General features: G+C 38.7%; 1 protein-coding gene across 2 annotated transcripts; it reads left to right on the top strand.

Annotated features, from left to right (window-relative positions):
• The first annotated feature begins 55,307 nt into the window (after positions 1–55,307).
• On the top strand, positions 55,308–238,933 carry LOC131066246 (probable amino-acid acetyltransferase NAGS1, chloroplastic). Of its 2 annotated transcripts, XM_058000959.2 has the most exons (11): positions 55,311–55,831; positions 57,340–57,612; positions 60,242–60,329; positions 61,109–61,317; positions 61,582–61,733; positions 63,688–64,090; positions 64,547–64,644; positions 127,707–127,818; positions 128,024–128,183; positions 190,711–190,783; positions 238,447–238,933. In XM_058000959.2, the coding sequence occupies exons 1-11, from the start codon at positions 55,748–55,750 to the stop codon at positions 238,553–238,555; spliced, it is 1,761 nt and encodes a 586-aa protein (XP_057856942.2). In that variant the 5' UTR covers positions 55,311–55,747; the 3' UTR covers positions 238,556–238,933. The 2 variants fall into 2 exon arrangements, with proteins under 2 accessions (XP_057856943.2, XP_057856942.2); XM_058000960.2 differs by lacking the exon at positions 128,024–128,183 and having other exon boundaries at positions 55,308–55,831; positions 238,447–238,584.
• Positions 238,934–288,358: the final 49,425 nt, after the last annotated feature.

Raw genomic sequence — 288,358 nt, 5'->3', positions numbered from 1 at the left:
GCAAAATACCATTGTTTGATCATCTTTTGTCATCTTGAGAACTAGAATTAGTGCAATTTGAGAGGAATATATTAGCAAACCAAGATCAAAAGGTGATAGGACACAATGGGACATCAAAAAGAGGTTTAGTTGTTTTAATTTATTTCCTGTATTTGTTACATTGGTAATCTAGGATTTTCTGTAGGATTTGAGTTTTGTGGTAGCTTATATAGTTCTTGCTGATTTTTAAAATATTTTCCAAGTTACACATCTCCAACCTTAACAATGATGACATTGTGCTTAAATAATTTTATTTTTTTCACCTCTGGAAGATAAATAGTATATAGTCCACCAAGGAGGCGTCTACTAAAATTTTCTCCACAAGAAACTTGATTACTTGACCTAGTTATAACCAACTTCTTATTACAACTACAAACATATTCCCAAACTTTATTTTTTTCAAATATAATTGTGGTTTAAAATAAAATTGTGATCATTGCCAAACTTACTTGTTGAACAATTATAATCATGCCTATATTTAAATCCATAGTATAACCAATCATGTCGCAACCCCATATATCTTATAAAATATGTAAAAGCACAATATAAAATATCCATTTCTATCATTGAGATCTTTTAATCATTTTACATAAATAAATAAGTCAACAATATTTTACGACTCAAATTTCAACACTTAGGACTATGACCACACAATTAATGAAATTAAATTTATAAACAAATCAACACTAGGAAGTAACTGAGAACATTTTCAATTTGGCCAAGCTAAGGTGGTAGAGAGACCTCAAATGTGACTCAAAAAAAAGAGTAACATTTTCAATAAATAAATAAGTCAACAATATTTTACGACTCAAATTTCAACACTTAGGACTATGACCACACAATTAATGAAATTAAATTTATAAACAAATCAACACTAGGAAGTAACTTAGAACATTTTCAATTTGACCAAGCTAAGGTGGTATAGAGACCTCAAATGTGACTCAAAAAAATAGTAACGTTTTCAATAAATTGACTTGATGAAACGTGTCATTTAATGAATCTAAAGAGTTTAAAATTTGTCAAGTTTAAAGATGTGAAAAATAATCTTGCATCTATGTAGTGGGAACCTAGAATCTAGTCAAAGGCTATTTTTTATTTACTTGGTTAATAGATTCAAAATTGAACACAACATACCAAGGAATATAAAGAGAATTTGACACAAACCAAAAATGAAAAAATGAAATGAACAAGAAAGACCCATCAAAATTAAAATAGACATGACAAAAATTTCTAAGTAACTTATATAAATAATAGGGTACAACCTACCACAATTATTTTACAAATGTCTTGTCAAACCATTGATAGGTTCAAATAAGTAAACGCCTATGCATGTCATTCACGAATAGTGGATTGTAACATGATCTTCATTCCTTGCCATAAATTTTAGGGGCTTTTTGAATCATCACACCTTCCTTCATTTCATTTGATATTTCAATTTCCAAACTTTGGACTCATATGTCATCACTTAAACCTAAGAAGAATAAGTCTTGAACTAGATAAGCTTCAAGTAAAACTTGATATGAATAAATTCAACTAAACAATATTGTGAATCTATTGTATGGATACCAAATTTGATAAGCATGGGATCATCCTCATAAAATGAGAATTTCAATTTACTTCACTGCTATAAACTCAAAAAATCTCCATTAAATAATTTAATGAAGTAGGAGGAGAAATTGATAAATTTGAACATCCATATCCATTATGAAGAGTATCATTTTCCATGGTCGAAGAAGAAGAAACAATGACACCCTTAAGTAAATATTTTTTTTGTCCAATTATTCAAGGTGCCAACTTGGAATAAATATCTCACATGTTTAAAAATATTCCTAAAATTGACTTGGTTGATCACTCTTTATTTGTTGTTCTTTTGTTCTTTTAGTGCTTCTAATTCCTCAAATTTCCTCTATATGCATTTGGAAAGATGCAATAATAAATGGTTAATATTAAGGTTATATTTCCCATTTACAATTACTTGAAGAATTGCCACATATTATTTTCACAAGACAACCATCTCGTCATTTCTATATGTTATAAAATCAACAATAAGAGCAAAAGGAGAGATAAACTCTTTAATTTATCATCAACCCAATGGTCATGTGTAACATTATCCTCATAGAGTTCTCTATTTGTGTATGGTGATTAATATCATCTTCCAGTTCTTGTTCAATAATTTGTGTATCCATTTTTTCGTTTCTTTTAATGACCTTGGATTTGGGATATTAACAAAAGTAAACTTACATTTCTCTTTAACGCAAAAAATACTTTAAAATAGGATATATTGTTATTTTTTGTTTGTAGAACTTCACCTTCATTATTCTCTTAAAGGTAATTGAATATTTCATACTCAGGTTGCATCTAAGTTAGAGGGAGAATTCTTTATTATTCATCTTCATATTTCTTAGTTTCGATTTGATCATTGATATTTTTCTCAATCACACTACTTAGAAAACACTCTTCAAAATGTCTCAGAAGTAAAAGCTTGCATTTTAAGAGAAGGGGACATATCTAAAAGCTTATTCTTACTCTCTTTCTTGGGTATAATGTCACTGAAACATTGTTCAAAGGTTGTGATTGTTGAAGGGGAACACATAGTAATATTCTTAGACTAAGTGTAATGGTGTTCATTATTTGAACAAAAAAATAAAGGAGTGTCACTTTCCTCATCATTAAAAATGGTATATTTTAGCTTGTTTCCACTACACAATTCAATCAATAAGTTTTCTAAGTCATTCCTCAAGAACTCCCTTTAAACTCAAACTTTTGAATTTTAAAAAATCATTAGAAGAAGATAGCATTCTTACCTTTTTATATTAGAACGCTATTCTATGTAATAAACTATTTCAAGATGAATTTGTATTATTATGTATCATAGGACTATTGGCTCATTCCTTGAAACATTTGGAGTGTATCATTTAATGTAAAAAAAATTCAAAATCCCAAACAAACTTTAAAAAAAATTAAAATTCTTATTTCAACTACTTCTCTTTATTTCATTTTTATATCATACATCCTATTGTTCTGATAAATCTAACTTTAATATGTAATGCAATGATGAAGATACAAAGTTTATTATTTTGACTAGGTTGATTAGTGTGATGAATTTGGTTCAAGGACCTATTTAATTGTTCTACAAATCCCTTGATTGACTCTGTTTCTTTCTTTTGAATTCTCAAAAATAGATACGATAATGCATATAAATTAATAATTTATTTGAATCTTTTAAGAGCATCTCAATTTGAAATGCATCCATTTTCCAAGTTTTGAAACCAAACAGTTAAAGGTCTAACAATGGTTTGATTAAACAACTGTACAAAATTGTTTCCTTGTTTAGTCCTAAAATTCCACTAGCCATCGGAAATGTTTGAATATGTTTTCTTATATTTTGTAGATTTTCTCCAGTTAAATTCAAGAAGGAATTAACACCATGATATAATGCATTTCACACTCTAATGAAATTCCTTCATGATATTGATCAATATCCTTGTTAAGTTTTAATTATGGTATAGTCACCAAATTCCATTCTAAAATAATTAGAATACATTAGCATTTCACTCCCCAATCGAATCACTAAAAATTATGTCAATAAATAGAATAAATTAAATAGTTTAATTAAATATTTAGTTCAAATTTTTAAAAAATTAATAAATTTTCACTTTAAAATAAAATTGAGACTATGTCATACTTAAAATGACTGTAATTCACACTTGTGAAATAATTATAATTACACTTGGTTTAAAATTCATGCTACAACCAATCATGTTGGTACCTTAAAAATCTAATGAAGCCTACCAAACTGACTGGAAAGCATGTATTTCTATTGTTGATATATTTTATTCATTTTGCACAAATTACTAAATAAACAAGATTTTACAACTTGAATTTTAAGACATGTGACTATGATTATAAATGATGACTTTGAACTAGTAGAAATATCATCACTGCAAATAATTGAGAATACTATTTAATTAGACTTGATAACACATATTAATATCTTCCATTTGACCAACTTGATGTGGCACAAAGACTGCACATGACTGCACATGTGACTCAAAAGAGTAACACAACTTTCAAGAAATGGACTTGATGATATGTAACATTTAATGAAGATAAAAAAAAATATGGACAATTGTATCTATCAATAAGGTAATATTAAAATCTACATTTAATTAAAATCATCTAACATTAGTATGGTTTTGATACTTAGATGTGTAACAAATAATCACAATGATGAATTCAATGAGCATAGGTGAAATCATATAGTTATAATGAAATTGATGAATTTGAAACATTATTGAATCCAAGAATTAAAAAATTCCACACATGCATGTGAATCTAAATACAATGTATAAAACCCAATTCTAATACATAAAAACATCACTAACAAGTATGATAACAGTACCAAAACACAACTTGACCTCAAACACATACACATATAAATTTAAAATACAAATCTAGATACTTCAATGGTAATACAAAAAAAACATCATTGACAAGTACAAGAAAGCATTAAAAAAAATCTAAATTGATCAATAGAATGAAGCATATATGTTTGGGGCCTCATTAATGTTTGAACTTTGCTGACAACTCTCCAAAAGCACATCTACTAGAGGGGATCATACTAGATTGATTTCTTCCAATCTCTAGCCATTTCACATCAATAAATTAGTCACCCTTACCAACTTTGAAGGTTATATTTTAGATTTATGAATCATCACAAAATTGGTGACTCTTATGGCTTTATATCAATTATACACTTTTTGTAGTCTTGAATGTCAGAAATGTTATCTAAATTGTCTTTAATTCATGTTTGTTGCATTGTTTTCTTTTTCTTTTTTAATTTTCAAATTATGTCTATGTTGATGTCTTTTTGATGCAGGGTTCTGATCGGTTGATATGTTCGAATTTTGGCGAGCCTGAGAAGCCTTGATGCTACGAACCTCCTCTACAGATCACATCTCATGATTTGTTGGGTCATATGGATAATGATATGTATATTTTTGAAAGCCATGTAATGGGAGGGTGATCAAAATCAGATATGTAATTGGATATATGGGGTTTTTTTTTATTTTTTGCTTTTTGGGCCACAACCTGAGGTTTTCTTGTGAGTTCTTTCTTGTCGGTATGCCCTTTGAACCCGTTTGTATCAAAATTCAATATTAATAAAATATAGTTTAGTGGCTTGCCCACTTTTATCAAAACAAAATAAAAATAATAATAAACAACTATTGCAACATAATTATTGTTTTACTAACTATTTATATTTGATAATTTCCCAAATAATCTTACTAACCATGTTTGATATTTATAATTATATATAATCCCAACTCCCAATCCCAAGATTTCATCTTGAATCCAAAACGATGAAGTGAAACATTTCTTTACAATTTAAAGATATGCCTACTTTAGTTTAGTTAAGGAACCAAATCAAATATAAGCAATCAAATCAAATATAGAATTTGTGTCCAACTTTAGTTTAGTTTAGTTAAGGAACTATGCAACTCATACAAGCAAAGCTAGCACTAAATAGGCACGTGCAAATGGAGCACTAAAAATATCACACACTCAACTATTTACTAAAATGGTACATCGAACGAGGTCCATATATAAGATGGTGTGGATACAATGAATGTAGACACATGATTAATGGATATAATGAATTTGTTTTATTAAAAATAAACAAAAATATATAAGCTTGTGTGGAGACAATGAATGTAGACAAATGATTGGTGGATACATTGAATTTAGACAAGGTAATTTAAAATATGATTGATGGATATGTTGAGTTTACAAATATATTTTTTATGAAAATTATTGAATAAATAGTTGGTAAGTAGAATATTAAGTCACATTTAGAAATGTATTTAATTATAGAAATAATATGAATTAAAACTATTAATTAGAATGATATTTTTATTTTATTTTTTCAATAAAAGTGGAGGACCACTAATTTTATTAATTATAAATTTATACAGTCCTGGTTCAAAGAGCACCGGTAGGAAAGAACTAGGCAAAGAAAACCTTCGGTTTTGCTCATAAAAATTCCATTGGGAAGATAATATGACCGATTACATTGAAATAGAGAAGTGAAATCTCCAAACCAACCCAATCCCATCCCAAAAAGCCATATAAGCCAATACCATTTACATAGATGATACCCAACCCCCCCAAAATCTGTGTAGCAGATACAAAATTGTCAAAGAAGTGGTGAAGCAAACAAGCATCAGAAGTGCAAAAACCAAGTACTAGAACCCTCATCTGGAGGGGGCAACATCCTCTCAGACTGGGAAGCAGCCACAACCTGAATAGTCAGAGCAACCACTTGCAGAGGCTCAACTACTCTTAGAAGAGACATAAATGCCTTCATCAAATCAAGGAGGAAATGTATACCTGAAAAAACATTTACAGCCACAGCCAAAGTACTCGAAGAAACATGATCTAAAAAAGCTACAAGAGCAAACATCGTGTCATCATATATGTCAGAAATCAAACCACCTCTTAAAAGTGAAAGTAATTCACAAAGCCAGCCATTAGATAGTAATATTAAAATGATATTATTATTAATATATAATTAAAAATATTAATTACAATGATATTATTATTATAATATAAAAATATATATTATTTTGTTAGTGGGTTAAATATAAGGCAAAAATGGTCGAATAAAACAAATTTGAAGAGGGTTGGATCAAAATAAATTTTGATGGGGTATCAAAAGGTAACTCAGAATAGGGGCTGGATGTGTTGCTTGTGATTGGTCAATTAACATTCTGGCATGGAGTGCTCAAAGGCCTGAAGATGGGACAAATAATGAGGTTGAAGCAAGGGTGACCTTGCTTGCCGTAAACATGGCAAGAAAAATGTCAATTTCAAATCCACTTGGAGGCTGATTCACAAATAATTACAAATGCTATAATTAAAGGGGACATGCAAATCTAGAAATTAAACAAGTTGATAAAATTAATTAGAGTGAAATTGAATAACTTTCAAAGCTTCAAAATCATGCATATACTACGTGGAGAAAATGAAGTGGTGGATGTGTTGTCCAAGTGGATGGTTACATTAATGAATGGCAGAACCAAGAGATTTGGGAGGATCTACACGAGGTGGTTCTTGAGGACGAAGGCATACAAGATGCAAAAAATGCATCATGAACAAACATGGCATTGATTGTTTAATCTCCCATGGAATCTCATCCATGTGAAAGAGTTTGTAGGAAAAAGAAAGGTTGGCATTCACACTTCATTTTGTACATGTCAGTGATGAAAACAATGTGAGATGCGAGAAGAATGGAGGCAAATTTCTCGTTGCAAACAAGGAAAAACATTCTTGCATTCTAGGGCAACGTCTTTCATGACAGGTTGAAGAATATATTTAAAATCAAGGATCCTATGTTTTTCCAAGTCATCAAAATGATGTTGAGTGAGGAGTTTTTGAAGGTTAAATACAAATACTATACCAACATTGATGTTGATTCATTATTCTTAGATTCGTTTCTCAAATTGGGTAATAAGAAGGAAGCCCCTATTTATGATGAATGGTGTTGAGGTGTTAGAGATTTCATTTCAATTGGCAAACTTGGCAAGGGATTTGTGGTGTTGGGGGGGGGGTCTGGCTTCATGTAGCAAAATACACTCCTCTGTTACATCCCTTCCTCATCTGGAGTGTGTCGTGTGACAAGGAGGACCATTAGGTTGAACCCAAATCGGGTTGCATTTTATCAAGGAATAGTTGCAAGACAAAGAAGCAAAGGAAAAGAGGTGCAGACAGAGAAAGGAAGCACCTGAAATTCGACAAGAAGGATTATTGGGATGGTCGAATGCAAGGGAAGAAACTATTGTAGGGGAAGTAGTAGGTTCAAGCTTATTTTGATTTCAAAAATATAAATTTAGTTTAAATTTATTGTAGTCGGGTAGCTATATACGGTGAATTTCCCAAGTGGATAGCAGATAATTGGTTGTAGATACAATAAATTTTGTCTATATTGATATTACGTTAAACTATGGATAATTGCATGTTTGAATGACCATAACAACAAAATGGGCTATTATCAAATACATTCATTAATCTTTATATGGTAGACCGATTTTTGTAAGAAGGTACTTAACCTTGAGTTTCCCAAACAAACATATAGGCACCAAGTGACAACCAAATTCGGGGTACCCTACGTAAAGGGTATGAGATGTGTCAAAAGAATTAATGGTCATGATAGAAACGTTAAAGTCTTCGATACGTATTTCAATGTCTAGGACGATACTCTTGTCGGAACGACCTCTCGCAAGTAGTTCCTAATCGTCCTCGATTAAATACAAGTCGACTGAATATGATTATAATTCAAGTGACCTAGTTCCTAACATTTGTCCTATATACACATGAACTACATCAACACCCACATCTTCTTCATAGCAGGTTTCTTCAGTTGATTGTTCATAATGATAGGAATCCCATTCCCATTCATTGGAATCTGTCTCGCTGAATTTTGTAAAGTTGGTTTGAGAGTAGTTGGACAGAAGTGCAAAAACTTATTGCACTTTTTTTAATAGTAATACAAATATAACCTTTACCAATTAAAAATATATCAAAAAAATTATATTAATATTAATAATATTATAATTTACATTTGATAATATTTCTTATAGTTAAAAGCAACTTAGAACGTTCTAGCATATGTTTCTTATATCTCAAGAATGTGCAAAATGCATTTGACATATAAGAGGACATCGCATACCTAATATTGAGTCATTAGGTGAAATAAGTGCAATGTCATCTATGCAAGGATGAGGATATTATAAACTTATGCTATTCTTGATGAGAACATCAATGTGGTTATAACACAATGAATGTATACAAAACAATCAACATTAAGGAGATACAATACAATAGATCATTATTTAGGGCTACACAAGAATATTTTTTGTTGATGGTGATGTAATTGGTGATCATGTTCATAACATCAAATTGGTTATGTTAATTTTTTTCCATATCTTATTAAGGCTAAGTGTTCAAACATGTTCCTTTTATCCTTGAGATATACTTGATCAATTCTAAAACTATTATGATTGGAAGGACAAGTACTCTACTCCAAACTAATATATTCCATAACAACCACTACATCTAAAAATCATGCAACAACATATAGAAGGGATGAAATATATAGATGGTACAAGGAGTGTAAAAACTATCACTTTGGCACCTTGATAATGAATAATCAAATAGAGAAACATCTTTATCTTATTATGTACACACTTGTAAGTTAGCTAGTCATTATGGCAAAGGATTCAATATTTTACAAAAGGTTGGTTATATAAGAAAAGGAATAGGTTTGAATCAATAAGTTATTCATAAATTTATTAAAATTATTGAAAAAGGTGATACTATGAGAGTTGGGTCCTCTTGTGTTACTGGTGACAACATTGATTTTATCTTTGTCTATCTAGATCTCATATGGTACAATTTTATGGATACTTGTCACCCTTTATACATATTTATGGATTGTGAAGCTTTAGCCAAAAGCTTGGATGTCTATGAGGATTTCCATAGATATTAGTATGATAGAGGCTTCCTAATAAGCCAAAACTAGGGTAAAGAATAAGAGGAATTACTAACTAGATTCAACTTGGTCTACATGTCAATCCGAGGATCATAAGATTGTGAAAGGTGTTGTGGCTATCTGTACAAGGGTTGTAGGTAGCAAGATGAGTGGGATGAAATACAACTAGAAAATAAACCTATTGCAAATTGAAATAATTTTGGAGACAGAAGTTGTCACTTCTTGGCGATAGGAACATCAACAACTTATAATGATTACAAAATTTGAATGAACACAGAAACAATATTCAATAAAGAACACAAATAAACACACTGCTAAGCTAACAAAAATCACTAGACATCCCAAGAAGTGGGCCCTACACATCCTTAGTTCATTGGGTGAAGAAATACAAAGCAAACACATTGTAGATGAGGAATGTTTTCACCCATTCTAAAACTTGCATGTCCAAGGTCTAGGTATGTGTGATAGTCACAAGCATAATGATACATGATCATAAGTTTGCATGGGATCATAAGTTTGCATGGGATATTTGCCAAATGAACGTACCAACACAGACACCAAGAACACACTTGCCTCATAACTTGATGAAAACTTCCCACAAATAGAAAATGAAAACATGATCATGAACCATACTTGCTCCTCTAAATACTTGTAGATATCCTCGAGTAGCATAGGAACACAATCTAAAATAAATCAATGAAAAGATAAGAATCACTTGACCAAACAAGTCAACAACCATACTGATATTTTATCAATGTTGAGTATTTTTTGGGATCGTGATGTATAGTTCCAAGAATGGAGTACCTCATCTATGATAGATACATCTATTTTTTAGCATAGTGTACCTTTAATAAGACTGTAGTGTCATAAAATTGTGACCCTAGCAATTTTCAATTGCATTAGGGTCCTCACGCATGTGAACTCGAATCCTCTAGCTTGATCAAAGATCGGAGATTGCTCGGCTTGCAGAAACAACTTCTTCCTTGGCCTCTGCATCACCCCATCCGCACTCTTCCTTGGACAAAAGGGTAGGAAAGGGGCATGGTGCCCCTGTCCCTACTCTATTTTGGGGCAGGACCCTTCCTAGAGCATGCATTGTGGGTTGTGCCTCAGGCGGGAAACTCCCTCGATGTCGGCTTGTGACGAAATTCAAATACACCAACATGTATTTAAGGGGCATTTGTCCTCTCATTTGCATAAGGTTGAAGTTGGATAAGATTGGAGTATGCACAAGTGATCAAGCATTCCAGAGAATTCACTCATTCAAGTGTTCTTTTCCAGCATTGAGCATTCTCAAGTCTCCCTTCAAGGCTAGGTGTTGCATTTAAGTCAAAGATTCAACCATTGAAGAGAAGATTGATTTCAACATCCAATTCCACACAAGCACTTCTATCAACATTGCTACTACAACCTCCCTTGAGGTGATTTACAATTCAGTCTTTCATTTACACCTACTTGCAAGTACTTTCTTTCATTACTTGGTTAATTCCAAAACTGGGGTTTGACGTAAAGGCAAACCCCCAATCCCAACCCATTTTCCTCTCTTTTATGTGTGTAGGTTGTAGGTGCGCAACTGTACTTTTGGATTTGGGCTTCATTTGCAGAGGAGGAAAAACCCTTTTTATTTCGCGGATTTTTCAGAAGACCGTGTACATTCCCACCATGGTTCGGGCAACTTTTCCTCAAATTCGCAGGGTGACTTTATCTCAACATTTTACTGTCAGATCTAGGTGCACAACTTCATACCATATTCTAATCTCAAGTTATAGTCACTTCTTTGTCACTTTTGCACTACATAATTCAATCAAATTCCTCTTTAAATCAAACAAGGAAGAGAGGATAAACTTAGCATTCCCCATTCATTTAGAATTCAATCTACCATATTTGTGTGGAGAGATTGAATCTAGTGAATTGTCATCTCCTTCTTCCTAATGTAATGATGAAAAGTGCTTGAATGGTAATCAACAATGAAACTCTCATCTCTCTTTGGGGGAAAAGGTAGTTTCTTTCTTGATTTATCATTCACCATTTTCACCACCATTACATTTTGGTGAACCCGACGTCTTGCATGCTTTCCTTTGAAAAACATTGCATATTTTTCATTTACAAGTTTCAACTTTCTGCAAACTTAGTGGTTAATTCATAAAAAACCCTAGTTTTTAAAATAAAACTGAATTTGTGATTTGTAAAAATTGCTTGTGGTTATCTTAGATTTGAAAATTGTCTTGATTGTCAAATTCAATTTCCTTATTGTTTTGTTCAATTTGAAATTAAAATTTACAAAATTAAGAGGTTACTTGTTAAAACCCTAATTTTCAAAGATCATCTTGAACTTGTGCAAAAATTGGATTTCCATTTAGTTTTTTAGATTTCTTATTGTTCTCGGATTTGTCTTCATTCCTACAATTCAAATTTTCAATTTCCCCCCTTTTCCCCAAAATTCAAATTTCAAAATTAAGTAGTTAAGTCATCAAACCCTAATTTTTAAAACTAATTGGATTTTATGTGAATTTCAAATCAATTTCAGTTACATTCAATTTTCTAAACATTTTCCAAGGTGTCCCTATCCATTAGGATTGACCTTTTTCAAATTTGCAATTCTCCTCTTGTTCTTCAAAACCCTAATAGGGTCCTATTTTCACATTCGCACCTTCATTTCGTCCATCTATAGATTGTAAAATTTGCCAATTTTGGGGGGTTAGCTTTAAAATCATCGTAATATACATCTTTGAAAATTTCAAAAAAAGTTGGTCGGACCATGTGCGTTCTGTTGGGAAAAATGGTGTCTCAACCTTGCATTTATGCGAGGTTACTATTTATAGTAAGTTTTTATTTGAGCACGAAATGGTGCGAAACTCTCCCTGAAGCTTCTGGTTGGCTAGATAAGCATTCCGGTAAAGTTGCGTCGCAAGGTCACAGCTAGTTTTGAAGATATTAAAGTTTTCGTCTTGGAGGGGTGCAATAAAATGTTTAAACTTAATTTTGGGGACTTTAGAGGCTCCGAAACGCCCTGAAAAGTGGCCGTAACCGGCGAAGCGGGTTACGAGGTGATAGAGCACTTCGCGAGCTTTCCGGCGCTTCAAACGGTTCGTCAATCGGACACCCGGTTCTCAAGTTATGGCCTCCGGAAGTTTGTACTCCTGAAATAGGAAAAATAATTTGTATCGAATACATAAATGAGCTGTAAAAGGGAGCGACACGTGTTGATGTGTGCTTTAACATGTCATAGAAGGGAGATAAGGTCGGCTACACCTTATTGGGTGGTATTAGCCCATGGTTTTGTAATACCGTTTGACGGTTTCTTGTATTGTATCTCCTATTTATGAGGTGTGTGAGATAGAGGTTGTGTGTAAGAGTCTTATGGCTATTGAGTTGCCTCTGAATCTCTGATTAGTGGTACTCCTGCGAAGAGCTTGCTCTGCAAGTATTTTGTAATCTGTTTTTGATTGCTGAATAAAATATTGAGCTGCTTTTGGAGGGTGGGGTTTTTCTCCCGAAAGGGTTTTCCCCACGTAAATCATTGTGTTGTGGTATGATTGCTATTATATCTATTTCTATTTTCTGTAACTGTTGTAATGATCTAAAAAAGTTTTGCATTACCCTCCTCTCAAGGTTAGTGTAGGAAGTTGTTTCCGCTACTTAACTTCCTTACACATTCCCGCCACGATCCTCGACTTTTTTTCCCGAAATTTTGGGAGACTATTATTACTGTATTTAATAGCCTAAATCCAGAAGATTGGCTGATTTTATCGATTTTTTATCCCTCTAGAATCAGAAATACCTTCAAAATTCAACATTTCAACTTTCAAGAAATTTTTAAAAAGTAAGAGGTTAATTATAGTTTGCCCTGATTTTAAAAATTTAAATTTTAAAATTAAGTGGTATTCCCTTGGCCCTAATTTTAAAATTTTGATTTCCTTTCATTTTTGGAAATTGTGTCATCCTCTTCCCCCAACAAAGTTCAAATTGTGTAATCATTATTTCCTTGCATTTTCCATTACTCAATTTTGTTAACTCTGTTCTACAATTTAAAATTCAAATTTTCCCTCCAATGCATGAGTTTTACCACTATTAGTCCTACCTATCCTATCCCTGTTAGACGAAGCATTAGAATTAAGCTTCCCAAGGTTTAATTATCAAGGAGATGGAGCCTAATTTGGGTGACTTCTTTAATGAGGATCATGTTAATTCTTCCCATCCTAATCATGTGCCTATTCACCCCATTGATGGATCCCATGATGAAGAAGAAGCTTTAACTAGGGTTTCTTTAGATCAACTTTCCACAATGTACAGTCAATTTGATAGCTTTCAACAATGGATATCCCAAGAGTATCCTAATTGTGAAGCTCTTCCATTAATTGAAGGTCTTAAACGCATGCTTCAAAGTGATAAGAATGGAATTGATATATTGTGTGGAATTGCACATATTGTTGATTCTAATGTCATGCCAATCAAGAGTTATGCCGAAACCCTAGGTTACTCCCAATCTTCAACACAAGTCAATTCTTCTATTCCTTTGACTAATCCTATGACTAGTATTCTTACTTTCACATCTAACATCATGGCTACTTCAACTCAAAATGTCATTCCTACAACCATAAGTCATGAGAGCAATCCCTCTTCTTCATTTGATCCTCCATCATTACCTATTACTTCCATGAGTGTTCCTATTATTCCTCAACCAAGTAGTGTGACACAAGGGGGCAATTCCTTCAACAACTTTATTCCTCGTTTAAGTGTCCCTTTTCCTACCCAATCATCACCAATGCCTACTTATCATAATGTCCCACTACCTTATTCTCAATCCATGCCTTCTTTCAACTACATCACACCACCTTCTCAATCACCTATGTCTAACATCAATTCTTCCACCAAAATGACAATTAACAATTTTGCTCAAACCGTGTCTTCCTTGCAAAAACAAATTGCTTTACATGAGTCAATACAAGTTTAGTGTGCCCACCTTTGATGTTGTGAGCCCACTTTCTCTTGATATTGTTAAAGTCATGCCACCTAAACATGCGGAGATCCCTCAATTAGAACTCTATAATGGAAAGGGTGATCCTCTTACGCATGTCAAAATATTTCAAACCTTGTGTACTGATTTTGCTTATGATCAACGATTGCTTGTAAAATTGTTTACAAGAACACTAATAGATAAGGCCTTACAATGGTATTGGTCTTTGCCTTCTTATTCTATCACTTCTTTTCAACAACTGGCGAATGATTTCATCCAACAATTTCAAAACAACATTGGTCCTTAAATCACTTTGACTGATTTAATGCATTGTAAACAAGGTGTTAAAGAAAAAGTGATTGATTTCATTGGTAGATATAAGCATTTGTGCACTCAAATTTATTTTCATGTCGCTGATAATGATATCCAAAGAATTTTCATTTCTAATTTGCAAAAGGATATCAAGGAAAAGCTTCTTTTGTCTGAGTTTACTTCCTTTCCGCAGTTGTGCGCAACACTCCACAATTATCAACTGGTTGTGACTCAAATGGAGGAATCCACTCCTATGGCTCCGAGTGATAAGGGGGAGAGTGTTCAAAAATTGTTGGTGAAGTTCAAACCAACAAAAAGCTTCATCAAGTTCAATGATCCAATCAACAACAACCATGTGAATGCTACAACAGGTGTGCCTTCTATTTCTAATTTTTTTTAATGAGAAAGACAATTTGCTTCTTTGAATGAATCTTTACATAGTATTATGTCTCAGTTGTTGCACATAAATGTTATCAAACTTCCTCCTATAAAACAAATTGATCCTTCCAAACTTGCATCTCCTTATTTTGATAACAATTCCTTTGCCAGTTTCATCGTCAACCTGGTCATGATATTGAGAAATCTTTTGCATTGAAAAATAAGGTTCAAGACTTGATTGATAATAATACTATATTTGTGGCAGGTGTGAATGATAAAGGGAATAAATTAGTTGCTCCTCTTAATCAAAATCTTAAGATTTTCATTGATCCCTTGCCATCTCATACCTCTAACGTTATTGAGATTGTGCCTAATTCTCTCACTTCTGAAGAATTCACCTCTATGGCTCCAGACTTGGTTAATATAGTAGAAACACAAGATACGCTTAAGGGTCCTTGTATTACATTTGAAACTAGTAAGACCATTAGAGTGCCTGATGGCCCTTTATACATACTTGCAAAGGTTAAGGATATCCCTTGCCATGGTGCCCTGATTGATCCCTCTTGCATGGTTAATGTCATCACTGAAGAGTATCTTTTCACTTTACGGTTGCATAAACCAATATATGATGCTTCTAATGTGGTGGTGAAGATATTTGATGGCTTCTCTTGTCCTACCATTAGCTCTATCACCCTTCCTGTTGAAGTTCATGCTAACTCCATGGATGTTAACTTTGTTATCATACCTTCTTTTGAGCAATTCCATGTGAATTTGGGCTATCCTTGGCTATCTTCCATGAAGGCTATTGCTTCTCCAATCCATAAGTGTCTTAAATTTTCTCACAATGGATAAATCATAACCGTGAACCATAGCTTATTTTGTTCATATGAAAGAAGCCCCGATGTTCCTATTGATCTCTTTTGGCCTAAACAATTTCAATCTCTTCCATCAAGGAGTGATGCTCTTTATAATCTTATCAAAAATAGAAGAATGATATGATCTTATCCTTAAGTCAACCTAGATCTCCAACACTTGACATTCCCATTATTCTTCAAGATGAGGTTCTTCTTCTCTCGGATAGAACTACTCTCCCTCCTAAGGAAGATTGTCCACCTACCCCCATGGATGTGACTTTGCCTTCTCTTAAGAAGAACAACAATATTCCTCATAAGGTTATACCTATACCTCTTCCTCATGATGGACTTGGTCTCCTTCCTACACCTAATATTCCTCCTTTCTATGGTGCAGTTCCACCTCCTTCCTCTTATCGAGAGAAGAGGTCTGCTTCTCCTATTGTTCAACCAAAAATACATCGACCTAAACCTTCCACTATCAAGGAGAGAAATTTTCCTACTTTTTCAAGTGTTCCTCATCCTTCTTAGCCTTCCACTAAGACTCGACAAAATTGTTGTGCGAGAGAATGCCAACGGAGACGTTGTGTTCGAGCTCGTGAAGCTATCCCTCAAAATACTCAATCTCCTTAGACTTTGACATTGACATGATTCCCTTTTCTCCTAAGCAAGATGTTCAACCAATATCTCCAAATCATAAGTTGCATAAAACTTGTGATGGTTTTACTCCTATTCCTGTTCTTGCTCCTCTTTCTTTAAACTTTGATGAAGAAATGGGCGAAAATATTATTCATAATGGTAATACAATTCCTAATGCTTCTGATAGTGAGTATGAGTATGTTGATGTGGACAAACATTTATCGGATGAGTTTTCACAAACCCTAATCCTAGCTCACTAGAATTGAACAAAGTGACTTACAACATGAGCATAGTCCTTGTTTGGATCTTGTGATAGCTCCATATGTTGTGCTCGATATCGCTCCTCTAGCATGTTGCTCACCTTCCCAAAATAGTGATCAACAAGATCAAGAGGTGGATGTCGTGCTAGACTAGTAATATTAGCACTCCATATCTCTCTCTCTCTCTTTTCTTTCTCTTTGTGACCATTCTTCTATGTGTATCCATGTTCTTTTATTGTTCCCTTAATGTCTACTTGGGGACAATGCAAAGCATTGAGATATTTTCGTGGTCTCTTTCATGTTGACTCAAAAGACATCCTCTCTTCCCTTTCGTCTAAGGTAGTGTCCTTGTTTGGGGAATGAAGATTATTATATGCATATACATACATGATATACATGAGTTATCATACAACATACAGACCCTGAGGAAAGTGACACTACCTCATGTTTTGTGTTCATTATCCTTGGATTTATACCTCGATTGGGGGCTAAATTCTTGCGATAACGTGCTCTCTATCTTCTCTCTCTCTCTTGGGTGTATCTTACCTTAAATAAATTGCTCCCGATAAGGCGTGTGCGATTGCTTTAACACAGGGGCATACACTCCACTCATACTTTCCTTCTTGTGATACTTAGAATTATTTAGTGAACTTTATTTTGCTTTGTAATATTTTGTATACTTGCTTTCATGACTCATAGTGAAGGGAGATTTTCTACTTACAGTCGTGGTCCTCCCCTTCTTGATCTTCCCTTTTACTTTTTCAATTGAAGTCGTAAGATCCTAAGTCCACTGGGGGCTTGGCGCATCTTGCCTCCTTGACATGGTAAAAGTCTTTCAATCTTGTTTCCTTGTACTTTGTCAACAGTATTGGCGTACGCTTATACTCCTGCTAAAGTGGGGCCCAAATATAGTGTCATAAAATTGTGACCCTAGCAATTTTTTACTGCATTAGGGTCCTCACACATGCGAACTTGAATCCTTTAGCTTGATTGGAGATTGGAGATTTCTCAGCTTGCAGAAACAACTTCTTCCTTGGCCTCTGCATCACCCCATCCACACTCTACTCTGGAGAAAGGGGTAGGGTAGGGGCGTGGCGTGGCGCCATTATCCCCCCTTGGATAGGGGCATGACACCCTTGTCCTCCCAAGACAGGAGCATGGCACCCCTGTCCTTGCCCTATTTTGGGGCAGGATCCTTCCTAGAGCATGCATTGTGGGTTGTGCCTTGGGTGGGAAACTCCCCTAATATCGGCCTGCAATAAAATTCTAATCCACCGACATATATTTAAGGGGCATTTGTCCTCTCATTTGCATAAGGTTGAAGTTGGATAAGATTGGAGTATGCACAAGTGATCAAGCATTCAAGAGCATTCAAGCATTCTTTTCCAGCATTGAGCATTCTCAAGTCTCCCTTCAAGGCTAAGTGTTGCATTCAAGTCAAGGATTTAACCATTGAAGAGAAGATTGATTTTAACATCCAATTCCACACAAGCACTTCTATCAACATTGCTACTACAACCTCCCTTGAGGTAATTTACAATTCAGTCTTTCATTTACATCTACTTGCAAGTACTTTCTTTCATTACTTAGTTAATTCCAAAATTGGGGTCTAACCTAAAGACAAACCCCCAATCCCAACGCATTTTCCTCTCTTTTCTGTGTGTAGGTTGCAGGTGTGCAACTGTATTTTCAAATTCGGGCTTCATTTGCAGAGGCGGAAAAACCCTTTTTGTTTTGTGGATTGTTTGGAGGACAGTGTACATTCCCGCCACGGTTCGGACAACTTTTCCTCAAATTCACAGGGCGACTTCCTCTCGACATTTTACTACCAGATCTAGGTGCACAACTTCATCCCATATTCCGATCTCAAGTTATAATCAGTTCTTTGTCACTTTTGCACTACATAATTCAATGAATTTCTTTTCTAAATCAAACAAGGAAGAGGGGATCAACTTAGCATTCCCCATTCATTTAGAATTCAATCTACCATATTTGTGTGGAGAGATTGAATCTAGTGAATTATCATCTCCTTCTTCCTAATGTAATGGCGAAAAGTGCTTGAATGGTAATCGATAGCGAAACTCTCATCTCTCTTTGGGGGAAAGGGTAGTTTCCTTCTTGATCTATCATTCACCATTTTCACCACCAGTATAGTCATATATATAGAAATTTAAAACCAATTAATGTACATATACATATATAACATATACATATATAATATATACATATATAACATATACATATATAACATATACATACATGTATGTATGTGTGCATGTATAATATGGCTGAGTTTACTAACCTCTTTGATTGATTAAAAAAATCATCAAAAATCTATTGACTACAAGAAAGCATTGAAATGGATTATACCAATCAAACAACATTATTTTTTTAAAAAAAATTAATAGGCTAGTTTTTTCACATGATTTAGGGTCACGTGTTGGTACAACAAATATAATTCTACACTTGTATCAAATATATACCTATACCAACTAGTTGTCTTAGTAGTAAGGATGAAAAGAACAACATTCACATCAACATGCATCTCTAGCTTTTAACCTCGAACTTCTACTTCGAAACCATTAAAAATAGCAAAAGCAATTAATCACAAACTTTTCCATCCTACTATCATCTTTAAAAGAAATACTGACATTCCTTAAAACTCAAATTAAGTACATCAAAAAACCTTATTAGCCTCAACATTAATCCATTATCAACTTATTAACCTCCTACTTCTAAAGTTTACCATCTTATTTTTAATCTCTTGCTTCTAGAATTTAGTCACATGTACTCTAATCTATCATGTGCTTGAAGTTTATCTAATTTTGCTCAAGAAAATATTAGGATGTGTTGGTAAACAAATTTGTCCTTCTTAAATACCTTTCAACAATGACTCCCGAATGCCCAAATTGAAAGACAAAAACTAGAACCAACAGTTGAGTCACTTGCAATGGTGAGTGCAAGTGCTCTCTAAATTTTGATATGAAGGTACAACTCCCTTCATTGGATAAAAATGTATATTTTCTGAATATGCTTTTAACCGGAAAGCAATAAAGGCAACTAACTTCTACTCATAGCCATGACACAAATGTGGATAGCAAATTTATAATGAAGTGAATGAAGACAATTAAAACATAGTTTAATTATCTACGCCCAGGAAAATACCCTTTCCAATAAGTAAAAATGATCTGGATTCTGATCGATTCTCTCTCATGCCTCAAAGGACAAGGGGGATCAGAATACCTAGACAAAGAGTTAACAGTAGATTTCTTTCCAAATACAAATTATTTCTGAAATCAAAGTTTCAGAATCAAATGCATATACACAGTTTGATGTAATAGAAAAGACAATGAAAGGAAATTACGAGAGAGACAAAGCTCATTGTAATCAAAAGAAAATATTGACAAATCCACAGATCAACAAAATCTTCTTTATTCTATCAATGCCAAAAAAATGTGAGCTCACAAACTCAACACTTATGAGAAACAAAATTGTGCAGTCCAGAAAATAATGCTGCCTCTTCCCTTTTTACAACAGAAAGAGAAAGAAAAGAAAAGAAGAACCCACTCTCCTTTCTTTCATTACATATATATAACTGAGAATTTTAGTTATCAATAACTAATTCTTGAAAAGATTATTAATTAATCTTTTCTTTTATCTTTCATCTTTTTTTTTTTCTGCTTCGAATCTTTTATCTCGGAATTTTTAATAGACCCGTACTCAGAGATTAATAATTTTTGAACGGAATATTATTTGTTCAATCGCTCTAGTGAGGATTTAGAAAACTAGGTTTTCTAAAACTTGTCAAAATTTTAGCCTGATCCAACGGTGCAATTAAAAGTTATACCCCCCGCACCGAGACTTCTCAGAAAAATCCACATTCTGAACCTGCGAACTTCGAACCTTGAACCTTGAACCTTGAACCTGCGAGGTTCAATAGTTCAAGTTCAATGACCACAAATTACAAAGCCCAAGATTTGAACTTTGAACTTTTTGAACCTAAGGGCTTGAACCAAAAAGGTTCAATAGTTCAAGTTCAATGAAAAAAATTACAAAGCTTGCTCCAATTAAATTCAAACTTTGAACTTGAACCCGAACTTTGAACTTTGAAAAGGTTCAAGGTTCAAGTTCAATGACAGTTGTTCTTTTGGGCTGCCATAGAAAAACTTGCATAACTTTTTACTGAGAGCTCCGTTTTTTATGAAATTTTAACTATAGAATAAATGGGCCTAGTAGAGAATAACCCAGAAATCATTTTTGCATAGGAGACATGAGACTTGAGATTTAATTGTTTGGGTATATGGGTAAGCCAAAAATAAAACAATTAAAATCTCTCAGCCGACATGGAGTTTGGCCATAAAAACTTCAGCATTAAAACATTAACAATAATTGATTTTAGCTGATTATGAGACTTTAGACATGAGCAAAAATATGGGGGTAACACCATGCCTCCAAGAAAAATGTTAACTAGTCTATAATTTTTAATCCTACGTGGTTTGAATAGAGGTAAAGATAAAATTAGTCTTTTCTCTCGAGGAAAAAACACCATACATCTAAAGTGGAGATGACCCATCACTCTATATTTGTAGAAGCTCATTATTTTCTATTTATTTTGTCTATTATTTTATATTGTATGTAGCATAAAATATAGGCATCCTTATACTCTCAAGGGACTATCAACATTCCTCTAAATTAAAGTTGACCAACTAGTCTATATTGTTATAAAAATTAACAAGAATACACACCAAAAAAAAAAAAAAACAACAACAACAACAAACCAGCTAATTACTGACAATCTTAAGACCTAAAAAAAATAAAATAACTACTGCTAATTACTGACAATCTTAAGACCTTGGGGCATCCTCCCACTAATGAAACAGAGGTTCCCACTCTTAACCGCTTTAATCCCCTCTTCTCAGATTTAGTCTGAAATTGCCTAGATAACCCAAGGGGCTTAAAGGTGGGGATATCCACGAGAAGAGGAAATAAATTGAAAGGTCCAAAAGTTTCGAGTCCCTAGAGAGGGGTGATAAAAAAGGAAAAGGTGATAAGAATGATAAGGAAGTAAATCCTTCAAAAAGAATAGATTCTCCAATGTTTTTAAATGTTGTATAAAAATCAGAAGACCCTTCCCCAACCTCTCGACCTCAATTATTTTGAACATTAACAAGAAATATTTTCTTACGACTTTTTGTAATACAAACCCAAAATGGATATTCTATGTCTCCAAGAAATCAAAGTTGTCGGATTACAAAAGGATTCTATTCTCATTTTTTGTATGGAAATCTAATAAGGCCTTTTCCACTATGCGTGAGAAAGGAAAAGGGGGTACTTCTATTTTAGTCAATAATAATTGGGCCAAGTTTGTAGTTGATTGGGGTATTTCTCCATGCAATAGGATTGTTTAGGTCAACTTTGATTGTGATTTTAAAATTTTTGGCCTCTGTTTTGTTTATGCTCTATTTGACTATAATGAGAGATGTCAGAGTTGGGTTTGGATAACCTCAAATCTCTCTTGAATCCCTTAGATTATTGTGGGTGACTTTAACATGATAGAATATAAATAGGATAGGTGGGTAGAGATGGTTTGTGAAAAGGTAATGATTTATAATTTTGGTCGAAGTGAAAGAGATCTCTATTCTTGAGGGATCCTCTGAAAAATATGAAATCTCAATTCAAAGACATTTGGTTTACTTGGTGTAATAACGAAAGATCTACTCAAGGTTGGATATATTCTATGTGAATAAAAGTTTCTTCCAATTAAAGCCTAACGATAAAGGAAGAACCATCTCAGTCTTCCCTACTATAATGTCTAATCATTATCCTATTGAGTCTTATATTGTAATTGGTGACAACACCTTGGTGCCCAAGAGACAACCCTCTTCTTGATATAAGCCAAACACATGTCTCTTAAATTACAATGATTCTATGAAAGGGATTGAAGTTGCTAGTGAGATTTCTAGAAAACTCAATAAGGGCTCTCCCTTGTAGAACTAGGAAGGTCTTATTTCTCTTCAGAGAAACCTATTCTCTATTGTGGCAGAAAGAAGGCTATGGATAGGAGGAATATTGGGTTTTTGTTATAGTGTAAATTGATTGAGCTTAAGGAGATCTTTAGAGGAATATTGGGGATGCAACTGTTGAGGCCAAAGTTGTCAGAACTAAACCCTTGCTCAAAAAAAATTGAAGTTACCAACATTAGGGGGCTAGGGTTAGAGCTAAAATGACTTGGCTCCATGAAGGGGATAAAGGCTCTAAAGATGTAAGGCCTAAGGTGGAACTTGTCACTTTTAGGGCCTTCATTCAAAGGCCCTTTGAATGAAAGTATTCAAGGACTTGCGTTCAAAGGTATATCATTTCTAGAAAAATACATTTGAACGAAGGTAATTTTCATAAATGAAAAAGAGACCTTTGTTTGAAGGTCTCGTTTTCCCATTTATAGAAATTACCTTTTTTTGAAGTTTTTTTTTTTTTTTTAACATTTTAAACCTTCAAATAAAGGTACCTTTGTTGAAATGAATACCTTCAAACTAAGTTATTTTTAATTTTTCACCTTCATTTTCGTTTAAAAATGTGATGTCCTAAGTTTAAGAGTCACTATTTATGGGTTTATTTGGATGCATGTTGCATATTATGATCAACGAGAGTATAGATTTATTTGAGTGGCTTAGATTCCACAATCTACAAAATCTACATCCTCTTTATTTTCTTTCATTTCTACTTTAATATGATTGCTTATATGAATTTGCATGTACACCAAAGTGGGGGAAAGATGGAAGGTATAATTATTTCCTTTTAATTTTTTAATTTTTAATTTTTTTTGCTCGGTAAAAGGCCTAAGCCATATTTTATTAATAAATTTTATTACAATCTCCGCTCAATGCGGGCACCGGTAGGAAATCTGAGCGGAGAGGAGAAAACCTTCAACCTTGCCCGAGACCATAGGTCCAGTTAGTAACTACTAACTTTTAATGATTTACATATAATCTTTTACAAATTCTGCATTTTGGCTGATCAAAAGCCCTTCATAAGTAGCATCCTAGTTCACTGTTGCCATCTTTTACAAATTCTACATTCTAGCTGATCCAAAAAGCCCTTCATAGGTATCATCCTAGTTCACTTCTGCCAAATTTCCTAGTTCATAGTTGCCATATTTGCCATCTTCTGATTATCCTGCAAAAATAGATTTTCAAAACAATTCTTCTACAAAAATAGTTTGTTAAGCACTGGTCAGCAAAGGATTGATAATAATTCATCACAGAAGCAGGGTCATGAGTGCATTCAGGAATGTTTTCGATGCTTCAAAAATCCATTAGCATGGTTATTTGTGAAAGAAAGCCTTCTACCGATGCGCTCGATGGCATTTTCTCAGGGTGCAATTGGTAAGAAGAAGTTTGGTGAGTTGGTAATCTTTCAATAAGAGCTACACCGATATCGTGACAGTCATCGACATAGCGTTCACTATTGGCGGCACGGAGAAGAAGTTACCTCGATACCCGATGAGGTTGTCAGCAGACCCTATGCCGATATTTGATGGAACAGTTACTTGTTGGTGATGTCATCGGGACATTGGAAAGAATTATCTTATGTTACCCCGATACCCGATGGACTAGGTGACAAAGGCAGTATTATCGGTTGGACTTACTCCAATGATGTGATACCTAAGGTGAGTCATCGAGGTAACTTGAGCCATTGGGGAGAGGTATTTCAGGTTATGTTGATATCCGATGAGGAAGACAAGTCGAGCACAAAGAAGGAGGCTATCAAAATGACTTACACCGATGAAGGAGAATGTAGAGCAGATGTTTTGGAGTCATCAGATAGTGTAGGAGATAGCTACCCCGATACCGATATGGTGAATATCATGAGGTTTCATCAGGATAGCCTATACCGAAAGAAGTGACTAAAAGAGCACCAAGGTGATGTCATCCCTGTCATCGGGATGACATCAGCTATTCAGGAAGAAGCTGAGGTAGTTGTTAGGAAGGAAACCTTATCGAGGGAGCATAAGCCAATAGACCTAAAGATAGACAAGTTGGAGCCCGATGAACAAGAAGGAGGTTTCATCAGGGAAGTGTATGCCAATAGACCGAAGAGGTAAAAAGATGCACAAGTATGAGGGTGATGTAATCGGGTCATCGGAGAAGCATAAAAAGAGTTGTTCTGATACCCGATAATGTGACCCGATGTACAAAACGAGATGCAACTACAAGGAGGACTCATCGGAATAACTTTTAACAATCGAAGGAACATAGTTAGTGCTATGCCGAAACCCGACAATCTACATAGAGAGATCCCTATGTATATATATCTATATACATATTTATATAATTCTGTACACACACACACACAGATATATATATATATATATATATATATATATATATGTATGTATGTATGTATGTATGTATGTATGTATGTGTGTATATATATACTGTGTGTGTGTGTGTGTGTGTGTGTGTGTGTGTGTGTGTGTGTGTGTGTGTGTGTCCATGTGTGTGTGTGTGTGTGTGTGTGTGTGTGTGTGTGTGTGTAGATTTAAGATGCTCATGTTATATGTGTAAGATACTACCTCTAAAAAATGGATAAAAAGCCATAGGTAAATATGAGCTAAATCGATGTTAAAAATAGAATAATAATATAGATAAAGCTAACTCTTAAAACACCATAATCTCTTATTCCTATTAATATACACTATATCTATATGAATATTAATACATATACATCCTTGCATATGTGTGTGTGTGTGTGTGTGTGTGTGTGTGTGTGTGTGTGTGTGTGTGTGTGTGTGTGTGCATATCCGTATATACATATATATATATATATATATAGTAGTCACACAAATCTGTCCGGCTTAATTAAATAAATATTCGCTATTTATTTGATTAAAAATCCACTAGCCATCAGTTAATTAAATTCATATTTAATTAATTTATTCTCCAAACATTCTCCTATTAATTAAATAAATTATTCAATTTATTTTAATTAATTCATTAAACCAAATTCCAATCAATTAAATAAATAAAATCTATTTATTTAATTAAAATACCCTTTTCCTCTTTTAAATAAATTAAATAAAAACATTTATTTAAATCATTATCCCTCCCACTTGCATTTTCCTACAAATGCAACTTGCACACATTTATTGAAATAAATGAATTTTTATTTTTAATAAAATCCTATTTTCCCTCACCCACCAAATCCACTTGCAAAATCTAATCCCCTTCTAGATTCTTCTAACCCCTTCCTAATTAGCTTAATCCATCCCCTAATTATTGTCACATTCCTAAGCAAAATGGAGTCACTTCTCAAAGACTTCAAAAGTATTTGAAAAACATTTAATGCTTTGTGTGCTCAACAAATTAACCCCCAAACTCTCCCAAGATCACTAATGGCTCTTACATGACCATTTATGGCTCTTACATAACCATTTATGGTTATTTCAAACTTGTCTCCCCAAACATTTATTGCTTTGACCATATTTATCCTTTTCACATTTGCACAAGAGTTTATCCATTGGATAAAAGCTTTATTCTTTGAATAAAAAGTTTATTCATTCAACTAACCTTGACTTTAACTCTCAAGGTCATATCAAGCATTTAATGCTTATTCCCTCTCCTCTCAACCTATCTCACATTGACACTTGTCATCCTGGGATTGGGTTGAAAGCCCTCACATGGATTTGAAATCGTTCAATCCTAACCCTTGTTGAGATTGCTCAATCTCAACCATCCATTGCTCCATTTTCCCTATAAATAGAGCCCATTTCTTCATAATCCAGATCCTGAAAACTTGTATGCATTTAACCTATAGGCATTTTAGAGAGCATTTAGCATAGCAAACTAAAATCTTGTTATTTTGGTTAAAATCAATCATTTTAATAGCATCTAGTATTTTAGCTTTTCATTTTACATTTGGAGCAAAAATACTCAAATCTCAATCCTCCATAAGCATCATAGTGCAAAAAGCTGCTGAGAGCTACACTATTTTGGAACTTGGAGAGAAGAGGAACAAGGGAGAAGGAGCTAAGAGCATGCTAAGAGGCATTTGGAGATGCCTCATTATCTTTATTTCGTTTGTTATATATATTAGCATGATTTTAGTGTCTCTTTTGATATGCCTATTTAGATTAGTTTTTGATTGACTAACACTAACGATTTTCTGGTTTCTTGTGTTGTTGGTCATTTGCTAACCTTGTCCATTTTGCAGAGCATCATTTGGTGAACTCGACGTGAATCCAAACACCAAAAAGATCTTTTTTTAAACCAATAACATGTTTGAATGTTGAAAATGTCACACAAGTTGTGTTTTGGCGCTATTGAACTCGTTCCAGCGCTATTGATACTTGTTGTTCTAGCGTTATTGATACTTCTTGTTCTAGCGCTATTGTCTTACAATAGCGCTATTGTTCTTACAATAGCGCTATTGTTCTTACAATAGCGCTATTGTTCTTACAATAGCGCTATTGTCTTACAATAGCGCTATTGTTCTTACAATAGCGCTATTGTTCTTACAATAGCGCTATTGTATCAAGTTCAGCGCTTTTGACACTGTTTTGGCGCGTTTGACATTGTTTTGGCGCTGTTCACCTTTTTTCAGCGCTTTTGCCTTCTCTGTCTTTCCCTTTCTTCTAGTGCGTTTGTGTTAAATAGCGCCTATGTTCAAACGCAGACTAGCGCTATTGTAATAGAACGTTGTACAAATCACCTTGTAACAAAAAAACCAAAAAAATTAGGCTTGTAGAAGCCCACCGGATAGGTGGCTTTTATTAACTATTTTTCTCTTTTGTGCAAATGTAAATTAGATTAAAAGGTAGATTTATATTTTTTTTACTAACTTGTTTTCGAAGTTGGTTTTAAAAATGAATTCACTTTTTATTTTGGTTTAAAAAGTAACTTCACATTTCAAATTTGGGCTTTAAAAAAGAATCACACATTTGTTTGGGCTCTTAAAAAGAATTTCATTGGTCCCAGGTAAAAAGAACCACAAACTTATACAAAACAATTTTATTTCTTGCAAGTTAGGAAACAAACTTCGTTTTGTGCTTAAAATCAACAAAACAAAATTTATTTTCTTGCATCAACTTAAAGAAATTTACAATCAACACTTTGTTTTGGGCAAATCTAAAAAGAACAAGCCATTTTTCCTTCAAGCTCAAAAATAATTTTATTTCAAGCAAGACATGTTTTTTATTAAGTTGACCAGGATTTCATTTTCCTAGTTTACAAAATATTTTGCCTTTGAAGTTAAAAAGAACACCATGATTGTTGGAGCAACATCTCCAAATAGTTAGATCACATTGTGATGATGCGTTAAAAAGAACAAGTGTTTTTCGTGCTTGGCACACTTGTGCAAAAAGTCGGTCGAGTGGTCCTACTTCTAACACACACTATCCTCTCCCTTGGCTTTCGTGGTCCTAGGTGCAAGAGAAAAGTGTTGGTAACACTCAAAAATTTTATCTTTTTAAGAGAGGCCTGCCAAGAGACACATCACTCTTGGGAACGACCTCGCGCGGTAAATCCTTCGAGCCACTATAGAAATTAGGTGAGAGTGAAAGTTGTAGCCTTGGGTATAGCTATTCCTACAGTGTAACTGGCCGAAAGGACAAATGGGCCCCACCACCAATTACAAAGCTCTTAAGTGAGTCACTGCAAAATGAACTTATGTCCAAAAACATCGAACATGACTAAACACCTTTAAGTAGTAGCCCACCCGTTCTATTGATTGAGGATATTTGCGATATAATTTAGTGCAAGAGCATAGATGGTTTTTCTCCCAAGATACTCACCATACATATTTCCTTGAGTAGAAACATAGCTTTTTGAAAAGTCACTTGTGGCTTGATAAAAGTGGTGACTCCCCCATCATAGGGATCATCTATTTTTTATGCTCGTGCAAGACTTAGTATATCACATCCTTATCTGCCACGGCGGGATTCATAAGGTATGTAGTACCAAAGTCGAAGAAATATCAAGACGTGGGCTAAATTTATCACAACTAGCCATTTGACCTTAGGGATAAAAAGTGTTTGAAATGTCTTCGTGTTAGTCAAGACCAAGTACAAATTGAGCCAACTTCAGGCTTTGGAAATACACCTTAAAATACATCTAAAAGAAAGGGTCGTACAAAGTCCAAAGATTGGGTTGATCTAGACCCATACTCATTTGTGCCTTTTAGGCAACATTCTTGTGTTTGTGTGCTTGCTTTGTTTTCTTGTCAAAGAAAAATCAAAAAATCACTTCTAAAAACAAAAGTATTCATCCAACCAAACACATCAAAAAATAAAGTACAAACAACAAAGAGTCAAATTTTATGACCATTCTTCACATCTTGCGAAAGAAGAAGCGTCATCGGAATATTAACTTGAAAAGAAGACCATTAAGCTCAAAGGCTTTGATCAAAAGGAGGAAATTCTTCTATATAAATAGACAAATCTTTGTCTCACATAGGGTCTTTCTGCGTCACATGCGCCTCTACCTTCAAGGCAAAACAAACGAATTTGATTCAGAATCATTGAACCACAGAGCTTTTATGCAATATAGAGCTCTGAGTTATCACAAAACCAAGGAGGTAAGATTAATCCCAACTTTTTCCCAAACGTCTGTATCACATACAACACAGCTCAAGAAATACCACCAACACCCGAAAGGGAAGAGGTAGAGTTTGTCCCATTTGTGACACAAAGTTTTTATTGAAGTTGAAAACATTTTCATCCATCATCTTTTTCATACATCATCACTTCATCATCAATCCATTCAAACTCTCAAAACATTAAGAGGTTCTTGTCCCCAAGTTCTCTTTTTAGATATTGCTTTAATCAATCGCATCACATTACTTTTTAGATTGTTTCTACATCTAGGATAAGCTCATCCTAAGAGACACATCTACGCAGGTTAAAACTAGTTCATGAGTGAATCCTCTCATTACTAGGTAGTTCAATCTGTAAAACATCTTAGGTTTCTCTACACCTTATCACATCAAAACTTATCAAACAAGCAAGCAATTCAAAAAAGGAATTTTGGTTACATCCACCTTAAAAGTGCTAGAGATCCACGTGCAACACAATTCACCAACCATCAATCTTTCATTTCATCAAACAACTCATCATCATTTTCACACAACTTCAACAAAAGCTTGTAAAACAAAATGGCCCAAACCCGATCACAATCAAGGCAACGAGAAATAGAAATAGAAGAAGAAGAAGAGGAAAATATCAATGAGTTTCAAGAAGCACTTGGAGGAAATGCAAATGACGAAAACCCAAGTACTCCTACTCCTACAACAATAGAAAGGGCCCAGCATAACCCTCTCTTTAACAGACTGTTTGACGAAATACTCAGAAGCAATGCGGATGCTCACTTTTTAAAACTTGCTCAAGAAGGAGCAAAACTCCCCTCTGACTTTGATCTTGCCCAATTAAGACAAACATCAGAAAGACAAAGTCGCCATGAAGAGGAAAGAGGTAGAGATCCCATCAGATATAACATTCCTCGAGGTAACCCACCACCTCCTCCTCCAAATGAAATCGAGATGTTGTAGCAACAAGTCGAGAATCTCGCCCAACAACTTCATAGTGGTGTCAAGACTAACCAATTCTCACTCAATGACATCTGTCCCTATCCTTTTGATAGGAATCTTTATACACCACCCTTTCCACGAGGATTCGAAACACCCAAATTTGAAAAATATAGAGGAAAGGGAGATCCTCGTGATCATGTCAGAGAATTTCATTCCGCTTGTCTCGAAGTGGCATATGAAGACACATACCTAATGCGCCTTTTTCCCCAAAGCTTGGGAGGAACAACCACATCATGGTTTTCCTGCCTACCAGGTGGCATTAGAACATTTGAGGAACTCATCCAGAAGTTCCTAGCTCATTACTCTCATAACATTGAACGTGACATCACCATGGATGATCTGTGCAGCACTAAACAAAAACCAGGTGAACTATTCTCAGTATTCCTGCAACGATGGTGTCAAATGTCTAGCAGACGTTCTCTTCAGTTACCTGAATGAGAACTAGTGGAAATATTAATTGCCAACTTAAACGAAGAAATGGAATTTCACCTGGATGTCAAAGACACAGACTCTTTTAATGATATGATCACCAAGGGTTTGAAATGTGAGCAGACCCTCATCAAGAAAGGACTTATCAAAATCTATAATGAACCAAAGGATGGTCCTCGCCCACGCTTCAATAGTGATAAACCAAGCTTCTGGAACAAAAACAAGAATATCATCAATGATGGGGTTGTGGATACCAGAACTATCAAAAGTGCACAACATGTGGTTCGGTTTGCAGGACATAATCCTCCACGTCAGAATAACACAAATGTTCCTTCAAATCAAGGTTGCATCACATCTCATGATGAACCTAAACCTCGTCAGCAAAAACAAAAACGAACATACACTCCCTTAGGGGAACCCATCGAAACAGTATTGCGGCAACTCATTTCTCAAAATTTGGTCACTCTACCTAAAACATCAAACTATGAACCTCAGGTCAAATCTGCATGGTGGAGAGATACTGAACACTGTGATTTCCACCAAGGGAGAGGACACAAGACAAGTAATTGTCACCGATTGAAAGATCTTATTCAGGATCTTATTGACCGAGGAGAAATTGAAATTGAAGGACATGACCCAAAAACAACAAATAATGATCATCTGATGTTCAAAAATCCACTTCCATCACAAGATCAAAGGGGTCCTTCCACTTCCAGGCGAGGCACTGATACCACTGATTATACACAGGCTGCGTATAATTACACTGTAAATCACCTGTATGATGTCAGTGAACAAGTTGCAACTATAACCTTCAAAAAACCCAACTCCAATTGCAATGTTGTTACACGTCGCGGCAAGGTTACCATAAAGGCAGCTCCACAAGGCACCACCTCCATACCAAAGCAGTACAATCTTGTGGAACAATTAGACAAAACGCCTGAACTTATATCCATTTTAGAGCTATTACGCCTATCGCCATCTCATAAAACAATCTTGGATCAAGCACTCCAAGAGGCGTCAGTCCCTACAAACCTGAATACAGACCAATTTCAAGCCATGGTTGGAAGTCTAAAGTCATCACCTTGTCTCACTTTTTCTGAAAGTGACAACTCTTCCTTCCAGCAACCTCATAACGCTTCGCTACACATTGAAGGCTTTATCAATCAGCATAGGATCAAGCGAGTCTTGATCGATAATGGAGCAGGCCTAAATATTTGTACACTACAGTTGGTCACAGCATTGGGATATGCAATAAAATCAGTGGATCCCCGTAAGAAGATCACAATCAAAGCCTATGACGATGCGGAGCGTTCCTCCAAAGGAGCTGTGGTATTACCAATCCGAGTGGGCCCTGTGGTAAAACACATCATCTGTCAGGTTCTGGACCTTCCTCTGCCATACAATGTATTGTTAGGGAGACCTTGGATACATGTCATGCAAGCCGTTCCATCTACCTACCATCAATGTATCAAGTTCCCACATAACGGTGCAGAGATCACAATCCTGGGCGTTGCAAATCCCTTTGCATACTGTCATAATATCAGCCATCAACCAGAGATTACCATTCCTAATAATAGAGAAGCCATTTCCTCCACATCATATATAAGTCCCGCCTCTCTTGCCAGTTCAAACACCACTATACCCAAGCAAGAAAAGCTTAAGATGAAAATAGCAGAGGAAGGTCCTAAGGAGTACAACTTGAGTCAACTCTTTTGTGTGGGACAAATGCCCACTTCTCCTAGAACACATGGTAAACCACAGCAGGTACTCCCAGCAACCCCTAATCACGCCAGCGTGTGCTTTGATGCCTTTCATCCTTGGAAAAAGTCAAAAAGAAGAAACCCAAGATGAGGACTTAGCGGAATGGATCTATAAAGATCCCATCACCACTGATATACTACAAGTTAAACTTCCTACGAATCAGTATCGCAAAAGTCTCCTCATTATGCAAAGAATGGGGTATGATGGTCAGAGTGCTTTGGGATATTGCCAACAAGGACGACATGAACCTCTGCTGCCAGAATTAAAGCCCAAGGATAATACAGGGCTAGGCTTTGAAAAGGAGATCTTTCCTAAGCCCAGATTCAAAGGAAAACCTAGCAAACCATTATGTCAGCCTATTGCCAAAAGAACACCTTTCATTATCAAAGCAGCATCAAACACCATCACAACTGCCCCACCGAGGCTCAGAATCCCAACACAACTATCACCAATGCTAATCATCCCACCAATCGAACCAGTAATCCCATCCACAGCAGCCATCACATCAATAGTACCATTAGCAACAACAACTGTATCAGAACCCGCAGCAACATCTATGGCACCGACAGTTCTAGCAAAGCCACTGAGTCAATATTACCGATACTCCTTGTACCAAATTCTTTAATCCCCATCAACCTTCCTGCAGCACCAATCACTACAAAGATACATCAACCAATCACACCTGTAGTATTTAACTCAAAAGACATCCCAGTATGGTATAGTAATCGGATACTGGAAAGTGACTCAGAGACTGACTCACATGAGTGGGAATTTGATTCTGTCCAGCTTAATACTTCAGATGAGGAAGACACATCACTACCTCCACCCCACAAAGACATCCCTGTTTACGGAGAAACACAGATAAAGACCTCTTGGGTTCCTGAGCTGGAAACTTCTTCCATAGACCCTACGTCGCATCCTACGCTTGATTCTAACAGGGAGAGTACCTTCAATGACCTTCACCACACTGTCTTAAACCTCACTGATACATCTAATGAACTTAACCTAATCGATGAAGTAATGCCCATTATCCATCCCGAACTCATCGAATGGAACCAACCAAATCCCCCATGTCTTGACCTCTTCCAAAACGATGAGGCCATCATTGACTTTTTGGAATTAAGGGATAACCTACCAAGCGGGGATCACAAAGATGGATTCGCCATAAAACTAAATAGCGCAACATACTTCGGGGCAGATGCCAAACCTTTCAGCTGCAAAAATTTAACATTAAAACATGGATCTTCCAGTGAAAACCACATTGTGGCACTATTTGATTCAACAAAAGTAAAAAGAAAGAGCATATCCAACGATGAAAACCTCTCTGAGGCACCTGAGGATGAAGGGTTTGACATTCTCCCTACTATAAGGAAGTTAAGTAGCGGAAACAACTTCCTACACTAACCTTGAGAGGAGGGTAATGCAAAACTTTTTCAGATCATTACAACAGTTACAGAAAATAGAAATAGATATAATAACATTCATACCACAACACAATGATTTACGTGGGGAAAACCCTTTCGGGAGAAAAACCCCACCCTCCAAAAGCAGCTCAATATTTTATTCAGCAATCAAAAATAGATTACAACATACTTGCAGAGCAATCTCTTCGCAGGAGTACCACTAATCAGAGATTCAGAGGCAACTCAATAGCCATAGGGCTCTTACACACAACCTCTATCTCACACACCTCATAAATAGGAGATACAATACAAGAAACCGTCAAACGGTATTACAAAACCATGGGCTAAAACCACCCAATAAGGTGTAGCCGACCTTATCTCCCTTCTATGACATGTTAAAGCACACATCAACACGTGTCGCTCCCTTTTACAGCTCATTTATGTATCCGATACAAATTATTTTTTCTATTTCAGGAGTACAAACTTCCAGAGGCCATAACTTGAGAACCGGGTGTCCGATTGACGAACCGTTTGAAGCGTCAGAAAGCTCGCGAAGTTCTCTATCACCTTGTAACCAGCTTCGCCAGTTACGGCCACTTTTCAAGGCGTTTCGGAGCCTCTAAAGTCCCCAAAATTAAGTTTAAATATTTTATTGCACCCCTCCAAGACGAAAACATTAATATCTTCAAAACTAGCTGTGACCTTGCGATGCAACTTTACCAGAATGCTTATCTAACCAACCAGAAGTTTTAGGGAGAGTTTCGCACCATTTCGTGCTCAAATGAAAACTTACTATAAATAGTAACTGCGCATAAATGCAAGGTTGAGACACCATTTTTCCCAACACCTACTATTACACAACAGGAATGATCAACGATTCTCATTGAGGAAACCAAAGAATACAATGTGGGGACTCTTGAAAATCCTCATCTCATACATCTGGCATCCCTTCTCACCCCAGAGGAACAACCTAAATTTATAGAATTCTTCCAGAAGTGTCAGATCAACTTTGCATGCTCATATGCAGACATGCCTGGGCTTGATCCTGATTTAGTCATGCATCACCTAACCATAGCAGAAGGAGCCAAACCTGTCAAGCAGAAGCTTCGCAAGATGCATCCTCAAATTGCAATGCTAGTCAAAACAGAACTCAAGAAACTCCTAGATGTTGGTTTCATTAGACCAATTGATTATGCAGAATGGATATCCAACATTGTTCCTGTCGGCAAACCAAAAGGGGGCATCCGCATTTGTACTGACTTCAGAGATCTGAATAAGGCCTGTCCTAAGGATGACTTCCCCCTACCAAATATCGACATCATAATGGATCTGACAGCAGGGCATGCCATGCTTTCACTCATGGATGGCTTTTCAGGATACAATCAGATAAAAATCGCACCAGAAGATCAACATAAGACAACCTTCACCTGTCCATGGGGCACATATTGCTGGAATGTAATGCCTTTTGGTCTCAAGAATGCAGGAGCAACCTATCAAAGAGCAATGACCACCATCTTCCATGACATGATGCATACTATGATGGAAGATTATGTGGATGACTTACTAGCAAAATCACTCACCAGAGAAGGGAATCTCCACATCTTAGATAAAATAGTTGGTAGACTAGAACAATACCATGTTCGACTCAACCCAAAGAAATGTGTCTTTGGAGTAACCTCCGGGAAGCTTCTAGGATACATTGTCTCAAGCAAAGGTATTGAGGTCGACCCAGCAAAGGTAAAAGCAATCATGGACATACCACCACAAAAGAATATCAGTCAGCTAAGGACATTACAAGGGCAGCTTCAATCCATCTGAAGATTCATTACACAATTGGCAGATAAATGTCACCCATTCACACACCTGCTACACAAAAACATCCGCTTTCAGTGTGATGCTAGATGCCAGATGCCAGCAAGCATTTCAGACGCTTAAATACTATCTCATGAATCCACCATTGTTGATGCCACCAAATCCAAGTAGACCATTATTAATCTATATATCGGCAACAAGTACATCATTGGGTGTACTATTGGCACAACATAATGTAGAAGGGAAAGGGTTTGTTGTTTACTACATCTCTCACACACTGGTGGGCTATGAACTCAATTACACACCTATTGAGCGAGCTTGCCTAGCAGTAATCTTAGCAGCCACTAAACTGAGGCATTATCTGTTAACACACAAGGTACAGCTCATCGCAAAGATCAATCCACTCAAATATTTACTCAACAAAGCAGCATTGACAGGTCTCTTGGCCAAATGGGTGATGATTCTAAGTGAATTTGACATCGAGTACGTGGACCGTAAAGCTATCAAAGGTCAAGTTATTGCAGATCAGTTGGCCGATGCACCTCTCATAGGCGATCATCCTCTCATTTCCAATTTTCCAGATGAAGAGATATTCATGATCACAACAACACAACCATGGAAATTATACTTTGATGGTTCGTACACTAGACATGGCTCGGGGGCAGGCATTTTGTTTATCACACCTCAAGGTGATAGCATCCCGAAGTCTTATAGGCTCACATTTCCATGCACCAACAACATAGTAGAGTATGAGGCCTTGATCATAGGACTCAGGCAAGCCGTACAATGGAAATTACAAGAACTGCAAGTATATGGTGACTCACAATTGGTCATTCGACAAGCAACTGATGAATATCAGACCAAGGATGATAAACTCATGCCATATAAGCAAATGGTGGACAATCTAAAGTCATCATTTACTACAATTTCCTTTGAGCAGATACCAAGAGATCAGAATTGAGCTGCTGACGCTATGGCTACCATCGCATCTCTCCTAGATCTTCCACATAATTCAACACGCTACGAGTTCTTGGTAGAACAACTTTGGATTCCCGCTTATGATATCCCCGAATCCGAAATGATATGTTGCCTTGTCGGTTCTAAATCCCCATGGTACGGTGAATTCTACACCTATCTCCGCAATCACACCCTTCCTCCCAACCAATCAAATAACCAACGTAAAACCTTCATTCGCCAAACTGCTCGATATACCATTATTGCTGAGACCCTATACCGACGCGGTCTTGATGGTACTCTCCTTCGATTTCTTTTACAAGGTGAGATAACAAAGGCTTTGGAAGAAATCCATGAAGGAATTTGCAGGACTCACTCGAGTGGTTCGTCACTAGCCAAGAAACTCTTGCACAATGGATACTATTGGCCATCTATGGAAAAAGATTCCTACTACTTTGTCAGAAAATGCAAGAAATGTCAAGTTCATGGCGACCTGATACATGCACCAGCCTAGGAACTACAACCAATCATGACACCATGGCCTTTTTGTCAATGGGGCCTTGACCTTGTGGGTAAGATTCATCCATCTTCATCCAACGACCATAAATTCATTATTACTGCCACCGAATATTTCACAAAGTGGATCGAAGCTGTTCCACTTACCCAAGTCACCGGCAAGCAGATCGCCTCATTCATCCTCAACTACATAATCTGTCGGTATGGTGTGCCCATGTCCATCATCACAGATAACGGTCTTCCTTTCAAAAATCAGGATGTCCGTGAACTTTGTGAAAAATTTCATATCCAACACCGCTTTTCCACTCCCTATTACCCACAAGGCAATGGTCAGGATGAAGCATCCAATAAAAACATATTGAGGATCCTAAAGAAGACAGTCAATGATGTCGTTCGTGATTGGCATGTTCAATTGAATCCAGCACTATGGGCATATCGAACTAATATTTGAACCCCTACAGGCGCTACTCCCTACTCATTGGTCTATGGTGCAAAAGTTATCTTACCTATTGAGGTTGAGATACCATCACTATGGGTTTCCTTGCACAATCTAATAGATGATGAAACGTACAGAGTCTCACGCCTCCAAGACTTAGAGTTACTTGATGAGAAGCGACAAGCTGCATACAATCACCTCAAAGCCTATCAGCAGTGCATGAGCAGAAGCTACAATCACCGAGTTAGACCTCGTACATTTGAGGTAGGTGATCTTGTTCTTCAAGAGAATCCTCGCAACCAACCAAACAGAGAACATCAGGGCAAGTTTGAATCAAACTGGCTGGGCCCATATGTTGTCACTGCTGTCTTCGGGTCCGGGGCATATCAGTTGGCTACATCAGAAGGAGAACCACTCGCGGATCCAATCAACAGCATGCACCTCAAACAGTTTTATACCTAAGCTGAACAAAGCATCAGGCTCCCCTTCATACCAGAAAATACCAAAAACATTTAGAAAAATGTCCTGAAGAAATACAAAAACATTCAAAAAATAAAGAAAAATCATGCATCCAAACGGTGAACAACCACTCCGGTGGCACCTTGGGTAAGTGCAATGGTGAAAACCTGGCAAACAGGCGCCACTCGTAAAAAAAACTATGGCTCCAGTATCTTTCAGGCTCGTTGCGATCACATTCATGCATCCACACATCCATCCATCTAAACCATGGCTTGTTATTTGATCTGTAATCAAAGAAAGTACTTCATGCATCTTGCATCCCGCTTTGTCATAGTCATGTCTACACTTGGGGGCCATGCCCTTAAATCTAGTTGGTGAAAGTGGATTCTACATTACTGGTGATTCATTGGGTAAAACATTCAAAACTGTTTCACAAAATCCAAAAACATTAAAAAATGACTCACAAAATCCAAAAACATTCAAAAATGACTCACAAAATCCAAAAACATTCAAAAATGTCTCGCAAAATCCAAAAACATTCAAAACAATTCAAAGTCCAAAACATCGAAAAACCATCAAAAATCAAACAAAAACATGGCAACACCTTGTACATACTCATCCGCGCAGATACAAAACAAACATTGACATAATACTCACACAATGACCATTTACCAATCAAACCACACAATCAACATCAACAAAATCGGAAATTGTCTTTAACAAGGATGCATCCTTCCTTACCAAAACAAAGACAAAAGTGACATTTTCTTTGACAAGAAACTTATGTTAAGCTATCAAATACTTGGTTGATTTGTGAGTACAATCATTCGTTTATCTGTATTGGGATCTTTCAACATTGTTTTGTATCATTTGCGCATTATTTCCGATGAAGTTCTGGGGCATGTACTAATGGTGTCTACGTGGGAAGTTCACCAAGCTACGTGATCTTATGCCAAATGCAGTCATGGATCATTACAACTTGCTGACTACATCGTATAACCATATGGGCATGAACCATTAACAAGGATCCTTATTCTTTATTCTTTATGTATATACTATTTTTTTGCAAGTACAATGCTCATTATTTGGTTCCTACCTCATCCAAACTGGATAAAGGTTTTATCTCTTAGTACGGTATGCACTTGTCTCAGGATATGATCAGCCTAAGATCAAGGAGGACGATCCAAGTCATGCATGAATGGAGATAATCCTTGTCTGTTCCGCAAGCAATACTCTGGTCGACTTGACCCTTATATCAAGTCGTTTGTATTAATTTGCTATATAAAATCCATGTAAGGAATACTCAGGTCATCTTGAATCATTATGTCAAGATGCTTGTATTCTCTTCCAACATTTTAAAGCTCGATGATGAAAATAGAGTACTATGGATCATCATTTCATCTCATCTGTTTATATCTTGCATTCCGTTGCCTATCACCCATCCATTCATTCATTCATATGTAGGCTTTTTATGCAAAAAGTGACCATTAAAACTGGTCTTGGATATAATCACGACCGAGTACTCTGCGACATCATCAATGCATCATGCAAAGTCTTAAAAACCTTGCATTCCTCATGGTCATATCATCATCGCATTTAGTTGCATCTTGCATTAAGTACATTCATGTCATTTTTAACTTAACATTGCATATAGTTCATTTTTTACATTAGTTTTCATTAAACATTTGCATCATTGCATCAATCATAAATAATTAGATTCATTCGTGGGATCAAAAATTGTCTTTGATTGTTTTAAATCATTTACTAGGCATTCATTTCGTGTTAATTATCCATCATCATTTCATCATCCTTTATCATTTATTATTGCATCCATTCATTAGTGAAAAAGTGCATTCATTCATCCATTTATTAAAGTATCTTATTATGCTCATTTTAGGATTCATTCACATTGCATTCATTATCCTTTTTAATTGCATTAAGGTACAATTATTAAAACCATAAGTTGTAATATCCTCATATTATCATTTGTATTTAAATCACATTTAAAAAGCATTTAGAATCATAAATCCATTTGTTTCCAAACATTGGTTCATACCATTTTATATATATATCCATTATACATAGGCATTTATTTCGACATTATCATATAAACATTTGTACTTTACATTTTGTTTATCCATATTACATTCATCTAAAAACATCTAGATGCATATCCATACATAAAATCATTCATTCAACCATTGCATTAACATCATCGCATAAATTATCATTGCATAGGAAACACCAAAATCCTGTTCATAAATCATCATAAGCATGCATCATCATCATGGCATTACATACATAAAGCATTACATCAAAAATCAAACAAATCATACATATATAAACCTGCATTCATATGTCAGTATCCCACATCATAAATCATCATAAAAACATGCATATAAGAAACATCTCATCAAATGCATACATGTACACATATCCATCTAAGCAAAAACTCATCATCCTGCATAAAACATCCATACATATCAAATGCATATCATCCAAATATGGGATCTCCTCATATATATCATCTCATATATCAGAGTACAATGAAGTCTACACAGTCGGCTACCAAGAGCCATCCAAGATACAGTCCAAAAAATAAACAATGATACAATACATATATGCAAAAATGCTCTCTCAAATGCCACTCTAGCCAGATGTTGTACCACCACCTCCACCTGCTCTACCACTGGTTCCCGCACCACCTGATCCATCTCTCCGAGGAGGCCTCATCGAACCACCACTCACTCCTGCATCCCCCGATCTCTCCCTCTACAAAGGACCCATCACACCCCCACTGCTTTGCACCCTCTGTGATCGCTCTGATCTGGCTTGCCGCATCTGAGAATAGCTAAGAGCTTGCTGACTAACTGGCACCACCTGCTCATATAAACCCCGCCAGTAGTCTATCTCTGCCTGTGCTCGTCGCATCTCCCTCATCACCTCCCCCGTAGGCCCCTATGCTCCTACTCCGACCCAGACTCTCTCCTGCAGCTCTGCCAATCTCTCTACTGCGCTATCCCTCCCCCGCAGCACCATCGCCAGCTCTGACTCCCGTGCAAATAGCTACACATCCCTAGCTGCCACCTCCACCTCCAAATCCTCTACCCGGGTTTGCAAGTGTGCTATCATATGATCTCGAAGATCTCCAGTGGCTCCCTCCCCGGTATCCATCGTAGCCTCACCTGTACCACCCTCTCCAGTAGCTCTCTCCCCTCTGTCCATTGGGATCTCCCTCTCCATACCCCTCCCACACAGTCGCACTCCTCCTTGTATCAGTGGTCCCTGTGCTATCCGTAGTGGCAATCCACCTCTCCCCCTCCGCTAAATCCGCATCCCCAAGGCACCACCTCCACCACCACCTCCTCCTCCTCCACCACCTCCTCCGTCTCCACCCTCTCCTCCACCTCCTCCACCTGCCCTCGGTCCTCGACCTCCTGCCCTCCTCCGTCTCCATCCCCTCTCATCCTCAAAATTCGAAATCGGCTCTGCTGGATCAGATATCCGTAGGATTGGGTGCATCGCCCGATACTGCGTGTACTCATCTGCTACTCCTACATCCACGACCCTCGATCGTATGTCCCACGATCTCGCTTGTAGCATCCGAAACTCCGCCAGTGCCTGGTCATATGGTAGCACTAACCCCCATGCGTACCTCTCTTGAATCATTCGTGCATACTCCCCTGATCCACTCCAAACTGCCTCATCACTCTCCCCGACACTTGTCTCTCTACATGGTACGAGGTCCTCCCAATGAAGAATCGGTTCATAAATACATAGGGCAGTGCCTCTGCATCATCATCCCATGGCTTGCACTCCAGGTATGGTCGCCATATGACTGCATCTAGATCATCTAATGCCCGTCGCCACCACTCTAACTTCTCCAAGTGGGGCTGACTCGTCATGTCACTATACATAAACATATACGGTTGATCTATTGCGCGAAACCTTAGACTCACTGATCGAGTCACGGGTAGGTGCTCCCAGACCCAAATATGAAGCAGTGTCACTCCCACTGCTAAGGAACCCCTCCCCCGATAAACCACCTCATGCAACTCCTGGTAAAGGTGCGCCAGCACGCACGACCCCCAAGCAAATCGGGTCCCCTCGGTAATCATCATCTCGATCACCTGCCCCCACCCCACGGCCAAACCATGTGATCGCATGTCAGGACATAGAAGTCCCCCCACGATACTTGATAGAACTGCTGGTAAAGGCTCATATAACGCAGCTATCTCCTCTCAGGCAATAGAGCCATCATCAATAAAAACATCCTCATCAAAGAACCTCTGAACTATAAGGGTCCCCCAAGATCTGTCATACGTGACCAGCTCCCCCCGAATCAGAATTTGCAGGATGCGCCACACATCCTCTAGGGTCACTTTCATCTCCCCCCGTGCCAGATGGAAGGTGCACGTCTCGTTGTGCCACCGCTCGGCTAACGCTGTGATCAAACCGTGATTCATCTGAATCACGGGCATGTGCATCACCTCATATAGTCCCGTCGCCGCAATACAGTCTATCTCTGCCTGCGTCAATCGATCCCGCAACCCCTGTGTCGTAGGATGTTGCTCACGTAACTACAACACGCCTAGCTCCTCCTGCACATGGCCATTCATCAATCATCATCAGTTGTTTTGTTTTCAAAACTTTCTTAAGTTTAAACCTAGACTATCAACAAATACTTTGATCAAGTATCTTCGGGTCTTAACAGGTAAGCAATCATGGCCACCTAGACTTCAACAGATATTTATCCTAACAAATGATCTAAGTCTCATCAGGCTGCTATGGTTCAAAACAACTCCCACTTCACATCACCCTCCATCCATCATTGGCATCGGGAGATTTTCTTCATCCAGATTGGGGCATCTCTTTATCCTAAAACAAAAACGTTATTATACCAACAAAAGTGCTAGTTTCTCAACAATAGCACTACAACCCTAACAACAGCGCTCAATCAGCTATCCAACAATGCTCAAACTACAAATGCACTAAAACAACTACACAGTAGCGCTAATTAAGATCAATAGCACCCAATCAAGCCCTCAATAGCGCTTCTTTAGCAATAGCGCCTAAACTTGCACACAATAGCGCTAAAACAAAACAAAAGCGCTAAAACAAAGGGGCAATAGCGCCATTGCGGCACAGTAGCCGTAGTTCATGGAGCAAAAGCGCCAAAACCATAGTTCTAGCGCTCTTGCTCCGACTCAACTTAGACTTAGCTAAAAACATATCAAAAATGCATAAAAATTAAAATTTCAAATTTGCGTACCGCTGGTCCATAGTCGTCTGGCCGTTGGAACCGTCGGACTCGCTCAAATCTGTGCTCGGTAATTGGTATTGGCATCTTAACTGCTGCTCGCTCCTCCAAATGTCACTATCAGAGCTTTGGTTTTACACTGGTCGCGGTCACAAATGATCCCGTTTTCGCCCCTTTTACCCCATTTATACCCTTCGCCGTCACCGTAACTTCCCCCCGCTCACCACTGTGGTCCCCGTGAACTTCTCGAGCCCCCCATTTCTCCATTTTCCCCCATTTTCTTCTATTTTTCACCTGTATGGCTAACTCCTTCTCTTCTACCACCCTGCCAATTTTCATTCTTTTTCGAGAGATCGTCCGATTTTTCAAAAAATTTCGGCCCATCTCTCGAGGGGGCATACCACCCATTAAATTTACATTTTATGGGGCATTTCTTTACACCAGTTTTTCTTTCTTTGAAATGACGTGATAAACTGCACCATCTCAAAGAGGGGCACATGTAGTCACACAAATTTGTCCAGCTTAATTAAATAAATATTCGCTATTTATTTAATTAAGAATCCACTAGCCATCAGTTAATTAAATTAATGTTTAATTTATTTATTCTCCAAACATTCTCCTATTAATTAAATAAATTATTCAATTTATTTTAATTAATTCATTAAACCAAATTCCAATCAATTAAATAAATAAAATCTATTTATTTAATTAAAATCCTCTTTTCCTCTTTTAAATAAATTAAATAAAAACATTTATTTAAATCATTATCCCCCCCACTTGCATTTTCCTACAAATGCAACTTGCACACATTTATTGAAATAAATGAATTTTTATTTTTAATAAAATCCTATTTTCCTTCACCCACCAAATCCACTTGCAAAATCTAATCCCCTTCTAAATTCTTCTAACCCCTTCCTAATTAGCCTAATCCATCCCCTAATTATTGTCACATTCCTAAGCAAAATGGAGTCACTTCTCAAAGACTTCAAAAGTCTTTGAAAAGCATTTAATGCTTTGTGTGTTCAACAAATTAACCCCCAAAGTCTTCCAAGACCACTAATGGCTCTTACATGACCATTTATGGCTCTTACATAACCATTTATGGTTATTTCAAACTTGTCTCCCCAAACATTTATTGTTTTGACCATATTTATTCTTTTCACATTTGCACAAGAGTTTATCCATTGGATAAAAGCTTTATTCTTTGAATAAAAAGTTTATTCATTCAACTAACCTTGACTTTAACTCTCAAGGTCATATCAAACATTTAATGCTTATTCCCTCTCCTCTCAACCTATCTCACATTGACACTTGTCATCCTGGGATTGGGTTGAAAGCCCTCACATGGATTTGAAATCATTCAATCCTGACCCTTGTTGAGATTGCTTAATCTCAACCATCCATTGCTCCATTTTCCCTATAAATAGAGCCCATTTCTTCATAATCCAAATCCTGAAAACTTGTATGCATTTAACCTATAGGAATTTTAGAGAGCATTTAGCATAGCAAACTAAAATCTTGTTATTTTGGTTAAAATCAATCATTTTAATAGCTTTTAGTATTTTAGTTTTTCATTTTACATTTGGAGCAAAAATACTCAAATCTCAATCCTCCATAAGCATCCATAGTGCAAAAAGTTGCTGAGAGCTACACTATTTTGGAACTTGGAGAAGAGAGGAACAAGGGAGAAGGAGCTAAGAGCATGCTAAGAGGCATTTGGAGATGCCTCATTATCTTTGTTTCGTTTGTTAGATATATTAGCATGATTTTAGTGTCTCTTTTGATATGCCTGTATAGATTAGTTTTTGATTGACTAACACTAACGATTTTCTGGTTTCTTGTGTTGTTGGTCATTTGCTAACCTTGTCCATTTTGCAGAGCATCATATATTAATAGAAATAAAATCTTATAAGGCCCTTGAGAGATGTTCTTTAGAAGATGAGTGAAATTAAGCTGTACACTAGAAGACCATAGAGCTAGAAAATAAAAACTAAGGGCTCAAAGACAAGCTTACTAAGTTCTTCGATCCCGGGGTAGCCCCTCCTAACTAAAGAACTGCCCATCAACTCCAGCATTAGCTAATTCATCCGCTCTGGAGTTTATAGAAATAAAGTTGACTCTCGAGGCACCGTAATCTCTTATTCCTATTAGTTTACACTATATCTATATGAATATTAATACATATACATCCATATATATATATATATATATATATATATATATATATATATATATAGTTGTGTGTGTGTGTGTGTGTAAAATAAATTGTATACATGTATGTTTATATATATATGCGTATCCATATATACATATGTATACTAATATAAATAAAATCTTGAGAGGCTCTTAGAGATGATCTTAAGAAAAAATCAAGCTTTCAATCTAAAAGACCATAAAGCCAAAAAATAAAATTTGAGAGCTTAGAGACATGCTTAATAAATTCTTTGATCTGGGGTTAGCCCCTCCTAACTAATGATCTGCTCGTCAGCTCCAGCATTAGCTAGTTCATCCGCTCTGGAGTTTCCTTCTTTGTATATATGGTTAAAGGTTGTTTTGTTGAAATCTTTAAGGAGACCAAGAGCTCTAGATAAGAGTGCATTCAACTTCCAATTAGTCAAAGAACCTTTCCTAAGGCCATTGATAATAATGGCCAAGTCTCCCTCAATAGCCAATTTGCGAATACCTTTATTTTGACAAAGAAGGAGACCTTCAATTAGGGCTAAGATTTCAGCCTTGTTGTTGGATTCAAACCCCATGGGTTTTGCTACCATAGCCAATTCCCTTCCACCCTCATCATGCAGACAACATCGAATGCTTGTAGGACCTGGATTCCCACGAGAAGCACCATCTCGATGTTTAGTTTAAACCAACCCTTTTTAGGGTCTCTCCACTTGCAAGACTCTCTCAACTCCTGATTGTTAGAGTTGCCAATTCCAATAAAGGGAGGGATCCTCAAACCAAACCACCTCCCCCTCATCTTCTCATCCCAGTAGGTCATCTCTGAGAGATTACTAGAAAATTTAGAGGTTCTACTATTTAAAGTCTCCACTATTGAGGATTCTATTTTATTCACCAAAAGAGTCCACTCCATCTTCTGCTCGTTAAAGAGCCTCCTATTGCGTTCCTTCCAGAGTTCCCAAATAACCAAAGAGGGGGCAAGGTGCCAAAGACCTCTATAAGGGAATTCCTAAAAAAGGATTGGCCATGCTTGAAACATCCCAAGGATGGTATTGGGAAAGGCAGAGGACCACCCTAATTTGTTGCACAACCACAACCAACACTTGGAGGCATAATTTCAATTGAGAAGGATGTGGTCTTTGTCTTCTTCAACCTCTTCACACAAGGGACATCTGCTAGGGCCTGCATAGCCCATCTTCCTGAATCTATCTGCTATTAAAATCTTATTCTGGAGGGCTAACCATGAGAACAATCTTGCCTTTGGTAGACACATCTTGTCCCAACATAAGGCTGCAGGGACAGAGGTGGAAGAGGAAAGCTATTGACTCAGGAGGAGATTGTAACCATCTTTTGAGGTATATTCTCCTAATTTTGACCCATCCCAAACAAGAGAATCTGAGCCTAAGTTGAAGGTAACCATCCTATTCTTAAGGATGTCTTGAAGCAACAATTTCTCCTCGACAGGGATGTTTACTTGATCAAGGGATCTCCAAGACCAACCCTTAGCTAAGTCCCCCTCAAAAGGCATGATGTAGTCCTTGACATTCCTACCCACACACATTCAAGCACTTCTCTAGACGATTTCAGGTTAACTTTTTGCTAAAGGACTGGAAAACCTCCCCAAGAGTCCGACCAAAAGAGGGCTTTATCCCCCTTTCCCAGATTCCATGATAATTTGTCTAAGATGATTTTCCTACAGTCCAGCATAAAGTTCCATATACGTGAGCCTCTCGGAGGGGAGGATTCCCTGAAGAGGCTCATATGATCCCTACCACGGAGATATTTATGGTAGAGGATTTGGGCCCACTTAAGATGAGGAGATATGAACATTCTTCATACTAATTTGGCCCCTAATGCCCTGCTCTGGACCTTAATGTCCTTAATCCCAATACCCCTTGCCAACTTAGGCCTACAAATCTTATCCCAAGCTATTAGGGAGATACGTTTCTTCTCTTCCGCCCCTTGGCAAAAGAAAAATCTTAGATGTCTGTTTAGTATTTCCTTTTTGGACTGGGGAAGGTTGAAACATGAAAGCTGGTAGATAGGCATAGCTGCCAGAACCGGTTTGACCAGAGTAGCTCTGCCTGCAAAGGATAGCCACTTACCCTTCCAAGTTGCTACCATACTTTAATCTTTTCTACTACTCCATCCCACAGATTAGATGACCCTGAACCCTTTTCCAAAGGCAAGCCTAAATACTTATAGGGAAGGCTTCCTAGATTGAAATCAGAATACCACAACTGTCTTTTTGTATACTTAATTTAGTGTTAACAAAGAAGACTTCTGATTTAGCAAGATTGATTTCTTGACCTGAATCCATTGAGTAAGAGTCCAAGATTTGCTTAAAATCTTGAGCCTCACCTAGATTGTTAAGCCCATATAGCATAGTGTCATCCATAAATTGTTGATGCGTAATAGGGTCAAGGTTGCTAGCGATTCTAATACCCGACACTTGACTATTCTCCCTGGTCCTGGAAATCGATCTCCCCAGGTCTTCAGCCATAATAATGAAGAGAAAAGGTGATAGAGGATCTCCCTGCCTCAAACCCCTAGAGGAACTAAAAAATCCTTCATGAGTACCATTAACCAGTACTGAGAATTTTGGCGTAGAGATACATTCAAAAACCAAATTAATCTAGACAGGGGGGAATCCAAAAGCTTCTAAGCATCTGCATATAAATCTCCAATTCACCTTATCATATGCTTTCCTGATGTCAAGCTTTAAGAGCATACTGGGATTACCATTCTTCTGGACAGAGTGGATAGCCTCTTGAGCTATAATAACCCCATCATAAATAGATCTACCAGGAACAAAACTTGTTTGTTCCTCACTAATCAACAGGGGAAGGAGTTTCTAAAGCCTATTAGCTATAATTTTAGAAAAAAGTTTATAGATAGTATTGCACAAGGCAATGGGTCAAAACTCATAAAAAAACCCAGGTTTATCCTTTTTAGGGATAAGGGCTAAAAAAGTATTGTTAATTTATTTGAGGATATTCCCTGAGTTCCTCATTCCTTCCAGAGCTGTCGTTACTTCCCCTCCTAAGAAGAACCAACATTTATGAAAGAAACTAGTTGGAAAGCCATCCGACCTAGGGGATTTATCTGGGCTCATCTGCATAAGAGTTGCTTCTACTTCTGCTAAATAAAATTTAGTAGTAAGAGAATCAGTTTGGTCTTTACTTAGAAGCTTTGGGATACACTTGATAAACTTGTCCTGGATAGAGCCATGAGGGCTCCAATTAGAATTGAGGATAAGAGAAAAGAAGTCTACAACCTCTGTCACAGTGGATTTAGGATTAGCCACCTCAGAGCCATCCCTTAACTTTATCTTGGAGACATATTTTTTAACTCTTCTCATCCTCACACTATTATGGAAGAATTTGGTGTTCTCATCACCATCTTCCAACCATGTCTCTCTAGATTTTTGTTTCCATAAGATTTCTTCTTTGGAAAGAATTGATTCATGATCGGCAAGGAGTTTCTTTTCTCTGAGAAATAGGGTCTCATCTATCCCATGTCTCAACACTTTCACATTAACTTATCCCAACTCAGATTCCACTTGGGCTTTATCGTAAAAAATATTGCCAAAGTGTTCTTCATTCCAATGAATGAGCTTCTACTTAATAATCTTAAGTTTGTTAACTATGTTAAAGATCCTAGACCCGAAGACCTTGGCCGCATTCCACCACTCTTTTAGAAGCTCAAGGATGTTATCATCTTTCAACCATATATTCTCAAATTTGAAAGGGCATCTTTTTGGGCCAATCTCGCCTTGAATGTCAAGTTGAATAGGAAAGTGATCCGATCCTGAGAAAGGTATAATAGAGGCATCCAAGGTATAGGGAAAGTTGATGAGATTGCCCAAAACAAAGAATCTATCGAGTTTCTCTGCAATGTTACTAAACCCTAACCTACAATTATTCCAAGTAAAGGCTTCCTTAACCATAATAATTTCACTCATGCGACTACAATGGATCCAATCTGCAAAGTCAAGAGAAGCATGAGCATTTATACCTAAGACTCCTCGCTTCTCACGCTGATGCAAAATTGCATTGAAGTCCCCACCTAAGAAACGTATCTAATTAAGGCTATTTGTGAAATTCTCAATTTTCTCCAATATTCTTTTTTAATCCTCATTAAGGATAGGCCCATACACGTTAATAATGACAAAATCTAGATTAGTTTTGAGCCTAGTTACCCTCCTGCTCATCCAATTATTGTGAGATTCCATACATGAAAAAAGGATGCTGCGTGGATCCCAGATTATAGCAAGTCCTCCATAGGCCCCATTGGTTGGGGCCCCTATAATATGTCTAAAGCCTAATCGCTCGCCAAAAGAGACTAAATCTTCGTTCCCTAATTTAGTCTCTTGTAATAGAGCTAATTCTGGACTGAAAGAGGATAGACATCGCTTGACTAACCTATGTTTGTTAGGGGCATTTAAACCCCTAACATTCCATGACAGAACTTTCATGGTGCCTTGGGAAGGACTTTCCCCTTCCCTACATGAAACATGTCCGTGAGTTTAACTTGACCTTCCGCTGAACCATCATTGGTTCTTAGTTCGGATAAGGATTTCCTACCTCTCTTTTTGCAGAACCCGACACAATTCAGAGTATATTTATCATCTACCCAGAGTTCGATGCCTAAGGATTCATTTTCCTTGTTATCTAAATCTAAAAGAAGTTCCTCCATGTCAGAGACCACAGGGGGGGGAAGGGCCAAAATTACCTTACCAAGCAAATTTTTCTAAAGATTAAGTTCGTCCTTATCTATTATTTCATCCAATAATTTGTCCATGATTTCCTCAGTAACTAAGTCACATAGATAGTTAATAATGTTGTTAACCTCTTCCTCTTTGTGGGCTAGATCCTCCTCTTGATCAACCCTTTCCTCAATAATCTCCCCTTCCTTCAGATGGGGAGAACCATTAAAGTTGTTTCGATCATCCAATCTTGTAGCCTAATCTGAGGAAAGAGGCAGAGCTTCCATCTCCCTCCCCATCCCATCTTTAAAAGCTGAAGAAGGATCGTCCTTCTTGACATAGGGTGTCACTGGATTAGCAGACATGCTTGGCTTTTCCAACGAAGATTCCTCAAAGGGGAAAGGAGAGGAGGGGATCAATTTGGTCATCCCTGCTTTGGTTTGCTACAAATTCCCCCTCTTCTATCTCCTTGGGTTGCCTAGGCGACAAAGAAACTTCCCTAATCACAAACCCGCCTAGCTCCAAATTGAAACTAATGTCTACCCCATGAATCTTGCTAGATATAGATTGGGAAGAGGGGAATTATGGGGACAATGTGGGAGCAGGGTCTAAGTCCAGAACTCCTTTGGAAAATTTGGGATAGATAAGGAAAGATGACATCCCTGATTTAATTTCAATAGGTTTTAAAGTTTTAACAATAATATCCATGTTAATTATCTTTACATAGTTCGAGTATTTCCTATTCTTATCACTAAGCTCTACAAATTTACCCAAGTGATTACCTATTTTCCTAATAATTTCGATGTCCATTAATTCTATTGGTAAGTTAGGGATTAAAACTAGTCTATCTATTTTAAAAGATTTCAAATTGTTAGGGTTAAAATCTGAATGGCAGTCTAAAAAATTAAAATCAAAACCTTTGAAAGTTGGAGATTTACCTGTTAAGAATTCTTCCTTATGTCTTGAATTTCCACAATCAATATACCGAAAGCCTTTAGTCAAGATAGATATACTTACTATCCATGTAAAGGAAGACATAAACTAGTCTGCAATAACCTTTGGCGGAATTCCGAGTTCCTGCCATCTAGCGAAAACCCCAAAAGCTTTACAGGACTATTGAATCCTCTTAACCAAGTTCTCGTTAATCTCTAAAATATTTGCCACATCTGAATTATGATTCCTATTTATAACCGGCTCGACCCCTGAGGGTTTAGGAGGCATCACAACTATCTTGCCCTTGCCCTCAAAAGCCCTAGGATGGATATCCGTCGATCTTCTATGTTTGATATTGCTTCTTCTACTAACATTATTGGAGTGAGAGTAAACCCGAGGAGCTGGTTTTATGAAACCTTCCTCAAGATTCTACAACTGATAAAACCTATTGAAGATGGTCGACTTAGTGTTTCCATGGCATCGGTCATTGCCATTCACAACCCTCATAAGTTTTTCATAGCTACCCTGCGTGACCTCCTAGGTTTCACCAGTTGCCAATCCGACTGTTCCTGAGGCAGGGGAGCCCTGATCCCAGGATTGAAAACCTTGATCGCATATTTGGTTTTCTCAAAAAAACACTTCTATTGGGCGAAGTCTGGCGCTTTCCGCAGCGGAAATTGTGATTGATTCTTTCGGTTTTTTCACTGCATTTTCGCAGAGCAATTACCTTTTAATTTTATTTTTTGTTTTGTTGTATTTGAGTTTTATTTTTTGGATTCTCTTATCTTAGTTTTTATTTTTGTTTATCATTGTGTTTTATTAATTTTTCAATAATCTCTTGTCCTTTGTGTCTTATTTTGGTTAGTTATTTCTTTATCTTTTCCTTTTTATTACTAGACATTGTTATTTTGGTTCTCCATCTTTGTTTTGGTCTCTTGTCCACTTCGTTTTATTTAATTTTAATTTTATTTGTTGACTTTTTAAAATCATTTTCTCTATTTATTTTATTTCTTTTCTTGGTTTCTTTTTATCTTGTCTTTTAGCTTTATATTTGTTTCTCTTTGATTTATCTTGTTTTCGTTTTTCTTGTGTTAGCTTCTTTTGATTTTTTTTTGTTGTTGTCATTTTCTTATCTTTTTTCTTATTTTCTTGTTAGCATTTTATTCTTAATTGTTAGCTTTAGTTATCCCTTTATTTTCTTTAGGTTTTTTTTGTTAGCTTTAGTTTTTGCATTTTTTCCATTTTCTTTCTCCTTTATCTTTTTCCTTTTAATTATCAAGCTTTTGTTATTTACTTTTTGTCAATATCTTTATTTATTATTAATTTATAGGTAGCTTTTATTTTTTTAATCATTTTGTTCTCTCTTTCTCTAAACCTCACATATGTGCAACTATCTTATTCTTTCTCCTACACGAGCCTTTCTATCATTTTGATGATGGATCACAAAGTGTGATCCAAAACGTTGATGCAAATAAACAAACACATTATAATACAAAAGCAATAACAAGAACACCACACTCTTACAACTTCATTCTATGATACTTTATGTGGATGTCATCAACGCATGGTATTAGCACTAAATTTATCTCTTTTGGCACATTAGTTGACCCTAATCCTAATCCATCACTTCATAACAAGACTAGTTCATTTCTCATGGTTGTTGCCTCCTTGCATCAGACTACCTATATTATTGAATCCATGAAGCTTCCATAGTCCATAATGATTTGATTTTATTCTTCTGGATTCGGCTGTGTAGATTTTTGCATTGCCAAAATCTACTCGGTCGAAAATCAAAAGAATAAAATCACTACATTTCTTTAGTCAAAACCACACTTATGATCTAATCCTCTAGTTTAATTAACACATCATCCCTTTCACATGCTGAACTTTTAATAGTTTGATTGTTACACCCTATTTTTAAGATTTAAATTGAATTTAATTGAAGGAATTTTAATGACGTCCATGAGACTAGAAGAAGGGACCAAGAATCACATCCTAAGCCATCTTCAAGTTCTTCTTATTGTCAACTCTATAATTATAATTCTTTATCAATAAACCAACTGTATTGTGAAGCCCTCCTTCCTCGAAAAGTTGATTTAAACAACTCACCTTCAAATTGAATTGTCTAAACCAACATTATTTACATATTATATTTTCTAATTATGTGCGCATTACACTCACATAATGGATGCATAGATATGTGTTAATACAAACTAGAAGCATTAATTTTGATGTGTTTGTGACACTAAAAATGCATGAAAAGTAATTTTTTATGTTTTTATTTCTTTTCTCCTCTCAACTACCACTCACTCTGAGTTTAACTATTAATCAATTTTGTCTATCTCCATCACATAATGGATGCACAAGTATGTGTAAATAAAAACTAGAAGCATTAATTTGACATGTTTGTGACACTTAATGAATGAAACGTAAAAAAATATTTTATTTTATTTCTCCTCTCAACTACTATTAACTTTAAGTTTAACTATTAATCAATTCCGTCTATCTCCATCATACTAATAATTAACTTCGTAATTATGTTGATCTAATATTATAATAATAATATAGAGATTAGATTTCTTTGCTTTGGTGAAGAGTTTAATAGAAAAAAATAGTAATATCTTAATAATAATATAATATTGATTATAATATCATAATATAATATAATAATATAATTATTTTTTTAATTAATTAATGAACAAATATGATATCTTTCCCATACTTTACCTATATTTCTCTAAAGATAGGTATACTAGTTAATATAATGCTCACATGAATGAATGAATGAATGATTTTAATGACGTCCACGAGACTGATCAATCTATGGGACCAATAAAATCATAGCACTAGACCCTTTGAATTCCTTTCCATGTTAGATCTCCTGCTATGAATCTTGACCAGATAGCTAGCAGTTTGGTTGATATTGTCCTCATCAAATAAGTGATACATGTTGTCGGCTTTCAAGATAAACTCATATTGAGCACTTATATCATCGTAAGCAGTGCACTCAATGAGAAAGTGGTGTTCAGCCTCTATAGTACCCGCCTTGCAAAGCAAGCAAGTTCTCTCCTCCCAGACCTCTTTGGGTCTTTGCCACCTAACCGTTTCACATATGAGATGATGTGAACTAGTCCTTAGTTGAGCAAGTAACAACTTTGCCTTCCCTTTAATAGCTGTCCCTAAGTATGCTTTCTTATCATGTTCTCTGATTGGGTTAAACTCTTTGATGTAATACTCCTTTTTACGACCAACGTGATTAGTCCACATGGTAGTTTGAAACTTTTCAATGACGAACTTTTTTATTTCCCCATTAGTATTAGGACATTCGTGCAGTTGGATGTTCCATTTGTTCAACTACTTTTTGTTTTGTTTCGTCCAAGTTTTCTTCCTACGATTAAGACCTTCTTCCATCACAATCTTGGGCCACCTTTGGTTACTCACGTTTTCAACCTTCTTTATATAACTTATTAACCAAATTATAACTGATGCCTCCAATGGAAAAATACCTGCTTTTGCTAAAAGGATATCATAAGACACTGAAGTTTTAACTTTGAGATTGCTTGTTATCAAGTACTTTTGAATTCTTTCTAAGTATCTCCACCCATAATAGTTCATCAAATAACTTAAAAATATATATACATTTTAAAAATCATTGTTCTTATTATTCTTCAATACCTAAAAAGTCTTTCTCGACTACTTTTCATTAAAATAATGCAGGACTGAATCCAACTATAATTTATTCTTAGATCCTTTATGTGGCATTTCGTTTTTATCTCCCGATTGCTACAACAAACAAAACAGCCGCTGTCTCCATTGCTTTAAACTTAGACATGTTTGCTTAATCTTCGTGGCATACGCCTTTTTCATCAACATCAACATCAAAACAAAAAATACCAATAAAAAAACCGGAGCATAAACCTTTACATTCTCTCAATTATGCTCGCAAGTCGCACGAGCTTTAACTCTGTTCCACAGGCATCCCCCTATAAATTCCAACATTTCGCTACCCGAGTTTTCACAGCGTGTCGGCCAGAAAGACTGCTATGCTTTATACTGCTGTTGTAAACATTGATTATGTTGCATCTAAAAAATAAGCCACGCTTCGGCCATTTTTTTGACGGATGCAATGCTGACACTTGCCCAGCAGAAGCATAAAAAGCTGCAATTTATTTTACTACTTCTGTATTTATAGTAGCGTTCTCTTTCAAAGATCTTAGTCTTGCATTTAGTTCTTCGTTTCAGTTTTCTTGAATCACCGTGTCGTTTTCTTTTTTCGGTTAAACTCTAGTGATTGAAAAGAAAGCTTGAGAGATTAGTTTTATTTTGACGCAAAAATGGGTTTTGGCGGCTTAGTAGCTTGCGCCGAGAAGTCTTTACCGGCGGCGGGTTTCAAGCGGAGTTCATTCACTCGCACTCTGGTGAATATTTAATTCCTTCTATGATATTTTGTTTCGGGAATCAGCTGCGTGTTAGTATTTAGCCAATTTTTATAGTTTTCTTTTTTAGGTCGAGGGCAACGGAATTCGGTGGTTTTGTTACGTTGTTGTTTCTTTTTTAAAGCTAGTATCATTTTTTTGAAAATTATTTGCTTGTTACAATCAAGTTAATCTTCATGGGCTATCTTTCATGGACGTGTTTTTATGACGTATTATGTGTACCAGTCGTATCAGTTATGCATCCTAGGGCAACAGAATTTTATAGCGAATTAATGTTTTTTCTTCTTTATGTAACGTGACGTTTTTGGGAATAAGCTGCTTGCTGATATGGAATTATGTAAAGGCCTTCTGAAAATAACTGTGCTTAGTTTAGGAATTATATAAACTACTTCTGGATATAACGGTGTGTTTATTTTTGCATCCAGGTTTTGGATCACATTCCGTGATTCATCATTAGGACCGGAAATGGTCAATCTTTATGACATCATCTATGAGCAGTGCAACGGCACCAAAATTTTGTGTTTCTGTTGGTTGACAGTCCCAATTTCTGCAAATCAGTTTGTGATAATATCAAGTTCACCTTTATGATCCATCTTTTATAAGCAATGGTTTTTGTCGAGGGACACAATTTTTGTTTCTGTGTATTTACAGTGTCCCTGGCAATTATGTTTTTTGTCTCTGTAATTTTTTTTTTCAGAAATTAGCCGTTTTAATTTTGAATCAATATTTTGGACCTATTTTTCACATGTATTTTATTTTCTTGTGAAGGGCAGAAAATTTCACGATCCTGTCAGTTAATGGTGCCAATTATGCCTTTTTTCTTTATATGATATTATGTATTGCTTACAAGCTATGTGCTGATATCGAGTCAATCTTAATATAGTCACAAGCTCTCTTTCATATGCAGTTTTTTTTTTCTCTCGAGTTTACTGATATTTCGTGTTTCTATTAGTTGACAGTGCCAAATAAGCTTTTTCCCTTTATTTAACACCATTTTTCGGTAAAAAGCTGTGTTATTATGGGTTAGTCTTCAATAGACATCTTTAATGAGCAGTATTTTCTGTCAAATGAAACAAAGTTCTGTGTTCCTGTCAATGGATGGTGCTAATGCAATTTATTTCCTTTTATAATATTATTTGCTGACGTTAGCTACTTGCTAATATCAAATCAATCTTTATGATCCTTATTTCATGGGCAGTGTTTTTTTCGTCAAGGGCAACAAAATTCTGCGTGTTTGAGTGTCAATTAAATCAGTTGTGTTTTAATATCAAGTCAATCTTTATGACCTATCTTTGATGAGTAGTATTCTTTTGTCAAGGGCAACACAATTTCTTGTTTCTGACGGTGCCAATAATGTTAACAGTATAATATATCTGCATGTTAATATCAAGTGAATTTCATTACCTATCTTTCATTTGCTGTCTTTTTACCCTCAGTGCCACAAAATTTTGTGTTTTCCCAAGTTGATCGTGCCATATTTATCTTGCAAGGGCTTTGGAGGACGAAATGTTTCAGCGCTACGACTTGGCTGGAGAAATGTTACGTTGCCGGTACAGAAAAAACTTTCTGGTGTGTGCCAGTGCCTGGTGGATCATAGGTTAGATGGAAATATCAATGGTGTCCGAGAGGAGGAGGAGGAACAGCAGTTTGTTGGATGGTTTAGGCAGGCATGGCCTTATATACATGGCCACCGTGGGTGCACGTTTGTTGTTGTTATCTCAGGCGAGATTGTGTCTAGTCCGCACTTCAATTGCATTCTTCAGGTAGGTTACTAGTCTGTAACTAGCTTTCAAACGTGGACCTCCCATGTTTCCTATTGGAGCAATCTCACTTCTTCTTTGCTGCTTTGTATTCTTGTAGTGCCACCGTGCCATAGACTATTTTGATTTTGTGAAGTTACTAAAATATTTTGTCTATGCTTTATCTCTTCGTTATTGCTTTTGTCATTTGAATGCAACGGTTAGAAGTGATTATTTGAAAGTCCCAGCCACGTAAGTTTCTCTGCAAGTCTAGAATCTTGAAGCAAGGATTATAAGATAAATCATAAAAGCAGAGTTTTAGGGCACTGTCATGTGAGATACCAATTTACTATATGAGGACTCCTTGCGGAAGCCTACAAGGGGTTTGTTTTCTATTTATCTTGCATATTGTTCAAATTTCGCTATTTGAGGGTTTCATCTCACAACTAATTTCAGAATTATGTGACGTTTAATAGGATTCAATTGTGTAGGTTTTGAGTCAAACTCATTGTCTTATATTTTTATGAGTAGTGATTCACAAGAACCCATCTCTCGTGAGCATGAACGTTCCTGATGATTGACCCCAGTGAGCATTGTATATGCATCACCTAGATCCTTTGAGTGCTAAATGGACCATTCATGCTTATGAGAGATGGGTTCGTCGGAATCACTACTAATGAAATATGTGTCACTAAGCTAGACTCAAAAAGGACAAGGTTGAATTCTAATAAAACATCACATAATCTGACATACTATGAAAAAGACCTTATTGACCTCTAACTTGCCAATCTGCTTACACCTAGAGTACCATGGAGTGTAGACTACTTTTGAGGATATGTGTTTTTGTCAATTGTATGGAAAATTGGCTAATTTTCTTTTGGTTTAAAAGGTTTATATATATTCATATGCAAAACTGGTAAATGTTTATTATCGTAAAATTGTTCATTGATGGATCTGATTACTGAAAATTTTGTTAGAAATTTGTCAATTGGCAAAACACAATCCATAAATAATACCTCCTAGCCAAAACCAGAACAAAATGTGTACAAGACTCTTGTTTTTGGAACAAAGAACTTTTTGGTGTTTGTCTTGTATATTTTGTATGAAATTTGAACCTAAGGTTTGAACCTCATGACCAAGCTCAGGAGGAATCTGCGCATTTCCAAGATAGAGAGTTTGTAATATGTTAAAAAGGTAAACGTGACATCATATGCTTCCTCTTTGTGGGATTGGGGCTTTTTCAGTTTTCTCATATGTTGTTTTATAAATATGCATTTTGTATTTTTAAATTTAAACCTCCCTGGTTGTTAACTTCATGGGGCTGGGGGCTCTTGACAATTTTTCTTATATAGATTGTGTTAAAGTTTAACCTCTTGGGTGTTGGCTTGATGACAAATCTCGAAAGTAAATTGGGCGTTGCTAATCTCTCTATACTCTGTGAGGTGGGCAAATGTTTATATATATAGAAACCATGTCGAAGGAATTGCTATTCTTCCACAATTGTGATGGAATTTCAAACTGACATGGAATTCGTACCCAGATTAACACCCACTTTGATAGGTCTTCTCTTAACACAGGGAGCATGTCCTTGATCATCCTTATCACCTTGCTACTAGACCATGGGTGCTGGGCTTGTCTTGCAGTTTTATGGGCATTCTTGTGAAGAATTTCATTAATTTGATAAGGAGATCTTTATTTTGACAAAGAATTGCATTATGTCTGTTTCAATGCCATTTAAGATCAATTTGTTATCTATATGCGGATTCTTCATTGTAAGGCTTGCTGCTTGTGTTTGATTCGTCTTAGTTTTTTCAAAGCATTGAAGTGACTTATATATCCATATAGGATCATCCATTCACTGATATAGGAAATGTAATGACTTTCCTATCCATATAGGAACATCCTCCCACTGCTACAAGAAATTCAACACATTACATTTGAAGACTGTTTTGTTTTGTATTATCACATTGTGATGAATTCAGATTAGATTAGGTTGCTTCTGAGGTTTGTTCACATAGGTTAGTTTTGAACATATTAAAATTGAAGTTGAGTTTTTAGGGTTCCAAATCCTTCTTTTTTAGGAGTATTTTCTTCTTCTGCATATTTTTTTTTGTATACAACCATTTGTTCTTATGGATAACAAATGGATAATGTGCTATCCCACTTTGGATCTCATATGCCAATCTTTAGTTTTAAGCAAATAAAAAAATATAATTGCATGAATAGGTTACTTCTTGTAGTCAAGGGAGATGCCATTAGACTTATAACCTCTTGTTTTAGGAAGCAAATCATGGAACTTTTTTGATACTTCAGGAACTAGGTGACGTCAGGAGCTGACTCCAGCATTCTTAGATGTCATTTTGCTACTGGGAAAATACTGTTGTCTCAGTTGATTTGAAATGATTTTTTAATCTAATAAATTGATTATTAGAATAGATAAATACAGTCTTCTCATTAGAATCTGATCCGTATTTCCTTTTATCCAAAGTTTTTGCAGGATACAATTTATTAAGTGCAAAGATAGTAGATACGTTGTTGTGCAGAACAGTTCATTAACAACAGTGTTTTACATTTAACTAATGCCTAGTGTGCCTTTCTTTAGCAACTTTGACACAATCTTTTCAATGAAAAACTGAACATCTTTTAATTGCAGGATATATCTCTTCTTCATGGTTTAGGAATCAAGTTCGTGATTGTTCCTGGAACTCATGTTCAGATCGATAAACTTCTGTTGGAGAGAGGTAAGGCTAGTGTGTAACATAATTATGCATATGTGTTTTTACACTGCCAGGGAACTAGGAACATCTATTTATACGATGTATAATTTTGGAAGTGAACTAGGTATTTCTGCATACTTTAGCTGGCATTTTCCATTTTCCAGTTATTTATCCAATGTCCAATCACTTGTTTTGTGTGCATTTAGGCATTTTGATATATATTGCCTTTTGAGTACTTCAAAGCATATCGCAGAGTATTTTTTAATTGTAGGGGCTTTTGAGATCTGATCTGGGATTTATGTGAATATGAAATCTATATCCATTATTTGAAGAATGGTTTGGTAATTACATTCCATAGAAAAAGGTCTGGTATTGTAGATGGGAAGTTGTTCATATCCATTTTTCCGCATCTGTGATGATAGATTTTTGCTCTCCTCGTGTCAAAAGTGTTCAGTATCATTATATATATTTTTAGCTGTTTGATCCCAATTGTCATTTATCTTAAAGATATCTCTTATAAACCTAATGGCCTGATATATTGCTAAGTGATAATGAATTCTATGAGGTTACTCTTATAAACCTAATGGCAAATATTTATTTATTGGAATTAGATTCTTGCATATATGTTGCCATGGCTGTCATTTAATTGTCAGTGCTCTATAGGGTAATATAAGATGACGACAGCAGTGATTCATCTTTCTGATTTTAACCATATTTCTAACCAACTAAAGTTAGCGCTGTGGAAATTGCCCACAAACAAAGTCTTGGAACATTTAGGTTAACATAAATATTTAATTTTGCAGGAAACAAGGCCAAATATGTTGGGCAATATCGGATTACAGACAATGAATCATTAGAAGCAGCTATGGAGGCAGCTGGGACAATCCGTTTTGCCATAGAGGCCAAACTCTCTCCTGGACCACCAATACCAAGTCTTCGTCGTCATGGTGACAATGAGCGTTGGCATGATGTTGGAGTTAGTGTTGCCAGTGGTAACTTTTTGGCAGCCAAGGTTAGTTGACAAGAATGTATGAGGTTTGAGTTACTCATTATGGATGCATTGATTACAAAACAGGCAGAATATTATGGTTGTATGTTGAACATGAAGGTCTGCATCTAAGCACTTGTTTTTGTTTAGTTTGCTTTAATTAGGTCTGTGCTATTACTCATTAGAATTCTTTAATGAATCTGATGGATGTAATCTATAGTTTGAGAGTGTAGTACTTCCTTGCCTTTTAACATTAGCCAATGTACTTTTTGTATTCTCTTTGGACAGCGAAGAGGTGTCGTTAATGGAATTGACTTTGGTGCAACTGGAGAGGTGAAGAGAATTGATGTTTCTCGGATAAGGGAGAGGCTTTCAGCTAACTGTATTGTTATAGTTAGCAACCTGGGTTACTCCAGTTCTGGGGAAGTATTGAACTGCAAGTATGTCAATAATATTCTCCTTTAGCTACTTGCACTTGTTTGTTTTACTGATGGAATGTCATAAATGTACCTTTAGCTAAAAATAATATGTTACAGGGATTATGAGCTACTTCCAAAAATTCTTCATCATCTGTAAAAAGGCAACCTTCTGCTGAAGTAACAGAATTCAATGTTCAGCTTGAGACTGGATTTGTTGGTATTGATTAATCGGAAAAGATATTTTTTCTTAATTTTGCTAGGATTTGATGCTATATCTGAAGGGCTTGTCAGTAGTGGAATATGGTTCTCAGACAGGTTTCCAGTCTCAGAAACTCCACAACAATGAAAAAGCCCTGCCCAGGATGTGCCCAATTGAAACTGGGCATTCCATGTGAAGAAACCATTGGCATTGCTGATCATCTCAGAAAAGCTTAAGATATTGTCATGTGGTTTTCCTCTTAATTGCAATTCCTATCTTGTTCTCACTTTCCTAGCCTATCTCCTGTCACATCCTATAATTCTATGACTTAATTCCCAACTGATTTAGGACCTTGGTTGTATCTACTTTTGGTAAACGTGTTTCCTCCTGTTTCCAAGTTTCTATTTTCAGTTCATGGAGGAACCTAAAGGGCTTATGTTCATTCATTTGTCAAAGATTCTAGTTTGTAAGTGATGACTAAGTTTTTTATTCGCTAATGATTCCATCTCATTTGTGCACCCATAGCAAAATGACTTTGCCTCCTGGCATAAACATTGCGAGAGGGCCATGTTTTTATGGCTATAAAATCTCTTGGGTTTTGGCCCTTATGTAAATATGTCTTGCACTTTACTGCAACGTGTGATGAAGATCATATATGATGCTTCTTTCCTTATGATCTGTGCAAATCCATATTTACCAATCTACTCAAGTAAAATTAATTTTTTGATAGGTAAGCTTCTCTTTCATGGTGAGCTTAAATACCATGACTGAGAGGTCTTTCTTCCATTGAATTCACTTGGGACTTGCAATAGGCCAAGTCTGTTGAGGTATGCCATACCCAGAGAGTTGGATGTGGTATCTTTCCCAATTTCAACACTTCGTCATTTCTTCTGATGATTAACTTGGATCTCCATAAGAGAAGCCCCAATATTTTACCCCTTGATCTCATCTCATTGAACAGTAATTAATGCTGTATTACAAAACATGTGGATTTTTTGGTTATCATAAATCTCACACACATTTTATGAATGTTTAATGCTTCTAGAAGACAATAGATTTGCAATTAGGTTGAGTTTTGGTTATGGATTAAATTTATCAATTGATAGTAACACAAATTCAATGGTGGCTATAAACATGCTACGTGCAACTAATACCCAGGTAAATGTAATAATGTCCTTTGCTTTCAATGCATGCAACTAAGTGCTACCAACTATATCCCACAAAGTTGTATCTATATTTTAAGTTGGATAAATTTGATCAGGGAAAATGAAATGTGACTATATCCAATGGTTTTGGCCTGAACAAGCATTCTGAAATACTTCTCATTTACCACACTCAATAATAACAAAATTTGATGGTGACATGCGCCCTTGAAGTATTCTAGAGTTGCTTGGATTGTACTTCAGATTTTCTTTGTATGAATTGGATTGATGATGCATCTTATTAAATGTAAGAATGATATTTACTTTAATTAGGTTACATTAAAAGAAAAACATTAATGCCAACATAAGTTTGTTTTTGTATTTGCCAGGGTTATATATTCAACTTTATATTTCTTTGCTTTTGAAAGTTAAAAACTGTTTGTTTTGCATTTGTAAATATGGTTTGTTGCATAACAGTATATACAATTTGTTGTTTGTAATTTGTTTCGTGTTTCAAGTTTTATAAATTTTATTTTTTTCTGCAGATTCTTGAATGAAAGGTCTTCGCCTAGCTTTCAATCTGGTTGTTCATGTTAGTGAGATTGATTGAATGGTATGCTTTTGGTGGATGCAGCACATATGAGGTGGCGACAGCCTGTGCTTTGGCTCTTCGAGCAGACAAACTCATATGTCTTGTTGATGGTCCTATTTTAGATGAAAATGGTAGGCTAATTCGTTACATGTCCCTTGGTGAGGCAGACCAACTAATACGGAGGCGAGCTGCCCAGAGTGAAGTTGCTGCAAACTATGTTCAGGCCGTTGCTGATTCTGATAGTAATGATCTTGCATACTCTGGTCTGAATGGAAACAACGGTTCATTTCAAAAAGGGCTTATTGCAACTTTTAAGAATGGTGTTGGCTTTGGTAATGGAAATGGGCTTGGGGTAGGGCTGGGATTTGCAATTGGTGGAGAAGAGAGGGTGAGCAGATTAAATGGGTACCTTTCAGAATTAGCAGCTGCAGTTTTTGTGTGCAGGGTAAGATTTTTCCTTGTGACCATAAATTGCTTAAGCAGAAATCTGTTCATTGGTGTAGGCAAGATAAAGTGAACTATTGACAACCATATTTCTCTTCCACGCTGTCTGCAATGATTTTTCTGTTTGGACTGCTCTTTGTATTGTGTTTAGTTTGTGATATTTTCTCCAATACAGTATATTGCTTCAAATAAGTACTGGGGGGATCTAGTTCTATTGATTGTTGAGCTTAATTTCAATTGAGCTGGCCATGCCATAGATATTTTCATAAATGTTTTTTTTTTCAGTTGGGAAATTTAATTAGACTTATGAGAAGGATTATCACACATTCTGGGGCTATTCCTAATACGTAAATCTAGACAAGAGGATTGTGCGTAACAATTTTTAATTTTGCGTAGTTAGAAGCTTGCAGTTATCTTTCTTCCTCTATATATACTTATAAATAGCTGTGGAATGCAGGGTGGTGTGCAAAGGGTCCATCTCTTGGATGGTACAGTTGGTGGAGCCGTATTACTAGAACTGTTCAAAAGAGATGGCATGGGGACCATGGTAGCAAGGTTTGTTTCTTTTTAATTTCAAGCATCCTTCTAGTTATAGGTGTGGGTTTTTGTTAATCATTTTTTCAATATTTACATGAAAATTGAGTTCTATATTACATGAATAAATAAATTGTACATCAAGAAGAGCATTACATCACAGTCTTTTTCTCTTCCACCCTAATCAAGAAAGGAAGATGTTTACACTATCAGAATCTTTTATATGCTTTGCGAGTGTTTAGCTTAGTATGAGCTTGATTGGCTATGCCATCCAGAAATCTAGAACTCTAATTTACAATATTCTTTCCTGAGTTTTCGTCATCACATCATCTCTCTCTTACTGGATGAAGAATGAAGCAACCAAATAACATACCGAGCAAATTTCCTATAAAACCAGAGGTTTCTGAAGAAACCTGGCCTCCAGTTGACATGCCTACAAAACATATGATGGAACCATAGACCAATATTCAGACAAAATTGCCTAGCAAATTTACTATCCTAGAAAATATTCTTTATATCCTTGTGTTTGCCGTGCTCTATGCACAAGCCATTTGAGAGGCTAATTCTAGTTATCTGTGCTTCCTCGGACGTCCTTTAACCAACATTTATTGAAGTGCCTGATAAGGTGCAAGGTTTTTGAATTTGCATCATGGACTGGAACTTGTCATCTATAATTGACAGCTTGGGGATTAACTTTATAGAAATACTGAATTTGGATTTAAAATGGCTGTATATAACATGATAATTAAAATAATTTCACTATTTGGCCAGACACAATAAACCACCTAGGTTCAAGCTCAAGAAAGAATGCTTTAAATTTATAAATTATTATCAGCTTTAACCATATTTTAATTTTCAGTGAAGCGGGCTGATATTTCTTGTTTATAACCACATTTCTGGATCAAAGTCGTTGTGAGGATCAACCAGAATCCTGAATCCTTCAAATCATGTCTTATACAATACCTTCAAAAAGAATCTTCTCTTTGCTGGAAAGGGGGAACCGAGGGAATTAACATTATTTCAAAAATAGCATTCTAAAACTCCAGTTTGAATGAAAGCAAGCTAGATGCTAAGCCATATTTTAGCCCATCTGCCCTACTCTTAAGTGATTGCTGGTTCTGACTTTTTCCTTGGGTCTGTCTATAGGACAGACCTGGTTCATCATATTCTTATTCTTGACGACAGGCTTTTATGATATAATTTGATGAGCTGTATAAGAGAAATTATTTTTCTTATTCTATATCAAATTATCAATTTCTGATGCTTACTGCCAGTTATATTATAAGGCCTTTACTACTTGAACGGTTCTCTTTTTTCCTCTTTATTTTGTAAAGAAAATAGCTAGGAAAGACAATACAATAATTATGGTTCAAAATGATATGTTTTTAAATAGTCACCATTTTAAACGAGCAAATTGGCTTGATACGACAAATTGAACCTTTTGATCTATTTTGAAAAGAAGCGTGCACAACTTTCTTGACCCAGTGTCTGCTTTGCAGTCATGGTTCAAAAGGATACTATACCAGTTACTGCATCGGAAGGTGATTCATCATATCGCTTATCGCTATGTAGAAATGAAATCTACACGAATTTTAACCCTATGTCTGTATCCCCTTAATGGTACATTCTCATTTAGAGAGGCTATATGCTTTTTTTCAGAATCAAATGCCCCATTTTAGCACACTCTTTGCCAAAAGCAAGATGCATGTATTGTATGGCATTTCTGTAACTTCTATTTCTGTTGCTTTATCATAAACTTTTGTTGCATCATTTGTGAGAAATTTCTGATGCACACAGGTTTTTATCAATTCCAGTCATAGCAGCTCCAGCTTTTCTGCGTTAGTCGGATCTTCTCACTGGAATAAAATGCTTCTGCAGTTTACATTCTAGTTGACTTGCCTTCATAACATTTGAAATTTCTATTATGTTTTTAAGCATTTTGTACTCGGCAAAAATTCTTTGCCGGTGCTTGTAAATGACTACCGTGAAATAAAAAGATTGGTGTGAACGTTCAGTCTGAGGACAATGAAGGGCTAATCCAGTAATTGTAGAGGAAATTCAAGTCCCGTTTGCTGGATAAAACAATCAATAAAAAGCAATACAAGCATACTTGAGAGCTGATTTGTATTTACTTTGTTTAACAGTATGATCATAAAGTGCTGGCATAATTGAAAGAAATGGTCACTCTGTAGAGAAATATCATGTGTCTCATATAGTTCAAATCAATTCAATTGTGAAGTGGGAAGATGCTGACCCATGGATGATAGCTAAATCTTCAGCTTCAATAAAATGCTGTCTTGAATGGCATAAGAATAATGTGCGGAAATGACTTTTTTCAAAGAATTCTCATGTTATGGTATAACTTTATGATAAAAGAAGCATTGACACGTGGTACAATTAAGTACTCGCAAGAGGAAGAACATCTCTCTCCCATGCTAGTTATTCTTCATCAACTGCACATTATGTAATGCAGTACGACTCATCATGAGTACTTATTATACAACCTTTGAGCATATGACCACAAAGACATTTATATAGAATATGCATAAATTCCACAGAATAAAATGAGTGTCACATTCTTCTCTCATCGGATATCAAACTTATTATGAAAAATATAATACAGAATGATTACCAAGATATTTGATATTAAACAAGGAGCGAAAGTCTCCTTAAATAAGAATTAAAAAAAAATTAAAAACAAAAGGATAAGATCGACAACTATTAAAACAAAAGGATAAGAATGACAACTAAAAGAATAAAGAATATTCCCAAAATCTTTCCTAAAGATTTAATTGACCATTATTAAACTAAATATTATAATATTACTTTAGTACCCTCCTTAATGGTCAATCTACTAACTATGTCAAGTTTATGCTGAAATTTTACGGGATTTGGTAAGAATGTCTGCAGTTTGATCCTTGGTAAGATGAAATGACAATGAAGCTCCATGTGTTTGGTACACTTGTGGAAGATTGGATTCTTGGCAAGATTTAGCACCCCTTTTTGTCACAAAAAAGGGTGAAGGCCCTGCTTGAGCCATTTTCCTTCACAGCCATACTATCTCACTTGTTGCTTTGACTATTCTTCGACACTTTGCTTATGTCAAGGAAAGAGCTACCACCTACTGCTTCTTACTACTTCTTATTGGTCCACGTGATTGCACCTGTGTCAAGACTAAAAACATATCCAAAAGTGGTTTTTCTATCATCTATAGTTCTTACTGGTCCATGTGATTGCACCTGTCTCGAGTAAAAACAAATCCAAAAGTGGATTTTCTATCATCTACAAAACTTGCCCAATTTGAATCTATGAACCCAACCAACTTAGGATCTTTGCTTTTGCTGTACAAAATGCCAAACTCAAGTGTCTCTCTCACATACCTTAGCACTTATTTTGTTGCAACCCAAAACTTGCCCAATTTGAATCTATGATTCCAACCAACTTAGGATCTTTGCTTTTGCTGTACAGAATGCCAAAGTCAAGTGTCTCTCTCACATACCTTAGCACTTATTTTGTTGCAACCCAAAACTTGCCCGATTTGAATCTATGAACCCAACCAACTTAGGATCTTTGCTTTTGCTGTACAGAATGCCAAAGTCAAGTGTCTCTTTCACATACCTGAGCACTAATTGGGTCGCAACCCAATGTTTTGCCTTTGATGTTGTCATGCAACGAGAAATGTAACTCACAATATAGCTCAAATTATGCAACGAGAAATGTAACTCACAACATAGCTCAAATTATGCAACGAGAAATGTAACTCACAACATAGCTCAAATTAGGGTATAGTGGTTGTAAGATAGTCAAGGCTGCCCACTAGTTGCTTGAATGTTGACTGAGTTTGTTTTGGCTGAAAGTTTCAACCCTTTCCTCATAGGCAATAATGTAGGAGACCTAAGTCACTCATGTCAAAAGCCTTACTTGAATTACATTTGAGTTGTTCAATCAAATGTGCCTCACTACATGTAATGATGATATCATCTACATAAATGACTAGTAGAATTATCTCATTGCCTGTGCTTTTGGCCTACAAATTTGGATCTGGAGGACTTCTCTAGAATCTTTCTTGAACCAAATACTTGTGAATCTTAATGTACCAGTGTTAGGTGCTTAGAGTTTTCGTCAGTTTGCATGCCTAATGTTTTGCAGTTTTTGTCATTTATGTCAAAGGTTAGTTGATGAGTTTTAGAAAAGGGATTTGAATTTTGGCTGACTTGGTTGCCTGCTTGCTTGAGCTGCCTAAGCGTCAGCTTGAGCTGCTTGATTGTCTACTTGAGCTGCTTGTGTGTCTACCTTACCTGGCTGCTTGTTTATCTCAACTGGCTACTTGTTTGCTTGTTATACCATGTGTCAGATCATATGCCATGTCATCTTTTTATTGTCATAGGAATTTTTTTATGAGTTTTGATAATGATAATCATATTATTCGATGAAGATTACTATTACGACATGCCCAATATACATGTATGAGGAGGCATAGTATTTTCGTGAAACTTCAAAAAGAGGGATATTACAGCTAGAGTGTGGGAAATATTTGAACTAACAAAGTTTATACTTGAGCAAAGCTGTTTGAACAAGAAGTTTCACGTTGCGACATGTCAGTTAGTGATGTTGGAGCTGAAGTCTCGCGAGCTTTATAGAGGCAACATGATTGGTTTGTTTTGTAATCAACTCGATAGTTTTACTTGCATTGTCAAGATGCTTTTGTAACGTGTTTTATGAGAGGGTTGGTTTCTTTATTGCAACGACCTGTAAGGCTTGTCCATCCATCTATTTTGCTGGAGCCAGTTTCTTTTTGAAGTGGCGATAATTCTTCTTTGTTTGTGCTGTGTTGTTTATCCTTGCTACGATTCGGCATTAAATTGTTTTGAGATACAAATGCATTGGGCTGCATAAAACTACTAGGTGTACAGTTGATGTGTGTTTTATGCACTATCAAACACAGGAATAAAGTATTGAATATTCTCTTCTCTCTTGAACAAAGACTTCTCAAATGCTGGATGAGAGGATCACTTGAGATGACTCCGAGGTTTACAATGTCAGGTCTTGACGTGTTGGATAGCTTCAATGGTCTGATGTGTTTGCTGCTCCTCAAAGGGACTTATGTAATTGTTCTTCAAAGAGACGAAACTTCTTAATCACAAGGAATGTTGTTCTTACGAATGATATTGCAATGAGGTTCTTCTACTACTATTACTAACGATTGCTTGATTAAAAAAAAGGTGAAAAAAGGGATGATGGTTTAGGAAGGCTAGAATAATACTAGGAATGCAAGAATGATGGATGATTTCAAGTGAGGCTCAACTAAGCTTTGCTTTGACATGTGATGAACATCTCCACAAGGCTAGTTCGATCTTCTAGGGATAGCTAATGATTTTCAAATCACTACGTAAGATACTTCACCATCGATGAAATACTAGTGGTATGAACAATAAGAGCTTCACTAAGAATCGTGCACAAGTCTTTCATTCATCTAAATACTTAAGCAAATTCTATTCTATCTTTTTTTTTCTTGAAATTTTAAGTTCACTCATAAAAGGATGAAAAAACTGTTGCTGGGAATAATCATTATGTTATGCTATCATATTATGTTTATGTTGTCGTCAGTAATAATGAGTTACGGCAGTCAGTCAGTTAGTCGTCCTGAAGGGCAGTTGGATGCGACGGTTGGTCGCGCCCCTTCGGGTATTATATATTGCATACCTTTCCTTCGAAGACGCATCATGATAGTCGTATCTAGGTTTAATGTTATAAGCACTTGATGTACATGGACTGTTGAAATAATACAGAAACTGGTTCTTTAATATATTTCCATTATGTTCTGTGCATTTGGTGCCGTTACATTGTGGTCGCGACAGAATATTTGACTAAGTGGGTGGAGGCGAGGGCTCTTCCGGATAACTCCGCAGTAAGCACGGCTAAATTTATCTATGAACAAATCATTACGTGATATGGCATACCTATTCAGCTGACCAGCAACCGAGGGGGCCACTTTGTGAACCATGTTATACGGCTGTTAACAACAAAGTTTAAGATTTTTCACTCATTGTCGAGCGCGTACTACCCACGTGCGAATGGGCAGGCCGAGGCCACGAATAAAATATTGGTGTCAGTAATCTACAAGTCTTGCGGAGTAGAAAAGGAAGACTGGGAAGAAAAGTTACCCTCCGTATTATGGGCCTATAGAACGACTTACAAGGTGACCACCGGTCAAACTCCATTTCAACTGATGTACGGTCAGGAAGCCGTGGTACCTATTGAATTTATGGTATCGAGTCTCCGAATAGCAATTGAAAATAGACTCAGAGACATGGAAAGCTTGCGGGAGAGGCTTTACAACTTGAACAAACTGGATGAGCGTCGAATGGTGACGCAATGGGCCATGAAGGCCGCACAAGCCAGAAGAAAAGTATGGCACGACAAGCATTTAAGATAGGCAAAATTCACCCCGGGACAGGTGGTTTTGAAATACAACGGGAAAAACGAGATCAAACCCGGGAAGTTTAAGGTGAGATGGCTAGGACCCTTCTGAATCTGCGAAGTTGGGGCCAACGGGGTCATCTGGATGACAACGTTGGATGGAGAATAGATGCCTGAGGCTGTGAACAGCTCCAAATTGAAACCGTACGCGAACGACAGCTGCACCAGCGGCCTCAGGGACAAAATAATTGACAAAGAAAAAAAAAATATATATATATGATAAAATTTAGAAAAAAAAACAAAAAAACAAAAACAAAAACCGTACGGTCTTACGATTCGTATGACAACTGAGCGTGCGACAAAAACAAAAAAAAAGAAGAAAAAAAAGAAGAGAAACACCCGCCTTACGATGGGGGCCATGTAGGTGGCACTGCGTGTCACTGAGCGGTGGCACACGAACCGTGTACACGGCCTTATAACCGCACAAGCAGACACTCGTACGACAGCAAAAGAAAATATTAAACCGTACGACAGAAATCAGAGAAGGAAAACGACATTACCGTACGGTTGTAGTAGTCTGGTATAGGTACGGGGAAAGATAAATAGGCATGTGCTTGTTATTCTAACCCTATTCTTTTTAAAGGGCACAAACGACAAAGGGAGCATTATTTAATGGACGCTAGTGGGAAAAGTTGACAAAAGCAGTTACGGCAGTGACCTAGTGTAGTGCCGTCAACCTTAGGGAACAAGAACGTGGTCCGAATCTTGCCTTTGGGTGTAAAGGTAAGAGGCGGCATGGCTGACAACAACAAAAAGAAAGGGAAGAAGGTACAACCCAAAGTGCAGCAGACTGCAGCAAAGGGTGAGGTGACGATGGACACAATCACTTTCAAGGGTTTGACTGGCATAGATTGCAGAAAATGGTGGAATGAGACCCCGAATGATGACCCTATGAAGATACAACTGCGATTGGCACAGGTACAATGGTGTTTGCCCTCTCGGGTGAATAACTTAAGACATAAAGAACATAACGCAGAATAACGCCGTAATTATCAGACAAAGTATATCAGATGTTCCATTCATAATCAGTGTATGTTACAAGTTACATTCTGAAGTATAAAAGGGTACCGAGGGGGTGCGAGCGCCAACCGTCGTACCGCAACTTCCACCCCTTGGTTGCCAACTAACCAAAACAATTACACATAATTAACTAATATTATTCCCGTTTACAATAATGCCGCCAACATCATCCCCCCCAAAAAGAAAAGTCGTCTCCAGGCGACTTACAAAAATGGAGATAATGCAACCTATACAATATATCTAAAAGACTAGGGAGGGGGCTGAGAAAGCGTCCCTGAAGCAGAAGTGTGAGATGTCGGTGTCTGGGTCGCCAAGCGGGCACGGAGCTCATACCCCTGCTGAGTACGTGCAGCCACATCCCGTTCCGCCACCAGTACCTTCTCTAAAGCTGTCTTCACCATGTGTGCGGCTTCCAGCAACTCCTCCTCTTTTGTAGCCACTGCCTCCGTTGGCAGACCAAATGGTTTCACATGTACGGCAGTGCCGTAAGGGGTCTTCCTTGCCGTCCCCTGTGAACTTTGGTAATTTTTGTTTGCTCGCCATCCCTGGTCGTCTTCCTGGAGGCGGTTGTGTCTGTGGCCCTGCGCTACTACCTCCGGTAGTGTTGGTGGTGGGGTCTTCCTGAAGAAGAAGTGTGAGATGTCGGTGTCTGGGTCGCCAAGCGGGCACGGAGCTCATACACCTGCTGAGTACGTGCAACCACATCCCGTTCTACCACCAATACCTTCTCTAAAGCTGTCTTCACCATGTGTGCGGCTTCCAGCAACTCCTTCTCTTTTGTATCCACTGCCTCCGTCGCGCAGACCAACCGTGTCTGCTCGGCTGCCAGGCGGGTCTCTACCTTGGCCTTTGCTGTCCGGATCTCAGCCGTCTCTGTGCGGGCCATCTCTAGTTGTGCCAACAATTGCGCCCTCTTGGCTGCCCATGAGGCTTGCTGATTGGCCACCTCTCTCTCCAACGCTACTCGGGCAGCCTCCATGTCTGCAGACTCCTGCTGTGTACGCCTCAATGTATAATAGGCATCCCGGTAGACCTGCTCGATCTCGCGGACAACTGCCGTCACCCGACTCTCCACAACGGGCTGACGCAGCCTCCAAGCCTGGAGCATCTCCTCTATCTCCGCAGTCGGCCACCCCTGAGACTCAAAGCAGGTAGCAAAGGCTGTCGGGCAGCCCACCCGCATAAATTGTAGGACCTACTCTAGCTCCACCACCACCTGCTGCAATGCTTGCGTCTGGGCGGCGGCCATTTCCTTTGTGATCTCGTCTCTGGCCTCCCGCACTCTCTCGGTCTCCGTGTGGGGATTTGGGTAGGCAATCTTTTTAGCCTGTGCCCTTGTGATTGCCAATACTTCTGCCTTCGTAGGTTCTATGTTTAGAAGGTGTACACCAGGCTTCGGGCAATTTGCGTCCTCATGGTCGCTTGGCCCGCACCATCGGCAGAGGTGCTGAGGGTTGGCTTCCTTCGTGCAATCGCGGGCGAAGTGTCCCCACTGATTGCAGGCCCTACATTGAATCATCGGTCGGCCCTTGGCATCGTACTGGGTTCGGTTTTTTTTGGTGTTATTATTATTATTTCTTCCGCCGCCGCGTCTATTATCCCGGTATCCTCCAGATGATGCCGTTGTGTTAGTCTGCTGGCCCGTACCCGCTGGTGCGGATGTTGTGGCCTGCTCCGTGAACAACACCTGGTTCGTGCTTCGGGTTTTCATATTGTATGGGCACTCCTTGGTGGAGTGTCCCATCATTTGGCAAATCTCACAGAATGCCTTCTTCGGGCAAGTACCCTTTGTGTGTCCGTCACTCCTACAGTTTGTACACCACACTTCATTTTCTTCTGTCTTACTTGTACTCCCTTTCATGGCTTTGAATTCTCTCAACATTCGTTCCATGTCCTTCTGGAGCGCGTGCACCTTTTTACTCGATTCACCATTGCTATTGCTCTCTCCGTCTGAATCTTCATCATCGTCAAATGAATGTTTATTACTTTTCTTCTTCCTTGATGTTTTGTATTCGCTTTCTAGATCCATCGCCCTGTTATAGGCGTCGTCATATGACGTCGGGGGTACAATCTTCATTTTTTTCCGTAGGGAGGATTTCAATCCTTCCACAAACCATCGTTTTTTTAAGCCCTCAGCCGGCTGGCTCTCCATTTTACCCAACAATTCCTTTAGTCTCCTTAGTACCTTGCTTGGTACTGTATATCTCTGTTACAATTTCGTTGTCATCACGGAGCAACCGAAACTCCTCCGTGAATTCCTTCTGTAGGTTAGCCCATGTGGCCACTTTTTGCTTATCTACATTGGAGTACCAATCTATGGTGACTCCACGTAACGTGGCTGGAAACTGCTGTACCCAGTCATCCTGGTCTGTTACTCCGTTGGCAAACCAAATGGTTTCACATGTACGGCAGTGCCGTAAGGGGTCTCCCTTGCCGTCCCCTGTGAACTTTGGTAATTTTTGTTTGCTCGCCATCCTTGGTCGTCTTCTTGGAGGCGGTTGTGTCTGTGTCTGTGGCCCTGCGCTGCTACCTCCGGTAGTGTTGGTGGTGTGTCCTGGAGGTACGGTGTTTTGCCTATCGCGTGTGGCACCTACACTCGTACTGTTGCCCTCCCCTTCGTTTTGATATGCTCCTACTCCTGCTTCCCGTTGGTGATCTTCACTCCGTGGCGTAAGGGATAAGTTCCTAAATTGATCCCGAGTCTCCTCGACTAGATTTCGCCGTAACCTTGTTTCTTCTAGAAATTCTTCGTGGCTCCGCGTCCTACGATGATCTGGCGACGCGTAGAAATTTCCGTCGGCCTCTACGCCTTCCGTGACACCTCCTTGGTTCCCCTCGGGCCCCCCTTCGGCAGGTCGTCCTTCGGCAAGTTGCCTCAGCCTCCGTCTACATTCTACTTGCTGCTCCAGAATCAAAGCCCTCTGCGCGGCCTCCCACTCGTTCGTTTCCGGTTTTCTATTCCTATCTTTATTCAATAGGTTTGGCATTAATTGTCGCACATTTCCATAACTCTCAATTCTTAAATCAAAACATGTCTTTATTAATTCATCTGCTCAAGTACAACTCGTGTCAATGACACTTTTATTTGAAAATAAGAAGTTCACAGTTCAATTCTCTCCTGGCCTGGCGCCATCTCTTTCCGTGTCCCGTCGGCTGTTCTCTTCGTAGCGTTGCAGGATTTGTTGTCGTTGCTCTTCCTGCACAATCTCCTCCAGGTGGGCCTGCTGTGCCAGCGATGCTTGTGCAAGCAGCAGGGGGAGGTGGTTCATTAACCGGGCTAACCTCCAGCGCTGTCCACACGGCACTTGGTGGGATTTCTGCCTCTGCCGCTTCTCGTCGAACGTATGTCTGAATGGCTACCTGGAGCAAAATTGAAAATTCTCGCGTTGCCGTGTCTTCTCCTGTGTAAAGTTCTGTCCGCGCGTCGTCGGCCTCCGGGTTTACTTCACCAACGGGTAGGCCCATTATGTCTGTGCGCCATCCGTGTCTTCTGTTCCCAAGTTCGTCTAGGCAACGACGTCAAATGTTTGCCCTCTCGGGTGAATAACTTAAGACATAAAGAACATAACGCAGAATAATGCCGTAATTATTAGACAAAGTATATCAGATGTTCCATTCATAATCAGTGTATGTTACAAGTTACATTCCGAAGTATAAAAGGGTACCGAGGGGGTGTGAGCGCCAACCGTCGCACCGCAACTTCCACCCCTCGGTTGCCAACTAACCAAAACAATTACACATAATTAACTAATATTATTCCCGTGTACAATAATGCCGCCAACAAATGGGCCATCCAGATGGCAATTTTTTGCATCAAGGACTGCGAGGTGGTGTTGTGGGCCATGATTGGAACCTAAGACTCGCACAAGCGATAGTCAGTGTTTGATTACGACCATCTACAGATCACAGTATCCTTTGCTTCGACCGAATTTACTAGAGTTTTCGATATTCCTGGGGTGCACGGAAAGACAGTGGATAAGGCACAGAAAATAGCCCCAGATTTCAAAGACAAAACTTCTGAAGCTGATGTGTCACGACGACCTCACACAAACGGAACTTGCTAGTCTTCAGCATGCAAGCAAGAGTCGAGGTCTGAAGAAGTCATTTCTAAGAGAAGGAATATGGCGGTACCTGGTGGATGTATTGAAGAGCCAGTTGATGGGAGCAAGTCGGGCTTTAGATATTGCCATGGCACAGGTGGTGCTCGTGAATGGCATCCGTAATGGTGTCGTATATGACTGGGCATCTGTATTAACAGATAGGATGGAGGAATTCATGACTCTCTAGTACAAGACTTTCTACATGCCCTACCACGCTATCGGGCTTTTTCTAGATGTAGTACGCCTTCAGGGCTCACCGGACCAACACTTAGCACCACAAGGTCGTGTACACCCTGGCCAGCCTCCCATATTTTATTGGATTCACCTGGACACCATGGCACCAAGCGGAGATATACACTCTGGCACGAAACGGAAGAGAAGGGTAGTGGTTTCAGCGTCGGCAACAAAGTCGGAGTCTGCCAGTAGTGACCCAAGTGAGGAGGCAGAGGACAGTGATATGGCCACGGAGACTAGTTTCAAAATGGTAGGTTAGGGTGGGCAACATGTAGAAGAGGACATGGGGGCAACATCACCAGCAGCAGCCGCGCAACCTCTCGATGGGCAAACGACTCCAGCAGGAACCACGTTGCCTCCTCCAGGTGCAATAGTGACCACGTTGCCTCCTTTAGGCGCGACAGTGCTGGCCGTGCCCGTTCCTGGTTTTGGGCAAGGCCGGACACTTGTGATTATGGTTCACCCACCTGCGGCCATGACACTGGTACAGTCTCTGGTGGTCGACGAGAGTCATCCCACGACAGTAGTAGAGTTTGGAGGGACAAAAGATGGGGAGATGGGGGTACCTGATGAACTTCTTGGAGAGAGTGGTCCCCCTTCTCAATAGGATATGAATGCGTGGCTGAACCGGTTCAAACTGGCACCAATAGCCCCGGCTGGCACAATAGTCCTTTCTCCAGGGCGTGAGCAGAATCCCCGAGGTTGTGGACCTCGTCGGAGATTGTTCGTTAGAGCCGATGCGGGGTGTACCGAGGGACCACTCACCCATCCGTGAGTTGATGTTGAGCCCTACGCAGGAGGAGTTGACCTCAAGCTTCCCCCAGACTTCCCACGGGGCTATGGAGGAGCATGGTATCGTAGCATCTCCGAGAGGGGATGGCGATAGGGAATTAGAGCAGTTTCTGGTTGATATGGCTGTGGAAGCCAGACGGGTGGTAGCCTCAGTGCGGTCTCAGGGAGAGGCCCGGGCAGACGACGAGTTGGAGTAGCTACTGGAGTTTATGAGGGACAGGTGCAGGACCTACCACATAGACCTTGCAGATGTTGGAGAATTGGGGCCTCCGGGAGTAGGTTGGCGAAACCAACAGACAGGCCTTGTTGAGGCGAATAGAGCAGTCCTTCCAAGAAACTTACTATGAGTTGCGGAGGACGCAATATATTGCCAACAGTACAGAGAACCAGCGCAGGGAGGCCGTGTTGGCACGGGACGAGTTGGCTGCTAGGCTCCAGCAGACGGAGGAGCTCCACAAAGAGCAATTGGCTTGGGCGACAACCGGATGGGATGAAGAACGAGTTGCCTTGGAGACAGTGTTAGCCGGCGAGAGGACGGCTAGGGGTGCCTTGGAGGCACGGTTGGAGGAAGTGCACGACGATAGGACTATGTTGGAGAATCGACTAGGTAGTGCTTTGGAGCAAGTGGACCAGAAAGTTAAGGAAGTCTTGGAGGCAACATTGATGGTGAAAACAGCGTTGGAACGCCAGATGGTGGTGGAGCGGGACCTCAAGTTGCGGATTGAACAGGTCTACGAGTTACGCGCTCGCCTGAGCGCCGCCCCCTCTCCACCAAGGACGCTTCCTCCACCCCCTTCTCAGTACTGAGTTTTATGTTGTAATCCTTCCATGTTGCTTTTCAGTCGTCAAGAGACGACCTTGTTTTTCTGGGGGGATGATATTAGTGGCAATGTTGTATGCAAATAAAACTAGTTAGTTAAGTTGTAATTGTCTTTGTTAGTTTGGCAACCGAGGGATGGTAGTTACGGTGCGACGGTTGGCACTCGCACCCCCTCGGTACCTTTATATACTTCGGAATGTAACTTGTAACACAATTATGAATGGAATAACATCTCCTATATTTTATCTGATGTCTATGGCATTATTATTTTGCATTACGTGTTTTATCTGTATGTTTTAAACTATTCACCCAGAGGGTGAACAAAAACTAGCAAATGCTCCAAAACACAATAATTCTCTAACACTTTAATGACTTTATTATTTTGGCAGCGTCAAGGCAACAATTCTTCAAAACTCTTCTAATCAATCCTTTACAAATGAAATGAGTGGAGCTTATATGGCTCTCTCAAATACAATGAATGGCCGAGATTGAATCACAATAAGTGCTAAGATCTTGCCACCTAAACCCTAATTAGGGGTTGTTACAAGAGAATACCTAACTATTGCAAATTATTTAATATCAGCCAATGGGAATGTGACATCCTTTTGGCATAAACTTTGAGGAAAAATCCTCCAATGAGAAAAAATACGCCACGTGGGATCAAAACAAACTTTCTTCTAGAAGTTTTTTTCCCTTATCCTTTTCTTTTGTTGCAAATTCAACAAATTTGGGCATTGTAATTTGAATTTCAGTTATTGGAGTAGCAGGTATGTTCTTCAATTGATCTTCCATTAAGCTCACCTCATCTAAGGTAGAAGCAAAGGTTATCTCCCATCCTGGCTCGAAATCATTAGTCTTGCTAGCAAGTACCATGAATAAAAGTCCCAAAGAATATGACTTTTATTCTTAATCAGCTGATCGACATCTATATGGGTTTCTTCATTCATCTCTTTCTCAAGTATAATTTCAGCTACCTCCATGATTTTATCATGTATCATGTTTATTGCATTGTCCACTTGAGTGCAACCACTGTTGATATCTTCGAAGATGACCTTCCTTATGCGGAGCAAGTTATATCAATGCTGAAAATCAGGTGATTGCCCTTTCAACACTTCTCAATTCACCAAAGTCTGCTTAGGTAAATTCTTCATTGCTTGCAGTCTTGGCATGGTGTAATCTTTAGTGAAAGTGAAAACATCATAAGCTACCACGAGGGTTTGAGTCCTTTCAAGAACACTTGAGACTTTACCAAATATCCTTACTAGCTCCTTCACGAATGCATTTGCCTTTTTGAAAGATTTATTTATCCAATTCTCCATCAGGTGAGATGAAGTCCTCATCTTTTCTAAATTATCCACTGAGTTTGGAGGAAGTAGTGGTGGAGGCGTTCTTGAAGGATCATGTTGCCTTATTGGTTCTTTGAACTGATGAATGTAGTTTCTCAATGCATTCACTTCTTTCATGAGCTTCTTGTTATTTTCTACCTCAAGCTTCAACATATGATGAATTGTTTTCACAGTGTCATTCAAGTCTTCCATTGCCTGCTCAGTAGTGGGAGGACTTAAATCAATGGTCTCCAAGTCATACTCCTCTGCTCTGATCTCATCCTTTGGCTTGCCTACCCGAGTGGCAATTTGTATCACTTGATATCCTGTGCTATCCTTTGTAATCATCAACATCTTGGTGGCCTTCTTTCAACTGTCTCTTGAGCTCTATTTAAGAGGCTGACAAAATCATCTATAAGCTCTTCTTCTACCACTATGACTTCCTTTGCCAATATCTCCTTAAGCCATGCTAGGATAGCGGATCTTTCTTCTCCCTCCTGCACCTCCTTAAGCTATCAATCTTCTCGAGGTGGAGAGGTTACTTTTTCATCTTCATTATCTATATCCACATATTCATCTTCACCTGCTTTGGTATTAGCTTGCTCATGTGGTACTAAATTGTCTTGTACTTGAGGTCGTTTCCCTTTGTTTGTCTTCTCACATCTATCATTTTGGATTGTAGGCTCCATAGATTCATTCACGCTATGATCTATGCTTACCCTGGGTGGTTGACTCTCTTTGTTGGCTGCTTGATTCATCTCTACTTCATGTATGTTAGAAGTACTAGTAGAAGGACGACCTAAATCTGATTTATGCCTCTTGTGTGATGATCCTTCCATATGACTTTCTTTCCTATATGAGCCTTTGGAATGAGCTGACTGGGTGGCACTTCCACCCATGCTCGTGCTTTCTATTTCTTCATTGGATGAGTCTGACTCTCCCATCAAATCAAATGGTAGCTGTGCATATTGTCTCTTCAACTTCTGAGTTTGGATGTCTGCCCATATTCGTGTGTATGCTACGACTGATTTCATTGAGTCTTTCAAATCAGTGATCTCAACATCAATCCAATTGACCTCTACCTTCTTGTCTTTCTCTCGTTCATACATAGGCTGGAGGTGTTTTCCATTGTCTTGTGCTTGATCTGGAATGCTGAAAAACTTTACACATCTTGATGACGTCAATAGGTAGTCTTGAACACAACTTTCCTCTTATCTCTAAATCATCTTGGGCATTCATTCAATAGTCTTCCAATTGTAGCTTATGCTTATGTCTTCTTCCATTAGCTCTTCTCATGTTGCCGTAATGATCAAAGTTTTCTCTAGAGAAATATGGAATGAGATAGTAGGATCTTAATTCTTCTTTTGATTTGTCAACTGCCTGTTGTTGATGTGCGTTTTGTGACCACACCAACACAAAATAAAGTTTTCCAATAGTCACTTTATCCTCTCTTGATCAAATGAGACGTATGCTAAGATTGCAGGAAGATCATACATTGACTCCAAGGTTCCAACTGCATACTAGTGACTTTACTGTGGATATAAACTCTTTTGGCTTTGATGTTTGATGGTAATCCAAGGGGACTTATGTTTGGATCATTCTTTTACTTCTTTGCTGTGGCTGGAACTTCATCATCGGATATAGCAACTCTATGATGCTTCTACTTCGAATGAACTAAATTGGAATGAACTGAAATTAAAGGGGAAAGGGTTTAGGAAGACTAAGCTAATTCTAAGAACATAGGAGACAATGATTGCTTAAGTGAATTCAACCACACTTTGTTTCACCAACTTCGTACAACTACACAAAGGTGGTGCAATCTTCAAAGGTTGTGCAAGAGGTTTTTATAACACCAATGGACACTATCAAAGAACAAATGTTCATGCGATGATCGAAATTAAACTTTCACATAAAATGGCTCAGACTAACCTTACACTTCAAATAAAAATCATCTATTTGCAAAAGGTATGAGAAAAAGATTTCACCATAAACAATATCATCAATCCTATTCATCTAAATGCTTGGAAAATAAAATTCCACTCTAAGTGAGGAAGGTGAAACCATGCAAGTTTTTAAAAATAACTTAATTGGACACCATCAGAGAACAATGTTTCACTATTATTATCTTAATAACTTATTGCAACAATTTCATACAAATCTCCCTGCTTTACAAATGAAGGGGTCACCCCTTATAGAGGTCTCCAACCTTGATTACATGCAAGCCCTAATTAGGGTTTAACCAAAATATTCCACACACATGATGCAACAAGGTGGGAATAAACATTAATGACCCATCATGCCCATTGACAATTGTTTACATTCCTACAAAAAATGGTGCCCATAAAGCACGACTTAACTATTACATTAAAAAAGTGCCAACTATGCAATAAATGCACTCTCATGCAAAAGATCGCCTATTGTGCAATAAATGCACCATCACCACCAAATTCGCCCAATGTGCATTGAATGCACCACATCACTTCTAGGAATATGGTAGCCGCCAATCATTAAGTATGCCACTACTCGGTCAAGATGTCCACTAGCAATAAATGCGCCATCATGTTGCCATGCACTCAATAGATTCTCGCCATGCAAATGGACCTTGCCATCATAGGAACTTTCATAATTTTTCGAGTTATGCTTCATTAATATAGAATATTCTCTTTGCATGTCACCAACTCATCCTTTACAATAATCTTTTCATTTTGAGCTCACAAAAGACATTTTGGAAGATTTTCCTTTCTTGAAGGAATTTCATTGATTTTGTCCGCTTGGAAGGAAATCCTGTTTGTTTGGATTTTTGGAGAGAGGAAATTCTTGGAGAGAAATCTTTATTCGGAAGGATTTTTTTTCGCGTTTTTTGAGTTCACTTGTTCTAAAAGAAATTTCTAATCAATTCATAACCTTTTTCTATTTTTTAGTAATTTTTTTGCATTCTGAGCTTTGGAATTTAGGAGAGAAAATTCTCTCATTGGCCAATTTTTCGTTTGTCTTGAAATTTTTTCCTCATTGGTCGAATTTCTACCTTTAGAGAGGAATTTTGATTTTCTTCCTTGACTTAATTTCCATGCCCCTCTTCCAATACCAATTGCATCATGTGGAGGAATTCCTCACCCAGAAGGAAATTCCTTCCTTACCCCTGCCCAGTGCTCCTCTGCTCCTCTTCTAATCTGGGCGCCAATTTCACCCCAAGTAGGAAAATTGCACTTGGAGGAAAAATCCTTTGTACCCCTAAGTTGGCGCTCTCCATCTCTGCCTGGTCATTGAATTCATATCATGGAGGAATTTAGGAGTTGAGGAAGAATTCCTCCATCACCTAGTTTTGGTGCTCTCGCCCAGGTTTGGGCGCTGTTTTGACCTCATGGAGGAATTTGGTGTTGAGAACATTTTTCTTTCTTGCCTCCATTTTGGCCCTCTTCCACATGCTTGGGCGTTGAATCCACTAGGTGAAGGAATTTTGGCCAAGGATGAAGAATCCTCTAGACCCTCTGTTTGGTGCCCTATCGTTGGCCTTGGGCGCTGATTGCATGTCATGAAGGAATTTGGGTGTGGAGGAGCGCTACGCTTCATGCCTTGGGCACTAACTAGATATGGTGCAGAAATTTTGTCATGGAGGAAAAATCCTCCAAGACCCCATTTTGGCGCCCTATCTCTTGGAATGAGTGTGCATAAAATTTAAATTTTTGGGTTTCTTCCAAACCTCGAAATTCGTGCCTTGGAATTCATGCCAGAATTCTCCTATAGGGTTTCAGTTTTTTCAGCAGCTGTTTCTATTCTGATTTTTATTTAAATCAGATTCTTTTGTCTCTTGCTTTCACTTAGTTGACCTCGATCAACCTCGATTTCCGTGATGGCATCATTAACCAACATCATGTTGGAACACAGTCAGAAGTTCAACGGCCGCAACTACAACACCTAGAAACAGCGTATGCTTACCATCTTTGAGTATCGTTGCCTTGATCAGCTTGTTTTGGGCAAGGAATCTCGTCCTACAACAGTAGGTGATGATCAAGACAAACATGATGTGAAGAATCGAGAGGCTATTATGCTTATCAAACTCTTCGTCACAGATGATCAACTCCCACAGGTGCCTTCAGGTAAAACAGCAAAAGAGATTTGGGATCTTTTGAAGGATCTTCATGAAACGTCTAACAAGAGCCGAGCTTTCTTTCTGAAGAATATGTTGTTTTCTATCATGATGGATGAGAAGTCATCTATCCAGGCACATCTTACGAAGATCAAGAACATTTGTGATCAGTTAGAAGCTATAGGCCTAACCATGGTGGAAGAGGATATGGTAGTGATCACGTTGAAAAGCCTTCCCAGATCCTACGAGCATTTCATTGATACGCTCAATATCTCCTCTACTAGTGTTGATTTGAAGTTTCCTGATCTTTGCAACAAGCTGCTCCAACATGATCGATGGAAGCAACAGTTTGGAAGCAGCGCTAGTTCATCCACTGAACAAGCTTTCACAGCCTTAGCTTCGCATAAGTACAAGGGTAAAGCTCCGTGCTTCCAGCAGAAAGGACAAGGTCAAGGTCAACCGTAGTCTTCCAAAAAGAAGAGCTTACAGTGTTCCTACTGTCATATATATGGCCATTTGGTGAAAGATTGCCGAAAATTGATAGCATCCCAACAATCCAAACAGGGAGGGTCCAAGCAGAAAGCCAATTCTGCCACGCATCCTGATCAGAAGGAATCTGCCTTCTATGCGTTCATGGCCCAAACCTCCTCTGATGATGTTCAATCATCAGCCCGGTACATTGACTCTGGAGCCTCTCGACATTTCACACATCGTCGGGATTGGTTTACTGAGTACATGCCTTTAACTGATTTAGTGATCTTTGGTGGAGGTGAAGGGTATACTGTTGTCGGCAAGGGCAACGTTCAGATTTCATCTGGTGGGAGGGATTTAATATTTCTCAATGTATACTTTGTACCTGGTATGAAGCTCAATCTACTGTCAGTCAGTCAGATTATGCAGCATTCACGACAACTGGATGTCGTCTTCGGGTTGCACAAGTGCAACATTGTTGACAGGGAGACTCGCACTACAGTTGCAGTTGGTATTGAGGATCATGGTCTTTATAGACTTGTTGATTCTACTAGTTCTCAGGAGCTCGCCATGGCAGCTAGGAGTACTTCCATCAACACTCTTTGGCATCAACGATATGGGCATCTCAATGTCCACTATCTCTCTCAGTTGGTTCGAGAGGATCTAGTCGTAGGATTACCTGAGATTCAAACTCAGAATCATGGAGTTTGCGGAGCGTGTCAAGCTGGAAAGTAGCATAGGACTCCGTTTTCAGATGGAGACGCATGGAGAGCATCCAAGGTCTTGCAACTCGTTCATGCTTTCTTATCTTGGAGGAAAATTCCTCCAAGACCCCTAGTTGGTGCCCATACATTTTGGGACCCATTTTGCCATTGTAAGGATTTTTCACTAGACTTAGCCAATTTTTTGCTCATTTTCGAGATTTGGATGCCATTTTTGGATTGAATTTTGCCATTGTAAGGATTTTTCACTAGACTTAGCCAATTTTTTGCTCATTTTCGAGATTTGGATGCCATTTTTGGATTGAAGTGGATTCCTTGTCCCTAGGAGATTTTCATGGCTTTCCACTTCAGGAATGAATTCCACATAGTGATTTTGATCAACTGTCTGCTTTTTCAACTTTCTGGATTTAGATAAATATTCTTAGGATTGTTTAGTCTTTAGTGTCGGGACCACTACCAATGAAGATCCTGCGAAAAATAGACTTACGAAAAATAGTAAGTACTTCGAAACGTCAAAATTAGGGCAAACCGGGGCAGGATGACACTAAAAATAGAAACTATTAAAAGTAGTAAGTTTGATTTTTGCCAAAATAAAGACAATTTAAGAGGTAGTGAAATTCCCTAAAAAATAGGAACTTTCTAAAAATAGAAAGTTGTTCAGAATTCGCTCAAATTTCACTGGTAGCTTCCTTGAAGGGTCTTTGATTCCAATGCAATGATCAGTTTTTTCAAAACCCCAAGGAAAAGACCTCAAATCTAAGTCTAGAGGGTGGAACCTTAAAATGGACCAAAGGAGTTCCAGACTTAGCCAAATTTGCTTAAATGACTTGCAGATTTGATCAAATTCACCCAAAACACTTGGAAATCGAGGAGACCGAAGAGACTGTTGTGAAAAAGACCCACAAAACCAAAACCAAAAGACCAAGAGGACCTAAAAAGTAGGGGGTCCCCATTTGCAATGGGGTGATGTATGAAACTGTCACAACTCCTATAAGGATGTACATGCTTTTATTGACTAAGATGGGAAAAACAATCCTTGTCTTGTTTTTGTTCTTTTGGAATTTGTTATATGTGATCAATTGTCTCACCAACTCTAGCAACACCAACTTGTTGGTAGGATAGTGTTGTGACCTTTTTCACACATCGCCCCATTGCAAATGGGGACCCTCTCTTTTCCCTCTTTCTAGGGTTTTGTTAGTGTCCTATGACCTTTTGCTGCAGTTTCACCAAGCCTTGTCTAGTTCAGAGCATTTTAGGCCCTGACGATTGAAAGTTAGTTTTTGCAAGTTATGTGATTCCGAAATGCGAACACCACCAGAGTGCTTAGAGAGGCCAAAGGACGAAGATCGCAATTGATTTGGACGAATTTGGACAACTTTCCATTTTTAGAAAGTTTGCTTTTTCCTATTTTTTAGGAAGTTTTGTTTTTGGCATTTTTAGCCCAATCCCCGGTATGGATATTTTTAGAAAGTTTTCCCTATTTTTTAGGAATATCTGCTTTTTGCTTTTTCGGAATGCAAACCTAGGGTTTACACTTGCACCACTGACCAGCTTCGACCGGAACTTGAAAATTCCAAGTTTTGACCTAAAAAGCTAAATCCCTAGATTTTAGGCTTTTTGCTTTTTCGGGATGCAAACCTAGGGTTTACACTTGCACCATTGACCAGCTTCGATTGGGACTCAAAAATTCCAAGTTTTGACCTAAAAAGCTAAATCCCTAGATTTTAGGCTTTTTTGCTTTTTCGGGATGCAAACCTAGGGTTTACACTTTGCACCATTGACCAGCTTCAACCGAGACTCCAAAATTTCAAGTTTTAACCTAAAAAGCTAAATCCCTAGATTTTAGGGTTTTTGCTTTTTCGGGATGCAAACCTAGGGTTTACACTTGCACCACTGACCAGCTTCGACCGGAACTCGAAAATTCCAAGTTTTGACCTAAAAAGCCAAATCCCTAGATTTTAGGGGGCGTGATGCCTCAGATGATCCACCTAGGCATGGATTTCAAATTTCAAGTTAATCCGGTTAAATTTGATTAAGCTGTGAAATTTTGAATTTTTTCTAAGAAATTTGGCTAAGTTTGGAATGTCATCCTGATCCTGAAATTTGACTAAGTATGGAAAATTGGAGAATCCTCCAAAAACTAGATTTTGCATTATAAGTCCTAGAGACCTGAAAGCACTCTCAAACATCCTGACAATATATATGAAATATAACTTAAAGTATAAGAAAGAGAAAAGACATATTGAAATACCACTTATACTTAAATGTTATATTTTCCGCCCTCTTGAGGGCCTCCAAAAGTCCACCTTGAAGAGCAAAGGTTTGGAAGTTCGCCCATGTTGGAGATGTCTAAAAGTCTGCCATGTTGGGAGGGAGACCAAAAGTCCGCCATGTTGAGAGGTGTCTAAAGTCCGCCATGCATGTTGGAGAGGCTATGAAGAGGGAGCATAGAACTCCGCCCTCAAGGAGACCTTCCTAAAGTCCACCTTGAGAGGCTTCAAAACTCCGCCATGTCTTGTGGAGTCTCCAAAGTCCGCCCAAACTTGTTGGTGAAGATGGTAAAGACATCAAAACTCTGCCCAAGCATATCAATTGGTGGTCATGCCTCTTAAACTCCGCCCTATGCCTTGTGGAGTGAGAAAAGAAGATGTGGGAGCCTTGTCCAAACTCCGCCCTCCAAGCATTGAGAGTCCTTAGAAGTCCGCCCTACCCTAGCAACATGATGGAGAGGTCTAGAAGTCCGCCTATGAAGAGCAACCTCCTAAGTCCGCCATAGGTTGGGAAGATTTTTGAAGAGCAACCTCCAAAGTCCGCCCAAGGTCTTCAAAGTGGTGGGAGCCTAGCCTAAAGTCCGCCACACATGTTAGGGAGAGCCACGAGGAGAGGACTCTCTAAACTCCGCCATGTGGGAACCAAGTCCAAAGTCCGCCCAAGGTAAGGAGACTCATCCAAAACTCTGCCCTATCCTACCATGTTGATGGCCAACCCTTCAAAGTCTGCCATGTTTTGGAAGAGGCCATGATGGCCAACACTCTAAAGTTCGCCATGTGTGTGGGGTGCCCAAGGGGTGAAGTCCAAAGTCTGCCCTATGTTGGAGATGTCTTAGAAGTTTGCCTAGGGGGTGTGTTCCAAAGTCCGCCCTATGCCTTAGCTAAAAATTCGCCTTGATTGAGCTTTGCTCAAAGTCCGCCCTCCATGTTGAAGGGACCCTTCAAAACTCCGCCCAACGAAGTAGATGCTAAGTATGATGTTGAAGAGCTTTCTCAAACTCCGCCATGCCTTAGAGAGGTAAGGAAAGTCCGCCCAAGTTTGAGGAAGATGAAGGTAAGCCTCCAAAAGTCCGTCTGCACATAAAAGTCAAACAGAATCAACGAAAATACAAAGTGATGTCATGAAAATCCTTCAAGATTTCGAACTTAAATCCAAAATAGAAAGTTTTCAAAAGGAGAATATTGGAAGATTGATAAGGATTTCTAACTTAAATCCAAAATGGAAAGTTTTTTTAAGAGAATATTGGAAGATTAATAAATATTTCGAACTTATAGCCAAATTGGAAACTTTTGGAAGATATTTTCTTTGAATTTGGAAACATCACAACACTTTCAAAAAGAATAAAGTTAAAATTGGAAACATGATTTGGAAGATTTTAAGGGTTTCTGATTGAGGATTTAACTTTATTTACAAATACTTCGTTGTAAACTTCATTTCTAACCAAGAAGTTCGAAAATATTAAGGAGAGCATAGTAAAATACTTTCAGTTTGGAGTTCATCTGGAGAAAGTTTTGGATATTGCTGGAAGTTGGATAAACGTTTTTGACAAAAGTTTCACATATTTTTGGAGAAATACAACCAGTATAAGGACGAATTATTGAATCTCTCCTGAATTTTTGAGTATTTTTTGAGGTGAAATTAAATTCATGATGCAGATTTATGTATTTTCCGAGTTTTTCCAGAGTTCGAGAAATGATTTTTAGTGAATTTGTTCGAATTTCTAAGGGAGGAAAATCATTTTTTTGGCTAAGTATAAGAAATTTTCGGAGTTATAACACTTGGTGTGGGATTGTGATCACAGTTATCTTGAAGGTTGGAGAATTTACATGTGAAAATCCCATTCTCATGGCTAAGTATGAAAATGAAGTGAAAATTTCCAAGCATTTAGCCTTTTGCAGCCTCGATTTTCTTTAATCCAAGATAGATTTCTAACTTATTTTCCTTTGGTTTTACAGGTCGCAGGAGGAAATAGAAGCGGGATCATCATAGAGATCGCAGTTGGAGTTTCAAGCCAAACGAAAGATTGAGGACAAGTTCATAGGCAAGGTTCATCCGGGCGTGAAGATAGCCAAAATTTGGCTAAGTATGGGAAATGTTTCACAAAGAAAATTCCAATTTCCTCAATTATGATGAAGGCATGTCAGGGTATCGAGAAGAAGGACATGATCATAGCAAATGCTTGAACAACTTGATCCCATCGTTTCATATTTGCAAGGGGTTACCCAGAGCTTTTTAACCCTCCTCCCACGCAACATAAATTGGCAGCTGAAGGCAGGATCGTCACAGAAAACACAAATGGAGTTTTGAGCCAAATTCAGAATTGAAGACCGGACCTCGAGCAAGGTTTGTCCGAGTATAGAGAGGGCCAAAATTTGGCTAAGAATGAGAAAAACTTCACGAGGGGATTTCTTCTCCAAATTCGAGGCACTTGAAAGAATCTCAAGGCATCAAGAAAGAAAAGTTCTCAAACTTGGTGAAAATATGGAAAAGTTTGATAAACTTCCAACTTCTTGAAGGATTTCATCTCCTGAAGGAATTAAAAAGACAAGCTCCCAAGCAGAATCAAATGGTGACAAGAAGGAATCAAATTTCCATACTTAGACAATTTCTTGACACAAATTGGAGAATTCAAGGAAGACATCCAACACATTGAGGTGGCGCCTCATCATTTTCCAACCAATCAGATCGCTCCAAGTTAGCATGTCCAGGTTCGATGAACCTGACTTATCCAGAAGCTTCTAGAAGGGCACACTTCACGATGCAACAACCTTCTATTTTCATTGATGGTTCATATTTAGCAAGAAGGACAAGTTCTTTTTGTGTTTTTTGATAGTTTTCAAACAAGTAATGAATAATGAACAGTTGTAATGAAAGGAGACTGAAAATAAATAAGAACATACAGCCAAATTCAGAATTGCTACAAGCTGTACCAAATAGATTTCTGATTTGTAAAACCAAATAATAATTCCAATGCAGATCCAAGGAACTTACATCCAACAATGATGCCAAATTGAAAGGTGAATAGTGATCATGAATCAAGAATACCTCTAAGGCTGAATACATGCATTCCTTACATTCCACGTGGGATGTACCTGTTGCAAATGGCGGCCCTAAGGCTGCAAGGATCACGCCCAAGCTGAAGAATCAATCTGCCATGCTAAAACCCTTACTCTGTAACCTGAATCCACAATGAAGAATGGCGTACTCAATCTCTGTCAACTATGCATTCTGCTTGAAGAATCCAATGCCAATAACTGCTGAGGGCTATGTCCCAGCCAGTCCAGATCTTGGGGTTTGCATCCCAGATGAAGAATTGCCCACTTAGAGCTAATTCGCAAAAATAAGTTTGATTTGTATAAAAAGATAATAATTTGAACAATTTGGTCTTCATCTCCTTATATCTCCTTTCCTTTCCAAGCCAAACCCTAAAAGGGAGTAAAGTTGGCTATTATGAAAAGAGTATTATTTTCTAATTATGGCGTCAACTATAGTAAAATAACACTAAATTGCAAATAAATAGCTTCAGGCATCCAAAAAGATGCCGAAAGGGGAGAATCATGTAGCAAAGTTCAAGACCTTTCCAACGAGCTATAACACACAGGCATATCAACCCAGATGAAGCCAGAAACCCCTTATTACTCCGAAATGACTAAATACATAGCCTTATTTTAATTTATTTAATCGCTAACTTAGGAAATATTTAAATATATTAAAATATCTCCAGATATCCAATAATAGCCCAAAATAACCAAACAATCATGAATATAACTTTGTCACCTATCTGTGACCGATGCCGGAAAAGCTGAGCTAACTGGCAATCCCATCCCTAAAATCTAGGGATGCTCCTAGAAAATAGGAAACACACCCAAACTCCTTGAAACTAAAACCATGACATGGTCCTATGGAACCTCCAATATGGGAACTGCCTTAACCTCCTAAAAAATAGGGAATCTCCCTAAAATCAAGGAACTGCTCCCAATGGCCCTCAAACTGTCTGAAATGTCAACTCCGGATACTGAATACCCTGCATGAGTCTCTATCCACCACTGCCAGCCTACGAGATCCAAATAATAGACCATCCCACTACTCTTCTCCTGTCACCTAGAAAGGGGACATTACAGTCCCAAATGTAATTGGTCGAGGGTAGTTAGTTTTGGGAAACCCTAATTAGGGTTTATAGCTTTCAATCTGGGCCCTTGATCAGTGTTTGATCTTGGCCATTCGTTTATTTTTGAAAACTATATAAGGTTGCCTCCTCTCATTTGGAGAGTGTGAGGTTTTTTGATGTATTGTTGCTTAAGGTCATTTCCAGATAATATATTGCATGTGCGCTGCTTTGTAATCTCTATTATTTGAATGATTTGCATGGTTTCAATTGCCTCAACACTTAGTTAAAATTAATCTAGATTTGTTTTCATTGTTGTTAATTTGAATGAAGGATTTGATAAGTATCAACTGACGGTGTATCTCCGCTCATACTTTTGGTAAATGGATGATTTCCATTCTACCGTGCAAAGTTAGTCTGAGCCCATCCCCTGTGCATCCCAACATCTCGATCATAAGCACAACCCATTGAAGATTGCACCGGCCTTGTGTAGTTGTCCCTAGTGTGGCGAAGCAAGGTTTTGTTTCTCGAGAGCACCCAGTTGATACCGTCTCCGAAATTCGTAGGATTAGATTAGCCTTCCTAAAACCTATCTCTTTTTCCCTTTCTTTTGAAACTCTAAATCCCAGAAAATTCCCCCCCAAAAAAGAAGAGCCTAAAATTGTCAAATCTATCTAAGTTCAACAGTTCAAGATACTTGTCAACGTAAGTCCTCCTTGAAATTTCAGCATACACTACCCAAGAAGCTATTCCACTAAAGTCGCTTGTTCACACATATAGACCTTGGAATCAGTAGTGATTTTTCAGGAGAGGATAGAATACCTTCGGGTATCCTATCCTAATGTTTGGTAGATGATAAAACGGACACCAACAGATAACATGGTAGCATGTATGGCGGACAAGAGCATCATTGAACTCTTATATAGGTGAACTTTGGAAATTGGATATACCAAGCACCAAATTTATTTACTAACTCTTTTCCCTGCATGGTAAAAGTATCGTTCATCCTTTTGTAATGTGCTTTGTCAGGGTACTCTAACTTTTTGTAGGATTCACATACTCTCATCTCTCTATCTCCCATTCCAATTGGACCTCTATACATTAATCCTGCATATTCATGAGCTCTGGCAAGAGAATATATGATGTATGAGCTCATGTAAAACGTCTTAGTGCGTTCAAGTCTCTTCAATTGTGGGTCAAGATTGTTACTTATGATTCTTGCCCAGTTGATCTTTTCTCTTCCAGTTGACACTGCTTCCATGAAGTAGAACATCCAATTCTCAAATTGAAATGCCTGAGAACTTCCCAGAACTTGGTTGAGTAGAGTGATCAAATTACCAAACTCGTAAAATCAATTTTGTGCAACTTGCTGGGTACCTTTGATATGTTGGGTCTCCTTTTTAATACCCGATACTTGCTAGTTATGCCTAGCCATTTGTCGAATCATCATCATAGATTGCTTGTGCTCATTTTCTTTTGTAGACCATGCCTTTGTGATCCTGTATGTGGAAGGCTTCATTGATGGCTGTCTCGGCTAGGTTAGCAAGTACTCTACCATCAGGTGCCACTATCATTCTAGTGTTGACATCATAATGTTTGACACACTCAGCTATCAATTCATTACATTGTATGGCTGGAGGGAAGCCTGCTACATTTACTATCCCACTTTCGATCATCTTCTTTGAGAATCCGTATGGCCTACTTGTATATAAGGATCATGTTGATGGGTGTTTTATGACCACACCAACACAGAATAAAGTTTCCAATAGTCACTCTATCCTCTCTTGATCAAAATCCCATGTATGCTAAGATTGCAAGAAGATCATAGAGTGATTGCAAGGTTTCAATTGTGTACTAGCGACTTTACAATGGATATAGACTCATTTGATTTGATGTTGCTAGTAATCCAAGGGGACTTACGCACAATGAAGAAGACTTAAACAAATTTAAAACTTCAAGGAGATTTTGGCGAATGATTTGGCAGTAAATAACTCTTTTTTTGGAACTTTTCAATGAAATATGTAGAAAATAAAATAGGAAGAGTTAAGAAAGGCTAATCTAAATCTAGGAATTCAACAGATAACAATGGTTTAGGCTAGATTGACCACACTTTGCTTCGCCACTTTCAGACAACTACGCAAAGGCGGTGCAATCTTCAAAGGTTGTGCTTGTAAGATTTTGAATCACCTATGAACACCATCAGAGAACAATGCTAATTTGATAATCCAAGTTAAAACGCACATGTAAAAGCTCAGTCCAACCTTACACTACAGATAGAAATTATCTATCGGCAAAAGGTATGAGCAAGTGATCTCACCATAAAGCACCACAATCTATTTCATTCATTTAAATACTTGAAGAAAATCTAATCAAGTGAGGAAGATGAAACCATGCAAGTTTTGAAACAATACAAGTGAACACCAAAAGCCAATGTATAACTATTATTATCTCAGAAACTTATAGCAACAATCTCATACAATTCTCCCTTCTTTCAGCATTGTAATGCTCTGCGCATTCCATAATCAGCTCTCGGCTTTGGATGGCAGGAGGAAAGCCGACAATTGCAATGATCCCACTCATGACAATCTTTGTCGCAATGGTTGACGGAGCACGTCTAGCTGTTCCATACTCTTTTTCTGAAATCTCCCAACCTGAAGGTTCCCAGGTTGGTGTTGTTGACTTATCTCCACTTGGAAATAATCTTTATTCCAGGAGAAATCCTCTTAGCTCGTTCTTGATTTGTGCTTGTTGGGAGGTATTTGCATCCTTGCTAGATTTTGCCATTCTTGGAAAATAAAATAATAAACATTAGATTCATGATAAAAGAATTCAAGAAGTCCATCAGGGAAGGAATTCCAGGATGTTAATTGCAGACTTGGAATAGAATAAAACTTCCAAAGACAAGAACTTTTGAAAAATTATAAAACTTTGCTTTTGAATTTTCTTCACTTCTGTCTAGCTTCCAATTTCTCCAAAAATCGTTGTGAAGAATGAATTCCAAATTGTTGTTCACATAGAAGTCTCCCACTAAGCTGCTAAGTGGGCGAGGGGATAAAATTAGCTATTGCATTAATTTTCTTGAATCATGCGTCACGTTTCCTTCGACAATTTGCCATGCAAGTGGACCTCACCATCATCTTGAATTCAAAATTGGAAACTTCTATATTTTTCCAAGTTGTGTCATAAATAAGGAATATTCTCTTTGCATGCCGTCAACTCATTTATTACGAAAATCTTTCCATTCCGGATGCATAAAGATATTTTGAAAGATTTTCTCGCCTTGGAAGGATTTAACAATCTTATCCACTTCTGAAGGAATCTTGTATGCCTAGAATTCTTGGAGAGAAAATTCTCTCTAGAGGGATTTTTGTTTTGAAGGATTTTTCTTGTGTTCTTGTGCACACGTTGTCCTAGAGAAAGATTTTTCTATTAATCAACCATTTTTTCCATGTCTGAGAAATTTTGTCTTGTCTGAAATCCTGGAGAGAGAAAATCTTCATACTTAGCCAAATTTTCCGTGCCGTGAAATTTTTCAACTTGGGCGCATTTCTTCCCCAAGGAATGAATTTTTTGTGAGGATGAAAAATCTTGTTTCACATGATTTCCACGTTCTTCCTTTGTCCTTGGGCGCAGTTTTGATGAGGTGACGGAATTTTATGATTCTTGGAAATTTCCTCCTTGCATAGGTTCTGGCACCCATTTCTTTCTTAGAGCACATTTGAGAGGGAGTGGAAGAATTTCCTCTAGAGGAAAATTCCTCCCCAATGTGTTTTCAGCACCTCAACTTGCCTTTGAGTGCATTTTGCTTAGGAGGAAGGAAATTTGAGACTTTGAACTTTTCCTTCATGGCCATGTTTTTGCGCCTAGCCTTAGTCCTAGAGTGCATTTGGAACGAGGTGAAGGAATTTGGCTGGAGAAGGAAAATCCTCCTCCATATCATTTTGGTGCTCTATCTCTTCCTTGGGCGCATTTTGACCAAGGTGGAGGAATTTTGGAATTTTTTGAAAATCCTCCATGACTTCATTTTAGTGCCCATCTACCCCTCTTGAGCACATTTTCTAGATGGAGAAGGAATTTTGTTTGAAGGAGAAATTTCCTCCTTGTATTGACTTTGGCGGCCAACCTTGACCTTGGGTGCATTTTAAGTGGGGAGGAGGAATTTGAAGGAATTGAGGAATTCCTCCTTGATATCATTCTAGTGCCCACACCTAGATTTGAGAGCATTTCACCCATGATGGAGGATTTTTGCTTAGGGAGGAAATTCCTCCATGTCTCCATTTTAGCACCCAAACTTCTCCTAGAGCGCACTTTGGGATAAAACAAGAATTCTTAGGAGAAGGGAAACTTTCCATGCCTTAGAGTAGATTTTTCATGCGTTGGCCATTTTTTTGATCAATTGCATACTTTTTCAACTTTCCGGGTTTGGAACTTGGATGTTCAAGATTGCTCTGCCATCAGTGTCCTGCCAGTTGCCAAAGATATACCTGCCAAAAATAGACTTACTAAAAATAGTAAGTACTTCTAAACATCAAATTAGGGCAAAGCGGGACAGGGTAAATCGGGACAGGGTGACACTTACTAAAAATAGACATTGTTAAAAATAGTTTGTTTAGATGCAAAATTTCACTGGTAGCTTCCTTGAAGGGTTCTGACTTCATTGCTTTGTTTAGATTTCCCGAAACCCTAAGCTATTGACGTCAAATCTAAGTCTTGTTGGTGTGTTTTTTATGCAACTCAAAATAAAATACCTTTGAGATATCCTATTCTCTCTTGATCAAAATCTTTGAAGTGTTGAATAGATGGTTTGTGTGATCACAAAGATGACTCTCAAGGTTCTAGATTTAATGCGGATAGTCTCAGTTGGTTTGTTGTGAAAATCCTGGTAATATCAAGGGGACTTACACAATTGTTCAAGGAGATGATTGGTTTGAAGATTATGCTAATTTTTGATTTATCTTTTTTTTGGGACGATTTTCGAGTAAGTTCTACTTCTACTTGGATTTGAAAAAAAAAGGTGAAAAGATGAGGGTTTTGAGGAAGATAATTCTAACCCTAAACTATTCCTATGAACTCGAGAGACGGAAATTGCAAATGCAGAATTAAAACCAACTGTAGCTTCACCAAATTTGACAACTAAGCAAGAATGGTGCAATCTTTTGCGAAATTCAAAAGATTTTCATACTACTTTCATTCACCAACATCTTGAACAATGAATGGAGTAATAGAAGTTAAGTTTCTAAATATTGGTTTAGACTAACTTTGCATGATGATTGAAAATCATCCAACCATCAAAAGTATGAACACACAATTCTACATTGAGCAATTTCTATCAAATCCTTCATTCAATTTAACAACATGAAAAATAAAATCCTACTCTAATGAGAGTAAAGAAACCATGCTAACTTGCAAAAGTAGATAAGATTCACCAACAATTGAACAATGAATTATATCTTTGCACTTATGAAGTATCACTACAACAATTTCTCCAGTGAAATGGGGAAGGTTTATATAGGCACCCTTATTATAAAACAATGCCCTGGATTGATTTAAGATCAATGGCCAGGATTAAACAAAAAACCTAATTAGGGCAAATAGTTGTTATCTAGTTTGGACCAATAAGAAATGAATATCTAACCAAACCAGCTTTCTTCTAGAAGCAGTTTTCCCGTGTCCTTTTCCCTTGCAGCAAAATGAACGAATCTGGTCAGTATTGGGCCCCGCTCTTCCATTGGGACATGTGGCAGGACGTCAATCTTATACTCCATCAAGTCCATGTCATCATCACGTGGCAAAGGTAGTCATCCAATCAATTTCCAGCTTCTGAAAACCACCTGCAATGGTTAAGAAAGAGGGTGCTCTGCTGAAATGCTGCTTTTGAATCAAATTTGAGGAAATGGACAAGTTGCTTTGGACCTTAGCCCTCAAGATTTCAACCTTGAAATCCCTGTCTCGGATTTCTTCCTGCTCTAGCACATCAGCAACCATGATGAAGATTTTAACTTGGATTTCCTTCATTGTTTCCTCAATCCTGGTGGTGTCATCTTTCATCTTCTCCAAGACTTCTCCCCTAGTTACCAAGGCATGATACCATGTGTTAAAATCATAAAATGCCCTGGTATCCACTACCTTTCCTCTGAGCAAGCTCTGCTTAGAAACTCCCTTCAATACCTTCAAACATGGAATCGTTCTCTTCCGAATGGTTTGGAATTCCTCCCAAAACTCGTCTATGCACTGGGTTCTGAGTAGGAAGGACGATACTTGTCCATGGATTGTGCTATCTCTTCAGCGAGTACGGTGGCCTTCTTTGCAATCCTATCCATCCATTCCTTAGCATTCTGAGCAGCTACCTTCATCCCTTCAAAATTTTCCACTGATTGATGTGGGAGAATCATAGGTGGAGCAGCTACCATTTCCTCTTTGTTGATAGGATTTACTCTGTTCTGGATTGAACTTTTCAATTGCACATTTTCTGCCTTAAATTTATGTTTCTTGTTTATTTCCTTTTGCAGCCTTGCCTTGATGGCATCAGTGGTCATGTCCTACTCTTGGACTTCTTGCTTCGAGGTAGGACCTATGTTTATGTTCATTAGTTTGTATTCTTTAGGAGCGATATCCGCTTTGGATTTATTAACCTTTGGGACAGCCACTTGTACTGAACGGTGCCCTATACTATCCCTATGGAGAAGGGGATATGTCTTTGCCTTCTTTGTTTCCATGGGCTGGTTCAGCTTGGCTAGGAATTCCATCGGATTGTCCACTGGTTGGACTCCTACAATTGTCTTCTTTTTCAGCTTCTGTAATAACCAGCTAGGCACAGTTGGCTGTTCTATGCCATTGTCCTCCTGATTTCCTTCATTCTCTTCACTTTCTTTGCTTTCTCCAATTCCCTTGATGGCAGAAATCATTCCTTCTCGAGAATCCTCTCCCAAAATTTCAATCTCAAAATTTTCTTGGTCTATGTATGCTATTGTTAATGTATCTTCTTTAGGAATGGGTTGTTGTTGATAAGGTTCCAAATTTGGTTCCTATAGAATTGGAGGAGGCAAATCCCCTTCTTTATGCTAGTGGTCTATAGTTGGGGCCTTGTCCTTGTTGGTGGATGAACTTACTTCTTCCATCAAAGCAATATTTGATGTGGAAGTTGCCTTGCTAGTTCTTTGTTTCTTCTGTTTTGAACCCTCTGCTGCTTCCTTCCATTTCTTGGGATTCTCGCTTTTGGGCCTCCTTGTGTTCTGTGTTGCTTCATCGCCTTTGGAAGAGCTAGAATATAGGTTCTTCATCAGGTCATAACTCAAAGCAAGGTTCTTTCCTTTTAACTTAAGAACTTCTTGTTCTACCCACCGATGAGTGAACTTCATTACTGGCCTCATCAAGGTATCTAAATGAGCAAGCTCTAGTGCGGACTAATCCATTGTGGGAAGAGGTTTATTCTTTTCTTGTAGCCCGGTTGAGTGAAAACTCCATCATGTTCCAGCTGATCTGGAATCGGAAAATGGTTAAGTGCTCTGATCAAGCTGACTAGTAGTCTAGATAGCATTCTTTTTCTTACATCATGTTCATCTTTCCATTCGCCCTTTTGATATGGCGATAGGGATCAAAGTTGGATCTTGACCGGTAGAATGAAAATGGGTACCATAACAACTCCACATCGGCACTCTTTGTTGCTTGGGCTGATGGACATGATTCTAGTGTCCTTCCAGTGCTGAGAGGGAAAGAGACTCTTGTCTTCTGCTTGACTTTATGGATTTTTGCAAAAGTACTTAGTTGCTTGACAACTTCCAGCAAAACCATTCTGTTTGTTGCATATCTCGGCAGTTTGTAAGGGCATCCTGTGAATCCTTGGATTCTCAAGTATGTGAACTGAGGGAATTGGATGTACCAAGACCTAAACTTGCTTATCAGCTCCTTTGCCTTAGGTGTCAGTATTTGATGTGTGCCTCCTTGAAGCTTCCTCGTGATATACATGTGAAATGCATCATCGACTCTCTTGAAGTGCGTCTTTTTTTGTACTTGTAGCTGTGGGTAGCAATCATATGTTTTGAATTGGCCGTCCTTGTTTCCCATGACACCTTTGCAAACCAATCCCTGGTACCTGAAGCACCATGCCAACAAGTAGATGACATGGGAACTCATGTAGAAAGACTTGGTATGCTCCAGGTTCCTCAATTGCTTGTCAATATTATTACTGATGATCTTAGCCTAGTCTATCATCTTCACACCTACAGTGATTTCTTCAATGAAAAAGTACATCTAGGGTTCATATGTGGAGGCTCGAGGGCTTCCCATGATCTTGTTGAGCAATAAGACAAGGTCTTCATACTCTACAATGGAGTTTATTTGAGGATGTCTCTTTGGCACCTTGGTGTAATGTGGTTTGGGTTTTAGGAGCCACTTTTTTTTAGCCTCTTAGTGCAAGCAATTGTATCCGCCTCAAAGATGGTTGTAGCTTCATCTTTTGTCTTGTATATGATAGAGCTGTAGCTTGGGATGCCAAGTGCTTCTCTGATTGCATCTTCTTCAAGGTAGGCTCGTACTTTGTCATTAGGAGCTACAATTTGCCTTTCCTGAGTGTTGTAATGCTTTGCACATTCCACCATTAACTTGGGACGTTGCATTGCTGGAGGGGATCCAGCTGCCTGGACAATCCTGTTCTGCATGATTCTTTGTGCAAGTGAAGAAGGAAGACAATCATCCGTCCCATACATTCTTTTCTTGAGGCCTTCAATCTATATGTGGCCAAGATGGAATTTGGATTCCATCTTCAGGCCTTTGCTGCTGAGCTTCATCAGAAATTTTCGTGCAACTCCTTACTATCGGCAACATAGAGAAATTCATGTATTAGGAGAGATAAAATGATAAGTTGACAATTTTCGAACCATTATTCTGATTCTTGATCAAACCTTTTGTAATCAAAGCTAAAATCAGAACAAGTATGGTCTGAGAAACAAAAATCAGAGCTTAGTTGACTGAGAATTTAAGAATTCATGTCTAATTTTGAACTTAGAACTGAAAACCAGGTCTAGGAAGGCTTTGAAAACTTGAAATCAGACTCAGAAATTATGAACATCTAAAAATTTAGTCTGATTTGAACAAAACCAGATCCTATGATCATTCTGGAAACATAAAATCAGACTTAGAAATTTTTCCAGAATTCATAATCAGACTTAGAAACCGATTTAGTCTGTTCAGACTTTACAAGCATTCTGGAAATCCAGAATCAGCCTCAGACTATACTTGAAAATCAGGGAACATGGTTTGATTCAAACTCTGTAAGGTGAAAATCTAATTAAAGTCAGACCTTATATCATTCTGGAAATCAGTAATTGGAATGGGGAAACCCTGAGATTATGGAATAAAGCTTGATTTTAATCACTCTCAGAGATGAAATCAGATTAAAGTACCAAAATCGAACTCAGAAACATTTAACTCTATGAAAATTAGGTTTGATTTCAGGACATCTCTGCAGAAGCACACAAAAAGCACCCCTATCATACTGATAAATTTCGAAAATTTTGGTGTATAACATTCATGCATTAATCTGATAATGAGAATTTAGGTAGAAGAGAAGAAATTTGGAAGCCAGAATCTCTGAATTTTGCCTTGGAAGAGCTTCAGACCTGCAAACAATGGAGGAAACATTCAGAGGATGCTGATGGCTGGTGGTTGAATACCCTGGTTTCTTCTTGAAACCTGCAATCAAACTCCTAAATTGCCTAGGAAGCTTAGAAAGATAGCTAAGAAAGTTCAAATTCTCAGAGAGGAAAAGAGAAGTGTGAAAGGATGAATGACCAAAGCCACCTCCTTATAGAAAGTTTGAACTCCTCTCTACATTGTTTTTTTTTTTTTTTTTGATTTTTTGAATAATAATGAATGTGGACATAATTATGTAATGTCCCCTTCTCAGGCATGATGTTTTAGTTGACCGATGGCCTATTTCGGAGACACGTAGGCTACTCAATGGGTGAAATTAGGATTTCCAGTTTTGGAGGTTGTTGTTTCTCGTGAATTAGAGTTTGGATCGCGGATTCTTTCTGGGTTTTTAGAGGGCTTCGCAGTGGTATGTCTGGCTTTGCGTTCTGAGCACTTTTTGGAATTTACTATTTTTAGTAAGTACTATTTTTGGCAGTGGTCCTGATTATTTCGGCACAGTTGGTTCTCTTCTTTAGTTGGTTCAGTTGGCTTCGTCACTTTTGCCCTTGGGATGTTTTTGGAGAGATAAGTTCATTTCATTTAAATAATGTTATGTTTTAATGTTATATTTTAAAGTTGACCCCTTGGCCTAGCTTCATCACTTCAAGTTGTTTTAAAAGGTGGTCTTCAAGGGTGGACGCATCATGGAAGGGATTTAATATTTCCTAAGGTCTAAAATCTTGCTTATGAAAAGGGGTGCCAACTTTATGAAGAGAAGTGAATTAAAATAAAGGTTAATTAAAGCTTTTAAAAGTGGTGCCATCTCTTGGAGGAAAATTCAAATGTGAAATTAGGGCGCACTTTCTAGAAGCCTCTTGAGATTTCTTGTTAAGCTTATAAATGGAGGCCTCTTCCCTTCATTTGGGCATCTTATGTCTATTATAATGTTACTCTGCCAGAATGGTATTGGGGTTGCTTCGAGTAATGAATGCCTCTTAGCTTTGGCATTGCTTCTTGCTTGAAAGATAGCAACTAGTGGTGATTTAGTGTAGTTGTCAGAGTTTGTAGTGAGGATTGCATTGTAGCTTGAGTTGTGCTGGAAGTTCAGTTATTTGCATTTCATTTCATTTTCGGGAGTTGCGGTTAGCAGGGCAGATTTGTAGTTTCACTCATATATTTCAAAATAAAACCATATTCATTCTGGGTATTGCATATTTCCTCTTGTTTTGGCTGGGCGCTCCTTTGTACAAATTTGTAGATTCTAATATGAAGTGTTTTGTTTTATAGAGAAGAATCGCCATTCTTGCCTGGCGTCACTGTTGGGAATTGCCTTGGGGTTCGTGTTAAATAATCTGTTGGGTTAATGTCTGATTTCTTGGTATTGGTTTGGTCGCCTCTTTCATAGGAAGCCATTGCTTTTGGTTTTGGGTCATTCGGACTAGTATTGAGAGAGTAATGAGCATTTTAGTGATTCCATGGTGTTGCTGATTAAGCATTTCAAGTGCAGGTCTGTCGTAAATCAGAATATTAAGATTGATCCTTGAGAAGAATTTCTTGGACTTATCATTTTTGTTAAGCCTGGGAGAGTCTTCTATATTGTTGCAGCATTGTATAGTCTTAATCTTATGATCTTGGCAAGCATTCACTATCAAATTGTAAGCTGAACAATAGTACTGGTAGCATTTCTTCTCATTTTCATTTCACGCATGTTATTTACATTTAATTCCATTTTTAAGTTCTTAGCATCTCCGCCATATGGTAGCTCCATTCCCACCCTGGGTTTGAAAGCACATGCTTGGTGTCGAGTTTTCCTTTCAGCAGTTGTAATTGTAAAGATCCTCTAACATATGTTAGTCCATCTTGGGCACATTCTTGGTTAAAGTTGCTTTCAGCATACACTAAGATCCTCTGACCATATGTTAGTCCATTATGGGCACATTCTTGGTTAGAGTCACTTTCAGAATGCTTTAAGACCCTCTGACCATATGCTCACGCCTTGCCCAACCCGGGATCCTGGTGTACATTCTTGGTTAGAGTTGTATTCTGCATCGTTTTGGTTTAAGTGCTAACCCTAATGGATGTGTGTTGCATTACTTTTTGTAATTGAAAAATTGAAAAAATTGGTCTGGGTTATTTCAAATTATGCTTCCAAATTAAACTTCCTTTGTTTTGTTGTTTTTTATTTTTTTTATTTTTAGAACTTTTTGCAATTTCAAATTTTTATCCCTCTAGAAGCCTTCTTCCTTAGGCGAATTCCTCCGTAAGGTAAGTTTTTTGATTTTTCAGTTTTAATCCATGCCATCTCATCAAACTTTCCTTTTTCATTCTAGGCGAATTCCCTTGCTTTATTTGACTTTGCAATTCATTGTGTCTTAATTGCAAACAACTTCACAAGACTTAGGTGAATTTTTTATGAGGCAAGTTTTTATGCTTTATTTGACTTTGCAATCCAATTCCTTCAATCTCTTCCCCTAGGCGAATTGCTTTGTTTCTAGCCTTTATGGCTTTTCGTTGACTTTGGCAAGTTCGAATATTTTGTGTATTCTTCCTAAGGTTGATGAATTTCACATGTGTTGTTTTCTTTTTGCTTTTATTCCACCTCAGCAAGTTCAAACTTCTCTTTCCTTCATCACCATTGCTTTTCCCTTTTCTTAGCCAATGGCGGACTTGGCTATGTGACAAGGAAACATCCTTAAGGGTCTAGGGCGAACTTCATATGCCAAGGAGGGTTTTCACTCAAAACCTTGAAGGTGGACTTCAACTAGGGCTTGGAATTTTTCCTTAGCACAAGGCAAACTTTGTGTGTGCCAAAGGAAATTTTCAAGGTGCCCTCACTTTAAACCCCCCAACACTTCACATGTTTTTTGACCTCTTCCTTTCAAAATACCAACAATTTTCACCAGATTTAGCATTGATTTGAAGTTGATTTCAGTTGATAGGGCGGACTTGGTATGGCTTAAAGAGTTTCTCCACCTAGTTAGGGTGGACTTAAGGTCCTACCAAGGAACCTTCACCATGCTCGCCATGCTTAACCAATCCTCATGCCCCCTTAACGCTTAATCATTTGACTCCACCCCTAGGGCGGACCTAGGGACAACATGAGGAACATTTGAAGTGCCTAGGCAGACTTTGCTTAGGGTTTGAAAACCTTGCCAAAAGGGGGGCAGACTATGCTTGTAGCCAAGGAACTTGTATCTATTTGAGGGTGGACTTGGCTATGCCTTGGGGAATCTTATCTCTTGCCAATGGTGGACTTGGATTCTTGATAGGAATTTGTCATAATGTTGTTAGACTAGACAAAATTCCAGACCTTTCTTCCACATTGAATCACCTTCATCTCCCTTTCTTGTGCGGACTTGCCATGTATGTTTGGAAGAATTTAATCATGCCATGGTGGACTTCATCTATTCCAAGTAATTTTCACTATGCTTGATCTTCACTTGATAATTCCGCCACTTCTTGAGAAATTTGAACAAGGTGATCCATAAGTTAACCATTTCACCATGATTTTCAACTTAGCTTTTGGAATAGATCTCCTGGAACAAATTTCTACCTTTTGGATAAATTCATGACACTTCCTCTAAACTTGGAACCGTCAAAACCCCAAAAAAGCAAAAAGCAACTTTTTAAAAAAAGAAACTTTCTATTTTTAGAAGAAAGCAGGCCGAAAATAATGTTCTCGGAATGGCCCCAAAATACCAAAAACAAAAATTTCTAAATTTAGAAAAAACTAAAATTCCTAAAAAAGCAAGTTGTCAGAATTGACAAAGAGAAATTGCGACTTTACTACTTCGACCCATCCGAGACCGTTCACAACATCAAATCATCCTTTTGACCATTGCTTCATTTTTTTGACTTTAATGATTCCCCCAAATTTCACTAAACTTGACTCATTTTTGACTCTCAGAGATTGGAGACCAAAATCCTAAACTTAAAGCAAGACCAAAAAAAAGAGGGGGTCCCCATTTGCAATGGGGTGATGTGTGATTACCTCACAACAAGTCTAAAGGGTAAAAAACCTAAAATAGACAAAACAAGCTCCAAACTTAGCCAAATTTACTCAAAATAGAATGTGCGAGATCTCAATGAAATGACGGAGCAATACAATGAAATATATCATAAGGAAATTAGAGATCCTCAAACTGCCGAAGCAGATAATTTGCAAACTTATGCAGTGTCATTTGAAGCTGAGATTGATGGTATACACAAGACTCTTGCCGAAGCAGATGTAAGATTTTCATTTGCCATAACTTCTCCTAAGAAACTTAAATGACTTAGAGCAATTGATTACGCATGTGAAGTATGACAATCTGAAGATTCTTGTATCAAGATACAACATTAGTGGAATTCAAGCAGACTTCTGCAAAGGAAAACATCATCACCTACTTTGCAAACAAAGACACCAAACATTCAAGCCACTCAAAACCCTAGACCTAAGAAAAACCATAGGGGTGGACAAGCCCAAGGGAAACCAACAACTAACCTACCAAAAACCAAAACCAAAATTCCAAAATGGGAAAGGGGGGAAACCAAAAACAAATGAGAAAGCAAACCAAAAAACAAAACAAACCAAAACAAACAAAAGGGAAACGTAAATTAATAATGTACAAAGCAGGGCTTGGAAGGAAACTCTACGACTGGAAATAATGCTTGAGGAACTATCCATTTATGGGCAATGGAACGTCCTCTCTTGTCAAAGTCTTAAGCTTAAATGCATTATCCCCTAGAATCTCTGAGATTTGATACGGGCCCATCCATAACTTGTCAAACATTGGCCCATCCATAACTTGTCAAACATTTCATGATCACCTCTTCGCTCATGGGCCTTATCCCAACATAAGACCAAGCTAAAAATCCGGAATGACTTAATCTTGGCCTCTTTGTCAAACCAACACTTGACCAACTCCCTGATGCTTAGCAAAATTCTCCAAGGCTTGATTTTGCTTTTCTTCTAAGTGTAACAGTTGGGAGAGATGTATTTGAACTCTGTCTTCACCTTCCAAATATTCTTGTAGAAACTGCAGAGTTCGGATTCTCAACTGAATTGGAAAGATTGGATGTTTTTTGTAAATCAAGTGATATGGGGATGTTCCCAAGGAGTTCTTAGTTTGAGTTCTGTTTGCCTAGAGGGCAAATCTCAACTGTGTATGCTAGTCCTTGCGGTTGTCGATGGATTTTCCAATTCCTCGATGATTATCCACAATGTTCGTCGTTGCTCACTTTGCTCTCTCAATTAGAGAGATCTTCTCATTGATCCCTCTCCTCCTTCTCGACCGCTTGTAGTATGTGTTTGGTCTTTGTTTAGCTGTAGGGGCATTAATTGTTGGAGGTATTATGTCTACTTATGTCATGTTGTTCTTCCCCCGTCTGGTTTCTTTCATTGTACCATTGTAGTAGTTGGTGTCTATGGTTCGCTTGGTCCCTTTTTTCCTAGAGGTCTCGAAGGGCAATAAACGTATGTGTCAACAACCTTGGTAGTCTTCGGAGAAGATGGTTAGCTTCATCGTTCATTGTCAGGTTGTCTCGGATGGCGTTCTCAGGGACCTCTCATTGGAGAGCCTCCCTACAAACGTACGAGTTTATGGATACTTTCCACACGTAAACTAAGTCTTGCATCAATTCCTTTTCTATTGTGTAGTCTTCTTCAATTTCAGTTAATTTCGGTTCTTCTACTGGTCGGCGTAGTACATTGCGATACTGCCTCTCACCATACTGCTTGTTTGTGAATTATATTTTCCGAATTTGTATTGGTAACGAAGTCAAATGTTTACTCCGGGTTATGCAACTTAACATACAGAGTAAATGGGAATGTAACTTATTGTACATAGAAATGCCAAGTACAAATATAACTTCAGAAACATAAAGCATTTATTCCAATATGCAATATGCACATTATAATGATAACACATCTGTGACACATACAAAATGAGTACATATATAGTAGTCCTTAGTTGGTTAAGATTACCAACCGTCAGGTACTATCTAGTTACAAACTACTCGTCAGGGACAATTATACACAATTACATAACATAGTCTTCTTTACCAAATAGCTGACTAACGTCGAATACAATTTATACTTCTAGCTAACTAATATTTATTTATAAATAAACTTGGTACACTCGGCTGACCACAATAACTAATTGGCAATTTTATCGATCTCACAACCACTATGCTTGACTTGAGCTAATTAGTTAGCTATATTTCTTGATTCATGAAAGCCTCAAGAGCAAAACAATGTACAACAATTAAAAGGATGGTGAGATATGCTAATATAAAAAAGTATAGGAAAGGAGATTCATGGATGATAGGAAATCGACATTAGGTTATATGTTTAGCCTTGGAACTTGAGTAATTTCAGAGATTGACAAAAACAACATGCAGTTTCACTTTTCTCTTCAAAAGCCTAACACAAAGGAGCGACGATGGAGGCATGTGAAGTAGTTTGTCTTAGAAGAACATTGGCACATTTACAAGTCCATTAGATTGAGCCCACCTTATTTTTTTGCAATAACAAGAGATTTATGAAAATGCTAGGAATTCTATATTCTATGAGTGAAGAAAATGTGTTTGTCATTTCTTTTGACAAGTCATAGAAGATGGAGAAGTTGAACTGCAACATTGTTGAACATAGGATTAGACTTTAAATACTCTTAGCAAGTACCTTGGCCTAGATAAGTTTTTTAACTTAGATATAAGCTTGGTGTAATTTATAGAATATCCATTGAGAGGGAATGGTAGTGTTTGTAATATAAATTTATAATAATCATATTGGCCTTGTTGATAGACTTAGTAATGGTTACTTTATGAGTTTACTTTATCAAATATTGTAAACATGCCTTGATGTTCACTTAAGTCATTTTAGGGTCAGGGCTTATGATGTTACTTTCCTTTAAAGTGAGCATTGCTCTTTTATTAACATATATGTTATCCATGAAACCTAAATAGTGTTATTGGCCCGCAAGTCTTATTTCCTTTTATTTTTCGGGCCTTTGTGTGTTCCTTCTTTGTGAATCTCATTGTTCACTTAAATAATCCAAGTCCTAAGTCGCGACTTTTATGCGTTTTGAAATCCAATCGCTGGTCCCTCGCATTTCTTAACCATGTCGTGGAGTATAAGTTTCTATAAGTTGCCGATTGCCCGACTTGTTTCCTTAGTCTCTTTGTCTTGGTCGCTTGGGCGGAAGTTATTGAAAGTCCAAAAGTCCCGATTGTTGGTTTTGAAGTTTTAATTTCTCATGATCAAGTGATGTGTGAGTGCTGCCTAGGTTTTTGAGCACCATCACCTTATAAAGTGACATGTACAGACTAACCTTGATTTCTCTTTTAATAGGGACATGCAAATTAAAAGACCGTTTTTCGAGGGATGAAGTAAATGCAACATTAAATGCATCTCATGTCAAAATAAGTACATAGACGGGGTGGTGAAAAACTTTTGAACCTGGATTTCATTTTCAGTTCTTTTCATGCAATATTTTATTTCAATAGTCCGCGTTCATGCAGAGTGGAATTCAAAATCACTAGGCTGGCATAAGGGATACCGAGATTGAACACCTTGACGTTGAGAAGTTTTTGGAACAGCTTGAGTGAGGTGATAGAACCACATTGCATGACAAAATTCTTCAAAGTGGCTTAGCGCATGCAGGAGGTTTTCCGTCTACTATACCAAGTGCTGATTTAGTAATTGCATGCTCAAAAAGATATAATCTGGGGACTCAAGAAATCCGAGCTGAAGATGAAACGACGATCGCTAGAATCACCCCTGTGACAATCTCCCGTGCACTGTGTATTCTTGAAAAAGAAGCTCCTGAAGAAATGTCTATGATTGCGGGAGAGGAATATTTCAAGGCTCACAAAGATTGGCACAAAAATTCTATAGCCAAGTCTTGGTTGAAGTCGAAAAAGGAGGTAAGTGCCAATTGCCCGCCAAATTTAAAAGAATTCATTTCAGGGAAGAAATTTCAGATATTATCGCTTTGTTGCATCGTGTGGTGGGAAGTGCTCGCTCAGATGCCTTTGAATTCTGGATGTGTTGTTTCATCTTGGTAATTTGTAGTCAGAAAAATTCTATCACTTGGGGTGCAATAATTAGCTACCATTTAAATGAATAGTTGATAAACCTCTAGTAGATTGTAGTTTTCAATATGTGTTCATATTTAATTTATGTTCTAGCTAGCCAAGAAGCCGTTTGGGCGGGGCTAGAATCACAAGGTTCTCTTGCATCAAATGTGCTTGTTTATAGAAAGTTTCCCTAGCTCACCATGCAAGTCGGGATGAAAATTTATTCTCGTGTCAATGATGCTTTTCTCAAGGAAATTGTTAAAAGACTTGAAGGAAACCCTGGACTGCGGATTTCACATGAAGCTGCTGCTCTGATAATGAAATTTGGAAGTTTTTATACTCAGTTTGATAGGTTCAGCTATTTGAGAATTGGGGGTATTAAAAAAGCTCCATTGAAGCTACCTTAGTTTCCTAGTGATTTTCTTGTTTTCCTTGAAGTGTGTTGGCAAATGGCCGTGGTTAATGTTAAATATTTGAATATGGGAAATAAGGGGTATGCATTTCCATTATCTACCTCTTTTTTTTCTTGCAAAACCAATAGTGCTGCCAAGGGGGTTGAGAAAACCCTAGATGAGTTTCATTTTCAATATTTACCGGCAAGGGTTAACTTTGATAGCAAAGGATATGTGAACAATATCTGTAGGGAGCCAAGAATTATATGCATCGTCCAGATATTGAAGATTTCTGGGAATATTGTTTAGAAGATAGTGAGGTATATAAAAGAAGTTTCATGAGGCTAACTTTGAAGCAAATACGAGCCTTTGGTATCTCTTTCAATGTCCTTGATGATGTAGAGGAAGATGAGGTCATTATTGACCTGGAGTATTACGCCCTTGATGCCAAATCCCCGTCCAAAATTGATTGGTCAAAAAATGAAATTTCAGATTTGATGGTTTGTATTGCCCCTGTTCTTAGAAGAACTTGAGATTGGTTAAATGGAAAGTGGCAACAAAACGTCAACCCTGCTCAGGAACAAAAATCCTCATCAAGGAGGGAGCAAGGGGTCACCTCTACCACTACTTTTAATGTGCCTATAAACAAGTCAGCGACAAAATTGTCTAGCCAAAGCTCACAATCTGGAGGTGACGACGATAAACTTGAAGATATTGGAGCTAAGCTTAAAGCAATTTGTGATCAAGAAGATAAATCTGTACAAACTAAGGGGAAAACAATACTTGTTGACTCTAAAGCCATCTACCAACAAATAATTGATGATAATTCTTTCCCTCCACTCTTGGAAATTCCCACTTCTCCTATTTAGAATACCTCTGTGAATACTCAATCGACAAAAGTTTTGAGGAGTGTGGATGCTACCAATAAAGACACAAAACTTGAGACCTCTTCTCCAGCTTGGTTGAAAACGGAAGTAGAAGAAAAGAGAAAAAGTGCCTCTCCCATGACAAATGAGATTGACACCTTCGCTCTGCTATTACAAGGCTCTCAAAAAGCAAAGAAGGGAAAAAGAATGTCTCGGATTATTTGTGATTCTGTTTTCGGACGTCGGTTGTTAGTGATTGCTGACCTCGTGAGAGATATGAATGAAAATGAGATAACGGAAACCGATTACAATATCAGCCATGTTGACATGGGGCCATCTACACTGGAGGGAGATGTGTATCATGCTGATTTTTCGGTTAATGCATTGATTAAGAGTCAAAGAATAGAAAAAGGAAAATCTGGAGTTGCAATCTTAGGTTCAATCTTTAAGAGGTTTTATTTCATCAATTATAAACGCTGTCACCGGAGGAGCTCCAGGATCGAATGTTCAAGGAATTGACCTTGATATTGTCCAAAAAGTTAAAAGAATCTCAGATATGCCAAAGCTGCTTGTGAATGGATAGAATAATTGTATCAAGGTGGTCTTCTCTATCTCACCAAATTCAGACGGCTGTACATTAATGTAACTAATAAGAGAAGAGAATTGGTGACTAAGCTTCAGTAGGTCAGAAAAGAACACGACAACACATATGTGCTTTCTAAAGAAATCATGGAACTTCCCTTATTGAGTCATGCTGTGCTGGTTGCAGAAAAGATGGTAGAAAACCCCAAGGAGATTGATCCCACATGGCTCAAAGCCTTGGAATGGAAGCTGACAATATATGATGATTACATAAAGGATATCAATAAGATATTGGAACAATACTTTGAGATCTTGGTAAAAATAAAGGAAAATTTTAATGCCTTGGAAGTAGACCTCATGGATGGTTTCGAGGAGAATGTGCGAGATCTCAATGAAATGACGGAGCAATACAATGAAATATATCATAAGGAAATTAGAGATCCTCAAACTGCCGAAGCAGATAATTTGCAAACTTATGCAGTGTCATTTGAAGCTGAGATTGATGGTCTACACAAGACTCTTGCCGAAGCAGATAATATGCTTCCAAAATGGAAAACAACGCTACAGATCACCACTACGCTAGGGAGCAAAAACATCACTACAATTGTCACCAGATACCGAGAGTACCGGCAAAGAATCAGGGCACGAGAGGCAACACAAGACCAACAGGAGGTGGAGGTGATCGAGACCAAGGAGTCTGGAGATACGGTGGCGGTTTAGCTTTGTGGTTTCAATTCCTTTCTTGAATGTTGGCTTCTATGACATTTCAAGAGACTAGTTTTTAAAACGGTTGTCTTCAAGAAACCGTTACTTTTATGTTCTTTAAATAGTTGGATGGGAACTAAGTTTAGGATCTTTTGGGCAAACTTTCTTTTCCTCATAAGAGCAAAAAAAAAAGAGAAGTTTTTTTTTATTTTCAAGCATTTTCTGCTTTTTTGGTTAATCTCAATATAGAAAAGACACTATTGGACTCCAAGTATTCGTAATCTTTGAATTATGGTATATGGATTTATTCTGCTATGTTGAATATTTTATGAATCGATTATCTGATATTGGGATGGTGATTTTGTTTGGTTGTTCCTATCACTATGAAAGGATTATCTGTGAATGGTTCTTCTATGGTGATTATTTTACTTATTTAAAGGTTTGAAAAGTTAAAAATTTGATTCATGTTGGGTGCGTGTCTTTCAAAGCTTTCTGGTTAAAAGCATTTCCTTAATTTTCTTTCTGGTTAAAAGAAATCTTGATTAGAATATTATTTGTTGAATATCTGATGAAGGTAGCTACCACCTTTTAAAATAAGCAAAGAATCAGTCAGTAAACATTTGGTAGAGACTGGTTCAACTGTGGTTAAATTTGTCACCTCCGTGGGTGTGAGAATATAGAGTTAGGTGATAAATTTGTTAACCAACAATAAATAAGAAGTATTTCTTTCCTTAACAAGTTATCTCATCTTTTCTTTCTTGTTTTCTTTATGTATTAGTTTTTGTAACAATAATAGGAGGCATCTTAGGGCAGACCCTTATATTTTTTTAGAAAATGGGGAGAGGAAACAGACATTTAGTCCTTGTCTCTCTGCCCCCAAGATTGCCCTAGATGGGGGTATGTTGGGAAATCATTGGTGATTTGTAAAATAGGGTGGATACTCCTCTCATATAGGCATCAATTTATGGAATTTAGATAGTGAATTATAGAAGCTATTAAAATTGACTATTTCTTGCACAAAATTAAATTGCAATTAAGAACAAGAAAAAGAGACAATAGTTAGCATGAAAAATGGAGACACAAGAACTAATGTGGAGAAATGCCATGTGGGTTAACAAGTCCTCCAAAATTGTAAGTCACACATTGAAATATTCCAAATGGCTTTAATACAAAGGGTTACTACCCATAGTTCATCTAAGAGCTTTCCCAAATAGTAAAAAATTCTCCTAAGAGCAATTTGCAAACTCTCAAAATACTTACTTGGCCCAATATAATCAAGTATTAGAACAATGCTCACAAATAGCTCTTATAGATACAAGGATTGACAAGCTCTATCTATGCTTAATTCAAGTTTACAGTCCAATCATATAGTGTTTCAAAGCCTTAGGCAACAAAGGTACGTGTGTAACTATTTGAAAATGGAAGAGACATGGTGTAACCTTTCGTCTCCCATTTGATAATTTTCACCTCCGCTTGATGGAATGGACAAAGTGGGACTTTCCTCTCCTCTAAGAAAGAGACAAAAAGACAATAGGAAAGACAAAGTGGGGTTCCCTTTCACTTGAATGCTCTTCTTGTCATCCATATTTGAAAAGCCATAATTTTTGCATATGGCTTTGTAGCACATGCCATTTTTTTTTGACTTGCACAATATTTCAAGAGGAATCTAAATATGCAAACATATAAAGTGTTTGGTGCCATGAAGTAGGGCATTTTTTGGATCATACCTCCCCAATTAGGGAGCTTTTGGTCACCCTGTTGATGTGTTTTTATGCACCTCTAAAATAGAATAAAATACCAAAAGTATTCTATCCTCTCTTGATCAAAATCTTCTTGGATGCTAAATTGAATGATCAACCAAGATGACTCCAAGGTTTCTATAGTCAGGTCTTGACGTGTAGATAGCTCAATTGGTTGATGTGATTGCTAATAATCCAAGGGGATTTATGTTGAATACATGAATGTTGAATGTTTGGATGTTGCTGGAATGTGGGGTCTTACTTGATTGAAAAAAAAACAAAAGGATAAAGAGTTGAGAAAGCTAATTTAATCCTATGAAATGCAAGAGCAATGGACAATCTTTGGTGAAACTGAAACTAAGCTAAGCTTTGACATGCGAGCAACATTTCCACAAAGCTAGTGCGATCTCCTAAGGTAAGCATATGATGTTCAAATTACCATCACGAACATAGACACCATTAAGACGATGGATATCGCTGAAGAAGTATCAATTGAAGTGAAGCTTGGCTAAATAGATCTAGTTGACTACGCAAGGCAAGTCTACAATCAGCAAACTGCTAGTAGTATGGATATACGAATTTCACCATTGATCATGCATAAAGTTCTTTCATTCATCTAATTATCATTATCTAACATGAAGATCCAGCACGAAACCGTGCTATTGTATAAGAAACAATACATTTCATCATAACTTCAAGGAAAAGGAAGTTTATTTACAACTTTAACAAAAATTCCTGCCTTTTCTTCCTATTCTACTTTAGTTGCTATTTGCTACTAAACTATTCTTGAACTATTAACTATTAACCTGCTATTAACCTTTACAAATGAGGAGAGTGGAGCCTTATATAGTGCTTCTTATTACAATGAAGGCCAGGATTGAATCATAATCAATGGCCAAGATCAAAAGATAGAAACTCTGATTGGGGTTTGTTACAACAAACTCCTTCTGGTCAATGAGAAAATTACATTTAATTTGACATGTGTTCCACTTTGAATGTGAACCAATAGAAAATGAGGTTAGGTATCTTGAAGTTTGTGCCTCCATGGGTGAGTCAAGTGCATTGCATCTGGACACGTTGATGTGGAGCCTCTTGATTGGTGGAATGATGACTAGGATGCCACCTCAGCATGCTTGATCTTGTAATTCATCACAAGGAGAGTTTTTGATGGAGGCATATCTCTTGATACTCAACATTATCCAAGCTTGATCAAATTGCATTGATGATGACTTTGTATAAGTTGAGCCTTCAACTTTGATCAGCTCTTCTAGCTATACTGGCAATGGCTTGTGAAAATTTTCACTTTTTAGCTTAAGCACTCTCATGCCTTGCTCTTGTGAATCTTGTGAAATCTTCCCTGCAGTTATGATGTCGTTCTCTTGCATTGTCCAATCTCGCTTGTCTTTGCTTTGATCATACTGATGTTGATGTGTGAGTTCTCATATCCCACAAGTGATGGAGTTGCTTCTTCCTTGCCTCGATCCTTCCTTTGGGTCTTCTCTCATCCTAGAAATGAAAGCTCAAGCCTGGAAACATGATGTGAAAGAGGCCTTTATGACTGAAATTCCTCTGAAACCTTAACTTGTAGCTGTATCAAGACAAAATTCAGGTCTGAATCCTAATAAAAATGATCACAGAACAATCATTTCAAACCTGCAAATGAATATTTATCTCACTAGTAGTCTCAGATCTGCCTTTAATTTGGAAAATTTATCCTTATTTTCCTTGAATTAATGGTCTACTGTTCTGATGTGTGAATTCAGTGAACCTTTGTTTGTCTTGTTTGATCAAATTGTTGTCCTTTATTAGTCCAAATTGCTGCCTCTGCTGATGGTAATCACTGTATGCAAAGGATGAAATCACTTTGTGTTTTTGATCAAATGAAATGATCAAAACAATCTCTATATAAGCGCTCAAAGGGCAGGTGTGTCCTTTCATCTTCTTAGGTCGACTTGATTAAATTTATTGAATGCTTTGAAATTATTCTTTTTTCTTTTTCTTGAAAGGAGGTCGACTTGATTGCCTTGAAAATTCAAACTCAAATGTCACCTTCATCTTAAGTCAGCCCCTTCTTTGAGATTGACGTCAAAGTTTCCTCTATCCTTGCCTTGGATCTGCATGGTCAAAGGAAGTAAGTCTAGGACAGATCGGGCTTTTGAATGGGCAAAGGAAGTGATGCAAAGGTAGGCAGGGAATTGGAGAGGGCAAAGGAAATAGATCTTAGGCTAGGCGGGGGATTGGAGAGGGCAAAGGAAATAGGTCTTAGGCTAGGCGGGGGATTGGAGAGGCCCAAGGAAATAGGTAATCGTTCTAAGAGCTTCCTTCAACTAGGATTGAGCCTCCATGATGGCAATGGAAAAGAATGATATGCAAGCTGGGATTCATATGCGTGATGATAAGGAAAGCAATGACGGGCCGGGGATTCAAGACCCCAAAGGAAGTCGAATACTAATTGGCCGGGGATTCAAGATGGCGAAGGAAATCGCTCAAAGATAGATCGTGGTTTTGATGGGCCAAAGGAAAAGTCAAGGCTAAGTCTGCACTTTAAAGGAAGTCAAAATCCTTGGTTCGTGTCTTTTGGTGGTCAAAGGGAATGACAATGCTTAATTTTTTAATCTAAAGGCATCAAAGGAAATGTTGGTTTGGCTTCCATGGCGGTATTGCTAATGCCTTTAAAAAAACAAAAAACTTTTTGATCTCCATCCTCAAGTTCATGGGGCGCAAGTAATGTAATACGGTAGTGGGAGGGAGTTAAAGATAATGAGATGGAAGGGGTGTGGTGAAGAAGGGAGTGATAAGGAGAAGTCATGGGGGTAAGGTGGAAAGTATAAGGGGGTAGGATAAGTGCTGTCGTGGGAGTCATAAGGGATAAAGGATGTGGGTTAGGATATGTTGAGAGAGGGAGGTATAAGGAGTGGATGCTACGGTTAGGAGGGGTGTAGGCTAGGATAGGATCAGGTTATGAAGGGTAACAAGGAAGGTGGCTTAGGATAGGATAGTGGTAGGAGGTAGGGTGGTGAAGGAGTGTGGGTAGTGGATGGGTAGGCTAAGGGGAGTAAGGGTAGGGAGATATAAAAGTGGAGGGTGGAAAGGTATGCTGAGGGAAGTAAAGGGTTAAGGGGTGTGAGATGTGGGTTAGAGGATGTAGGTGTAGGTAAAGGTAGGTGAAGGTGAGGGTGAAGTAGAAGGGTAGAAGGGTAGGTGATGAAAGAAGGTGGAGGGATAAGGGATGTATGAAGGTAGGGAGGTAGAGGAAGTGGAAGGATATGGAAGGTAAGCGACATGTAAGCGGAAGGAAGATAGGGGAGCATGAAAGGTAGGAGATGGGGGTGGAATGGTAGATGGAGGATATGAAGTTGGGTGGGTAGAGGCTGGAAGGAAGGAAGTAGAAGGTAGAGAAGATGGAAGGGCTGTGGGATGAAGAGGGAGAGAGATGGAAAGAATGGAAGGGTGAAATGGTGATGGCAATGGTGAGGAATGGAAATGGGAGTGATCGGGTTTGGGCACTGTTGTGACGTATTCACACATCGCCCCATTGCAAATGGGGACCCCTACTTTTTGCTTTCTAGGGTTTGTTTTCTAAGTCTTTTAGGGTTCTGTTTTTTAGCCTTTGCATTTTGAGTGCTATCGAGGGGATCGTTGGATTACAGGCTTTGCTTGAGCAAGGGTGAGTCCACAGGGCCCCAGAATTAGGGTTTCTTTGAGAGTCTTCCTTAGGGCCTGGTTTTGCTCTTGTTGCTAATTGTGTCTTGCTTGGTGAGTGAGTATCATCCTTTAAGGTCTGAGTTAGGTCGAGTTGGTGAGTGATGAAGTTTGGAATGTCATCCTGATCTTCAAATGCCCTGAAATTTGGCTAAGTCTGGAATGCCCTGATCCTGAAATTTGGCTAAGTTTGGAATGTCCTGATCCTGAAATTTGACTAAGTCTGGAAAACTAAAGAATCCTCCAAAAACTAGATTTTGCAATATAACTCCTGGAGGTCCGAAACCACTCTCAAACATCCTGAAAGTATATATGAAATATAACTTAAAGTATAAGAAAGATTTCCTTATATCTTTCTTCTTTCTTATACTTAAATGTTATATTCCATAAAATGATCCTGATGGAGAGTTCAAAATGTCAAATTTCGCTCCTGACCCTTCCAAAGGGTCCAAAGCGAATTTCGCTCCTGACCCTTCCAAAGGGTTCAGAGCGAAATTCTCCATAAGACATTCTACTTTGACCAAAACCTAGAACTAATGCATTCCTACGCTTGAATGAAGGCAAAAACGCTTGTTTGAATGGAGAAATGTGAAAATTAAGTCAGGATCTTGGCCAAGATTAGGAATTTCGCTCCTGACCCTTCCAAAGGGTCTAGAGCGAAAATCTTTGTTCACCTCAATTTATCACTTGTCAAGACCAATTTCATAGTTCCTTAGGCATGTTTGGGGGTGTCTTGACATGTTCTAACTTTAGGAGGTGAGTGAAGATGGATGAGGTGAAGGTTTTAGCCAAGAATGAGAATTTCGCTCCTGACCCTTCCAGAGGGTCCAGAGCGAAATTCTTGAAACACTCATTTTTTCCTTTAGCAAGAGTCAGGACCAAGGTGGAGATGCATGAAGAATGATCTAAGTTTGCTTCTTGAAGTGGTTTGGAGTTTGAAAAGTGAGTAATCTGGCCTAGAATGAGATTTTCGCTCCTGACCCTTCCAGAGGGTCCAGAGCGAAAATCCTCCTAAGGCTCATTTCCTCCGTAGTTTGACCAAATTTTGAGTTGCAAGGCATCTTGAAGGGAAGTGTGGACATGATTTTGCCATTTGAAATGTTTGAAAGCATTGGAGAAATGAAAAATCAAGCTCAAAACATGATTTTCGCTCCTGACCCTTCTAAAGGTTCCAGAGCGAAAATCTTCATGGACCTCATTGTCTTCCTTGTTAGGCTAAGTTCTTAGTGTCCAAGGCATGATGGAGGATGGATAGACATATTCTTGCCTTGAGAAATGATGGAAAGCAATAAAAGATGAAATATCAAGCCTAGAATGAGATTTTCGCTCCTGACCCTTCCAAAGGGTCCAGAGCGAAAATCTGCCTAAGATGCATTTCCTTCCTTGTTTGACCCAATTTTGATGTCCAAGGCATGTTGAAAGAGAAAATGGGCATATTGAATTCTTTAAGGACGTTTGAAGGAGTTAAGGAATGAGTGTTTTTATCCAAGGAAGGAAATTTCGCTCCTGACCCTTCCAAAGGGTCCAGAGCGAAATTCCTTACAAGCCTATATTTTTAACCTTGCTTGAGCTTAAAACCTTGCTCCTAGGGCAAAGAGAGATGAGATTTTACCTTGCAATAAAGATTGGGTTTGAAAGAATGATGATTTTGGTCTAAAAAGGGAAATTCGCTCCTGACCCTTCCAGAGGGTCCAGGGCGAAATTGTGCAAAACCTATCTTTTCCCTTAGTTTCATGCCAATCTAGTGTGGATCATGATTAAAGAAGGCCTTAGGAATGACTCCAAATTGCCAATGATTATCAAGATTGAAGGAATTGACCCCAAATGATGAAAATCGCTCTTGACCCTTCTAGAGGGTCCAGGGTGAAAATTCTTCAATCACCTTTTTTCCCTTGCAAAATCAAGTCAAACTTGGGTTGGATGTGAGAGGAGAAGTGTTTTCTAGCCTTTTGAGGTGAATTCAACTTGAAATGATGGAGGAATAAGCCTAAATTAAGAAATTCGCTCCTGACCCTTTCAGAGGGTCCAGGGCAAAATTTCACCAAAACCACCTTTTTTCCAAATTTGTGACAAGACAATTGCAAACTAAAGTGAATTGGGATGGAAGAAGTCTTTAGGAGTAACTTCAAGTTGCTAGGAAACATTAAAATTGAAGGAATTGAGCCAAATCAAGAATTTCGCTCCTGACCCTTCCTGAGGGTCCAGAGCGAAATTCTAAAATCCACCTATTCCTTTCACATTTGTGCCAAGCTAGGCCTAGACAAAGATGATAGAAGCCCTTAAAATTGCTCTTGAATGGATTTTTGTCTCCAAAAATGATGATTTTGGTCTAGAGGAAGAATTTCGCTCCTGAACCTTCCAAAGGGTCCAGGGCGAAATTCATTAGAGGTCCCGACCCTAGCCATGATTTCTAGCGAAATTCTCTTTTCTAGTCATTTTGAGGTCAAACAAAATGTTGCAAGCATGGGAGATGGATCCAAGGATGAGAGTCCAAGTAGACAAAGTGAGAAGAATGGACTTGAGTGAGGGAAGACAAGCTAGGAATGAATTTCGCTCCTAACCCTTTCAAAGGGTCCAGAGCGAAATTCCCATTATCACCTAATTGGCTCATGTGAGAAGCTAAAAGGATGGATCCCTAGACTTTGTTGGACTAAAACAAGCATATGCTCACCTTCCGGAGGATTTTGAAGTCAAAAAATGGAGTAATTGAGGCCTAACCAAGAAAATTCGCTCCTGACCCTTCTAGAGGGTCCAGGGTGAAATCTTTTGAAACTACTATTTTTCACCTTGTTTGGGCCAGGCGGGGAGCTGGTTGTGAGGTAACGTTGAAAAGAGGTCCAAGTTGGCCAGGAATGCAAATTTCGCTCCTGACCCTTCCAGAGGGTCCAGGGCAAAATTCTGGCCTGTCCCTGGGGAAAATCTTCGACAAAGTTTCATGTTAATGTCTTTTGTTGATGATTTAAGTCGAAAATGCTATGTTGAAATGAATTTATCATGTGTCCTTAATCATCTTTTGGTTTGTTTTGGCAGATGAAAGAAGACCAGGCCAGAACAAGGACGACCTTCTCCAACCCAGCATCAACAAGGACGATCTTCTCCAGCCCAGCCTCATCAAGGACGACCTCTTCCAGTCCAACATTTGAAGGAAAGACAAGGTGGCATCCCAGTCATCACTCCTCCAGTCGGGTTGGTCCACCTCAGCGTGTCTAGATTCAATGTACCTAACTCATTGGAGATGGCACAAACTTCGATGTACCTACCCGGTTCTCCATTGGTCGAATATTCCAGAGAAGACATGTGTCCAAATAATGCAATTATTTCATTGGCCAGAATTGAGTTTGTTGTAACAAACCCTAATTAGGGTTTCATTGTAAAATCTTGGCCATTGATCTCAAATTGATCTAAGCCATTGAATTGTATTGTGGGCACTATATAAGCCCTGGCTCCTCATTTGTAAAGGCTAATAGTTAGTTAGGGGTTAGAAGGTGAATAATTAGTTGATAGAGGCCAGAATAGTAGAATAGCAATTAGAGTAGATTAAGAAGAGAAGGCAAGACATTGTTGCCTTAATTGTAAAGACTTCTTTTCATTGAAGATATGGTGGAATATGTTGTTTCTTTGCAATGTGCATGGTCTCTTGTTGAATCTTCATTTTTGATGATAGATGATTAGATTGACTGAAGAAAATTGTTGAATGCACCTATGTGGAATTTGTCTAGTCCATACCACTAGCCTCTTACTGATGGTAAGTGCGCCCTGCGTGGTCAACTGGCATAAAATGAGCTTAATCTTAAATCGTTACACGTCTATTGTTCATGCATTATCTTGAATGGTGATCATTGTCAGATGGTGTACGATTTGAACATATTGGAAGCATCCCTTAGAAGATCGCACTGAGTTGGTGTTGAATTGTTCAACCTGATGGTGAGACCCAGCCCAGTAGGACTCCACCTAGTCATGCATCCATTTTCTCGCATTCTAGGTAGTAGAGTAGACGTCTTGAACCCTGCATCTTTTGTCATTTGTTTGTCTTCCAGTTAGTTAATAGGACTTGTGATTCCAGCAAATCAGACATTTAGGTCATTGAGTGTAAGTCCCCTTGTGATTCCAGCAAAATCACATCATACCGCGAAGAGCTTATCCACGAGTAGAGATCCTACAAAGCAGAACCTTGGAGTTGCCTCGATTGATCCTTCGGCGAGATCTTCAGCAGTCGGGAACTTTGTTCAAGAGAGGATAAGGTACCTTTTAGGTATTTTATTTTGTGTTTGGTCGTGTCCAAAATACACATCAACAGGCACCCACTAGTAGTGCTGGGAGAAATGGAAAGGATCATGCCTTGGCTGGGCAAAGTAAGTGCTGTCAATGCCTTGGTTGCTGATCTAGGCAATCAAAGGAATTTTTTTGAATCATATCTCCCCAATTAGGGAGCTCTTGGTCACCCCAAGCTAGCGATTCAATGGATGAGGGTGGAAAAACGCCTAAATGGATGACACAAATGGCATCTTATCTTGCACCAAAAAAGCAAAGCAAATGAAAACTTAGTAAAACTCTTTCTCTGTAAGTCTAGATAAGAGGATGAAAAATTACTTGAAGTAGGAGTTGCATTATCAACATTAGCTTTCTCAATTTGCTAGATAGAGGTGCTGTTAAACACTTCGCATGAAGATTCAAGGCCCAGAAGACTTCTTGCCATTAGGACAAGCATACAACTTGAAGGATTTTGCATTCTTGGTGACCCGATATCTGATTCTTTCCTATAGAAGATTGCTTTCGTCATACAAATAAAGATTGCCAAAAACAACTCCACAAATATCCACAGAAGCAAACTTCAAATTATATTGCTCATCAACAAAAGTCTGATTACCTTCCTTTTTCCAACCCTAAATCCTAGGACTTTGGGTGTTGAAATGTCATCATACAAAGTTTTTCAACAAAGCTCTTTGCAATCTAGTTTGTTTGTGAACATGAACTGAACAAAGCGTCAAATTTGAAATTGTTGACAAACATCTTAATGTTGAATAGTGCTTCTCTATTCAAGACGTCAACCTTCTTAGTAGTGCAAGACAACTTAGAGTCCACCCCTGAAGTGCATTTAACTTAAGCTCTTCATCCTTGGTATTGGAGAGATTACAATTCCGTTTAGCCTTTTTGTGTCGGTTCTTTTTTGAGTGCAACTTCAATCATTAAGACAATATGTGACCTTCCTTACCAATGTGATCACAATGTGCATATTTCCATATAGTGCTAGTGGAATAAATTACTTCTTTGTCCTCTGTATTTGTCTTAACTTTCATTAGGTTTGGAAAAAGAAAAAAAACATCTTTCTAAAGATAATGAGCATGTGAGCACACTTAATCTATGTCAACTGGTTTGGAGAGCAACATGAGCCTACAAAGATGATTATGCAATCTTCCTATGGACGTTATTAAGATTTCAACATCAAGCACATCTTTACCTATTTGAATAGCCCTTGTATGAAATTTACTAGTGTATTCTTGTAACTTTGATTTTCTTTTTGCTTAAGAAATTGCCATTCTATACTCTTTTCTTCCTCGTAACATATTGAATATAATTGTTTCCTAAATAGTTTTTTAAAATGATCCCAAGAACTAATTGAAGCCTGTTTCAAAGCCATTGGAAACAAGGGGACTATCAAAAAAAGTTAAGACACGTTTTGCCAACCTTAGTGTAGTAAATGCAATTTTTTGTTCAAGAGTAAAGAGTATGCATCTTAAAATACACCTCAAGTAGAGTGATCCAATTTTCAAGTTTCTCTACATTTACTTCACCTTCAAATGATGGAATTTACTCTTGGTTTTTGCTTTAAACAAATGTAATGTCCCCTAATTAATTTCCCACTTATAATAAGAATTATAATTCACAATCTGCGATATGAAGATATCTATTTCTCTAACTTGATGTAATTGACATCTGAAACAATATATATACTCTGCAATTTCTATTTGGTACAATGGATATGATGTGTGTGTATATATATATATATATATATATATATAATACTTATTGAATTGATATGATGTAATATGTTTGCTATGCTAGATACTATGATGGGAATTATGACATGACTGTAGACTATGAAATATCCTTCTGCTACAACTGTATATTAATACTGTCGGTCTTCTCCTTGTCATCTATAACTATGATAATTAATTGCAGTGTCTTATTGTTCCTTTGACGTATGCAGATATTGGTGCTGTGCCTGATTGTCACCTTTAATCTATACAGCTTGAAAGTGCCAAGGGCAGATGCTCCATTGGAGTCGATTCAAATAGGGATAGCAGAAAAAAACAAAACAATATTCTGATTGAGTATTGTTCTTTATTAAATATCTTATAATATGGAGCAGTGGCATCTCTTCACCCGGAGTAGACATGTCTGTCCTTGTTCGTGACCCTTCCACAATGTCAATCACATCCCTTCATATCATTAATAGATGAAGATTAGTTAAGGGATGTCGACGGGTTTACTTGCTGCCTTCATGATTATGTTGATTATGGTATCTGTCGACAACTTAGTTATCAGGCCTTCTTATAACAAATGCTAACTAACTACCTGTAAGTCGATGTTTATTGATTTCATATTCAGTTACTTCCAATAATTATCACGGTACATAATTGTTCAGGCCCAGGTAGAATCGCACCATTCTTCAATGCCTAATAGATCTGGTCCTTGCAACAAATTTCTCCTCATAGAGTATCGATTAGTGAATCATTTGGATCCTTTGTCGATTTATCCTTCTTTAGTTTACCTGTGTTTGCAATTGTTTAAATCATCTTCCCCACTAAATCGATATTGTATAATCACTAACAACCATTAATATTTAGCTAATATTTGTTCATGTTTTTGCCGATATTCATATTCGATTGTAGGCCTTGCTTGATCGATATCTTTGTCTTGATGACGATCGATACTCATCTCTGTGTGAATGAAATATACAAAGTATAATACTGCTGCTATTAACCTTAATTGTTGACTTAGTTGAATCGATGCTGTTTTATTAATTAACCTGCAAATATTATTGCCAAAGTTTATCGTGTGATCAATATTATTATTTGATAAATATGAAATTAATATTAATATTTAATAAATATAAATTATACATTAAATCTTGTTTATTATTATTATTATTAAGATATTATTTAGTTCATTCTGTTCATTTATTTGGTTATATATATATTTATCTTTTAATTGTATTATTATTTATTATTAAATTCTGTTTTAGAGCGGGCATTATCATGTTTTGATTGTTTAGATGGGAACATCACAACAAAGGCTTGTTTGGAAGACTTTTTGTAAAATTCCCTCTTATTTTTTTGAATTTTTCCACAATTACATCCAACACAACACTTGTTATGGTTAGGAAATGAAAACCAAATGCTGCTGAAAGGTAACCCTTCCACTTTTTGATCACCAAGAGCCCAATGTGGGAAGGTGAGAGCATATGGTGACAAGGGGTTCGTTAGCTTTCTAATCCGCTGGAAATTACAATGCAATTACAAAACTGGGCGGCAAGCTAGCCCCTTCCACTTTTCAGCGGGATGAAGAACACAAACTTGGCGGTAAACTAGCCAAGGCAACAAAGCATAATAGAACCAAATCACTCTACCGCTTATGAAGCGGGAGGACTTTTAAATGAAACTATCACTGAACCGCATATCTCAGCGGGAGGACAATATCACTCAACCACTTGCTCAGTGGGAGGACAAAACTGAATTACAAACATACAGGCGGCTAAGCCATCCTCTTCCACTTGTTCAGCGGGAAATACAACATAGAATGAATTGGATATCACTCAACCACTTGCTCAGTGGGATGACAAAATTGAATTACAAACATACAGGCGGCTAAGCCATCCTCTTCCACTTGTTTAGCGGGAAATACAACATAGAATGAATTGGTTAGTACTACTGAAGCAATTCTTACAATGATAGAAATGTGAAAGGAGATAGAGTGAAGTACATATCTTATGAATTCACTAACACATTCTAACCACTAATACTACTTGCTGTTCTGAAATCAGATACAAGGAAAACGCAGAACCAGCCATCTCGAAACCCACTAAATTGCTTGTAACTCACTCAAAACCCCATAGAATCATGCCAAATCAGAAGCAAATGAAGCATATGACATAAGCAAACAAAACAATATCTCGAAATTGCAAATGAAGAGCACCAACAGCAAGGCACACATCCCAATGCAATTCTGGAAATGCCGTTTTTGCTGAAAAGTTTGATGTGCAACTAAAAATTGGAGAGCTCTCTAAATGCCACGCCAATATAGAAGACTTATCGTCTCTCCGGTACGCTTCCAACGAGCCCTCACCCAGAATGATGCAATCAACACACAGACAGCTACGAGTGAAATACACTTTCAGCCGGCACACACCACCAATACCAAAAAACCAGCAGCACACACAAATCTTCACCAAAACACCCAAAAAATCACCAAGAAGCTCACAACTACACACCACAGCTAGGAGTGATGTCTCACACTCAAAACTGGAAGGAAGGATCTAGGAGGTATTCACCCTCGAAGAATGTCTGGAGTCATTCCGACAACATAACGATATATTTCCGCTGGATACCAAATGAAAAGCCCAACCTCTATTTATATAGCTTTTCCAATCTGAAATTTAAATGAAACTGCCTCCCAATTTCGCCTCATTCCAATTGCATTTCATTTCATGGTGGACCCAAAGTGGCGCCCACTTTCCCAAGTCAAAATCACGCCAAGGAGAGGGGCCACGATTCTGGACATTATAAATTCTTTAAAATATAAAGAATGAAGTCTCCCTTTAATTCTCCAAATAAATTGCCCAGACATGACTTAGGAAAAATATTATATTTTGCACAATTTCCCATAACATCAATAAGTGATAAAATAATTAAATAATAACCTTAGGATAAGGAATAATATTTAATTAAATTGCTTATAGTTCCAGTACTGATTATTAACGGAATCTAGATAAGGTTGAACAATGAGGATCATTGAATTGTGCTGGGACAGGACCAAATCCAGGACTGCCAAAAATAGAATACCCCAAATTGCTACTTACTAAAAATAGTAAGTCATGAAATAATGCTCCAAAAATCGTTATCTTCGCAACCAGAGAAAAAGCTTGGCGAGCTTAGCAACTCTTTACCATCCTAACAGCCAAATCCTAACTTACTAAAAATAGTAAGTTTACCTTCCACCCCTGACAAGTCTGGTCGGAACTCCAAGGAACATGGGAACCCTTAATTCATCTTTTCACATAGCCTACGGGTCTCCGGAATAGGCCAATGGATCACTGAATGCAACATCACAAGGAAGGGGACAGTACACTTTTCTTTGCCTTAAGCTCTTCCTCTCCTTCATTGGAATCTTTGCCTAACCTTGCTACAATGACTTGCTCAAGGCTCACCATGGTCTCCAAGGATTGAGGGACACTCTCAACAACACTTGTCATCTTAAGGAACTTTGCTTCTACACCAAATACCTCTTATCTTTCCATGCCTATTACCTCTTTCCTGCACTTGCATGGATCATCATCTCTTTAAAAATGTGACTACTTCTTTCCATGTGCCTTCCCTATCAGGCAAACTTAGGTTGTACATTCAGCCATGAAGTTCAAAATTCGGCGGATTTCAAAACATTAAAAAAAATTCGGTGAAATTGTCCATAGGTTTCAAAACTTGTTCTAATAAAATTTGTCTTGAAAAACGTTAGGACTATGGAAAGCTCCGTCAATTGTTGTCGATAGTTTAGTGGCATCCATTCTACGATGGAGCTTTCACAGGTCTTCTCACGCAGAGTCTGACCGTTAGTTCCAAAAGCCTCTGCTGTTTTCCCCACCCGACTGATAATATCGTAGAAGAGGCACTAATGTTATTAAGATTCATAGTATTGAAACGTTTGGATATGAGTCTTTATATATTTACATAGATTGTAAATTGATATGTTTGGATACGGGTCTATATATATATATTTTTGATATGTTTGGATATTTATGAGTCTATTTATATATTTTAGTTATTAAGATCATAGTCTTGAAGTTATATGTTATTAAGATCATAGTATTGTATCAATTTATGTTATTTATACTTTTAATGTCTGTTATTTATATTTTATGTTTTACATCACGTCCATTTGTTATTACATGATTTTGTTTATTATTCAATATATTAAAACTTAATATTTTAAAATATTTAAATTAAACTTATTATTATAATATATTTATCATTTAATGTATAAATTTAATATATTTTTATATATTATTAATATTTTAAATTAAATTTTTGAACATTATTTATTTTATTTTATGTTTAAATTTATTAGTATATTTAAATATATTAGTTTACTATATTATTTTATTACTCATTTTCAATTTATTACTATAAAAAAAATAATAAAATTATATAAGGCGAATTTAACGCTGAATTTTTTTTCGAAATTTTTTGCCCTTGCCGAACTTTATTGCCGAACTTCATCCAAATCTTATGGTTGCCAAACTCGAATTCGAATCCAAACGCGGTGACTTAGCTCATAACAAATATTGCCGATGGTATTGTATACATGACTGTAGAATTGAAACTGTTTTCAGCGAGCAATGTTTTTCTATGTGGAAAATGTGTATTCTGGATTTTAACATCCAAAAAGTTCAATGCAAATTATGATAAGCACTGACTATATGCCATATGCAGCTTTTGTGTTTTTTCACAATATGCTAAAATTTGTTTTAGATCTGATTATTTTAGAGATTACATTTTTGGTGCCACATCCATGCATACTGAAATTTGCTTTGCATGTATGTGCAAGAAAGTATGAGTGGCAACCTTTTCATATTAAAGTTTCTTTTCACTGTGCTTTTGATAAATTTATATTGACAAAATCTAGTTGACTCAATTATATTGAATTTTTATAAGCCAGATTCTTTTCAGTTAAAAGATTTTTTGCTGATGTTCATGTTCCTGAAACAGTGATATGTATGAGGGCACCCGGACAGCAAGGGTAGTTGATGTTCATGGAATACAACGTGTTTTACAACCTTTGGAGGAAATGGGTGCATTGATTAAGCGGACCAATGAGCAGGTATGCCCTTGCCATTATAAACATTATCAAGTTTACCAGAGATATTTATAGATATCTGAGAGCAGGATAAATTATCCTACAGGCAGAGGAAATAGAAAATTAGAAATAAGAACAAATTTAATGTAAAAGTTTTGATCACATTTAGAAGAAATATTAACTGAAATCAACTTTGTACTTTTTTCTAAACAGTGTTTTGTTCTTTCAGTTGCTTGAAGAATTAGATAATTACACTGTGGTTGAGAGGGATGGTTCAATCATTGCATGTGCTGCTCTCTTCCCATTCTATGATGAAAAATGTGGAGAAGTAGCTGCTTTTGCTGTTTCTCCAGAATGTCGAGGTCATGGACAAGGAGATAAATTGCTTGGTGTGTAAAAATGTCAATCTTTCCTTCATTCAGTGAGATGAATAGATGTTATGTACTATTGATTTCATTGTTCCACTATTTGGCTTTCCATTTGTTTTCAAATACTAGTTTTCAATTATGCATCTATACTGTATACAATATGGTATAGAACAAAAAATTACAAATAGACGCTATGTACTATTGATTTCATTGTTCCACTATTTGGTTTTCCATTTGTTTTCAAATACTAGTTTTCAATTATGCATCTATACAGTATACAATATGGTATAGAACAAAAAATTACAAATATAAAACTCGGGGTTAGCAGATCTATACTGACTCATTGAGAGTTGCTAGGAGACCTAGAATTCTCATTTCTGCTTCTGCTTACTAATAGAATATGAGATTGTGAATTTGTTAGCTTCATTGAGCGGCAAGCTCAATACTGAGCAGCATTCGACGAGGATGCGTTCGCCTTCCTTTTTGTCCCTGCCACCACCACCAAAGCGCCGCCGAAGATGGGGAAACGTCTCCACGTTGACGTGGAGACGTCCTCAAGTCTCCTTGGGAGACGTCTGCACGTCTCCACGTCTCCTTGGGAGATATGGGGGCATTTCTCAAGGGACAGGGAGACTCCCAGACGTCTCCCGTCGCCCCACGTGAAATGCAGATTTTAAAATTAAAATTTAAAAAAAAAAGTCACATTTTTGGGGGTTGGGGGTAACCCTAATTGGACGTGGGCCCCACCCTTTCCCCTAAAACAACACAAAATCATGTTTTTTGTTGATTTCACTCTCATTTTGAAAGACTGATTATTTTTTGAGCAAGCTGAAGAGGAGGAAAAACTTGTAGAAGACTGATTGAAGGAGTGAGAAAAGTTATTGCAAGTGTGATAGGAGTGAGAAGAAGCAAGAAGAAGAGGAGGAAGAATATTCTACTGCATTTTGGAGAGATTTTTCAAGCACAAGTTAGGGTTTTTCTTGTTTTTTGGTTTTATTTTCTGATTTTCAATGTCATTTTTGGTTCTTTGTTTGTTTAGCTTTAATTTTTTTTTTTTTTTAACCTATTCATCTCAAAATGACAAAATGAGATTTGATGTTGAATCTTGAGAGCAAAATGATGAATGAATCATTCATCATTTTGCCCTCAAGATTCCGCATCAAATTTCATTTTGAGATGAATAGGAAAATAAATTTATTTGTTAAACTAGGCTGATTTTATTTTTATTTTTATTTTGTGAAATGCAGTGTCAATTTCACAATGAGCTCCCAAGGCATGAGTGAGGATGAGATGGAAATCTATTCTCATAGTGAGGATGATTCAGAATTTGAACATGAAAATGAGGGGGGTGACCATGGGGCTGATCCTGGAGCCCAATCTAGTTCTATGCGAGTGCACCAACTAGTACAGGTTGCACTTTAGAGTTGTTGGCATCGTATGCTAGGGGTCCTTTTGATCCCAAGTCTCCTCTCAAACAGTTTGCTTGAAGAATATCAATACAAGGCACATCACATTCAAGTGGGGGAACAAGGAAATGGAAGTGCAACATTTGTGACATTGAATGGTTTGGTAGCATCAGTACACTTTCCTTTTTGGACAGGAAAAGGTGTGAGACATTGTAAGTTTTTGGAGGAAGCTAAAAATATAAAGTACATAATTGAGTTTAACAGGATTTGGGGGGTTCCAGATGACACAAATATTTCAATGCCTACTACTTTGTTTGCTAGGGCAGCCCTTTAGCACAGCCAAAATCCACCACATACTTCTCATGCTTCATAGACTGGAGGAATGATGTTTGGATCTCCATCGACTTCCACTTCTAGTGTCTCTAGGGCAGGGAAACGTAGGTTGCAGACACCACAGAGTAACCCCATTGCTGATATGTTTAATGTGCAACTAAGAGATGAGATAGATGAATTCATTGGCAAGTTCTTCTTTGCCAATGGCATTCCATTTCATGTTACACGGTCTCCTTATTATAGGGAGATGATGGCTATGGTGGCAAAGGGAGGAACATCTTATGTGTCACCAGGTGAGACGAAAATGAGAACCTCGATTTTGGATAAATGCTATTCCAAGATCAATATTTTGATGGATAAGATGAAGGCATGTTAGGTGGCATCGGGGTGTAGCATAGTTATGGATGGGTAGATGGACATTAGCCATCGTCCACTCATCAACATCATGGTCGCATATGTAGAGGGCACATACTTGCTTAGAGCAATTGATTGTATAGGGCATCACAAAGATACTGATTTTCAATTTCAGATCCTCAGAGAGGTTATTAAGGAGGTTGGGCCACAAAATGTGGTCCAAGTAGTGACAGATGTAGCCCATGTGTGTAGAGCAGCAGGAAGACTCATTGAGGCAGCCTATAGACACATTTGGTAGAACCCATGTTGTGTGCATGCCATGAACAATGCACTCAAGGATATTGAGAAGATTGACTTGATTAAAGGAATGGTCATCGATGTGAGAGATGTGTAGATGTTTATTTGCAACCACCACACTTCACATGCATTCTTCAGGACCTCCGCGAAGGAGTACTTGAAACCAATTGAGACTAGATACACATCCTATTTCATTCTCTTGGAGAGAATGATTTAGTTGCAAGAGGCATTGCAACTCATGCTTATGACTAATGAGTGGAATAGGTGGGCTGAGGCCAAGACAAAGTAGGGGAGAAGGGTGAAGGAGATATTGAAGGGTGATGTGTTTTGGACTGATGCGAAATACATTGTCTCCATTTCTCCAGTATTCCAGGTGATCAGATATGGGGATGGGGGTGCACCTAACCTTGGAGAGGTCTATGAGTGCATTGACTCTATACTTGACTAGATGAGGGTTGCTGTGTGAGTGAAGGACCCCTCTCTAGCATTACACAATGAGTAAATCCGGTCTATCATTTAGCGCAGATGGGACGAGTTGAACACTCCTTTGCATATGGCTGCCTTTGCCTTGAATCCTAAGTGGTACAAGGCTAGACCAGGTGGAGTGATTGATTCAGGATGATGAGGTGAAGGTGGGTTTCTTTAGGTGCATAGAGAAGATGTTTGATTCCAGAGATGCCGACACAATTCGCATTGAGTGGGGAAGATTTGCTACTCTTAGAGGTTATTCAAATGCGGCAAAGATGGATATAGAGTAACCATCTTTACATGATTGCATGAATTCATATACTTTGTGTAATAATGGCTCTCCCAAATTACATGATTGTCATTAAACATGTGAAGACTGTCCTAATGAGCAGTGTACTGATTGTGAATGAAGAGTAACCATGTTGGGTTGGTTGGGCGGGTATAGAGTCAAGAGCAGGAGTGTTGTGAAGTCCTTGAAGGGATTTTCAAGAGTATATGTGGTTGGAGTAGTCTTATAATCAACACCCAATAGACCTTGCGCTTACCAATTTGAATTTAAATACTTTTTATCCCTAGTTTGTTAAACTTGGAAATCTCAATGAGGGAAGTGCACATATAGGCAGGATCCAAGAATCATAATTGAGTAAGCGTAAGGTCCATACCTTAGAAGTGCCTCGATAATGAGTCCATGAGCCCCAGGTAGATGAATATGGTTCTCCTATATTGTAGGGCAAGTCTCTGATAAAACCAGCGAGGTGCTGGTGAACACAACATAAAAAAAACCACAACCAGTTACATGAAATTATTGATACCATCAGTAGCCTCTGTTAATATTGTTCAATTCTCAACTCAATATGCAAGATATATTTCTATTATCTGATATGTATTATTACGTTCTTATTGTATATCTCTAACTATCTTCTTGCTCGTGGCAGATGAGAGGAGCATTTAATATTTTCTATGTCCTATCTCACGAATGCCACTTACTATAAGTATATGACAAACAAGGCACGGTCAAGCAATGCCTTGATCGGTCATGACCGATCAAGACATTACTTGATCGTGTCTTATTGTTAATACTAATAAATTGCATGTTACGTAAATGTCAATTGGTGTGGAGTATAACCGAAGATTATCGGTGTTTACGTGGCTGTCAATGCTAACAGCCGATAGTTATCGGTGTGTTAGCCTTGACAACGGATAACTATCGGTGTATATTAACACACCGATAACTATCGGTGACTAACATAATACTACCCGATATGCATTCGATATATACTATATGCACCCCGATATAATATGCAACCCGATCTAATGCAATCCGATAATATATTAATCGGAGTCATCATTATGTTAGATCGATATTATTCTAGATACAAGATTCATTAGATAGATGAACATGAGGAAGATGCATAGTATGATTTAATCAATAGTTTGATCATATACAAATATAGAATGACTATCAAGGATGATTCAATTGCTTGATGGTTTTATCATAGTTATCGATATGATAAATGATTGAATGAGAGACTTCATTTATCTCTCATTCAATCATTTATCTTACCGAAGCTATTATGCATTAACAGCCTCTTTCTCCAGCATCATCATGGTCTTTGTAGCTTCCTTGAGGTCCAGAAGATCCTGAGACATAGGTACCTCCACAACCTTGATGCTTTGTTTGGTCCTCCTCATAGTACAAGGGATATCCTTGGAGATAGAGACCCCAACATCCATCTCTAGATCCACAAAGCTCCTATGATTGTGCATCTTCTCCAATCTAGCCACCATTTTTGACATGATTTATATGAACACTATCAGTCATTATGTTACATAATGACTTGATTTGATAATTACTGTCAAATTACATTTATTAAATTGCTTTGGATACTCATAAATCATGTAATTTGGGACAGTCATTATGCTTGAACCTCCAAATAATGCGCTTGATGTAAATTCAATGTATTTTGAATGTTGCTAGGGTTTTGTAACCGACCTAGTTGTAAAGTGTATTTAGGTCTAGTTTGAGAAGGGTTTTTGTGTCGGTGATTTGAGAAAAAGAGTGTGCCTAACTAGATTGGAGAGTCTGCATGTGAGAAGCAAAATTGAGCTGAAAAGGATATTTGCAAGGGATTTTAGCCTTAGCTCTGTTAGGAGCTCTACCCTGTTAGGAGTAACCTTGCTAGAGGATTTTAAACTCAAACTAATGAGCCACTCGATGAAAGGATTTGGATATAGAAACTATGGCACAAGAGGACCCACTTTTGTGGTGGAATTTGTTGGCAATTGACATTCAATTTGTTGGTTTCACTATGTTGTCATTGATGGCAACATGGTAATTTGTTCTGGCTTCATATTTTGGGTTAGTTGTGTATCGACAGACACTTCACAAACACTACACCGTGTTGTGCGTTGCACACGCTCCCTGTCGCCGACAGGGTCCCCTCTCCCTTTTTTAGGCGTTTTTCACCTTTGCCTAGTTGGCTTTCGTGTAGGGTGTCTCGCGTCCTTTTGAGCTAGCTTGTAATTAGTCCATGAGATGATGATGTTATGAGCAGAGGAGCTTGTGAATCCGTATGATCAGTTGAGCCTTTAGGCATGAAATTCCAAGGGACAGTTTAAACCTGAACACCGCCTGAGATAGGCGTAGGATGATAGAAATTGGCAGAATATCGAAGTTTCAAAACCTCCCAAGATTCTAAGATTCGCTCTAAGGGGGAGAAATTACATTGAGTTTTTTTTTAAAGTTTGCAGAATGGGCCAAAATCCCGAAATTCGCCAATATTGGACAATGTACAAGAAGTGAAAATTGGCAAAGTGGCTTGAAAAGTGCAAAGTTTACGAAGCGCCCAAAAGTGCCGAAATTGGCAAAATGGTTCAAAATGCCGAAGTTATTCAGAGTGAGTCCAATTGCCGAAAATCGCACAATGAGGGTAAATCGTAAGAGTATAAGGTTTTCAAAACATTCAAAAGGTCCGAAAAAATGCATACAAGGGTGTAAGTGAGTTTTTTAAATTTGCAAATGGTTCAAAAGCCCCGAAAAGCGCATTATAGAGAGAAGTGCGTGAAAGTTAAAACTTGCAAAACTCTCCAATTCGCCGAAAATCGCAATGTAAGGTAAAAATGTGAAAGTGCGAAGTTTAAAAAGTACCTCAAAATGCCGAACTTAGTCAAATGTCGAAAATCGCACTTTAACGTGAAAATGCGAAAAAGTTAGAAAGTTTGCAAAGTGGCCCAAATCGCCGAAGTTGGCAAAATGGCCCAAATCGCTGAAGTTTGAAAACACATTGCAAATCCCCGAAGTTCGCATTTTTGAGGGCAAGTGTAAAAGGTTAAAAGTTGGCAAAGTGCCCCAAAATGCCGAAATGGCAAAAACTCTCAAAACGTCGAAAATCGCGATTTGGGGATAAAGTGAAGGTTTTAAAGAAGTTTTCAAAGCACTTCAAAACGCCGAATTCGGCAACTAACATCACAAAATGCAGAAAGTTCGAAGTTTGAAATATGCCTCCAAAACCCGAAGTTAGGGTAGAGTGCGTAAAAGTTTTAAAAAGCTAGAAAGTTTTCAAAACCCCTCGATATGCCGAAATCGCGTGACAGGAGGTAAATGTATAAAGTTAGAAGTTTGCAAGGGGCACATAAAGCCCGAAAATCGCGAGTTAGGATGTAGTTGCAAGAAAATCTTTTAAGATTGAAAACCCTCTCCAAACGTTGAAGTTCGTGTGAGGGCAGAGTTTCGAAGACTACATCATTTGCATAAAGCGTAAAGTCACCAAGGTTTCCCTTATTCGCTGAAGATCGTGTAAGGTAAAATCGCAAAGTTTTATGAACCTTGTGAAGTGGAAGACGCCATAAACCCCATTCTCCGAAATTCACCAAGGTAAGAATCGAGTTTAAACTAAGTTACCCAGGTTAAAATTGCAAAACGCCTAAGGCAGAGCTTGCAGCAGAAGTAAAATCGCCATTTCACCCAAGGTAAAAAATTGCGAAGTCTGGGTTCCTAAAACTGCATTTCTCTCCCCAAATTTTATGTGCGCAAATTTGAAATAGGGAGTTAACCGTTAAAATTCAAATTGCAGAACTCTCCTATTCAAATTTGCAAGTTGTGCTGATCCACGCCATTCATTTTTGCCAGGTAAGCGTGCTTCACCTCTCTTGAAATCGTTCGAAATATATGCAAAATCGGATAGATGTATGTGCAAAATGAATTAAATTGATTAAATTTTTAAACATCTTTTTTTCCGTTTATAAGACGTCAGGAGCAATTGAAATCAGACTCTGTTCCTAGGAATCAGCTAGAAAATGCATTGACATAGGAATATTTTAAAGCATTGTTCATTTTGAAAATTGATCCTAAAATGCCTTAAGTAGAAATTCACAATCGAAAAGCTACATAAATATCTATGTTTAAATTAATTAAACTTTTTAGCTAAAAGTGTCATGCTGATCATTAAATTCGGTTTTCAAATTGATCCTTGTATGCTGGTGTATCTACTTTATCTAACCCGCTTTACTTCTTTTATATCGCCTTGTAATCCGCGTCCGGCTGTGCAGGATAAATGCCTAAATTGGCGGTAGAAACATCAAAGACACTTGCTGCAACTGAGACATCATGAGCGTCCAAATCAGATATCCCTCGCAGAGTCGAAAAGATGAAGTATCAGTATCAGAGAGGAGGATTGAGGGAATCAAAAGTTCAGAGTGTCTGGGAGAATGTCGGTGATACTGACTTGGGCCATATTGATATTCAAGATTTCAGAAATCGAGTTTTCTCCCCTAATGCCTATGGCAGGCCTAGGCGGATGATGGAAAGTGGCATTGCCCAGGTAGCAAGATTTCCCCTGACAGTGCAAAACTATGAGCTAGTAGTAGAGGCTGCCCGACATTACCAACCAAACTCCAGATTGGTGCTCCTCGAGAACATGGTCCTCGCTAACTTCACTCCTGTAGCCATTGGCGACGCATTTGACATTCCGTTTCCGAACAACCCCATAGCAACAACTATAGATGAAGCGCAGGAGGCGTATGATGTAAACCCAGTCAAATGTAGAACACTGATAAATGAAGAGTGGTACAAGGAGAGAAGACCTCCAAGCGTTAGGATTGGGAAAAAGACCCCTAGAAGCGACTTTCATAACGAGCATGGGGACATGGTCACATTGCTCAGCAGGATTATGGGACGTCCTCAATCCAATTACTTTGAGGAATGGATGTTCTACTTCACAGAACAAGTCTTCGCGATCATAAGCGACAACATCCACACCTAACTGATCGAGCTTGAGGCAAAGAAGTACTTCTCTATGACATCCTATTTAGTCTACATGTTCGCCAGAAACCAACCACTGCCGGGTTTAATCATGAAAGGTGAAATTGGGAATGGGCCTGATCAGGTGAAGGTATATGATTGTTATCCACAACTACACTATTAGGACATAGCTCAAAGGGAAAAGAACAACCCTGCCTATGCAGCTGGTCAATATGAGTGCGTCAATGATGCCTTCACAATGCACCTGGTCAGGCTGATGCAGGGAGGATTACACATTAGGCTCTTAGAGCAAGCTACTATTCTAGTACAAAGGTATGGGGCCTGGTTCATCCAGTTCCCAAGGTTCTCCTACATCCGGATAGCTGGCTTTGAGGGTGCTCCTTTCCGACTTCCGCGATACCCAACCGACAAGATAGTTATCCTGGAAGTCGCAAGGCAGTCACGTCCGGCGAGTAGCTTACTCAGAGACAGGAAGCAGTCTGGATTCGCATTCCCTATGATTATAGGTAACCAGGATGTCCATCTAAAGAACCCATCCCAGGCAGAGGAATCCTTCGCAGAACTAGCCTCCTACGGCCTACAAGAGCATTTTCCAAGGAAATGCTTTGATCACGACAATCTGGCAAAGAGTGCCTATGGTAGGCGATACAGAGCAAAAGAATCAGTTGAAGATTATTGGAAGAACTGCTCTGATGACTATAAGGTCCGAAGGCGCGAATATTCAAGGTTGAGTGTGCAGCAAATGCGACTCTATGAATACCGTCGGGTCCCAGATCAACTAACAGATTTAGGAAATTGCTTGCAAGTCCGGGAATTTGAAGCAGTAAGACATCTTTTGCTAGGCATTGATTGGTCACAAAATCCAATCACTGATTTTGAGGCGGTTATGGCAGCCCCAGGAAGATATACCGACCAGTGGTTGCACCAACAAATTGAGCGACTAATAGATGAGGGAGTCTAGTTCACCTACCACTTGATGGGTAACCTTGATTCTCAGTCCTCTGAAGATGAGGGAACTTCCAGTGCACCTAAGGAAGAGATCGAAAAGCTTGAGAAAAAGAAGAAGGCTAAGGCCAACAGAGGAACTCGGACATCCAAAAGAACAAGAAGGGACAAGATCCCTATTAGGAGACCAAAGGTCACTTCATCATCAAAAGACCCTAGTTTGTCTGATGATGTAATTGAACTAGATTATATACCTGCTCTGCCTTCCCAGAGTGATATTGACGCATTTGAAGTTGATGATCCTCCTGAATTCGACATCCTGGATGTCGAGCTAAGAGCCATTGAATCAGCCGAACCTAATAATTAGGTTGAGGAAGGAGAGATTCCATCCACTCAGGGGATTGAATTGCATGAACCCACCCAGTAGAGCCGCCATGAATTGTTGCTCCATAATACTACCAATGATGACTCCATTGTTGAAGGAGAGCAAAGGACAAATGATACCCACGAGCTTGAAAAGACTGAAGAACAACCATCACATGAAAATACTAGGCAGTTGTTCAGTGAAGTGGGAGAGAATTCGGCTGTGAGCAAGGAACTTGACACTTCCTCTACTCCTATAACGTAACAGCTGCAAATATTCGATGAGCCGACTGAAAACATTAAAGAACAGAGTGCCAATTTAACCAAAGCATCAGTTGAGACTGTACCTCAAGAATGGTTAATTCCTCGAGCTCAGCGCAAGGCCGCCACCAAGCCACCCATCGATTTGGAGGACATCTTCTCACGCATAGACCAAGCCAAGGCCAAGGGGAAGAAAAAGCCCGAGGCATATTCCAGAATAACCAAAGATGAGCAAAGGAACCGTACCCTTCATATCGCCACCCCACCTGTAGACAAGCTAGTAGATTAGATTACATTGGCTGATTATAGCATCACGACTGTCCCCATCGAACAAGCCACTAAGGAGCAGGAAAGCGAGGAATTCAAGGATTCCGTACAAAACGTGCTCCGACAACTCGAAGAAATAACAGCTGAAAAGAACATGTATCAAGCTCGTGCTGAATAGGCCAAGGGGTACATTGATCAACTCCTGAGACCATTGCATAATGCTTCTGAATCCCACATTCCCCCGACAGGATTGGCACAATGGACCACCACAGAATTTGAAGGAGTATGGTATACTGCCAAGGCCGTCAAGGAATGGATGCAAGGCCTTAAGGAAAGAGGAGAACAAATTATTGAAGAGGTAAAAGAAATGGCTCACCATTGAGAGACCATTTTGGTCAAATTGTTCAAGATGAAGCGAGAATGCTTTATAATTCATGAAGCCATTACTACAACTCTCCCCGTCATGACGACTCTTTTTTGGACCCATCCGTAGATCCCTACACTCTCCACCATCGTGGACCCCCATGACATCAACATTTTCAAAGAATGGTACTGGACCATTAGCATGAAGAATGACACCAAGGCCACCATTAACAAAGAGCAAGAGACATGCGAGGAAATCTGTAGAACATGAGGTACCTTGGTGGAATAATCCTCTGATCTGTGGTTTTGGGTTGGCAAAATAGTCTATCCGATCCCATAATCCATCCAGACTGGGAGGATAGATTAAAAATAGATAAGATCGCCTACTCTACAGAGGACCTAGATTTTGCTAGTAAATTACATTCTGATATTTTGAGCTTTGAGGCTAATCGGTCTAGCTGGCGGGATGGTTTGAAACACATAGATCATTATCTGGAGAGCATGCAGTATAAAATTCATCATCCCCCTATGCCTCAGTTTGGTTTGCTGTTCCAATTGTGCATCAGGTTCTGGGAGTATGTTCGCAAAGAACATGCAGCAGGTCGAGACCTTTGGAAAGAATATTTGCATGGAGAAGATGTATTCTTGGTAAAAGGATATGAAACTGGAAAAAAAAAAGTGCTTTCTTAAAGTGCTTTTTTCTTTTAAATTTTTAAAAGTGCACTTTTTGGCCAAAGGGTCATATTTGACTTCCAAGTCAATTGTAAACTTAAAACTTTGTGTATGTGCACTTTTTGAATTATTTTGGATAAGTTTTAATTACCTTTTTAGGTAGTTATTGCTCCCTTTGGGGTAGTTGCTGATATTTACCCTCCATTTATGGGTATGGGTACTTTTTGTAAGGATGAATTTGGGCCACTTGTTTAGATTAGATCTTCGCCATTCATCTATTTTTGAAGCCTATTTAAAGGGACTGGTTTACCCTCATTTTGTAAGAAGTTCATGGATTGTTGTTGAAGCTCTGGCGAAATTTACAGGATTTAATGCAAAGTTAAGACTGTTTCAATTTCATTGTGAGTGCATGGTCTCCTTCTTCACCAATTTGAATTATTTGGTTATGTTTCTTTCATTTCTATAGCATTTTCTAGATAAACATCTGATAGAATCCTTGTTGTTCATACCATTAGGGATTGACTGATTGTCACTCCTTCTGCATGGTTAATCTGAACCCTTTCGCGTGCTTAGTTCAGTTATTGAATACTCATTGAATGAATGTTAAAGTTCTGAAGTTGTGTTTAATAGCATGAAAAACTCAATTTTCGCTTGAAGATCGCACTAGATTCATACAAATATTGTGCTTGAATAATATTTTCTGGATTCATACAAGTATAGCAAGTCTGATAGTGTTTAATCTAGTTATTTGGAGGTGTCTGTCTGTTTTTGTTAATATGCTATCTTAGTTAAATAATTTAGACTTGCTATACATCTCTTTCCCTATCCCTCTTTTTTCCCCTTTTTTTAACCAAGAAGAACCCATAGTCGTGCTGAAATAGTATCATCCAACTGAAACCAATCAATAACGAGACTGTTAGAATTTTAGGGAACTCATCCAACAATTATCCATATCACCGTAAGTCCCCTTTGTGTTTCCAGCAAAACACATCAAACCACTGAGCAATCCCGCAGTCAAGACTTGACAATCGAAACCTTGAGGTCGTCCCCTTTGATCAAATGAAAAACAGCATTACGGATTTCGTTATCTCAAGAGAGGATAAGATGCTCAACGATTACATTCTATTCTGCATTGGCCGGATGAAGTCGCAAGTTCAACGATTTTAGACACCTTAACACATCGGCATTGACAGGTTGAAAAGGATTCTTTGGTTACCGGCAATGCAGACCGAAATGGTTAAGAATCAGGTTATCGGTATTGGAGGCTGACATCTTTTGGATCTGGCATCAACAATTGTTTTTGATATTCATGTATTCATGTATTGGTGTTATCTAGTCGACATGTATATTCATATTGTAATTATCTTTGTAAGCCGACATAAGGCATGATGAATTGTAAAGGGTATATAGGTCAGTTGGTTAGATCATTTTGATATATGGTATGGGTGTGAATATGGATGGATAGGAGAATATGATAATGTTATGTAATGCGAAATATATGAGAGAGATCATGTATGTGAGAATATTTATGTAAGGGTTATTCCGGTAAGGGTTTAGGATTTCAGACCGGAACAGATAGAGCTTAACCAAAACTTTATTCAGGCATAGAAGATGCATCTTTGCAATTCAATCATTTCTTTGGATTGTAGTTTGGATTTGTATGTAGTTAGTGAGGCTGCTTTTGTGATTGAGTAGTGTGCTCTAGGCTGTAAGCCTTCCTACAAGTGCGGGCCCCTATATTTTGTAATATCTCTTTATATGGCCAGTAGATTGATATTGTGGGTCACAAATCCCATTGTGGTTTTTCCTCTGAGGTTTTCCACGTATAATTCTGTGTTATGGTACTCATTTATGTGATTGACTTATTGGTTGCTTTACTTCTTTCAATTCTATATGTACCGGTATAGCGGTTGGTGTATGCATGTTTTAATAAGGTTAAAATTGATCATTCCGGTAGAACACTGATTCACTTCCCCCCCTCAGTATTCTTGGATTCCAACAATTGGTATCAGAGCCTTGTGCCTCAGAGGAAGTTTAATAGCTTGAGGAAGATCCCGAATCCGAAATTCTGAATCCATGGATATGAGTTTGGAGAAGCAACTTGAGGTGGCACTTGAAGATTATGATGCTGAAAGGATGAAAAACTGGAAGTTACAATATGAATTGAGCTCTACTCAGGAATTCATTCTTGTCCTACAGGAGAGGCTGTCATCTGTTCAAGTTAGGAGGAAGGAACTTTTGCAGAATAAGGATGATGGAGAGAAAGATGCACTAAAGGAACAGTGTCAGAAGCTGAGTCAGGAGAACATGGTCATGAGAAATGAAATGCAAGCTATAACTATGAGAATGTCTAAAGAGATTGAGGACCGAAAGAAAAAGGAAGAAAATCTTGTTGTATCTCTGAAGAACAAATTTGAAGAATGTGGTAGGTTGGTTCATGAGAATGATATGTTGAGAGCTGATTTAATACAATCCCAGAGTAATGAACAAGAGCTTGAGAAACAAATGATAATTCTGAGAGATGATCTGACTATTGCAAGTGAGTATAAAGAAAAATTCAAGATTAGTTCAGCATAGCTAGATGAGTTATTGAAGAGACAAAGGCAGAATGGAGATTCCAGTGGACTTGGATTTGAACAAGGACAGAGTTCCGGTACTGCAAATGAAGATCAAAACCATAAGGCACCGGTAAGGCAGTTTAATGCTTATAAATTTAATGGTAGATGCTTTGTTTGTAATAAATTTGGTCACATGGCTAGGCAATGTAGAAATAGAGCAAATCAGAACCCTGATTCTGCTCCCTATCAATGTTCTAAATGTGATAAGTATGGACATAAGATAGAAGATTGCAGAATGAATGTTAAGTGTAATGCATGTGTAAAATTTGGACATATGGCTAATCAGTGCAGGTCAAGCAATTACTCTGGTTTTAGCAAAGCAATTCAAAATAACAATGTTACATGTTATGCATGTAATGAGGTCGGACATATTGCTAAATTCTTTAGAAGTAGAAATCCACCGGTTGGTAATGGAGGATCAAATGAGAAAAGAAAAGAAAAGGTTAATGAAATCCGACAAGATCATACCCAAAGATGGGTCAGGAAGTGAGAAGATCAATCTGCAGATAGGAATGCATCGGTTACTTATCCGGCAGAGGAGGTTGCTCCTGTACCGACAGAAAGCTCAATCGGTAACTAAGGCAGATGCCTTAGGGGTAGGCAAAATTAATGAAGATGTTGCATATGCATCGGGAAGAAGTTCTGGAAGATGTTCTAGACATCAGAGATGCTTATCCGGCATGGAGATGTTTTATCGAGATCCGGTATCTTCCATCGAAAGTCATTTATATCAATGAAAGATTAGGCTTTCCTGGAGGATAAGAGGTCGAATTCACTTCATTTCTGATCACTTTGCATTCAGAGCGATTAAGAGGAAGTCTAAGGTGAATTAGAGCAATCGATATCACCTTGAGCGATTTCACCGACGATTGGTGTTGGTGTTGGAAATAAGCCACACCCGGATTGACGATGGACTGGTCCAAGAGGGGCCAATAGCTCAGTGGTAAAGCACTCCAGCAGTGTATGGAAGGTTCTAGGTTCGAGTCCTAGCTGGTCCAAGTCTCAACATGGTATCAGAGCTAGGTCCAGGCTAGGAGACCCAAGCATCACGAGAGGTGTGGCTTAAGGGGGGGTGTTGGTGTTGGAAATAAGCCACACTCGAACTGACGATTGATTGGTCCAAGAGGGGCCAATAGCTCAGTGGTAGAGCACTCGAGCAGCGTATGGAAGGTCCTAGGTTCGAGTCCTAGTTGGTCCATGTCTCAACAATTGGAAGAGGTTTTTTGGATTTCTCACCGGCAGCGTTTCATAGGTATTTATCTTCAATCATGGAAGTGGGATCATCATCTGTACCTATCTTTTTGCAAGTTTGACTGTTGTTGAGGTCAAGGACCGTCCTAGGCCGATTTTTAAGCGATATCCACATGTTGCTACCCTGGACGATTCGGTTGGAGCTTTTTCCCGTGTCCTGGAAGGAGTCGTGTATGTCGAAGATGTAAGAGCTTATATTCATTGTCATATTGAGGATTTGGGAATGACTGATATCAAGAGCATGTACATGAATGAGTTAATGGGAGATTCTGGAAAGATTAAACCTGAATACCAGCATATTGTTGATCTAGGTTTTATTGACATTTTGGATATTCCAGAATTTGAAGATGAAATTGTTAGGCATGTTTTGAGCAGGGTGCATGGAGAGTTTATCTTGTTGGATAGACCATATAAGATTACGGAGGAGACCCACAAGGCATGGGTTAAGTTCTTTGAAGAGAACTGTGGTTTTTATACTTCACCGGAATCTAAAACAAATACTGCAGATATCTTGGTTGGAAGAAAAGGAAAGGGTAGTATGGGTACTTCACCCCCAATTTTGAAAAACATTAAGATAGTGGATATTGAGCCCCTGGTAGATACAAAAGTAAAGACAAATGTTGAGATACCGACAAATCCAGACAGTGTAAAGGTTGATAATATACATGATACTAATGTTGAGGACAACAGTCCTCTGGATACAAATGTACAGGATGAGGTTACACTTCCTATGGAGGAATCGACAGTTACTGAGACTGCACCAAGTGGCCAAGCCACCGGTGCAAGTGAGGAAGCTATATAGGTTAAATCATCAGAGGAGAAGAAAGGGGAATCCGATAGGGAACTAGTAGTGAGTCCATCATTGTTGTCAATTGACACCTCGCAGGTTGAAAAGAAAAGCATAACCGAGATGAGTTCTACAGAACTCATGATGATGGCTGTACAGAAAATGTTGAAGGAGGGATCTATGGATAAAGGGTTTATTGATCAATCTATCATTGTTTTGCATAGATTAGTCCCAGAGTGCAAATTTGACAGAGATTCAAGCCCATCTAGCAAGCTTAAGACAATCACATAGCACATTTTAAAGGATTTTCAAACCTTGCAACAAATATCAAACCGACAAGCACTGGAGAGGTTCACACAGGCAAAAAGAGCTACATTTGATCAAGTGATTGGGTTTGAAAGGAAGAAGATTAATGGTAAATTGAAATTGACAGATAATGCATTGAGGCAGTGTACTAATATCTACAGAGTATGTTGTAATATAGGTTTGCTCACAACCGAGACTAAAAAAAAGATTAAGGATATTCGGGAGGAGATTGCAGGTATAGCCAATTTTTTTGATGGATTGAATTCATTAACTACATCTATAGATGGTAAAATTTTGGTTTTGGAAGCCCAACTTTTTGCTCTTGAGAGAGAAAAAGACAAAATCTTAAGAAGACCCAGAAGTCTTAAAGGTTTGGTGAGTCCCCGGTTGGATTCACTTAGTGTACATAAGGAGTGTATAGATCTGGTTGGTAAACCCACACCGACAGAGTTAAATGGGAAAGAGTCATTTGCCCATATGCTAAATGGACTTGTATCTATTTCTGACACTTTCAAATTTTGATGGGATGCCTATCTTGAGCTATTGGAGAATGCCTATCTGGATATTTTCAAATACATCCAGCTCCTGTAAAGTATTTTGGGACATATTCATTGTATAGTCTTTCGTTCTCCATCCTGGTTTTTGGCTTTTTGGTACTTTTTGGTATTTTTGATGGCATTGATGTCAAAGGGGGAGTGATATAGATGTGAAAAAGAAAAAGGGAGTTGTATACATTAGGGGGAATATAGGTGAAACTATGGAAGTATGGAGTATTTTGTATTGATGGATATTCAGCTCAGGGGGAGTAGGTTCAGGATGAAACCGACAGTTGGAAACCATGACCATTTTTCAGATGAGTGTTGCCATCAATGCCAAAGGGGGAGATTGTTGGCAATTGACACTCAATTGGTTGGTTTCACTATGTTGTCATTGATGGCAACAAGGAAATTTGTTCCGGCTTCATATTTTGGGTTAGTTGTGTACCGACAGGCACTTCACGGACACTACATCGACACCGGCAGGTTGGAAGGAATTCTTTGGTTACCAACAATGCAGGCCGACATGGTTTCGAATCAAGTTATTGGTATTGGAGGCCGACATCTTTTGGATCCAGCATCAACAATTGTTTTTGATATTCATATATTTATGTTATCTAGTTGACATGTATATTCATATTGTAATTATTTTTGTAAGCCGACACAAGGCATGATGAATTGTAAAGGGTATATAGGTCGGTTAGATCATTTTGATATATGGTATGGATGTGAATATGGATGGATAGGAGAATATGATAATGTTATGTAATGCGAAATATATGAGAGAGATCATGTATGTGAGGATATTTATGTAAGGGTTATTTCGGTAAGGGTTTAGGGTTTCAGACCAGAACAAACAAAGCTTAATTGAAACTGTATTCAGGCATAGAAGATGTTATCTTTGCAGTTCAATCATTTCTTCGGATTGTAGTCTGGATTTGTATGTAGTCAGTGAGGCTCCTTTTGTGATTGAGCAGTGTGCTCTAGCCTGTAAGCCTTCCTGCAAGTGCAGGCCCCTATATTTTGTAATATCTCTTCATATGGCCAGTGGATTGATATTGTGGGTCACATATCCCATCGTGGGTTTTCCTCTTTGAGGTTTTTCACGTATAATTCTGTGTGTTATGGTACTCATTTATGCGATTAGCTTATTGGTTGCTTTATTTCTTTCAGTTCTATATGGACCGGTATACTGGTTGGTGTATGCATGTTTTAATAAGGTTAAAATTGATCATTCCGGTAGAACACTGATTCAGCCCCCCCTCTTAGTGTTCTTGGATTCCAATAGAATTGTCATGGCCCGAAATCTTTGACCTCCCCTCTAGCCATTCATCTGCTATCCCAGGTTTCCAGTTCTTCAGTTGCTGAGAGGAACTGGTCGACATATAGCTTCATGCACTCTTAAGAGGAATAGACTTAGCTCTAAGAGAGTAGAGAAGCTTGTGGTTGTACACATTGCTTTGCGTCTCATGGACCGCAAGACACTTGTGTACAAGGAGAGTCCAGTGACATGATGGGATGTAGAGCCAGCGAAGCCTTCATAGATTGATGAGGATGATCCTACCACTTCAGATGCATGGCTGTTTGGTGTGAGCTTGAGGGATCTTGATCTTCAGGATTCCAGCTGTTCCAATGAGGATGAATTTGCAGATGATTAGAGGCCTCCACTACATTTTGAGTTTTGTCATTTTGTCTTTGACTCTAGTCTCTTTTGTAATGATATTGCTATTAGTATTTGTATTTGGCTACTCATTGTAATGATGAATTGTGTAATCATCTTTATAGACTTTGCAATGCCATCAGATATTCATATTTTCCTCTTTCGATATATTAGAAATCTGCAATTTGACAATTTCATTTGTCATTTTATTTAGCAATTAGCATTTAGCATTGAAGAAATCTTCGTATTTAGATTTAGTATTTCAAATTTCCTATAGTTTCATTTGAAATGTAATTCTTATACTATCATACATCTTTTCAAAACTAGTTTTTCAAGTACTATATGTATATGTAGAACTATATCGGCACCCCCCTCGCTACGATCCCCCTCGCCGTCCCCAAACTTAGGCCCTTGGTCCCCCCATCCCCCTATCCCCAACGCTTGTGAAACATTGATATTGAGAGTCATCAAGAAATAGAAATGCCGTAAATTTATCCTTATGAATGGAGGTGCATGGAAAGTGTTTGTAGCTTATTTGCTTGTTGTAAATGCAAAATGAAATGGGTCTAGGTTTTAGGTATTGCATGAGGTAGTAGGACCTCCTTTTGGGATTAGGCTCTTTTTTGAAGACTGTATTTTAATATTTTTAAAAATTTGGTTGACAGTCTGCAAGTATGTCTTGACGTCCCCAAGAAGTTTTCAAAATAGGGATGTTGCTAGAGGTGGGGGGAGGGAGGAGGTGAAGGGACATTTCTTACCTATTCTCAAGATAACTCTTAAATCTTGGGGATGTGGCCCTGTGTTATCTTGCATACACAAGAGAAGACCATGGGCAAAGTATGGTTGTCCCTTTTTGTTTATATGTGAGGTTTGCTTTAAAACCTATAGATAACTACAATTCCTTGTATAGTTATGATATACAAGCATGTACAAAACATGCCAATAATATTATAGTGTGGATTTTCTTATATGCAACACACAATGTGCTATAGGTAGAATGTGTATGTTTGCATTGACAAACATGCCTGCTTTTTCACTCCAAAGACTTATCCCTGTAATCTCTAATTTGAACTATTTCATTAACAATTCATTTTGCATTTTCACCTATGTTTGGAAGAATTATGCTTGCAAGAAAGGAATTAAAATCTATGTTCCATTGCTTGCAAGAAAGGAACAATATCTTGCTTGAAGATTGAAAGATGTAAGTATTATCCTTTCTGTTTTTTATTTGTTGCATTTTTTAAAGTTTGAAGTTGGATTCAATTAAAAAAAAGAAGAGCAATAGCGAGGATAGTAGTAGTGAGAATGATGTGGAAGTGGGTGGTGGAATACAAGTGCAAGTGTTGAGGATGGTACTGGACAACAACCAAACCTATAAATCATGGAAAAATATGCAAAGGGCAGTTTCAATTTCAACAAGAAAAAAGCTCTTATCCAATATGTTACACCTAAGGATTAAAAGTAAAAAAAATCAGGGGGGGATAGTAGGGTGTGGAATTGTCATGTTTGCTTGACAATTTTTAGAGGCAACTGTACAAGTGTAAGGTCTCATTATTTGGGTGTTACATGCCATGGAGTTAGGTTTGTCCAACACTAAATGAAGAGAGGATAGAGTGCCATATATTGCACATGGAGGCGGAAATGGGGAAATAAGGTGTGGCAATGCTGACATCTTCTTTTGCAAGTGCACAATTATTTTTGCCTATATCATCCACTATTGGTACTAGTCAAGCTGGCACAAGAGGAAAGAGGAAGATGAGTGGTGGTGACAAGGGAGGGTTAGTTGAAGCTATGTTTAATGTGTAAGCATGGGAAGTTACAAAGTCTTCCATTGCCAATTTTTTTTGTTCCATACCATCCCATTTCATCTGGCATGATCCTCTTAATTGAAACAAATGATCAAAGATATAGCCACTCTTGGTCCCTCATTCATACCCTTGGAGATCATAAGCTACAAACTACCCTCCTAGACAAAGAGTATTCCAAGGTTAATGTGCTAATGGAGGATATGTGGCAAACTGGGACGATGACAGGTTGCTCTATTGTGATAGATGAGTTGGCTGACGTTAGACATCAACCACTCATCAATATAATTGGCACATCCCTTGTTGGTTCTTACTTTCTTAGGGTTGCGGATTGTTTAGGGAAGCGTAAGGATGCAAACTTCCAGTTTATCATTTTGAGAGATGCCATAGAGGAGGTTGGGCCCTCACATGTTGTACAAGTGATCACTGATTCATCATGTGCATGCAAATCAACTAGTTTGATGGTGGAGGGTGCTTACAAGCACATTTTTTGGACCCCATGTGTTCAGGCAATAAATAATGTATTGAAAGACAGGGAAAATAGAATGAGTGAAGCAAGTGGTGGCAAAAGCTAGATAAATTCAAATGTTCATTTGCAACAACCAAACCTCATGTTGTGACCTTTTTCACACATCGCCCCATTGCAAATGGGTACCCTCCCTTTTTCTTGCTTTCTAGGGTTTTGTTAGAGCCTTGTGACCTTGCTTCAACTTTGCTCAATTCTGTCAAGTTTTGAATGGTTTGAGTCTTAAGGATGGAAAGTTAGTTTTTATAAACCAAGTGATAATATAGTCTAGACACTGTCAAAGTGCCCAGAAATGCTAAAGGACAAAGAACACAATTGATTCAAACAAATTCAGACAACTTTCTATTTTTAGAAAGTCTGCTTTTTTGTTTTTTCCTATTTTTTAGGAAGTTTCATTTTTGGCCTTTTTAGCCCGATCCCTGGAATGGCTATTTTTAGAAAGTTTTCCCTATTTTTTAGGGATGTCTGCTTTTTGCTTTTTCGGAGTGGGGACCTAGGGTTTACACTAGTACCAATGACCTGCATCGATCGCGATCAAAGATTTTCAAGTTTTGACCCAAAAAGCTAAGTTCCTACATTTTAGGGGTCATGGCACTTCAGATGGGTTCCCTGAGTATGGGTTTCAAATATCACATTAATCTCGCTAAAATTGATTAAGTTATCAAATTTAAAAGTTTTCCTAATTTTCTCTAAGTCTGGCTAATCGTGTTTGGTGTCTAATGTTATGTCAAGAACTCCAAAAGTCTGCCCCATGATGGAGACTCTCAAAGTCCGCCCTACTTTGGATAACATTGGAGCATGACTCACAAAGTCCACCCCATGGAGATGGAGACTCACAAAGTCCGCCCTATGGATGATCGAGATGGTGCAAGGAAGTCAACAAAGTTCGCCCTCCATGGTTCTCAAGTTTGATAAAGTCCGCCCCATGATGGAGACTCACAAAGTCTGCCCTCCAATTTCCGCCCAAGCACTCTGGCATGAAGCTAGTAAAGTCCGCCCTTCAAGGTTTTCAAAACCTTCTCAAAGTCCACCCAAGCAACTCCGCCCATGAGGAGGGTCCAAGGAGGCAGCAAAGTCTACCCAAGGTGATGAGTGAGGGTGCCTAACTCCAAAAAGTCCGCCTTGTCAAAGTTGAAGGAAGTTTTTAAGTGTTTGGAGGTCATAGCCATGGCACAAGGAAGAAAAAAGTCCTCCTTGAGGGAAAGTGTCATCAACCCCTCCAAGTCCGCCTTAAGGTGAGATAAGAAGCAAGTAAAAAGTGCGTAAGTCTCACAAAGTCAGCCTAAGGAGATGGTAAGTGGTGTGTGAACATGAGAAAGTTCGCCCTCCTACAAAGACCGTGCATAAGACAAGGAAAGACCAAGTGCTAATCGTGTTTGGTGCACGAGTCTCCTCCACCCCCCCAAAAGGGAAGGGCCATGAATGTGGCAAAGTCCGCCTTGGAGCTGTTAGGAAATGTTTTGAAGTCTGCCCTACCTCAAGTGCAAACAGAAACAAATTTCATGAAGTCCGCCCAAGTGAATGAGAATAACATGGTATCAAGGAAGTTTGCCCTTGATCAAGGTTTTGGATAATGGCTGAATGCGATGAATGTCTGAAAAGGTGAACTTTAGATCGCATCAATTCATATTTGTGAGGAGTTATCCAAAGCTTTTTACCCTCCTGCGCAACATAAATTGGTAGAAGGTGGGATCATCGCAGGAAAACACAAATGGAGTTTCAGGCCAAATTCAGAATTGAAGACAAGTCCACGAGCAAGGTTCGTCCAAGCATAAAGATTGCCAAAATTTGGCTAAGTATGGGAAGAGCTATAATGACGAAGGCCTAGAGGAATTGTTCTCCGAATTCAAGACACTTGAAAGAATCTCAAGGCATCAAGAAAGAAAAATTCTCAGACTTGGTGAAGATATGGAAAAGCTAAATAAATTTCCAACTTTTTGAAGGATTTCATCTCCTGAAGAAATTTAAAAGACAAGCTCCCAATCAGAATCAAATGGTGACAAGAAGAAATCAAATTTCCATACTTAGACAATTTCTTCACACAAATTGGAGAATCCAGAGAAGACATCCAACACGCTGAGGTGGCGCCTCGTCATCTTCCAACCAATTAGATTGTTCCAAGCCAGCATGTCCAGGTTCAATGAACCTGACTTATCCAGAAGCTTCTAGAAGGGCACACTTCACAATGCAACAACCTTCTATTTTCATTGATGGTTCATATTTGGCAAGAAGGACAAGTGTCCCCAAATGTAAATTTCTCATTGGTTGAGGGGTAGTTAGTTTTGGGTAACCCTAATTAGGGTTTTATCTTTCAATCTGGGCCCTTGATCACTGTTTGATCTCGGCCATTCATTTGTTTTTTGGAAAACTATATAAGGCTACCTCCTCTCGTTGCGTGATATATTGTTGCGTGAAGGTCATTTTCAAATAATACATTGCAGGTGCGCTTTCTCTTAAGGCTTTGTAATCTCTGTTATTTGAGTGATTGGCACAATTTCCATTTCCTCAACACATTAATTAGAAGTTAATTTAGATTTGCTTTCAAAGTTGTTAGAATTGAATGAAGGATTTGATAAGTATTAATTAACGGTGTATCTTTGCTCATACTTTTGGTGAATGGATGATTTCCATTTCACTGTGCAAAGGTAATCTGAGCCTATCCCCTGTGTATGTCAAAACTTCGATCATAAGCACAACCCGTTGAAGATTGCACTCGCTTTGTGTAATTGTTCTTAGTGTGGCGAAGCAAAGTTTGGTTTTGTGAGAACACCCAGTTAATATCGTCTCTGGAATTCGTAGGTTTAGATCAACTTTCTTAACCCTATTCCTTTTCCCCTTTTTTTGAAAGTCTAAATCCGAAAAAATCCAAAAAAAGAGAGCCTGAAATTGATAAATCTATCTAAGTCTAGAAGCTTGAAAGACATTCGTAAACGTAAGCCCCCCTTGAGATTTTCAGCATACACCACCCAAGTAGCTATCCCACTAAAGTCGCTTGCCCGCACATATAGACCTTGGAATCAGCAGTGATTTTTCAGGAGAGGATAGAATACCTTTGGGTATCTTATTCTAATGTTTGGTAGATGGTAAAACTGATACCAACACCTCACTTTGGTCTCTTCGGGTCATTTTCAAAGGATTTCTTCAAACTTGTTGAGACAAGGTATGCCACTACATCATTTTACACTAGAAAATTTAAAATTTTGAAACTTCAAACATTTGTATTCCAATTACATTGAGACTTATATTGCCTTTAATGAATATAGGTATGCCACTTCATCTTGTTGGAGAGGATGCTCGAGGTGCATAAGCCTCTTCAATTGATGATGGTGAATTCAGAATGGACTAAATGGTCCAATTCAAGCTCTACTCAAGGAAAATCTGTCGAACAAATGATCCTTGATGACAATTGGTGGTCCATTGTGAGGTAAGACATTGCTGATTTTATTAAAAATCAAATATTAGATTTTCTTATTTTCATATTAAATTTCTGATTTCAATATTTTAATTTAATTTTCCAATGTTCCAACTTTTGAGGTTTGTAACATAGTCAATTAACTTGTTAATTAATTCTTATGAACTTTTCCTTTTGTTTGCATTTTGTAGATATGTTTTCTCTTTCATCTCACCTATTATAGATGCCATTAGCTATGTTGATACAGACTCTCCTAGTCTTGGAGAGATATATTAGACATTTGACAGTATGCTTGGGAAGACAAAGCAAACAATTTTGGCTAAGGATCCTACTTTCGGGCTATATGAGCAACATATTAGGCCCATTGTAACACAAAGGTGGAACACAGTGAACATCCCGCTTCATATGGCAGCCTATGCTCTAAATCCCAAATTATATGCACCAAGGGATGGAAGGGTGCCTCCATGTGATGACCAAGACGCTTTAAATGGATTTACTTGGGCCATTGATAAGATGTATCCAGAAAAGCAAGCTTCAATACTTCGCACACAATTCCTTGACTTTGCAAATCTTTGTGGTCCAACATTGAGTAAACCATAGGCGAGGTTGGATAGAGCTATGTTAGCTCAAACTGACCCTATAGGATGGTAGACATGGCATGAGAGGGATACACCTTAATTGAACTTGCTTGCCATTGGCCTCCTTGCATAGGTTGCTAGTTCCTTTGTTGTAATGAGGAATTGGTCCATATATGGCTTTATTCACTCCATTAAGAGGAACAGTCTTATTTCTAGACAAGCGGAGAAGTGAAGAGTCGTGCCTAGTGCTCTTCGACTTCAGTATTGGCAAACTCTAAAGTATCAACAAACTCCAGCTTTATGGTGGGATGTTGATGCCGAAGACATCGTCTAGGTTGATGAGGAGGAGACACCAAGGGGTTTGGTTGGGATCATGTTGGATGAGGTGGGCCATGATAGTGGCAGTGACTTAGAGGAGGAATCTGATTTTGATGCAGTGTTGGGAGATGTAGATTAGGGGCGGCAGTGTACTTTCGTGAAATATCCCCTGTTCTGTGATGACTGAAACAAGGAATATTTGCTGTCCAAGTTGCGTGTTATGCAGTTTTGAAATTTGTGTGTGATGCTGACAGCATTTCAGTTTTGTAATATAGACTATCAAATATGAGCATTTTATGAATAATCAATGACTCAATAAGTCTTCTTAATCTTTAGATCACTAGGGATGCATAAGCAGCAATTTATTGATGATATTCATGAGTCTAAGTTATCAAAATCTTGACTTAGCAGGCTGACATTGTGACAAACACTTGGCATACATCCTCAGACAATCATATATGTACAGGTGATATAGATGCAATTCCAAATTCCTTTCTTCTTTATTTTATTTGACCATCCATCGACATTACATAGGCAACAAAGAAATCAAATACATGGACTGTCATTATAGAACATTTTCAAACATTCTGAGGACACTTGGACTGCAACTAATTCTTTCTTCCAAACTAAGATTACAAGGCGTTTTAGTGATGTCAAAGGAACCTGGAAAAGTCGCCTTGAAGAAGCAAGCAATATCAGATGATAGGGAGCCTCCAATTAACCAGTTCGGCCTACTACAAAATCACCCCTGTTGCTGCAACTAAGGCTTGAGATATTAGTATTAGACAGTCTAAAAATACTCCAAATCTCCTCCAAAATGATTGCCCTTTTCTCTAGAGTGAAGCGCTGTTCTCAATAGTTAATTAGGATGTCATACAAAGGAATATGAACCAAATCGGTGGACCACAGTGTACTGGTTTGATTCTGGTTTTCAGACTGATATGTAGCTGGTTCCTCCTCAAAACCTCCTCAAAAATGGCACAAGAGAAATTGCCTTTGACCTCCAATGATATTGAGGTCCTCCTACTAGGTATATAATGCTTTAAGGAAGAAGGATGAGCAAAATCGGTCTCACAACCTGCCTGTCTTGATTTTGCTTCAGGCTGAGATATATCACTGTTTTGTCCACTAATCACCTTCTAGCATGCTCAAGAAAAATCGCTCTCCACTGCTGAGATTATTGCTGGCCTCCAAGGTGAAGTTCGATGCAAAAATGTGGAGAGATGAATGAAATTGTGCTATGAGGATTAACAGCTCGAATTTCTTTCAGACCTGTCAAATGATCAGCAAGCACACCTTTCACCCTCAAATGCTCTACCAATGAAATCGGCTATCCTCCGTAGCCAAAATTGATAAGCAATGAACACCAAAGCTGCCAATCTGAAGATTCAACAATATATTGACCATGACAAACGTCAAAAGTTCGATGAGCTTATTTAGGAAGACTGAGATGTCTCTCTCTCACAATAGCAACCCCTCGGGAGGTCTTTTACTCCCTCAGTTATGCAATCTATGGGAGTTTTCGTTCCCAAAAATCCAAGTCTGCAGACACCTCCTGGTTCTACAAAACCCAATCAATTAACAAATCCAATTCCAAGCCCTACCTTGAAACTTCATCTTGATCTCCCTTTATACTTTTTTACTCCAACATCCAGAAGCTTCTAGAAGTGACTTTATGAAATAATATTTAATTAGTCACTTTTATTAAATTAATTAAATATAAAGTCATCTTTTAATTTTAATTTATTTGATAACTTTATAAATAATTAACTTAATATTATTAATTAAAATAATTAACTTAATATTATTAATTAAAATAATTAATCAAGCTATCCATGAAATATATTAATAATTTGGACAACTTAATTAATTAAATTAATTAATTAATTCTTCATCAAAATGGGGACATTACTTTTGGACTTTTGTATTTTCATATCGTAATTGAAAAAGAAACTATATGGCAGCAATGTAGCCTTTGGGTATTTTGTATGTTATTTTTTTCAATATCGCATGCATACTTGACAATGAATTTTGAATTATCAATGCATATTGAGTATTGACAATGAATTTTGAACATAAATGTTATATGTTAAGGTTCTATAATGTATATATGCATGGTATATCCATGTTTTTTTATGAACTTCTAAAATTTCCTTTTATATTTAAAATTTTCTCCATATTTTATATAGCCATCCCCCTTTGCTGTCCCCTAACCGTCCCCAAAATTGGCATGAAAAATTGTCGTTCCGGAAATACACCCCACTGTGTTGCAATCTAGGGGTAACAGTGTTAATTTTGTGTGGTTGCTTATTAGAGTTGGGTTTGCAGGTTATTTGGATATATCTCCAATAACTTTTGAAGGGGTTTTGAGATGCCATTCTGATTGAAGCAAGTTAATATTGTAAAATTGGCTTGGTGTGAGGTTTAGAGGTTTTTTGGCATCTACTTGGTTTCATTGTTCTTAGTATGAGAATATCTTTAGCTTTGGTGTTGATTTCCCAAGTTTTCAGCATGAGCTTTATTTATATCTGGAGTGGTTTATATTAGTGGCTTGGCACTTCATAAAGCTTTGGCATGGGCTTTAATATTTACTGTTTGCAGAATTGCCCTGCTATGGTATACATGAGCAGATTCGTGGACTGATGTTGGTCTGAGAATCATCAAGTATTAATTGCAGATTTCTTTGACAGAGATTTCAAGGGTTTTGGTTCAGATTTTCCATTGTGGTTTGTTGAGTATAGTTCTATGGTTTCCTGAGTGTTAAGATCTGCCATTGAAGGAATTTTCTATTGCAGACCTGTATGTGTGGGTGAGGTTCACAAGCTGGGTGAATATGTTCGTACTAGAGTGCTGCTATATTTACTTCCTGGACTGTGCAGGTGTAAAGGTTAGAAATATATTATGTTTATCTTTTTGAAAACTAATCTTATCTGAGAAGTCAGAACTGTATCATTCATTGATATATTTCAGACATTGAATATTTAAGGGCTTAATCTCTACTTGCAATGTTCCCATTTTTATTTTCCCTAGCAGTGCAGTTGTCACTGACTTTATGGGTTTGTGTCAGCTTATTTAGAGGGCTAATTTGATGTTAGCAGTGAGCTCAAATGGTTTAGAGGAGTCATGTGATGCTTTTAGATGTTATTTTTGGCTTCCAGTTTGGGCTCCAAGATTCTTGGAGGGAGCGTCTATTTTTAGTAAGTCACCCAGTCATGTCCATTTATCATCTTTGATCATCGGGTTCATTGCTACGTAGTCGGATTTCAAATTCGATGCATTTCGACCATTGTCGCTAATTGAGTGTTTTATTGAGCTATATTTAATTAATTTCACTAAGGTTGCCATTTTAACTACAATAATTTATTGAGCAACTCGGTGTTATGGCTCATTAGAAAGAGAACATAAAGTTCTAAATGTTGAGACGCCTAAAAGTGACTTAAGTGCCAAAAATATTTAAGTAAATTAAATCATTTTTTGGAGTTAAAAGGCTTTATTAATTAATAAAGTGATTTCAAAGGGAGTTTTTTTGGAAAGTTCCTAAAAGGCTTATAAAAAGGGTCATTGAGAACTTATTTGGCATGTTGAGTATTGATTTTGATATTCCTTTTGATTTGGGGAGACTGTTTCTTTTCTTCGGTTTGTGAGGACAAAAACCCTTGTAGGCAACATTCTTCACGTTGTTGAGAGATACAATCTAGAGAATAATTTGGTGATTTCATTCAGAGTTCACAGTTGGGCATATTGGAGCCTACATTTTCAAATTTGCAGAGCTTATTGAATATCAGATTTAATAGGATAATTTTGGAGAAGATTGAGGAGGGTTTATTTTCTATTTTGCTGGTTGTATCTTCTCCCTTGTTGGCTATACACTCTTTTGGTGGGCATCTAGGGTTTTGAGGGGGTTACACTTGTTGTTTTAGGATGTTTTGGACCTGCACTTCCTTGCATACCTTAAGCATAGCCTTTGGAGCAGATTGTGAGGGTTGACATTCATTTTTGAAGTGATATCTTTGTTAGTAGCCTAAGTGGATTAGGTTGTAGTATACAAAACACTAAGATACAACTTATAATATTAGAGCATAATAAAACATTATCATGGAATCAAGAACACACAATACAGTATACCAAGATATATTCATGTAACACAGATCTCTATCATATTCCTCCCCAAAATCACACCTTCCAAATGTGCTACACGTTTACATATAAAGAGTTTGCAGTTGGTTAGGCCATCAACCGTCAGACAACCAACTACCCCGTAGATATAACTTAATACTATTGTTTTCTTTTAAAGCATTACAAAAAGCCTTTACAAAAAGCCTTATTTACTAATTAACCGACTTACATCATCCCCCCCCAAAACTTGCTGTCTTCCAGACGAACACAAAACAATAGAATAACAACAAAACTATCTACCTAGAGGGACAAGAGGACATCCTTGTTCCCGTAGTGGCCCGCTCTCGGAGGATCTTTAGATCTCTTTCAGCAATGAGTTGTTTCTCCCGAGTTGCTTTCAGAAGCCTGAGTGCATCCATTCGGTCTTTCTCAGAGGCAGCCAACTCTCGTTCTTTTCCCAGCCGCGTGGTTCTCTCTTGTGCCACTTCTTGCTCTAGAGCATTGATCCTTTCTTTCAGCTCACTCTCTCGCTGCAGGGATAAGGTGTGGTGTCCTTCCATTTTTCTCGCTTTCCAGGTCATCCCTTGGAGTTGTAAGAATGTAGTACGGAAAGTCCGTTCCATGGAAGTGAGGGCTCCCATTACTTCCTGATTTCCTCCTGTATACCCACTAAGGATCTGTGGTAGTTCCCAGTTTGCTACCATCTCCGGAGTTTCTGTGTTGGGCCAACCTTGGTTCCTTATTTTTTCCGAGAACTCCCTCTCGCAGCCTTCTATCATAAATGCCATCAGTGCTTCCGTTGCTCTTACTATAGCAGGCACATCGGATCCTTGAGAATGATCTATCATCTTCTGTGTGGCTGTCCTCATTACTTCCAACTCTGAAAGAAGATGCTGCGCAGCAGCTTCCCACTCTCTGACCCCTCTACTGGTGAAGACGTGCTGTGCCCTTTCCCAGTTTCTTCAATCCTCAGGCTCTCCTCCTGCTTGTCAAGCCTCAGTGGTGGTGAAGGTGATGGAACCTCTACGTCCATCTGAAATCTGGTGAGCAGGCTGTCCGTTTCGATCTCCATGCCTGCTTCCTCTGTCCCCTTCCCTTTGTCTCCTTCTGGCTCTTCCAGGTGCATTTCTTCTTCTGTGTTTCCTACCTCCATGGTTGCGAGGGGATCAGTCATCGGTGCCACTACCAATGCGACAGCTCTAGCGGCTTCCACGCCCCTGGATGTGTTTACGTGGAGAGTATGGGCCCCTGCACTGTGTCTCCTCAAGTCTATTAACTGGGATGGGGTCCTTGCGACCCATGGTACCAAATGTGCCGTGGTGGGAATCTGTGCCGGCTTGAAAAGTACCTTTCTCCTTACTCCCCATCCTGGTACGGCTGGTATGCCCCCCATATGGCTTCGTGACTCTACCTTCCGCAGACCTTCTACGTGTCCTTCCTGTTCCATGCCCATTGGTTCCAATGTTGGGACTTTTGGCCCTGTCCTATCCTCTTTATCACCTTCTGGTCCATGCATGGTGTGGCTTTGTTCCGTACAGAATTCCCCTTCGTCTTCCTCCGATGAAGATGAGATATATGTCTCCTCTTCCCTCGTCTCTGCCTCTTCGTCAGAGTTGTCATCTTCCTCCCCTCTATCTTCCGTGCTCCCAGCAGGTTCTTGCCTTGCTTTCTTTCTCGATGTCTCTGTGGCTACTACTGTAAAAGTGTCCAGGTGTAGCCAATAATACATGGCTGGCTTGTAGGGCTCCACCCGACTGGAGGCCACAAAAACTCCTCTATTTTCCGGTGCCACTTGGGTTCTCAATGCTTCCAAGAGGAGGGCAATGAGGTGATGGGGCACGTATAGGGTTTTGTGTTTGAGGAGCATGGCTTCCTTTACCCAGCTAGAAAGGACTCGGCCCCAGTTGCTGACTTCCTTAATTTTCGAAGTTGTTGACAATTTCGATTCTACTTTGAAAGGCACTTGCGCCTCTCTCCAGCACCTTCCTCTTTTGGGTGTTTTCACCATCTCCCCCAATGAATGGTATTCAGAGGCTCTGCAAGATTTTCAATCAGTGTGCAACAAATTTACCATTGATCGGGTAATCAAAAAAGTTGCTAAGGATCACGCCGAATCTTCCAGGCAAAAATCTCGGGATGCAGCTATGACCGATGTTGAACAGCTACCACCTGATCCCACTATTGCACAGATGATCAACGAAAAGATCAATGAGAAGTTTGGAAATCTTTCAAAAGAAATTAATACTTTGAAAAATCTTTTAGAATCGAAACCAGACACAGGTCAAACGCAAAAGAAAGAACAACCGAAAGGAGATCTCCCCTTCTGACACTCCTCGGGTCGAGGCGACTTCCAACGCCGAGACCACTACTGCTGCCCCAAAAAACGGTACACGGGCAGCCGGGAATACCACCTCGGCTGCCTCTGGACAGTTGCAATCAAAGGCAAAATCCGCCCCCTGCTAGATGGTGAAGAATGTGCAATTTGCAGGACATTCCAATCCATCCAACGACAAAAATCGCTGGCAGAATTCCAATGGGCAAAATCAGAACCGAGATCGTCAAAATGGAAGGAACAGACAACAGATTAGGCAGCCAAACAACAACACCCGCAATTGCGGTCAAGGTTCCGCCCCCGCTTAAATTATTGGGGCCCTGCCATAGATCGGTCCTTCATGGCCCAATGCTTCTTCTTAAGAAAGACCGCCCTTGATGTTGAGAATCGCATCTCCAATATGGCTATTCACAACCGTTCCTCCCGGCATCTTTCTTTTGATGAACGGAAATTGCTCGGACTAGGAATCAAGTTCATTCCTCGTCCTCCTCTGATTTCTGTTCAGGATCTACACAAGGAATTTAGAGCTTTCGCCAGACTTATGCGTCTTCGTGCTCACTTTGGGCGAGAAACCCCCTCTGCCAACATCTCTCCTCTCTTTTCGGGAGTTTTTCCTCATCGCTTTCGTCAGAAGAATCCCTTTTGGCATCCTGATGGGCCAAACTTCCAGCTTGAAGAGATCATCGGTAAAGCAGAAGATATTTTTCAGTTTCGCATTGCTTCTTGTTCATTCTCTCAGCGTCCCCCTCTTCCGGTCAAACTCTCAAAAGTCTTAAAGACCTGAAGAATGATCCTTCGATTGTTATCAAGCCAGCTGATAAGAACCTTGGCTTAGTGGTTCTTGATTCCTCCTGGTACAAATCCGAAGGTCTTCGCCAGCTTTGTGATCCCCTTGTGTATCTTCGAGTTGATTGTGTTCGTTGGAAGCTTATTTGGAGTAGACTCTCTTTCATCATAGAGAAGTTTTTATTCTTTTTGAAACCTGTTCAGAGCTTCCTTTTGAAGAATCCTTGTTCTTCGGCCAAAGCCTGCGCATTCTACCTACTACCAAAGCTTCATAAGCCTACTTTGGTGGGTAGGCCTATCTGCAGCTATACCGGCTACGTGTTGGAACCAGCCTTGAAGCTTCTTCATGTTCTTTTGTTTCTGATCCTCTTACAACAGCAATCTCATCTTCCCGACTCTCTCTCTCTACTTCGTGAGCTTGATCACAAGCCTTTTCCTTCTACTTGCATCTTGTTCACTTTTGATGTAGAGTCTCTATATCCGAGCATCCCGACTACTGAGGGTCTCCATGCTCTTCGAGAGATGGTTGTTGAGTTTTTCCAAATTCAAAATCTGGATGTCAGACTGGTTGATTTGATTTTGGAGCTCGGTGAACTTGTTCTACATGAGCACTATGTTGAGTTCGATGGTGTCTTCTACAAGCAACTCCGGGGCACTGCCATGGGTAGTAATTTTGCAGTTGTTTACGCCTGTCTTTTCCTTTGCCACTTGGAAAAGCGTCTCTTCTCTCAGTTTGATTGCTCCAATCTTGTGTTCTTCAAGAGGTTCATCGACGATGCTGCAGGTGTTTGGACAGGAGATGAATCTTCTCTGTCAGATTTCTTTTCTCAGTACCAGAGCTTCTACCCTGAGATTAGGATTACTCCTTCAGTTTCTTCCTCTTCCGTGGATATTCTCGACACTACTCATTTCAAAGGAGATCGCTTCCGTACTTGTGGTATTCTTGATACTAAGTGCTACCAGAAGACTCTTAATGCCTACCAGTACATTCCGTATTATTCTTGGCATCCTCCTCACCAGAAGAAGTCATTCATTGTGAGTGAGCTCAAGAGATATCTCCTCAGAGAATCCGATCCCTTAGGTTTTATGAGGCTTCGGAAACAGTTTTATTCCAGACTTCGTGCTTGTGGTTATCCGAAGAAATTTCTTCTCTCCTGCTTCAGATTGGTCTCTCGGCTCGATAAGTCAGTGCTTCTCTCTCGCCTACATAATAGTGCTTCTTAGAGAACCGGGGCCCCCCTCGTTCTTAAGCTTGATTTTAGCTCCTCAGCTAAGGCTTTAAACTTGGGGGCCACCCTAAACCCTATACTTCATCGGCTTTGCCAAGAAGTCCCCGCACTGCGACATCTTCCCTTTGCGAGAGTCTGTTGGCGCAACCCAAGGAAACTGGGTTCATTCCTTCTCCGGAGCAGGTTATATTCCAGATCATAGCACTCTTCGATCCATTAGGGCCATTGGTCTTCATGACCAATCTTATCCCCCGCCTTTTTATTATTAATAGTTTAATTTTATTTTAGGCGGGGGTCCCCCTCTTTTGGGTCGGCCATATCCAAGAGTCACACCTCTTGGTTATTTGAGGGTCGATATTCGATATTTATATCCTTTCCCCTCCATTTTTTCCACATTCATTCATTCTTCTCTTCTCTCGATTCCATCAATCCAACTGATGAGGGCTGTGAGCCCGAAACATGTTTTGGATTTCTAGAGATTGTATTTGAGATATTGTAATTGTGGAAAGTTAATTTATTCTGGATTCTTTCCTTTCTATCTGTCAATTTTTTCGCTCGGAGCTGCAAGTGATTCCACAAATTTTTAATAACTCTAAATTTTTAATAACCCAAAACCCTAAACCCTAAACCCTAAATCTTGTAGAGCCTCTGAATACCATTCGTTGGGGGAGATGGTGAAAACACCCAGAAGAGGAAGGTGCTGGAGAGAGGCGCAGGTGCCTTTCAGAGTAGAATCGAAATTGTCAACAACTTCGGAAATTAAGGAAGCTGAGCCTCAAACGATCTCCTTTTGCCATTGCTCAGTCCGTACATGAGGCATAGCATCCATATTGCAACATCTAATGCTCGGCTTGCTGCTGTTAGCTTACTCTTCAGGATATCCATGACGCATCTCCACTTTGGTGAGGTGAGGTAGGATATTTTCAGGCCCCTTCTATTACTAATCTGCCATAAACTGTCCCATTGCTCTTCTGTGAGTGTATTACCGCAGATGTGTTCTAGTAGCTGCTTCTTTTCTTCTGTAGACATTCTTGCTGATGGTTTCATGGCTGAATCGCTGCTACTTGGAATTCTGAAAACCTTCCTGAATTCATTGGGTGCATAAGGAATGACCACAGTCTGTCCCAGATAGTCAATTACTGATCTATGCTTGTCCTGCTCATATCCATGGACCATGGCGCGCAATAGGCTCAAACTCTTTTAGGTTGAAGATGGGCATAAAAATGATTTTATCAACCTCTGCTTTCTTCAATGAATTCTTTAGGGGGTGGTCCTCATTGCTTTCCCACCACCTCCTGCACTCACTTCTAAGAACTCCTTCAAACGTGAGATTCTCCACGCTTACCTGTTCTGGTGCCCTCTCCTGGCTTTCTTGCTGGTTCCTGGCATGGCCATTGGTTGCTTGTTAGAGGTATTGGCCTTGTAATTTATGTCGTAACTTCCCATTCTAGGGTTGCCGTGGCTCCTCTTCACCATCTTGTGCCTTGCTGGCGTATGCTTCCCCTTCACTGTGCAACTGTATTGGTGGCCCCCTTCGTGGGCTTGAGCTCTTTCACGGATGTCTATACTGCAGGGGTGATGTGACCGATTTACCTTGTCACTGCGTACGCTGCGGCTGTGTATGTCGTGGCTGGGTACTGCGTACACTGTGTCTGGTTGTTGCCTACTTGGCTCACATATGTCGCCGTGGTCTTGGATATGGTCACTGCACGTGTGGTGCCTAAGGCGTATGCCATAGTTGGGAGCTGCGTACGCTAAGGCTGGGCACTGCATATGCCTTGGTTCGCGTACGGTCCCTACGGCGTTGCGTGTGCTTTGGGTGCTGCCTATGCCTTGGTGTGTCGTGACCCGTGTACGCCTTGGCCTGCATACGCGTACGCGTATGCTCCCTACGACGTTGCATGTGCCTTGATGTGTCATGACCCGCGTATGCCCAGGCCTTTCGCCTTTGTGATTGCCCTCGCTTCCTCGTGTTCCCTTCATGTTGTTGCGTCCCTGCGTGCTTGCGCTTCCCCACGTCGCACCACCTCCCCCCTTGGGCCCTTCGCGTACGCCGCGTCTCCCCTTCGTGGCTTCGCGTACTTTCCACCCTCTCCAACGCGTGCCTCTGGCGTGTCCTCCCTTGGCTATGCGTACGTGTTGTGCAGTGCGTATGCCCTGTATACTCCTCCAAACTTCTTTGGTGCCTTCGCGAAGGTGTTTGTGCCAGTTGCTCAATGCGTATGCCCTGCACACTCCTCCGCACTTCTTCGTTGCCTTAACAAGAATTTATGTGCCCTTGTGCCACTTTCTCATTTTTATGCTGGATGCTTTTTATCCTCCACTTAGTTTTTTCTGAACCACTCCTTTCTTTATTTTGCTGGCCCCATATTAAACTTTTTATATTTTCTCTGGTCTTTATCTTTCTATGGCCTTTTCTTTTCATGCGAAATGTTTTTATTTTGGTTCTCTTTGTTTTTAATTTTTCCTTGTTTTGAACCCATGTTCCTAACTTTCGTGACCTAGAACCATCCTCGTCTCCCTTGGCACCACATTCTGTGAAGGCATACCCCAATATATTCGCAGCAACAATTTCTCTCTCCTTGCAGATTTTGAGTTTTGAGCCATTTGCTGGGTCTTTGATCGGATTGCCATCTATGGTAGATAATTTTATAGCTCCGTTTGCCCCTACTTCCTGTATTTTATAGGGTCCTAACCATCGTACCCTAATCTCAGGTCGGAGTTCATTTCGGTCGTTGTATTTGGGCACCAATTGTCCCGGTGAGAATTTCATCCGTCTCAGGTGTTTGTTGTGCCAGAATTTCCTTCTTCTCTGGGCTACTTCTGTGGCCCATTGTGCCACTGTCCTATGTTCCTTCATTTGAATTAATGTAGCCAATTGCTCCCTTAGGCTCGGTAGAGTATACTCTATTGGCATCACAACTTCTTGCCCATACATGAGCTGGAATGGGGTATGCCCAGTAATGGCTTTGTAAGAAGTACGATAGGCCCACAACACAACACCCAACCTTTCCTCCCAGTCCTCTTGTTCTCCTCCACAAGTCTTGTACAGGATGGACACCAACACTTTGTTTGTTGACTCTGCTTGCCCATTCGCCCGTGGGTAGTACAGATTTGACAGTGTGTGAAAGATCCTGAATTCTATTGTCATGGTGCGTATCACCTGATTCACAAAATGTACGCCCCTATCACTGGTGACTTGTATGGGTATTCCGAATCGAGTTACGATCTGTTCATATAGAAATTTGGTAGTGCTGAGTTGTCCGGAAGAGCTCTGGCCTCGGCCCATTTTGTAAGGTATTCTGTAGCCACGACTATGTATCGGCATCTGTGCGCCTTACTTGTCCTAAGTGGCCCTACAAAATCTAGCCCCCATCTCTCAAACAATTCCTGTTGTTGGGATGGAAAAAGAGGCATATAATCTCGTTTGAGTGGCTTACCTACCCTTTGGCAAGTATCACAACTTGACATCCATTCCCGCGCATCTGCATAAAGTGTAGGCCACCACAATCTTGCTAGTAGTACTTTTCTGGTGGTAGCATCTGGGCCCATATGCCCGTCTGCTAGTCCTTCATGTGATTCCCTAAGAACCTGAGGAATTTCTTCCTCTAAGACACACCTTCCTAGTACCCCATCAGGGCCCATTTTGTACAAAAGGTCGTGGATCAGTTGGAACGTTGTGCTTTTCAGTACCAGCTTCCTTCTTTCACTTGGGGGCATCTCCTTTGGGAACGTTGCGCTGGCGAGGTATTGTCTGAGCTTCTCAGCTTCCTTCTTTCACTTGGGGGCATCTCCTTTGGGAACGTTGCGCTGGCGAGGTATTGTCTGAGCTTCTCAGCTTCCTTCTTTCACTTGGGGGCATCTCCTTTGGGAACGTTGCGCTGGCGAGGTATTGTCTGAGCTTCTCATACCAAGATGGTAAGACTGCTATTTTGAACAAGTGGCCATTTGGAAAATCCTCATTGACTCCCCCTTCTGCGTGTTCCCTTGATGTTATTCTTGACAAATGATCAGCCATTACATGGCTCTTTCTTGGTTGTACCACAATGTTGAAAGTAAATTCCTGTAGTAAGATCAGCCATCGACTTACTCTTCCTTCGATGACCGGTTTGTTGACCAGATACATGAGTGCTTGGTGATCTACGAAGAAGGTAAAGGGCATGGCCAGGAGGTAATGACAGATTTTTGCACTGCGTACACCATCCCCAAGGCCTCTCTTTCTGTGGTACTACAATTTCTGTCTGCTTTCGACAGTAGGCGGTGGGCGAAGTATATAGGGTGATCCAAGCTCGTGGCTCCTGTCTGTGCTAAGGTGGCGCCAATGGCAAAGTTGGAGGCATCCACATGCACATGGAATTTATTATCCCAATTTGGGTATATCAGGATAGGTGCACTTACCAGTCTGGATTTGAGTTCCCTCATGGCCTCTTCTTGCTCTTGGTGCCATACGAATTGCTCCCCCTTGTGAGTTTTTCCAGCGGAAGGGAGACCTCAGCACATCCCTTAATAAACTGCCAATAGTACCCTACATGGCCAAGGAAGGATTTTACTCCTGTAACATCGATTGGGTTTTCCATTTCCCTGATGACTCTTATCTTATTTGGGTTAGCCTTCAACCCTGCTTTACAGACTATATGGCCAAGTAACCTTCCTTGTGGAACGAGGAACCGACATTTCTTTGGATTGAGGGCAAGTCGTGCTCGACGAGACCTTTCCATGCACTCCCCCAATATTTGCAAGTGGTCCTTTTTCTCGCTGTATACTGACCAATCATCCAGGAATGCTTTAACATTTCCAGTTGCCATCTTGTCGAACATATGCAGTATGATCCTTTGGAATGTGGCTAGGGCGTTGCATAATCCGAATGGCATCTGGTTATACGCGTAAACTCCATCCTCCATGATAAAGCTGGTTTTCAGCCTGTCCTCTTGGGCTATGCTGATTTGGTTGTAGCCCGAAAAGCCATCCATGAAGGAATAGATTTCGTGCCCCGCCACTTCTTCCAGTATACTATCAGTAAAAGGTATGGGAAACAAATTTTTAATAGTTACAACATTTAAACATCTGAAGTCTACGCAGATGCGGATCTGATTACCCTCTTTTTTGAGCGAAATGACAATAGGTGAGACCCATTTGCTGGTTTGCACCCGGAATATGATTCCGGCTTCTAACATCTTTTCTATTTCCTCTTGCACCTTTGCCGCGTAATTTTTGTTCATTCGGTAAGGACGTTTCCTTATTGGCCTAGCCCCTAGTATTAATGGTATGCGATGTACGCATAGTTCCGGAGGCACTCCTTTCAAATCCTTATATGTCCATGCAAACACATCTTTGTATTCGAGAAATATTTTAAATGCTGCTGCCTTTAGTACGGGGTCCCAATCGTCCCCCACTAGTATTACTTTTGGGTCCTTTTCTTCTCCAAGGTTGGTTTGCTGTACTTTGGGTTCCACATATTGTACGATATCATTTTCTCGGAATTGGTGGGCTGGTGCCCCATCCACCCGGGCCTCCCCTTCCTGGTATTCGGCAAATTGTGGTGGGTAAGTATTGTCTTCCTCGATCTCCAGGACCTCCAACACGTTGCACGGGTGGAGGATTTCGTAATCTTCCATCTGCCAGTGGAATAACCCATTGATAGAAGTTATCTCGTCCTCTGAGAAATTCCCTAGGCGGAGGACTCCTTCTTCATCAGGTTCCATCTCACCATCCTCCCCTGGTGCGCCTTTCGCGGACCTAGAATCTGAAGCCACTTCTTGACTCACTACTTGGTTTCCTAGATCGATGATATATTTCTTCCCTTCACTTTCGATTGAGAGAGTGTTTTTCTTCCAATTGTGATCTGCTTTGGCCATGATGAGCCATCCTCTTCCCAAGAGTGCATCATATCCCTTACTTGCTAAAGATATAACCATAAAATCTAGAAAGAATTGTTGGGTTCCAATGGTTACCTTTTGTCCCATGAGTGTGCCAATTGGTTTTATCCCCTGCTGGTCTGCTCCTACCAAGTGGAATGCGGGTGGCCACAGTGTTGGTTTCCCCAAGGCCTTCCATGTCTCCTTTGGTAACACATTTACTACTGATCGTCCATCCACGATCATATTGGTGAGTTTGTAGCCCATGATTTCCATTTCCACTACGGCTGGTGTTCTGCCCACACCTACTGTCATCAACATGGGGTCAGTGGTCTCCTTTGAGTGGTTCCTTCCTTGCACTTCCTCCTTGTGGCCTGGCGTCTTTTCCTCCTTTCTAGTCCCCTCCACCTGGTTTATAGCTATCCGCAGTTGTGGTAGTGTCTGCAACAAATCCGCTACTCAGACCGACACGGTGGTTTGTAGCATCTGCTTCATTATGGTTGCTTCAGAGGCGGCTCGTATGTTGTTGGTGGGTTTGTGGGATACTGTCTTCTGCTGTTCCTCACTCATTTCCCATTCTACTTCCTTTTGTGCCTCCTTTAGTCTTTCCTTTTCTGTACCTGGGTCAGGGTACGTTAGCTTCCTTGTATGGGATCGGGTAATGGCCAGTACTTCTGGTTCCGACCGTACTACCTCCATCATGTTCACGCTTTTCTGTCTTGGACATTCCGCATCTTCGTGATTGCCCGACCCACACCATTTGCAGAGTAGCCCCCCTCCTTGTCCGACACCACTCTAGCAGTCGCGTGCAAAGTGGCCCCATTCGTTACATCGTCGACATTGTATCATTGGTCTGCCTTTTGCATCATATTGGATGTGACTCCGTGGGGTATTATTATTGCTGTTGTTGTTACTCCCCCTCCGGCTGCTCCTATAGCCACCTGGTGATGCGTCTGAGTTTGTGTTCTTGGAGGGTGTTGTTGGTGGTGTTGCTTGTTCTTGAGTATATAGTACCTGGGCACTCCTTGCCTTTAAGTTGTAGGGGCATTCCTTAATAGAATGTCCCAACACTTGGCAGATGTCAAAGAAAGCTTTCTTTGGACAATTGGTTTTTGTGTGTCCCTCTAGTTTGCACTCTATGCGCCAGAGGTCCCTGCCCTCCCTACTTTCTTCCTTCCGCGTCCGCATTTCCCACATCAGCTGTCTCATATCCTTCCGGAGTGCTTGTATCGTCCGTGACTCCTCCTCGCTTTCCTGATCACTACTATCTTCATCATGTGTGCGCTTCTTGCCCTTCGATGTCTTGTTCTCGCTTTCAATGTCCATGGCTCTATTGTACGTGTCCATGAAAGTAGATGGAGGTACTACCTTCATCTTTTTCCGTAGGGATGGTTGCAGTCCCTTGATGAACCATCGCTTTTGCAACCCATCGGCTGGCATATTGTCCATTTTTCCAATCAATTCTTTTAGTTTGCGGTAGTAGGACCTTACTGTCTCACCCTTGCCCTGTTTGGTGTTGTATATTTCTGTGACGATCTCGTCGTCGTCCCTAAGTAGTCGAAACTCCTCCTCAAACGCCTTAGCAAGTTTTTTCCAGGTACACTTTGAAGTGGTGGGCAGGTCAGTGTACCAGTCAATGGCAATTCCACGGAGGGTGGCTGGTAATCCTTCAGCCAGTTATCCTCATCATCCTCGCCATTGGCCTGCCATATGGGGACACAAGTTTTACAGTGGCGAGCGGGGTCCTCTGATCCTAGTCCATTGAATCTGGGAAGTCTCTGTTTTTCAGGGTTATGTGCCATCTTTCTCATTATCTTCAGGTTACTCTGGGAATTGTTGATTGACTCGGTCGGCGTGGTTGTTTGCTCCCAATTCTCACTACTTTCTATTGCCTGTGCTCTGTCGTGACTCCTGTCCCACTCTTGTGTATGTTGCCGAGAACCTTCCAAGCTCCCTCTTTCTTCAACTATCCGGTAGAGTTTCAGGCGCCTCTCCAGTTGCTCCTGGATGCGCAGGGATCTTCTCACTATGTCTTCGTGGCTCCCTTCTTGTTCCTCCGGGGGTTGTCGGCTTCGATCTTTGTTGAGTGTATTTGGCATTAATTATTGGAACTCCGGTGGTTTCATCGCTGTGTGGAGTCCCTCTGTTCTTCTTCCCTTCGATTCCTTTCTTTGTACTGTTGAAGCACTTGCTGCCTACGTTGCTCCCTTCGTATGTTCTCTCGTTCCTCTTCACATTCCATGAGTACACGTGCCAACAACCATGGAAGACTACCCAAGAGATCATGTACCGCCTGGTTCACGTTGAGTTCCGCCCGTACTGTACCAGCCGAGACCGCGCTCAGTTCCGCTTCTCGCTGTATGTACCAGTCCATGGAAATGTCCCATGCGTGAATTAGGTCTTATGTCAACTGATTCTCCCTGGTTACTTCAGTGTTATCATCTACGTCACTGTCTGTTACCAGGATGCTTTGGTTGAATGGACGACCCATTATGCTTCCATCTCGCCAGCCTTCCCTCCAGAGACCTCCGGATTCGACTTAGGCATTGGTGCCAAATTGTTAGTAGCCTAAGTGGATTAGGTTGTAGTATACAAAACACCAAGATACAACTTATAATATCAGAGCATAATAAAACATTATCATGGAACCAAGAACACACAATACAGTATACCAAGATATATTCATGTAACACAGATCTCTATCATATTCCTTCCCAAAATCACACCTTCCAAATGTGCTACATGTTTACATATAAAGAGTTTGCGATTGGTTAAGCCATCAATCGTCAGACAACCGACTACCCCATAGATATAACTTAATACTATTGTTTTCTTTTAAAGCATTACAAAAAGCCTTTACAAAAGGCCTTATTTACTAATTAACCGGCTTACAATCTTGGTGATTTTTGTGAGTACTGTAGAAAAAACCATTGCTGTGTTTTCTGGGTATGTTGGATTTAGATATGTAGTGTATTTTTATGAACTGGGTTGTTATTTTTGAGAAAAAATGTATTTCCAGATCAGAAATTAAATCTATAACTTTCAGCTGTGTTATTTTTTAATATTAGTCATTTTCTGAATTGAAAGTGTTGCATTATTGTCATATTATCTGTATTATTATTGTTATTGATTATATTGCAAAAACACTCAAAAACTCAAAAACAAACAAAAAAAATCAAAGCACAAACAGGGCTGCATACTACACTACTCATTGCCTCTTTAAATTGGTAATTTAGTGAATAGTATTTTCTGCATTATGTTGATGTTATAGCTTTGGTCGGATCCCTTCTATGGGCCGACAGAGTTAATCTAAATGTCTAATTGGCCTATTGGCCTTAGACATTTTATGGGATCAATTTATATGCATTTATGTGCATCGATTTAATATATATATCCTTACTGACTTTGTATTATAACTAATTGTTAATCCCGCCACCCTTGGTGAAAAGACGGGTTAGTTATAATGTAACCGATCCTTGGTGAAGAGGCGTGTCGATTAAAGCTGACTTTTGGAGAAGGCGTGTTGCTTGGCGTCACCCATGCATGGGTATATAGATCCATTCCATCTCACTTCACAAGGCATCGAATATCATTATAATTCAGCAGATCGGTATCTCTCCTTCAGCAATTTGAATTATCATAAAGTAGATCAAATAATATATCATTTAGCATATCAACATACACTTTCAGCAGTTCGATAATCATCTACAGCAGATCGAACTCATCTTCTACAGTTCGTGGCTTGTATTGTGATCATTAATCAGATTGTGTCATCAATTATTTGATTCTAGCTTCAAGGAGTGAAGTGTTTACCCTCTTAGGTGAATAACTTAAAGCATACAGAGAAAGCACGTAATGAAGAATAATAATGCCATAGATATCAGACAAGTATAAGAGATGTTATTCCATTCATAATTCCGTGTGTTGCAAGTTACATTTTGAAGTATATAAAGATACCGAGGGGGTGCAAGTGCCAACCGTCGCACCGCAACTACCACCCCTTGGTTGCCAACTAACCAACCCAATTACAACTTAATTAACTAGTCGTATTTCCGTATACAATAATGTCGCCAACATCATCCCCCCCCCAAAGAAAAGTTGTCTCCAGTCGACTTACAACAAAAATGGAGATTATGCAAACTATACAATATACATATCAGAAAAACTAGGGAGGGGGCTAAGGAAGCGTCCCTGAAGCAGAAGGCTGAGACGCCGGTGTCTAGGCTGCCAAGCGGGCGTGGAGCTCATACACCTGTTGAGTGTGTGCAGTCACATCCCGCTCTGCCACCAATATTTCTCCAAAGCTGTCTTCACCATGTTTGCGGCTTCCAGCAACTCCTCTTTTGTATCCGCTGCCTCCGTCACGCAGACCAACCGAGTCTGCAACAAACTCCTCTCTGTACTGACGGCCCATCTCTAATGCTACTCGCGCAGCCTCTCAGACTGCAGACTGTTGTTGTGTAAGCCTCAATGTACAATAGGCATCCCGGTAGATCTGCTCGATCTCGCGGACAGCTGCCGTCACCCGACTCTCCACAACGGGCAGACGCAGCCTCCAAGCCTGGAGCATCTCCTCTGTCTCAGTAGTCGGCCAACCCTGAGACTCAAAGCAGGTAGTAAAGGCTGCCGGGCAGCCCACCTGCATAAACTGTAAGACCTGCTCTAGCTCCACCACCACCTGCTGCACTGCTTGCGTCTGGGCAACAACCACCACCCACCTACCCCTCGTCACCATGTCAGCCATGTTAGCTAGATAGGTCTCAATATCTTCCCCCGTCTGCACCGAAGGCTGTGAAGTCTCTGGTGGAATGGACACAACCGCATCCTGTTGTGAAGGTACCTCCTCCGCCATCGAAGGTGTACCATCCCCTGGCGCCTGCCCAGCAGAGGCAACCTCCCTTGCAACAGCTCCCTCCGGTTGTGCCAATGTCATCTGAAACCGTTGTGTGAGCCAGCTCTGGATTGCCATGACTGACGGGTCGGCACACATCTCTACGACTGGGGGATGGTTCGCTGTCGTCGGCTCCTCCAACAAAGACGCAGACACAGTCACCACGACGTCACTCCCCACAACATCCAACCGCACCCGAGGCTCTGTATCCACTACCTCCCTCAGCCCCTGCTCCTCGGCGACTACTACCCGATGCGGTGACTCCTCCGTCCCTGACTCGGTCATGTCCTCGGTAAGTGCCGCCGTGGTTGGGCTCGGTGATGCTACCTGGTGCGGGAGGGGGCGAAGTGTAACCAGTGTGTGGCTCTGCCCGAAGGCCAGAATATAGGTGCCGCCCACTCTAGATGATGGCATCGGCGTGCCCGTCGGTAACAGGGGTGGGGCAAACAGGACCCGCTCCTTCGTTGCCCTGCTACTATCATCCTCCTCCTCCGAATCTGATTCCTCTGTGCTACTGGAATCCCTCTCGCCATCAAGCTCCCCTAAGGCCGAGGCCGTATCTACTGTCCGTTTCTGCTTCGCGGAAGAGTGCCCAATGTCCAAGTGCCTCCAATAATGTTGCCAACGGTCCCTGTGGCCGTACCTCCAATTCTTCCTCGGGCATTGCTTCCCGCGTGGCCTCCAGGAAGTAGGAACAACCCTATAGCGTAGTGTGGCATATAGAATGTGCGATGCTGCAATGTCAAAAACTCATACATGCGCTCTGCAAGTAACGCGGCCCAATCATACACGATGCCATTCATCAACCCGTTCATAAGCATAATCTGAGGGAGGGCGATGTTCGACGCCCTACCCGATCCTGTCAATCTGCTGTTGATGACATCCATAATGCATCGCCAGTGGCCCTCTGCAACAAAAGTCTTACGGATTCCTTGACCGTTCGTGGCATTAGCCAGGTTGTCCAACTCTGCTGTCGTCAAGTTTCTGGAGATTAATTTAATCCACCGCTCCTCTTCCCGCTTCATCTTTTTAGTCTTCACTTCTATTTTCTTGCTCTGTCTGCCTGGAATGGCAAATACCCTCATGAAGTCCCTCGCTTTGATGGATATTATAACATCCCTCCTGAGGTATTCGAAAGTGCTGGTGCATGTGTGCCTGTCGAAGGTGTCTACCATGAACCGTAGGGCACCCTCATACTCGCAGATAGGAAATACGGGCATCCGAATAGCCCACTCCACTTCCGCCTTACGGAGGTTTTGCTTCACCAGATCATTGTCGGGAGTGTCCTACCACCATTTCCGGCTTTCCGACCCATTCAAGTCTTCAAAGGTGATATTCTAGGGTGTTAATATATTTTTCACACTTATGGAAGCTTGTGGTGCTTTCTGCTTTTGCTTCTGTCGGGCACTGGCATCCATGGTGTTGCTTGCAACACGTACGCCTGACGCTAGAATCCCGATATTGCTATCCCTCTGGCTACTACTGGAGGAAGCTTGCAGCTGTTTTTTCCAACTTCATTTCCCTGCTAAATCCATTAATCTCTGGTATAACTGATTTCTCGTTAAAATAGTATGGTCGTTGGACACCTTCGTAACGGCCTTCTTCTGTTGTGTATGGCTGTTGCTGTGCGGCTGGGTTGCATTCGTGCGTGACGGCTATGGTTTCCTTCTCCTTTTTCTTTTGCTCCTTTTGCGTGGGCGGCGTGGTGTGTTTGCGGGGGTTTTATTTTCTCGTTAGCCTCTTTCTCTCCCTTTGTGTGAGTTGCGTGGTGCGGCGTTGTGCGGGGTTGTGCGGCGCTGCGCCTTCCTTTGCGTTTTTTTTTTCCGTTGCGTTTAATGTTGCGCAGGGGGGGTTTATTTGTGCGGTGTGCGGGTGACCACCACACGGTGGCATCCACTGTTTGGCTCAATTCCTTCACTTTTTAATGATCCCTTAGCACTTCAAGTCACTCCCAGGGGCAATTCCTTCTTGGTTTTACCTTATCCCACACTTGTCCTAGCAAAACTTGATAGCCAAAAGAAGCTTTGAGAAAATTTGCTTTGGACCCTTTGGAAGGGTCAGGAGCGAAATTCTCAATCTTGACCAAAAATCTTCATTTTTTTACCTTGAAACTTCTTTGCTAGGTGGGATTTCATCTTTATTGTCCTAGGAACAAGGTTTCATGTCCAAGAAAGGCTTAAAAAATAGGTTTACAAGGAATTTCGCTTTGGACCCTTTGGAAGGGTCAGGAGCGAAATTTCCTTTCCTGGCCAGAATCCTTCATTTTCACAATTTTTAAACATGCCCAAGTGGTTTCAATATGTTCATTCTTCCTTTCATCATCTCTTGGACACCTCAATTTGACCAAACAAAGCCAGAAATGCCTCCTATAGAGATTTTCACTCGGGACCCTTTGGAAGGGTCAGGAGCGAAATTCACTATTTAGGCTTATTCCACCATCATTTCAAGTTGAATTCACCTCTCAAAGGAAGAAGACACTACTCCTCTCTCATCCATGCCAAAAACTTGACCTCCTTCACTGCACAATAAGAGCCTTTTGAAATTTCGCTCTGGACCCTCTGGAAGGGTCAGGAGCGAAATTTCCCCCCTTGTCCAAAATTCTTCATTTTGCATGCTTCCAAATCTTCAAAGGTGACAAGAATGTTTAATCCTCCCTCCAAGATACCCTGCACATCAAAATTTAGCCAAAGTTAGGAAGAAATAAGCTTCAAGATGATTTTCGCTCTAGATCCTTTGGAAGGGTCGGGAGCGAATTTCTTCATTCTAGGCTAGATTGCTCATTTTTTATGTTTCAAACCACCTCATAAGACAAAGTTAGGTCATTTTCCAAGCTAGGAACAAGGTTGCAAGTCTATCCAAGGCAAGAAATAGGGCTTAGGATGAAATTCGCTTTGGACCCTTTGGAAGGGTCAGGAGTGAAAATCTCCTTTAGGCATCAATCTTGCTCTTCAAAATCTATCAACTTCCTCTCCAGGAAAGAACATATCAATTCACCTTCAAACATGCCCTACTTAGTCAAAAATGAGAAGAAAAAAGGAGGTCTACAAGGATTTTCGCCCTGGACCCTCTGGAAGGGTCAGGAGTGAAAATCTTATCTTAAGCTTGATTCTGGACGTTTTGAACTCCAATTTTCTTTGAAATGCAATCATAGACTTTCCTCATGTATCTCCATCAAGATCCTGCTTTTCAAAATTTCGCTCTAGACCCTTTGGAAGGGTCAGGAGCGAAATTTCCCTTTCCAGGCTAGATGTTACCTTGATTCACTTCATTCTCCATTTAACTTGACCAAATCAACTCCCTTATCTCATTGACTCAGATCGGGAGACAAACAGGACTCTGACAAGAAAACTCTCAATCTAGACCTAACCTGATCTGAGACCTATTCACCCTGTCCCTTGATCTAACCAACTTGACTCTCCTGAAAGGCATAAACTTGAGGTTTCAGGCAAACGATCAACAACTTCCCAAAACTAGGCTAGGCTCAACTTGAAAGAAACCCTAAAACGAGCTTCCAAGGATTAGCCCTAATCTAGCCAACCCAGGCAAACCACTCACTCACTCAAAAGCCTAAAAAGCAGAGAGAAAAAGCAAACAAAAGGAAAGCAAAACCTAAAGCAAAAAGAGGGGGTCCCCATTCTAATGGGGCAATGTGTGAAATGGTCACAACAGAACCGTACGTAATTTTTTTTTCTTTTTCTTTATCTTTTAGTAGACTGACAAACATCCTGACTGGAGGGTCCAGGTTCCCTCCGTTCGTGATAAACCTTTAATTTCGATCCATTGACGGTGTCTAGCACCTCCTTCCCGTCCAACGTCCACAACTTAATCGCCCCGTTGGTATTGACCTCGCGTACCTTGAAGGGCCCTAGCCATCACACTTTGAATTTCCCAGGTTTGATTTCGTTCCTTCCATTGAATTTCAACACCAATTTCCCAGGAGTAAACTTCATTCGCCGAAGATGCTTGTCGTGCCAAACCTTCCGTTTTTGCTGGGCTATCTCTGTCGCCCACTGAGCCATCATCCTTTGTTCATCCAATTTGTTCAAAGCATACAATCTCTCTCTCAGGCTTTCCATGTTGCCAAGTTGATTATCAATGGCGGTTCGGAGACTCGGCACCATGAATTCAACTGGCACCACGACTTCTTGTCCATACATTAGCTGGAAGGGAGTCTGTCCAGTAGTTACCTTGTAAGTTGTTCAGTATGCCCAAAGTACCGACGGTAGGCGCTCCTCCCAGTCATCCTTCTCCACTCCGCAAGACTTATAAATCACCGACATGATTATTTTATTGGTCGGCTCGGCCTGCTCGTTCGCTCGCGGATAGTAGGGGCTTGATATGGAGTGGAAGATTTTGAACTCTGTTGTTAGCAATCGGATTATATGATTTACAAAATGTCCTCCTGTGTCACTTGTCAGTTGGATTGGAATCCCATACCGCGTAATGATGTGTTCATAGATGAATTTTGCTGTATTGACCGCCAAGTTGTCCGGCAAGGCCCATGCCTCAACCCACTTGGTCAAGTATTTTTTTGCCACTAGAATGCATCTGCACCGTCGGGCTCTACTTGGTTTTAATGGTCTGATGAAATCCAATCCCCATCTCTCAAATAGTTCCTGGGCATTCAATGGGTTGAGGGGCATAAAATCCCTCTTCAATGGCCGTCCGACCCGTTGGCATGTGTCACAGCTCGTCACCTGCTCTCTGGCGTCATTATGTAGTGTCGACCACCATAGTCGCCAACAAAACTTTCCTGGGCGTGGTGTCGGACCCCATGTGTCCACCTGCGGGCCCTTCATGTGCTTCCCTTAGGACACCCTGAATTTCCTCTTCTAGGACGCATCACCGTAGGATCTGGTTGGGTCCCATTTTGTACAAGAGGCCATTAATGAGTTGGAATGTCTTGCTCTCAGTACTAGTTTCCTTCTTTCTCCTGGTGGCATCTCCCTCGGAAACCGTGATGTCGACAAGTATTCCCCCACGCTTGTGTACCAGACAAGGAGGACCACGATGCGAAATAAGTGAGCATCTGGAAAATCTTCATTCACTCCTTCTGCTAGTTCTCCTGACTGGATTCTCGATAGCTGGTCAGCTATCACATGGTTCTTCCCGGGTCTTACGATAATGTTGAATGTAAATTCTTGAAGCAATAGCAGCCATCGGCTGATTCATCCTTGGATAATTGGCTTGTTTACCAGGTACATTAACACTTGGTGGTCCACATAAAATGTGAACGGGGTGGCGAGTAAGTAATGTCGAAATTTTTGGACGGAGTACACCATCTCGAGGGCTTCCTTCTCTGTGGTGCTATAATTTTTCCTTGCCTTCGACAGGAGTCTGCTTGCAAAGTAGACCGGGTGATCTAGCCCGTGATCGCCAACCTGCACCAGTGTGGCCCCTATGGCAAAATTGGATGCGTCAACGTGTACGTGGAACTCTTTGTCCGAATCAGGATATGTTAGGATTGGCGCACCCACCAATCGTGACTTCAGTTCTTGGAAGGCCTCTTCCTGAGCTGTCCCCCATATGTACCGTTCACCTTTCCTTGTCAGCTTGTCCAAAGGGCAGGATACTCGAGCAAAATTGTTGATAATTCGCCTGTAATACTGTTAGAATATTTAATCTTTACTTAGCTTAGGTTTATTTTTTTATTTATTTAGTTTAGGATATTCCTTTGGAATTCCTACATGTAATTTGTCCTCTAGTACATGTGTGAGGACAAGTCATTTCTTTTATTTTCCTTTATTAAGGAATATTAGATTTCCTCCATAAGAGGATGTGGACACATGGCACACACATTTTATGAATGGTGGCATTCATAGATTTGGGAGTTACTTTGTAACTCCTCTCCTCATCTCTACTTAAGAGATGTCCTCTCTCTCATTTTTTCTTAATGACAATATTGTAAAGAGCTTCTTGCTCTCTCTCTCTCTCTTTCATTTTTAGGCATTGCCTCATTCATAATATCACAAGGGGTTTTTCTTTGCTTTTCCCCTTTCAAAAGTTCTTGTGCCTCCTTCTTCACATTTGGGTGATGCTCCAAGTTTATTGCTTTTCTCATGGTAACAATTACTTCATCATAAACTTTCTTGGATTAATTTTCCTTTCCTTGCTCTTTTATTTCCTTTCATGGTATCAGAGCAGGTTTCTAATCCTTGTTTTAAGTTAACATTGATGAAGGTTACCATTCTGTGGAGTTCACCTTGTTGGAGGCATTCTTGAGAGGAGAAGAAGTTCTTTTCTAATATTTTCTATTGTGCAGGTTTTGGTTTCAGATTTTTAACTTTTTTTCAAACTTGTTAACAAGTTTGCCTGTAGGTTTAATCTCCTATTCTAGATAGTTTTTATTAAAAAAGGGGCTTTGGAAGGCTTGCCGCCAAAGTTCCTTCTTTCTAGTTTAAATTTAATTATTTTTAAAGTTTTGGAAGGCTTGCCGCCAAAACTTCAGTGCTAACTCCTTTTCCTGCATACTTTAGATTTCATATTCATTTGTTTTGGAAGGCTTGCCGCCAAAACAGTTTCATCATAAAGTTGTTTTTCTGATTCATATTGCAGGTTCTCACATTTTGTTTACTTGCAAGCTTGTTTGATTAAAAAAAAAGAAATTTAAGCTTCCTTGCAGGATTTTATTATCAAATTTTATCATTTTCTAACCTCATTCACAGAATACTAATTTTTTTAATATCTATTGCTCTATTTCAATCTTTGTTTGTGCTTATTTCAGCCTGGTTTACTTTACATAATAAATCTTACATTTTATTGAGAAAATGCGTTGTTATGCATTAGATTATCAGCTACAATCCTAGCTTATTCATTTCAAGATAAGTTTGATAATCTAAAACTGTAGTTCATTCCTAAGATTCGGAAAAGATTGATTAGCTTTCCATTAGTTTTTTCAAATACGTTAAAAGAAGAGAGTGATTTTGCAGTTTAATTCAGAGTGACTTTACCTTGTAACTTGGGGTTTATACAAAGCTGTCATGTAAATAAAAGACAACTATAAAAATCCACATCATTAAAAAGTTAACTAGCAGATGAATGCCAAAAGAAAATTAATAGATTATCAATTCATTGCCATAATGTTCTCTTAGAACTAAAATTCACTTTGCTGTTTTGCTGCATTGGTAGAACCATCTGAAATAGCTGAATGTTGGCTGTGTGTAAGCAAAAATATGATTCAGAATTATATTAAACTGCACAAAAGAAGAAACTAAAGGCTGATAAAGAAACACTGTCTGCGTATGCTTCCTAAGTTTATTCAATTGATTTGGAACTTTGTAGCTCGTTCTATATTCCCTTAGTCTGTATTTAAAATCTGAGGAAGGTTTACTTTGGAAACAACAGATTAAAAAAAATAAATCTTTTCATTTCTTCTTTTCCACGGTTTTCCTTCTGCCTCTGCCTGAGCCTTTTTCAAAAGCCTCTCTCTTTTTTTGCAGCTTTGTCTTCTGGTCTGTATTTTAGGAGCATCTTGAACAGCTTTGATGCAAGATTCTTGTCAAGGGTTTTGGTGAACTGGTAGCATTAGTTTATAGTTATACAGCTGATAAACCGTCCTAAATAATTTTATAAATATTTTTTTTTAAAACTTATTTTATTTAAACCGTCCCAAGTGTCCTCCTGGTGCAAGCTTCAGCAAATTCAATCTGTCCACGCAAGCAACCTCAACTCCAGGAAGATTCCTGAAACTTCTGTGGTCTGCAACTTCTGTGGTCTGCAACTTCTGTGAATTCCCTGCAAATCATTATTACCTGCTTGCTTCATAATTTTTTTGTCATTTAACGTCTCTGCAGTCATCTGGCAAGTTTAAAAGTTTTTTAAAAAAAAAAAACTTATTTTATTTAAATCAAGTTTAGTTTAATATTAAATTTTATTAAACTTGTATTATTTCTTTTTTTAAAAAAAAAAAAAAGTTTAAATAGTCTATATATAAAGATTAATAACGTTAAAAAAAACTAGTTATCAAGTTTTTTTTACATTTAAAATAAATTAAAGTTTTTTTTGCATAAAGTTTTTTTTTAATAAAGCTTTTAATATACAATAGTTTTATTTTGTTATTTAAATCAAATTTTTAAAAAAATCAAAAAAATCAATTTCAATTTGTTATTAAAATATAATTTTTTCTTTGGTAAATATTTTTTTTTGTTTAAATTTTTTATTTATTTAAGATTTGAATATAACATTTTTTTACATAAATTTTGTTATAATTCTTACTCAAATCTGGTTAGTTTTTTTTAATCAAGGAGATTAAAAAAATTTTTATCCAAGAGGGCATTTTTTTTTTTTTTTTCAATATTAAGCATAATTTGTTCATTATTTTGTTATCATGTCTACATTAATTCCAGAAATTAAATTAAATAGTTCCAATTATCACTCTTGGAAAACACATATCTCGTTTATTTTTCGTTTCAAACACCTGTTGGATGTTGCGACTGATAAAACATTTGAACCCGCTACATCTGCTCCTCAAGCCGACCTAGATAGATGGAAGGCTCAAAATGAGGAAGCACTTGGTTTAATTGGTATTTCAATGGTTCCTGATTTGTATGTTTTAATTGGAAATTGTACAAAAGCGCATGAAGCTTGGGAAATTTTAAAAACAACTTATGATAGCTCAAATGAATCCCGAAAAATTCAACTTCAAGATCAACTTGAAGATCTAAGGTATACAGATTTTAAAACTATGGATGAATTCTTATTAAAGTTTGATTCTGTTAATAGTCAATTAACTGGTTTAGGAGTTACTCTTGCTGATTTACGTTTAATTCATCTTATTCTTAAAAAATGTCTTCCTCGTCAATTTCAACAATTTATTACGAATATTCATGCTCAACTTGCTATTCCTAGCTTAGCTACTCAATTAACATATGATATTTTTCGTAATTTATTGCGTCAAGAGGAAGCTAAATTAATTCAATTTGGTACTCTTAAAAGTAGTGAACATGCTTTTATGTCTAAAAATCAAAATCATAATAATACTTTTAGATCCAATAATAATAAACATAATCATAATCATAATAATAATCACAAATCTTCTAATTATCAATCTCATTCTAAATCCTATCATAATAATTCTCATAATAATAATCATAATAATAATCACAATAATCAAAGGAATAATTCTCAAACAAGACCCCATTGCACATATTGTGGGAAAGATGGACATATTACTAATAATTGTTTTAAGAAACAAAATGGTAAAAAGCCCATGAATCAAAATAATCAAAATAATCAACATAAACCTCATTATAAGAAGGGTAATAATAATAATGGTAATTCATCACGTCATGCATTTAAATGTACTTATAATGTTTCTCAACCACTTGAGTGGATTATTGATTCTGGTGCATCTCAACATGTTACTTCTCATAAAGAATGTTTTGAATCTTTGCATCCCGATACTTCTAATATTCCTGTTCAATTAGCTAATAATCATAGTTGTAAAGTTGAAGCTATTGGTGATGTGAATGTTCCTAATGGGAAATTACATGATGTTCTTTATGTTCCTGAATTAAAATCAAATTTGATTTCAGTTCCTAAACTTTGTCAAGATTATAAGATTAACTTTTATAGGGGCATATGTTATATCATTGATCCAAACACTAATCAAGTTATTGCTACTGCTAAAATGGATAGTGATAACCTATTCAAGTTCTATGAATTTGCTCCTCCAAAGTATTCTTTGCTTACTACTGTTGATTTTACTATATGGCATGAAAGACTTGGCCATCTCAATTCTGATTATATTTCATTAATGCAAAAAGCAAATATGGTTGATGGATTGCCTACTATTGTTCCTTCTCAAATTGTTTGCAATGGTTGCATGAGTGGTAAGATGCATAGGGAACCCTTTCCTCATGGTCAATCTTGGAGGGCATACACTAAATTGCACCTCATTCATAGTGATCTCTTGGGTCCCATGGAGAATCCCTCCATCCAAGGTTCAAGGTATGCACTTACCTTTGTTGATGATTTTTCCAGGAGAACATGGATATATTTCCCTCATAGTAAGGATCAAGTGCTTGATGTTTTTACTGAATTTCATATGTTTGTAGAAAGGCAATCTGGTTCTAAAATTAAGATTCTTCGTACTGACAATGGAAGAGAATATGTCAATAATGCATTTAATGCTTATTTAAAATCTTTTGGAATTAAACATGAGCTTACCGTTCCTTATACACCACAACAAAATGGTGTGGCAGAACGGAAGCATAGGACAATTGTTGAAATGGCTAGATGTTTATTGCATGCTAAAAATATGGATTACAAGTTTTGGGCTGAAGCTATGGCTTGTGCAACATATTTAATTAATAGAACACCTACCAAAGCCTTAAAGGATAAAACTCCTGAAGAAGCTTGGTCTGGTAGAAAGCCTAATTTGCAGAATTTAAGAATTTTTGGTTCCATAGCTTATGTTCACAAACCTAAGGAGAAAAGAAAAAAACTAGATGCTAAATCTTCTCCTTTTATTTTTGTTGGTTATGATGAAAATACTAAAGGTTATAGAGTTTACAATCCTATTACTAACAAGGTAAAAGTTGCAAGAGATGTTTGTATTGCAGAAAAGGGCATTCATGATTGTTCTAAAGTGAAGGATGATGAACTTGGTCAAACCAAAGTTGTGCTTGTGGAGGACCAACCTCCTTCTCTTAACCCTACTCCTAATGCATCTCTTTCTATTCCTTCTAGTGATAGTGATGATGATAATAATAACTCTACTCCTCATGACTCTTCTTCTAGTGATGAATCCATTACTTCTAAAATAATACCTAAATTGTTTAAATCTTTAATTCAAGATAGTGATGAATACTTAGCTAGAATGGATAAACTTCAAGCTAGGAGAGTTAATTATTGTAATTATGCTTTAATGACTACTATTATGAATTCTAATGATCCTAAAACATTTGATCAAGCTAAAAATCAACCACATTGGCAAAAAGCAATGAAGGAAGAATATGATACCTTAACTTCTAACCAAACTTGGGATTTAGTTCCCTTGCCTCATGGTAAAAATCTTGTTTCTTGCAAGTGGCTTTATAAAACTAAATTGAATGCTAATAATCAAGTTACTAAATTTAAAGCTAGATTAGTTGCTAGAGGTTTTTCTCAAATTGAAGGCTTAGATTATAATGAAACTTTTGCTCCTGTTGCTAAAATGCCTACAATTAAACTTGTGCTTGCTTTAGCTTCTAGAATGAATTGGCCTATTCACCAAATGGATGTTAAAAGTGCTTTTCTTAATGGTGATTTACATGAAGAAATTTATATGTCTCAACCTCCTGGTTTTATTAAAGAAGGTAATGCACACTTAGTTTGTAAATTAAAGAAATCAATTTATGGATTAAAGCAATCTCCTAGGGAGTGGTATTCAAAGATTAATGAATTCTTTCTTTCTCAAGGCTTTATTAGAAGTAAAAATGATCCTAACTTGTATATTAAACATAGTGAAGATGATATTATAATTATTATCTTGTATGTAGATGATTTGATTCTTACTTCAAGTTCCAATACTTTGATTTCTGATATTAAGTTTCAACTTAATCAAAAATTTCAGATGACTGATTTAGGTCTTTTACATTATTTCTTAGGAATGCAAATTTGGCAAACCTCTAAAGGAATTTTCTTATCTCAAAGTAAATATGCTCAAGATCTCATAGATAAGTTTAAAATGAATGATGCTCATCATGTTTCAATTCCTATTGAATTAGGCACTAAGTTAATGCTTGATATGCAAACTCCTCTTGTTGATGCTACTTTGTATAGACAATTAGTTGGAAGTTTAAATTATTTAACTCTTACTAGGCCAGATATTGCTTATAGTGTTGGTTTGGTTTCAAGATTCATGTCTAAACCTCAACAAACACACTTTAAAGTTGCTAAAAGAATTTTAAGATATATTAAAGGAACAATTAATGTAGGTTTGTTTTATGATGCAAATTCTGATTTTACTTTAAAAGGTTTTACTGATTCCGATCTAGGTGGAGATCCCAATGATGGGAAATCTACTTGTGGTTATTGTTTTTTTGTTGGTTCAGGAGCAATTTCTTGGAATAGTAAAAAGCAACAATCTACCTCTCTTGGATCCACTGAAGCTGAGTACAAAGGATGCACTAATGCTTCCAAAGAAGTCTTGTGGCTTAGAAGATTACTTGAAGATTTGGGTCTACCTCAACACGAACCAACTCCATTGTATTGTGACAACCAAAGTGCCATTGCCTTGGCTAAAAATCCAGTTTTCCATGCAAGGACAAAACACATTGCTCTCCAACACCACTTTATTAGAGAACAAATTGAAGACAAGCAAGTTTCACTCCTCTATTGCAAGGGGGAAGACCAAGTTGCAGATATTTTGACCAAGCCACTTTGTAAAGAAAAGTTCCAATTTCATTGTAAAAATCTTGGATTACAACCCATTGAAGGGTTTGATGTAAGCTCCCCAAGTAAAGCTTAAGGGGGGGTGTTAGAATATTTAAGCTTTACTTAGCTTAGGTTTATTTTTTTATTTATTTAGTTTAGGATATTCCTTTGGAATTCCTACATGTAATTTGTCCTCTAGTACATGTGTGAGGACAAGTCATTTCTTTTATTTTCCTTTATTAAAGAATATTAGATTTCCTCCATAAGAGGATGTGGACACATGGCACACACATTTTATGAATGGTGGCATTCATAGATTTGGGAGTTACTTTGTAACTCCTCTCCTCATCTCTACTTAAGAGATGTCCTCTCTCTCATTTTTTCTTAATGACAATATTGTAAAGAGCTTCTTGCTCTCTCTCTCTCTCTTTCATTTTTAGGCATTGCCTCATTCATAATATCACAAGGGGTTTTTCTTTGCTTTTCCCCTTTCAAAAGTTCTTGTGCCTCCTTCTTCACATTTGGGTGATGCTCCAAGTTTATTGCTTTTCTCATGGTAACAATTACTTCATCATAAACTTTCTTGGATTAATTTTCCTTTCCTTGCTCTTTTATTTCCTTTCAAATACCCTGTGTGTCCTAGGAAGGATTTGACTCCCGTGACATCTGTCGGCGCCTCCATTTCCACTATCACCCGAATCTTGTCTGGGTCAGTCTTGAGTCCAGCCTTACACACTGTGTCCTAACAGCGTCCCTTGAGGCACCATAAATCTGCATTTTTTGGGATTGAGTGCTAGGCGGGCTCGCCTGCATCTCTCCATGCATTCGCCAAGTGCGGCCAGATGTGCATCTTGGTTACTGTAGATGGACCAGTCGTCAAGGAATGCCCTGAAGTTCCCTACTAACATCTTTTCAAATATGTGAAGGATTATCCATTGAAATGTCGCTGGCGCGTTGCATAATCTGAACGGCATTCGATTATACGCGTACACGCCATCCTCCACTATGAAGGTGGTTTTTAATTTGTCCTCTTCGGCAATGGATATCTGGTTATACCCAGAAAATCCATCCATAAATGAATAAATTTCATGACCGGCCACTTCCTCCAAGATGCCATACGTAAATGGTATTGGAAACGGGTCTTTTATGGTGACTGCGTTAAGGCATCTGAAATCCACGCAGATTCGGATTTGGTTTGCCTCCTTTTTAAGGGATATCACTATGGGCGACACCCACTCGTTGGTCTGCACTTTAAAAATAATCCTGGCTTCGAGCATACGTTCAATTTCATCATTCACTCTCGCCGCATAGTTTTTATTCATTCTGTATGGCCTCTTCCGTACAGGTACGGCCCCAGGTACGAGTGAAATTTGGTGTACACACAGTTTTGGCGGCACTCCTTTGAGGTCCTTATACGTCCAAGCGAATACATCCTTGTATTCCATGAATATTTTAAACGCGGCGACTTTCAGGACTGGATTCCAGTTGTTGCTAACCAGGATGTTCCTTGGCTTTGCTTCCGTGCCGAGGTTTGTAGGTTTTATGGACTCTTCGTATCGGATTGGTTTCGTCATGTCAAACCTGTGCGCTGGTACTTCGTTGATAGGGGCATCCCCTTCGGTGTATTCCTCGTACGCTGGCAGAAATTCATTCTCGTCCGACTCATCCTCAACCTGCAAGATGTTGCACCCATACAGCAGCTCGTAGTCCTCCATTTGCCAGTGGAAGAGGCCATTAAGGGAATCGGTCTCGTCCTCGGAACAACCTTGGATTCCCAGGACGCCTTCCTCGTTCGGTTCCCTTCCGTACTTTCCTCGTCAACTCCGCCGTCGCCGTCTGATTCCGATTCTGACGCAAGTTCTTCACTCACAAGTTGTGTTTTCATGTCGATAATAAATTTTCGCTCGGCTTTCTCCATTGACAACGTGTTACGCTTCCTGTTGTGATTCACTCTGGCTGCCACCAACCACCCTCTGCCCAGAATGGCATCGTATCCTTTCTTGGCGAGCGGAATCACCACGAAGTCGAGGACAAATGGTTTCTTGCCAAGCTGCTTACAGGTTTCTTTCGGAAACACATTCACTCCGGACCCGCCGTCGACAATAGTGTCAGTCAAAATGGGTAATCCCATTTTTACCACCGCCGGGTGCTGACCACTGTATAGTGTCAGGACCAATGGGTCTGTAGGTGTTCCGCCGGAAACATCCGTATTCCGGGTCGCCTGACTGTGCGGAGTTACTTGCACCGTACGTAGGAGTGCCGTACGTAATTGCGGCATCGTTTCCAGGAGGTCCTTCATCTTCACAGGTACTTCAATCTGCAGCATTTGCTTCAGGATATTTTCCTCGGCCTCTGAGCGGAAAGTACTTGCCGCTTCCTGGGTGTTCCCTTGTGCCAACATTTCCTTCGCTACTTCAGCCGTCGCCTCCAGTGCTCGCTGCTTCTCCATGCGGGGGTCAGGGTATGTGGCCTTCTTTGCCTGTGACCGCGTGATTGCCAATACCTGTTCCTCCGTCCTGTCAATGTTGAGCAGGTTCACTCTAGACTTTGGGCAAGTTCCATCATCGTGGTCTCCAGGCCCACACCATTTGCATAGTTTTTGTGGAGTTTCTTTTGAGGTGCATTCCCTAGCAAAGTGGCCCCATTGATTGCAAGCTCGGCATTGAATCATTGGCCGTCTCTTTGCATCATATTGGATCCGGCTCTTATTATTAATATTGGTCTTCCCCCCTCGCCGGTTGTTTCGGTATCCGCCGGATGATGCACTATTGTTGGCGGTTTGCGAAGTTCCGACGACCGGCTGCTCTTGCGTGAAGAGAACTTGTTGGCTCCTGGTTTTCATATTGTAGGAACATTCCTTTGTCAAATGTCCCGCAATATGACAAATGTCGCAGAAAGCCTTCTTGGGGCAGGACCCCTTGGTGTGTCCGTCACTCCTACAGTCGGTACACCACACGTCATTTTCTTCAGTCTTACTTGTACTCCTCTTCATGGCTTTGAATTCTTTCAGCATTCGTTCCATGTCCTTTTGGAGAGCGTGCACCTTTTTACTCGCTTCGCCACCGCTGCTGCTTTCCCCGTCAGAGTCTTCATCATCGTGAGATGAGTATTTATTACTTTTCTTCTTCTTTGATGTTTTGTATTCGCTCTCTAGGTCCATCGCCCTATTATAGGCGTCCTCATATGACGTCGGGGGTACAATTTTCATCTTTTTTCGTAGGGAGGATTTCAATCCTTCAACGAACCATCATTTCTTCAATCCCTCTGCTGGTTGGCTTTCGATTTTACCCAACAATTCCTTCAGCCTCCTGCTGTATGCCTGTACTGTCTCCTTGATACCTTGTTTGGTACTGTATATCTCCATTACAATTTCATTGTCATCACGGAGCAACCGAAACTCCTTCGTGAATTCCTTCTGTAGATTGGCCCACGTGGCCACTTTTTGCTTGTCCACATCGGAGTACCAATCTATGGCAACTCCACGTAACGTGGCTGGGAACTGTTGTACCCAGTCATCTTGGTTTGTCACTCCGTTGGTGGACCAAATGGTTTCACATGTACGGTAGTGCCGTAAGGGGTCTTCCTTGCCGTCCCCGGTGAACTTTGGCAATTTTTGTTTACTCGCCATCTCGAGTCGTCTTCCTAGGGGTGGCTGTGCCTGTGTCTGTGGCCCTGTGCTGCTTCCTTCGGTGGCGCTGGTGGTGTGTCCTGCGTGGGCGACTGGAGGTACGGTGTTTTGCCTGTTGTGTGTGGCACCTACACCCGTACTGTTGCCCTCCCCTTCGCTCTCACCCGTGCCCACTCCTGGTTCCCGTTGGTGATCTTCACTCCGTGGTGTAAGGGATAAGTTTCTAAACTGATCCCGAGTCTCCTCGACTAGATTTCACCGTAACCTTGTTTCTTCCAGAAACTCTTCGTGGCTCCGCGCCCTACGGTGTTCTGGCGACGCGTAGGAATTTCCCTTGGCTTTTGCACCCTCCGTGACACCTCCGTGACACCTCCGTGGTTCCCTTCAAGCCACCCTTCGGTAGGTCGTCCTTCGGCAAGTTGCCTCAGCCTCCATCTCCATTCTACTCGCTGGTCCAGAATCAAGGCCCTCTGCGCGGCCTCCCACTCGTTCGTTTCTGCTTTTTTATTTTTATCTTTATTCAATAGGTTGGGCATTAATTGCCACACATTTCCATAACTCACAACACATAAATCAAAACACGTCTTTATTAATTCCTTTCGTCAAATACAACTCGTGTCAATGACACTTTTATTTGAATATAAAAAGTTCAAGGTTCAATTCCCTCCTGGCCTGGCGCTATCCCGTTTTGCTTCCCGTCGACTGCTTTCTTCGTAGTGTTGAAGGATTTGTTGGTGTCGCTCTTCCTGGGCAATCTCCTCGAGACGAGCCTGTTGTGCCAACGATGCCTGCGCAAGCAACCGGGGAAGGTGGTTCATCAACTGGTTTACTGCCGGGCTAACCTCTAGCGCTGTGCACACGACACTTGGTGGGATTTCCGCCTCCGCCGCCTCTCGTCGGATGTAGGTCTGGATGGCTACCTGGAGCAAAATTGAAAGTTCTCTCGTTGCCGTGTCTTCTCCTGTGTAAAGTTCTGTTCGCACGTCGTCGGTCTTTGGGTTTATTTCACCAACGGGTAGGCCCATCGTGTCCGTGCGCCATCCGTGTCTTCCGTTCCCGAGTACGTCTAGGCAATGACGCCAAATGTTTACCCTCTCGGGTGAATAACTTAAAGCATACAGAGAAAACATGTAATGAAGAATAATAATGCCATAGATATCAGACAAGTATAAGAGATGTTATTCCATTCATAATTCCGTGTGTTGCAAGTTACATTCTGAAGTATATAAAGATACTGAGGGGCCAACCGTCGCACCGCAACTACCACCCCTCGGTTGGCAACTAACCAACACAATTACAACTTAATTAACTAGTCGTATTTCCGTATACAATAATGCCGCCAACATGAAGCAAACCTTTTGTAAAGATAACTTGTGTTTTAATAAATATAAGAAGATACTTTGTTGCTGGGTTTTTCACCTTCAAGAGGAAGGTTTTCCCAGGGTACATACTCTGCATTTTGTGTGAATTATATTCTATCTAATCTGATCATAAAACTTCATTCAAGTGTATGTTTTAACTGTTGATCATTGAACTCAAATATGAAAATTCTGCAACACATAAAAACAATCTTTAGACATTGAGCAAACAGATTGTTAAAATACCGGTTTTAAGAATGCAATCGGTAAGAGTGCCAATTGTTTGACAAAATACCATCATTGCTGAGTGGGTGAAAGAAGTGCAAAAAATTCAGTTGCAAGTAGGGGGTAGCTTACTACAGTTTTCAATGAAATCATATGCTGGTATTTATTGTGTATTTTAGGAGAAAATTTATGATTGGCATGGGATAGATTGTTCCAGTCAGTAATGCAGCCTTGGGATCAATGCTAGGTTGGAAAGAAGAGATAAAATAGATTTTTTAATATGGAAAATTGCCTACATATTTAGGAGTTCAAAATTACATAGATATTGCAATGGTGATATTATAATTAGATCATGAATTCAAATGGATATTATGGTGAGGCCAAACCCATGAATTATAGTGTGGTTTATAATTTTTTCAATGACTTGAATCTTGGGTTGTCCTCCAGTGGTCTCAACACAGTTGTTTTCTTCTTTCTGTAGTAGAAGGCTAACCAAGGCCATACAGGATGCATGCCAACCAATTTAACAATAGTCTGCATATCCTTGTTAGCACTCATCTTAATTATCTTAACTGTTTTTCCAATAATTGTATTTGTTCAATACTTAGTAACTTGTTATTAGAGCAAGAAATCATATTTGACAGATAACTATACATCGTTTTTAATAAAATCATTTCATTTCTAGAGCAATGTAGAATGCATCTATATGTTTTGAGTAAGAAATTTATATATAACTAGTATGTTTTTGTCAAAGCCTTTCTTAGGCCTTAGGGCTGTAAATAAAGGCTGCACATTCTTCACCTCAGTGTTTTAGGATAGGCTCTTTCACATGGTATAATGTCTTTTGTTATCATTTTGACAAATTATATTCCACTCTTTGAAATAGATATGTTGGCTGCTAATGTTAAGGAACAATAGAATTTTAAAATGTGAATCAATTTTGAAATACTTTAGCTTCCTTATAATACTTTTTATATCTTAGCAGATTACATTGAAAAGAAGGCAATATCAATGGGACTGGAGAGATTGTTTCTGCTGACTACTCGTGCAACAGATTGGTATGATATCTTTGAAAATCTATTCTGCTGTATTGTCAGGATTTGTTACTGTAGTAATTTTGTCAGGCATGATATGCTGATTTTTGTACGCTTCATTAAGTGTAGATAGAAGAAGTCCGTATTTTTATCTGGATCAATTTTGGCCTTATGATGTTCATGATTCTATGTAATATTTATATAGATCATTTTGTTTTTTGGTTATTTACAGTCATATTGATGTTGAGTCAAAATATAATTGCTTGATTTCACATGCAAAAACATGACTCAGGTAGGATTTGCAGAACTAAATGATTAATACTTGTGAAATTGAGAATAACATACATTGTAAATATGTACATCTAAAAGGGTGATTATTAGAATGGGCACGACCTTTGGTATGTAATATTCATAACATCATTACCTATCAATTCACTCTTTGTAGTTAGTCCTCTACGAATATTATTAGTAAAAACTTGCAACAGATTAGTTGAATTTATGATATTTTGCAAGAATTTTCCAAGTTAGTTTTGTGCAAAAGTTCTTGTATTCTACTTGATTCATATTCAGAAGGACAAGCAGATGCTAATTTGCTAACAGCTATCAACTGAGTATGGGTAACTTGGACTTTACTGAGTATTTAATGGCTAATTTGCTAATAGTTATCAACTGAGTATGGGTAACTTGGACTTTACATGAGTATTTAATGGCTTTGAATTTCTTTGTGACAAGAAAATTTTTATTGCATACTGGGAGCAATTGGCATCATGTTGAGGCATGACAGGTAACTCGATTAGAGGCTAGAGTGAATAGTGGGGAAGATGATGACTTATGATAGAATGGAATTTTATCAGATAGAGGGTAGTTCTATTTTATTCCATTTTATTTTAAAGAGTAGCATGTTCTTAGGTACGAAATATACAACCATTAAACAAAACAGTGAGTGCAACACCCTTTAGCCTTGTGAGAAGTGACACTTCATTTTGTAAGGGTTTTATTAAAGCTGTGTATCAAAATTATGAAAACCACATCTCAGAGTGAGAAGTATAAACAATTGAAGATACATGGATGCATGTACTTGGCTTTGGGGGAGAACATATTTGCATATCTGTTACTACTATTACCTACTCATAAGAGCTAGATTCTATGTACACCTTATTTTTGCTTTACTGACAGCTACACTTGTAGGTGCATTCATCTCGTGAAGCATATGTTCATGCATATGCTAGGATAGGCCTGGGCTGACCTATGGTACTTTGTGACAGATGTGTCACCAGCCATCCTTCCTTGTATCACTGTCATATCATCTTTATATAAGCAGATATATACTGTCCCCCTGATTCTCTCTCAGACCCTCCTATTCATTTTTCGTCTGCTTGTAGCTGACTAGACTCAGTAGATTGTGCCAAAATTTGTTTATAAAATAAATATTAGTTAGATGAAGGTATAAAATGTGTAGAAGTTAGTCGGCTATTTGGTGAATAAATCTGTCATGTAATTGTGTTTATTGTTCCCAACAAGTAGTTGTTACTTGATAGTTCTTGGTGGTTGGTAATCTTAACCAACCGCGGGCTACTATTTATGTACTCATTTTGTGTCGGAAAACCTATTATTGTCATGTACACATTGCATGTTAGAATTAAATAGTAGCCCGTGGTGTAATTGTGTTTATTGTTCCCAACAAGTAGTTGTTACTTGATAGTTCTTGGTGGTTGGTAATCTTAACCAACTGCGGGCTACTATTTATGTACTCATTTTGTGTCGGAAAACCTATTATTGTCATGTACACATTGCATGTTAGAATTAAAGCTTTATCTTTATGAAGTTATAATTGGTATTCCTATGTTCTGTATGTAAGTTACACTACGTTTACTCTGTATGTAAATACTAAATAGTATAATCGTACTCGAGTAAACATTCAGCGTTGTTGCCGAGACGAATCTAGAAAATATATTTCATAGATAGGCAGTAGGGCAATGTAATGGCCGACTGATAGAAGAACCCGAAGCAACCAAAACTGAATAGGATGAGTACCTGATAGAAGACGAATTGATGCAAGACTTGGCGTCCTTGTGGGAGAAATTCGTTGTCAACTCATATGTTTGAAGAAAGGCTCTCTAGTGAGAGGTCCGTGAGAGTGCCGTCCAAGATAACTTGACAGTGAATGGTGAGGTTGACCATCTGCTCCGAAGACTACTAAGGTGGTTGGCACATAACTTGTAATATCCCCATTTTTGAAACCAAACATTGTGTGGTCCAGGCATGGTGGGCATTTGGACTTAGCAAGAATAAGTAAATAAAGATGTTTACTAGTCTTCATTACGTATTTTTGATATGCAGCAAACAGTTTTGAGAAAGCTTCTTGTATTATCTTTATAAATGATAATAATATTCTAAGCCCATGCAACAAAGGACAATGAAGAATATAGGCAATCGTATAAGGAAAGATAACAAACAGTTCTATGTTTATAGATAGCAAATGGAAGACTTAAAAAGCAAGGATAAGAAAGGATGATAAAAGTGCAGAGAAGAAGCAATTAAAGAATATGAATAAATATGTTAAGTACAATAATTCATAATGGGTATTCCAAGTATGGTAGGGACTTTACCAAGACGGCCAGTGATTAGTAGAACAATGACTTAGTCCTTAATGCAACGATTTGAAGAATAGAACAACGTCTAGTTATTAAAGAACAACTTCAGACTATACTAGTTGACCATACTTGAAGAACTACTAATATTGAAATGTTAAGGAGTCAACCTCATTAAGACAACAACTCATATAGCGGACAAGGATTATCATAAAGTAACGACTGTACAAGAAGAAAACAGTAACTCATTATTAAGTATTATATGTAGCGATTACAATCATGTTATAGCAGTGAATAATCAATGCAAAAGATATGATTTACTTCTGAAGATAGTGCAAAGTCAATGACTAAACACTAAAGCAATGATTCATATTAATGTTTAGTTAATAAGCAAAAAGTTAGCAATGAGAAAAGGTGCGATACATTGGAGTATACAATCATACATTATGCAATGAATTAAATAAGGCAGGAAGCGATTGACAATAACACCAATTAGTATGAAGATCAAAGGGTGCTATTAATGATGAAGAAATAAAAAGTTTATAAAATGCAAATGGTGCGATTAGGGGAAAGGTGGCAGTACTGAAAGGTTATGTCCATTCAAAAGGATGCCTTTCTAAATAGAGACATAAGGTATAAAAGACACTTGAAATTCATTGAGAGAAGTGTGAAGAATATTGGGAATCTATATTTAGTGCTCATATTGTTGTGTTTGTTATAAGTTGTTTTAACAACTTGTGTAGGGAGAACTGTATTGAGAAAATTCAGGAAAGGCATGTCCTATATATGTAGTGTCTCAAATGCTTTGACAGATATACAAATTGTAATATTTTGTGTGCTGCTCTGAAAGTTTAATTTGGTATCAGAGCCCTTTTTTTTTTCTTTGGCAGCATAGCTGAGTTGAATGGGGCCAAAGTCAAGCCTATGTTCATGAAGGGGTCGCACTGTTTTTATCAGATTTTCTAATCGGCTCCAGACCATAGACACAGCCTTCACTCAGCGGTTTTGGTGGATGTTTTTTTTCTTTATCAGATTGGGCCATATTTTTTCAAGTCATTGGCCAGTTCTACTATCTACTGTGGTGATTGACAGTGGTGCTTTGACTTCTACGGAGGTGAGAGATGCCCTGCGTCCATTCTCAAGCAATTTTCTGTGATTAATGCAAGTAGCTTCCTTAGTTGGCATCGCAATTTTTTTTGAGCATTTGGATCTGTCTTTCATGACCCTTGGATCGTGGCTCTTCTCGAATTGTGGCTGCTCAACCATTTCAGCAGATCGACACTTTTTGAATTCATTAATGGCTTGGCTGGCCGAGAATGCTCACTGACTGATAGATTGGTGTCTTGAGCTTCATGTACTCTTTGCTGAGTTGGGAACTAGTGTATCTTCTTTGATTGATGCATTAAACATTAATGTCGAGAATTGTGATTTCAAAGTCTGTGTGCATGCTGCGCCATCATTAATGATAACAGAGCCTATGGATTTGGTGACAAGTGCATAGCAAGCACTCATCCTTTGAGCATTTAAAGTTGACAGTCTGCTAAAGGATAAGTGTTTTTTTAAATTTTTATGGCACTTTAATATTTTCAATCAAGTTAAATAAAATATTGTTTATTGTTAAAACAAGTCATTAGTAATGTCTTAGGCTTATTGTCTAATAAGTTTTTTAAATAAAATCAATTGTCCTTGTATCAAAGTGTTATAGTCAAGGTGCATTATCAGTTGAGTCCGACACCTTTAATTGAGTAGTCATGGATAAATTAAGTTTCGTTGAGAAATTCGATGGTAGAGACTTTCATACATGGCAGATACAAATGCAGCTACACTTTATAGAAAAAGATCTTTGGGATGTTGTCAAGCTGAACTAGTCACACCAACTGATGTAAATGAACTCGTCAAGTGGAATATCAAAGATCAAAAAGCTTTGGGAACCATTGGTCTCGGCTTGTCAAAAGCATACTTACACCATGTGGATTTTGCAAAATCGACAAAAGAGATTTGGGAGTCATTAAACAAGCTCTTTGGATCTGAAGCAGAAAGTGCAAAGACAACATTGAAGCAGAGTTTGTATGGATTAAAGATGGAGAAAGGTACTCTCTCCTAAATCAGCTAGTTGGGATTAATGAGAAGGCAAAAGATGATGATGCCAAAGCAATACTTCTGAATAGTTTGCCTAAACATATGTTTAGAATGGTGTTCACTTTAAGAAAGGTAACCATTAGTCTTGAAGGAGTAATATCTATTCTACTTGATCATAATGAAGACTCGGAGTCTGAAGAGGTCTTATTTGTACATAAGAAAACAAGAAAAGGCAAATACAAATCCAAACATATTCCTTCAAAAGGAAAATAAAATGCTTCTATTGTAATGAAATAGGACATGTAGTTCTGAATTCTAAGAAGAGTGCACAAGATCTACTAGATGATAAATTAGATCATCACGCTTCCGTAGCTGAAGAAACTGATTTGGAAAACCATGCCAATGATGAAGAGTTATCATGCCCCGGTGATGAAGAATATGTGCTTTAGATAAATTCAACTTTGGAGGCAGGAGGCAACGAAGGAAGGAGGACAATCAACGCCCTCTAGTCAGTCACCAATGATGGGGCTGCTTATCAGCTTTGGTGGCGTTTTATTTTCTAGTATGTAGCATGATATGATTTTCATTGTTCCCGGTTGTGTGAATAAGTGGAATTTCAAATTGTGGGGGGGGGATATAACCAATGTTCCATTCCCATTTGTGATATGTATGTTGATTCCTCTATAACTTCCCTATGCAAAATATTGTATTGAATAAAAGCACTAGTGTAATGCAGTTCATGGATCTTGAAAGGGTTTGTGGGAGGATCCAAAAAACCACATGAGGTGGACAGTTACATCTTGCAAAATTGAATAGTTACATCTTTTAACTGCCTCTCTTCATCATTCAAACTAATCCGCTTATTATTCAGATCTCACCTTTCCATAATTAATTTCTTATTTCTCTTAAATCGCATATGTATGGTAATCACTGCCTTATGATAATTGCTGATTATCATTTATTTACTTTATTTGCTAATTAATTGATTTTGACTTCCCTTGGGCAGTGATAATGTATTTACTTATGTTTGATGCTATTTTCCTTTGAATGATATAATCATCTTTGGATAATCGATCATTGTAATCTCTTCTCAATAATAAATGTTAATTATGGTGGTGGTCATGCGATAATATCAATGTGATCGCGGACTGTTCACTTCATGGGTTAACAGCGCAATTTATTGCAGATCAATTTGCTTATCAAGATGATGCTTGTTCATACCTTTTTCTCTGTTATTATTTGATAAATATGAAAGTAATATTAATATTTAGTAAATATAAATTATATATTAAATCTTGTTTATTATTATTATTAAGAATTTATTCTATTCTTTTTATTTGGTTATATATATATTCTATATTTTTAGTTGTATTATTATTTATCATTAAATTCTATCATGTCTAGATGGGGACATCACAACGTTCCACCATCTTACCTACCTCTCCTCCTTCCATCCATGAAGAGGTTCAATAGTTGACTATATTTAAACTAAAGATAATTACTCTATCTATTATTGCCATAAAGACTATGATTAATAATGGTACTAAGATGCTATAAATGACTTGATTTTAGTATTACAGAGATGTTAATGCTTTATATTTATTATTTCTAGTAGGACATGGCTGAATTCAATTTATAATCTCATAACCTTAACTAGTTATTTAATACTATCAAAGAAATTGACTAAGACACTATAATACTGAGTTCACATTACTCTAACAGATTAAAGCTAGTGTAGCATACACTGTATGGGAATTTATGTTACAGACTTAATAATATTTAACAGAGTATTATCCATACCTGCTGCCTCCCTGTTTATCTTTCTAACAGCAGATTTATACCTTCTGGTTGTAGACTGAATGCCTTCAATGATTTTGCCAGTGTGTAGCGTTTATTTCCTTCCTTTTTTCTTCTACTTCTTACCTCCTAACCTTCCCTGTATCCCCCTCAAATGATTGCTTTATACCTGTGTTGGTGACTAGTGGGTCACGTGGGGAGGACATGCCTCTCGCTATGGCCACCCTTCATTAATACGTAGTGCCTTTTGGTTTTTATTAAGTTAGGTGCGGTGTTCTTTAGATCACACCTTCCTTAACATTGGTAGTTTTAACTGATGTTAATGAACTAGTGTGGGGTTATGAATACCAATGTTGTTTCATTTACTATTACAAATAATTAATTAATTAACAATTGTTATTTGTTTATCAACTAGTCAGTTTCATAAGGAAGGTTTTCCCAGGGTATCTTGGTGTTCATACTATTCATTGTGGTGAATTTTGTTTCTGCTATAATCTGATCACTTAAATTTAACATGGTATCAGAGCCACGGTGAAAGAAGATTGTGATCAGATTCTCTACAACTTCTAAGTATTCTCTCCTCTCTCTCTTTGTCGAGTAGTATCTCAAAGTCTCAAAAATGGTGAACGGTTTTAAAGTCAAAGATAGGCTTGAAGGCGCATTTAACTTCACCTCATGGAAGTTTAGATTGCTCATTGCACTTGAAGAAAATGATCTTCTTCAATTCGTGGAGGGAAAGGATTTATCCGAACCTGAAGATCACGAGGGGAAGCTTCAATTCAAGAAAAATGCCATCAAAGCAAAGAAGATATTAATCGACTCTGTGAGGGATCACTTGGTGCCTCTCATCTCCAAGATGACAATTGCGAGAGATATGTTCAAAACCTTGGAAGATTTATATGAGATTAACAACGTAAGTAGGGCTCTTGCCTTGAGGCAACAACTCCACCAAGTGAAGATGGCAAAGGGAGATTCAGTCATCACCTACTTCATGAAAATTTGAGAATTAAGAGATCAACTAAGCGCAATTGGGGATCAAGTGATTGATAAAGACCTTGTCATGCTAGCTTTGAATGGTTTGCCTTATTCATGGGAGCCATTTATCCAAAGCATAAGTGGAAGATCCAAATTACCTAAGTTTGATCGACTCCGTGAAGATTGTATTCAAGAAGAATCAAGATTGACCGCTAGAGGAATTATCAAGAGTTCTCAAAATGAAGATACACATGTTCTTGCCACTCAATCTAACAAGAAACGTAAGAATTGGAAAAAGGGCAACTTCAAAAGGAATAGAGACTTGAAATCAGATTCTGCACCTGATTCCAGGAAGAGGAAGAAAGATCTCTCTCGCATCCAGTGTTTTAGGTGTGACAAGTTTGGTCACTTTGCAAAGGATTGTTTGACAAGACCTAATCATCAAGGAGCAAACATCAATGAAGTCTCATCTCAGAAGGAGGTTGAAGATAACTCCAATGGTTTTCTTTTCATATCGGCATTATCAAGCAATGTTCTTGTGGACAGTGATACCTGGTTAATTGATAGCGGAGCTTCTCGACATATCACTGGTTATCGGGAGCACCTTTCTGATTTAGTGGAGAAAGAGTTACATCTTCAAGTTATTATTGGGGATGATGCACACTATTCTATAAGAGGATTTGGTGCCACATCTCTAAACCTTGAATCTGGAGTTTCTCTACACCTAACTGATGTGTTGTTCGTGCCAGGGATCAAGAGAAACCTTGTGTCTATTTCAGCCTTGGAGGATAAGGGATATCAAATTGCATTTTCTGAAGGAAGAGTTCTTGCTTGGCCTAAGAACTCTAGCATCAAGATTGCTCGTGTGATCGGAAATCGACTTGAGAGTTTGTATAAACTCTCCACTCTTCCAGCTCAAGCTCTTACTCATGATTCTTCCAGTTCCAGCTAACTTTGGCACAAAAGACTTGGACATCTCCACTTTAGGGCTCTTCCATCACTGGAAAAGATGGTAAAAGGTATTCCTAAACTTAATCATGTACATGATAGTACTTTTAAAGGTTGTGCTATGGGTAAAAATATTAAGAGTCCTTTTCATAGCAGTGAAAGTAGGTCTAAAGAAATTCTAGATCTTGTACATTTAGATTTAAGTGGTCCTATGTCAATTCCATCCCTAAGTGGATGTTTGTATTATGTAACTTTTATAGATGACTACTCTAGGAAGACTTGGATTTATTTCTTACGGTCTAATGAGTCTGACGAAGTCCTAGGTAGGTTTAAAGTTCTTGTAGAAAATTTATCTGGAAATCAAATTAAAATTTTAAGGTCTGATAATGGAGGTGAGTACACCTCGGGTAGCTTTCATGATTTCTGTATTGAGGCAGGAATCGAGAGGGAGTTTTGTGTTCCTTACAACCCTCAACAAAATGAGGCTGTTGAAAGGAAGAACAGATCTATTGTTGAAACTGCAAAAGCTATGATTCATGATCAAGACCTTCAGACTTTTCTATGGGCAAAAGCCTCTAGAACAACAATGTATGTTCAGAACAGATGTCCTCATCGGATATTACAAAATATGGCTCCTGAAGAAGCCTTTTTAGGGATCAAGTCTGATATCAGTCACCTGAGAGTATTTGGTTGTCCTGTGTATGTTCATATTCCCAAGGACAATAGAACCAAGTTGGAACCTTCTAGCAAGAGAGGAATATTTGTGGTCTACAATGAAACCTCCAAAGCCTACCAAAGCCTACCGTATTTACATTCCTGGTCAGAAGCAAATAGAAGTTAAGTAGGGATGTCACATTTGAGGAAGATGTTGCATTCAGGAAATGAAAGGGCTCATGCATGGAGATAGATGATGAGACTCCTCAAGACATGGATGTTGATCATGCTCCTGAGATTCAGAGGGAGACTACAAAACCTGATATGAGTTATGATCCAATTGAACCTTTGGATCCCATTGATGGGCCTAGAGATATTGTTGTGTCTCGAAAGAGACCTCTTTGGGCAAGAAACACTATGCGGGAAGCAGAACAATTTGCCGCTCCTAAAGGCACATTCAGAGAAAGTAAAAGACCACAAAGATTTTCTAGTTATGTTGCATTAATGTGTAATCTTATTGAGTTTGAACCTTCTAGTGTAGAGGAAGCCTCAAAACAACAAGTTTGGAAAGATGCAATGGATGAGGAGTATAAATCCATTCTCAAGAATGATGTGTGGGATATTATGCCTAGACCGAAAGGGAAGTCTGTTGTATCTTCCAAGTGGTTGTACAAGATTAAGCATGCAGCTGATGGTAGCATTGAAAAGTAGAAGGCTAGATTTGTGGCTCGTGGCTTCTCTCAACAAGAGGGAATAGACTATGAAGAAACATTTGCTCCTGTTGGTCGCTATACTTCCATTAGAACTATCATTGCCATTGCAACAATTAAGGGATGGAAGTTGCATCAGATGGATGTGAATACTGCTTTTCTCAATGGTGTGATTGAAGAAGAGGTCTACATCGAGCAACTTGAGGGGTTCGTGATTCATGGGAAAGAGTCTCATGTGTGTAAATTGAAGAAAGCCCTATATGGTCTTAAACAGGCTCCTCGAGCTTGGTATGAAAGAATTGACAGATACTTAGTGAGTTTGGGTTTCTGCAAGAATGATGCTGATCCAAACCTTTACTTCAAGGTATTCAATGGTGATATGTTGATCTTGGTACTTTATGTTGATGACCTATTTGTTACTGGAGAAGAGCATGTCATTGATAGATGCAAGGAGGAGTTAACTTCCGAATTCGAGATGAAGGACTTAGGACTCATGCACTTCTTTCTAGGACTGGAATTTTGGCAGAGGCCCAATAAGATTATCCCAAGTCAAGGAAAATACACTATCGATATCTTGAAGAGATTTGAAATGACAAATTGTAAATCTATGTCCACACCAATGGAAACTAACTTGAAGAAATTGAGGGAAGTTGCAGCTAGTTCAGATCTTGTGGACCCTACTATGTACAGGTAGTTGATTGGGTCTTTGATGTATCTAGTTAACACTAGACCAGATATTTGCTATGTAGTGAGTGCACTTAGCCAGTTCATGAGTGAACCTAGATAGATACATCTAGTTGCACCCAAGCATATCTCTAGATACTTGCGTGGCACAGTTGGATATGGCTTGAAATACTCTTCCAGCGTGGACCTGATTCTTGAAGGATATTTTGATTCTGATTGGGCAGGGAGTATTACTGATCAGAAGAGCACCTCTGGTTGTTGCTTCAGCTTGGGATCTGCTATGATTTCCTAGTGTAGCAGGAAGCAATCTTCTGTAGCCCTAAGCACTGCAGAGGCAGAATACATTGCAGCATGTGTGGCAACTCGCGTAGCAGTGGCATCGTAAGCTCCTTGCAGGATTGTTTGGACAATCATTGGAGCCTACTACCATTCATTGTGATAATCAAAGTTGTGTGAAGCTTTCTGTCAATCCAATGTTCCATGACAAAACAAAGCATGTTAAGATTCAGTACCACTATATCACAGATATGGTACAGAGGAATGCTGTTCATTTGAGATACATTTGTACTGTGGAACATACGGCTGACATTCTCACCAAGCCTCTTGCGAAAGTGAAGTTTGTGCATTTTTGAGACAAGCTTGGAGTTGTGGAGAATGAAGCCCTTGCTGAAAGGGATTCTCAACATTAGTAATTACTTGATATGTATTGTTATGCATTCTTCTCTATGAGAGAAATTTGAGGTTTCAGCCCTTGTGATGCATTCTTCTCTGTGAGAGAAGTTTGAGGTTTTAGCCCTTGTTGTGCATTCTTCTTTGTGAGAGAAGTTTGAGGTTCCAACCCTTGTTCCACCCTTTGCAAGTAGGTATGGTGTATGTCATGTGAGAGACTCCATGACTTAGCACTTGTGTGTATTCATCCTTTGGAAGTAGCCATGATGGTTGTGTTCATTTGTATTAAGAAGGATTCCTCCCTAGCTAAGAGGGAGTGTTAATGTAATAGCGTCGGTTGTCTCCTTCATGGCCGACATAATTAACTAAATTCTCTAAGTGGCCTATCGGCCTTAGATAATTTAATTATATCGATTTGCCTTTATTTATTGATTATGTGTTAATCTCGCCATCCTTGATAATCAAATTGGGAACATATTAAACTCTAACATAAGATGTGCTGATTAATATATAAATTGTCACTTATGAAAAGGTATGTTGCTAAAAGGAAAAACCGACTTTCTTGAGGAGTCATGGTGGTTGGAGGAACCTGTGCTCGGGTATATGTATGAGTTGCTTTTGTCTCTCAAAGGCATCGACAATATTCATCCACATTACACTTAGCATATTGTGTATTCCCTAGCAGATCGAGTTATCTTCTACTGCAGTCCAATTCATTCCTCCAACAGAGTGTACTCATATACAAGTAGATCGTATTAACTATCATTCTTTAGCAATTGGAAATATATAAGCAAATCATGTTCATTGAATCTAGCACTTTAAAGAGCATTCATCCTACAACAAGAAGAATTGGATCCAACATACATTCAACAGATCAATTTCATATCTAAATTCTACAGTTCGATTATTATATCACCTTGTATGGTATATTGTTGTGTGCATAAAGCCTCAAGTAGTGAAGCCATTCTTTGTAAATCATATTCAGAATTGATTAAATATAACTGAGAATTTTGTGGCTGGTTTTTTCACCTTCATAAGGAAGGTTTTCCCAGGGTATCTTGGTGTTCATACTGTTCATTGTGGTGAATTTAAATTCAACAGGGGATTCGCTGACTTCCCAGATCTTGGTGAGTACCTGTTATCACAAAAGCTTGCACCCTTGCTAAGCTATCAACTCAACAACCTTGTGAAACATGGAAACAACCCCAAAGTGGGACCTTGCGCATGGGGTTGAATCTCTAGAGAAGGCGGACTTCCTTCTTCAAAAAGGTGCAGGTGTTGAACCAACTCAATACTTCAAAACTAACTCCTAAGCCTATCCTAACAAATTGCAGAGGAAAAGGGAAGAGAGAATGCTTGAAACAAAAGGGAGGTGATGCACCGAGAAGAGATTGTTTCTCTCCCTATTGAAATGGCACAAAGAATCAACTGAAATACCCTAGAGATGCACAACTTCAGTTGCATAAGTGACCCAAATGCATGTATGGAAGTTGGAATTTTGCTAAGTGTCAAGAGGGGAAAAGGATTCCCACAAGTCACGCTCAGAAAACAAGTCAACACAACACATATGGAGAGAGGAGCCACAACATACACTTATGATGAAGGTAAGGAAACATACACAACATTCACAAGTTGAAAGAAGGCAAGAATGTAACTTCAATTCATTCGAAGGCCAAAGGCCAATCTTATAGTTGTAGAAGTGCAAAAATGATTACAAGTCTTCAGGAGAAGAGAAGAGCATAAGAAAGCTCAAGGCAGCATGGAGAGAACCCCTTACAATGAGGCTTAACAACCTTATATAGAAAAATGGGTTACATTGGTGATCATGACCCCTGCATGTCAGTCTGGAAGTGCAGGGAATTGCATGCATTAGGCTTGTACATGCAAGCAACCTAGTCATACCACCAAAGGCAATCCTGAGAAGGATAGATTGATTATCCTTCCAAAGTCAAACATGACATAAGTCACCCAGCATGGTCCCATACCTTCTTGATGGAAACCCTGCCAAAACATTTAATGCACCCTTGTGGCTCCATAAAAGAAAGTGTACAAGTCACCAAGCTGTTGGAGCATTAAAAGCCTTGAGTGTCGATCATGCCATCCGGAAGTGTCGCCAGTCGGAAGGAAACCCAGAGACTTCAGAAGTTTGGATTCCCGAAGTGAGGAAGACAAGGGAAGAACATTGGAACCTCAGGGTTCCGGAGTTCCAGGATAGAGAGAAGAAGAGAAGGAAAAAGGCTTTCAGAACCTTAGGGTTCTGAAGTTTCGGAGGAACTAGAGAGAGAAGGCAAAAGGGGAGGAACTACGGAACCTCGGGGTTCCGGAGTTTCGAGGAGAATAAGGAAGAAGGGGGAGGAGGGAACCTCGGAACCTCGGGGTTCCCGGATTCTGGGAAAGGCAAGGAAGGGAACTTCGGAACCTCGGGGTTCGGGAGTTCCGTGGAACTTCGCAAAGGAACTTCGGAACCTCGGAGTTCCGAAGTTTCAAAGAAGAAAGGGAAAGGCTAAAGAGGAGGGGAGCTTCGGAACTTGGGGGTTCTGGAGTTCCGGGCAAAGGAGAAACTTAAGAGAAGAGGCGAAGGAGAGGAAGGCTAGGAACTTCGGAACCTCGGGGTTTCGGAGAACTGGAGAAAAGCTAAGGGAAGGAAGGGAACTTCGGAACCTTGGGGTTCCGGAGTTCTGGAAAAGGAAGAAGGATATAGACAAGGGCAAAGAGAAAAGAACCTTGGAACCTGGGGCTTCTGGGGTTCCGAGGAAAAAGAAAAGGCCAAGGGAGGAACTTCCTCCGGACAAGGAAACACTTCACACTTCATGATTCTTCTCTCCTTGATCAGTTGGGGCAGCCCTGGTCCATGGAACATATCTCTGATCGGTTCTCACTAATGGACCAAGGGTGTCATAAAATGACAACATATTTTGGTGTTTTTTGCAGGATGCTTGCCTGCTAAGCATGAAGTCCAAAAGCCTTGAGCATCCATTGGGCATTGAGTCATTGAAAAGACCCAAAACATGTGTGTGCCATCACTTGGAGGAAAACTGAAAACTAGAGCGCACACCCTCTTAAGGAGAATGGGGCATGTGCATAAGCACTTATGAAAGCAAAACAACTTCTATTCTAATATTTACATAGTTATCAACACCCTCTTCAAAAGAAGGGCTGGAGATGAATCCCATTCACTGGGATTGGAAAAACTTCGCCATCAAGCCTGGAGAGATGAAATGCATTGGCCTCCTTGCAACTAGTGATGACATATGGGCCACTCCAGATAGCATCAAACTTGGAGTGTCGCCCAACTTTGGCTCTGTTTGCATCCCACTTGAGAACTAGATCTCCTTCTTTGAAGACCCTATTAGTCGCCTTTTTGTCAAAAGCTTTCTTGACCTATCTTTGATGAGTCTCAAGTGTATGCATAGCCCGATTTCTAACCTCCTCTAGCTCCATCAGCTCTGCTAGCCTTACTATCATGACATCATTTTCTATCAATTCCAGTTGATGTGCTAGTTCAAGAGAGGGTAACTCTAGGGAAGTTGGATGTCTTGCTTCCTTCCCATATACTAGCATGAAAGGGGAGTTACCGATTGCCCTCTTGGGTGTGATCCTGTTAGCCCATAAGGCTGTCGTCAACTTAATATGGCATGCCCTCTGATTGTCTTCAATTGTTCTTTTAATTATCCTGATGAGGTTCTTGTTGGAAGATTCAGCTAAGCCATTACCTTGAGGGTAATAGTTAGATGATGTTATCAAGTATACACCATGCTTAACTGCCCAAGAACTGATTTGGGTTCCAACAAATGCCCTGGCATTGTTTGATATGATGGTGGAGGGAACACCGAATCTTGTCACAATTCCTTCAAGGAATTCCAACATTGAGGCCTCAGTGGCATCCCTCAATGCAACTGCCTCTATCCACCTAGTGAAGTAATCTGTTGCGGCCAAGATCCACTTATGGCTAGCACTAGAAGGTGGGTTTATCATGCCAATGAAGTCTAAACCCCATTGGGCAAATGGTTGATCTGCTTGGATGGGATGAAGAGGTAGGGCAGCTAATCTTTGCTTCCCAGAGAAGAGAGCACATTTCTTGCAATTCTTCACCCATCTATGTGAGTCATTGAATAAGGATGGCCAGTAATAACCAGCCCTCATTATTTTGATAGCCGTAGTCCTTGCAGAGAAGTGGCCCCCTGAAGAGCCATCATGAGATTCCTCTAACAGTCTGCTGACTTGGTTTTGCTCAATGCATCTTAGTAAGACTCCATTGGAGTCTTTTCGGAAAAGAGTGCCATTCACTAGGGTATAGGGAATGGACTGTAACTTGAAGTGTCTTCTTTTGGTCCGGTCCAGACCTTGGGAGTATCTACCTTCCATTAAGAAGGTGGTCATGTCACTTACCCAACTGAATTGAGTGTTGTTGTCAGTTGGTTGATCTTCTTGTAACGCAAGGGCGACCTCTAAAGTAGTCTCAGAAGATGAGACAAGCTGTTCACATAGGCCCTTGCCTCTTACAAGCTTGGTGATCTTGATGTTGATGTCTGTTGATGTGTATTTTGTACACGACCAAACACAGAATAAAATACCTAAAGGTACCTTATCCTCTCTTGAACAAAGTTTCCCGACTGTTGAAGATCTCGCCGAAGGTTCAGTCAGAGTAACTCCAAGGTTCTGATATGTAGGTTCTCTACGTGTGGTTAAGCTCTTGCGGTATGATGTGATTTTGGTGGAATCACAAGGGGACTTACTTTCGACGGCCTGAACGTTTGATTTGTTGGAATCACAAGTCCTATTTACTAACTAGAAGATAAAGAAATGGCAAAAGATACAAGGTTCAGGAAGTCTACTCTAAGACCTAGAATGTGAGAAGATGGATGAATGACTAGGTTGAATCCTACTGGGCTGGGTCTCACCATCAGGTTGAACAATTCAACACTAACTCAGTGCAATCTTCTAAGATGTTTCAAATATGTCCAAATCGTGCACCATCAGATACTGATCACCATTCAAGATAATGCGTGAACAACAAAGGTGCTATGACTCGGTATTAAGCTCCTTCTATGCCAGTTGACCACGCAAGGCGCTCTTACAGTCAGCAAAAGGCTAGTGGTTTGGACTAGGTGGATTCCATGCGAGTGCATTCAATAACTTCTTTCATTCAATTTAATTATTTATCATCTGAAATGAAGATTCAACAAAATACCATGCATATTGCAAAGAAACAACACACTTCACCATAACTTCAATGAAAATGGAGTTTATTTACAATCAATGGCAACAATTTCTTGCCTTGTCCTCCTATTCTACTCTAATTGCTATTCTATCAGCCGACTATTCACTATTTCTAACTATTCACCCACGATTAACTATTAACCTTTACAAATGAGGAGCCAACGCTTTATATAGAGAACCCTTTACAAACAAACGACTCTGATTGACTTAGAATCAATGGCTAGGATTACAAGATAGAAACCCTAATTAAGGTTTGTTACAACAAACTTCCTTAGCCAATTAGAAAATTACATTCCAAGGGTGACGACCAATAGGAAGCAGGCGTAGGTACCTCAAAGTTTGTGCTGCCTCCAGTAAATTAGGTACATTGAATCTGGTCATGCTGAGGTGGACCAATCCGACTGGAGGAATGATGACTGGGATGCCACCTTGTCTAGTACTTGCTCGTTCCTCTTTTAATATTCAATTTGATGATGCTGAAAAGTTAACTTTGATTAACTCTTCTGAAACTATCTGCTTCTTCAACGTACCCTTGCATTGACCTTGGTTGATCCTCCTCTATCTTTAATGTGCTTGATGAACGGTGTGCCTTTCTTTGACTCCCAAGTGCTTGATGAGGCTTTCTTATCCTCAAGTCTTTCTTCTCCAGTAGCATATCTCGCCTTGAAGTGCTGGCAAAGCCTTTCTTTGTCATCTTGTGGTAGAATGAGGTCTTGAGGCTAACTTGAACTCCTTGAACACCCCTAGTCTTCCAACGCTTCAAAGCACCTTGAGTCCTCCCTTTTTACATGTGGAACGTCCTTGATGATGATGGACTGGTAGAGGTCGTCCTTGTCCTAGCTTGGTCTCTTCCCATCTGCAAAATAAACCAAAAGATGATTAAGGATACATAATAAATTCATTTAACATAGCATTTTCTACCTTAAATCATCAATAAGAGTTATCAAAATGAAGTTCTCTTAAAATCCTTCCTAGGGACAGGAAATAAAATTTCGCCCTGGACCCTGGCCAAGGACATGACCTATTTGGGATTTTCGCCCTGGACCCTCTGGAAGGGTCAGGAGCGAAATTCTCGTTTAAGCTCAAATTCCATCATTTTATTGATTCAAAAAGCTTCCAAGAGAAGCATATGCTATCTTTCTCGTCCGAAGCTCAGGAATCCATCTCCTGATCTTCATTATGAGCAATTTAGGTGAAATTGAGAATTTCGCTCTGGACCCTTTGGAAGGGTCAAGAGCGAAATTCATTCTTTAGCTCAAAATCCTTACCTCTTGGACTCATAACCTATTCAAACACATGCCTATGGCCATCTTTAAGGCCAATTCACCTTGATCACTGTCCTGGCCTAGCACAAACTTGAAGGAAAAATGACATTTTGATAATTTCGCTCTGGACCCTTTGGAAGGGTCAGGAGCAAAATTCAAGTTTTTCACTTGATATTTCATTTCCTTCACTCCAATCTATCTTGGAAGGCGAGAATACATCACTTTTCTTCCAATCATGGCACAGGGATCAAAGTTCTGGCTATAATCAAGGGAAAAATAGGTGGTTTGAAGAATTTCGCCCTGGACCCTTTGGAAGGGTCAGTAGCGAAATTCATTTCTTGCTTGTTTTCCCTCCTTCAACTCCATTTCTCTCACTTTGTTCTTACTTGATTCTCACCTTTGGATCTATCTCTCAACATAACAACACTTGCTTGACCTCAAAATGGCTAAAAAGGAGAATTTCGCTAAAAACCATGGTCAGGGACATGACCTATTTAGGATTTCGCCCTGGACCCTTTGGAAGGGTTAGGAGCGAAATCCTTGTCCTAGCTTAGAATCTTCATTTTTGGAGGCAACAATCCATTCAAAGGCAGTCCGAAGGGCTTCTCTCACCTTGGCCTAGGCTTGTCTTGACACAAACTTTGGAGGATGGAATAGGTTTTAGGATTTTCGCTCTGGACCCTTTGGAAGGGTCAGGAGCGAAGTCCTTGTTTTAAGCTTATTTCTTCATTCTTTCAACCTCAATCAACTTCAAAAGGTAAGGACATGCTACCTCACACCCATCCAAGCCATAAAAACTAAAGACTTGACTTGCTTTGAAGGGAACCTTTGGAAGGGTCAGGAGCGAAATTCATGTTTTTGCTCAATTCCTTCAAGTTTGAAGATCACCAACAAGTCAAAGTCATGCCTAAAGACATCTCCCATCTTAATTTACCCTAGCCCTGTCATGTCCCCTAATAAATAATAAATAATTGTCAAATGCATAAAGATATTAATTACTTTATATTAAGTCCCCATTCACTTATATAAAATAATTAATATTCACAACAGTTAATCGTAACTATTACTAACTATTACGGGAATTCTCAAACTGATCAATGTCAATAAAAGATGGGTATCCGGGAGGAAGAGCATGGATTTAATATACAAGAAATAACGGAAGTGAAGTTTGATAGTTCGTGAGATATCTGACGGGAAATTGATTCCTTTCGCTAGCTTAATTGGCCTATTGGAAGCAAGGTTCGCGGGTGATTCATAGGGAAGGCATGCTGTGTCAATGCATTGCAGAAGATTGCTCGAGACTCAACAAAGCAGCATATATATTTTTTCCTACCTATCGCGACAGTGAAACAGATACTTTTCCTGCCTATCACGATAGTGAAACCCGATATTGGGTATAGAGAAATACGAACTCTGGTTCGTTCATGGGAGATAGAGGCTCGCGTTTGGTATAACTCATGCTCGCATTTACGAAGGGCAATGGAGTAACAGAAGTCTTCGACATCCGGTGCGATTTTGGTCGCACTAACGAAGACTCAGTACAGTGTGGTGGAAGGTGGTTAAACGGAGATATCTTGTCGAAAGGTTGGCCACCGGGAGTGTCTTTGCTTCGAGGCCCCTTATTGGGTATAGTTCCAGTACCCCGCAGTCATGAAGGCATAACAAAGACATACAACAAACACGTGAAGATTGATATACTTACAGCCACGAAGGGAAAGACGTAATGCGGCCTTGAATGAAGCAATATCAAGGAGTAACAGAGGCGATATTAGTAACAGTCACACACAGGAAGACTGCAAAGTAATAACCAAGAAGGAGATATGCTTATGGTGAGATCTGGAGCATCATCGATAACCCTCAGCACGTGAAAAACATCTACAGTGACACGATGACCACCAGGTGCATTATTACGTATTCTTTCTAAAATAATGAATGTTGTTTGTTGATGCATGGAATATTAAGCCAATGGAAAGGAAACTCAGATTATGTTAATGAAAATATCAGTGTTTGAACTTTATAAATCTGCCAATAACTCACTGGCCATATTAAATATATTTCTGATGAAGTGGACATAAACCCCATAGATAATTAAGGGAATTTTACAAGCCCATACTTGAATTAGCATAAAATTGAGAGAAAAGAGTGGTTTTGTGAAATTTCGCCCTGGACCCTCTGGAGGGGTCGGGAGCGAAATTTGAACTCTAGGCTTGACTCTTCATCTTTTCAACTCCAATCTTCTTTGCAAGGTAAAGAATACACCACTCTTCGCCCAAGGAACAAGGTTTGGGGCCTAAACATGGAAGCAAAAGAGGTTTATCAAGAATTTCGCTTTGGACCCTTTGGAAGGGTCAGGAGTGAAATTCTTGTTCTAGGCAAAATCTTGATCTTTCAATGTGTCCAACTACCTCTCAAGGCAAGAACATACCAATCTACCCTCCAACATGCCTAAGGAACAAGTATGTTAGCCCAAACAAGGGAGAAAATAGTGTCTAGGGGGAATTTCGCTCTGGACCCTTAGGGAGGGTCAGGAGCGAAAATCATGTTCTAGGCTTGATTTTTCATTTCTCCAACTCCAAACCACCTCAAAAGGCAAAGACATGTTATCTCACTTCCATCCACGCCATAAAGACCAAGGACTTGATCTCCTCTTAAGGGAAAAATAGGTGTTCGCAAGAATTTCGCACTGGACCCTTTGGAAGGGTCAGGAGCGAAATTCTTGATCCTGGACAAAATCCTTACATTTTGATGCTTCCATTCACTTCCTAAGGCAAGAACATGTCAAAACCTTCTCAATATGCCTTAGAAACTAAAATCTTGGTCTAGTCAAGGAAGAACTGGGTGTCTTCTAGGAATTTCGCTTTGGACCCTTTGGAAGGGTTAGGAGCAAAATTCAAGTTTTGGGTTGATTTCACACCTCTTTCCTCCTCAACTCACTTCAAACTTGATTTAATCAATTTCTCCTTATCACCATCAAGTCCCCTTACCACCAAATTAGCTTGAAAACTTTGCCTTTCAACCTTAGGCAAAATCGGGGGGTCAAATGAGGATTTTGCTCTGGACCCTTTGGAAGGGTTGGGAGCGAATTTCCTCCTCCAGGCTAATTTCTATCATTTCATCACCTCAAATCTCCTCTCAGAGACAAATGTGCATCAAAAACCTTCCCATCACGCCCCAGAAGTCAACAAACTTGGTCATATCAAAGAGCAAAGTGGAGAAAAATGAATTTCGCTCTGGACCCTTTGGAAGGGTCAGGAGCGAAATTCTTGTTTTGGTAAAAAATCCTTCATTCTTTCACATTCTATCACCTCAAAAGGCAAAGATACATCATTCTGCTTCCAACTATGCCCAAGGAACAAGGTTTGCATGCAAACAAAGAGGAAAAAAGGTCTCTTCTAAGAATTTCGCTCTAGACCCTTTGGAAGGGTCATAAGCGAAATTCACATTTAGACTTGAATCTTGACTTCAATTCTCACATTTCCTCATCCACACAAGTGTTTTGCCCTCAATAATGCCTGGGAATGAGTTAGCTCTAAGTTTGGGTCAAAGTAGTATAGGAGTTGAGAAATACAACCCCACAGTAGTCTGAAGATCTTCTGCAAGCCGAATAACCTGTTACAAAGAGAAGCAATGAAGCAAAATTTGAAGAACATACAAAACACAGGAAAAATATTCTCAAAATATGAGAGCTCCAATTCACCAAAAATGTATTGTGAAAAAGATAATACAATGAAAAGAAAAAATAACCTCTAATAGGTCAAGAAACCCTAAAAAGGGAAAACCCTAGGCTTGCACATAATAATTAATTAAAATAATTAATTATATGCACCTAATGTTAGCTTAAGTGTAAAAAGATAATTGGGAACTTAAAGAATTAAACAAATAATGTTTAATTAATCAAGTAAAGACCCAATTACTCTAACACCCCCCCTTAAGCTAGACTTAGGGAGAAGCTAAAACCTAGAACAACTACTGAAAGCATGAAAGATGGGTCCCGACAACAAGGCCTGATCAGGTACCCAAATACACAGAAATCTCTATGAAACGGAGACAAAGGAGAAAACCTAGTGGGAAAAAACTCCTCTCCAAAAAGAGATAAAAGAACATTTTGAAAGAAGAAGAAGGAAGGAAGGCCTCATAAAGACCCCCCATGGACAACTTCCTTCACCCCAAGCATAGAGCGCAACTGAAGATAGTGCGGCGATGGAAAAGGTTTCGTGAAGATGTCTGCAACTCGCTCGGAAGTGGGAATGTACTCTAGAATGAGAACACCATCCTGAATCAACTGACGGATGAAATGCATGTGAAGCTCAATGTGCTTCGTCCGCTGATGCTCTATCGGGTTGCGGGAAATATGAATAGCACTTTGATTGTCACACCAAAGAACAGTGGGACTATCAGGAGGAAAACCAAACTTAGTCATCAACTGTCGAAGCCATAAGGTCTCCTGACTAGCGAGCACAGCAGCTCGGGTACTCAGCCTCTGTAGATGATAATGCATGAGCAGTCTGCTTCTTGCAAGACCATGTGATAGGACCAGAGCCAAGACAGAAAACAAAGCCAGAAGTAGACTTCCGATCAGTGACATCACCAGCCCAATCTGAGTCAGCGAAGCCAACAATGTAAGGTTCCCCTGATGTATAGTGAATGCCATGAGAACTAGTGCCCTGAATGTACCTCAAAATACATTTGGCAGCTTGCCAATGACTCTCATGAGGATCATGGAAGAATCGAGAGACAAGACCAACCACAAAGGAAATATCAGGACGGGTGTGAGTTAGTGTTGTGACCATTTCACACATCGCCCCATCGCAAATGGGGACCCCCTCTTTTTGCTCGTTTTTCGCTCGTTTTCGCTTTCGTTTTTAGGGTTTTGTTAGTCGGTTAGTCGTTTGGATTTAGGGTCAAGCCTTGGGGTTTTAATTTTTGTCTTTTCAGGCCAAAATCCAGTCGTTTTTGAGAGCTTTTGAGCTTCCTTTTCTAGGATGCAAATTTTGAATGCAATGAATTCGCCAAATTGGTCTAATTTTCAATTGGAATGTTAATGCAGAGCTTAAATTTGTCTAAGTATTGAAAGTGAAATGTGAATTTTTGTCCGATTGAATATTTTGACCAAATTTTGACTTTTTTTGATTTTGATCCTAGGCATTGGAATTGATTTGTTTTCGCCTCGTGAAGTGTTAAAATGTGAAAAATCATGTTATTTTGGCCTGTAGGAGCAAAATCGCTCCTGTCCCTCAGTGAAGGACGGGAGCTCATTTTCAAATATCTCATCATCCCTGCAGAGTCCAGACAAATTTCGAGTTGGAAGTGATGGAGAATGGCGATATCTTTCCATTGAATATAAATTGAAGATTTTCATGAGCACAGAAATGCCTCCAGGAGGAAAATCGCTCCTGTCCCTCAGTGAAGGACCGGAGCTACAAACTCAATTTCGCCTTGTCCTTGCAAGATTTTGATGACTTAATGATTTGAGGACGTCCAAAGGAAGATGCTTTGCCAAATGAATATAATTTGAGATGCAGAAACGAAGGAGAATGACCTATATTGACCAAATCGCTCTTGTCCCTCTCCAAGGGACCAGGGCGAGGTACTTTGTAGCTCTCGTCCCTCTCCCAGGGACCAGAGCGATTTCCTTCATTATGCAAAATCCAGACAAAGGTCAAGGCAAGTTTACGTTCAAAAACAAGGAAAAACATGAGATAAATGCGTTGAATATAAATTGAAGATTTTTGGGACGTCCATAACAGTGCTAAATGCCTAGTTCGCTCCTGTCCCTCAGGAAGGGACCAGAGCGATTTTTGATATAATTGATTTTCTTGCAAAGTAACAAACAATGTCAAGGCATGAACGAATGGAGTGAAGAAAGACGAATCCGTTGAATATAGACGTGGAACCTGGCAAGGTGAGATAAAGGCTACAAAAGGAGGATCGCTCCTGTCCCTCTCCAAGGGACAAGGGCGATGCAAGGATGATGTTGCTTCCTACGCAAGTTCAAAGACGATCCAAGTCAAGACAAGGTGGCGAGGGACATTTTAAGGCGTCTTTAGCAAGCACAAGTACTCAAGGGACGTTATAATGATGAAATTCGCACCCTATAGCCTAGATCGCTCCTGTCCCTCAGGAAGGGACCAGGGCGATGTTGAATGCATTGGCCATTTCATGCAAAATTTACGTAAGGACAAGACTTCGCAATGTTTCAGAGGGTCCAAGGCATCATATGAAGATAATTCGCAAGGGTTTTCAACGTCCAAACATCGCCAATCAAGGTAAAAAGCTCCCATCGCTCCTGTCCTTTGGACAAGGACCAAGGCGATACTATCAAAAATACTTACGTTCCTTCAAGATCAAAGCAAAGCGAAGTTAGGTAAGGTGAAGGACGACGTTTGAAGGACATCACAACGAAGATCAAAGTGTAAAGTTGCCGAGGTTAAGGAGAAAACATGGATCGCTCCTGTCCCTCTCCAAGGGACAAGGGCGATGATCCCTTTAATACGCCCAAAACTTCATGCGAGCAAATGGAACGAACGTGGAAGACACGAACAAAGGATGTTATTCGCCAATAATGAAAGATCGAAGTTAAAAGATGCAAGATGAACGTGGAAACAAGAGGATCGCTCCTGTCCTTTGGACAAGGACCAGGGCGATGTACACTCAAAAGGCACTTAAGCACACATGCAAAGCAATCAAATGTGAAGAACCTATCAAGATGATCGATTTTCAACGTGGAGATGAAGGAGTTGGACGTGAGAAATGCAAAAGCAGGACAAAAATGTTGAATCGCTCCTGTCCCTCTCCAAGGGACCAGAGCGATGAGGTACGTCCCTTTGTCTTCCAATTTTGGCGCCAAGTAAACAATTTAAATTTCCTTAAATGCTAAATCGATTTAAAAAATTGAAAATCCATTTTTATTTAGCATTTAATATGGCGTTATCTTTTATTAATTATTTTTTGCCTTTATTTAAAAAATCGAAATTCACATTTAAAAAACGCAAGGCATTGATAATTAATTAGTTAATTAATATAAAAATCGATTTGGAGTGCTCAATTAAGCAAGTCGGCCTTGTTATTTTATTGAAAATCATTTAAAAAATGATTTTATTTATCAAGTCGGCCTAGGGGATGAAAAGGTGTGAACGCTATATATAAGGGGAGTGGAAATTTTTGTTTTCACATAATCATTTTTACCTTTCTTCATGCGAATTGAGAAGAAGCGAAGGTGATGCGAAGTATATCATCAAGTTTGGAGTGCGAATTGCGTTGAAGTGTGTTCAAAGGTGGTGCGAATTCAAAACCAAGGGTGGCGCTTAGTTATCAAAGGGTGGTGCGAATTTGAAGACCATACCAAATGCGAACTTGAGGATACATTAAGGCGAATTTGCTAAAGACTTGGAGGATTTGTTTGAGCGATTTGTCAAGGGCAAATTTGAAGATCCATTTAAGACAAGGCCAAAGGCGATACTTGAAGATCACATTCACTCCAAAGGTGGCAAAGTCAATTTTGAGGAGATGATATTGAAGATTATTTTATACCTCAATTTTGCCTAGGCAAATTTTCTTTTTGCATTCTAGAGTTAGCTCTCTATCGAGGTATGGCGATTTAATTATTATTGCTTTATTCATTCATTGTCGTATTTCAAATTTTGAAATTTTGATTTTTGAATTTCTCTTAGCTCAATCGTTGTTTTTTAGGAAATGATAACTCTAGAGACTTATCATGATGTTTCCTAAAAAATTTATCTCTCTTATTTACGTTATTTATTGCAAAATCTAGTTCTTATAATGAAATGTTGTGTAGGTATGGCGACCCCAAAGGCGGGAGCATCCACCAGCCGCTCAGCTCTCATGAAAGAAGATCAGAAGACCGAAGAAGTGGAGACCAAGATCGTGTCTAAATGGAGCAACATTGGAGATACAAACCTGGGGAACTTTAGCACGAAGAAGTTTCGAGAGGTCCCTTACATCGGCAAGCCATCACCTGTCGCCCGAAGAATAATAGAGAGTGGCATCATCAAGGCGGCCGGTTTTCCTCCAGCTATTCAGTGCCACGAGTTGATGATCGAGTGTGCCCGTCACTACAATCCACAGTCCAGGACAATTGTGTCCAATGAGGGAAACACTTTGGCGTACCTTTCAGAGGAAGCCATAAGTGAAGCCTTCCATCTTCCAGAGCACAGGGACATGATATACAAGAGCATTGAAGGAGCCAGATCAGTGTACGATGGTGATCCAGATGCTTGCCTAAGCATAATTAACAAGAACTGGCTACTTAAGAGTCGTCCCCGTCTAAGCAAGGTACCGAACACACCGCATCGGATTGATTTCCAGGAGGAATACAGAGATTTGATTACTATGCTCAACAGAGTTATAGGAGCACCTCATGCCTTCTATTTTGAGAAGTGGATGTTTTACTTCATCCAGGTGATTGTTCAAGGAAAGGGTATGATACATTGGGCTAGGATAATTAGCCATTGCTTAGACGTACAGTTGAGAAGACTCAGGGCTACTAAGTCCTTCCACATGAGTTCATACGTCATCTATGCCTTAATCAGGAGCGTTGAGTACGCAGGACTACCTCATAGAGGAGTGATTGGAAGAGGACCCGGCGAGGTCAGAGCTTGTGAATCCTATACCTACTTGCATCACCCACCAGGGAAGAACTACAAGTTAGTCAATGATACTTTCACGATGAACATCACAAGGACGTTGCAAGGAGGGATTCACAACAGATTATCTCAGGATGCCCAGGAGTTCATCAAGAGGTACGGTGCTTGGTTCATTCAGTTTCCCAAGTTCACTTACATTAGAGTACATGGATGTCCTTTACCTCCATACATGTTGCCGAGGTACCCGACAGACAGAGTTGTGTTACTTGAAGTAACAAGGCAGTTGGCAGCATATGTGAAGGCATTCAGACACAGACATCAGAATGGAGTCCAGGTACCTATTATTTTGGGTAATTCAGTTTAGGTATGTCCTAATGTCTTAGCCATGGATGACGCAGAGAAGGAGTTAGCCTTGTATTCTTTTTCATCTTTTGCTTGGAGAAATAGTTTTGATCCACATGGACATTTAGAGGAGACGGTCGGTAGAAGATTTAAACATGAGCACCAAATTGAAGATTTTATGATGAACCTCTTAGATGATCTCGAAGTGAAACGAAAGATACATTCTAGATTGCCTTCGGATTTCATCAGGAAATGCAGGATTTACAGAGTGGCCGACCAAGCTCAGGACAATGGCAGGCACATCCAGTCTTCATATGATAGAGAAAGCAAAACAATAAGTTTGAATTGGAATGAGCCCGAGGCCGTGGATTTAGATGATTTGATGGCACCAGTCTTGTCTTGTACTCGCAGATGGGTAGACGTTCAGCATCAGAAGTTGAGAGAACAAGGCATAGCTATGTCTTTTACTTTGGAAGAAAAACCAGCCGAAGGTGGAGCAAGTGTTAGTGGAGGCAATCCTAATCCTAGGAATTCAGGTGAAGGTAACCTTCGATGTGCCAGTGAGGGCAATCTCCATTCGAGAGGTTCAAAGAGAAAGGAAAGATCAGAAAAGAAGGAGTCTTCCAAGAAAAAGCAAGGTGCCAACAAAGATCAAGCACCAGGTACTTCTTCTAGACCAGAGAATAGAACAGTTCGAGTGGAAGAGTCCATGGAATCGATGGTACAGAATGACAGACAGGAGGAAGGACAGGCGCAGCATGTTTCGTCAGATGGATCTCTCCAAGACTATGATTTAGAAGAAGATAATGAAGTAACATCTCCTCCCAGACAAGAAGAAATAGTACATAAAGAAATTCAAGTTCAAGAGACAAGATCGAATATCCCAGATTGGTTGAAGGAAAGATTAACCAAGGTGATCGTAATTGAGGACGAGGACAATGCAATTGATTTAGAGAGCCTTGTTGGACGTTCACATGTGATAACAGAGAAGAAGAAGGCTACAAAGATGTCCAAGATGATTCGAGATGAGACTGGATCTAGAAAACTGCAGATAGCTACACCGGCAGCAGATAAATATGAGGGTGAGATCCTAGCAGAGGATTATGATATACAGACTTTTGAGTTAGGACCATCCACAACAGAGCAGATTTTAGATGATGCCACCGACACATTTGAGGCATTGAAGGACAAGTTTAGAGAGGAAGTAGAAAAGAATAGAAAGCTGGAGAGAGAGGTCGGTGCATGGAGGACATATTTCAGTCACATCAATGAACCTTTGGGACGTCAGGATCCAGTTAGGTCACCAGTGCAGGCATTGCCCCTTCAATCGATCAATGAAGCAGAAAGATTCAGGAACCTGGTCCAGCGTACATGTAGTTGGATGGATAGATCTCATACAGTGGCCATAGAATTTGTTTCAAGGATGTCGAAGATCATTCATCAGGCTATCCAAGTTCTTGAGATAATCCACAGATTGATGGCAACAGTAGCTGCATTTGCCCATACCAAGGACGTTGTCATCCCTGTCTTGAAAGTAATAAGACACACATCTAGAAGAATTTTAGCGCAGGAGAGGATCTTAGAAGGTGATTCTCACAGTTTGTTTCAGTGGTCAACCTTACTCCATATAAAGAGTGTTCTCTTCGAGGACATCAGTGTTAGATGTGGTCAAGTTGAGGAGGTGATCAATCCGATCCAGGACAGAGTATTTGAGGTACTTCGTACCATTCTTGGCAGAAGGATCGAGGTCGAGACAGATGTGGATATCCAGGAATTTGAGGATAGAATCAAGATCATCTTTCGCAAGGACGCAGATGTTACAGATGAGCAGTATGATCAGATGTATGCCACCATGCTCCTGATTGATAGAACTAAGGAACTTGAACCTACTTGGGACGCAGCTCTTCTAGATGCATTCGATCAGGTCATCCACTTAGAAGAGAGTATCAAGAATCTTCTCGAGATTCCAATCACAGAAATCGAAGGAATCGTGACAAAATTCATTGCATATGCTAAGAAAGAGAATTGGAAAGGGAATAAGATTCTAGATGAAAGGTTGTTACAGATGACATGACATCTTATTTCTCATTGGTTGATACCTCCTAGATTTTTGTGCCGAATTTAATATTTGGCTATGTATTTAATATTGTTCAGTAAAAAGGAGGTCATTTGTAACAAACCCTAATTAGGGTTTAGGTGTCATGATCTTGTCCGTTGATTTACTTTCAATTTGGACCTTTCATTGTAACTGGGGATGCTATTTATACCCCCATTTTTCATTTCATTTGGTAATAGTTAATAGTCGAATAGTCAAATAAGAGTGAAATAGAGAGATTAAAGTTAGAAGCAATTCTTATTTTGTAGGAAGATTGAGTCTTGAAGAGAGAAACTCAAGCAATTGTTGTATATGATGACTTGGAAATCAATAAAATATTGAAGTTATGGTGTTTTGTTGCAAATTTCTTAAGTTATCTTCATGGTTGTTGGATGTACTTGAATCACGCTCAATCAAAGTAGTTTGTTAATTTGAAAGACTAAGTGTGAGATTTGATATTTGGTAAGATTCGCAATCCAAACCACTAGCTTCTTGCTGATTGTAGGAAAGCCTTGCGTGGTCGACTGGAGAACATTTTGAGTCTTTAACCTTCAAGCATTGTCGTATCTAGGATATGTACCTTCGTAGTAGTGTCCTTGGTCTTTGATGCATTGAACATCATTATTACCTTAGAAGATCGCACTAATTTCAATTGAGTTGTTATCTTATGGCAAAATTGAAGTTGGTTGAGTCTTGCCAAATCTCATTCATGCTAAGTCGTTCATAGGGTTAGGCTAGATTAGACCTCTTAAACCCTATCTTTTTTTTTTTTTTTGAAAGTTCCTTTAGTTTAGTAAAACCTTTAGTTTAGTAAAATCTTCGAGCTTTGAATACGTAAGACCCCTTGGAGGAAACAGCAAATCACATCATACCACTAAAAAGCTTGTCCACACGTGGAGACCCCACTAAAAGAACCTTGGAGTCCATCTAACTGATCCTTTTTGCAGATCTTCAGCAGTTAGAGACTATTTTCTCAAGAGAGGATAAGATGCCTATTGGTATTTTATTCTGTGTATGATTGTGTACAAAATACACGTCAACAGTTAGGTACAACAAACTGCCAACCAACTCCCTGTAAAGTGTAGAATCGACTGAAGCAGTGGGACAAGTTGTAGTCAAAACAACCCCTGATTGAAATGGAGTGGGAGCAGGCTTGCAATCAAGCATGCCGAAGCGCTGAAGCATGTCAAGAGCATACTTCTGTTGGTAGAGAGAGATCCCATCAGAAGACTGAATCACCTGTAGACCAAGGAAATAGTGCAAAAGACCGAGATCTGTCATCTCAAACTGATCCATCAAGGCACGCTGAATATGCTGAATCATAGAGGATGAGCTACCCGTGATGAGAAGATCATCAACATATAGCACAAGAATCAGTATGTCACCCTCAAGAAGCTGAATGTACACTGTGTGATCAGAATGACTGCGGGAGAACCCAATGGAGAGCAAAAAAGAGTCCATCTTCTCATACCAAGCCCGAGGGGCCTGTTTGAGACCATACAATGAACACCGAAGTCTGCAAACCAAAGAACTATCCTGCACAAATCCCTGAGGTTGTTCCATGTAGATTTCCTCCTGTAGATCCCCGTGCAAGAAGGCACTCTTCACATCCATCTGAAAAACAGGCCAACGTCGAGAAGCTGCAAGAGATAGTACAAAGCGAATGGAATTCATCTTGGCAACAGGGGCAAATGTCTCGGAGTAATCAATACCCTCAACCTGTGAAAACCCCTTCGCAACAAGACGGGCTTTGTACTTATCAATGGAACCATCACCAAATATTTAGTGCAAAACAACTAGCGACACCTAACCATCTTTTTGCCCTTAGGAAGAGGACAGAGATCCCAAGTATGATTCCTCATCAAAGAAGAATACTTCTCCATAGCACAATCCCACTCAGGGTGACCTGTCGCCTCTGAAAACTTCAGAGGACCATCTGAAATAGCATGACTCAAAAGACTAGAACCCATAGTATGAGAACGAGTGCGACGAGTATCTGAAGGATCACCAGCCATAGGACCTGCCGCCTCAACAATAAGGCGAGCCCACTTGGGCATCTGAGGTGGAGTAGGTGGAGGTGGGGATGGTGGAGGTGGGGATGGTGGATCATCAACACCATCATCAGAATCATCCTCAAAAAGATCTTGAAGGGGTGTAGTGGCTGGAGTAGGCAGAGGAGTAGTCACTGGAGTCGGGGTATCCACTGTGGGAAGACGCTCATCAAACTGAACATCCCGTCGAAACAGGACCTCTTTGGAATTAGGATCAAACAACCTGTACGCCTTAACATCCTCACAGTAGCCAACAAAAATGAGTGGTCGTCTCTTTCGCTCTATGGCTTTCCTCTGAGCGTCAGGAATAAAGGCCCATGCCTCCCTGCCAAACACTCAAAAAAAGGAAACATCTGGCTTGTCATGAGACCAAGCCTCGTCAGGAGTCATATGTCGAATAGCCTTGTGAGGCATTTGATTCTGAATATAGTTGGCACAATTGATTGCCTCAGCCCAAAAAGACGAATCCATGGACCTGGACTGAATCATACAATTCGCCATCTCCTGTAAAGTTCTATTCTTGCGTTCAGCAACACCATTCTGTTGAGGGGTGTAGGGAACAGTAAACTGACGCTGCAAACCATGCTCAGTGCAAAAATCTTTGAAAGCTTGATTCACATACTCCCCCCCATTATCTGTACGTATCCGCCGAATAGAACAGCCAGACTGCTTCTCTACATATGTCTTGAAGATTCGAAATTAATCAAAGACATCAGACTTGTACTTAAGAAAGTACACCCATGTGTGCCTGGAGAAGTCATCAATAAATGTGAGTACATACTTGGCCCTTGAAAAAGGAGTGGGAAATGACATGAGGTCACTGTGAATCAACTCCAAGGGTGCCAAAGCACGAGAGGCTCTTCCCTTCGGAAAGGGATCTCTGTGATGCTTGCCAAGCACACAACCATGACAAACACCATCAGTGCAGGAAATCTGTGGGAGCCCAAGAACAAGTGCCTGTGTACTCATCTGCTTAAGATATCTGTAATTGACATGGCCCAATCGCTCATGCCAAAGCTTACTCACTGAATCTGCATGTGCTATGAGAGATGAACCTGTACTTGAAGAGGGCTCAAATTCATCAAATCTATAGAGACGAGGTGCAGAATCCACACTACCAGTAGCCACAACCAAATCAGGGTCATGGAGGTCCCGAATAGCCACATCATGTGGTGAGAACTCAACTGTCTTACCAGAGCTAGAGTGGCAAATCTGATAAATGGACAGGAGGTTTGTCGAGATGTCAGGGACAACCAGAACATCCTGTAGAGTACCCCCATCCAAAGAGACATAACTTGAACTTAAGACGAAAAGCTGAACTGAGTCACCCACTGCAATCTGTGAAATACCACAAGAGGCAAGAGAAGTAACCAACCGCTGAGTGTGTGTCATATGGTGAGAAGCACCAGAATCTAGAATCCATGTGGACCCATAGGTCGAAGCTCTAGCAGTGAGAGCATGACCTTTCCCTGTGGAAGGAGAAGACGCCTGAGTTGAGGAAATATGATGCTGCTGCATGGCTTCCTCTAAAGCCTCTAATCGTTTCAAACACCTAGAAACTGGATGTCCTTCCTTGCCACAAAAACTGCAAGTGTCTGATGATTTCTTCTTAGTCTTGGAGGAAGACTCACTAGACTGTGAAGATTTCCTTTGTTTGGGAGGAAATAGTTTTGAATCAGACTTAAGAGCAGGCTTGGAGGAATTCTCACTACCTGCAGAAGGCTTCTTCGGCTTCGGTTTCTGCTTCTGTTTCTCCTTCTCCTTAGAGGACTGAGCAACCAATGCTTTGTTCTTGGAGCCTGAGAGCGTATCCAGCTGAGAAAGATGAGACTGCTCACGAGACAATCAATCACAAAAGACATCAAAGGTAGGCATGTTGAAACGAGTACCCAAGCCATCCATGGTGGAGTAGAAAGCAGAGGCAAAAAACTGAAAGTGACCCCGAAGCTTCGAAAGAATCAAATGAATGCACTCTGTATCAGTCTTGTTCTTTCCATATCCCTGAAGAACAGATCTAGTAGTCTTGAATTTGTTCAAAAAATCCTCAATAGTGGGAAAGGAATCAGGGAACAAAGAAGTCAACTCTGCCTCAATCTGTAATGCTCGAATCTCATTGACCCTCCCGAAGAGAGAATCAAACTTCAACCACATATCTTGAGGAGTAAGCAACTCATCAAGGTGAAACAAAAGACTGTCGGAGACATGCAAAGAGATCAAACCCATGGCCTCATCTAGCTTGTTCCGGTGCATAAGAATCTCATAAGGACGCTGCAGGATTGGCTGAACCTCATCCAAAGAAGCCCACAACCCTCGTGCCCTGAGAAGCCTCGTGATGTGGGGCTTCCAGGTGTGATAGTTGTGTGAAGTCAACAACTCAACTGAAGGATTTGCCATGAGAACAAAGAAAACTCTGCACCTGCACCTGCTTGTTGGTTGTTTTATTATGTGATCTTTCAGAATAGACAGAAGATGCAGAAGGGTTTGTTTGTTTTGAGAGTTTAGGTGTTCTTGATTTCTGATATAAATGACAGAAAGCGAGAAAAAAACACCCCCCCACAATAGAGAAACCCAAACCCTAGTACATAGTAATGAGAAGGAAGTAGTGCATAAGCAAAAAAAACTTCAAACTGATATCTCATGTACCTGGTGAAAATTCTGAGAAAAAAGATTACAAATCTGAATAGAGCATGTTGAGAGTTTTCCAATGCCTATTCGTTTTCAAAAAACGGAGTCCGTTTGCCCATTCTACGGCCTCGGAAGTGCAAAAAAGGAAGCCCGACTTTGACTGGTAAAAAATACAGTCAAATAGCAGATGTAGGAAAAAAATCCACCACCACGAGGTTCGGCTCAGAATCACCTTTTTGACGCCTATTTGTTCGGCAAAAACCGACTCCGGATGCACAATCTAGGCCCAAAAAACCAACCCCTTCTCAAAAGGGGAAAGGATGGGGCTCCGGTGGTGCTGCCTGGCGGAGCAACCGACAAAGCGGAGAAAATGGGTGGAGCAACCGGCGGAGGTGGCGGCGGCGTTGGGGTGGAGCAACTGTTGGAGCGGAGGGGGCCGGGGTCGGCGGGGGCCAGGGTTGCCGGAACCGGAGCTGGGGATAGCCGGCGGGGGTCGAGTGGGGTCGGCCTGACAGATCTGTAGGGGCTGTACAACGCTGGACTGTCAGGTCTGGTGCCCAAAAAACTTTGATTCGCCCTCCTTTCCTTTGCAATTTTTTTTTTTTAAATAAAAAAAATCCGGCTTGCATGCCTTAAAAAGGCATTTTTTTTTTCAAATTTTTTCTAGATTTGCGTGCCAGAGCCGTATGGCTTGGATCTGAGAAAAAATTGCTCCCAGAGGCTCAGGAACCAAAATAGGTCGAATTTTATATGACCATAGGGGTTTTTGGGCCTTCTAAGCACGGTGGTGAGGTCCGTTTAGGCCCAAAGTGCTCAAAAAAAAAAGGTCAAACCCTAGGTACATAAAAAATCCTGAAACCCCAAATCTGCTTCCAATGCAAAAAATTCTCAAAAAACAGGAACAAGTAGCTGCAGATCTGAGCTTTGATACCATATAGGAGTTGAGAAATACAACCCCACAGTAGCCTGAAGATCTTCTGCAAGCCGAATAACCTGTTACAAGGAGAAGCAATGAAGCAAAATTTGAAGAACATACAAAACACAGGAAAAATATTCTCAAAATATGAGAGCTCCAATTCACCAAAAACGTATTGTGAAAAAGATAATACAATGAAAAGAAAAAATAACCTCTAATAGGTCAAGAAACCCTAAAAAGGGAAAACCCTAGGCTTGCACTTAATAATTAATTATATGCACCTAATGTTAGCTTAAGTGTAAAAAGATAATTGGGAACTTAAAGAATTAAACAAATAATGTTTAATTAATCAAGTAAAGACCCAATTACTCTAATAAGTAGAATGTCTTATGGAGAATTTCGCTTTGGACCATTTGGAAGGGTCAGGAGCGAAATTGAAATTCGCTTTGGACCCTTTGGAAGGGTCAGGAGCAAAATTTGACATTTTGGTCTCTTCGTTAGGATTCATATATGGAATATAACATTTAAGTATAAGTGACATTTCCTTATAAAGATATAAGGAAATGTCACTTATACTTTAAGTTATATTCCATATATACTGTCAGGATGTTTGAGAGTGGTTTCGGACCTCTAGGAGTTATAATGCAAAATCTAGTTTTTGGAGGATTCTTCAATTTTCCAGACTTAGTCAAATTTCAGGATCAGGATGACATTCCAGACTTAGCCAAATTTCAGGACATTTGAAGATTGGGATGACATTCCAGACTTCATCACTCACCAACTTGACCTAACTCAGACCTTCGAAGAGGATATTCACTCACCAAGCTTCATTGACCTCCTCAAACTCAAACAAGACACAATTAGCAACAAGAGCAAAACTTTGTCCTAAGGAAGACTTTCAAAGATGACCCTAACCCGGAGCATCCACTGACTCACCTTTAGCTAAAACAAAGCCTTCTATCTTAGTGATCCCTCTGGCAACACTCAGCATGCAAAGACTAATAGACAAAACCCTAAAAGACCTAGAAAAACAAGCCCTAGAAAGCAAAAAGTAGGGATCCCCATTAGCAATGTGGCGATGTGTGAATACGTCACAACAATGTCATACTCCATGAGCTTGGTTATCCACCCAACCCTCTTCTCACTGATGTCCTTGTTTAGAAGGAAATCTTTGACAGTTGCATGGGGAACTAAGAGCTGGATCCTGTTGTTGGACATCATGTGTCTGAACTTTTTTAATGCCCTTACAACAGTGAGGACTTGCTTTTCTACATAGCTATACTTAAGCTCGTAGTCCTTTAGCCCTTCACTAAAGAAAGCATTAGGTTGCTCCAACTTGTCATCCTTCAGCTATGTTAGGACAACTGAAATGCTGGATTCTCCTCCGAAGGTATAGAGAATAAAATCCCTTTCATAATTAGGATTGACAAGGGTAGGGGCTTGAGCAATTGCTTGTTTGATTTCTTCGAATCCGGCCCTTCCCTCTTTGGTCCAACTGAAAGCCATGTTTTTCTTCAACATGGAAGCGAGGGGTTTTAGCATGGTGGCAAGGTTGGGAATGAACCTCCTCACAAAGTTGATCCTACCAAGGAAACTTTGCAATCCTTTCTTGTGACTGGGGAGTGGAAGAGAAAGAATAGCCTCCACTTGCTCTGGATCACTGGTCAAACCCTCCTTGGATACGATGTGTCCTAGCAATCTTCCTTGATCAGTAGCAAACACACACTTGCTAGGGTTCAATGACACACCATACTCCCTGCATTTCATGAACACATGCTCAAGATGACCAAGATGGTCAGCTGCATTCTTCGAATGAACAGTTATGTCATGAAGGTATACAAGCACAAACTTTGCTAATACACCCTTGAAAGCCATGTCGATTGCTCTTTGGAATGTGGCACCTGCATTGGTTAGCCCAAAGGGCATTTTAAAATAAGCATAGGTACCCCACTTAGTAGTAAATGTAGTCTTGTATTGGTCTGATTCTTGGACTAAGATTTGATTGTAGACTGAATACCCATCCAAGAACGAAAATCTTTCTGAGCCATTGACCTTTTGGAGAATTTGCTCCATAGAGGGAAGGGGAAAATGATCCTTGAGGGAGGCTCTATTGAGATCCCTAAAGTCTACACATAGCCTGATTTCCCCATTCTTCTTCCTTACAGGAACAAGGTTGGCCACCCAGGAGGAATGCTTGATAGGAAAGATGATATGGGCTTCTATGAGCTTGGTCAACTCCTTCCTCATTAGTGGCTCAATTTTGGGGTTTATTGGCCTTTGCTTTTGTCTAACGGGCTTTGCATTTGGGTCTAGCTCTATGGTATGCTGGGCTAAGCTAGGGTCAAAACCCTTCAAGTCTTCATAGGTCCAAGCAACTATGTCATCATACTTTTGACAAAGCTCAACAAAGGCCTCTTGCTCGGTAGAGGAACACACCTTGCCCAAGTTCAAGGACCTACCCTCAGCAACAACAACTAGCTTGTAATCACCCCTCTTTGCAGCCAAGTTCATTTTTTTCTTCAACTGATCATCCGAGTTGAAAATGCCTTCCAAGGTAAGTAGACCTTTAGGCAACTTGTTGGAGTTGAGCTGCATGATTTGATCTCCATACTAGTCCTGCAATTTAGACTGATTTTTAGCAAAAAAATCTACTTCATTTTGCAAGAAGTTGAAGATCTGTTGATCACTTTCAAACACTTGCCAATTCACCTGATTGTCTGGGACAACAGGCCTCACAACAAGCTTGATGTGTTGCTCATTCTCACTTGCAACATGCGCTGGTATGTCGAACTGAGCACCAACTGCTGCAAGCCTATTAGCATGCTTGTTTTGACCCCTAGGAATGCTCTGGATATTGAAGGCTTCAAATCCTTCAATCAAATCCCAAACCCTGTGTTTGTATGATTTGAGTAGGTTGTTTTTTGCTACACTTTGGGCTCGAATGTGTTTAACAACCAACTCACTATCTCCAAATACTTGCAGAGATTTGATCTTTTTGCTTTGTGCAAGTCGGAGACCCTGGATCAAGGCTTCATACTCAGCGACATTGTTAGTGCAACTAAATTGAAGGCTAAAGGAAAAGAAATATTTCTCCTGCTCAGGAGAAACAAGCATTTCCCCGACACCTGCACCATTCTTGTTTCTTGAACCATCAAAAAACATGTTCCATAACCCCTCTGAGTCTCTTTGTGTTTTGATGAGGTCAGGGATAGGAGTATCCTCTTCATGGATACAATAGGTGCCAAGCCTAGTCTCTTCAGTCTCAACTAATGGATCAAATTGAAAAGCATTGACCCATTCATCCAGCAAGCAATCAGGAATCTCTTGCAAGAGGGTGGCAAGCTCACGGACAACACACTCCTCCCCCTCTTCATGCAAAGTGCAATTCATGTTTATAGGGCTCAATGTGGTTTTAGGCAATGGGTTCTGCCCTTATGGTGACCTTGGTACCGTACCTTGCTCGAATTAGCATATGGGACCAGTCAGAAGACATACCCACCTATCTTGGCTGTGAAGTCTCTAGACAGGCAGATGGCAAAGAAGGCAGTGAGGTTGATGATCGATACGTCTTGCAAGACAGTGCAACCAGGGCATGCATGCAAGGTTGACTTCAAATTTTTACCACCCCTACTGTCTTAATAGAAGTGCCATCTAATTGGACCACCCCTTTGGTCACGGGTTCATATTTTATGCCAAGAAGATCAGCTACCTTCTTAGGCATGACTGAGCTACTAGCTCTTGAATCTATCATGCAGTTGTGAACCAAGTTATCTCCTATGATCAAGGAGAGATAGAAGGGGGGAGGTTTGCTGATCTTGCTTGAATCTTCCTCCTCCTTGGGTTGCACCAAACTGGTGGTGATTGCCTTTTCGTTGATTGTTGTCTCATTACCTGATTGATTGACATCCTTCAGTGCCTCCTTAAGCAAATCCCTTTGAGATGGGATTGAAAGGGCCTCCCACATAGTGACGTTGAGGCTGGCCTTCTTCATCTGATCAACTATGTTGAAAGGAACAACAACTGACTTTAGAGGCCCCTTTGAACCTACAAGGTCTACCTTTGTTCTTTGGACGACTTGGGCCTCCTGCCTCTTATTGCCTTGCATGGTACTTTGACTTGTATCATGGACGGCTACATTGGGTGTTGGAGCTTGGGTTGATGTTGAAGGTGAGGCAGCTTCCATGGCTCTCTTCTTTGACCTCGCATACTGCAGCATGGACTCACCATTTGTTTGGTTCAAACCACAGAATTCTACCTCCTGCCAATTGAGAAAGGTGGAATCCCCTTGTAAGTGAGCCTGAGTGCCAACACTAGGCTGATTTGTGTCATATTGCTGGCCATAAGTGGTTGGGTCATCTTGCACTACTAAAGTTTGGACAAACCCTCCACTTTGGCATATACCTTGGTTGTGTGGCTGATTGCATGGTTGACACCAATCTTGCTCTTGGGCAAGATTATTTTGCATTGGAACTATCACCTTTGAGCTGCTTGCGGTTGTGGGGTTCACACTATTCAAGGGCTTGACATTGCTCCATTGGTTTTACCCTTGAAAGGGTGGCCATTTTGCTGATAATTTTTATTTTGTGCTTGGTAAGGTCTGCTATTCTGAGTTTGCTGTCTTTTTAGTGCCACCAATTCATTGCCAAAGTTTTGTAGTAGAGTCTTGACCTCATGGAGCTCATTGGAGGATGTAGAGGGCGTGGATGATTGTCTTGCGGGAGCCATGGGGATAGGAGCCATGGTGGGTTGTTGAGTAGGAGCTTCTAGGAAGAGAGACATTGGAGGCCTTGGAGCTATCTTCCCAGCCTGAATGAAACAATTTTTTGCTCTTATGGCTATGTCATATGCACCCGGTAGAGAGGCTCCACCCATCGATTGTACCATGACAGCTATATCGCTGTTGAGAGCTCTAAGATAATACAAGAAGGCATGATTTGGGGATGGCTTTACTAGAGTAGGAATCCTATTCCATGTCTTATGGAATCTGAAGTTGAAGTCTCCCATGAACTTGTGGGGTGCCCTCTTGATCGTAGTTAATTGCTCCACAAGTGATAGATGATCATTTTTGTCTTCGAAATGGTTGCACAACCTCTCCCCCAATTCGTCCCAATTGTGAATGGAACTAGACGACAACCCTCTATACCACTGCAAAGCTTTGCCTTTCAAAGATGTGGCTGAGAGTCTAACAGCAACATCATCCTGAGTGATATTGTGGACGGAGTAGATGTTTGCAATGTCTTGAATGTGCTCAATGGGCGTAGTAGCTGTTTCACCAGTGAAGTATGGTATACTCTTCAACGCAGCCACTAGTATGTCATTCCATTGAGTCAAAATAAGGGGACTCCCCCCATTGAAGGTAACAAAGACTTGATTTCTTGCCATGTGAAACAATGGTCTGTTGATATGAGTGGTGGGAGCCCTTGATAGCAATGGTCTTGTGAATGGAGGAGTAGAATGAGACCTGGGAGATGGACTGTTTACAACCTCGACACCCTTGACTGGTGATAATGAAGATCTGCCTCTCCTCCTTCTAGAGCCTGTAGATGGGAGCTCTTGGAATTGAAAACTGCCTCTAGAAGATGCCCTTGTATGAATTCTGGGCATGAAATCTGCAACCGCCCTTAGAGGTTTGGAGGTTTGGAGTTTTGGACTCTGTTGTAGGATTGGGTTAAACATATGCAAATAAAAAAAAATACAAAAAAACATTTTAACTTGCTTTTTTTACTTACATTTCCTCCACCCTAAAAGTAACTTCTTTTCATTTCAAACTGAAGGAGAAATATGTGCAAATAAAAAAACATGAAAAAGCATTTTAACTTGCTTTTTCACTTATATTTCCTCGTCCACCCTCAAAGTAATTTCATTTCATTTCAAGCCAAAGGAGGAGAAATGAGAGTTGTTAGCCAAATTCGGATTGCATTGCAGGTACTCTAGCAAGGAGTTTGAGCATAAATCGATTGTGGAATCACATTTGGGTAGGTTCATAGCTATGTTTGGTGCATCGAGAGGTGTCTACGAAGGATTGGAAAGAGATGACTATTGAATTCAAGCTAGATTTAAAAGGTAAGTTTGTGTTGTGAAGCTTTTTTTTTTTTTAAAATATTTTTCTTTTACATTTCTTGTTTCCTTTTTCTATTTTATTTTTGTAGATCAAAGAACAAACCCTAGGTGGTTTTGTAAAAATAATCTAATTTAATAGTTGCAAACCCTACATTTTTTTATAGTAGTTTATTTATAAATCACAAATGTTAATTTTGTTCTATTTATATGTTATTGTAGTTATTTTGTCTTTATCACTATGTCCCAAACCCAAGTTAAAAGGGACCCTTGTCAAGAACCATGCTAAAATTACCCCTAGGCAAAAGAAAGGAGAAGTAGCTTGTTTTTATTGCAAAAATACTTATCATGGAGAGGGCATTGATAGATTGAAATACTATCTTGCACGTATACCAGTCCATGATACAATTTCTTGCCCACATGTGCCTCCTAAGGTTAGGAGTGAATTGTAATTGCAACTAGAAACCTTTGAGCAATGAAAAGAATTGAAAAGAAGGCAAAGAGAGGAGATGGTGACCATTAGTGGTAGTAGAAGGTCTTCTTCTATACCTCAATTTTGTCCATCTTCAAGTGTTGTAATTGTGTGTTGGTGCTAGTGGTTGTCTTATCATTGGGCCTAGTGTTATCATTGCCACACACTACTCTAGGTTCCCAACTGTCACATGAGAGCATGGGTTGGAACTTGAAATAGACATGCATGATGCAGCTAAATGTGGAATCAAGTACTTTTGGTTCTATTGTGCCATTCCATTCCAACCAGCCAGGTAATTCTTTTTTGTTTGTTTGTTTTAAAATTTATACCTTAATTTTTTGTCTCTTGAATTTGTATATTTAGAGGCTAAGTCACAAGGTTCGAATTCGAATTCGACGACCATGAAATTCATACGAAATTCGACAAGGGAAAAATTTAAAAACAAAATCGGATAAAATTTGCCTTATATAATTTTGTTTATTTTTTAAATATATGTATACTTCTAATAAATTATCAAAATAGCTTAAGATTGCTAAATAGATTTGAAGTCATTATAAAAAGGTGGTACATTTATAAAAGATAAACCATAAGAAACATGTGAAATCACGATTGTGAAGATGTTTTCTTTTCAAAAAGTGAGAATAAAAAGTTAAGAATTTAGAACTTCAAAATAGCTCTAAGTCATCAAGAGAAATTGGATCAGATGGCGTAGCATAAACCATAAGAAACATGTGAAATCATGATTACGAAGATGTTTTCTTTTCAAAAAGTTACAATAAAAAGTTAAGACTTTAGAACTTCAAAAAAGCTCTAAGTCATCAAGAGCACTTGGCTCAGATGGTGCAGCATCATCATCAGTATCACTATCCAATTCCTCATCAAGAAAGTCAGGCTCATCTGCAACTGGTACTTCTATGTCTTGTGGAATATATTGTTGTGAAGAAGATGTGGAGTCGCTTGCTGATTTGTTCATGAATAATTTCAAATTGCTGCTAACGTAGACAAGATCTCCCAACTTTCCAGACAACAATTTGTTCCTCTTCTTGGAATGGATGTGGTCAAAGCAACTGCAATTCCTCTCACAAGCTGATGAACTTGCTCCCCGACTCAGTATTCTAATGGCAAAGCGTTGAAGTTCAGGAGTTTGTGCTCCATAACTCATCCACCATCTATAACTAGGTACCGCATCTCTTGTCATATCATATTTGGCTCGTGCTACTCCAAACAACCCTTCTGCTCTCTTGTATAGCCAACTTTGGTCTCTGATTAGAGATGCAATTGCTGGATCTAGTTCAAATTTGCTAATGGCTTCATAAAACCCTGCCATTATTTCAAAATCAGCTTGTCGATCAATATGAAATAGCTTAGGCTCCAAATAGCGAGCTACTGCATGTAAAGGTGTGTGCATCATTTTCCATCTAGAATCAACTGCTGCCCATATCTCCATGTACTCTGCATCTACATTATTTAGCGCTCTTTGAATAGCTTTCTTACAACGATCCATTCTTTCATAAAGCATGCCAAGGCAAGGTTTGTCACCATCAACCATACGAAGCACATCATCAATTGGCTCACATATACTCAAAACCTTTGTTCCACTTTCCCAAAAGATGCTATTTAAAACAATTTGCTCTATGTTCTTGCCCTTGGCACTTTTAGAAAGCTCTGAATTTTCCCACTCATTGGAACAAACAACAGATCTCAAAGCTGCTTTCTTTTCCACAACTCTTTTCAAAGTGATATAAAATGAAGCAAATCTTGTGTCACAAGGCCTCAACATTTCCCTAGATGTATGTTGCCTGTAAAGACTCAATGTGAGACAATGATTTCTTATGAAGTTTGCAATTGCTCTCCCTCTATGAATTGCTTCATGTATCCATGGAAACTTAGCCAAATCATGAAGCAACAAATCCAAACAATGTGCTACACTTGGACTCCAATATATTTGTGGGTATTTCTCAACAATCAGTTTTCCAGCTCCTACACAATTTGCTGCACTGTTAGTTACCACTTGAACCACATTTTCCACCCCTACTTCAAAAATGGCTTCCTCTAATATTTGAAATATGTATTTGTAAGTTTTCTTGTGGTTCATGGTGTCAATCACTCTCAAGAATGCAACACCTTTAGGACAAGCCACCAAAACATTGATCAATGGCCTTTGACATATATTTGACCATCTATCACTCAATATGGTGCAACCTGTTGCCTTCCAAGAGGCTTTGACCTCAGCTTGTTACTCAGTCACTCTTTCTTTTGACCTCTCCAAAAGACTTGTCCTGAAAGCCTCAGAAGTAGGAGGTGTGTACCCTTTGCCAAACTTTGCAACTTTTTGAATTGCATTGCAAAAATGCGGATTTCTAGCTACATTGAATGGAATAGCACTTGTGTAAAACAAATTTGCTAGTGCATCATCCACCTGTTGTTTCTCTACTGGTTTCCAAAGACTCTTCAAAGTTCCACTCTCTTTGGATGCCCACGTGGCCTTGGGTAGACTCGAAGAGGAAGACATAATAATAATAAATGTGGATCTAGACAGATCCTCTTCAATTCTCTATTTCTTTTGTGCCGCTTGCATCTTTCTTGCAATTGAAGAGGCTTGCTCTTTCTCTAAAATAGCTCTAATTTCTTTGGACACATTTGGACATGCAGTAACACCTCTGCATTTAGCCCTTGAAATACCAAGCAAGTGGTCCTTTATTGTTGTTAAAGTTTCGGTATAAACTTTCGGGCACAAGTTACAATGAAGATAAGTACCATTGCGGGTCACATGTTTCCATCCCTCTGAAGTTGATTTGTTGGGAGCCATTACAACTTGTCCAATTTAGAAGAAAAATGATTTTTGATATTTAAAACATGGATTAAAAATTATTTAAAAACATTAAAACAAAAAATATATAACATGTTAATTTTTAACTCCAAAAAGAAAAATAATTCAATAAGTTTAAAACTTTATTTAAATATAAGATTTGTTATATTTAACTCAAAAACATATATATAATTAAATCATTGTAATAAAGATAATTAAAATATATACAAGTATTATAATACGTTTATAAAAAAATCTTGGTACCTTTATACTAAACTGTAATAAAATATATTATAATAAAATCGTTAAATCATCATAATAAAATATATACAAGTATTATAAGCTTTATTATAATACTTGTATATATTTTTTTATAATAATGAAAAAATGACTAATAAAATATATAACACAAAAATATTTCTTCAAAAAAAATTATTACACTAATTTTTTTTATAAAACTATAAAAATAAATTATATCACTATCGAATGCGCACACAAAAAAATGAAGGGCAAAGGAAAAAAATTGAATCGGGCGGGCACCTACTTGAACACGGCAAAACTGCAAAGTGGACTGTAGTGCAGTGATGGCAGCGACGCTATGAGGGGAAGCTACATCAGCGACGACAACCCTTGCAGCGACGGTACCCTTGTAGTGATGGCGACCCAGCAGACAACTCGCTGCAACTTCTTGCAGCGATGGCGACCCACGCACTGCAACTTCAATTTCCACCGAAAATCTACACCTCTTCACGGGAGTTCTGTGTTTATAGAGGTGGAGATGAAGCTTTTATAAAAAAAATACATCGACAATCTTAAAAAACCCTAAACGCATTTCAAAACCCCCCCAAAAAAACGCTTTTTAAATGTTAGCTTTAATAAGAAAAAATGACATCTGGCCGTACAATTTTTTGCCAAATTGGAACGTATTTTTTTTTTTAAGTTTGAAATTCGATAAAAATCGAGCTTCATATTTGAAATACGGCGAATTCTGTGACTTAGTTTAGAGGTATGTCGAATTCAAATTTAAACTCTCCATTTTGCAATACTTTTTTTATTTCATTTATTTGTGATGTGTTAGGTCTCCTTATTGGCAAAACATGGTTGATGCCATTACTATTTGTGGGTTAGGGTTCAAAGCCCCTAGTGAAGATGAAATAAGGGGCCCAATTTTGTCTCAAAAGGTGGTTGATGTGAAAGCCACCCTAGAGGATTAGCAATTGATATAGTGGAGGAAGGGTTGCACCATCTCAACTGATGGTTGGACTGATAGAAAAAATAAAACTTTGCTAAATTTTCTTGTTTCTTACTGAGGTGGTTGTACTTCCTAAAATGCATTGATTTAGTGATTAATATTTTTAATTTATAGTTTATTTGATTGTTGATTTTGTTTCCTTTCCAGGTGGCACTGTATTCATCAAATATATATATGCTTTAGGACATGGCAAAAATGCCATATTCCTTTTTGAAGCTTTGGAGGATGCCCTAGTCAAGGTGGGTGAGGAGAATGTGGTGCGAGTGGTTATGGATAATGCAACAAATTTGTTGCTGCAGGTAGACTACTAATGGATAGGCACCCATTATAATTTTGGACTCCATGTGTTGCTCATTGCTTTGACCTTATATTGGAGGATCTTGGTAGGATTCCGTGAATCAAAGCATGTGTGGAAATGGAAAAAGATATTTGTACATCACACATGGGTCCTCAACCTAATGAGGCAATTCATGGGGCAAAAGGAGTTGGCTCATTCTGGAATAACCCAATTTGTAACGAATTTCATTACATTACAATCCTTGCTTCAGGCAAAGAGAGCTTTGAGGCGCATGCTGGTTAGTGAGGAGTGGACTTCCTCATTGTATGCTAAGACCAATGCAAGGGTTGATATGGTAAATTGGATGTTTGATGACCAAGGCTTTTGGATACCTATTGTAGAGATCCTTGTTTAAACTAGAAATAACATTGGAAAGCAAATGGTATAGTAAAAGATAAAACATGCAGTTTTGTCTTAGAACAATGGAGGATTGTGCAATTAAGACTGTCCAGTTTGTAAACTGCTGTTCTAGGTAAAAATCTAGTGGACTGAGTTGCGAAAAGAATTGCTTGTGTGTGTTTGGGTTTCTTGCAAAATGCTTTGAGTTTTGTTCTTTGCTTTTTCACCTTTTCGGAACATATTGAAGTTTTAAATTTGGCCAAGTAATGAAGTTATGACTATCTAAATGCTATCTTGTTTAGCTGCAATCTGCAAGTTGGAAAATGTTAATTAATTTATATGATGCAATCATATGAATTTAAATGATATTTATCACTATTAGTATTTATTAGATTAGTTTCTTTGGTAGACAAATCAGTGGATATTATCACCTTGGAAAATATTTTATTTATATTATTGTTGGTTATGGGTTTGTCCTTTGGATATTTATCCTTATTGTTGAATGTTTGGATATCATAGTGAGATGATCGGACATCTTGTGCTATAGCCATTGATTGTTGTTGGTTTATACAGCCAAATTTTATTAATCTATTCAAAACCATGTTGAAATCTAGTGCATTTATACATTTTGTTTGTTATCTTGAGAGATGAGTGTGGACGGGAGCATTATGGGAACTCAAAAATAATAATTACGAAAAGATGCTATGGCCATAGCTTGAAGTCAATCAGTCATAAATGTAGTACTTTGATTAATTTACAATTCTCTCCCATAATATGTGTATCAATGGACATGTGCATTAGATATATGTTGAATGAGCATATAGGTAGCTAGATTGTCAGTGATTCATATCGTGCACCAGATTCCTTCATGCATGTTGCCACATACCTCTAGATCATTTGTGATGGGTTGGGTTATGCCAAAGGAGTAGCATGGGGAAGCTTAGTGCTTCGTGGCATTATGGATATCACCTCAATGATACTCTCTCTTCTCTTTCTCTTGGCAGATTCAGAGTATGGTTTCAAGATTTGTGAACCTATACATGGAATGTAAAATGATTTGAGTTCTATAGTTATGTCAAAGTATTGTAATAGGACTTGTACTAATTGTAATGATTTTGGAACCATTTTATATATGTTTATTTTTTTTTCTTTTATAGTCCAATTGTTTGACTCTTTGACTTTGAGTAACCATTATGTTTATTTTATTTATTATTTCTTTACTTTATTAGTGATCACATGGAAGGATATTACATAATTAGTGGTTATATAGATAGTTCAGATTTTTATAACGACAAGTAGATGAGTGAGATCAAGTAGTGTAGTTGGTTGGGATTTTGTAGCAAGGGATCTCGTGTGGTGATTTCTTTTCTACAGAGTTGTGTATGGTGCAACTCTATTTCAAGCAGTGTTTCACGGAAACACATTTCCCCCCTCCAGGCCCAAGTCCCCCCGTCCCCGAAGCCTGTCCCCGCGTCCCCCCGTCTCCCCGTCCCCAACAACCGTGGAACAATGATTTCAAGGGTATTCTTCTTAAGGCTGTATTGAATGTTAGGGCACATTGTTGACCGACATACATTTTGTGTTGTGCATTTCTGTTATATTTCTATTATTTGATGTTCAGATCTTTTACAATATTGGTATTCTTCGTAGGATGGGTGTTGTTGTGGCCTGTGGGTTTAGAGTTTGGAGTGACATTGTGAAAGCAAATAAGATTGTAAGTTGTAAATGGAAATTTCATACCGTTCTCATATTGAATGTTTTCTATTTCCTTGGTCAGATCTCATAGCTTGTATTCAATCAATCATCGATTGTGAAATACATGGGTATGTTATTGCAATGTGGTAAATCATGTATTGGGCGGGGTTTGAATGCTTCAATAGTTGTAAAATATATTTTCTTAACTTATCAGGATGTTGCTGGCCCATAATGCACCGTATGAAAATTTAGTTCTAGTTAGGGAAGCCTTCTACCATTTGTTGAGGGTTTCATATGCTATTCAGGCCACCACACCTTGAAACAACAAAGAATTTGGTCATAAGTATTTGAAGCATGCTTGTTGGATTTTTGACCCTAATATTATGAGGCTGATTGTCAATATTGAATTTGCATGTTAGAGATTATTGTTTGGCTAATGCTTTCAGGTGGCAAGAAGTCTATAGAGCTACTAGATGACAATAAATGCTATGGTTTTTTGCAGGTTTGTAAGCCGAGGTTTCTCCAAATGTACAATAGATGCAATTCCAGCATCAAGGAGGGCAAAAATAAATCTAAACCGTGGATCAAAATACTACATGAAAAAACTGTAACCCACGTTTAAAGGAGTAACTATTGAAATTGACATATGGATTAAAACTTGAGACGAAAAGCCTTTGTACTTGCACTAATCCTTACTCTATAATTGAGGCATAGTTGCATGGAGATATTTAAGTATCTATCTATTTGGCATAACAAGACACAACAACATGCTGAAGGGCATGAGTTCACTCATTGTGCTTAATATAGATTTAGAAAAAACAAGAGTTAATTTTGTATGGCTTTGTAGACACAGTTTTGTAGCTAAAGTTGGAATTCTCAAATGGGAAATCCTAACACGTGATGTATTGCCATACTGTTAACATATTATTTTTATTGTTAAATTTGTTTTTCGGACATTTTAATATAAAATTTGGAGTCTGTATTGTGCAGATTTTCATTTATAAAATGTTGGGTTGTATTGTACCCATTATATTTTTACTCTTTATTTACCTCTATCCTCAAGGTGCTGGTTGGAAGACCTATGGTTTTTTGCAATAAAATGCAGCAATCAACATATGACAAACTTTTGTATGCAAAATTATTGGGGTAGTTCTAGAAGGATGTATAGTTAAATTAGTGGAATATCATCCAATGACATTTGGATTAATACTACTGTCGAAAATACATTGCCATGGGCAAATAAACCACAGGGTCCCATGCACCCACTTAGTTAATAGATTTAAGCACACTGCTCAAATTTTTTAGGAACCAGTGGTCCCATGATTTATTTTTCTTGTTTATTTTAAGTAATTACAATATTGCAATCTTTTTGTAATTATTATATTTTGAAGATAAAATTTGAAAGCAAATAAAATAGAGGGAAAACAATGTGCAGCCACATGGAATATTTGTGGCTAAGCAGTGGCTGCATAATTTAAAAAATTACATGGAAGCACCTGAGCCTCAAAAAATTAAGCCACATGCATTTGAATGTGACCATGCTGTAATATGCTGTAACAATATGTTTTGTAGGTATCGTCTCTCAGAGATAGAAATTGGGATTCATCTGGACTAAATAAGCATATCACTATAACTAATACCCTGAGACTTGCAATTTTCTCTTTAGGCCACAATATTTACAAGCTCTGGTCAGATTTAACAGCATGAAACTTAACAACAAGCTTAATTTATTCATTATAAGCCTAATCATATTTGCAAATAAAGAATGAATGACCACTGGTATGGACATATATTCCAAAATACTCATCACGGACTGAAAATTCAATTGATCTTTTATTTGGTTAGAGAAAACTAAGAGGAAACATTTATCAATGCGCAACACCATAAACCAAAGCTAGAATGGCCATGCGATTCTCATGATTACCACTATGCCACTGGGTTCCCTAACTCCTTATCATATTCCATAGTGAAATTGTATTTTGACACAAAACAATTTGGGGATTAGTGTGTTGAAGTTAACATTCTACAATCCTCCTATGCTCTTCTCTTGAACTAAGCTGTCTCAATATTAAATATTTTGTTGTGTAAACGCATATTAAATATTTCTCCCAATGTTTATTCTGGTGAGTAAAGATAGTGATGAAACGAAATATTTTACTTTATATTTATTTTGGTTTCATTTTTAAATTCAAATTTCATGGATTTGAGCCATTTAAATATTAAATTTGAATAAAAATATCCCGAGGCATTTGAATTCTCATGCGTGCCATTTTGCATCATGGAGTTATTCTAGATAGGAATTTATGGTGGCTATGCCATGTCATTTTGAGCTGTGAAGAGAACTGACAACACTTGGCAACGAGAATATTGGGAATGGTTGTGGGACTTCTCGGACGCCCAAGTTGGTGTATTTTTAATATATCCTTTGTTGAGCCTTTCGTTGGATCTTGTCAGTTCATTCTAACTTTTCATATTGTATGAACACTTTGTTATGCAATTATCTTCTGCGAACGAAACACATGGAGTATTACAACTTGTGGATGAAAACCCATGAGTTGTGAGGGTCATAGGACAAAATTCCTGTGATTCGTGTGGTCATTCTCACTCCGGGAGTGCATTGGAGCTTCAGCAGATAGGGCAATTCAACTAGAGTTTAGAAGTGATTATTTGTAGGTGTAATCTTTGCAGTTTGTTTTACAAAGTTGCTTAGGTGTCTTTGCCATTGTGTGAGCAAGATTTGTTGTTTTCCAATTGTATATATGAGTACCTTTTCTATAGAATTTCTCTGAATGTTTGTATAAAAATCGGACAGTTTATTGTGAGATTTCAGAGTGTAAAACTTACCCGATTTGTGTAGAAGAATTAACATCAGTTCTAAATTTCTTTTTGCTGTTGTGAATGTTTTGTATGTGTTTGGATGGTAAATTAGAGTCTAAGACATCATTAATTGATTGTAGTTTTCCTAGGAGTATTTTGGTGCAGATTGACATTGTTCGGGGGTTGTATTTGCTAGTTGGTGTGATTGCTTAGCCTTTTTGCTTTGCTGTAGTATTCATTTTTTGCGCTTGTTGCAGAAGTTGAAATGACTCTAACACCAGTTTATTGTATGCCCATTAGTGTTATATGATGATGTATTTTGGTTTGCAAATGATTTGGAATAAAATTATGCAATTTTGGTGTTTCCTCGATAGTATGTTTTAATGTATTATGCAAGTTTGGTGAAATTTGTCTTAAAGATATATTCCAGACATGAGATTATTTTCAGAATTCTTATTTGGTATGTTAATGGTGTTAGAACCAAGATTTTTCTTTCCTAAAGGTTGTGATGTTTGATGATCCCAAGTAAAAGGGAGCTCAAGTGCCAAATAAGAAAATTGAAGAAATTGCAACAAGAAGGGATCATGGACAACGGAGGAAGAGAGTTTAAAGAGAAGATGGATAGGACGGTTTAAGAACAAACTAAGCTTACTGGCTTGTTCTGCTAAATGTTCCAGTGGATGTAGAATAACACTAAGGACAATGGAAATAACAATGTAACTAGTAGGGGTTAGGTGAAGCTAGTAGTGGAAAGGGAAAAGGAAACGGAGTAAGGGTTTAAGAGTTGGATTTGATAGTACATCCTTCAAGCCAGAATTCATACATAGGGTAGAAGAGATTTAGAAGTAGAAACTTCACTCTAGGATGACATCTCAAATGCCTGTGTGGAATACAGAGCACTTGCATATCAGATCAGATTTGGGGAATCTCATCATTGTAAGATTTCATGGCTATGAAGAGTAACAAAGGTGGAGCACATCATGAACAAATCTCATTTTAAACTGAAAGATTTGGAGCATTTCTTGGTTAAGTTATCTCTCAACACATATGATAGGATTGATAAGAGCACCGCTAGAGCTTGGTTGCCAAAGTTGGACTCCTATTTAGCTTTCATACCCATGTCGGGAGAGGAAGCCATTAAGTTTGTTATACTTATCTAGAGGGTGCTGCACATGATTGGTGGTATCATTGTTTGATTACTCAAAACCATAACCAAATCTCATCTTATGGTGAGCTTTGGAATAGGTTGATTGGAAGATTTAATAGACAAGATTCTATAGAGTATTTTAGAGAGTTGGCTTGCCTCAAATAAAGGGGGACCGTAGAAGGATTTGTTGTTGATTTTTATGGTAACTGACATGTTTGAAAGAAGATTCATTGTGTTTTTCATAGAAGGGTCGTTCAGACATCGTAGGGGACTTGTGAAGGCATTCGATCCTTCTACGCTGCAATAAACTATCAAGGAGACCTTTAATTTGGAAAGCATCGTACCTAACAAAAATCTTCTACAAAATTAGAATTTTGAAGCAAGCATAAGAGAATTTCAAAAGATCCCATGGGCTATCCTAATACCAAAATTAGTGCTTTTAGTTGTTTCTAAGAAGGATGATGAAGATACCAAAGACAATATCATAAGGAAATAGGTTTGTTTTCTAGTAGAGAATCATAGACTCGTTGATCTAGATGCCTGGGAAAAGTGCAAGTATGTTACACAAAGGTTACTTGTGACAGAGAGTCAAATTCAAATGACTTTGAAGAATTTCATGACATTGAATATACCCCTCATTAAGAGGAAGATAATGGTGGTACGTTTGCATCACTCTTGGGAGCACATAGATCCCATCCATGCAATGTTTGTGGAGAGGTTGCTAGACAAAGTTACACAATTTCATAAATAAAGGCTTGGTAAATGGAAGAAGGCTAAAAATAGAAGATTTCAAAGGTTTCAATGTCATTGTAGCCAATGGTTACAATCTACCATGCAATAAGAGGATTCAAAAGTTGGGCATAGGCTTTGGAGACTGTAAAGTTGATGATTTCTATGTCATTTGTTTGGGTGATTGGTATTAGGTGTGCATTGACTACATTCCTTAGGAGAATATTCTAAAAACTATTAAGCAACGAAGCTCAACTAAAAATATGATGGACATGAGGTAGTTTTGGAAGGAATAGCAAATGGAGCTTCTCAAGTTGTTATAGCTAGTGAATAAGAGGACCATCGAGAACAGGTACCCATTACCTAAGATAGGTGAGCTAAATAGTGTGGTGTACTTTTCAAAGATTAACTTGAGGTTTGGGTATTATTAGAAACACATGAGAGAACACATATATAAGGTTGCTTTTTGTAATCACTTGCACTTCAAGTTCTTGGTCATGCCATTCAAACTTCCAATGCTTTAGCCAACTTTCAATCATGTATGAACCATGTTTTTGGTAAGCATTTTAGAAAGTTTGTTTTGTTTTTCTTTGATGATATTCTTATTTATAGTAAAACATGAGAGGAACACTTTAAAATTTTGGACATAGTTTTCAAATTTTTTGAACAATCATTCTTTGTAAAAATGTCCAAATGTGAGTTTGGATTGATTGGGATCTTATATTTGGGGCATGCGATAAGTTCCAAGGGAGTTCAAGTGGATTCAACAATTACAATTTTGGCTCAATTGAGAGGCTTCTTTGGTCTATGCAGCTACTTTTGAGAAGTTGAAGAAGGTAATGAGCTATTGTCATGTACTTGCAATTCTTTTGTTTATTGGGAATAAAGTTGGAGCCATGCTTTAGGGGACTTCCCATAGCCCTTAAAGTAGAAAGCTTAAAGATTGTGAAAATGGCTTTCAATTTACAACAAATAAATATTGGCCATTAAGCATGCTTTGGTGAAATTCAGACAATCTTTGGTATGTGAAAAATTTGTTGTCAAAGTAGGAAATAGAAATGGGTTAGTAAACTCCAAGCATATGGTTTTGACATTGAATATTAAGGGGAAAAAGAACGTAGTTGCTCACATACTTTCTAGAAAGTTCAGAAATGAGAGAGGGGTTCTCATGAATGGGACTCAAGGAGGATGTCCTTATGGACATGAGGGAGTGTGTAACTTGTCATTAGAATAAAGGTGAACCACTCTATTTATGTAGGATTGCTACAACCTATTCCAATTCTAGAACAGTAGTGGGAAGACATTTCAATGGATTTAATTACAAGGGTTCCCAATGTACATTGGAAATATTGTACATATATGTTGTAATTGATAGATTAACTAACTATTCTAATTTTTTATGCTATCGCCACTTACTTTAAAGTTTCCCAAGTTGTTGATTTGTTATTCAAAGACCTGTTATAATTGCATGGATTGCCTAAGAGCATAGTTAGTGATAGAGATACTTGATTCTTTAGTGCATTTTGGAAAACATTATTTAACTTGACATGTACCAAGCTTACACCAAGAATTTAGTGACCACTCTCAAGTGGATAGTCAAACAAAGATAGTGAGAAAGTGTGTCGAAGGATACCTCAAGAGTTGTGTCTGTAATCAACAAAAAAATTGGGTCGAATGGTTGCATCTTGGAGCATACTATTACAACACGTCCTACCACATGTTAATTTGTATTCAGGATGATAGTTATCACATGTTAATTTGTATTCAAGATGATAGTTCTTCAAAGGATCTTAATCCTCCCAATTTTAATGATTCTTCTTCCTACATTTCAGATGGTGATAATGATAATGAGGATTTGGATTTGCATTGCTCCCTAGTCATCATTCAGAGGTTGATGATTCTCCCCAAACCCTCCAACCTCATCACCTCTCTAGGTTTGACAATCATCGGACTTAGCTGGTGATTGGGTTAGTGATCCATCAAATACTAGAATAACAAGGTCACAATTTTAGCAAGCTCGACATCTTTTCATTGCTTTAGCTTCTAATCCACAATCCTTTTGAGAAGCTTCAGGCATTCCTAAGTGGGGTGCTACATTGCAAGAAAAGCTCAATTCCTTGGAAACAAATCACACATGTGATTGAGTCCCTCTTCATAAGGGAAGGAAACATGTTCTATGCAAGTGGATCTATTAAACAAAATTTGCAATAGATGGGCTAGTTGACAAGCGTAAGGCTTGCTTGGTAGCAAAAGGATTCTCTCAGGTTCCTAGGATTGACTACTTTATGACTTTTACACCAATTGCTAAGATGAATTCCATTTGACTTTTCCTTGCTATAGCTACAACTCATTTTTGGGAAGTTCATCAAATGGATGTGAAGAGTGCCTTTCTTTGTGGTGACCTTTAGGAGTAAATCTACATGGAGTAGCCATAGGGGTTTGTTCAGGATACATCACTTGTGTGTAGAATTTCCATGGCCTCAAAAAAGTTCCTTAGGCTTGGTATGCCAAGATGGACTCATTCCTTCTAACAGTTGGTTTCACTTGATGTCATTTGTTCTGAATGTATATATTTTGCAATAGGATGACACAGATTTATGGTTCTCTATGTTGGTGACTTGTTGATCACAAGGTGTCACTGATCAACCATCAAGGTAATGAAAATTGCTTTACATGATAGATTTTTTTATTTTAGACTTGGGTCTTTTGCATTACTTTTTGGTGATTGAGATTACTCAATCATCTTTAGGTATCTTCCTTGGACAACCCAAGTATAAACTTGATATGCTCTCCAAATTTCACATGGTTGACTGTAGGCCTATATTAACTCTATTTTCGTCAGGGATCAAAATTGAGTCTAAGTGCTCTTCACCCTTAGTTGATGTCATTTTATGCTGACATCTAGTGAGGAGTTTCATACTTGACTCATATGAGAATCAAAATTTCATATGTGGCTATGTTTAGGATCATGACAGTCCAAACTAGGCCCTTATGTGGCGATGAAAATTCAAAAAACATTGAATAGATTATGAACATAATTTCAAAATTATGTAACTTTTTCTTGTAGTAAATTGAATCTAGTTTCTAAGCTACTAATTGTTTTTTGAAAATAAGTAAATCTATTTGGTGAAAATTTGAAATTTCAATGCAGTAATACTATAAATTTTTAGGAAAAAAAGTAGGTGTATGATTGACCAACCTAAGTACAAGCAAAACATAATATTTTTTTATGAAACTTTAAATATAAGTTGAGGACTATTGCCTAAATTTCACCTACTCCATCTAATTTGGATCTTGCCTTGTAATTTTAAAAGTTGAGTGAAATTAATTTTGTCCTTCTAAGTTTGTCGGGTTTTTGAGTCGGTTCTTGAACCCCTGTTGGAGTTCGACAAGTCATTTTGAACTAATCCAAGTCATTTTTCCTATCAGTATTTTTAAATCCTATCAGTATTAGCCGAGTTCCACTTCGAATGTCACCTCCATACGTCAACTTAGACCTTTTATAAAATTCCCACCTTTGCTTTATCATTCTCATCTTCGTACCAAATGTTGTGTCGCTCCTCGATGCCCCATCTTGGACTTAGTTTTGGGTTCCATCTCCTTCATCGAACTCCGACACATAAGTTTTGAACTTAACTTTGTTTTATTTGTGAAACATTTGTTTGAAGTATTGAAGTCTTGTAGATCAACATAGAGTGTCGGACTCTGATGATGGTTCTTGAACTATTTTCGAGCCCAACAAAACAAGTGGCACCGAAGCACACAAAGGAAAGTAAAGTTCTGACGCATTGAAGGGAAAGTTAAAAAAGCAAGGTTGGAACTCAATGACACTTTAAAAGATGGTTTATGAGGTATTTTGGGCCAGAAGGTGAGTTCAAGCACTAAGGCCACTCTCCGACATAACGCTAGGAACTACTCCTTTCCAAAGCATGAATAAACCAAAGAAAGAGGAGTTGTGTGAAGTGTCGTTGAAAGTTCCAAAACTTGTAGCAAGATCTAACACTATATTTCAAAATCTCTTAAAGTAACATGATGGTGCCAAATTCGAAATTCAAAACATTAATTAGTAGAGTTGAAGTAGGTGTGTATTTATTATACTTACACAAAATGAGTTATTTGTTGTCATTTTAGCCCTAAAAGAAATAATTCAGAAGCTCAATTGTGATCATAAGAGAAATTTGAAAAGGAGATCAAGCATCATGCATAAATTCAACAGCTTTGATGACTGTTTTTGAAAAGGTGAGTAAATATGGAACTAGCAAGGTGCTTGTATTTCATTCAAGGTTTGATATCTAGGTTAAGATGATATAAGGTAGTTGAAGTGAGAAGTTTTTTAGTTGATTTTGTAGAGGATAAGATTTTCTACCCTTGAAGTGATGACCCTCAAGGAACAAACCTACCTTCGCCTACCTCACTTAAATTGGTGCTAAAGGTGAGCCAGGGGATGCAAAGTACAAAACTAAACTAACAAGCTACAAATAAGACTTCCAGACGACTTTGCTAAGCCTCTATCTTTGGGACAAATGTGTAGAACTAGGACACTAGCATGATGCGCTATTGTCTTGTACAGATAGGGTACAAAGATCATACGAAAGATACATACACGACCGTACGAGTAATAAAATGATATAATAACAAGAAAAGTAAACAACACAAAATACAATGAACTAGAATGAGATAGGATAAAGGTGGTTGGAAACTCACAAGTGGTCCACAATTGAAGCCTCCTTCTAAATGAGCTTTCTTTCCTCAACCAAAAACCTACACACAAGCAAACAAAGTAAAATGTTGGGGATTGTGTTTAGAGGTCTGCCTTAGTTAGACCCCTATTTTGGTGTTTCCACCTCCACGAACAACCTAGATGATAGCAACAATGGAAAGATAAATGATAAAGAGAGATATTGATAAATGATAATGAATGTAGCAATAAGAAGATAATGTAAGCAATAAAAGATGAATGAAAGTGGGAGAGAACTTCCCTTCAACACCCAAGAAGTTGATGCTCGGTGAATGTTTCCAACCAGCTTAAAGAAAAGGCGCTTATGTGATGTGGAATTGCACGAGGTGCAATTTACAACGTTATATATTTTTGTGAAAGTCTTGTAGATTCAAGAAAAATGAAATCTAAATACATAGCTTATGAACATTTGGACGGGTTGACTAGCTTGTTACCAACAATAAGAGATACGAAGTTCAAGAACATCAATTTGGATGAATTTTGTGAGAGAATGAGAAATTTTAATAGACATGTAATCACATAGGGGTTAACAGAAAGTGGATTACTCGAATCAGTTGCCTTCCTAGTTGCCACACAATGTATTGAGCTAGTAATGTAATTTATAAATAGGTATAACCCTAGTACTAGGGAGGTGAGGATAGAAGATAATATGCTTCTCATAATCCTAGACTGTGCAACCATATTGAATTTTTTTATATTCCAAAATAGAGCATAATACTCTCATTGGGGCTTCACATTATCATAGTGCGAGTTCAATGAAAAGAAAACTTGTTGGAGAAATGTAAATTCATAGGAATGGTTTGCCATACCTAGAAGAGGGAAATCAAAGCTACACAAAACCATCCACAAGCCCTTACCTCAAAGGAGAAATTGTGGATATTATTGTCCTAATACACAGGTTAAGAGGAGATCAAGATGTTGTAAACCTAAATGAATAGATGTTCTTCTTAGTTCAAGTTATCTATGCTGGAAAAATGTACCTTGATTGGGCTAGATTAATTAGTGATCCTTTACATACTAGATCACCCAATTCAAGTGGAATACGTCTTTTTACCAATCATCATATTTGTTCTATGGCCTAGCATGCATTAGATTTTGGTTAGTATTGAGTTATGTGGAGGAGTATAATGATAGAATTAAAGCCTATGATTTTTAACAACTGGAGAAGAGCTATGATAACTTCAAAAGGGTCATTGATATTTTCACGACGAGCTTGGTAAGGGAGCTTTAAGGGCATCTGGAGCAAAGAGTCTCACTAGAAGCTGCAACTCTAATCAATACATAAGGGAGCTTCTTCATATAATTTCCTACCTTCACTTACATCTAGGTAGGCGGATTTGATGGTTTCCCCTAAAGTTACCTAGGTATGTCAGAGACAAATGGGTTCGTATTGAACTTTGTAGACAATTGTTTGAAGTGAATAAGAGGCGTATTGAGAGGAAGAAGATATGTATTCAGTTTCATATCACTATAGGCCTATATTCTTGAAAGACACAATCAGGTGCACTTAATTGTGTAAAAGGCCTAGATAAGTGTACCCTAGATACTCGTGATGTTTTGAAGTTGCATTGTGACATCAAGAATTTTGTTAGGGACAATTTGTATTTGGGCCCTACATTCAATCATGTACCCCAACTTGAGGATTATTGGGAAGATTGTGTTGACGATCTTGGAGTCAAAAGAAAATATTGATCAAGGATGAATTTGAAGCCAATAATAGATTATCAACTAGGCTGGGATACAATAGGAATTACAGATGATGGGTCTGATCTCATTAAACTCGTGTATTTCTTTGATATATAGGCTCAACCCTTGGATCTTATTAGTTGGGATCAATAAAAGGATGATGATATTGATAGAAGAACAACTATTGTCCTATGAGGAAAATGATGTGGGTGGCAAAGAAGAAAGGCGAGACTGCTAAGGCTACCTCACCTAAAAGAAAATAGATCTTAGTACCAAGTGGCTCCAATAGTGCCACCACCCTTGCCTCAACACCTATCACTCAAATGACATCCCTTGTCACACTAGGGAGTGATGGAGGTGACGAAGAACCCCCTAAAAAGAACAACTCTCTAGAAAAGACGTATGGGAAAGGTTCCAAGCTTATTATAAAAGGGGAAACAACGAAAGAGATGGGAGAAAATACTAATAGAGGATAAGACAAGTGAGGAGACAAGGGAAAACCTGTGGGAAGATGTAGGGTAGCACACTATCATAATAGAAGTCCACAATACATAGCTTAATCAAGGTAAACCTTGGCCTCTCTTCCCTTTTGACTCACCGAGTATAGATAGAACTCCTCCTATCTATTGGGAAAATGGCATCTCAACCTTGCATTTACATGAGTTACTATTTATAGTAAGTTTTTATTTGGGCACAAAATGGTGCAAAATTCTCCTTGAAGCTTCTGGTTGGCTAGATAAGCATTCCAGTAAAGTTATGTCGCAAGATCACAACTAGTTTTGAAGATATTAAATTTTCCATTTTGGAGGGGTCCAATGAAAGGTTTAAATTTGATTTTGAGGACTTTAGAGGCCCTAAAAAACCCTGAAAAGTGGGTAAGAAAATAGTGTAGTGGTTTATGAGGCAATAAAGCACTTTGCAAGCTTTGCGCCGCTTCAAACAATTCATCAATAGGACACACGGTTCTCAAGTTATGGCCTTCGAAAGTTTGTACTCTTGAAATAAGAAATATAAAATACATCGGACATATAAATGAGTTGTAAAAAGGGAGGGACACGTCATAGGACATCTAGAAGGGAGATAATGCCGGCTACACCTTATTGGGTGGTTTTAGCCTATGGTTTTGTAATAGTGTTTGACAGTTTCTTGTATTGTATCTCCTATATATCAGGTGCATGAGATAGAGGTTGTGTGTAAGAGTCTTATGGCTATTGAGTTACCTTTGAATATCTGATTAGTGGTACTCCTGCGAAGAGCTTTCTCTGCAAGTATATTATTATTTTTTAATTGCGGAATAATATATTGAGCAACTGTTGGAGTGTGGGGTTTTTCTCCCGAAATGGTTTTCCCCACGTAAATCACTATGTTATGGTTTGAATGTTATTATATCTATTTCTATTTTCTGTAACTCTTGTGACGATTTGTTTAAATTGTTTTGCATTACCCTCATCTCAAGGTTAGTGGAGGAAGTTGTTCCGCTACTTAACTTCCTTACAAGTGGTATCAGAGCTTGATCACCTTTGGTTTCAGTTGTGGGTTGTGAGGTTTTTTTGAACTAATCCAAATTTGATGGGAGCTTTTGCAAAAGGCACTTTTTGATCTTGTTGTAGGAATTTTCAGATGGCAAGTTCGTCAGGGAAAATAGATGTGAAGAAATTTAATGAAACAAATTTTGAGATGTGGAAGCTGAAGATGGAAGATCTACTAATAGATCAAGATCTATATGATTATGTTGATTCAAATGTCTAAAGGTCCTCAAATCCTATTGCGGTGGCTCAGTATGATGTTATGGACTAAAAGGCCAAGGGTCTAATCAGACTGTGCCTGGAAGACTCTGTTATGATCAATGTCCACAGAGAAAACATTGCAAAGAAGCTATGGACTAAGCTTGGTGAAATGTATCAAGAAAAATCTTTATTAAATCATATTTTCTTCTGGAAGAAATTGTATTCCTTGAAGATGGAAGAGGGTGGACGAGTTGCATACCACCTAGAAGAATTCAATATGTTGGTGGCTCAATTAGTATTTGTCAGTTTTAAGATGAACGAAGAGGAGAAATGCTAGATATTGCTTTGTTCTTTGCTTGATTCGTGGGATTCTCTTGTTATGGCTATTGGTAGTACTTATGTTGTTTTGAAGTTTGAAGATGTGGTGGGTGCCCTACTTGGTGAAGAGATGCGAAGAAAGGTATCCCATAGTTCGAAGGAAGCCCTAACTGTTCATGGAATACCTAAGGAGAAAGGTAAGAAGAATGAGAAGCGCAATAAGTCCAAATCGAGAGGGAGATCGAAATCTCTTGGAAAGTCCAAAGTTATTTGCTGGAATTGCGGTAAACCAGGTCACATTCGTAAGGACTGCAAAAACTAAAAGAAGAAGAAAAAGAAGATTGATTCTGATTCCGAGTCTGAGAAGGAAGATGGTGATGCATTTATTGCAACTTTGGCGACTCATGCAGGTAATGATGCCTGGTTAATTGATTGAGGTGCATCTTTTCATATGACTGCCAATAGAGATTGGTTTTCTGAATATGAAAAATTTAATGGATGTAAGGTGTACTTGGATGATGATTCACATTTAGATATTGTTGGTCGAGGTAAAGTTAGAATCAGGATAAATGGTGTGCTGCATATCCCTGGTTTAAAACAAAATTTGTTATATGTGAGCAAACTGATAGATTTAGGTGTGCAGGTAGTCTTTTCTAATGCAGGATGTAAGATGATTAAGGGTTCTATGGTAATTGTTAGAGGTGTCAGGTTCAACACTTTGTATAAGCTAGACACATACACTGTTGAGTGTAATAGCACTTCTGTAAAAAGTAAATCCGTGGAAGATTTGAGGGTTTCACATTCAACAGATGGAAATGGCTTTAAGGTACCTAAGGGCGCTCTTTCTTCTGAAATAAAGTTACCTACAAAGAAGACTATGTTATGGCACCAAAGGCTTGGCCACATTGGAGAAAAGGGTCTAAGGACCTCGAAAAATAAAAACGTTGTTGAAGGTTTGAATGATTGTAATCTTGACTTTGATTTCTGTGAGCATTACATTTATGGAAATCAAAACCACGTTCAGTTTTACTTGAGTTCTCATAAAAGTTGTGGTGTTTTGGATCTTATTCATTCTAATGTGTTTGGTCCTATAGATGTTCCTTCGATTGGAAAATCCACATATTATGTTTCACTTATTGATGATTTTAGTAGAAGGACATGAGTATATTTTCTAAAGAGTAAATCTGAAGTTTTTAGTCGATTTAAAGAATTTAAAGCAATGGTTGAGTTCTAGACTAGAAAGAAAATTAAATGCTTGAGGACTAATAATGGTGGTGAGTTTTACTCTAATTACTTTGATAGATTATGCAAAGACTGTGGCATTAACAGACAAAAGACAACTCCATATTCTCCACAACAGAATGGAGTTGCAGAAAGAATGAATAGGACATTGATGGAGAAGGCTAGGAGTATGTTGAGTGGTGTTGGTCTAGAAAACTTTATTGGGTTGAAGTTTTTGCCACTGCTTGCTGCATGATTAACAGGTCTTGTACATCAACCCTTTTTGATAAAATGCCTATAGATGCATGGTCAGGTCCCAAGCCTTCATTGAGACATCTTAGAGATTTTTGGTTGTGAGGCATATGTACATGTGCCAAAGGAGAAGCAGAGAAAGTTGGAGAACGAGGCTGTGAAATGTATCTTCATCGGGCATAGTTATGGTGTGAAAGGATACAAGCTTTGGGACCCTGTTGCACAAAAGGTAATTCATAGTAGAGGTGTTATTTTTAGAGAAATTAAGTCTCCTTTTGTTACATTGCAGCCATAAACGACTAAAAAACAAGATGTGATTCATTTTCCTTCTACACCTGAAAGAGTTGAATTGAGACCCCTAGATAGGCAAGAAGTTGAGGAGAGCTAGTCTAGCTCTCAATCTTCAGGAGAGGAGGAAGAACCTCCAACTTTGCTTGTTTGAAGGTCTACAAGACATAGACAACCCCCTGAAAGGTATTCACCTAATGATTGGAGATGTATTTTTGCTTTGAATACTAATGTGGATGAACCAAAATCATTAGAAGAGGCATTAGGTATGAATGATGTAGAATCCTGGAAGAAGAAATGATAGCTTTGAAAAAAATGATATATGGGATCTTGTACCATTGTCTGAAGGATGAAATCTTGTTGGTTGCAAATGGGTGTTCAAGAAAAATATTGGTTTAGATGGAATCATTGAGAAGTATAAAGCAAGGTGTTGGCTTGATGATGATGATATGATGTAATAGGTTGATTGATGACTTGTTTTATGTTGTCATTGATGGAAACTGTGTTTTGATAGTCATCTAAGTCTTGTAGGCCAACTGATAAAACATAATCGTTACAAGAGATACTTTAAAAGTAAAACGACAAATAGGACTTCAACCGGTAAATGAGGATCAATATTACATTCAGGCAACTGGTACAAGTGATCGATGAAGAGTTAGGTGATGCAGTTCTATTGGAATGTTGGAGACAGTACTTGCAGATATATCCCACACCGCATTGGTAGATTCAATAGTATGAGTGAGTTATGGTATACAGGGTAGTCAATCTTGAAAAATTATTAACCGGTAGAGCAGAATGACATAAATCGGTTAACTGGTTGTGTTTTTGTTTTATTTTTGGGTTGTTATGTCGATGGCTGACATAAGTAAAGCGTGTTGAGCAATATTGACTAGGTTAATTGAACCTAGGAACTCGTTCCAAGGTTGCTAGCCGATTAAGTTGATATGTTTATAAAAAGTGTGATGAGTTATGAGATAAATGATGAGATCATAAGCGTAGATTGGGAATTTGATTGTGCAGTGAATTATGAAGCATTGCATTGATGTATTATTGAAGTATATCGTAGAACTAAAGTGAATCTTATTAGGCATAAAGGTGTTACATGTAGATCATCGAGCCGTTGTTTCCTAATTGTTGCAACAATCAAAATCCCTTAACTGGGTAGGTCCTAACAGTCCTGATTGTATAAATCCCTTAACCGAGTAGCTTAAAAAATTGAGCTTAAATTCTGCACTGAGGTTACTCCTAACAGAGTAAAGCTTCTATAGAGCTAAGTTGTAAATCCTCTCGCCAGGTGACTCCTAACAGAGTCTGCTCTTAACTGGGCAAGTTTGTAAGACCTTAACCGATCAAAGATTTCTATTCTGCAGATAGTGAATCTTGTGGGTTCTAATCCCCACCTTGGTTTTTCCCATTTGGGTTTCCACGTGAATGATGGACTTGTAAAGCACTAAGAGGAGGGGGGGGGGGGGGCGAATTAGTGACACCAAAAATGATACTACTTTAAACATTGACCGGTAGAAAAACTTAAGAAGTTTGTTAAACAATATGCATGCAACCAGAAATGTTAAAACAACATCCACAATAAGTAAAACATCCACCATAACACAAGTGTTTATACGTAGAAAAACCAAAATAGGTAAAAACCACGGTGAGATGGGACTCACAAGTTAACTATCTGCAGTTATAGATAACTGACTGGTTAGGGTCTACAAAAATGCTCTGCCAGGAGCGAATCCTGCTAAAGATCCCAAAGCTTAATTTAAAAATATACCTTGTAAAAGGTAATATCCTGTAAGGAGTAGCCTCGGTGGAGGATTTTTGAATCCAAACTAATGGATCACCTGGTTAGAGGATTTGAACAATGAAGCTTGTAAGAGCTTACCCGGTTAGGGGATTTGACTGTTGCAGTGGTTAGAAAACAACAGGTGATGTGGTCTAGTAATAACACAACTTGCTTGTATATATCCTCTTCTGCACACTTAACTCCTCTTTACCAACATACTCTGCGACTAAACACTTCTGCCTTCGCACATAACATATCACTTTCTCTCATCCAAAATAATTAATTGTGATGTCAATAAATATACATTTAGATTTCATGTTGGCCTCAAGAAATCATAACACAATTACCTAGGTGCAGTGTATCTGGTCAAGTGATCATAACTCATCACAAAAATATCGCCAAAATTTATCGGTAAGGATAACTCATCACAACTTGTGATAACTTATCACACAATCAATGAACACCGGTTGGAACAATCAATACCGGTTGGAGTTAAACATATAAACTGTTATTCTTGATGCTCCTATGATAATCTCTGCTGGATCTCCTTGTTGATGTCGAGTTATGTATAACCATTGGCTATCTCCATGCATATACCGGTTGTCACCAAGTACTGGTTAGATATAAACCTCTCGTATACTGGTTGTAGTGTAAACAACTTTGAAGTTACACCGGTAGACAATATGAACATATGTGTGTGTATGTGTTTCATCAATGAAAACATATGATCAATTCATTACAATCATCATCAAGCCAACAATGAAAATCATTGTGTTATGGTGTGCATGTCTTATTTGGTGTTGGCTTATGTGGTTATCTTTCTTGCATGCTTATTGATTTTAAAATTGATTAAAGTGGTGATCAGATTTATATTATTTTTGCTTGCATTGATTCATCCCCCCCTCTCAGTGCCTTATAAGTTTATCAATTGGTTTCAGATCCTAATTCCCTCAAGGCTTAATTGCTTGGGAAGGACCCTTAAGACTAACATGGGGGAAGGAATGAGTTATAGAGACCTGTCTAAGTGGCTTGTAGAATCTGAAGAAGCCCCAGGTGAATTGAGGGTTAAGTATAAAGCTTCATTGGCAAAGAGGAGAGAGCTAGCTGAACAATTGTATGAACTTAGTGAAAGCAATTCATCTGAGGAAGCAAACATGGATGCTTTTGTGAATGAGGTGGAAAAGTTAAATGATGATAAGTCAAATTTGAGGAGATAATTTGAAGCCCTAACTATCAGGATGAGTCAAGAGCTGGAAGCCAGAAGGACTGCTGAAGACAAAATCAGAGAAAAGGAACATGAGATCTTTAAATTGAACCAAGAGGTTGGAACCCTGACTGTATATATTTAAAAGGAAAAAGAATAAAAAGAAGAAGTAAAGGCTGATCTAGACATGACAATATCTCTTAGAGAAAGTTCGATGAAGATGAATGAAGATCTAACTAAAGAGCTAGCTGATGTTAATGAGTTACTGTCTAAATTTAACAAGTACTCTACTATGCTTGATGAACAAATCCAGTCTCAAAGGATGAAAGGAGAGACACAAGGCTTGGGTTATACTACATATGAGAAAGGTGAGTCTTCCAATACTAAGGACAACATGGAAGAAAGTAAATCTGCACCTAAGATCCAGAAAACCACTTGTACGAAAGTCCATAAATATGTATGTTTTAATTGTCATAAGCCAGGACATAGTGCTAATGTTTGTAGAAACAAATCTAGTTGTTTTGATGGTTATAGATCTAATACCTATCAAGGATATAAACCTAGAAATTTTAATGGATATTTCTAAACTTGCAACATGTATGGGCATTGAACAGTTGAATGATGTATGGAGGAAAGAATTTGATACCTCACATGAATTAGAGGTCTGGTGCTGATTGGCAAAGAAATTTTAATAACCAGAGAAATCCTAATTGACAGAGACGTTATACTAACCAATCTAGTCCCTATGAGATGGAAAAGAGGATGAATGTGATTTGTACAATCTTTCATAATTTTGGACATGCTTCTATGAATTGCAAAAGAAGAATTGGTAGAGGCAATGCTGCACCCTAGAGAGCATCTAGTATGGCATGTTATTATTGTCATCAACTGGGAGACATTGCTAGCTTTTGCAGAGAAAGAATGAATCAACTGATAAATCAATCTGTTGACTGGAAATGTAAGAAGAAGTTGATGTGGAGGAGACCAGGAATGAAATGAACAAAATGTGGAGAAAGAAGAGCGATGAGAAGCTATCAGAAGAGTCTCATTCTTCACCTAGTGTGGAGAACCCTTCATCGATTAACTAAGCTATCTATAAAGCTTAGGGGAGCTTATTGTCATATCTATCTCCGAACCCCCTATATGATATACAATAAGTTAAATCTGCATACTTTGATGCATTTTGATATTGTGAAGTGTTTTTATGATCAAACTGATAGATTTGATGTGATATGAGAATTGATAGTATGCTTTTGGGTTGAATGGTGTTTTAGGGTTTATGTGTTTATACAATCGGGAAAAGCATTTAATACATTAGGCGATAAAGCAAATAAAAGGAAGTTTTTGAATGTCATTTGTCGCTTTGCATTCTTGAGAGTACCTGAAGAGAGAAGAAAGCAAAAAGAGCTTGTGATTGCTGGATTGGCAAAAGATTAACAGGAGATTTGAGGAGATTTGCGGTCAGTAATCGGTGAAAGAGCATTTTTCAGTGTTGAAACCCTAGTTGCAGAGACAGTAAAAGGTATTCATCCAAAAATTTGTCTATTTGTTTTAGAGTCTAATTATTTGAAGATGGATACACTATATTTGGTAGATGTAACTGTTAGACCTCGACCAAAGTTTAAGAGGCGCCCTTTTAAATCGATCGAAACCGATCCCGCCAAAGCCTTATCTGGAGTTCCGTATGGAGTTTTGCATGTAGAAGATGTTAGATCCTTTAATCAATGTAAGTTGGAAGATCTTGGAATCTTTGTTATATTCAATCAATATAGATTGTTGTGTGATAAGAATGGATTGCTGAAGGAACAATTTAAGAGTGTTACTGACAAAGGTTTTCACCATGCACTGAACTCTATTGATGATTTTGAGGATGATCATGTGAGATATATTTTGAGCCATGTGCATGACCATTTTATGTGGCTTGATCAACCACATAAGATCCCTAAGGAAGCAATTCATGCAGTAACTGGATTGTGTTCCACCGGTGAAGTTCCTATATTAAGATCAGTCCCTAAGGATGATGTAGCCAAGCTGACCAAGTCACGATGGGATGGAAGAGCGATGATTGTCAATGAGATTGATGATCCCGTAGCGAAATTTGCTTCTATGGTCATTGGATACCATTCAACCATTCACACAGCTTACCAGATGATTAAGGAAAATATGGATTATGATTTGTCTGAGGCATTAAGAAGTCAGTTGGTACTAAATCTTGAATCCGTAAAGAAAGATAAAAGACAAAAATTCAAGTTTGGGCAATTGATTGTTGGTCTGTTCTTTTACTTTCATAACTTCTTTCTAGGTATCAATGATGTTCAATGGTCTAAGGACACACTGACAATCTTATAAATAAAGAACAATATAAGGATATTGGGAAATGATTTCAACAAGATTGCTTGGGGTTATTTCAAATATGTTCAAAAAAAGATGCATGAGAGAGAGAGGATACTAACATAGGTTGTTAAGAGATATGAGGATACCATCTGCTTTATGGTTGACACTGACACTTGTCATATGGAGGCAATTGATCCCAAAACATCTTGGGTGATGCCTATGGGCTACGAAGTTGAAGGTTATCTTTTGACTGCTTATGCTTAACACTCGCTTGCACAACCAATATATTCTATTGCAGAAAGGTTTGGTACTTATAAAGAGAAATCTTTACAAGTACATCCTGAACTTAAAAAACCAGTAATTTCAACGAAGGTTAGAAAGGAAGTTGAACAATTTACTGTTCAACAAGGATTTACCAAGGAGGCAATAGCTGAGGCTAGAGAAAAGTTTGAAGCTAGTAAGGCTGAATCATCTAGCGCCCCAACCGGTACCAGCACCGGTATGTAGACAAGAAGTGCTAAGGTTAAGAAGGAGAAACCTGCAGAGGCAAAGAAGGAGAAACCTTCTAAAATCCAGTTCAAGAGAAAGGGGAAAGAAATTAAGCCCCCTGCACCTAAGGCGCTGGTAGTAACTGTAAAAGGAAAAAGGAGCAAAAAAAGAAACCGACAACTGTTGATGAAGAAGAAACTGAATCAAAAGTTGACAAGAAATCTCTGAGAGCTAGTGGTAAACCTACACCTTTTGAAAATATGTTAATAAGTATTAAGGAATATGGTAATATTGTTGGATTGAATAAACTATATGATAAGTTTAGTGAGGATGAGAAAAGGGAGTTAGAGGATGCAGTTGTTTTGGTGATGAATAAGTATAGAAAAACCCTAATTGAGTTACAAGGGAAATTTCCTTCTTTGTATAATAAACTGGATGCAAGATGGAAGGCAACCAATAAACAAGACATAGAATTTATTGAGTTCACTCTTAAGAATCTTCAATGGGAAGCTACAAAAGAAGAATTAGATGATATTCTTTTGAAAATAAAATCTTCTTTTAGATCAAAGAAAAGACTTACTAGATTGCTTATTGGTGAGACCCAATTAGTCCAGATCGAGATTTAGGAAATACTAAAGAAATTTTTGGGGTTTATACCTGATGAGGAAGAAGAGAAACCGAAGAAGCTTAAGGCAAAAGTCTCCCGGATGATGGCGATATTGATGATTTTTCACTGAATGAGATTGTTTTTGCTAATCAACCATAAGATGATAAACCAATTAATGTACAAAATGTTACAAGTGTGGTTGCCATTGCACCAAAAGATCGACCTATCAATTCCCGATACAACCACTAGACTTATAGAATCCACAGGAGGTTGTTAAACCATGTTGCGAATCCACACGAGGGACGCTGACCCACTGCCAACAATCCCCCTCCCAACGTCACTCGTCGCGACCTGTGTGATTTGAACCTATGGCCAAGCTCTATTACCACTTGTTACAAGTGTGGTTGCCATTGCACCAAAAGATCGACCTATCAATGTCCGATACAACCATTAGACTTATAGAATTGAAATCAGTGAAAAAGTGACACCTTAATCACTTACCTCTAAGAAGAAAATTGATGATGATGAAGATGATGATGCACTAAGTATACAAGGACCCATCAATATGGATGCGCTGAGTTCTACAGAACTAATGGAGATTGCATCTGCCATGCAATCTAGAGCTAAAAAGAAAAGAATGAAGGAACAACAAAAGGAAGCTCAATCAATACAATGAGCAGTTGAGATTTTGTCTAGTTTGTTACCACAAATGAACACTAATAGATAGTCTACACCGATTGATAAGTTAGGTCAATTGGTTGCTGATGCTGGTGAATAGATGATAAGTTTTGAAGATGCAACTTATTTGAATGTGGAAAGGGAATATAAGAAGAAGATAATAGAGCAGTTGATGAATTATATTGATAAGGATAAGGTTGATGAATAATGATGAATAGTAAATAACCAACATATACTAAGAGGGCGGGGGGGTGAATCGGTATGGACAAAAACTTCCTTAAACCACTTTAACTTCACTAATTGGTAAATAGCATCACCGATCTAAAGTAGGGCACTACCGGTAAAACACGGTGAGATTGTGAAAGACATAAACCGGTAACACTTGGATCTTCACAACACCTAATATCTCATTTCCACTTCACCCATATGCTTAAACAAAGTAATGCATTATAAATATAAAGATCACTAGATTAGCATGCTTTACCACTTAACAAAAAACCCTAAGTCATCACATGAAAAAACATCACACATAACACACTGATTTTTCACGTGGAAACCCAACTGGGAAAAACCACGGTGGGGATGAATACCCACAAGTTGTTCTTGAACTCTTCTGAAGTCCGCTCTATTAGGAGCCTAGTTCGGTTAAGGACTTTACAACAGGTTCTGCTAGGAACCAATCCTGTTAGGGATCACCCTGTTAAGGGATGGCTAAATACCTGGTTAAGGGTGAAAACCCTGTCAAAGGTTATCTCGCAAGAGGATTTGAAGAACTCAATGATTTTGAGTCACCCTGTTAAAGGATTTATAGAAAGCCTGTTAAAGCTACCCGATTAAGGGATTTTCCAACTGCTAAAATGGTTAGAAGTCAACAGGTAAAACACTGATCTGATAACAACACTTAATGCCAAGGCAGATCCACTTTAGTTCCTTCACATCTGCAACCACACTCTACAGATCTTAACTCACTGCACCAGTCTGAAAAGAATCAAGTATCTCTTCACTTGGATACACACACAACATTTGCCAACAACTTCACAATGCAGATCATCATTGACCTTATAGACAACAATTAGGTCGGTAGCATAAACTCTAAACCCTAAGCATCTAGGTTATCAATACAATCGATCCAATCCTGACCGTTTTAATCACATTGCATAGAGTAAAAAAATCTTGAACAAATCTCAAGATGTTCTCCATCGTTCGTTCTTTGCCGCTTCTAGAAGCTGATAACCCATCACACGCTCTCCACTGTTTACTGAGACTTCACACATTCCTGAGGTAGATAAGATCAATCTTCTTCATGTAAGATCCTCAAGAAAATTGTTCATGCACACAAGGCTGACATGGCAACACAATTTGATCTTCACCTTGATGCTAACTCATCATAAAATGTCGTCATTCGAATCACACAGACTTTAAATGCATCAATCGGAAACCTTGAAGCCGAGACTACCAATCGATAGTCATATCAAATGAAACCCCGATACAAACTTTGCATATACCGGTTCACATTCCAACATACCGGTTCACATCATCATACCGGTTCACTTGCCAGTTGCTTTCTTCAATATATCGGTTCATACTTCAGCATATTGACATCAATGACAACATACAATATCATCATGTCATTCAACTCTGCACATATGTCAATAAAGGTAGCTCTAACAGTCAACAAAGACCTTATTAAAGATGCACTGCTAAATGGAGGTAAAGTCCTATTTACTATTGCAATTTTTTCATTGTTTGTGATGATTTGGTGAAGAAGCAGGAAGAAGAACAAGAATTGAAAATTTTGAGTGAATCATTTAGCCTCCTAAATGATTCAGGTATACATTTTGGTAGATCGGTAGTTGAGATACAACATAAGTTGAAAGCTTATGAAGGAGAACAGGTTAAAATAATGCAATCTCTACAGGAATTACATACACTTTTGATTCCTAAGATTGAAATCTTGCAGAAGGCTATAAAGAGACTGAATCTATATTCTACACCTGAGATGAGTACTATTGATTCCATGGAGGAGCTGGCTTATCAGATCAGAACACATGTTGAGATAACCGACACTCTTTTGGAGACTTGGCACAATGACTTGAAGCAGTTAAAGTTACATTTTGCAGATGCTTTTTCTAAGATGTCATTGTAAAAACATTTTAAACTTTTATATCTATATATGATAATGAAAATTTTGATGTATATTGCATTTATCTTTTATGTATTTGCTTACCTTTGTCATTGTTGTCAAATGGGGAGTAGTAGTATGAGTTAAAATTTTGAATTTTAATGGAGAGTAGTAGTATGAAAATTTTGTAAAAGGTAGTTGTATATATGTCTTTAACTTTTGTAATAGCATGCAATTGCTAAGGGGGAGTATGTGTCATGAGTTGAGTCAATTTTTGTATTGCACACTTAGACAATTTTTTTTCCTAAGTGTTGCCATCAATGCCAAAGGGGGAGATTGTTGGCTTGATGATGATGATATGATGTAATAGGTTGATTGATGACTTGTTTTATGTTTTCATTGATGGAAACTATGTTTTGATAGTCATCTAAGTCTTGTAGGCCAACTGGTAAAGCATAACCGGTACAAGAGACAGTTTAACAGTAAAACGACAAATAATATTTCAATCGATAAATGAGGATCAGTATTACATTCAAGCAACCGATATGGGTGATCGATGAAGAGTTAGGTAACATAGTTGTACTGGAATGTTGGAGACGAGTACTTGCAGATATATCCCACACCGCATTGGCAGATTCAATAGTATGAGTTATGGTATACAGGGCAGTCAATCTTGAAAAACTGTTAACTGGTAGAGCAAAATGACATAAATCAATTAACCGATTGTTTTTATGTTTTATTTTTGGGTTGTTGTGTCAGTGGCTAGCATAAGTAAAGTGTACTGAGCAAGATTGACTAGATTCATTGAACCTAGGAACTTGTTCCAAGGTTGTTAGCCGACAAAGTTGAGATGTTTATAAAAAGTGATGAGTTATGAGATTAATGACGAGATCATAAGCGTAGATTAAGAATTTGATTGTGCGGTTAATTGTGAAGCATTGTATTGATGTATTGTTGAAGTATATTGCAGAATTGAAGCAGATATTATCAGGCATAGAGACGCTACATGCAGATCATCTAGATGTTATTTCTTAATAGTTGCAACAGTCAAAATCCCTTAACCGGGTAGGTCCTAATAGGCCTGATTGTATAAATCCCCTAATCGGATAGCTCAACAATTTGAGTTTAAATCCTCCAACGAGGTTACTCCTAATAGAATAAAGCTTCTAATAGAGCTAATTTGTAAATCCCTTCATCAAGTGACTCCTAACAGGGTCTGATCTGTTGGCAATTGACACTCTATTGGTTGGTTTCTCTATGTTATCATTTATGACAACATGATTTTGTGTTCCGACTTCATGTTTTTCTTCATATGGTGTACCGATAGACACTTCACAGATTCTACATCGGCATTGGCACCGACATCGGGAGGACATAAGACTTCTTTGGTCATCGACAATGCAGACCAACATGGTATAGTAAAGGTTGTTGGTATAGGAGGCCGACACATCTTGGATCCAACATCGACAACTTGTTCTAATTTTTATACATTTATGTTATCTAGCCAACATGTAATCTAATATTGCATATATCTTTGTAAGCCGACATAAGGCATAAAAGTTGTATAGGGTATATAGGGCAATTTGATTAGATCATTTTGATATATAGGGATATAGACATGAGATAGGAGATTATGATGATGTAATATGATGCAAAACATATCAGAGAGATTATGTATGTGAGGAATTTATTGTTGTTAGGTCCCGAAGGCAACTGAGAGGGGGGGTGAATCAGTTGTCTTAATAAATTTAAACCAAAAACAACTTAACCAATTTGCTGCTTAATACCGGTGAATTAGTCTATTATACCGGTGGATAGATTTAACAGATAATTTGCAATACCGGTAAAGATTAATGCATGAAACAAAAGGACAAAGTCATCCACAACACATAACATCAATATTTGTACGTGGAAACCCTGTAAGGGGAAAAACCACGATGGGAAACCTTACCCACAATCAGATGATACTACTGCAGATAGTAAGTGTACATAAATGGGGTCTGCACATGCAGAAAGGCCAAGCACCTAGAGCTCACTGCTCAAACACAAATGGGAGTCACACTGACTACAATTGGATGGTTAAATCCAATAAGAATGTACTACTCAAAATAGCATCTTCACATGTTGGATTCAGTACCAGTGTAGTTCTGATATGCTTTCACAAAAACCTAGCTTCACCTTCAAATGATGTCTACGTGTATAGCTCTGCTTAATCTTGCATATACCTTTTCACAATTCCTTTTTCACATTCCACATCCGATCTTACAAATAAGATCTTACATTTATACCATAACCTAAGACCAATTTTAGTAGGTCAGCTCTACAAGATATTACAATAAAAACATTTTACAAATAATATAGTATCCGATGCAATAGCCGATTCAACATGTCGGCTTAATGTATTTACAACAATAATAAATCATCTCCATAGCATGTCGTGCTGATCTGGAAAAGATAAACCTACCGGTGCATAACCTGGACCTATTTGTCGGTAACAACAAATATGCAAATACGAATATGCCAATAAACAATTCTTCAAGATAAGATGTCCAAACAATGTCTTCGAAATTACCAAGTGTTTTTCATGCCATTCCAAGTGCCCGTGACCATTATATCCTGTTGGTGTACCATATACCGGTGATTGTGCAAAAGTCGCTTGTCGGTGAATGTTGCTAGATCTCCAAAGTTTTAGTAGGTGTTGACATCAATGATAAAACCATACCAAAATACCAACAATCTCCCACTTTGGCATTGATGGCAACACAAGATGGAAAAACCATCAAAGTGCCAAAACAGAAATGCCAAATGCAAAAGCCAACAATTTTCCTAAAGTAACAATCTCTCCCCCTGAGAGTATAATGAGTTTCCTTATGTTTTTCTGTACCAATCTCTTCCCAAAAGATAATGTGTTTTTTCATAGATATCACTCCCCCTTTGACATCAAATGCCAAAGTTACTTCAAAATCAAGTTCATATACAAAATACCAACTAATTTCAATATACCAACTACTCCCCCTGAGAAGTAGCTTCCTCATCAAAGCTGAAGTAAGAATATTTCTCTGTTAATTCTGCCAGTTGATGACAGACATCAACTCTCTAAGTATCTACTGGTGGGGGTATGACCCCAAGCTATTCTCTAAGATATTCAAAAGTCTCTTTAGGCAGAGGTTTAGTGAAAATATTTGCAAGCTGTTCTTTAGTATTCACATAAACCAGTTTTATTTCTTTTGCTTCAACATTTTCCCTTAGAAAATTCAGTTTGATGGAAACATGTTTTGTTTTAGAATGTAATACTAGATTCTTGGATATATCAATTGCTGCTATGTTATCACAATAGATAGTTATAGGCTCCTTGCATTTTACCTTTAAATCTTTCAACATTTGTTTAAGCCATAGTATCTATGTACAATTAGTTGCTGCTGCAACATATTCTGATTCTGCTATTGATAAAGATGTACAACTTTGTTTCTTACTCAACCAAGAAACTAATCTGCTTCCAAGAAAAAATGCTCCGTTGGTGGTGCTTTTTCTATCATCCACATCTCCTGCCCAATTTGCATCTGTGTATGCACATAGGTCAAAGTTTTCATCTCTAGGATACCATAATCCAAGATTTGTAGTGCCTTGTAAGTACCGGAAAATCCTTTTTATTGCTGATTCATGATTTTCTCTAGAATTACTTTGAAATCTTGAAACAATACATATTGCATTCATAATATCAGGTCCTGTTTGCGTCAAATACAGTAAACCTCCTATCATAGATTTGTACCTTGTTGGATTAATAGGTGTAGATTCATCCCTTAAAGATAGTTTGTCATTTGTAGTCATAGGTGTGCTTACCGGTTTAGTGTTTTCCATCCCAAATTCTTAAGTAAATCTTTTAAGTATTTTGATTGACTCAAGAATATACCTTTGTCAGTCTGTGAAATCTGCAATCCTAAAAAGAATCTTATTTCACCAATCATAGACATTTCAAATTCTTGCTGCATTTTAATAGAAAAGTCTTTACACAATCCATCTTCTCCTCCAAAGATTATATCATCAACAAAAACTTCTATAGCCAAGATGTCATCATTAGTCACTTTATAGTATAAGTTACTGTCAGCATTACCTTTAGAAAAACCAATTTTTAAAAGATACTTATCCAATCTTTCATACCAAGCTCTTGGATCTTGCTTCAATCCATACAAAGCTTTCTTTAACCTGCAAACCATATCTTTGTCATCTGTCAAAGAAAATCCATCAGGTTGTTCAATGTAAACTTCCTCTTCAAGATCTCCATTCAGAAATGCACATTTAATATTCGTTTGATATACTTTGTAGTTCTTATGTGCTGCAAAGGCCAAAAACAATCTAACTGCCTCAATTCTAACTTTCAGTGCAAAGGTTTCATTATAGTCAACTCCTTCTTTTTGAGAATATCCCTTACACACTAGTCTTGCTTTATTTCTGATAACCTTACCATCTTCATTAAGTTTGTTTCTGAATACCCATTTTGTTCCAATTATATTTTTAACTTTAGGCCGGGGAACTAATGTCCAAGTGTTATTTTTCTCAATTTGTTCTAATTCTTCTTCCATAGCTTTAGTCCAATATTCATCTTCACATGCCTCATTAACTGATGATGGTTCAATTTGAGAAATAAGACATACCTCTTCATTTTCCAATCTTCCTCTTGTCATAACTCCTTTGTACTTGTTTCCAATTATCCGATCTTTAGAATGATTCAATCTTACATACCGGGGTGTCTTTGTTTGCTATTGTTCCTCAGTCACAGTGGAATTTTCAGATGATACCAGTGTAACTGGATCTTCACTCTGTACCGGTGGATTTAGTGTAGGTTCATTTTTTAGAATTTCTGATGCCGGTTCAGAATCTATATACCTTGAAGTTCCTCTGAATTGTTCATCAATCTTTACATTTGTACTCTCAACAATTTTCTACAATCTCTTGTTAAAACATCTATATGCTTTACTCTTAGATGAATAACCAAGAAATATTCCTTCATCACTTCTAGGATCAAATTTCCCAATATACTCATCTCTTCTAATGTAACATTTGCTTCCAAATATTCTGAAATATTTAAGAGTAGGAGTAATACCAAACCATAGTTCATGAGGGGTGTTACTAGTTTCACCTTTGATGTGAAGTTTGCTAAATGTATAGACCGCTGTACTTACTGTCTCTCTCCAATATACATGTGGTAGATTTGCTTCTGATAACATACTTCTAGCTGCATCCAAAATAGTTCTATTTTTCCTTTCAACAACTCCATTCTGTTGTGGTGTCTGAGGTGTTGATAGCTGTCTTCTGATTCCATTCACTTCATAGAATGCATTAAATTCCTTAGATGTAAATTCTCCTCCTTGATTTGATCTTAAACATTTGATTTTCTTACCGGTTTCATTTTCAACTATTGCTTTGAACAGTTTAAACTTTCCAAGTGCTTCTGATTTTTCTCTGAGAAAAGTAACCCAACACATTCTAGAATAGTCATCAATGATTAGCATGAAATATCTATCACCTTGTAAGCTTTTAGTTCTAGTTGGACCACATAAATCAATATGAATTAAATCAAGAGCATTATTGGATTTTTCTGGAATACTTTTGAAAATAGCTCTAACTTGTTTTCCAAATTGACATTCCTTACATATTGTATTGTGAGGTTTGACAATTTTAGGTAAATCTCTAACTGCCTTAGTAGTATTCATTTTTACCATGCAATCAAAGTTTACATGACAAAGTCTCTTATACCATAGCCAACTTTCATCTATATGTGCAATCAAGCATGTCTTTTCACTGTTATTCAAATGAAAGATATTACCTCTAGTCTGATTACCGGTTGCAATTTCTAAACCAGTTCTATTCATGATTTTGCATTTTCCATTTTTAAATTGTAACTGAAATCCTTTCTCAACTAATTGACCAACACTCAAAAGATTATGCTTTAAACCTTTAACATTGTAAACATTGTTAGTGTTATGCTTACCATCAAGAGATATTGAACCCTTACCTCTGATCTGACAAGCTTTTTCATCTCCAAATCTTACTAAGCCTCCATTATATTCTTGAAAGTTCAAGAATTTATTTTTATCTCCTGTCATATGATGTGAGCATCCAGAATCAATGATCCATTCATCCTTTACTTCAATTTTATCTGCCAAGGCCTGTTTTACTGGTTGCACTACAGGTGCTGGTTGCTCTTCAGTTATAGAAACAAAAACCCATTCATTGTCTGCCAGATCTTCATCAGAATCATCAGTCACTCCTTCATCAGCAACATAACAGGATTTGTCCTTATTCTTCTTGAATCTGTATCTCTGATATTCAAGATTAGGCTTGTATGTCCTTCTAGCTTATTCTCTTAGTCTAGCATGTCTATCAAGGCATCTTGAAGCCATATGACCAATCTTGTTGCAGTTAAAACATTTAAAGGGTGCTTTACCTTCATACTTACTTCCAACTAGACCTTTAGGCATTTTTCTTGCAAATAGTGCTTCAAGCTCTTCAAGTTCTTCATTTTCTCTCCTTCTTTCCTCAAGTTCTCTTGCATAAAAGGCTTTCCAATCAGATTTGTCAAGTGATGATGCAGATGATGTTGATGCTTTGAAGGCTAAATCTATCTTTATAATAGCAATAGGACCAAATTCCTCAATTTCAAAGGCTGAAAGTTTTCCAATCAATGTATCCCTAGTTACTGATGTATTAGGCATTGTTCTTAACTCATTTATAGCAGTAACCTTCATTTTATATGCCGGTAGAAATCCTCTTAAAACTTTTGAAACAATTTCATCTTCAATTAAGGTTCCTCCACAATATTTAATACCCAAAACAATTTCTTTAACTCTTTCCATAAAAGTAGAAATCCTTTCATCTTCTTCCATTTTCAGATTTTCATACCTGACTCGGAAGCTTTCAATTTTTGCAATTTTGACTGTGGAATCTCCTTCATTCAGTGTTTCCAAATGATCCCAAATAGCTTTAGCAGTTGATCTATCTAATAATCCCATGATTTGCTGATCTGTTAATTCTCTCAAAAGTGCTTCTCTTGCTTTGCAATCATTTTCCTCATCTTTAGTCAAGTTAGGTGGATTAGGCTAATTGGAAGTAGGAGTAGTATAGCCATTCTTTGTAACATCCCAGATGTCCTTTCCAATGCAATTCAGATGTGTCTCCATTCTGATCTTCCATATGCCATAGTTGGTTCCATCAAGTTTAGGACTGTCCTTCCTGAAATAGTTAGTAGACATTGGATCTCCTCAATCTGTTAAACTTCTGCAAAAGAGGACTTAGCTCTGATACCAATTGTTAGGTCTGGGAGACAACTGAGAGGGGGGGTGAATCAGTTGTCTTAATAAATTTAAACCAAAAACAACTTAACCAATTTGCTGCTTAATACTGGTGAACTAGTCTATTATACCGGTGGACAGATTTAACAGATAATTTGTAATACCAGTAAAGATTAATGCATGAAACAAAAGGACAAAGTCATCCACAACACATAACACCAATATTTGTACGTGGAAACCCTATGAGGGGAAAAACCATGGTGGGAAACCTTACCCACAAACAGATGATACTACTGCAGATAGTAAGTGTACATAAATGGGGTCTGCACATGCAGAAAGGCCAAGCGCCTAAAGCTCACTGCTCAAACACAAATGGGAGTCACACTGACTACAATTGGATGGTTAAATCCAATAAGAATGAACTGCTCAAAATAGTATCTTTTATATGCTGGATTCAGTACTGGTGTAGTTCTGATATGCTTTCACAAAAACCTAGCTTCACCTTCAAATGATGTCTGCGTGTATAGCTCTACTTAATCTTGCATATACCTTTTCGCAATTCCTTTTTCACATTCCACATCCGATCTTACAAATAAGATCTTACATTTATACCATAACCTAAGACCAATTTTAGTAGGTCGTCTCTACAAGATATTACAATAAAAACATTTTACAAACAATATAGTATCTGATGCAATAACCGATTCAACATGTCGGCTTAATGTATTTACAACAATAATAAATCATCTCCATAGCATGCCGTGCTGATCTGGAAAAAATAAACCTGTTGGTGCATAACCTGGACCTATTTGCCGGTAACAACAAATATGCAAATATGAATATGCCAATAAACAGTTCTTCAAGATAAGATGTTCAAACAATGTCTTCGACATTACCAAGTGTTTTTCATGCCATTCCAAGTGTCGGTGACCATTATATCCCGTCGGTGTACCATATACCGGTGACTGTGCAAAAGTTACTTGCTTGCCGGTGAATGTTGCTAGATCTCCAAAGTGCTAGAGTTTTAGTAGGTGTTGAAATCAATGACAAAACCATACCAAAATACCAACAATTGTAAGGGTTATTATGGTAAAGGGGTTTAGGGTTTCTAACTGGAACAAACAGAGCTTAAACTAGAACTATATTCTGGCATAGAAGATGCTTTCTTAGCAATTCACACTTCTTCAGATAGTTGTTTGGAATTTTATGTAGTCAATGAGGCTCCTATTGTGATTGAGCAGTGTGCTCTAGGTTGTAAGCCTTCCTGCAAGTGCATGTCCTTCATATTTGTAATATCTCTTCATATGGCCAGTGGATTGATATTGTGGGTCACAAATCCCACTGTGGTTTTTCCTCTTTGAAGTTTTCCACGTATAAATTTGTGTGTTATGGTTCTCATTTATATGTTTGGCTTATTGGTTGCTTTACTTCTTTCAGTTATGTTTATACTGGTATACTGGTTGGTGTATGAATGTTTTGTTAAGGCTAAAATCTACTATTCTGGTGTAACACTGATTCACCCCCCCTCTCTGTGCTATTGGTTTCCAACAATTGGTATCAGAGCCTTGTGCCTCAAAGGAAGTTTAAGAGCTTGAGGAAGATCCTGAAACCAAAATCCATGAATATGGCTTTGGAGAAGTAGCTTGAGATGGCATTTGAAGATTATGATGCTGAAAGGTTGAAGAACTTAAAAATACAAGATTCATTGAATTCTACTAAGGAATTCATTCTTGTCCTACAAGAGAGGCTATCATCTGTTCAAGATAGGAGGAAGGAACTTTTGCAAAATCAGGATGATGAAGAGAAAAATTCACTTAAAGAACAATGTCAGAAATTGAGTCAGGAGAATATGGTTATGGAGAATGAAATGCAAATTATAAGTATGAGGATGTCTAAGGAGATTGAGGACAAAAAGAAAAAGGAAGAAAATCTTGCTGTATCCCTGAAGAACAAGTTTGAAGAATGTGGTAGGTTGGTTTATGAAAATGATATGTTGAGAAATAATTTGGTACAATCCCAGAGTAATGAGCAAGAGCTTGAGAGACAAATGATAATATTAAGAGAAGATTTAACTACTGCAAGTGAGTACAAATAAAAATTCAAGATCAGCTCAACACAACTTGATGATTTATTGAAGAGACAGAGGCAGATTGGAGATTCCAGTGGACTTGGATTTGAGCAAAGTCAGATTTCCGATACTGCTAATGATGATCAAAACCATAAGGCACCGGTAAGACAATTCAATGCTTATAAATTCAATGGTAGATGTTTTGTTTGCAATAGATTTGGTCACATGGCTAGGCAATGTAGAAACATAGCAAATCAGAACCTTGAGTCTGCTCTCGGTAAATGTTCTAAATGCAATAAGTTTGGTCATAAGATAGAAAATTGTAGAATGAATGTTAAATTTTATGCTTGTGGAAAATTTGGAAATATGACTAATCAGTGTAGGTCAAGCGATTTCACCGGTTTTAGCAAAGCAATTCAAAAGAACAATGTTACATGTTATGCATGTAATGAAGCTGGACATATTGCTAACTTCTGTAGAAGCTGAAATCCACCGATTAGTAATGGAAGATCAAATGAAAAAGGAAAAGAGAAGGTTAGTGAAATCCAGCAAGATCATACTCAGAGATGGGTTAGGAAGACTGAAGAACAATCATCAGATGGGAATGTCTCGATTACTTATCTGACAGAAGAGGCTGCTCCTGCACCGACAGGAAGCTCATTTGGTAACTAAAATAGATGCCTTAAGGGTAGAAAAATTCATGAAGATGCTACAAATACCCCGAGAAGAGGTTCCAGAAGATGTTCCAGATATTGGAGAGGATTATCTAGCATGGATATGTTCTAAGAGAGATCCAATATCTTTCACCGACAATCATTTATGTCAATGGAAGATTAGGGTTTTTCTCGATGGTTAAAAGGTCTAATACACTTCATTGTTGATCACCCTACATTCAGAGCGATTTCAGAGAGATTAAGAGCAACTAAGTGCAATCAGAGGCTATTCAGAGGCAATCAGATTTCTTCTTGAGCAATTTCACCGATGTCTGGAAGAATTTGTTAAAGGTTTTCACCGAGAGCGATTAAAAGGTATTTATCTTGAAACATGGAAGCGAGATCATCTTCTATTCCTGTTTTTCTTGCAAACCCAACTGTCATAGAGGTCAAGGACCACCCCAGGCCAATTTTCAAGCAGTATCCACATGTGGCTACCCTGGAAGATTCTGTTCGAGCATTTTCTTGCGTTCCAGAGGGAGTTTTGTATGTAGAGGATATTAGGACATATATTCACTATCATATCGAGGACTTGGGAACTTCAGAAATCAAGGGAATGTATATGAGTGAGCTAATGGGAGAATCTGGTAAGATCAAACCAAAATATAAACATATTGAAGAACTAGGGTTTATAGACATTCTTGATATTCCAGAGTTTGAGGATGAGATAATTAGATGTGTACTGAGCAAAGTACATGGGGAATTCATATGGCTGGACAAACCTTACAAAATCACCAAGGAGGCCATCCAGGCAATTACTGGTTTGCCATCAGTAGGGAAACATCTAGACAAGAAAGTTTCAAATGACTTCATGAGGAAGATCACCGGTGCTACATCTGACAAAAGATCCATGAAAGTGAGCACTATCATTGACACCGACATCAAATTTGATAGAATGATTATTGGATATAAGGTAACTCAGTCAAACCGACTGAATTCTGTTTCCAGTTCATGCATTTTGGCTACATATAAAATGATGAGAGATAATGTAAAGTTAGATCTATACAGTTGGATGCTTGATGAGTTATTAATCAAATTCAGAAAGATTAAGGGTAATAAGAAGGGTACTTTTTGGTATGGGAACTTGTTAGTATGCTTGATGTTATATTTTCTGAATGATTCACCCAGTTCTGGTAAGAGGCAATGAGCTTTTGACATTCCGGTAGGAAGATAATTGAAGCAGTCAATTGCTGCATTAGGAAGTCAGAGAGATGATAAGATATGTGGGTATTTTGTGTAGGAGTACCCTTCAAAGGGCTCCCACCATTTGATTTTGATTGTGTTCTTGCTTCTTTTAAGAAGCCATTGTATATAAAATAAGAGCCATGTGCTCATTGGTTCTAGTTTGGGTCCTAGTTGAGGTCCTAGGGTCATGAGTCAAAGTTGAGTTTTTCTTGGAAATAGAGGGTATGTGTGCCTTTGAGGTGTTTAGGGGTCCTTCTTAGCATGGTGGTGTCCTTAGGTTAGCCTAATGTGGGCCTAGGAGTCAAGAAAAGCAACATTGAGAAAGTTGCTCAAAAGTTGCATGACAACTTTTCAAAGTTGTCAAGCAACTTTTTCCACCTAGTAGGTCAAAATCCTTAGTTTGGCGTGGAAAACCCTAATATGGGCACACAGACTGAGGGAAGGGTAGTATAAGTAGTTGAAAACCCTAAGATAATGGGTTGGATGTCAGTTGTTGTATGTCCCAAGCAAAGTGACTTGACTGTGACTGCAATTTTGTTGACAGTCGACACAAATGGAGTAAGAAAAGATTGTTAATGGATTGAATTTTGAGTAAACCTGTGTTGAGAGTCTTATATGGTGTAAATACTTTCATCTTGAGCATTTAGATTAGGTTTTGTTTTTCAAGTCTGGTGTGTTTGTAAATCTTTTGTAAATTACCTTCTCACTGTCTAGTTTGCGATTGTTTTGAGAGAATGGGTTCATAACTCCATTCCCCATTGTGGAATCACCATGAAACCATGGGGAATAGGAGTACAAACCTTGTACAATACTTCAAAGCAAGTAGGGCCCTTGAAGATGCAGGGAGGCCATCTAAAGACTCACTCCTAGGCAAGATTGGACAGTGCCTGGCTAGGAAGGATTAAGTTGCAGAGGTCTTGGAGAGCAAGGAAGGACAGAGGAGGAGGCACCCTTTGGAGGAGTTGTAGAGGGGTGAATGGATCACCATTGGTGAGAAGGAGGAGCTTCTGCCAATCTAGACAAGGTGGTGAAATCAACAAATCAACACTGTGACCCTGGCAGGCCTAAAAACCCTTAAAAACCTTAAAATCCACCTAGGGCAGTGTACGGACACTTGGAGGCCCAAAACCAGAAAAATCCTTGAGCCCTTGCCAAATGAATAGCAGGTCTTTTCAGAAGTTTCACAAGCATATGCATCATTTGCAAGGGGGAGCCCTAAAAGACCGGATAGGAGGCCTAATTGGTCACAATCATTGTAGCCCTATTTTGTAGGCAAAACACAAAATAGTGAAATCGGTAAGGGGTTGAAAGCTTGAAACCTCTTGGGGGCACATGAATGGGTGGAAAACCATGTCTTAGACCTGACCTATCCTTGATAGGACCTTAGAAGGTGTGGAACAAGCCAAACCCTTATTAGCCTAAGTAAGGGTTCTTTGAAACTCATGAGTAGGTGAGACCTTAGGAGTGGAACTTCAAATTGTTGGTGGGTGGATTGGGCAAGGTCAGGGGATTCCACAAGCAGGGGAAGTCCTAGAGACCCTAGGGTGTGGTTAGAACACCTGGTGATCCAAGGAAAGGATCCAAGAGCATAGACTAGGCTAGTCTATCCCAAACCCCAGCCCATCAGATTGGTATCAGAGCCAGTTAAAGATTTGGTGGACTGTGCATGTCTCTATATACTAGTGAATCAGTAGGGGAGAGCAGAATGGTCACTAATGCAGAGCTGGCTAGGGAGGTAGAAGAATAGACTCCTTGAAGAAGCTATGAGCGAGATAAGGGATAAGCTGCAGGAAGTGGTGAATCAGAGGACACAAGGACCTTGGGGTGAAGACACCAAGGATAAAGGCAAGAAAACTATAGACATAGATGACATTATACCTGAACCAGATCCCTTGTTCAATGAAGAACCTTTTGTAAAGTCTATTAAGGCTTTGAACACCAAAGCTTTTGAAGGATTGCCACATTTCAGTGGAAGGATGGACATTGATACTGTCATGGAATGGATTGAGGGTATGGAGAACCACTTTGAGTGTGAGGGAGTAACAGAAGCTCAAAAGGTTAATGTTGCCAAATCAAGACTAAGGGGAGCAACTTTGACATGGTGGAAGTATCTGCAAGAAGAGAGAGTTAGCATGGGGAAGCTACCTATTGCCAATTGGAAGGCCATGGTGAGTAAGATCAAGGAGAACTACTTACCAGAGGATTATGAAGTCCAAATTCATAAGAAGAGACAGGGATTGAAGCAAAAAGATCTTGATGTGACCTCCTACACCGAAGAATTTCAAAAGCTTTGTCATAGATCCAAAGTCCAACAAGATGAATCTATCAAGGTGGCTAGGTATCTAAGCAGCCTAAAGTGGAACATTCAAGAGAAGATAAGCCTATGGACTCCTACCACTATCCAAAAATGTCATCAGCTTGCTACCAAGGTGGAAAAGAGGAACAAAAGGAAAGGAGACTCTAATACTAGGGGTAAAGGCAGAGGTAGAGAACAAATGAATCACCAAGGTGGTTACCAAAGCAAGGCAAATGAGCAAAGGAACCAAGGAGAAGCCAAGTTGACTGAACATGGTAGTGAAACCAATCTCAGAGGAGGCCATTCTAGAGGAAGAGGGGCACAAGGGGGTCCAAGTAGGGGTAGAGGTACCGGTAGGGGTAACTCCTACTTTGCAACTATGAAATGTTACAATTGTGGTGAATTGGGACACCTGCCTTATAGATGCCCTGACAAGCCTACATCATCAAATAGTGGAAAGAGGGTTGCTTATGCACATGAAGACACATCAAGGAGCAAGACACCTAAGGTGGACCATATAGAATCAGAGATTGGAGAAAATCTAATGTTCAATAGGGTCTTGATAAGACAACCGGTTAAGAATGAACCTAAGCATAGGAGAGCATTGTTTAGGGTGAGATGCAAGATCCTTGGTAAAGTTTGCAAGGTGATAGTTGATTTGGGGTCAACTGATAACATAATATCAGAGGAGGCAACCAAGAAGTTGAAACTCACAAGTTTACCCCACACTAACCCATATAAGGTGACATGGTTGAATCAAGAGCAGAGTGTGCTAGTCAATGAACATACTTGGGTAGAGTTTTCTATTGGAGGATACAAGGATAAGATCCTTTGTGATGTGTTACCCATGGATGCCTATCACCTATTACTAGGTAGACCCTAGCAATTTGATAGGAAGGTGATCTATGATGGAGAGGAGAACTCCATTTCCTTCAAGAAGGATGGCAAACTTTTAAGATTCAGTCTTTGATAGAGAATGAAGAGGGAACCTCAAGAACACCTAGTGTCTTATTGGCTACTAGTAAAGAGTTTTTACACTTACTACATGAGGAGGAAATAGTGAGGTGCACCATCTTTGTGAAGCCAAAGGAGGAGGAAGACAAGTTGCAGGCAGAGATACCCAAGGAGGTGAAGCAAATGTTGCAAAAGTATAAGGGCATAGTGAGTGATGGAGCACCTGCAACACTCCCACCAAGAAGGTCTATAAGCCATCAAATAGACTTTGTTCCCGGTGCATCCCTACCTAATAAAGATGCATATAAGCTCACACTTGACCAAAACAAGGAGGTGGCAAGGCAAGTGCAGGAGTTGTTGGAACAAGGACTGATCAAGAAGAGCATCAGCCCATGTGTAGTCTTGGTAGTGCTAGCATCAAAGAAGGGAGGCAAGTGGAGACTTTGCACCGATTCAAGGGAAATAAATAGGATCACCATAAGGTATAGGTTTCCTATTCCTAGAATAGAGGATTTGATGGAATGTTTAGGAGGAGCTATGTATTTTACCAAATTGGACCTTAAAAGTAGTTATCACCAGATTAGAATTAAGGAGGGAGATGAGTGGAAGACTGCTTTCAAGACCACAAAAGGGTTGTATGAATGGCTTGTGATGCCATTTGGACTCACCAATGCCCCAAGAACCTTCATGAGGCTGATGAATGAGGTGTTAAAAGACTTCACAGGTAGGTTTGTGGTGGTGTACCTAGATGACATTCTCATCTATAGTAGAACCAAAGAGGAGCACCTTGAGCATTTGAGGTTATTCTTAGAGAGGTTGCATGAAGAGAAGTTATCAATCAACCTAGAGAAGTGTGACTTCTTGAAGCAAGAGCTGGTCTACTTAGGATTTGAGGTGTCTAAGGGAACCTTGAAGATGGATCCAAGCAAAGTGGAGGCAATCTTGAATTGGCCTGCCCTTAGAACAGGGACTGAAGTTAGGAGTTTCCATGGTTTAGCCCAATTCTATAGGAAGTTTGTGAGGAACTTCAGTGGCATATGTGCACCAGTCCTTGACACCATAAAAGGAGGCCATAAAAACTAAGTTCAAATGGATTGAGTAGGCTGATAAAGAATTTCAATTATTGAAGCAAGAAGTAGCCACAAAACCCATCCTACTTTTACCTACTTTTAATAAGCTATTCACTTTGGAGTGTGATGCAAGTGGAATTACAGTAGGGGGTGTATTGAGTCAAGAGGGAAGACCTATGGCATTTTTTAGTGAGAAGCTCAATGAAGCAAAGAAGAAGTACTCAGCCTATGACCTAGAGTTGTATGCATTAGTTCAGTCTCTCAAAAAGTGGAGACATTACCTACTCCCTAAGGAATTTGTGGTGTTCACAGATAACCAGGCGTTGAGTTACATTAACACTAAAGAGAAGCTTAGAAATAGACATTTGAAATGGATGGAATACCTCCAATCCTTCACCTTCACCATCAAGCATAAGAAGGGGCAACTCAACAAGGTGGCAGATGCTTTAAGCAAGAAGTTGTTGATAGTTCAAGAGTTACAGTTGCATAGCATAGGAATAGAAGGTTTCAAGGACCTTTATGAAGGAGATGAAGACTTATCATTAGCCTACAAGGTTTGCAAGGAGTTTGAGAACCATTTCCATGGTGAGTATGTAGATTACACTCTCCAAAATGGTCTCTTGTTTAAAGGTAATTAGTTGTGTGTGCCTAGAGGATCCATGAGGGAAAACCTCATCTAAGAGAAACACAATGGTAGTCTAAGTGGACACTTTGGGACCAACAAAACCTTGGATCTAGTACAGAGGTACTACCATTGGCCCAAGTTGCCAAGAGATGTGAAAAGGTATGTGGAGCAATGTGGTGTGTGTCAAAGAGCAAAAGGAGGATTATGTAATGTAGGTCTCTATCAACCATTACTGGTCCATAATAGGCCTTGGGAATGTGTAAGCATGGACTTTTTAGTAGGACTTCCCAAGACAAAGATAGGTATGGACAACATCTATGTGGTAGTAGATAGATTTTCCAAGATGAGCCATTTCATTCCACGTAAAACTACACATGATGGTAGCTATGTTGCACATCTCTTCTTTAAGGAGATTGTTAGGATTCATGGACTCCCATTACGCATTGTTTCAAATAGGGACAGCGAGTTCATGGGGCATTTTTGGAAAAATTTATGGAGGAGACTAGGAACTAACTTATCATTTAGCTCAGCTTACCATCCACAAACTGATGGTCAAACTGAAGTCATTAATAGGGTGTTAGGCAACTTGTTGAGGTGTTTAACTAAGGAGTATGGCCAGACATGGGATCTAGTCATTCCACAATAAGAGTATGCATATAATGACAGTGTGAATAGGACCACTGGAAAGAGTCCTTTTGAGGTTGTCTATGGTAGACATCCAAGGGGAGTGTGTGAACTCAAGGAACTTGGTTCCATGGAGATGAAGAGTGGGCAAGCAGAGGACTTCACTCAAACCATCAAAGAGATCCAAGAGTAGGTCAAGAAAACCATCCTTGAATCCACTAAAAAATTGAAGGCCAAAATGGATGAGAAAAGGAGAGAGGTTCAGTTCAAGGTGGGTGACTATGTGATGGTCCATTTGAGCAAAGCTAGGATGCAAAGTGGCAAGCCTACCAAACTGCAAATGAAGAGGGTAGGACCTTGTAGAATTTTGTCAAAATATGGTTAGAATGCCTACAAGGTTGATCTCCCTTCAGACTTAGCCATTTCACCAGTCTTCAATGTTGCTGATCTGGTAATGTACAAGGGAGAGATAGCAGGGCAGACCGAGAATCAAGCCAAGGTATTGCAAGACTTGGATGTGAATGCCTTACCTCAAGTGAAGCAGTCTATAGAAGAGGAGATCTTGGAGTCAAGGGTGAAGAAGTCTACTAGACACTAGGTCTACATGGAGCACTTGGTGAAGTGGGCAGATCAACCTGTGTCTGAAGCTACTTGGGTTGAAGAAATCAAGTTCAAGAAGTTTGGTATTGATCTGACTCTCCTCACTCCCCTAGTTCCTTAGTTTGTTGTAGAGGGGGAGTATGGTGCAGGAGCACCCTTCAAAGGGCTCCCACCATTTGATTTTGATTGTGTTCTTTCTTCTTTTAAGAAGCCATTGTATATAAAATAAGAGCAAGTGTGGTGTGTTTGTAAATCTTTTGTAAATTACCTTCTTACTATCTAGTTTGGGACTGTTTTGAGAGAATGGGTTCATAACTCCATTCCCCATTGTGGAATCACCATGAAACCATGGGGAATAGGAGTAAAGACCCTATACAATACTTCAAAGCAAGCAGGGCCCTTGAAGATGCAGGGAGGCCATCTAAAGACCCACTCCTAGGTGAGACTGGACAGTGCCCGACTAGGAAGGATTAAGTTGCAGAGGTCTTGGAGAGAAAGGAAGGACAAAGGAGGAGGCACCCTTTGGAGGAGTTGTAGAGGGGTGAATGGAGAACCATTGGTGAGAAGGAGGAGCTTCCACCAATCCATACAAGGTGGTGAAATCAACAAATCAACACTGTGACCATGGCAGGCCTAAAAACCCTCTTTAAAACCCTTAAAAACCTTAAAATCCACCTAGGGCAGTGTACAGACACTTGGAGGCCCAAAACCAAAAAAATCCTTGAGCCCTTGCCAAATGAAGAACAGGTCTTTTGGGAAGTTTCACAAGCATATGCATCATTTTCAAGGGGGAGCCCTAAAAGACCGGATAGGAGGCCTAATTGGTCACAATCCTTGTAGCCCTATTTTGTAGGCAAAACACAAAATAGTGAAATCGGTAAGGGGTTGAAAGCTTGAAACCTCTTGGGGGCACATGAATGGGTGGAAAACCATGTCTTAGACCTGACCTATCCTTGATAGGACCTCAGAAGGTGTGGAACAAGCCAAACCCTTATTAGCCTAAGTAAGGGTTCTTTGAAACTCATGAGTAGGTGAGACCTTAGGAGTGGAACTTCAAATTGTTGGTGGGTGGATTGGGAAAGGTTAGGGGATTCCACAAGCAGGGGAAGTCCTAGAGACCCTAGGGTGTGGTTAGAACACCTGGTGATCCAAGGAAAGGATCCAAGAGCATAGACTAGGCTAGTCTATCCCAAACCCTAGCCCATCTATATTTTAAGGCATTTCAAAAATCTATGAGGTCTTGGATAAGGGTACCTAAGCATATAGTAGAAAAATACTCTACCGATATTTGCTTCATGGTAAAGAAGGATGAGAATCTCATGGAAGTAGTTAAGCCCCAGAAGATTTGGATTGAAGAAATGGGCTATGAGGTAGATGCACAGATTCTTGTTGCCTACGCAAAAATGATAATTGATGCACCAATTGATGAGGTAAAGAAGCCCTGTAGAATTGCACAATAGAAAACTCAAGAGGTTGAAACAAAGTTCAACCGGAAGAAAAGGGAGAATCAAGAAGGAAAAGCAAGTAAATTTGTATAGAAGGTCTCAAAGGACATCAAGGCACTAATTGATGTTGTCCCGGAGAAAGGTAGAAAGAGGAAGGATCCAAAAATTCATATTGAACCTGTTACTGCAGAATATGAATTAGAGGATGACACAATGTTAGCATTTAAGAGGGTTGTTAGGAAGAAACCAGAGGAAATAAAGGTGGAAGAAAAGAAACAACCAGTTAGGAAGGCCACAATAAAGCTACCGACACAGAAGCAATCACATAAAGCTACACCTACAGTTGCATCCGGTACTGTCAAGAGGAAGAACAAGAGTGACATTGACTTAGCACTTGAAATTGGTAATGTAACTCTCATACCACCTAAAATTTGTGCAGAAATTGTAGATGAAATCACTAAAGATGGCATGTTGAAGAATGTTAAATTTTATTATGAAAACTTAGAGGATGATGAATAGAGAGAGGTAGAAGAAGCAGTCTTATTATACTTGGATATCTATAAGAAAGCCTTAATAGAGATAGAAAATGAAATACTGACTAAGTTATATAACATGTTAGATTCTAGAAGATTATCTGCTATGCAAGAAGATAAACACATTTAAATGAAATAACTATTAGCTATCTATGTTACTATAGCTCCAAATGAAATGGATAAGACAATTGAGGCAGCAGACAAATTTTTTTTCAATAACAAACATAGGATAACTAGCCTGATGCTAGGGAGAGTGAATGAAGTAATAAAGGAAACTCAAAAAACACAGATTAAATTTTTGGGAGAACATAGGGGATTCTTTACTTCACTAGAAACCAAGACAGACACTATAGATACTCTGGTTGAAGGAAAAGGAAAGGGGATTATGGGCACTTCACCATCAGTTTTGAAAAATATTAAGATAGTGGAAACTGAGCCACCGGTAAATACAAATGTACAGAAAAATACTAAGATATTGGCTAATACTGGGAATGAACAAGATAACATTGTACATGATACTAATATTGAGGACAATTGTCCTTCAGATACAAATGTACAGGTTGAGGATACTGTTCCTACAAAAGAACCGATAGTTACACAGATTCCACCAAGTGGTGAAGCCACTGGTGCAAGTGAGGAGGTTATAAAAGATAAAAATCTAAGGAGAAAATAGGGGAATCCAACAGGGAACCAGTTATTGGCTCATCGTTATTGTCAATTGTCACTTCTCAGGTAGAAAAGAAAACCATCACAGAGATGAGTCCCACTGAACTGATGATGATGGCTACTCAAAAACTGATGAAAGAGGGAACCACAGATAAGGGGATTATAGATCAATCAATCACTATTCTACACAAATTGGTTCCAGAGTGTAAGATTGAAAATGAAGCGATCCCTTCCGACAAGCTTAAGGTAATCACTGAGCACATATCAAAAGACTTTCAATCCTTACAACAAATCTCTAACTGACAAGCACTAGAAAGATTTACTCAGGCTAAGAGAGATGCTTTTGATTAGGTAATTGAGACAAAGAAGAAAAAGATTGAGGAGAAGCTAATTCTAATAGAAAATTCTTTGAAACAATGTACAAATATATAGGGTATGTTGCAGTACTGAAATACTTACAACAAATGTAGATAAAAAGACAAAAGAGATTTAGGAGAAAATTGCAAGTATTGCTAACTCTTTTGATGGACTAATTTCATTGACAACATTACTTGATGGTCAAATTTTAATCTTGGAGAGTCAAATTTCTTCTCTTGAGAAGGAAAGGGACAAAATAATTCAGAGAGCCAGAAGTCTGAGAGGCTTAGTGAGTCCAAGATTGGATTCACTCTATGTACATAAGAAAGAATGCATGGATATAGTGGGAAAACCCACATCGGAGGAGGTAAATGAAAAGAAATATTTTACACATTTATTGAGTGGACTTGTATCTATTTCTGGCACTTTCAAAACCATCTGGGATACTTATATGGAGTTACTGGACAAAGCTTATTTGGAAATTTTGAAATTGGTCAAGCTCTAGTAAGACATTCTTGGGGATATTCATTGTACAGTTCTTATTCTTTGACATTTTTTTGGGCATTGATATCAAAGGGGGAGTAGTATAGATGTGAAAAAAAATAAAAAAGTTGCATACATTAGGGGGAGTTACAGAGTTTTTGGAGTTTTGGAGATATGGAGTATTTTGCTTATTCATCTCAGGGGGAGCAAGGCAGGATGAAACCTTGACCATTTTTCACATGAGTGTTGCCATCAATGCCAAAGGGGGGGATTGCTGGAAATTGACACTCTATTGGTTGGTTTCTCCATGTTGTCATTAATGGCAACATGATTTTGTGTTTTGGCTTCATGTTTTTCTTCATATGGTGTACTGGTAGACACTTCACAGATTCTACACCGGCAGGACAAAAGACTTCTTTGGTCACCGACAATGCAGGCCGACACGGTATAGTAAAGGTTATTGGTATTGGAGGCCAACACATCTTGGATCCAATATCGACAACTTGTTTTAATGTTTATATATTTATGTTATCTGGATGACATGTAATTTGATATTGTATATATCTTTGTAAGCCGACATAAGACATAAAAGTTGTATAGGGTATATAAGGAAGTTTGATTAAATAATTTTGATATATAGGGAGATAGACATGAGATAGGAGATTATGATAATGTAATATGATGCAAAATATATCAGAGAGATTATGCATGTGAGGAATTTATTGTAAGGGCTATTCTGGTAAAGGGGTTTAGGATTTCTAACCGGAACATACATAGCTTAAACCAAAACTATATTGTGGCATAGAAGATGCTATCTTAGTAGTTCACACTTCTCTGGAATGTTGTCTAGAATTTTATGTAGTTAGTGAGGCTTCTATTGTGATTGAGCACTGTGCTCTAGGCTGTAAGCTTTCCTGCAATTGTAGGCCCTTCATAGTTGTAATATCTCTTCATATGGTCAGTGGATTGATATTGTGGGTCACAAATCCCACCGTGGTTTTTCCTCTTTGAGGTTTTCCACATATAAATTTGTGTGTTATGGTTCTCATTTATATATTTAGCTTATTGGTTTCTTTACTTCTTTCAATTCTATTTATATCGGTATACCAGTTGGTGTATGAATGTTTTGTTAAGGATAAAATCTACTATTCTGGTGTAACACTGATTCACCCCCCTCTCAGTCTTATTGGTTTTCAACATGCTCTTAACTAGGAAAGTTTGTAATACCTTAACATTCTGCAGATAGTGAATCTTGTGGGTTCTAATTCCCACCATGATTTTTCCCATTTGGGTTTCCACATGAAAATAATTGTGTTATAGTGTGCATGTCTTATTTGGGGTTGGCTTATGTGGTTATCTTTCTTGCATGCCTATTGATTTTAAAGTTGATTAAAGTGGTGATCAAATTTATATTGTTTTTGCTTGCACTAATTCACCCTCCCCTCTCAGTGCCTTATAAGTTTCTCACAAGGCTGGTTGCAAAAGGTTACTCTCATGTTGAGGGTATTGATTATGGTGAGATATTTTCTCCTGTTTCCAAAATGACATCCATTAGATTTTTGCTTTTTATTGCTGCTTCTTATGATGTAGAGGTTGAGCAAATGGATGTGAAAACTGCTTTCCTTCATGGTGATTTGGAGGAGGATATTTATATGACACAACTAGAGCACTATGTGGTGAAAGGTAAAAGTAATTTGGTTTATAAATTAAAGAAATGTTTGTATGGCCTCAAACAGAGTCCTAGGATGTGGTACCCGAAATTTGATACATATGTGTTGAGTTTGGGATTTGAGCATTCTAAATCAGATCACTGTGTTTATTATAAAATTGATGGTGATCATTTCCTGTACATTGCATTGTATGTTGATGATATGTTATTCATTGGTAAAGGGAAAGGTATGATTTCAGAACTTAAATGTCATCTCATCGCTAAGTTTGAAATGAAAGATCTTGGTGTAGTGAAACACATTATTGGGATGGAAATTAAAATAGATAGAGTGAACAAAAAGTTATGGCTAGGCCATAATAAGTATGTGAATTCAGTATTACATAGGTTCAACATGCAGGATTGTAAACCATTGTGTGTTCCTTTTACAGTTGGAAGGAAATTATTTTCTGCAAATTGTCCTACATCCCCATCGAAGATGGAAGACATGAAAAAAGTGCCTTACCAACATGTAGTTGGAAGTTTGATGTATGCTATGGTCTGTACTAGACTAGTCATTGGCTAAGCAGTGGGAGTTTTGTCCAGATATATGTCTAATCCTCGTAGAGTTCATTGGGATACAATCAAAAGAGTCTTCAGATATTTGAGGGTTCCTCAAAGTATTCTTTGTGTAATCATAATAATTCAGTTGGACACTATTGGCAATTCAAAGGAATTGATTATGTCTTGTATTAATGTTTTGTCATTGATGGCAACACCGATTGTTTTGGTTGTTTACCGATTTCTGGTAGGTTCCAGTAGAGTGGTTGGATTATGATCTAGTATGATTTGGTATGCTTTTATTTGTGGAATTGGTTTGGATTTCTCATTCATGCTATTCATATGCATATCACGATTATTTGGTTCGAGATTTGATGACTCAAGAGCTATCATTTGTTCTAGTAAGCCTTTTTGTCAGCGATAAGGGTTTTACTGACAGAGCTTTGTTGAGGATATTTTGATGCACTTGATAAGTGGTGTTGGTGCGACTTCTAGATGGATCATGGGATTCTTTTGGTTATATTGTTCATGTTCCTATTGATTGGTGTTGTTAGATTTGGTTTATGGTGACCTATTTTGGGTGTGGTCTTATTCTGCTAGGTTATGGACTGGTTTATGCAATGTGTTGGTGAATGATCCTGATGTGTTACTAGTTGGATTTATTGATTGGATTATGTTGTTCTGGTCCCAGATTGACTTGGTTGATTATTGGATTGTAGGTTTATGTGATGGATTTATTGTATTATCATTTAGGTGGCCGACCTAATTATTTAGGTCCCGGGTTGGTATAAATATGATGTAAGATCTCTTTGTAGATCATGGTCATCGTCATGAGTTATGGGTTATGCCATTATTTGTGTGAGAATAAGGTTGTAATCATATACATGTTGGAATCCAAAAAAACTGAGGGGGGGGGTGAATCAATGTTCTACCAAAATGTAAGATTTTAGCCCTTTTAAAATATGCATTCAATAACCAGTAAAAATAAAAACATATAACTGGGATAAACAAAGAAATAACATAAATCAACACCATAACACAAAGAGTTTATAAGTGTAAAACCTCAAATAGAAAAAACTACGGTGGGATTTGTGACCTACAATATTAGTTCACTGGCCATATGAAGAGATATTACACATAAAAGGGGCCTGCACATGTAGGAAGGCAGACTTCCTAGAGCACATTGCCCATCACAAGGAGTCTCACTGACTACAATCACTTTCTGATACAAATATGCAAATTTGAACTCATATAATGCATCTTCTATGCCCGATTGAGTTCCAGTTAAGGCTCTGACTGTTCCGGTTCTAAAACCCTTAAACCCTTACTCGAATAACATACACTTTGTAAGTGTTGGCATTTGGCATTATAATAGACAATGGGAGATTGTTGGCATTTCAATAAGAATATTGAGAAGGTTGTTGATGACTATGGATATAACTGATTAAGGATGTTTACTGTCTTAATATTATTGTTTTGTCATTGATGTCAAGAAATTGATTTTCTAATTCAGTATGATGTTACCATATCTTGAGAAGTATGATTTGATGAGTATAAATATGTCGGTAAAAGACATAGAAAGAATATGATGAATAAGGGGATGAATAAGGTATTCAATGGGCAACTATTACCGAGTCAGACAATGATGAGATCATGATGTTTAGATTGTTTTAACATCATACATATGTTGTAAATTGTAAGGTTAATACTATACTATGTTACCGAGCAAAGAACCTAGTCGATAAACCCTAAGGTTATCGCTATCAGTTAATGAAGGTGGAATGTCTACCGAGTGAAGTTTAGTATTTATCGAGTTATTACCGAGTTGTAACTGAGCTGTAACAGAATACATTAAATGGTTACATGCATTATTTAATGAAGGAAGCTGATGAGCTGGAATTGATTAAATGATTGGTATGTCGTGCATGAAGTTTGTTAATGAATCTATGGCAAAGGAAAATCAGCATGAAGATCTACAACGCAGATTGAACCACATTACCCTAGCACAAGTTCCAAGAAATTTATGCAAGTTCCTAGGCAGGCTAAAACTTTTTTCATATCGAAGGATACATTGAACCTAGACAAGTTTGAAGATCTGATGGCTATGATTGATCATGGGAAATGTGATCAAGGAGATTAAGTGGTTAGTGAATTGTTTATAAATAGGGAACTGTTGATAAACAATGCATGTGGGTAAATGTATGCACAAGGATGCTACATAGTGATTACCGAGCACAGAAGCTTGAAGACCTGTTTGAATAATAGAGTATAGAATCCTAGCAGATGGACAAGATTAGTTCTATGTCTAGATTGTATTGAGCAAATAAGAATCTGGTTTAGCATTTTAGATGTGAAGTTGCAGATAGATTTTTATTACTGTTATTTTGTGAAAGTGACAAAAAATCTCTTAACCGAGTGGACTTAACAGTCTTATTTGTAAAACCCTCTAGCAAGGTGACATTCTGATTGAGTGTTTGAAATCCTTTAACAAGGTCACTTCTAACAAGGTGAAGATCCTAATAGATCTGAGGGAAATCCCTTAACCGGGTCACATCTAGCAATGTGTTTGTAATCTTTAACAAGATTTTCTTTTAACCGAGCATACTCTAGAAGAGTATATTTCTTAGTCGGTCCGAAATCCCACAATGGTTTTTCCCTATTTGGGTTTCAACGTTAAATCTGGTGTTATGAGTGATATGATGTTTATATGCTTTTGAGTTTGCACGTTTAGCAGTTTTGGTTATATTACTAAAGTATATGTTACCGAGGTTGAATCTGATGTTTTTATGGAAGATTAAGTTTGTATGATTCACCCCCCCCCTCTCATCTTGTTGGCTATTGGATTTGTACTTACATTAAGTATCAAAACTATCAATTGGTATCAGAGCGTTGGACTCCAAAAGAAAAAGTTTAAAGGTACTTGAGGCAAAGATCCAAAGATGTATAAGAGGGATGCACCGAAGCTGAACAAGTCAAGTTTCTCTACATGGCAGAAAAGGATGAAGTTGTACCTATTAGGAATTGGAGGATATGTTGTATATTATCTGGAGAATGATTTCATTAGACCGAGCACCTATCCATTGACTATGGAAGAAATAAAGGCAAAGCAAGAACATATCCAAGCAATGATTGAAATAACATCTGCATTGACTGACTC

The sequence above is a fragment of the Cryptomeria japonica genome, chromosome 5 (assembly GCF_030272615.1).
Source record: "Cryptomeria japonica chromosome 5, Sugi_1.0, whole genome shotgun sequence".
Lineage (NCBI taxonomy): Eukaryota > Viridiplantae > Streptophyta > Pinopsida > Cupressales > Cupressaceae > Cryptomeria > Cryptomeria japonica.
Note: the sequence above shows the minus strand (reverse complement) of the source record. Positions and strands in the feature narration are given on the sequence as shown.

Coding starts and splice junctions, on each gene's coding strand:
- LOC131066246 (XM_058000959.2), top strand. CDS start 55,748: ATGGGTTTTGGCGGCTTAGTAGCTTGCGCCGAGAAGTCTTTACCGGCG. Junction 55,832..57,339: donor GTTCATTCACTCGCACTCTG/GTGAATATTTAA, acceptor TTATCTTGCAAG/GGCTTTGGAGGACGAAATGT. Junction 190,784..238,446: donor ACTACTCGTGCAACAGATTG/GTATGATATCTT, acceptor GGTTTTTTGCAG/GTTTGTAAGCCGAGGTTTCT.